This window comes from Motacilla alba, chromosome 1A (assembly GCF_015832195.1).
Source record: "Motacilla alba alba isolate MOTALB_02 chromosome 1A, Motacilla_alba_V1.0_pri, whole genome shotgun sequence".
Taxonomy (NCBI): domain Eukaryota; kingdom Metazoa; phylum Chordata; class Aves; order Passeriformes; family Motacillidae; genus Motacilla; species Motacilla alba.
Genome location: NC_052031.1, coordinates 35576776 through 35865133, shown reverse-complemented (window position 1 = coordinate 35865133; position 288358 = coordinate 35576776). Strand labels below are relative to the sequence as shown.

Below are 288358 nucleotides of genomic sequence, written 5' to 3'. Positions count from 1 at the left end.
CTGTGCTCTTAACTCATGGAGATTCACTCCTTTTAGAATAGCAAATTCATAGCCTGAGAATGTGGTACATTCACAAGGTCATTCCTCCACTAAAAGTGCAGATCATCTTAGCTGATTTGCACAAAGACACTGCTGCTCCATTTTTTTGCTAATCCTCAGCTGGTAGCAAGCAGAAAAATGAATCTAAAATTGTAATATTAGCACTCAGTTCACTACCAAGTGAGCCACTCAACTTGGACATTTCCAAATTAATTTCTAATAAGGTTATTTGAATTGCTTTATTTTTATTTTGTTTGTGTACCAGCAGCAACCTCAAGTAGCTTTGAAAGCAACAGTGATACAGGGAAGTATGAATGGAATTTGCACCCAGAATATTTTCTTGCATTTTTTTATCTACGCAATAATATTTAGCATTTGGGAAGGGCTCAATTTGTGTTAATCTCACAACAGCAAGAAAACAGGGTGCATCTATCTTAGTACTTTAACCTAGAAGTGGAAGAGATTTGTACAGAAAAATTCCTGAGTATTTCCCCTTTCTCTGTCAAGTTCTGACATGGCTGAAGAGTCTCAGAGCATGCAGCCTGGCTGCAGCAGAACTGGAAGATACACTCCAGGAGCTTCTGGCAGTTAATAGCCTTCCACTTCAAGAGACCAGACTACAGCTAATCCAAAGTTACCCCACTCCTTCCTTCCTACTTCTTCAAAACATGCATATGTAGGTGTCATATGCTCAGCATCAAACTGCTTTGCCATAAAGATCCAGTCTGTAGGTCGATATTACTTACTAACAGAGATACAGACACAGCTTTCAGCCAATTTGCCTTCAGCATCTGGCAAATGGGAAGATGAGCAAACAAAATAGCAACAAAGTCACCAAAATGCTGTAAAATAGATTGAAAAAGAGGAAATGTCATCTCCAAAGGGCTATTTACTATGAGATGGGGTTTTTTTTCTATACAGCAGCAGTGGTTTTGTAATTAAGGCATATGTCTTTCTCAGACAATTATTTGAAATATTATAAAAGTATTATTACTGTTGATGTGGTTAGTAATAATTATTGTTTAGGTGTTGATAAAATCTTTTAACTGATTGCCAAATTTGCTTATTGCGGTGGGTAAGGAGGAGAAATAAAAGCATCCTGAAGGCACAGTTCCTTTGAACTGATCTGCGGAGCTTTGATTTTGTGGCAAACATATCCTGCCATCTGAATTTACTGAAAAATGAGCTCTCATTCTGTGCTAAGCATGCTCTTAATGTATGAAGGAACTTACTTTGCTGCATTATTGACCCAGAACAACTGAGGACAAGGAATATCTGATAGTCTCATCATGTTTAATAGTACTAAGTTTTACTGGACATGAAAACCTAAGCCTCTATGGGACTCTGAAATTTCATGGCATTTTTATTAGGTTTTGGGGAAAAATGCATACCATTTATGCCTGAATACTGCCAGAAGTTTGTGACACATATGCATAACATTTTGGTGTCAGGCTCTTCTGAAATGGCAACCACTGGGAAATAGGGCTATAGTTTTCCACCAGTAAATAAAATTTTCCCTGCCTTTGAGGCCAGCCTGCATAGCATAGCTCTGTGTCCATATCTACAGGTTTCCTCAGATTTAGATCAAGGTGCCAATATATAATAGTCACACAGTCAGAAATGACTTCAAGAGCTCTCAAGAAGTGTTTGGGAATTAGTTAGCAAACATGGGCCAAAACCAGGCTGGGCATAGAGAATATATAGTGACAGTGCAATCTTTAGTCCACTAGTAGAGTCCTGGTTCGAGAGACTGTCTTTCTCTTTGATAAAGTGAAATATAATGTCATCTTTCCAACATAAACCCTAATAGAAATGGGTGTAAAAGCATAAATGGATATAAAGGTGCCACAGAATTTAATGAAGTGCTCAAATAAAATACTCAAAAGAGGTGCTCTTAGCCCCACAGAGATAATTACAAGCCTAATTTAAGCCTGGTAGGAGCTAGAGGTCTAAATGACTTGTGGTGCTAGACCTTATCTCATCAACATAATTTTGAAAATTCTTCCTGAAGCATCTAATTAAGAGAGTAGGGGACATACACTTATGTGCATACACAAGTACATACACTTATGTGTTTGGGTCCCAATACATATTTAGAAGCTGCACCCTGAATGACATGTATACCCAAGAATCTAATCAGAGAGCTCTGTCTGAGGGCTGGTGACCAATCCCTGAAACATACTTCATTCCACAGCAGAAATCGTTGTGATTTCTGAAATGTCTGCTACACTCCTTGGGCAGGAAAAGCTGGTTAAGTTCTGATGAGAAAGCAAATTTCTAGGCAATACACAACATCATAATTTCCCTGCTTGCAGCTGATCTCACAGGTTGCACCAAAACTGCGATCTTGAGTAAAAGATATTGATGGAGAGTTTCTGCTCTGGATTTTTCACTCTCTAGAGTTTCCTGGCTTCTTGAGCTTGCAGGGGAGGCTGCAGGAGACATCCAGCCCCAGTCATAGCACAGTCCTGAGTTCTCCCAGCCGGCATGGAGTGCACAGTGCAGGGAGACTGTGCAGGAACCCATGTTGTTTGTAGCCAGCTGACAGAGTCAGAGCAGCTGCCCTTACTCTCACTGCCACAAGTTCAGTCATCACTGACCTGCCAGCTGGAATGTCCAACTCCCTGCACTCCATGGTGAACTTTTCCATGCACATGTGCAAGTGAGACCTATAAAAGCAGTGCTGAAGCTCTGCTCTGATTTACATCTGAAGCCTTCAGCATACAGGACTAAGCACTAAAATTTATGAAGATACCCTAAAGGATTATCAAACTGAGGAATTAACTGGAAAATTATGTGATCCCATTCCTTTCAGGAAAATGTAGCTACTGGATCCTTGGAGAAGGAATGGTAGGACTGAAATAAAACTATCTCCCCACAAATTTGTAGCTATTATGAAATCTTTGGGAAAGTGAGTCCTTTAAGTCAAAAATTCAGCCCAGATCTCCCTTCAGTTTTCATTTCGATGGTGCAATTCTGATTCATAGTAATTTGCTTCTGATTCTAGAAATGTAACCTTTTCAAAATTCACTGCAATGTCATTAGTGACATGGCTTAGTTTTGGACTTCGCAGTTTTAGATTTATGGTTGGATTTGATGATCTTAAAGGTCTTTTCCAACTTCACAGATTCTGTGATTCTGTGATTTTTCACAAAACTTATAGTTGTATGAGGAGCAAGCCAAGCCATGTGCATGTCAGACAAGCAAACCAAACCTAGCATGCATATAGGGAATTTAACAGAGGGCTTCACTTGGCAGATCGGATTCGAAGCTGAGACCTGTCCTGAATAATTTTGGAAGAAACAATCTCTGAAACATGTCAGCTTCCACACATTAAAAAAAAAAAAAAAAAAAAAAAAAAAAAAAAAGAAAAGAAAAGATAAACAAACACCTCAGAAAAAGGAGGGCTATGGCACATGATCACATGATCAGCCTGCTCTTCAGTCATTGACAGGGACAAAACGCCGCAGGGAGGGAAGATACATTCTAGCCTTGTCTTGTGCCTTCTCTTCCAAAAAGTTGCTGCTGAGGCTGTTTCAGATGCCTGTTTTGTGGTTGCTGGTAACAGTGAAGGTGACTGAGGAAGGGCTAAAAATAAGAATGCCCAGGGGAACATGCTAAATACTTGCTTTGCCTGTCACTCCAGGGAAGACAATATCAGTGCTAATTGATCCAAACACACTGGAAGTGAATGAGATTGAGAGCTGCAAAGAGTGAGGCAAAATATCCAGTCAGAGTCTGTCAAAAAATAGTTCGAACTTTGTTTTGGGTGTAAGGTATGTCTTTGCTTCAGGGGCTAGGATCATGATAGAAGTGAAAATATGGGTTGAGGAAAGAGCGAGGAACGGTGGAGACACGGCTGTGGACACAGTTCCTCACCAGCTAAAGCACAGGAAAGTGCTGCAGGAACAGACGCTTGCCAGACAGATTTAATGTGTAGGGAAGATCCATATAACCATTTCCCTTCCTCAGCAAGATTGAACTTTCTCTTCCATAGGGGAGAAGGAAAAGCTACCGTATTCTCCCACGGTGACTCTATGGATGGAGGTACCCATGAAGGCAGACAACATGGAAAAGGACCAAATCTGAAGAGGCATTTCCAGATGAGAGGTGCTAGATGTCAGCTGCCTTATCAAGGAAAGACTACAACACCCTAGTTGGCCTCCTGCTCAACAGGAAACAAGCCATGGGCTCATTTCCTAAGGCAGAATCTATTTCCAACATTCACGTCCTTTGGAAAAATTTTGTAGGTGGAGACTTTATTTACCTGCACACTTCGATATTTCAGTACTCTTGGAACAGATCAGACCATTACTAATATCTAATATGAACATCCTGAAGCTATGATTTAAGGCCAGTATTTTTCATTCAGCCACACATCAACAGGAAATTGTTTGTACCAGATTTAAATGAAATGGATTCTTTTGTTTTTCTTCAGAGTAGTCCTTTTCATGTTTGTAATAAGCTTTCCTTCTGACATGACTTGACAAGCTAGTGACATGGAAAGTCCAGGCAGAACAGTTTGCAGGTAGCTGTACTTGAGAAAAGCAGAAAGAAAGCAAGAGGAATATATAATCAGGTAGAATGTGTATAGTTTCTAAGCAGAAAATCATCTTGTGCTCTTTCTGCCTGGACCTGTTGAAGGCTCATACTCCAGGTATTAGAGGAGCAGGCCTTTTTACCAAGTCCTACAGGGCTGCATAGAGACCTGCAAAGACTAGTTTGCAGTCAGGCAAAAATACTGCAGGCATTTTGTTTACCACAAGTCAATCAGCAGCGACACAGACCACCTGAGCAATTGTTGTTCAGACTGCAGAGAGTGGTATAGAGGTAGAACTGCAGCCACCAAAACAGCCCCAGAGAAGACAGAGATGCTTAGGAATCAAAAGTGTCCAACGTGGCATGTAGCACTATGCGCTGCCTCAGTTCAGAGCGACCATTTGTTCAGGCCAGCAAGGTTCAATGTAAGCTTTCACTTTGTGGCAGTGAAGGTGGAAGAAGCTGATTTTTGAATGCAACAGTGAATAAACAAATTCAATCAAAACTTCTGATTGAGTCAGAATTCAAGCTGGCTGTCCCACAGGCTTGGGAAATTCATCACAATCAGCCAATATTTCCCAGGAGCTTTCAAGACAAGGAACATGTTTTTATGAGTCAATGAACTCAAACCTGTTTTAGAAATAGGTTATGGTTCCATCATATTTGGGAAGGGCAAAGGAACAAAAACAACAGAGGAACAATATTCCAAAAAGTGATAGAGAAGTGAGATGCCGCTGCCTAAGTAATTCATGGAAGATGAATTAACATCTGATAAATTCCATTGATAAATTCTTCAGGCATATCATTAAAGACAAGACAGAGTTCTTTGCATATCATTAATGGTGCACAAAATTTCAACTCAGGGGCTGGCTTCATCAAAGGCATAAGAGGTAGATAGATTTCCATATAATGAACGCATTTCTATTCATTAAATTCTGCAAGTAGAGAAATAATGAGTGGTGGAAGTGCTCATTATCAGATACTGATATTTATAGAAAACCACCACATTGAGGGGAAAAAAAAACCAAATCAATATTTATGAAGGACTGTTTTCCTATAAATGGAGTAAAACTTTGCTTTTTTAACATGTGTTCTTTGTTTAATTATCAACTTCTGCATTTTAATCAATACAAATGCCCAATGTTTGTTAACAACCAAGTAACAAAAGGACATTACTCATTATTTCTCTGAGGAATTCACTTCCTCATGAGATAACTGCAGTCTCCAGTGCATCACATGTACATTCTCTCCTGTATTTCCCATTTGCTTTGGTTTTCATGAAAATACTTCTTGGTTTATCCAGAAAAAAGAAGCTGAGACATTAATAAAGGGAGCCGAGAGATATATATTTTCAGGCAGAAAAAAGGTTTCAACTACATCAGGCTCAAACTTTGTACAATTCTTTTCCAGGAAAAAAAAACCATGGTAACCTTTAGGTAACTAGCTATTGTCATCCAAAGTAAAAACAAGATTATTCAATTAATATTTTACATAGTACAAAAATGTTGGTCCATATCATGGGATTCAAATGCTTTTATTCAATACACAGAGACTTAATATTCATGCAAGTAAATCCTGTGGGTGCAGAGTAAAAGGCAAACCATGGTATTTAATGAGATTCCCCATCTGAAATATGTGGTTATGGCTAAACCCTCTCTCCTTTACAACAAATCTAATATTTGATTTAGGTTAATGATGCCTCTTCTCAAATTAATCTTGCATCTTTAATTATTAAAATCTTTAGCATTACTGAAACCATTCTAATTATTCCCATTGCTCAGTGGTATTAGCAAAAAATTATGCTTAAATTTAAAATCACTTTAATAGGGGCCATATTATTCTCATGCTCATTTGACTGTTTAATATTTCACCTCTGAACAAAAAAGGTTGACTGCAGCCAACATCTTCTTTATTAAAATTATATCTTTGCATTTTTACCAGTAACTTAATAAGAATGAAAGTAGAGCGCTCTTATTGTGTTCTGCCCCTATCTTTCAACTATCAAATCCCACCCCTCATATTAGCCCCTCATCTATGCTTTTTAAAGCTTTATGATATTAATATTCTTTTATTATTTGTTCAGTTTATCAGTGGCAAGGGTTTACATACTTTTTCTGGTGAATTGCCATTGAGAAATGAAGACTGTTCTTTATTTCAGGTAAATAAAATTCCATGTAAGACCGAAATATCGAATGATTTTTTTCACTGTTATTTCAGTATGTCAGAATATCCTGTGTAAATATAGGTTCTAAATGCAATAGAAGGAGAATCAGAAAGAGAAGAGAGGAAAAGGTTTTAGAAAAATTGCTTTATACTTAATCTATTCATTTTTATCATCAGAAGCATGCTTGAATTTTAAGATGAGGAATTTCCTTTTAGCATGTTTTATTTTAGTATTTTTTGTCCCATTTCAGGATGTACCACTGCTTCCAAAAGTCAGGTTCTGTTCTGATTTTCTTTGGATTTTAGAGTTGACAGCTAACTCCCAGTAATGAGTAATCCAAAACTTGACTCTGATCACACTTAGACTGAAGACCTGTGCAGGAAGGAAGGAATCAGTCAGCATTATGGCACTATTATGGCATTACAAGCCAGATATGCAGAACCGTAGGATTTATTTTCTGGTATGAGGATGGACCTGAATGTTCATAGGTGAAATATTTATCAGTACAGTAAAAAACTAACTTTCTTCATGAAAGTGGAACATGCTCTTGATCAGGATGGAGTTCATGGTTTTCATTCTACATGACAGGTTCAAAAGTCAAGCAGGTTTACTGTGGCCAGCCTGAGCTTGCCAATACAGGTAGTACAGCTTCTACACTGACTGTCTTTCTGAGGACATGATGTACTGCCATGAAATATTTTAAATACAACAGCACATGTCTGGAACCTGGGGATACAGGTTAGACACCATCGTCTTGTGAAGATGTGAACTAATGTCTACAACTGCCTGAAAAGCAGGAACTGGACCAGGATTATTTCTGGGTCAGTCATTACCAAGCCACAGATTTCTCTCTACCTTTTCCTGCTCTTTTTCCTACTTCCCAGCTGACTGCTCCTTGGACAACATACATTCTTCAGTCTCCTGCATGCTTAACACACATTTTAAGCCATTGTGAAGCCATTTAAACCCCTGTAATCGTGTGTTCTGTTAATGTTAAACTGAACAGGATGATAATAGAATTTTCCTTCCCCTGGGCTCACTCTCCAGAGAGGAGCCCTGGTGGGAGTGTCAGTTGGCACCATCATGATTGAATTTTCAGTAATTGTACTATTATGTGCATGTCCACAGTATCTGGTATTCTGCAAATTAATTAGAAACACATCAGGCTTCAACAAAAGGAGCAAAACCCTCCTCTACTTGCCTCATCATAACCTCTTTCTTAAACAGATTAAATCCCTTCTTAAATAGATCAAATCAAGATAATAACTTTCTGGGAGAGCATTGCCTAGAATAATCAGATTTCTCATGGGAATATATCAGGGCTGGACCTCTAGCTGACATTCACAGTTCTGTAGCTGAAATCCATTGGAATCAGGATAATTCAGCATGTTTCTCAGCTACAGCAATCTAGTTCTAGCAGTATTTCATTTGTCTGGACCTTTGGCGGAAAGTTGGTTTTTTTGCAGTCTGTTTACTTCAAAGATAAAATATACCTTGTTGACAAGAAAAAGTTGACAGCTCTAAACTAATTTCTTAATTGCATATTAGACATCATCTAGTATTTGAGAGCTGAGAAAATTCGCTGATGCGAATGAGGAAATGGCTCAGAACCCACCTGGGACTGTGAAAAAAACGTCAGTGCTGATGCAATTAAGCTAGTCATATCATTTAACATTCGGTTTAAATATGTTTGGAGGAGCCCAAAAGATCAGACATGAGGCCTTTCCTGGGTTTTTCTCACCTTGGAGTTGGCTACAGCCCACTTCTCAATACCTGAATCTCTAACAACAGGGTAACACCTTATCTGGTATACATTTAAAACTACCTTTCATACAGTTCTTAAACATGGACTATTGATTTGAGAGACTATAATAACCACCCTCGCTGTCTTGTCAATGCATATGTATGGGCTCTGAAGAGAATTATTGATCCTTTAAACTCTAATTGATCTTGCATGCTTATGAACTGGTTCAAACATATCTATTGACCTCTACGTCTGCACTTTGTATATTTGAATTATTCTCAGGAAACCTTTAAAACATTAATTCTTGACAACTAAATACATCACTGTAGGACCTCTGGAGATCTCAGCCACTACTGTCAGAACAACTGCCTTGAATGCACAGTGAGGGACTCTCATTTAGGTCTTCTGTTTCAATTTTTCAGCAGAAATCTCAAGTATAGGACAACTCCTGCCTACTCAAGATTTGTGGTCTTTTGGTGATTTAATGCCCTGTCACATACAAGTGTTTGGTGCAGCTCAGAGCACTAAAAATAACTCAGACATGATCACAGAGAATCACACACTAAGAGTTTAATAACAGTAGAAAATTATGTGGTAGTTATCTACGCATGGGGGTTAAGAGCAAGCATTCAAACCTACGGCCATCTTCACCCTGCAGGGAGGCTTAGGTAGGGCTTATCCCTTTAGGGCCCCATGTGGACTCTGCTCTGTGCACTGCATTGGTTGCTTAACCCTACAGCTGTCTCAGTTGGGATAGTAGCTGCAAAGCCATTCACTCATTGTGTTTTGGTGCAGAAGATTAAAAAAGGAGACTTCTCTGAAAAGTGTTCTAAGAAAATAACTGTTATTCTACAGATGGGCAACATTACTTATTTTTGTTTCTGGTGCTTTCAAGACTTCTTTGATCCAAATTTTCTTTGTGTGAATGTTACTGGAGTCGTGCAATCTCAGCAGGAGCATGCAAAACAGTTCTTTACAAATTATTTATTATGCATCCAAGTTCAATTCCAGTTTCAAAAAGACACAGATTTTCATATAAAATCCTGAGCATTAAGTTCTATTTGAACTCCCATGTCAATACAGATTTTCAGTTGGAAGGGAACTACACAACCTTTCCTGAAATTCACATTTTAAGAAAAGATCAACTCTGAAAACTTTTTTATTTAAAGAAAAATCAAAGTAAAACCTTTCAATAATGTCTACATTTGTTTAATGTAGTGTTTCACCTTTTGCTTCAAAATTACTTTTGGGAAATCAAGCTAGTTTTATGTAAAAGAACATTAAAAATACAGAAGTATTTCATGATTTAGTTTCTGAATGAAACTGTTTCTACATTTCTGAAACACATTGTGTGAAGCCAAAGCTTTTTGCAATCTTATTTCATGGGAAAATTCAATTTTGTTTTGTTCAGTTTTTGGACATTTCCCCTCTCTAAAGAAACATAAATGTTAATTATTGCTAATACTTTTGCTAGCACAACACAAATCTATTTACAAATATGCAAAACTGTTCATCCAATAAAGCTCAGTACCAGAGGAATAGACTGTATTTTTCCTGTCTCACATTCTCAAATGGGTGCAACCACCATGTATATGGCTATTCCCTAATTTTTGCACATATGGTCCACAATTTAGACTCCCTCTGAATAAGACCTCCTACATCCAGCTTCCTGAATGTGCAGAGTCACCTGAGAACTGTGTCCATGAAGACAGCAGGCTGAACAGCATTTTGAGAGCTACCAAATCGCTAAAACAAAAAACATTCCTCCAGTCCATTAAGGACATGTACTTCTCTCAGGTACACCCAGGGGCAACTTACAGAGCTAATACACACTCTTCTGACCTCTTGAGACTGAAAGATAAAGCTCTTCCTTTCAAAAAATGAATATTGTGAAATACACAGTGCAGAAGGAAGCAAATCTCACTTTGTGTTAAGCAGTTGACAGTGCCCTCACTCAGAACATAATAGCTTTGTGCTTAGTTATTCACCTTACTGCCTGAAAAATTTCAAAATCTCTGAGGAGAACATCTTAAGCACTGTGCCAACACCATTCCAGTGCTTCCTGCTCATTTGAATTCCCCAGCAGCACTTGCACCTTGTGCTGACCTCAGAGATTCACTGTTTCAGATGTGTTAAGCAGCATCCTTTGGGAGGACTTGAGCCTCAACTTTATCTAAGGATAATTTGTTTTAAACTGTGTATACTGTTCTTGGGCTAGGGACAGAGGTTAGGTCTCCCAGCTCCCATATAAAAGTCCCATTCCTTAGGGTACTTCAGAAGCTTCATCTTCTGGTTCAGTGACCTAGACAACCCCTAACTCCCGAAAAGTGAACAGACTAGAAAAAAAGTGAGCATCTCTAAACAGTCAATAGCATCCATAGCCCCTCCCTGGAGAAAGCTATGGCCCATTAGGAGGAGAAGGACTGCCTCTGTCTCTTCCCTCTTTGATGTCAAGAAACCCATTTAATATTACAATATTAAATATTACAATAAAATACAATTAAAAATTACAGTAAAATACAATTATTCTGTATTAAAAGGCCTTGTTTTGAAAGGTACATTTCATGTAAAGTCTAAATCCATGGGGTGCTTGTGGAAAGCAAACATAAACAGAGTCTTCTGTGTGATCTACACAGGAGACCTTAATGTCCTGCCAGATACAGGTGAAAGTCCATTTGAACTTTCACGTTAAAAACTAAAGCACCGAAGTGTCTTCATAAAGAAACATTCAAGCAGAAGACTTTGGACTGAAGTTTTAGAGGTACCCAAATTTTCTATATACAAACAGATCTGTGTGCCCTTGCTCTCAGAGAAAAAATATACACTACAGACAAGTGTTATAACTTATTCTGTCCATATTCAGTATTTTCATTGAGAATTTGAGTCACAACTTAGTTGTATTCACTCACTTGAGGCTGGTAGGTCCTGCAGTATGTGACAGTAATTTAGATGTTCTACCCTTCTGACTTTTAAATACATTTAACTGGAAAAAAATCTTATCTCTTTCATCTCTTATTAAATGTGAGAAATCTGAGATGTTTTGGATCTTCCCAGTAAATATAACTCGGTTTTGGTCAAATGCCAAAGCAGTATTGTTTAAATGTTTGTTATGACACCTTATGCAGCCTTCGTACTCAGCGCCCTCTTTTCACTAGGTGATTAAAAGACCCACTGTAAGAGCCCAAACCACAAGCTTTAGGGGAAAATATTATGGAGTTTGGGTGAGAACAGCCAGAAGCTGCTCCTACTATGCCAATCCCCATCACACAATTAGAACTTGCTCTGCTCACAACTCCCTTCTGTCCTTTATCACTTGTTCAAATCACTTTGTTCTGTGGCATCAGAGCAAATTTCTGTGCAAGACAGTGTCTCAAGAGACAGAGAAGCCAGACTGCATTGGAGGTCTTCATTTGCACTTTGCAGATGGAAAAACATAGGGCCAAAGCTTTTGTGGAGGGAAATTATTATTCCCATGTAAAGAAAAAAATTCTGTGAAAGAGACATCCTAGCACCAAAGAGTGCAGCTGGTGTGGAGGTGCTGGAAATGCCGCTCCACCTGCGGCTGCACCATGAGTCTGGGCCAGTATCAGCAATGGGCAGCTTGTGGGTACATCTTGTCCAGTGCTCTGAGAACTGACTGAGTCCTGGGGAGAAAGGCAAACAACATCTGGAAAGTGATGGGAAAGCTTATGTGTGCAGCAAAGGGGAAAAAAAAGCAGAAAGTGAAGGGAGCTTGTAGGAGGCTGCTGCAGCATGTTTACAAAGCACTGAGCAGAGAGTTACATCCCTTTGCACACGGGAACCCAAGTCACTGGTACAGCTAGCTTAGATCCTAACTCTTACCTCCTTCCAACAGACAGCGGTGTACTGTAAATCCCTAATTGTGTATGTAAGTATTAACAATCTGTCTTAGGGCATTTCCTGAGAATTAATGGCCAGCTGGAATGAAACTGATGGCCTGAGGTGAAACCAGAGGCTATTAAAAACACTTGATCATTTAACCACTTGAATGCTGTTTAGCATAATGTGTCCAAGGGTAGGACACATTATCAGATGCTTTGCTCTATGCCAGACAAAAGAGAGTTGGGTCTGAGACTATAAAGAAATGCTACTGCATCTCCCACAGCAGCCCTGAAACTGTGACAGAGCAGAATAAAGATCCACTGAAAATGCCCTGTGCTATACTCATTATTGCTGTAATAAAACTCAAGTGCTGGGTAGGGGAATACCTATAGTGGGGCACAGTCACGCTGCAGTAAATAGGGCATAACACTGTTAAGACAACACAGTTTCACCATTCTGAGATTCAGATTCACCCACTATTGATTTGCTTGGGGATGTTATATTTTCATGACTTGCACTATGTGTGCCTAGATGTCAGTCATGGGTCCTGTTGGCCTGGGTTGTGAACATAGAATAAAAGCCTGGTTCTTGGCCCAGAGGGCTTATGGTACAGTTTTAACAATCCTTTGCTGAACATCTCCAAATAATTAATTCACTGTAATCTACATTAGCTATTTCAGTTTACCTGAATTATCTTACAGCACTCTGCCTAGCTGATAATCATCATTACCTTTTAGAGTAAAGTGCAACCAGCAGTAACTTTGCTTCATGAAGCTTTGAATAGCTGGAATGTTAAAGACCTTATTAAAAACAAATTGCCAACAGAAAATTATATTCCACACTATCACTTCTGTTAGAAAAAAAAACACTATGAAACAGCAATGCATAAAAAAGGAAGATTTACTTTCCTAACTCCTGAGTTTAAGTGGGAAAAAGGCCATATAATTAAACTTTCAAGGCTTCTGGTGGAATATTTAGCTCTGAAGTTAGCACAGGAGACAACAAGCTAAATTCTGATCATAGCTGCTGTCATTTCAAATTCTGAGCGTCTCCACTGAACTCAGAGTGATTACTCTGGATTTGCACAGGTGATAATTGGGTCATAATCTGGTCCCTATATACATGAGTTTCCTACATGACATTTCAGAAAACTTAAAAAAGCTTTTTCAGACTAAGGCCTTGGGTGTCTCTGTTTCACATGTCAAAGCCCAAATTGTTTCTAGGCTCAGAAGTTGTCTGGCATAAATTCAGCCTCAGAGCCAACATCTACAGCCATGTTGTGGAACTTAGTAAATGATGAGGATGTTAAGGGTGGATAGTGGTTTTTTCCATTACAAGAAAAGAAAAGGGAAACCACAAGGTTTGCTACAGAATGATTTTAATCATTTTTCAAAAGGACCTTGCTTTAAACTCATTACTTTGTAAATTCCACTGAATTTTAGCACCTTAATGACAAAGGCATTCTTGCAAACAGAAAATAAGAGTCATGTTTGACTTTGCTATATTGGAGCCTTTGTAGAATTATTATCAATTTTAGGATCAGCTCTGCCAAAACAACTTAATTTTATGTTTATAAAGCCATAAGTAGAGTTTCTGCTGTTCACTGTGGTGTACCTATGGATCTTTGCTCCTTGGATTTCAGCTTATGAAGCTCATAATTGTAAGATCCTCACACTGCCTGTATGTTTGTAGCCATATACAGCCCAGGTCTAAAGCTGTATGAAAAGGCCAAAATGAAAGATGTTTCCAGTTCCTCTGTAATTTTCTTGTGAAGGGTCCTACTGGGTCACTGTATCCAAATTCACACACTGGACTTGTCCCCTGGGACATGACAAAACTGAGATCATCTCATTGCCTTCCCAAAATGAATGGTGCCCTCTCCCCCAGAGATCTTCAAGGTGCTTTCACTCCCCAAACTTCTTCAAAGTTACTCCTTAGGTCGGGACCCTCCGTGGCCAAGCAGGCTCTCTATGCTTTGTCCTCACTATAAGCTGTGCCTGATCTGTCACCAGAAAGCCATCCATTTCCTCAGGGTGGGAACTGTGAACATCCCTGCAACTGTTTTTTTCTTTCAGGGATTTTTACCTCTTTGGGGACACATGAAATAGTAAGGGAATTATTCAGTTTATTTTCAAGAAGATCCTTATCATCTCCTCAGAAAAGCATTATAATTTGAGGTGAGCAGCTGCAGCTGAGACCTACATTTTGGCTTTCTGACCCGGTGTCTACATACTGGAGAAACTGCTGCAGGTAATACAGCTCCAGTCTCTCCTAGTGATTTTATCCTACACAGTTATTGTTAAAACTTACAAAATGCATTGAATTGCACTGCAACAGAATTGAAAGACTTAGTAGACTTGAAAATTAAGGGTAGCTTTCACCCAAAAACAAGATAAATATTGTGTGGCTTCATTTTGCCATTTTGTCTTCTGTTTAAGGAGTCTTTTTCTTTCAAATTTCCCTAATGAACCTGCACCAGCTGTCTGAATACTACAGAGACTCAAAGAAAATAGCCATTTCCCTAGTATATATAGTGACCTGATACTGTGTTTTAAATCTAGTCAGCATGGGAAATGGTAATTGAAGCCACTATAAATTAATTGTTCTGGTTTTAGGCAGTAGAGAGGAAAATTGTTATTGGATATAACAGAATGCAGAACAACTCCCAAAAAAAGGTACAGGTATGTGTACTGAGTCATCTCTCTCTCTTTTCAGGAGAATTATTCATTACCAAAGAAAATTTACATTTTTAATCAGGTCTCAGTTCTATATTGTGCTTCAACAGCCATCATAGACATGCCATAGATACTTACACATATGCTTACTCACAGAGCAGTCCCAAGTAGCTTTAGTGGACCATTCCAGAAACAACTTTTTCTGCAGAAGAGTATACAGGAGTGTGTCAGAGCTTGCCAGATTGGACCCACATCTATGGTTAGCACTTTGGATTTTCTAAAGCAGACCAGAAAGGTTCAACCTACCTCTCCTTGCCTAGAAAAGTCCTGATCACAAAAGAAAGATTCTTATACAGGGAAATGAAATGATGTTTCCATTCTTGTCATCAATAAGACAAAACACCACAACACTCCCCTCCAAAATTCTCAACAAAAAACTCCTGGAGAGTAAATTTTTTTAATGTTCTGACCCACCACACAAAGTTCAGGCTCTGTGCTTGCCATCTGCAGCCGCATCTCCCTCTGCCCCTGGAGAGGGCTGCGGCTGTTCACCATCTTCTGCCTAGCACATACTGAGACTCCAGTCTCAGAAAACTGTCCTGTGATTTCCTTCAATAAAAGTCAGTGAAAATGCAAGACAAATTCAGATGCAGAAGTAATCTACATGTATAAATTACTTTGATTCATCAAAATAAGGCTGACAGAGAACTGCTAAAATTGACCTTCTCAAACCAGCAATTAAAGTTTTATTTTGTGTGCAAACACGCTTATTAAAGTATTATGCAAACTACACACATTTTACTGATTATCATGATAGATTACATTACAAATTGTTAGGCTAAAATACCCAACATGGACTCAAAGAGTGGATTAGTTAATCATATTGCTTAAATTGTAGAGATTAATCTCCTGCTATGGTTTTATTTGGAAGTGTGAGGCTAAATTTCCATATCAAAACTTCAGATTTCCTAAGTAAAATAATTATCTCTGAAATACGAAGGACAATTACATCCCTTTACTTCTCCTTTACTCTTTGTGTCTGAACAAAAAAACAAACAAACAAAAGAAGTTAAATATTGCAGTGCTCTAGGAGAAATGTGTAGATTTTCACGAGAAATACATAGCATGTAAAGACAGAGAGCAGGTTAAGACAAAAGCTTTAATCAGATGAGATTTGAAATAGTACACTCCAGGACAATGGGAAATTTTTTACAAATGTATGGCTGAATTAATTTTAATAATAAAGAAAAAGGAATAATAATAAGTGAAAAAGAGGAAATATATAGTGAGAAAAAAAAGAAGTATTTTTAAAATAATTTTTTTACCCGTTTACCCATTACTTGACATTATAAAAAAATCCTACAATAGTCTTACTGCCTCCTATCCAGGGTGGATGGAACCAGATTTTGATGCTTTTCTGGGATGGTAGAGACTGGTCCTCCAGATGAGGAGGATCACAGAGGAGCCTGGCATTATCACTGATTTCCTGTCACTCTCACAAACTATCCCCAAAACTAGATGTGTATCAGTGCTACATGGATGTGCATCTGCTCATTGGGCAGGACATTTAAAGAACATTCTTGTTTTAGGGCATCCTCAGGTGGTTCTCCAGTGTTGCACTGTTTGGGATGCACATGATGAAGCACGTCCAGGTGAGCAGCTCTTACTCAAGGCAGCCAGAGAGACAGAGACCTTTCTTGGGGCTCTCTCCATGCAAGATGAGACCTCAAATTTGTAAAATCTAAATTAAAATCGACCTCAAATTCAATTTCATGATCTTGAAACAAAAGTAGAGCCTGAATAGGCTGTGTAAAAATCACACATTTGCATTTGGCTGGGTAGCATCCACAGGGGTCTTGGATCTGGCAGAGAACAGTGAATGGTATTTTCTTGGCTTGCGGCAATCGCTGTGCCTAATGTTTTGTGATATTTCTTCTGAAATGCTAACAATTAATACCCAGTATCTTTTTATTTTTCCTAGCACTCCTGAATCTGTGAAATAAATGAAACATTAGGCATGAATACAGCTAAAAGAGAGACACATGCTGTTTGTGGGTTTTGCGAGCACGCTCATCACTTACTATGATTTTACACAGCTGATGGTCTCAGGTTTTGTGTCTTAAGATAGCAACTATTACACTACAGACTGCAAGAACAGTCCTGATAATCACCTTCCTTCTTTCCTTGAAACAGACACCTCAAATGCAACGTGGAAGGCTTTTTGTGTCCATTCCTTCAGTCTAAACTGTGTCTCCTTTATTAAATGTCCCCTTTCCTTCTTCTTTCCTTTCATAACCACTATTTTCAAGAATAGTAGTGTTTTTAAAACCTGAGGGGTTGGTTTGTTTGTTTGTTTGGGGGTTTTTAAAGCTATTTCTACTAGATCATATTTGCTTTCCTGCATTGAAATAAAAGGTAAAGAGATTGAGAGATGTAGTTCTGCAGCTCAGAGGGATAAATAAGTAATTAAAGCACATTAGTTTTAAAACAGGGTAAATTATATGATAAAATACAGGAGAAGACTTTTTTTCTTAGAAAGAGTCACCAAATAAAGCAGTAGACTTGCAGAAAAGAAAACATGCTTGATCCAGCTTTCTTCTGAGGACAAAAATATGGTACAGATTTTTAGAGCTGCTTTTAGAGGCTTGTTTGCTAATGCCATTATATTTCATTTCCTGCTAATTAAAAATGGTATTGTATATTGAATTTATACTAGTAGCACATGGAGCAATAATAAACTGTAACTCAATTTCATCAAGGAAATAAATGAGAACTTGTAGTCTGGATCATATCTCGACTTCCAAAACTTGCTTTGTATAGATTAAGAGAGGCATTATTGTTGGCTTGGGTTTTAGAACAGGTGGAGTGTTTTGACTTTTTTCTTTTCAGAAAGGTTGATTTTGCATTTAAATGGAAACCACTTCAAACTACCAAGCATTTCAGTGCAAACTGCATTGCCTTCTGAAAAGCATTTTATGCCTTATATTTTGAAATACTCTGTTTGAGAGGTGTACTCCCAGGTGTGGGGTTTCACCCCCGGATTGGGATGACCCCAAAAGATGGAAAAGTCCCTCCTCCAACCCATGCCTTCGAAGAAAGACTCAGTAGTCTTCTGTCGTCTGTTCTCAAGGTTGTTTATTGTTGGTTATCTAAAAGATTCTTCTCCCTGAACTGCTGTGGCCCGTTCAGCAGCTCAGACAAAGGCACTCTGCCCTCCCAGGAGGCTGGTGCCATCTTTTATATCATATATTACGTACTACATGTTTATGCTTTTTCTCCAATACCTACTATCTATATTGAATGGTGACTTTCTACTCTAAACCAATCTGTGAGTGCCAACATCACCAAAGACATGGAGGTTAGGAAGGAGAAAGAAAGAGGACAGGGCACACTCAAATCCCTCCATCTTAGATCTCCTGACCCCCATGTACAAAACTTGGACCCCTGCGTACAAGGCTTAAAACCCCCCTGTACAGCACTCAGAAATCCTACCCTTTACTTCGTGACTACTTCTACTACAATATCTAAACTTTTGTGACTTCTTGTTCTTCCTGCAAAGCTGGTAAACTGTTCCATGGGTCAGATTCAAAGCCACAGGGTCTCAGATGCTTTTGACCTGGGTCTGGAACGTCCAAGAATGTCTGTGGGACATTCTGAGTTCCGACACCCAGGTACTCCTCCTAAAGCCAGAAAGCAACCGAGGTGATACAAAAAGGCATGGATTCCTGAGAGAAAGCCCATTCGTAGCCTGATTGCCTGTTTAATTTGCTCACCTGCAGCTAAGCTTGTTCTAAACTCACACTAACCAGGGTGAGTTTAAGCCAGGTCTATCCTAAATGCCGAACACCCACTTTAGCAGAGTTCTCTGCTCAAACTAATGTGCTCTGTCCTGGATTTATGGCCTCAGCAGGAAATGACAGCAAGGTCTGTGGGCTTCTTGTGGTAGATGAATGATGTTACTGAAATTCCGTATCTATTAGAAAAAAGATATAGCAATACTTCATATTGCTATTCAACCCTCAGCCCTTCATCAATTTGGTATTTTTAGTTTTAAAAACGTCTAATGAAGGAAAAGATTAGGGAAGCAGTGAATCATTACCCCTGCTCAACTGGGTGGGGCCTTAGAAAAAGAAAGTATCCTTGACTGTACCTTACTAAAGCAAGAGCAAAACAACTTTCAATCTTTCCAAAGCTATTTAAAATACATGTGGGTTGGTACTTACATAATATTTATTATTTAGATTTAGCACTGCAGTAGCACCTGATGATATTAAAGGTCAGAACCCCAAAGTACTCTGCATTGTAAAAAATACACCATAGGAGACAATCCTTTCCTCAAATGAAAGTCTAGTGTGACCAAAAAAAAAAAAAAAAAAAGAAAAAAAGAAAAAAAATAAAAATATAAGGAGTAAACAGATAAACAGCTGTTGGAGAGACTTATCCATGCCCACAGAAGTCAGGAAGTCTGTGGCAGAACCAAAAGACTCTCCAGCCTAGCTGTTGATCCTGTACCTTTTTGAAATACTTGAAACATTACTTCGTATGTTCTTTTTAAGGTTCTACATTTCTTGAAGGTTTAAAGAAAAGGCCTTGCTTGTAGGAGGGTTAAAGACAACAGTCTTACTGCACACATGGCTCCATCTGCTCCTACCGTTTCCATGGACACACTAGTTAACATCTGACATTTTTTGACAGTGTCTTATTACAAGGTTATTTCAAAGAAAACTGGAAAGGTGACAGGAGAGGAAAGTTGGTACTAGAGAAATAGGTTCTTTGAAACCCAGTGGAGACTACTGATTTATATGGGGTATTTACACACTCAAGGAAAAGATAAAATTTCTTTTATATATTCTAAATATTTTCAGAATTTACCTTTCATCTTTATTGTATTCTGCCAAAGTATTTGATACGAGTGTTTGAGCTCTCAATTAGCTGTGTAAAATGAGATATTATCTTGTCATGTCATTTTTAATCTCTTTTGATTCTGTAATTTGCAAAAGAAGAGGAATTTGTACCTGAAGTAAGCTCCTGGCAGTAGGTGCAGCCTTTTATGGCCCATGTTCACAGCTGTATCTAGCCTCTGATTTCTTCACTGTCATCATTTGCAGCATCAAAGGAACAGTTAGCTCGCTTCTGCTCTGTTCAAAAAATCCAAGCAAATTCATTAAATTATATATACATGTACCTGACAGTGTGTTTCAGATGTCTTACTTTAAAACCCAGTAGAAAGTATCTTGCTTTGATATAAATAGCACTTACTGTGCTCCAAAAAAACTAAATGGATATATTTTTATAAAGTTGTTTTTTGCATCTAAGAATGAAATGTGCTGTCATTCCCAAAATGGGGGAAAAAGGAACCTTTCACAGAACTTTTCAAAATAATTAAAACCTGGCTAACACCTATTTTGTTCCTATAGAGCAAGAGATGATTTATGAGACCTTCAGACAAGAGCCTTCTAGGGAGACCTCAGAGCAGCCTTTCAGCACCTACGGGGGACCTACAGGAGAGCTGGAGAGGGACTTTTTTGCAATGACACGTAGTGACAGGACAAGGGGGAATGGCTTTAAAATGAAATATTACAGTTTGGTATAGGAAAAAATTCTTTCTTATGAAGGAAGTGAGACACTGGAACAGGTTGCCCAGAGAAGTTGTGGGTTCCCCATCCCTGGCAGTGTTCAAGGACAGGTTGTATGAGACACTGAGCATCCTGGTCTAGTGGAAGGTATCACTGCTCAGGACAGGAGGATTGAAACTAGATGATCCTTATGATTCCTTCCAACCCAAACCATTCTAAGATGCTATGGTATGGTTCTAAGACACAAAACTCATTGCTCTACTTTGAAGAGCCTCTGGGAGTAAAAGAAAAGTGAAAGTAAATAAAGTGTCTCCACAGTCACAGATGAATGGAGATATCTGCTGAAAACAAAACACCAGGAGCTGCTCCTGAGCTGTTAATATGAACACACTAAAGTAAAAATCTCAGTTGTACTGCGCCCTGGTTATCTCAAGCCTCATGTGGCTATGGGCTTTGAAATAAAAACTTGACTTGAGATGCAAGCATCAAATAAGGAAGTTTTTCACAAACTACCTCTATGAATCTGGGCATCTCTACTTACTCTTACATCTTAACTCTACTTAGTTACTCTAATGATGTATCTTTTCATTATATCATAGATTTTTCTGGCTGCTATAGGCATCCGTATCTGATTTAAACTTTTGGAAAAAAAATGTAGCAAGTTTTCATTAAATAATGTAACAAGTATTTCAGATGCTATTGCCTCACTTCTGCAAAGAAATAGTTCATGACTACTTCTTGTACTGCCATTGTAAAACTCTATATTTGGCTACCTAGATTCAAATAAAAAATGACACATCAGAATGAATAATTTCTTAGATATAAATAGTTTTCTTCAAGAAAAAAATGAAAAAAGTACCTAAAATAATTGTATTTATTTGATAAGATCAAAGATTGAAATTTTAGGTATGTTTACAGGGAAATGATATCACAACAGTGACAGATGGATAATTTTACTTTTTGTAATTATTTTTGTCACAGTTTTTTCCTTCCTTCAGCCACCTACACTCCCTGTTGCTATTTCTCGCCTGTGATATTCTCTTTTAATGGCTGCGTGAGGAAATCCTGCCAGCTCTCCAATCTAACCAAGGCCTGATTTAGTAGAGTTTGTAGAAAAAGAGGAAACAAAAGGACAATAGTTATGATTTGAATAAATATCTAAGAACCAGGACAGTTCAAAAATGTAAGAAGACTATTATATTTTTGTTGGAGTTACACCCTATTCAGGAGCAAAAGTAAAAATACGGTAGAAACCCATTGATTTATGGAGAAAAGGCCCTAGGAAGAAGTGACTGGGGCATTTTATGTTGCAAAGACAGATTGCAGGAATGCAGGAGTGCAGTTGGTACTACCTGATTGTTTGACAACTAGTTTTCTAAGTACTTAAAAATTTACATTATAGTTTACATTATTTTCAGAAATGCTGTGATTTCTAAGACTCCAAGAGGGTTAGTGGTCTAAGCTACAGGTCTTAAGGAGTTTGCTTCCAAGGCAAAATACAAAAAACTTTACCTATTCCCTACCTCCAAATAGTAATGTGTATCTCATAGGATTATTGCTCTGCTCCTTCATCCTTCTAACTGCTCTTCACCCATTTTGGCCACGTCAAGATCTGTTCTAGCTCAGTTGGTCAGAGCATGGTGGTAATAACACCAAGGCTGTGGGTTTGATTCCCATATGGGCCATTTGCTTAAGAGCTGGAATTGATGATCCGTGTGGGTCCCTTCCAGCTCTGAATATCCTGTGATGTTTCTCTGCTTCTAGTGAGCCAACTGGCCAGGACACAGCCCCAGTTATTGCCCTGCAAATGCCAGCAGCATTTTTCTGTTAAGAATCCCTCTTGACACAGCTTTCACGAGTCTTTCCTGAAACCTGTGCTTTTCCAGACAAGAGACATTAGTAGCCCCAAACTGCTCCCAGTAAGCAGTTTGGATGAGATCCTCCTGCTTTAGGAAAAATGAGTTATCAGCATGGTACTGGTTATGTCACTTTCACTCAGGGCACAGGAGAATGTCCTGGACCAATTTTCTCAGTCACTGTCTGAAAAGCCTGAGAGAAAATAGAAGCTGTTGACATTGAACAATGAGATAAGGGAGTCCCAAACAGCTTTCACAGGCTCTACTCTTTCCCCCCAGGACAGCTTCTCTCTGATGACATTTTTGCAAAAATAAGGAATGGTGACAACATGGAAACTTCATTTCAGGTGTTAAAATAATCAGTGCTTTATACTATTTATGTAAAACAGACATTTTTAAATGTCTATTTAAATAGTGAATATCATTTTTTTTTAATACTGCAACAACATAGCAATGCACCCCTCTACTGAACAAAAATCAGAAAGTATAGAGCAATGGTGCAGCCCTGTACCATAGGTGACCCCATATCCAGGAATTGTTTCATGCTATCCCTTTGAATGAAAATATCAAGCAGCATTTGAAGAACTGGGACACCATGTCCTCATCAAGCAGCACAGAGCAGTGGGTGACATCTCATTTGTATGCTGCTACTGCAGCCACTTTGGCCATATGCAGCATAAGCAGAAACTGTCTGTCTTCTCCATGGGTTCCTTTGGAAAGCTCTTTCTGTCAGTGCCCTACCGCCCCCTCAGCTGCTTCTCCACAGGTGAAGTAGCTGTTTGCTCCTCTCCTCGAACACTTCAGGATGAAAACTTGTTTCTTTGTTGTTTTGTGAGCAGTGGTGAATTGTCACAAGCAATTTTGTCATCAGCCAGGGGAACAGAGAGATGTAAAAGGTATTTCCAAGACTGTAGCCCAACTGTATGTGCTGGTGTATGCTCAGAGACTTGCCCTACATCCCTGAAGTCCTGAAATAGCACCCTAAGCACAGAACTCTGCACCTTCTCCTCAACCTTACCTTTGATTCAACACAGTTACAGAGCAATGAACTTCCCAGCCATTTAGGGATATAGGAGTGATGATCTGCAGCAGTGAACATCCCTTGCCAAGCAGACAGTGACATGGAAAACACAGATCTCAGCTTTGTCAGGAATCTCAGCTATTGAGACAAGGAAGACTTGGTGGTGAAATGAGAGACACTGAGTCAATGAAGATGAACAAAGTCACACCAGATCAGTCACAGCTTCAGCCCCCTCCTTCCTCACAAACACACAAGGTTTGGATGTCTATATAGCTCTCTAGTTAAAATAACTGTGGTTTATTGGGATAGAGTTTACAGGAAACTGAAATATGCCTTAGTAGGCTGGCTATGTGTGCTCTACCGACCTTGGATATCTAGGATTTCCTAAGAAAGCAAGGCAGCAGGATAATTGCATGACTCTTAATGGAACATTTCCCAAGAAGAATTGACCTTGACTTTTATCTGGAAATGAATTTTCAGTACAGTTTGAAAGTGAAACCAAGTCTATTTGTGTTGACTATGAATGTTTGTCAACACTGATTTTGGAATGGGTAAAAAGCTGTATTTCTTCTCCTAAAAATCTCAAACACAGAGGATGAAAAATTAAAATCTGAAACAATAAACAGTCTGAACAAAGAAATAGGTTTCATTTTTAGTAAATAAGATAGTTTATGGATTTATATTCTAAACCTTTTTCTTATTGGAACCCATTAATAGTAAGAATATTGTAACTTAACACTATTGTTTTACAATAACACTAAAAACTGTTCTTCAAAAAAGACCTTTTTTTTTCTGTTGTGCCACTGCCTACAACCACATTCATAGCTATTGCACATAATTAATATTGACCAGTTATGCAAAAGATTTACTGCATGATAAATTAACATCCTTACCACAGTATGAGTATTTTGCCTATGATGTCCAAGATTCCTGAATTAATTTCTGTCCTTTAAGAAACAACATTTTTTAAATTTATTGTACCTGTTGCTTGCAGATCAATAAACATTTCAGGAATTTATATGATTGCTGATTGTGACAGATACAATTTTAACCACTGTGATAAATATGAAAAATAGTCACCATAAGAAAAATGAAAATGTAATGAAAGGCAGACGACTTGTAATAAAGGAAGAATGGTAAATGCCAGAAGCATATTCCTATTAGATGCAAAAATAGCGTCATATAAAAGAGACAAAGTTAAATGCTTTACCATTACTGTAATTTCAATTCAGAAAATTAAACGAAATTGCTAACAGCAGCTACTGCTGGAAGGTAGAAGATAGTTAATTAATTTAAGCTAGGTAACACTAATCTCAGAAGTTTTCCTGGGGTCCAGTCTTGCTCCCACTGAAGTGACAACAAAATCAAGATTTTACAATGTTTCTGATATCAGTATCCTGATATGTTTCCTCAGTTCTAAAAAAGTAAATTATGAAAGTCATTGGAAATTTTTACCTTCTCCAAAGCCTGTGTTCATATCTAACCTGAACATGCAGGTACTATCTGCATTACTGCACTGTTAATTACAACTATGTAAAAAAAAATACATCAAAACTATATTTATTATAAACAGAATTTTTGACTAATTGATTTTCATCAAATGGCTTTGTTTCCATAGAAATGCATTACTTTTAACAAAAAAAAAAAAATTCTAAAAGCAGAAAAGCTCTCTCGGACACCCCTGTGTGTCCCATTTCTCCATAAGCCACACAATTCTCATCAGACTGAATGCAGTTCACCCACAAAAGACTGTGATGCTCAGTGGGAACAGAGGCCAGAGCCCAGCCTGGGTGAGTCATGGACTAAGCCACTGCACCAGTAATTCCCAGGAAACAATGTGGTTAGTTTCACAGACAATTTTCCAGACCTTAGGTTTTGGTGTTGTTACCATAAAATATATTTAAAGATGAGATCTAAAAAAAAAAATGGATAGTCCTAGTAACAGGAAATATTGTTCAAGGGCCATACACCCAGCAGACGTGAGCTAGACCACATTCTCTTTTATCTCTACATGAGTTGCCTCATGCTCACAGAAAAGTGATCCATTTCAAACCCAGCAGAAATGTCATGTCCATTTTCATATAAGAGAGGCATTCATTTTACTGAAGGTAGTTCCACAGAAATCCATTAATCAGCATTCTTACAGAGTGCCCCATCACCAAAACCAAGCAATGATATGTCTACAAATCAGGAAAAGATTTAACAATACTTTATTCCTTTTTGCAGAAATGTTTCCTCTGTCAAAAAATTGTTTTAATACTGAATACTGATACTGCAGTAGATCACTGGGGATATGAAATATCTTTGGCTCATAGTTTTTTGTGGGTTTGAGGCAAAGTATTTTGCATTTCTGAAAGTTAATTAATTCATTACAGAGAGGAAGTTTGGAAGCAAAAGTTTAAGTGAGTGTATAGCTAGTCACAGAAATTTTCATAAAGGTGGAAGGAAGCTCCTTTTGAAATTTCTTCAAAAAAAATAGGTCAGTATTATTTCAAAAACCTTGAGGTGCCATTGATTTGTGATATCTCCACTTTGGCCATACTTGAAAAGGGCAGATAAACATTTAAGGAGAAATGCTTCAGATGCACTTTACAGAGTGCTGCTACTTGAGCAAAATTTTAAAAAAAAACCATTATTTTTAAAAATATGTCACACCAACCAAAACTCAAGGAGTTCACCACCCTCCCTAGCATGTTTGGAGAGACAGAAGAATCACAATGAATGCTGCAAAGACTTTTGCCTGTGCCAGAATGAAGTACAGGAATACATTTTGGATGCCTGATCTTCCATCCTTTCCCCTTTAAGACCACATACTGTTACTTTGAATGCTTTTGTTACTCAAGCTATCAAGTCAGAGGTCAAGTCCTTGGCCATGTAGTACTTCACAAGTCAAAAACACTGTGAATCAGGAGAATGTCCAGCTTTTAATACTGAGATTATCACAAAACAGGCTAGGGTCAAGGATGTTGTACTTTCAGTGTTACTGGAAATTTACTAAGCTATATAAACCAAATGGAAATGTAAAGTTTTATGTGTGTACACATACAGTCCAATAAGCCAGTGATGACACTGGTTTCACAATTTTCACATTATATTCCTCGCAAATTTCTATTAATTCTCTTCAAATCTTGCCACACCTCTACATCCTACTGAATTTAAAATAACTATCAGAAGATTTTACAATAAATCTTAAAGGACGATGAAAATAATGCACTTGCTAACCAGGAAATAAGTGTGTCACTATGGTAGAAATTATCAATTTTCCACAAGCTGCAGAAGATTTGTTAGAGTATTTTACTGAAGAATATCTCAAAAAAGAGACACACTTGCAATAGAAATTCTAATTAAGAGTGCCCATTAAACAGAATTGAGTACATCCAAAACACTGAGCACTAAAAATAGTGTCTGATTTTATAAATTCACTTATTAATTCTGATCAAGCATCTCCCAGGGAAGTAGCCAGTCATTCCAATAGCAGTAGTCAGAGAGAAGAAAAAAATTAATAAGCTTATGAAATGACAAGCAGAGTGTCACTTGCCAGCATTTGCTAGTTCACAGTATGTACATCACAAGAGTACAGCACTCGTGTAAAAGCACAGAAGGAACTATATTACAAATTAATTTGCAAATTTATATTACCAAACACAGAAATGTAGTCTACATGAATCTTGTTTACAAAGCAGTGATACCAGCATATTTTGGCAAGGTTTCCCTCTTCATCAAGATTTGGAAGTGGTTAACTTCCCTTTAAAAACTGGAAGTGGTTCTCACCTTCCACCAGGAAGTAAATTAGACTGTTTCTTCAAACCAGGATAGAAATACTTCATAATATTGTCCCTCTTGGAGTCTTGGCAGTGGATGCTATAGCACTGAGAGAGCTAATAATGGAGTTCCCACCAGAAGTCCTTTACTTAATTTTGGAAACCTCTCACAAATTATTGTGCTAATCCTGTGACTGGAACTTGCATTCCCTGAATCAGATTTGAAGTTCTCTACTGGACTTTTTAAAAGCAAAATGACTGTAGATAAATATAAATAAGTCAAGCTGCCCACTGCAGAAAAACCTGGTTAACACAGGAAATACTTTTTGTGTACACATCAAGATTGTGCATTACCTCTTGATAAAATAGTAAAATAAAATTCAGGTGAAAAAACTATGTTGTAACTCATATGACACCCACATTTTTGGGCAAGACTCTCATGTCATCTGAGCATCAACTTCTTAAATACACCATTTCCTTCCTTCTCCATATAGAACAGAGTTGCATGAAATGAGGCTGTGACTTAGATTTATTTTGTTTCTTTGCTTGTTTATTATGGCCAGACAGAAGTATCTCATTGATACATGACTTCCACAAACTATTCTGCAGTTTGTTTGGAGGTTTTTTAGCAGCAGAGATGCAGGAAACAGTTTCAAAAATCATGAACAGAAAAGACTAGATAAAGCACTGATTTCTTCTGTTGCTGTTGATGGCCAATAGACTGTTTCAAATATGAAAGAAACTATTATACAAAAATCAAATGAAAAGGAAATGAGAAAAGATAAAGAGTGAAGTTTGATGAAAATACAGATACTGTAGTAAAAGGGTTGAAAGAAAGTATGATTTTGCAATTACACGCGATTACCTGTGCCTATATACATTAAATTAAAAAGTTGCTATTTCCTTACTGTTATAAATCAGAAAGGACTTATTTATTAGGAATTTCAATTATGCCTTTACACACCTTTAGTCACACATAGATTGTATATTTCTGCTGTACGGCTTTTTGTAATAGATTTTCCATATGAAATAGTCTATTGGTCATGAACTTAATGGAAAATAAAATATCAATGCCTTGTGAATGTATTCATTCTGCCTTGTAATTGGTATTTACAAGCTAGTGATCATTCTCTTACAGACAAAAAAAATAATGGCAAACATTAGATGTGTCACAGTTTCTATGCACTTCTCTTTACCACTGTATTCTTCTCTAGTTCAGAATTTAGCAGTCTGAGTAGGGCAGTAGATGTTTCAAGTTGTTTTGCCTTACATTTTCTTCGTGGCCTTTTATTCTTCAGTCGCAAATGACGTTTTAAACTTTTTTCCCATGCTTAAGCAAATATTAACTTGTCAGCTTGTACCTAAATTTCACCAAGATTTTGCTATTGTGCTTGATTTTAAAGCACTTTGATGATTAAAATGTGTTTCCCCTGGAAATGAATATTACAAATACAGAGTAATGTATTCTGACAGTGAATAATGAATAGCTAATAAATACTATTAAACCAGAAGGATGTCAAAAAGACAGTTTAGCTGTCATTAAAAGATCACACTTTCTTTCCTTCCTCTGCTGCATGCAGCATCTTATAGCCAACAGCACAATTTGGTAACATCATCTTAAAATGTAGAAAGATGCTACTATTAGATTCATCTCTTTGAGAAAATATTAAAATCCTAGTGAATGTTAAATGTTTCTTTAGGTGGTACAGTAATAATCAAGTGCATTTGTGATGAAAATTAATTATTCTCTGCACAGAGAAAGTACATTACTCTGATTCTTAAATGGCCATTTATTTTCTATCCACATATTTCCTTATTCCAGTTATCTAAAAAATGTTTAGACTGTGAAACTAAGAAATGGTCCCTGGAAACTCAGGTCTGAGAGGCTGTAACTATACAGCCTTCCCCTGTCTGGGAAGAACACCACTTCTGAAAAAAAAGTCAGAATCTTTGGATTCCTTCTATTGGGGTGCTTCTGCCCACTTATATTTGCCCACATAATTACAACATTTGGCACAGTAAAAATTTCTGATTTCTGTGCTTAACAGAAGAGTAGCTTTTGTAACACAGGGAAGGACACAACTCAAAAAGCAGTTTTAGGTTACACAAAGGGTTTTTCACCTTGTTAGACACTGCATTGTATTCACCTCATGATTCTCGCCCTAAGTATTCATGTCTACCAATATTTCTTAAAAGGTATCTTTCAAGCTACTAATAATCAAAATAATTTTTATAAAGAAAGCAGCAATTAACAGATGACATAATGATGTATACCAAGAAAGAGTATTTAGATCATCTACTGCAATACAGAGGAATCTGGGCTAAAGTCCCTTCATAGCCTGATGGGAGATAAATCTATACCCTCAAAAGATTTCACAGTTGGTAGAATACCAGTGAGGTACCACCAGAGATTATATTTTTGCTATGGTGAACAAAAAGATTTATTCAGTCAGAGGCACACAGGAAGAGAATTTTAGACATGTCCCAAAAGCTTCATGCATTTTAGAGTACTGGGCCAGATCACTCTCAAGAAGAGATGGCTGAGAGGGGATCTCATCAATGTTTATCAGTATCTGAAGGCAGGGTGTCAAGAGGAGGTTTCCAGGCTCTTCTCAGTGGTGCCCAGCAACAGGAGAAGAGGCAATGGGCAGAAACTGAAGCACGGGAAGTTCCATGTGAATATGAAGAAGAGCTTCTTTACTGTGTGAGTGGTTGAGCACAGGAACAGATTGCCCAGGGAGGTTGTGGAGTCTCCCTCACTGGAAATATTCAAGAATAAGCTGGTTTCATTCTTGTCCAATGTTATCCAGGTTGACCCTGCTTAAGTAGAGAGATTGGACCAGGTGTCCCACTGTGGTCCCTTTGAACCTCATCCATTCTGTGATTCTGTGATTCCTGTGGGTTGTTTTTAGACCTCTTTTCCTGCTCCTTTCTAGGCATTGTTCTAGAAAGAGCTTGGAAAACTTTGTTTTGAAAGACTCAGCAGCACATGCTGCTCTCCCCAGCTCTCATTCTCCCTGTCTGGAGAAAGGATGTCTCATGGACTATGTCTGTGCATCTTTTCACAGGCACATCCCTCTCATCCCCTGGAATAATCTGCCCCAAATCTGTTCTGGGTAGAACTGCTCTACCCTGGGACAAGCTCTGTCTGGAAAGGTCCCACTCATCCTGGTATAATGCTATAGCTCAGGACTTCTTTGTCACTTGATATTTTAAATCAAACACATCAGCAGAAATATTACTGAAAGTAACAATTACCTCTATCAACTTGTCTTGTATTTTCAGCTATGATCTTCCATAAAATCTTATTAATAATTATTACTGCTTACAAAATAACAGAAATAATATTTATACATATTTATACTTAATAGCTTCAAATCATTTCAGATATACATATTATCATAGCAAAGCTGTGGAATGCTATAAAAATCTAGTTATAATAGAAGAAAAAGAGTACTGTATAGAAGTTCAGATTGTATAGAAGTTCATCACTTCACATATATCACCAGTAACCAGAATGCATTTCAGTAGGTATACCAAAATGAACTGTTTGGTTTGGACAAAGCATCTGTTTGTGAATCACTGTAATTTAGCAAGCTGCTCAAAACAAGCATCTGAAAGATGGTGTTACCTCCATCTCCAGCTGCAGTGCAAAAGATTGATACAAAACTGTTTTGCAAACTAAAGATCACTAAATAACTGCTACACTGCACTCTCCAGACAGCAGTGAATGTCCACTTCACTGCTGAAGATCTGGACTAGGGTCAAATCCTAGAAGAAATCTTGAGGCAATAGTTTGGTAGGTGAATAGAATCTAAAACCTGTGGAACATACAGTGAAAGTACAGAGGCGATGATCCCATTGCCATGGTGTTCCATGATGATCCATGGTGATCTCCATGCTGCCAGGGATAGACAGGACAACTATTGGTCTGTTTAGTCTAACAGCAGTATCTCTAGGGTAGAAGACCTTTAAATAGTGATCTGAGCATAGGTCTGAGCATAAGTCTCAGACCTATGTTGAAGGTGGAGCAGATCTCTGCTATGGTCGTATTTCAGTTTCTTTCCCCTGAGGACAGCACTATGCACAACTCCCTTTATATTGGCGGAAATCATTGACTTAAACTGGGCCATATGAAGAAAACGCAAAACCTGAGAAACTCCTCTCTGTGAAGCTAATATATTTAAAAAATCATCTAGGAATTCTATTTTTGTGTAAGTGGAACCTTGAAAACTATCTCAGAGACAAATACTACTGCAGTCTGTTGATGTCATGTAGTCTAAACACTAGAAAAATCCCACCATTGCTAAGTCTCCTGGCATCTGACATCCTGTCCATTTAGTTTGAGACAGCTTGTCTGTGGTTTCTTACACTCACTACTGACCCATCTGGATTTCTGAAGGATCAAGTAAAAACTCCTGACCAATTCTGACAGAGTTTTCAAACCTCAAGGAAGCATTTCTCTGTCTGAAGTCTCCTTCAAATCACTGTGGGGCTTCCTCAGGAACAAAGTCCACCATTCTCTCTCATTTGCCAATTCTCAAAAGACTGTAACTCAAGGAAGAAAATAGGAAACTCTTCTGAAGTTCATCAGCAATTGCCATACAAAAATAGAAATTGTCCAGACTAATAAGTTCTAACAACTTTTCATTGATCTTGCAAGGTTTGAGCATGTATGAAAACTTTCGTGTTTGCAACTTGAAAGTTTCCAGAGCAATATGTCTCAAGAAATATTAGTTGGCTATATGAATAATTTAAGCCTGAACTTCAAAGCTTCTGTATCAGCAGAAGCTACTTCAGGAGAGAAGTACTTATGAGACATCTAAATTATTCCTATAGTACAAATGGACAAAATGAAAACAAGAGAAAAAGGTAAAGTAGAGGAAAAAGGGAATAGGATGGATAATAGAAGAAATTAATCATAATATGATTATGGGGGGGACATTATTATTTCTGATTATTATATAGCGTGTTATATATAAATAGTGCATTACATAAATATCTGTATTGATACATTAATATGCCACTGTGATAACTTCCCTTCCTGGATGTACTTATGTACAAATGTTTTACTCTGACCTTGTTGCCATTACTTAATTCCCCAAAACACCACTCCAGATGCCTGTGGTAACTTGACGTGATTCTGGTCTTCACCATGTCTGAAGGAAGGATTGCACTCATTCTCTTAGTGTGTTAGACCTATAAAGAGCATCACTAGTACAAAGTACAACAAAAAATGCACAGGAAACTTCCATTTGATTAAATAGAGTACAGATGTGCTTGATATGATTCTGTGCAATATGAAGCTGCAAATACTCGGTTCCTTCGCATGGAATCTGATCTGTTTCACAAAGGTGGCTAACAAAGTAAAAAGAAGAGTTGCAGGTTAACATCATGCAAAATAAAGGTTAAAATAGTGGGATTTTCTACTCTCTGGCTAGAATTGTAGCAAGGAGCAGAAAGTAGAGATGAGCAAAGAGTGTAAAAAATAAACCAGGTTTTTTCAACTCGGTTCAAGCTAGCTCACACTAAATATTTTGCATGAGACAAAATCTCTTCTGTCCAAAAGATCATAAAAAAGAACAAAAACCAGAGTGGTATGAAAGTCACATAATGAAGGGAAATGGTGTCCATTTTCACTCTTAGAACCACTGTAACATAGACATCTGGTAACCAATAATTACCTGGGAAGAATTGATGGCCTGAATATGTGGCCTGAATATGCAACACAGTGAATCAGTCAGGCAAAGAATACTATTTTTTTTTCCAAAGGCTGCTCAGACCAGGGAATAAAACTATATTTTCTTTATGTTTCACTTACAAAAAAATTTCTTCAGGGAAATGTATGAGCTTTAATATTGTTGCAACTGTTGCTGCAACAGCTTACACAATAGCAATAACCTTTTTTTGCACAGCATCACTACTTCCTTTTTCTCTTCTAGATTTCATTGCATGACAATATTTCACAATCACAGAATAAGCTGAGTTGGTAGGATCCCACAAATCCAACTCCTGGCCCTGCACAGCACCATTCCCAAGAGTCACACCACGTGCCCAAAAGCATTGTCCTAACACTTTGGCTTGGTGCTGTGACCACTTCCCTGGGGAGCCTGTTCCAGTGCCCAAACACGCTCAGGGGGAAGAGTCTTTTCCTGATATCCAACCTAAACCTCCTCTGACACAACTTCAGGCCATTCCGTCAGTCCCTGCCAGTGGTCACCACAGAGAAGAGATCAGTGCCTGCCTCTCCTTTTCCCCTCATGAGGAAGTTGCAGATGGCAGTGAGGTCTCCCCTCAGTCTCCTCCAGCCTGAACAGACCAAATGACCTCAGCCTCTCCTCATACAGCTTCCCCTGAAGACCCTTCACCGTCTTTGTTGCTCTCCTTTGGATGCTCTCTAATATCTTGACTTTTTAATATTGCAGTGACCAAAACTGCACACAATCAATTCCTTTAGTCCAAAGAGAAAAGATTTCAAGAACCTTTCTTCATCTTCTGCTGCAACATGGGACATCAAGCATTCCCAAACCCAGCTCTGTAGGAGTTACACGACCATGAGAGATAAGGGAGATGTCTACCTCATGGCTTAAAGAGATAGGTAAATCTATTGCCAAATCTACTAAATATTCACTATTGGAGATAGTGAAATCTCCCCTGTTCCTTTTCACACCATTTATATAGAGAGAAGAAATATTAGCAATCAGTATAGTTGATTGGAAAGTGTACTTTTACAGAGATTTTTTTTTTATTATTTCAGTAGTTTTCAGCTTCACATCATAATTTATATGCCCATTGCCACAAAATAATGAGATGTATGAACCTCAGAACATCTGAAACAACACATTCATTTAGGGTGGGAAAATGTCTAAGCTGAGACACTGGGTTATACTATCCAGAATAGGAATATTAGCCCTGCTTTCATGCATCACTGTTGAAGCTGTTGCCATCAGCCCATGCAAAAAAAAAAAAAAAAAAAAAGAGGGGGTTGCTTAGCATGAAAGTCTCAGCCACAGAAAAGAAATTTTTTTTGACTACAGTGTCAGTCCGTGCTGCTGGGAGCTCAGGTTTCTATGGGCACTGTATTTGATCCTCAGTCAGCTCTAGTGCACCTATAATCATTCTGTTCTGGTACAATAACTTGCAGAGGATTATTAAAGCACTGAGCCAGTGCTTTATACAGTTGTGTTTGAAAGGGAAAAAAATGTTATTGCCAGTATAGTTTATTTTATCGGGAAAAAAATATAAATTACAGCACAACACCTCCCTTTCCTGGCACAGGCTGTCTACGCAGAAAAAGCATTTGCTACTAGAACTGCATCAGCTTAGCTACATCAACCAACCTGTTGTAATATATAAAATGCCTGAGACAGACATAATCACTCTGAAAGCCGTTTCTGGAGCAAAGGTGGCCTTCATGTCCTCAACCTCAAAAGTATTCCTAATTTAATTGCAATTCAGTAGCTATGAAGTAATAGATGGCACCACCACAATAGGCAAAATATGTTGAAGAAAAAAGCAGTAGTGGTTACCAAAAAAACCTAGCATATAAAGTCAAGAACAGGTGAACAAAGTGACCAGTCAAGAAGAAATGCATCATTTTTGTTACACTCTGTACCTGCTATTGCATTGCTGGCCTTTGCACATGATTTGGCCTTTGGAGTCTTTCAGTAAGAAAGCAGGTGGAAATAAAAGAACAAAACAAAAACTAGAAAAAGTAGCTGTGAATGGAACTTACAAGACAACTGTACTGTTTTGTACTATACAGTGCGAGAAAGTGTCTTTCCAAGTTCCATGTGTGAGCCATTCAAAGTAAGGAAACTATAAATACAAAAATGCATAATAATTATGTATGAATAAATAAATTAGATGTTGGAAAATAAATCTCCTCTATAAGTAATATAGTTGCTTTTTTTTTTTTAATTACATAAGTTCTAGCCAAGAATCAAATTTAAGATTTGTTAATGATAGTGCTTCATTAAATCTGAAGCATAAAAGTCAATGTCAGTAGAAATAACTGTGAGGAGACACATGACACTACACAAAAGTCCAGCTCTGGTATCAGAGTTTTTACAGTTATTGGAGTGCATAATTTCCCTCCATAAAAAGCCATGATTCACAGCTACATAAGCATGCTTTTCAGAGGAAGGGAGTGGTCTCCTCAGTTTGTCAGGCTGCCCAGGTATAAATCAAAAGCAACAAGAACAGCTGCTGCTGCAGCAACAAGAACAACACAAATCTGTATTGATTGGTAATGAAATATTTATTTTGTTTTCTAAAGAAAAAAACAGAGTAACCAAATGTGGATATTTTCAGTGTTTTAAATTAAAGCAGTAGCTTCTTATGCAAGAAATTAACAATTTCTTTTTAAAAGGTTTCTTTTCTCCCTACTTTGAATGAAGGTCAGAGCTTGTCTCCAAGAAGGTTGAGAATGCTGGCCTTCATAATTCTGTCCCTCCACCTTAAGCTGTACTTGAAAGCCTCAACAGAGATGACCACAAACTTACACGGATATATCTTCGTGCACTGCATTTTTTAGAACAGGGAGTTTCCTTGTTTCTTTTACCTCATGAAACTACATCTGATCTTTCTGCAGAAGGTCACATAAATACCAAAATGACAACGGAGATTTGAAATCACAAAAGAAGTAACCTTCTGCTACTCCTTGTTTTTCTGCCAGAAATTTTACAGTTGACAGAAAAACATACAATACAGTTCTAATAAATTGTTTTGCAGGGTGTTTCAGAATTGGTTTTGTTTTTTTCTAAAAATAATCACACATTTGAATGGACATTGGGTCAGCTGATTGACAGTTGCTCAAAGGGCCAGCTTTGATTAGGCTTACATGTTGTAGCAGTCACTCAACAAGAGGAAAAAAGAAAAACTAAGTTTGAAATATGATGTGTTACAATTAAAAAAACCCTACAAGCAGAAGAACTGATGAAGAAAACTACAAAGTTAGTCCCCAGAGGTAAATAAAGAGATTATAAATAGCTATAAAATACACATGTTAACAAGATACAAACTATATTTTAATGAGGACATTCTTCTGAAGCATAATGAAAGACATGTCCAAAGATGCGGTGCAGTATTTCTAAGACTTGAAAGGGTCTTTGTGCAGAAAAAAGTAGTATACAACAGGGTCATCATTCAGCAGCTGGTAGGCAGGGACTGGCACACCGCAGTCACATAATAAGCTTGCAACATGTTGTTGCACCTCTAAAGCTCAGGTTTGTAATCTCATTTAAGATAATAGTCAGGTTGGGTTGCTGTCTTGTAAAGGAGGGAGCAGAGCACTTATTACATTCTTCTAAATACAATTTTTTTTTTTACTGTCCATTAAGTTATTGCATTTTGTTCATTTTAAACAATTCACAACAAACAGTGCTCTATGAGGCATCAGACAATTGAAACCTCCAGTGGCTGTTAAAACCAACAATTGTAACAAATGTATCAGAGCTATGGCTATGCTAGAAATTTGAAAAATCTTGCAAAATCTACTAAATATTCAGATCCCTTCTTCTTTTTCTTTTCTAAGAGATTTTATTCATTATCAAAGCAGAATATAAACTTACAAAACAAGGGAAGGCAGATACTAAGAATAATGTATATGTGTCTAGTAAGTGTTTTTCGTGAAAGATACTAAAAGATGTTGAAAAAAAATTTAAAAATGTTTAGGACTACAGGATTGATCTCAGGTTTGGAATAAAAATACCTTGCACTGACAGATTTAGACCATACAATTTGTTGAGTCTGTCAAAAGAAATGGAAGCTGGAATTTGATTATAGCATGGAACTGCTTTGACAGGAGGAAAATAAGTACAAACACCTTTATAATCTGCGGAAAAAATACATCAAGAAACAGAATTTGGGACTGAAGCTAAACAAATTAACATCTAAAAATCCAACATGTATTTTTTCACTTGCCTTCCAAAAGAAAGGAATTTTATTGAGTCTGTCTCGTCTGTATCTCTCTCTACCTGTTTGTGCTTGAGTCTCTTGATAAATTGCCACCACATTTGAAACATAAGATTCATTATATCAGAAGTACTGCCTTAAAAATTACTAAGTCTCTGCAAGATGCAGGAAAATAAGCAACTAGAAGAGGAAGACTGTGTGGATTCTCCCCAAGATGAGAAAGACATGCACTCAGTTCCCATCAGACTTTAATGAATCTCCATTGGAAGAGCTGCTATCCATGCCCTAAATTTAAGGAAAATTTTCCATTGCAGCTAATATGCTACTAAACACCCAAGAATCTGAATTAGAGACATAAATTCACACAAACACAACTACTTCTACACAACTTCTACTACTTGCAGAGCTAAACCAGCCAAAAATTAGGAGGGTTAAACTCTAGAGAAAAATTAAGAAGGGAAGAAATGCACCCCCTTAATTTATTGGTATTTCCTGTAGGATTTTTATGCACATATGGTAAGAGCTTTTCTCCTGGACGGTCTCACATCCACACTCAATGGAATATCAAAGGATAGAGGAATGGGGAAAAAAAAAAGCATCACAACTGAAGAGTTATTTTACCATTAGAAAAGGCACTAGCTGTGCTTCTCTGAAAGGGGTTGGGGAAAAAACCCAGGACAATGGACTACTGCCCAAATCAGTGAGATGTTCAGTCATGCACACCCCAAGACTGTGGATGAGCTATGGCTCAGGTACTACCCTCAGTTCTTCAGCATCATTATAGTCCTAGATTTTACAGAGGTCCCTTATGCATTATTTTTAGGATGAACTGTGAGGTGAATTGATCTTAAATATCTAAAGTAGCCAATATACTTCATTACAAACACTCATTTATAGCAATAGCAATGAGGTTTCATTCCTGCTGACCTAGAAGCCCAATATTTTCTTTACAGCCCATTTCATCTTTCAATGTGGTTCACTTACAGTTTCATGGGTTACTCACTGTCAAATAACAAGGAAATATTACTTTTGGAGAACTGTACAATATTAGTAAAAATCTGAGCTGCTATGGAAAAAAAATAGACTTTTTAAAGCATAAAGTGTTTCCTGATTTGAAGTATAGACTATCTAGCATTATTGTGTGGTCAGTCATTTGTCTTTGCCAAAATCCTATGTTAACAAGCTTCTCTCACAAAACCAGTAGAGTATCAAATACTAGCTCTAAGTTTTCCACATACCCTGATATATGTGAAGAGAACAAACAGAATATTCATTTGATGCATCATAGGGCTTGAAAGGGAGCACAGCTTGAAAAACCAAAGAAATGCAAAGGCTACAAACGTGAATCCTTGCTGGTCCAGGACACTAATAGCACTTTCAAACATAATGGATTCCATCCAATGGCAGAGTTGCTGGAACATGTGATATAGGGTTCTCAGTCAGCTGGTTAAGCTATTTTAACAATGGTGATTGTTGAATGATAGAGATTGCCATTAAAATTGTAAATTGTAAAACTATACAGAGAAGAAAGAAAAATAAAAGTTCTAATTAGCCGCTTCTTTTTTTTTTTCCAGTGTCACCTTTTCCCAGATGTTAGCCCAAATTAACCCACTTGGTCCACTGCAATGAATTTTTCAAAAGGCTTACCTGATTTCAAAATGTCAGCATAGAGAGGACTCTGTTCCTAAGGATGTCCAACAAAAACTACTGCTGGGATTTCCAGTCACTAAAAACAGCCAGAAGATACTTGACAAAGCTTTAAATTATTGACTGAAAAGAGATCAGAAACCATTGTGCAGGACTCAGCAGAAGCCAGTTAGAAGTATCTGATAAGCATTAGCAAGGGTTAGATCAGGTCCAGTTTGCCCTTATAGTGTAATCAAAGTCCTACATCAAAGTTTTGTCACAGCGCTTATATGAATGACAGCAACCATCTATTTCCACACAGATTTCTGGCACAGTTGCAGCCAAAATACAAGAGCATTAGGGGCTTGCTTCCTTCTCTGATTGGGATGCAGCAGTTTTCTTCACAGATTGCTGATTTTTCTGCAACAGTAGCTCCATTAATACCTGTCCCTGGTTAAAAGGTTGTACCCACCCCAGCCAAGAATAAAATCAAACAGAAAAGGGAATAACACTGAAGATCCATCCACATGAATATTCCTCTATATATATTGTTTTGTTTTGTTTTGTTTTTTTTTACATTAACAATGAAAGAGAACAAGAGAACAGCAGAAGCAATTTTTTTCTTGCTATCAGTTTGCCCTAATACAAACCAAGTGGTAATGGAAGAAATATAGTATTAGCTATCCAAGCATACAATTAGCCTAGTATGGTCACTGGTGTCCTGAAAAATCACAGTCCACAAATGCTAACATAACTGCATGAGAACTGACAGTATCTCATGTGCACAGATGAGTAGTAAAGTGAAGAAAAGCATGCTCAGAAATTCATTCAATGTTCTTCTTGTCCCTATTTTCTTGAACACTACTGGGTTCACAGATATTTATGACCCTCTCAAAGCAGTGCACACAAATACTCACGGCAGAAGATTTGGTTGCAAGATTTTGAAAGAAATGAGAGTCCTAATGTATGGCAATGTGCATCAGGCCTTACAGCTTTCTGAAGCTTACAGCTTTCTGAGGCTTAAATGTAAGGCACAATTAGAGAAAATTAAAAGGAGAAAGAAAACACTCAGGTAAGAAAATTAGGATACTGTGAGTCTTATTTTCTGAATATAAATACATTCTCTAAAACCACTTTCTTAATTTTTTTCCTTGTATATTATCTCCAGTGACATAAACGAAGGCTAAATTTATGCCAGAAGGCACATGGCTTTAACACTGAATTAGAAGCCAATGGAGATTTTATTTTTATATGTTTTCATGGGAGCATTTTCTCAGGAGGCATTTATGAATTGATATTGAAATCTATTTGTGGATTTGGGAATCAGTCAGTGAGGTAATGCCAGAGTCTCGTGCCCACACAGCGGACGCCAATGTCAGAGTCTCCCCCTGGTCAGAGTGACTCCGAATGGTGGAAAAGTCTCTGCTCAAACCCATGCCTTCAAAGAAAGACTCAATAGCTTTCAGTCGTCTGGTCTCAAGGTTGTTTATTGTATGTTATCTTAAGATTTTCTTCTGGGCTGCTGCGGTCTGCTCAGCAGGTCAGCCAGAGGCACACTCTGCACACTCTCCGCACACTCTTTCTGCCTGCTCTGAGACTGGTGATATCTTTTATACTAAAAACCACGTGTACTGTATTTACAATTCTGTTCCAATAGCTATCACCTATGTTAGACAGTCAGCTTCTATTCTAAACCAATTTAAAAGTGCCAACATCAGCCAAATCATGGAGGCTAGGAAGAAGAAGGAAGAAAGACAAGGCATGCCCTGATTCCTCCATCTTAAGACTCCTGACCCCCCTGTACAAAATCCAAACCCCACTGTACAAAGGTCAAAACCCCCTTGTACAGCACTCAGAAATTTTTCTCTTCACTTTATGATTATCTCTACCATGCTATCTAAACTTGTGTGGCTTGCAATACTTCATACAGAGTTGGTAATTTGCTCCATGGGCTAAGGTCGAAACCCCACGTGTCTTTGGCTGCATGCCAGGGTCTCAGAGCCCCCTGCCAGAGGCTCTGGCCATCCAGGGCACCCAGAGGGATGTCCTGGGTTCCCACAAGGTAGCAGAAAAAGTTTCCTGCTATTTCCTATTCTTGGTGTACGGTAGTAAGGTAAAACTATTATTGACAAAAGATGCTAAATGTCAGTGTTCCCTCCAAAACATCTTCTCTCTTTCACACAGAAATTGCCAGCTATCTTTTTGGCTGTTCCTCTCCAGAGCCAAAGTAGGTAGAGAAAGGACAGGTCTGAATTCATAGAAAGCTGCTACCCCCTGGTTTCCATGGAACTTTTCCAGGGATGCAATTTATTGTACTGTCTATTCCAGATATGACTAAAAGCAAAGACCTTGGAGACCTTGATTCTACAAGTGGCTTGAAAGTTCTTGGAGACCAGCTTGGTCACACAGAACAAACAGCTCCAGACTGACCCCCTCTTTTTCTGGGATTATATAAACAGCAATAAAAAATGCTTGGGTGACACTATGTGCAAATCCCATAATTTCATGATAGAAATTTACACTGTCTTTACAGGCAATGGAAAAGTATCTAAGACAATGAAGAATCAGGGTTATTACATTTGATAATGTCCATTTAGACAAGACTTATGATGATGTATAGGGCTTGGCTTGTAATAGGTTTCTGGGTTTTTTTTCTTCAGTGTGATGACATTCATTATCACCATTGATGTATAATTTTAGTAGAGTTATATAAATTTTTCAAAACAACATTTCTGTTACTGCTACTTATTTTTAAAGTTTTCACAGAAAGAGATGGGTTTTTGCAAAAATCTTTTCCATTATCCCTGTATGTGAAAACATTCACAGGCATTATCCTTTTAGTAATTTTCTATTAAACTATGTAGTCACATTAGAATGCTTTATAGACAAGTCTTGCTTGGTTAGTTATATTGCAGCAAACTGTCTTACCTATGTGATTAAAAAATAAATATTAAGCCGACTTAGTCCCAAGACATGTTACTACATTATTAATGGTTCTTGTTTGCGTGACCTTAAAAAAAGATAGTTGATTTTGTTGTTCCAAATAAGCATAAATAATTCAAGAAGGTGTTTTTATAAGCAGGTTATTACCTATAAGGATGTAGCTTTTAAGACAGCCTTTAGTATAAAATATGTATAACTGCCACATATATTATTAACAGGTACCCAAAATTGTTAGCACCTACCTTATTACCAGAAAAAAAAAAAAAGAATTCTGGTATGAAATACTGCATCAGAAGAGATGGGTGAAAGTAGACAGGTTTTTTTCTTTAATGCATCTGCTTTCCATTCACGGGAAATGAAACATCATTGTGAGGGCCTCACGGTGTTTTGTCTCATTGTTGTAAGTTTAGAGATAGCAGGAGAAAATAAGAACTTGTCTCACAGAAAAAGGAACACAAAATCATGTCTCACTGGCAGGAAAAATAAGCATATTTGCCATCGAGAGGACAATCTGCTATTTGAGTCCTTCGATGTAGTTCATATTACGGTGGTCACAATGTCAGGATTAATTAGACCAGAGAGTGGTGTAAATGCCAAAAGAAGAAGTTGCCGTACATCTGTTCTAATTTATCTCATGGATGTTCCTTCAGTGGGTAAGGGAAGAGCGTGGCTTGGGCCATCTGTGACCCAGTTAGAGAGAGCAGGATGGCCTGTTGCCTTGCGGGTGCCAGGACAGGAGTTGTGACAGAAAGGTCAAAGATTGGTCTGAAGAGCGCTGGGGAATTTCCACTCATACACGAACCTGTGACTGGAGAGAGGCAAGAGAGACTCTCAGATGGCCCAAGTGGCCTTGAATAGGAAAATAAAAGCTGGATCTTCTCAGGAAATAGTCTCTAGGTTAATCTTCAGCCTGTTAGCACAGGAATAGACATATTGATAAAAGTCAATTTATTGATTCAGAAATAGGAATGGCCAGGAAGAAAGCCAGTCGGGAACCCTATGGGAAGAGAGAGAAGTACCCTCTTGTAACATCTTTAACCAGGACTTAAGGCACCAAATAGTAAAGAAGGAAAGATGGCAAATTACTTCGTTTAAAGATTCAATAAAAGTTTTATACTGACCTGAACTTTCACTAAAAATATTATAAAAATGAGATGGAGATGCTTCACAATATGATAAAACAGACAATGAGCAAAAGCTCTGTGTGTTTGATTGGCTGTCTATGAATATTTGCATTTCTACTGTTGGGTCATGGAGAACTTGGGGAATGATGTTAATTTTTTTTTTTTAATCTGGTAAAGACTAATAAAAATCCTAAGATTCCACACAGAAGAGGACTGGAAAACAATAAGTTAAAAAATCCCAAACTATGTAAGAGCAGAGAAATTGCTATGTAAACATACAACTGGAGATGAGTTTGTAATAAGCAATAAAGTCTATCAAAAATTCAGTGCAATTTTCTGTTGAATAAGCTAAAGGATCACATCCTGAGGCTTTCTCCAGGGGCTAGGAGAAAGTTTAGAGAGGTGTAATTAAAAATCATGCTTCTACAGGGATTAGCTGAAGAGAAAAAAAGCGTACAAGGATGGAAATGAATTAACTAATAGTGCTATCATGCCAATAGGAGAAAACAAGGCACTCTGTTTTATTTAAAAAAATAAAAATTAAAAAAAGGAAAAGAAAAGAGAAGGGGACAGTTTTTATTAAGGTATCTACATTAAAGGGTATAACCACAAAGGAACAAGATTTTAAAAACTCTGGGATGTGAATAAAAATGGGGAAGAGCAGAAGTTATATGAAGCAGCAGGAAATTTAAGGATGAGCATTGTGAGCAAGTGTCCCCCAAGTGGAGCCTGTGAAAGTGAAAAACAGCCTCTTCAGGAACTGCTGAACCATATGTCTGTAAAAGTCTCCAAAGAAAGCATTAAAAAGACAGTTTGATGGAGCTAACAAGCTTTCATTACAGGTAGCTAAGCTAAATAATACATAACTAGAGGTCATTTCCACCACTACACTCTACTAATTTTCTATAGCACTTCACTTAATTGAACTAATGAAAAGTTGGAACTTTCATTCAAAAGCACATTGAAACAGATAGACTTAAAATTGTTCCAGGAAGCTTCTGCTTAACTATTAATCTGCTTTACTGGTTTTACTGAGCAAAAGGATTACCAAAAGATCCTACTCATGGAGAAAAATGAGAATAATCTCTTGGATCTTGTCACAGACTGCAAGGTAGACCTTTTTTCATTAAGGTCTGCAATTCCCTTGAACCCCAGCAGCTCTGAATAACTATGTCTGCTATGCATCAATAGCTATAATGAAGAGCAATTGATAGAAAGCAGAGATTTAGTAACAACTCAGCAATTAAATTGCACAGCCAGTCTTTCATCTACTGTTCCCTGGTGCATACAATTCTGTCCATTAATCTGCATGTTGATTATAGCCCCTCTGTGATATTGATCTGTGTTTCACGGTCCTGTGTTTGCAAGAACATGTAGTTGTGACGGGCAGCTACAGTACTGCATACATATTGCATTATTGCTGAAATATTTAAAGCCAGAAAAAGGAATAAAAACTAGTTGCCCTTGAACTGATTTGAGCTCCTATACATTTGCTATGACAATATTTTCTTCTTCCCTCCAGTTGCTATTGAGGAAGAGAAATTAAACAAATTTACATAAAAGAAAAGAAGACAACACAAACTGATCCCTTAAAAGTCATTTGACTCAAGCAATCTCAAAAACAATATTCCGCAATTTTTTAACCAGTTTTATGCCTTTACAACAACTTACTCCTCTAGATATGTTTGTGTGGACAAGTGCAAGAAGGCTACTGTTTGCCATTTTATCCACTAGTGAAGGCGTTTCTCTTCCTTTTGCATCCCAGTTCCATATTCTGAATCTTCTGTATTTTTATTTGGATTTGCTCTAACGTAACAATTTGTTTGTTTGTTTGTTTGTTTGTTTGTTTAAAGAACACACTCAGAAAAAATAGTACATCTGTGGATTCATCCATGCTTGAACTGGGAAGTTATCCTATCAGCTGCCTTCTCTGGACATTTATACCACCAGATACAAGACTAGAGGGGAGAGCTCCTGGCTGGAGGAGGCCCTCACATCACACATGAAAGATGATCTAGAGAGTGATGTAGAGGGACAAAGTGAAGGACAGGCATTTTAAAGTGATTAAAAAGATAATATAGAAGATTAGCAGGAATGGGAAAGCCGAATCTTAACACCAAGGTTGCCTGGAAAAAAAAAAAAAGAAAAAAAAAAAGCTGTAATGCAGCAGCATAAAATAGCAAAAGAAAAGCAAAAGAAAAGCAGAGCTGACATAGTCAGTGTGTGCATCTCAGAAGCCCAATTCTGTCCCTTTGAGAGATGGCTCACTCTGTCAGTAAGTCTCCTCTGGTGAGGCAGAGGAAATACTCCTCGACCATTTTTCTTCCAGATTTCTCTTGTGATGAAAAGGGGATCACTGCAAAGAAGAAAGAAATGGTGCAGAAAGGAGAACAGAAGGAAGAAAAATGAGTGAAAAGAAGAAAACTACTGATGGGGAAAAGAAGGAAAATGTGAAATAAATAGAAACAAAGAACAAAACACAAAGGAGGGAAAGTAACAACAGAAGACGAAAAGGTTTTCTGCAATATGTGTCTGTAAGAATGAAAAGCAAACCAGATGCACTACGAAACCAGTTTGATTATCAGTAGGATGTCTATCTCTAGTAGGATACTAGCCCAGTCCTGAAGCAGTCATGCATGCATTTACATCCAGGGGATTTTTCTGTCCCCTTAAATGTTTTTTTCTGCCACGAATCAGAAAGAAACTAAGAAATCTTCTTTTATTTTAATTATTTTTTTCAAATTGCTAATAACACTGGTATAGCCAATAACCACTGTTAAAATGCAGATGTGAAAATTTAGTGTTTGGCTTCTTGGTTTTAGTGACTTTGTGCAGAGATTTGTACAAGGCTGTCATATATTTATGTGAGTGCCCTATGAATATAGTTCACTTACTATGAGATATTTAAACAAATTTTTTTCAGGATAACTATTTGCAAAGATTATTCAATATCTTCTGTTGGTGCTATCCAATTTTATATGGATTTAAATTATTTAAAATATGCACTAGGTCAAGAACTATGTGAAAGCTCTGTCTCACTTGCACTGAAGCTAATATCTGAGGCAGTTTAAAACCATCTTAATCACTGCTTAACTCAACATTTCACTGGAGATTACAAATCAGGCCTGATTAAACTGAACCCATACCTTGGCCATTGGAGTTCATAGCTTGATGTCTTAATACCTGCAGCCTTTCACAGAGAGACAGAACAGGCAGCTGTGGACAGCAGCTTCCTAAACTGCCAGAGCTGGATCCACCAGAAATTTTCTGAATATTACTTTTTGACCCAATATTAATGGTACCCACCTGAGAAGGTCAATCTCAAATTGTATCACCTCCAGAGTTAAGCAGAACAGATATTTTGCCTTGCTCAGAGAAGTGTCCTGTGTTTGACAATATCCAGTTCTGGTTTTCACTAGAACTTCTGGGGGATTATTGAACATTTTCCCAAAAAAAAAGCAGTTTGTTGAAATAGATCAAAATGCATGGTGTGCTTACACTTTGGCAAAGCAATGTGTCTTGTTTTCTACTTTCTGCCCAGCTCCTGAAACACAGAGACACCTCAAGCACAACAACAGACAGTTCTAAATGAGCTGGAGATTCTCTCTGACAATATTTTTGTTATCAAATGTCTGGCTGTACTTATTTTTCATTCACTGACTGCTTGATTCATTGCCAGTGCTTCTCCGCCAGTGGAAACATCCACTCCAGTGGATTGCTAACAGCATTTTGGCTTTAAACTCTAGCCAGATTCCACAGAGCTTAGGCAGCAGGAGTTGCCTGGATAATGCACAGGGTCTAAGGCCAGCACATCCCCTGGGTTCAGTAAGGGTCGTGGCTGATAGCACCATAGAGCAGGACCATGCAGGGGTTCTCTGTTCCCAGGAGTTGCCAGGGCCTCCCCTTATCAATAATAAGCTTTTTTAATTCAAACCTAGTTTTAGCTTCTACCCACTAATTGCATTTTTCTCTTTTTCAAGATATGGTAAGGTATTTCCATGCCTGAGTTTTCCGCTTCTATTCTGCCTTTGTTTTAGCCTGTCCTTGCCTCCTGCTAATTTTCCTATCTCTTCACATCTTCAGGACATTTTCCTCAGAGGTCATTTCCCCCTGATGTTTTATATTCAGACATTCTCATTTGTTTGCCTAATATTTGTTTTATGAGTCTCCACTTGATTTATGATTTCTTTTCTATTGCCTCCATTTTTTTACTGTTATTGCCTTTTCCATCAGCCTGACCTTACTCATTGTGCTGCTGATCTCAGCTTCTAGAGCAACACTTCCTCTTGACTTTCATCCTAAATTACCTCTTTCATGCGAAGCTCGTCCAAATGCCGTTTGGAATTCAGTATTCCTGAGCTTGATATGGCAAGCCCCAGAGTAGTTCTTCAGAAAAGAAAAGCCATCCGAATTTGATTAAAGCCAAAGGGGTTGGACAAGCATGCTACAAGTTGTCTGTTCCTGCATGGATCGGCCTGGCTTCCCCAGCTTGGCAGAAGTTCCATGCCATTTTAGTGCTGCTGGCGAGCCTCTGACTCCCACTTCCAGTGGCAAATCACAGGGCAAGGCACCACCAGTGTCAGGATGGTTGGCAGAGCTGGGTGTGCTGTACTCGAGAACATGCCATCTTTCACCTTGGCTGTCTCCTTGCTCCTGACAGATGCAGCTTCCACTTCCCCACATTTAATCTTAGCAGTGCTCTGTGTTTTGTATTTGCTCATATGGCCTCTCTATGAGGATGCACATCCTTTTATTTATTATTTTAAATCTTTTTCAAAAAGCCCAGCCAGCCTTAGGCCCAGAAGGTTGATTCACCATCTGTTCAAAGTGAAAAACATCAGGGTAAATAAAATTTGGATAAGGATGCTCACAGTAAACAGACCAAATCTTTTGAAAATTTTGGAGGTAAGAATGCATCTTAGTCATCCAGTTTTCTTGTATCAAGCACAGCTATTTGCTTTGAAGTTTTAGACAGTCCTTAATTTTTGAACCCTTTCTTCCCTTTCAGCTTAGACTACAGCAGACATTAGTCAGACTGAGAGACATGAGGAGGGAGAAAGGAGAGTTAACAAGTTGAAGAAATGAGCTTTACATAAAAGCTAGTGTTACATATTTTTCCACATCAAAACACAAAGAATGGGCACAGAAATAACCTAAATATTTTTTTACAAATAGGTGCCTTAGGGCTAGTGGATTTTAATCTCGGATGAGTGCTGCATATGGGTTGTTGCCTTGTCTCAGAAAATCTGATGTTCTTAATGCTTGCACATGTGAAGGGCTAATTTTTATACATTTTTCTGGGGTACAGAACTGCCTGGAGTTTGGAAACTAGACTTTAATTTGCAGACTAAAAAAACCAAACCTCAATTTACCCAGAATAGCCTTTCACTTGTTTCCATTTTAAAGGGTTTCAGCCCAGAATTTAGAGGATTAGGTTCATCCCTAATTATTGCAAGTGACCAGGCATTTATCTTCCAGTCTCTAACATATTGAAAATTATGCAATTTACTAGAGAATTTTAAAAAAGAAATCAATATGTTCCCAAGATAAACATACTGTCTCCTTCCTCACACTGGGGAAGCCAGTCAAGGGAAGTTAATTGCCTAGACCCGTCAGTGCGGAGAACAGCATTAATAAATGGGGTGTACTGGCTTGTATAAAGGACAGATGTGAGTTTTCTGCTCCACTGTACGATGAATTAATTCTCTCTCTTTTCTACTTTTTCTTAACTTATATATTGCAGTGACCACTGAAGAGCTGGGTTTACAGTCATTTTGCCAAAGTGTTGCCAGACCCAAATCCTGGACACATCTTGCTTGTGCTGCCTGGCCCCATCCTTATTCTTCAGACCTCATTCTCAGGTCAGATCAGTCTGGAAAAATGATCAAGTATGAGACATAAGTGACATCCAATCTGAAGATGGGAATAGCTGAGCTGTCTGTAATCTACAGACATGTTCCCTGCCTCCCCTCTGTATTACTGCTTATCCCTGGGGACTACAATTTCCAGATTTTGTTGCCACCCCATCAAAAATCTTGCTGCAGAGGAAAAGGTAGGATGCAGAAAAAATCCAAATGAGGTTTGGCAAGTCAGTTGGTGCTTCAGGCAAGAGCAACTTGGCAAAGGGACTGCATCACAGTCAGCTGTGCTCTCATCAAACACAGAGCCGTTCAGGACTCCTGCCTTTCCACTTGGCTAAGGAAGGGCGAAGCAGCACTCATGGCTCTCTGGCTCCCTGGCTTCTGCCCACCAGAGCTTGTGCTGCCACTTATGTGGTTGAAAGAGTAGGGCAATTGAACTAGCCCAGCGGGAGGAGGGTGCAGGCATGCCTAACAGAATTGCAAGGCTACTGTGGCTGGAAGAACAAGAGCTGGAACAGCAAGGGCAGGGATAGCCCCAGCTTCCTAAACCCCTTCAGACAGCTCTCATCCTTGTAGATACACTGCAGACCAATAAAGCCACACAAACTGAGGACAGGAAAGGTGTTAACTCAGAACACACTGGTTACTGGTGAAAATTTCCTACATGGATTTTGTAAGCCAAAGGGGAATACAGAAGAGGGCAAACATCATTGTATGAAGTGGAGCTTCTGAGCACCTACTGAAGGAATTGCTGTGCCATGACTGTACTGTGCAGTACTTCTATGCCCAAAGCCAAAGTGATTATCAGATCCATTACTTTTAGGGCCCAAACTTCTTCTTTTAGTAGTCTTTCATAATTTTAAGAAGCATGACTATGAAATAGTACTCTCTCCCTGCTTGGGTCACTACTCTGTGCTTCATGGCTTCCACATCAAAGCAGTCAGACACTATTTCAAAATACGTTGTTTTAGTAAAATATACTTTTTTCAGAAAAGAAGAATTTTTCTAAAATTATAGGGACTTTTCAATCTAAAATGCAGAGGATTTGTGGAGGCACAGGAGTTATGTAAGTACAAATCACATATCATTACAGTCATACATATATATATGCACAGAGTCCATAATATTTTTAAAAACTCACTCTTTAAACATGTCCTTTTAAAGTTTCTGCTCACTCAGGACAACGTGTACCTTTTAGCTGATAATTTTGCTTTGATTTATTTGTTATTCTGCTCCAATCCACTGCTCCTCAATTGCCATGGTATGTCTGTGTGATCCTGCTGTATATCTGTAGGTTAGATAAGTTGTACAGTATATATCTTAAGGCATTCATACTACAGCACTCTTCCAAGATCATACAGCATCTAATCTAAAGTCTGCCAAAATCAGTGGGACTTTAGGCAATTAATTCAGTGACGTCTGGAACAGGCAATAAGTACAAAGACTTTTTAAAAGATATATTTGCAAAGAAATTGCTGAAGACATCCATCATACTGTTTGAAGACTAGACAGTGAAAAGCAAAATCTGTATGTTTGATGACACAATTAAGAAAAAAAAAAAAGCAAATAATAGAAAGAAACAGGCTATCTGGATTCCTTTTAAGGTGAAAACTTTTATTCAAGAGCGCTACTCTATCTAAAGCTATACTGAAACCATAAAATAGAAAACTGTAGTATGCATAATATTTTCATTAAAAATTAAAGTCTATGTCAAATGCATTTGGAAAGCTTTTAAAAATTATGTTGGACTTTCCCATCATGTCTACCTTGTCTAATGCAACATGTATCACTTCATTAAAATTAAGCACACAGCCCTCCTCTGCCCGCTTTATGTCCTCCTCTTTGCTCCTACCAGTGTAGCACCACTCAAGCTAAGATTTTCTGATCTAAGAGGACTCAAATTCAAACCTCCTTAGGGTACCAAATTAAAGAGCTGCGGTTGTAATTCCTCATTCTACAGGGGAAATAGGATCACGTCGCAAAGAGCATTCTTCTTAGCCTCTCATTAACACGCAAAGAAATACTTACTCACACTAATACAATTACGAACACTGGCTAATCTGTATTATTGTCTTTCCCTTTCACATCTCCTTTGGGAAAGTCACTGTCTTATTCTATATTTTTTTATATCCTGGGGTTTTTTTTCTATTTAAGATGAGATTGAGTTCATCTTCTGCACAAACACTTTATTTACAGTGCTTCCTCTCTTAGGAAATTATATTAAATTTAAGCTCTGTATCTGATTAGCCCTTATACACTGTAGAGTATTGCTTGACATCCACACATGCACACACTTATACAGAAGGTCATCTTGGCTTTGCTACATATTGGTAGAAAATAAGTAAATATTGACATTCTAGTAATTTTCCTAAGAGTCCAGTGAGGACTGGCAAACCGTTGTGGCTTGCAGTGTACAGAAAAGAAAATTTAATTGCATCATACAGAAGAAAAACGACAGAGTTACCCCCCATCCCTTGGCAATATGTGTGCTATAACTAAGCAAATATATCTCTGGGCTTTTTCATGTTTAATGGTGCAATTGCATCCCATACTCCTAGAATGCATACAATTATAATATTGTATTAAAAATCCAAAACAAAACATAACAAACAAATGAACAAACAAACCAAAAAATTCAAACAAAAACCTAAAAAAACCCCAAACCAAAACCACCCAAAACCTTGAAAGAACCTCTTTCTAAAAGCTGTAGCATTTTTTCTGTATTATATTAGTCTTTTCCAGTGTAAATGCATGGAGTCTTTATAACATGATTTTGCATAATTATAATGCTGTATAACAGACCATACCTTCTTGCTGTGCCATCCTGCTTAAAATCAAAGCAGAAATTCATCCCCTGTACCTTACTTTGATGATATAATTTGTCATTACAGCTGTAACTCTGTTGTGCTTCTGAAGCATCCACTTCAACTGTTATCATAATTATCAGCATTTTTGTGCATTTTTCTCTTCACCAAAAGTTATAGAGCTGTTAGATAATTTACCTCCCCAGCTCTTTCCCAGGCCTCCTGATCTTGCACAAACTCTATCTTTGTGCCTCAGGTCACTCTTTCTTCGATGTGAAGTTGACTCAGGAGCAGGAGCCAGGTTTATCAGCTTGCAGTTCATCAGCACAATCAGCCAGCTTTGGCTACTTCAGCCCTCAAAAACCAGCTCAAAATGCCTTGCACCTCCTCAAACTCCTCCTGCATCTCCCTGCCATGCCCTAGGGCCCATAGTACACTAATGGTAGCCTGACAGAAAAGAGAATGAGAGCAGCCTGGCAGGCTGGAACAAAATCCTCGTATTATTCCAGATGTTTTCCTTGAACAGAACAAAATGAACAAAGCAAGCAAGCAGTTATTTCCTGGAGCCATAAGCATGCTACCCAGAGCCCAAAGGAGACATGAACCCAGTCTGTAGAAAAATGGGAATGACTATAAAAGTAGATGGGATTTGGCCTGGAAGCTAGGCACCATTCCCTGGTGCAAATGCTTTTACCAGTGTGGACACAGCCTAGACACAGAAGATGGCTATACTCCATCATCCAAGATGTGAAGGTTTCTTGGAAACCAGGTTGAACTCTTGACTGAGTTATCTCCCAGAGAGGCATTTTAAAACACCACAGAAGATGGCACATGTGAAGAACTGTGCGGATTTTCTGCAAGGCCCTCAAACACCAGCAGCTGCAGAAACTGAGTCGTCACCCTCAGAGGTAAAATCTTTAGATCTTAAAGATTAGGAAATTTAGAGCAGTCATGGAAAAGTCTCTTTTGACCTTGACATCATTTATTTCCTCCTGAATCCTTTAGGAGAAAGGTCCAAAAGGGCTCAGGACCTCATCTCCTCTATGCTCTCATCCAGGGAGGTATCAGTCACGGAGATTGTTCCTGGTGGAATTGAGAGCACCTTCTGACTCAGAGAGAGTGAAGGAGCAAATCCAGAGTGAACTGTGGAGGTAATTCCTGAGTGTGTGTGTGTATATTACTTGAAGATTCAGAACAATCTCATTTCTAATCATATAAAAATAAAGACAAACACTACTTTTGTTACTACTTGAGAGGACCAGCAGCTAAAAAAATAGTCGTTTACATTTTTTGCACCTCTCATTTCAAGTGCTTAACTGAGGGAAAATGGATCTTGGGGTTTAATTTGAAAACTGTGAATAATAAAACAATATTGCAGTAGTCTGAACATAAATAAAATTTTTCTGCCCTCTATAATATTTCCATACTGGTTTAATACCATCCGCTGTCAAAAGATGTTGTATAAATAAATGGTGACATAGACATAAAAATCAAAGGGTCCATTACGTTTACACCAAGCAATGCCTATGTAAAACATATTTATGATTCATCAAGGTAAGACCCAATAATATTCTGAACACTTAGGATATTGTAATTGATATTCATCTCCCCTCATATACCTGTATTAATCTGTTCTATACCTTCCTGATTATCTAGTCTTTTCACACAGGCGAAACATATAAACACATATGAGCACCTGACCTAATTTAGACATCCACGTTACAATCAAATTAACAACACTGAATTTTTGTTGTTGAACAATGAAAAGGCTGGATGATTAATTCAATTTTTTATTGTCCTGTTTGCATAGTATTAAACTCTAAGTGTGCTAAGCAACTTCACAATGCAGTCACAAGAAAAAATCAAAGTTTGATATTAAATTTTCTCTCTATATATAAAATCAAAATAAGTTTTAAGACTTTTTTATTGACAGTTTTAGGGGGGTTTGTATGATTACTTATCCTATATAGATTTAGATGCTTAAATTTAAAAATAACTTTTAATTTGTGTTATTCTTGCTTTGGTAACTATGAATAAGATCAGTGACAGAATGGTTTTGTGCTCTAATTATCAGGCTAATATGTTGTGCCTTTTATGGTTTTAATTTTTCAAAGCAGTTGCATATGCAAGCAGCCTATGATGAGAGCCCTTTCAAGAGAACTTCACATCATTTGTCTAAACTTTATTGCTCTTTGATTCATATGAGGGATTCATATGGGAAAGCTTTCCCTGAATTCCTTCTGGAGCAAACCGAGCCAGAAGATGCACTTCAGCAGCTAACAGGCATTTATTTCATGGGAGCAGACCTGAGCTACTCAGAAACAAATTTTCTTCTGCATAGGTCCAGTCTTTCCATATAGAGCTGCTGCTCCTAACACACACCCACACCCACACACAACTTGTCAGCCTTAGCCAGTGACTCACTGTGTCACATTTTAACACTCTGTACTTCACGTGATGTAATTCTGAACCAAATCATTGTTCTCCCTTGTATATCTCCCCATGATGAACAATTCTTTGGCATTTCAACCTGACAAGACAGTACTTCAGTTTTGGTTTACCATAAGTAATTTTCTACAATGTAGAATGGACAAAATAAAAGGATAGCAATCCTTTTATGAGCCAAGAAGCCACAATTCAGCCTGCATTTTCCTTCGGTTTAAGTAATTTTTTTCCCAATTGTATGCCAAAATAACTCATTTTGTAACATGATGATAAATATTTGCAATGCATTCACACTTTTACCTGAACTTCTTAAACACTTTGCTTCTTCTTGCTCTGTTATCCTACCAGTAGTGGAATATATTGCCACTGCTGCTGACTGCATTTTTATTCTCTCCTGTCAGGACTCAGATCACTCAAAATGTGGCACACTGCAGCACAAATTGTCTCTCCTTAAAGAAGCTGATCCCTGGAATCTAATTCTGCCAGCTGACACCCTTTTTTCCTATGTCATGCATTTTTAACACGATGGGAAAAATGTGCAGTGCATATTTTGACAATATGGAAGTATGTTTATCCCACAGGTGCCTTCCTTTGGCACTTCAGGTTGTCATTTATCTCATTTGATTTCTTCTGCACCATGTGATGGAGAATGTGAAATTTGATTCTTGAGGTTTAGCATTTTGCTGAAGACAAGCTTGACAAAGACTGTGTTATTACTTTTAGCTTACACTACTAAAAGGATTCATGTACAGTACTTCAATCACTCATTATTTTGCCTCAGTGTTTTCTTTGATTGATTAAATGTCTAGTATTCAAAAATGTTACATTTTAGGTCTACCACTTATTTTGACTACAATTCATTGTTAGGACTGATCATTTCATAAATATTGATTGAGCAAACTGCTCAGAATTCACAAGTTAGATGGCAGTAGTTTTGTATAACTCTGCTTCCAGAGAATAAAGAGAAATTTACAATTAATTTCATTGGGAAAGAAGTAGGATAAGCCTAACAACTTCTTTTGAATATATCATGATGGTTTTGCCCAACAAAAAGCAAGTAGAGCACTCCCTTGGAAAACTGGTCTTTTAGAGTCTCATTATATGTACAAAGAAGGAAGAGAGAATGCATTGAGAATCCTGTGGAAAGAACTCTGCAGGATCTGCTCCTGGAGTCCCTACAATGTATAATAAAAAATGTGTCCATAGGCTCTGTGAAATCGACTTGTTTAATTACACCAATAATAGGAAGTAAGAGTATAATGCTGAAGTGCTGCAAGGCTCAAGATTTCTTTTCATAAAAGTCCTTCTCTAGGGAAGAAGAATATAATTAAAACCTTAGTTTTTACAGAAAGTATGGAAATCTGAAGACACATGGGAGTTGGAAGGAAAGCCATTATTCTTGATCAAAGTTATTTGATAGAAAATTACGGTCTTCCTTTGCTAAATGTGCCTGCTTACAATGTGAGAAAAATTACTATATTATACTACGCCATCTTGGCTTAAAAGACAATTGCTTTCTGTGTTGCTTGTGATTAAATACTCTAAAATATTACTCCTGGAGGCAGATAATATTCTTTTGGTGAATTGGTTCTGTCTGGCAATGCCAATCACTGGGAACATTTTAATGACTGCAGACATAATATCATCCTCACCTGAAGAGGCAATAAGTCATCAGCTACAATGACATCTACCATCTTTGGGAAGTTTGGACTTCCCAAAAGGCAACACAGGGCAACACATGGCCTTCCCAAGGCAACAGATGGCCTTCACCAGGTGTTTGTTGATGTAGGCTATAAATATCCAATGGGCTCTCTTGGTCTTTCAAAAAGAAAATGTTGCCTAGGGCTTTTCTACACTTCACAAAAGGTGAATGAACTTCCTTGAAGACTAGCCCCAAAACTATATATTTGAATTTACCCTAAAGCAGAAGTGGCATTAATTGAAATGATGATATTTGCATGTGAGTCCTCAAGGAGAGCAATTTCTAGCCATGAGTCTTCCCCAGAGGCTCTGAAACAAGAAGGATTCAATTAAGAACGTGAAAACTACTATAGTATGAAGCTAGACTAGATTATTCTAGAAATATGAGCTAAAGATTGCAAACTTCATGTGAGAACTGCCTGTGAGCAGTCTGAAGATCCTTGGTTCCGAGTCAGCAGGCAGAAAAGTATCCACTTATTTGTACTGCTATGAAAGTGACATAGTTAGCTTAAAGCTATCTATAATAACACTTGTGTAGCTACAGTGTAAGCATACACTTTGATAGGAAGCCAGAAAGAGTTTTTAAATGAGGGAATTATCATAATTTTGATAGTGCTTTGAAGTGTTTCTCTGATCAGGCGGCACTGCTCTTCCCATGAGATTACTAACCACAGAAATTACTGCTGCTTTGTCAAGACACTCTGGCTTGAAAAAGAGAACCACAACTCTGGAAGAGGTGCTCTGCCATTTGATTTCTTTGTGTACATCTTTCCCAAGGGAAAATGTACACAGATTTTATAGGTGTCTCCCTAAGTTGTACTAGTTTCTCTTCTGCTGTAGAGACCAATTAACTACTGGGAATCACCAGTGCCAAAAATTGTGTGAGTAACAGATGAAGGTGTCAAAAAATTACTATTAGCCAAGGTGAACCAGAAAAAAAGGTTAAGTGCTATTTCCACTGCAGAAATATACCTCTGCCACCTTTTTAATGGAATTATTTGGCAAATTGTAGGAGTGTCCAGCCCTCAGGCTGGGAAGCCAGTGTGCAGACAGAGAGGCAGTAGCAAGCCCAACTCCCCACAGCACCCTGTGTCAATGAGACATCAGCTCATCTGTCTGCGCATGCAGCCAAGGCTCACCAGTCACCAGCAGGAACTGATGGTGGGTACTCCTAGTGGGAGAGAGGAAGAAGAGCCTTGAGAAGGATGGTACTAAAGAAGCTGCTTTTTAATTCCATCTTCACCCACAGCCTTATTGGTGCCCTGGGCCTCTCTGAGGATAGTGGGCATGAGCTCCCCCCAGTCACAGCCCATCTGCATCTAAAATTTCTTTTTTCAGGTCTCTGCCAGCAGATGGGAATTGCAGTGGCAGCACTTTTTCCCTGCTTTGACTCTTCCAGAGACATTGCTCGGTGTCCTTCCCATCTTCCTTGTAAGGCACAATGAAAATCCCTCACATTAGAAGGTATTTGGGAAGGTCAACTATCCAAGTCAATTAAACTGTGCCGCAGTCAGCATAGCCACACATAGATCTTGTATGTTCCTCTTTCTGCTAGAGTTACATCCTCCAAGGCTAATGCCTCTGCCAGTGATCAAGCATGTGAATTTTTTTCATTTTCTCCAGTGATTTCTACTGCCCATTCTCAAAAAATATATTACCTTTGGTTCAAGCTCTGGATAGAGTGTAAAAGATCACAGATCTTTTACAACAATATTTTGAAACATTAATGCTAAATACTGAATTATTACAAAAAATAAATATGGAGAATATAATTACAAACACAGTCAGGATGTTATTGAGTTCACTCACCACACCCTGGTCAGCCCCAACTCCATCATGAGTAAGAAATCTCCAGGGTAGCAACTATTCATCTATTCGTCAATTTTCACACCTTCTCTTAGCTTTCAAGTTAGAAACAGCAGCATTAGCATCAACTGATAAAGACATCGTGATGGTGACGGATGGACTTCCAGAAACTTACACTGGGAATTTGACTGATCTCAGATATTTGTATAATTTATATAAAGAGGTTGTATTCAGCCTGGTGGAGCCAATGTCTTGATTTCTCTTACCAAAAGAATCTCACTGAACTGTGCAGCCATCTATCAGATGATATGGTAATTGAAGTAGTGTCAGCAAGGGATTTTGGCAGTCTTCAATGAGTAGAGTTTGTAAATTTTTGCAGAGGTCCTGTTACTGCAGCCAGGAATGTCCACAAAAAGGCTGTACAAAACTGGTAGGCAGAAATATAATTTTTATTCAACTTACTGATGGATTTGGAGAAAGTAACTAAGATTTCTGGCTCAAAATCCCTTCTTTAGTTTTGAAACAGAACAATTAGATGTAAGTTTAAATTGCTGCTTCACTTAACTGTGCCGATCAGTGAGATGGGACAATAGAGCAGTTTGTGCCTGTGGGAGAGAAAGCAGTACCAGCCACTCAGTCCCTTTGAACGGTGCAGTCCTTAAGCTGACAAACTGATTACAGAGAAGTGGTAAAAAAACAAAACAGGCAGAGTCTGCCTGTGAGCTGGACTTGAGGGACCACAGTACTGCACTGTGTCAACAAATGTTCCTCAGAAATCTGGGAATCCCATGAAATGCTTCAAGGACCAGTCATGTCCCTGTTGCACTGAGTGTATCCTTTTGGAGAACACTTTGCATGGACATAAAGAGGTTGGGGAGGTGTTTACCTTCTGTTTCAAGGTCAGTATCAGTGACAGCTGGATAACAACCGCATCAGTGACAGCTTTGTCAAGACACAAGGAAACCTCAGCAGATATGAGCGGGAAATGGCTATTAGGAGTGGTACATTGCAAATCATCCTGCCCATCACAGCATGTTAAAACAAGAAAAATTTGAATTTGCAAACCAACTTCTACCAAAGATTCTCTGAACTCTTTCCCACCTTTTAACACTCAGATCTCCCAATATCCCTCAGGGGTAAAGTGTTATTATGCAAAGGCTAAATGACTTGCATTCTGCTAGGGATAAACGATTTGCCTAAAGACAAAGAGCAAATCAGTGGCTTTGATTTATAACTCAGCTCTGGCCTGACTGCAAGGGAAGACTTTTCTGGATTTGCATAGTCTCACTGAAGACTCCAGCCTCACTGCAGAAAGAACCAGGGCAGGATCAGAATCCAGCAGAGTCTCAGTACTCAATTTGGGAGGCAGTGGTCACCTTTTTTCTTTCCCAAAGTTCTGTTTGTGGAGTAAAGCCTGCAATGTCTTTGCGTTATGCATTTGACAGGAAAATTAAAAGAATATAATAAGAATACTAAAATGCGATAATGTATGTTTATATGAATTGACAGTCTTCTTAAAATTGTGTTTGAGCAATCTAGCTCTAATATTTCTTGTTTCTATAGAACTCTTTGCTAGCTAATTTTGCAAGTGTGTCTGATCAGGCTCATTTAATTAATCATTTTTGTTTGACTCATTAATCTCTGCCTCTCCTTTGAAAGATAATCTGCATTTAATGGCTATGTTATGTAATATGCAGCAAGCCAGGAATATCTTGCACATTTTCAGAGGGCAATATTGTAACATGTCACCAGCTTTATCTATGCATCACAATCTCATTTTTAAGATGCTTAAAGTGCTACCTACAATCCATTTCTAGTGGCAGATGTCAATCTACACACCTTTTAGCTAGCAAGTTAAGGTGGTTGATGTTTTTAGAACATCTTTTAGAGACACAAACTGACAGCAGATGGGGAAATTTAAAGATGTGACTGGGCAGTAAATCTGACCCACTATTGATTTTGATTCACCTTTTGTAATGTTTTTTAGACTGGAGAGACAATAGTAGGTAGACCACTCACTTGGGTCTGACATTCCTTTTTTTTTCCTGCGTCCCATTATTCTTCCTGGAAGATTCACCCTGTCCCTTCTATGAAATTTGTGACAGCTAAGCTATGGGCACTTCTCCCCTGCTCTTCTTATTGCCTCTGAAGGCCCAGGTTATCATAGCAGATGTAAGGATCCAAATAGTAAACACATAAACAATCAATGTACTTCAAGATAACACTGCAAATACTTTCTGTAGGTATTAGAATTCTGCTTGTCTTCAGATATAATCATAGAAACTTCCTCCACTTTACTGCACTCATAGGCTGTTTTAGTGATTGGTCTTTCATTTAAAATTTTCTAAATTTTCTTATACCTATGGATAAATACATACACACATTTTGTTTTCATGATCTCTTTGCCAAGGACTGACTTTCACTAAGAAGTTGAGACATTTAATTGGAGGAATCAATTACCATCTCTTTAAATCTTGTTTTATTTCTCATCCTGAATCCATTCCAATTTCTTAAATTATTTCTGAGAATGAAAAACTATATCCAATTGTAGTCAAACTAAAACTGGTAGACAAAGATTCCTTGCTCAGTAAAATTATGCATTACAGTGTGATCCCATAATGGTACTTGCTCATTTTACTACTACAACTCATTGTGAACTTGCACTTGCCTTTGCTCTGACAGTTCTTCTAGACTATGTTGCTCTGATGCTATTTAGGTTTCTCCATTCTACAGAATAACTAAGTAACTGAGCTTGTGAATGACTTTTCCCAGGAGAATTAGCCTAAAATTAGAGCTGAATCTAATTTCCTTTCCATTATAAAATTCTTTACTTAGGGTCCCATAAATTTTCCCCATTCTCACAGTTGTTAACAAGTCCCTCACACTGCACATTTCATTAAGAGGCTGCTTTTTACTTCCTTTCTGAGAAATCATTAACAAGATATTAAAATTAGAGCAAATCCAGATACCCTCTAGATATCTCACCCAAGTCTTACAGATTGCCACTCCTCCTTATCTTTTGTTAACAGTTTTTCAGACAACTTCACTCTATGTGAACAAGTTTGTTTCCTGGTCAATTTGAATTAATTTGGAAAGCTGCTGTCAAATGCCTCATGAAAATCTAAATAATTAATAGCTACTGGACTGAATTAATCCAATAATCTTGCAATTTTATCAAAAAAGGAACAATCATTCAGTTTATCATGCAAGATCTGTACTTGGTAAATTCACGCTACTTAATGCTCTTGCTTTCATTATCCTCCCCAACTCCAGAAATGCCTTTTTTCCCCAACACTTTCAATTTAACAACCTAATGATCAATATTAGAGTTATTAAAGGGCAACACTCTGGCTACCTAAGTATACATAATTGCTATGTATTGCCACCCCAAATTTTCTAAAGCCCAGTAGTAGGTAAGATTTGTTCCATTTCTATTCTTTCACTTGTCTACCATGTTTCAATGGTTTGAAATATGTCTAGAGGCTGTGCAGCCTAAAGCTGTTTTTTTCTTGGACAAAGGCAATAATTTATACATAATTTCCAGATTATTGACACTGCATTTTTCCACTTCCATACTTCTCTCTCAGTATCTTTCTTCACTAAGTAGTCAGCTGTCTGGTGCCCTTTTCCTGTATCAGATTAAAGTTGCATGCTAATCCATTTAAGTCCAATGCCTTTATTCATAATCACAAGTATTTCCTTTATTTGTTTTATATTCTACAGTCTTTTCTTTTTTCTTTCTTTTTTCTTTTTTTTTTCTTTCTTTTTTTTTTTTCTACAGCTACCTTGTTCATAACTTATTGCCATGTGGCTGCACTACAAAGAAATCATTATGTTTGCCACTTTGTAGTGCTTAAATACTACCTACTCCTCTTTTTATGACACAAACTGAAAAGACAACACAATATAAAGGATTTTCTGTATCAAACAACGTCTTGTCTACCATGACATCAAAGACAAATGAAAAAATTATATTATTCATGAATGAAGCAAACCAGAGGCTTGCTCAGTGACTGCATCTGCTCTTTGCCCTTGGAGCACTCCTGGAGTTAAACTAGTCTGTTCTTAATATATTTCATCAGTAAACAGGCAAATCCTAAATACGTACTAATCAAGTGAACAAAAGCAAGTATCTCACATAATAAAAAAGGGTTAAAAAAAAATCTGGGTTTAAACCAGATTAAAACAAAGAATCAATTTTTCTACTCCACAGCAATTATCCACTCCAGAGGATTGTCATCTGTCAGAACAGACAGTGTCTGTCTTCAAACATATTTTGATTGGGATTTATTGCTTCCCATCTAACACAAGTGACAGAGTTCTATGAAAAAAATCCTAAAGTCCTGCTGAGGCTTCCTTAGCTTGATGGTTTGCTTTTTTATATTCAGGTTCTGTCCAACTCCCTGAGTTGGGCTTCAATCATTAATTTAATAATTAACAGTAAATGCCATTAAGTTTTTCCCACAAGCTCATCTTTCACTTCAGGTTATGCCTTAACATTTCCTACGTACATTATCCTACTACCAAAATTTATTCTATTCAGCATATCCACCTTACTGCATTAGTTGCATATTTTATTATGAGATTGGTTGGTTTTTTTACCATGTTGGCTAAGGGATCCTCAACAACCAGTTCAGATGCAGGCTGATATATCTAGTAGAGAACTAAGCAAGTCTGACATACATTGTAGAAACCAGGCTCTTTGGAAGTAGTAGATTGCACTGCATTGTCTCAGCTGTTCAAATCTCTCTAGCTCTTCCAACATAGGACTGGATATTACATTAATTGAATCATTACTTCGAGGACACAGCACAAGCTGTTCTGTGCTTTCAGACCACTGGATACGAGTCTTCTGTCACCAACTCTGATACAAATCAGAAGTTGCTAGCACAATGCAAAGGAAGTGAATATACTGACTTATTAGGAAGACAAACTCAATTTTGCCCAGCTGAAAGTGAGTGAGCTCTGTTTATTTGAGCTTATCGCCTTGTCTGTACATACCTGCACTTAGCTTGCTCAAGTTTGTAGAGCAAATTAACATGATACATTTCCTTTAATCCCTTCATTTTAGCAAACCTTATTGTTTACACCAATTTCTGAAATGTAGCTTCTCTATCAGAAGATGCAAGTTCAATATATGTAGAGGGGAAGTAGTAGAATTCTGTCCTTTTATAAGCCTAGACAAATTATTTAGACCCTTAAAATATTTAGCACCATATTATACCCAATTACAAAGTACAACTGCTGAATGTAAGTGAAATGCTTTTAAAGTTGCAATTGCATTTGCACACGTAATTTTAAAAATATTATTTTCATTTTCCCACTTACCATGTGTGTAATTTTGATTACTTAGCCTCCATTGAAATTCCATGCAGCTATATCAACTAAATATTTACCCATGTTAATTTATTGTGCACAAAAAATAGCAAATGCAACCTCCATCCATGCCTTTGAAGTTTTTATAGTAGACAAGGTCACAGAAGAATGAATTATGCACAGACAGATGCAGAAAGAGCTTTTACGAACCATGATTCTGATATTTTGTCATTAGTTTTTTATTCATCTGACTATTTTTCCCAGGTTGAACTAGGAGTTACTGAAAAATATGCTCTACAATAAGGAGATTGAAAAAGAACCAAAAAAATCCTGAGTCAATCATTTATCTCCTACTGAATTGTGTGAACTAAACTTAGTTCAAGCAAGAGCTCCCCCTAAGCAGTTCATATATTTTAATATGGTACAAGCACTCTGGATACATGGTACAGTTTATGGCTTAATTTGGTTTAAAACTAAAGGGAAAAATCTGCAGCTGCAGAGTATACTGAGTGAAATCCTAACCAAGGCCTCTGGCTCACCAACCTAAACCAGGCACAATAAGGCACTATGGAAGTCTTGACCTTTTACTGCTTCTCAAACCCTTCACATTTAGCTGTGACTGTCAACAAGCATTTCTCTTAAGCAGAAATAACATCTTACAGCTGATGGTAACTGCAGGAGGAATATTTTTAAAGTGTATGTTTCATTAATCTTGTCCAGTGAAAATATTCAGTTCTCTTCAGTTCTCTCTCTTCAGTTCTATCATGGTGGTTGCACTGGAAATTATCATTAACTGGACCTGCTGATGTGAAATAACGCTCTGTAGATAACTTTTAGTCTTTTCATTCAGAATTTAGTTTTAAGTGCCTTCTCTGTAAGCTTTTCCCAGAGCCGCAGTCCCCGTTCTTGCTTTTTTGTCTTGGCTTTTTGTTTTTCCTGACTTGCTTTTTTTTGTCCTCATTTTTGGTTGAGATCTTCCTCTGCTTGTCCTTTATAGCTGCACAGATCTTCAGAAATCAAGAAATAACCCCTCCTCAAACTGCTTCTGCTCTCCACGCTGACATGGTCTCCTCTGGAAGAATGTATCTATCTTTGGGGTTACTTACCTACTAGGTTTAATCTATTTTTTATATCAACACCTTATAGGCATTTTAAATGGACAGAACTGCTCTGATTTCCATTGACATACATATATGAAAATACGTGCTGATTTTGTGGTAAGACTTCTATTATTACATCATTATTGTAATCTCCATAAAAATGTATTTGAAACATATCAATTAGCCAAGCAGATGAGGGGGATGATAAAAAGATGTGTTACATACATGACTGTACAACAGAAACAATCTATACACTTTTGGTATTAACTGTAAAGAGTTAATGGATCTAAAAATGCATCTCTAAAAATGGTAACATTTCTTAAAATCATTATTTCTTCTTTTTAAGGGTCAGATTCACATTCGTGCTTGTGCCTATTGCAACCTTTTGACAGTTTTATTGTTGAAAAATTCAAGGTACATCTCATAATTGCACCAGGAACATGCATTTATCATTGGCAACAGCTCTGTGCCACATGAAATGAATTACTGTAATAGACATGTCATGTAATAGCATCTTATTATCCTCTCCCTCTTTCTCCTCACCTTCTGCAATGAGCAGGTCAAAAATGACGGTAAGTAGAACAGACATAATGACTCCTGAAAAAGTTCAGTAAGCAAAATGATGCCTGCTAAAAATAATGCTGTAGCAGTACAATGAGTAATTAACTCCAGGTCCAACACACTACAAAATGAAAATGCTGTACTAGGGCTTGAGCCCTAATGCTGCTGCTCAGCCCTAGCAGTACAGCAGGGAGTGAGGCACTTTGCTGGATCAGGGAATGAAGGCTAGCACCACAGAAGACCAAGACCCCTTAGATCCTTCTGCCCTGGTTTCCTCACTGCAGTCCTCTTATTACTGCCAAAAGGCAAGGTGATACAAAGGCAAAACCTTACAAAACTCACCTGGGCTTTCCCTGCTGTTCCTACAAGTTGCTGTGGCCTGAGAAGCAGAGCAACAGGACTGTGCCAGACAGGGCAGGAGGTGACACAGGGAACATGTGCCATGAGGATCAGTCTCACCATGACCATGCTGTTGCAGTTCTCACTGAGTCTTGCACTATTAGTCCAGATACTAATGGGTTAGCTTTGGACAAATCGACAGAGAGAGAGAGGAGAGTATGGGCTAATTTGCTGCTTCAAACAACAGATAGGAGTTTCTACAGTTTGGCATCAGCCCCATGAAGCAAACAGCCACTGGTAGGGTGCAGCACATCTCCTTTTAATCTTTCAGGAAATTTTAGTTTAATTTGATTTTGGCCACAGTAAATATGGATGCTAACTCAAAGACTAAATTTCAGCATAAGGAAGCTTTAATTTTCCAAGCACACCTTCATTACTTCATGTAACTTACCTTCAATACAGTTTTCTTACAAATATCTTTGTGCTCATTTTCCCATCCCATCTGTAAGACAGCCTCAGTCATGTCACTCTCAATACTGTTCCCCTAACATGAGGTTTATGTGCTCAATTCTCAGAAAAGATGGGACTGTCATCAGCTCACTGAATTGCTTCTTTCCACTTTCCTAGCAATATGCAGCAGAGTGCCTCTGATAGCACTGCAACTCTGACTGGTGGCTTCCATGCTGAAGGCGCTGCTTAAAGGAACTAGATATATTTTTGCTACAAATAGGAGGAAGTAGCAAATTAGCCAGGAAAAGCTGATTTTCTGTTATTAAGATAGCAATACTCCTAAGTCAATTTACAAGCCAAAGGCTCTAGGCTTCTTTTCCTCCTATACCCTGCAGCTCAGCTGAGGAGCTTTCAAAGAAAATGGGTTCCTTTAAAGTTCTGCTTTTACTGAAGACACTGAGCTGAGAGCAAATAAACAGCTCTTCATTTGGTCTTGTATGAAAATGTTCAACTTGAAAGCAGCTCAGCCAGACTGAAGTGCTGCTGATTGCAGTGGCCACACTGGGGAAGAAACAAGCATGTTGTCTCTGATGTTTGATTAGGAGATGTGCTGCCAGTGGGATTTCAGAGGAAAGTGCCATTTCTCTCTCCTCACATCCTTCCAGGGATGCTTCCAAGGTGGTCATGCCCTTTTTCTCAACTTATTCAACAGTCACAGAGAGAGACATCTAGCAGAAAAGGGAGGGGCAAGGACCTTTCTTCGGGCAGTACATCCTAGCCTCTCATATTTCATCTTACATTCCACTATCTCCTCTTAGTGTGAAAGCTCTCTGCTGGCCCCCAAGCCAACTCCTTAGGCCTGCTGAACTCCTGATCCAGACCTTAACACAGGGAAAAAAAGGGGTATGAAAGTTACATTTACATACTCTGCTGACATAATGCATATTGGAGGTTTGAAATTCTAGCCCCAGTATAATACAGTGAAGTGTTTCAAGGTGGGATACTATAAACATACTAATTTAGGCCTCAGCTCAGCTCTGTTCCAAGCATCAAAGCTGCCTATTGTGCTTTGCGAAATCAGAACCTTAAAAATTCCTTTCAGCTTTTCAGCAGACTAAGATGTGCAATACAGAAAAAAAAATCTTTATTGCTAAAGAAAAAAGGCATTCTGGCATTGAAAGCTGTATTTTGAAAAATACAGGGCTGGCTTTTACTCCCAGTGATGTCAATGTCAAAGCTCCAATTGACTTCAGTGGGAACATGACTGTATCCAATGGGTAAATAATTGCACATATTTCACATCTCATTGTTACTGAAAACTGTTCTTCAAAAAAGGAAAATAATAGCCTGGATTCAAGGACTCTATTAAAAAGTCATTTGAACTGCATTCTAGTTGAAATCACTTTTACCAATGAAAAGATCTTTTTGTTTATTCAAAATTTACATAATTAGAAAAGCACAAGATACTTTGCTCTTTTCTCTAGTCGTAGTCCTGTCAGTCTTGAAGTGCTTAAGAGTATCTCCAAGCCCACATTTTGTATTTTTCTTTGGTTCTCTGCTTTCTACTACTCCCAGAATTTTAATATGTTTTGAGAAATTCCTCATGTCAAAAAATACCTTCTCTTACATGGTTTTAATTGTAAAATATCATCTTATCTACTCAGTTATTAAACTGTTATCTCAATGAAATGGGAACACAATCAAAAGGTTGGGCATTATTTATCATAGCTATGTCTCCACATCAGAAAATTAAGACAGTGATGAAGTACACATTACTATACAAAATTTTATTATCAGAGACAAAATTCAAATTTGTTTTGCTTAAAATACAGAAGATCAAGTTTCTCTTAAAAAGAAATTCCATTTAGTCAGTCCTTAGAGAGGAATAAAAAGTCTATGTTGAACACACAGCGGTCCCATATTTATGTAATCATTGTTAAAGGCATGTAACAAAAACCACTGTTCTCAGAAATTAATATATTTTATTTGGCTAATGGTTTCAATTTCTCATTAGTTCTATATTCACTAATTAGCATTGTAATAATTCTGCTTTTATTCAAAAAGTATAGAAGGCTCCAGTAAATGAAAAACTTTGTTCAGTGTGGCATTTTAGATATACTGAGAATCAGTAAACATCTCCCTTCTATATGCAAAACATATCTTTTTCTGTGAAAAAAGAAAAATGAGACAGAGTAGTCGGCTCAATATAAAGCTGTGATTTTAAATTCAGCAAAAACATATCACCATATACTGCACCTGAAACTTGTGCAGAAACAGGTTTCAACCTAAATCACATTCCAGAAATACTAGTTCAGTCATATGCAGGAGCTTACAGTGAATATACATTAATTTGAAGTGCATGATTAATCCCCCAGACATCAGTGGGACTGCCTACAGATTTATATATATATGGTGGAATCTTGGTCAACACAGCCTCACATCCTGCCTTACATCCAACTGTTTTGTTGAGTTGAAATGGTTTGAGGAAGATCTATAAATACAAATAACCAATGAATAATTTTTCAGAGCAAAATGTCCAGAACTAAAACATGCATGTACACATGGTACATAGAAAGAGAAATGTGGTATTATGCAATCATCTGTATTTTCTCTATATGAAAATGGCATTCTGATCTGGCAAACAGACATTTATATGAAAACACTGGTGAACTGTATCTAAACAGAGTCAGTTTACATGACATCTCTTACATGACAAAAACCTGAACTCCAAAGTGTATAGATTTGAGAACTGATGGGAAAATATGTTCTTCTAATTACATTATTCAGAATTAATCTAAAGTTGAGAAAGAATTAACAGAGGGACTCATCCATTATAACCAGCATTAACAGCTGCAGGATGACTTTTTTCTTCTTAAGGTGTCAAAAGATCTTACACGTGGAGTCTTTTGGAAAAATAATGAAATTTATCATCATCCTTTCTTTTCAAGAATATGATTCATTTATGTCATTGATGTGTGTGTAGCTAGTTTTCAGAGAACTAGTTTATATTCATCTTCTGCAAAAATACAGCAACTGAACACCTTTCAGTAAAACATCAGACGGGGAGATACAATCTCTGTTTTTATAAGGCTGTATGTTTCACCCACACCAAAGCCTATTGTCTCTCAAACAGAACAACAACATAGCAAAATTACATTTACACATATAATAAGGCTGTCTTTATACAGGGTAGTTATACAGTAATTACAATGATTTTTTCATTAGAAATGGTAAGAGTTTGTTTTTTCTTCACTGAGTGTCTAAGTCCAGGAAAGTCCATCTCTGCTGAAATCTACTGCTTGCAGGAAAAAGAGAGGGTAGTAGCCACACTCTTCACAGTACAGAGTTCTACAGTTCTCCAAAAATATCATAAAGCTTTATCATATTGGAGCTAATCACAAAGTATTACTCTAATGAAAAGACAAAGGAAAATGAAAAACATTTGTCATCCAATATGTGCTACTGAAACCTAGACACAAATACACGAAACATCCTGTACAGCAGCCGAGGTACCACCTCCAAGGCTGTTTTGGGAGCAATGGGGAAGATCCTCAGCTGGAATTCACATCAGTCACTTCAACGGATCTACCTCACTGGGCACCAACAGAGGCTCTGCGGCCACACACGCTCCACCAGTCTGGCTGGAGATTATTTTGAAATTACAGAAACCAACATATTAAGTGAAGTGAAATGTATCACAAAGAACTGAGACTGCATCTTGGCTCCTGGCCTGGTCCATTGTACCATGGCTATCCTGATCAAGCAAATCCAAGTGACGCTGTCCAGAAAACACTGGGACACTCTGGCAAGAGCCTCCTGGCTCATGACTGCCTGCTGCAGTACAGCCCCTCTACTCTCACAAAGCTGCTCACCTGTGTTCTCTACCAGCACTGCTTTGATGCTCTTAGGAAATGGTACACATGAAATAAGCAAAGCATTCTGAAATTCTTTTTGGCAAGGTCACATTTACTTCACTAATTACAAATCAGTCAAATATAAATGCCTTTTCTTCTGAGAAATTACATTTGGTCTGATTCACAGCACTTCTCATGTAGGTGATTCTCCTTAAATACATCTCAATGAAACTGGCTCCATATGTCTTTCAAATTCCAGCCTCAACTGTGTTACCATATTCTGAGATCAAGCTCAGAATCCCCCACCACTGTCAGCACGCACACAGGACAGAGCTAACTAGATTCTTCAAAATATACTTGATTTTAAAATTCTGCCCAATGAGATCATGTGGCCTTACTTTGGTGCAAAATCCTTTCTTCTCTTCCTGCCCACTGAAAACAAAATTACTCATGTCAGCATGGACTACTTGCTCAAGTCAGAGTGGTTTCACTGAGTTTCAGAACTAGTATTAAGACTGGCAGAATCGTATGAGAAACAAAGTGGCCAATTTTTTACATTGTGAAAGGGGTTCTGCACAGTCACTGGTGCCATACAGGTTTATGCAGGCATCTGACTGGTGGTTTTTTTTTGTTTGTTTTGCTTGCTTTTTGGAGTTTTTTTACTATATGAATACAGTTACTTTATTACTAGAATTGTTACCACAGATAATTTGTAGTACATCCTTCCAGCCCACCTGTTAGAAAAAAAATCCAAGAAATTCCTGGTACACTTTCAAATATTAACAAAAACATCATAAAGGAAAAGAGTGTCTGTGTTCCTATTCACACTTGAAAATGAAATATTTGGCTGTTTGAAAATACTACTGAAGAAGGGACACTATAATATTCTAGACCTTTACAAACATTTTGGTCAGCACTTTTCAGCTGGGGCGGCCAGAGCTCAGGGCTTATGTTTTTTCTGAGCAGTGCAGGCTCATTAGCTGGACCTTTGCTTTCTGCTAGCACAAGGCAATGGCATTCATCTCTGAAGATTATCCACAACCCATACTCAGCCAAGGGACCTTCTGTCTGTTCCATACAGCTGAAAAAAAATTGGACGGAGCCTTTCTGCATTTCAGCAGTTCCCAGCTGCTTTCCTAACCCAGGTGGTCTGGCAGCAGTGGCAGGTGATACAGCCAGCAGTTGTCTGACTGCTCCACCCATAGAGCAAACAGACTCTTCAGGCTGCTCCACAGCTGGATGGTCCTTTTACTCCTTCATGCCCATACTGACACTGTGGCTATATATCCTGCTTAGGGCAGGCAGCCTGATATGCTAAGTACTCATAGCAAGAGTGAGTATAAGCTGATTATATACATTAGCAGTTTTCAAACCCACATCCATTTGCCTCAAAGAGAAAGTTTCACATTTTCCTCACAGTCTATTTTCACTATCATTTATGATCATGTGGAAAACCAAAACCTTATTATGCAAGTATCTAAATAAAGGCACCCTCTCCTGCAAATATTAGCTTTGCTTTATTCTATCCAAATTAGATTTTTATGGGAAAAGTATCTCTATGGAGGATTTTACATACACAATCACAGACACACACACCCACACACCACACACACACTTTTCATTTTTTATTACTTACTACTAAAGACTTAATTGTATGGTTCAGGATCTTTGCTGTAAAAGCACCCTTCTGCATCACGGCATATTTCCTTTGGCACTCTAAAGATCAGTAGAATAAGTACAACACACCAAAAATGACACAAAATTCACCTTCAGTTTCCAACGTAGTATCAGAATTCTTGCTATATTCACTGAAAAGATAATCAAAGGTCACAAATTTAGATGCACTTGAGAACACATGAAGTATTTTTTTATCATAATTAATGTCCAAGTACTCCCAGTAATAGCAGAAATGACATGTCATTTCAGAAGAATGTGTTCACAGTGTTCTGCCCTTGTCACAATTAGTAGCAACTACCATTTTAACAGCTATTAGCAGTGGATACATGAATAATTCTACCAGCTACAAAGTAATAGGCTGATACTTGTAGTGGACAATTTTATAAAAATACAATAGCTATTTTGTTATGCTGGCATAGAATCATGTCTATTCATGTGTCTTCCTATATGATTTAGGAAAAACCATATCAATTAATAACTACAAAGGATCCTGAGTCATACAAAGGCTGATTAGAGATTCTACTCTCATCAGATCTCTATAAAACAACACCAGTGTCCATGTCCACACAGCATTCACATTTTGCACAATCTCCTCTCACTAGAAAGGACAAAGTTAAACACTGGATTAGAAAATGCTGAAAAGTATGGAGAATTTGGCATCCTAATCACAATCCAAATCATAAAAATGAGGACCACCTTTAGACATGGACAAGAGAAGAAAAGGACTGATAAAAGAGAAAGAAAATCAGTATGATACATAGATTTTTCTAAGCAGGTTGTATTAGAACTTTCCATGAGGAATCAACTATTTTTTAACACACAGCTGTGTGAAACTACTTAAAAAAAGGTCTCTAAAGACATGTAATAAAATGCAGGATGTTTGAATATTGCAGAAAACAGTTATAGGATTTTTTAGATTTAATCCATTTAAATTTAATCCTGATTCAGGGTGAAACAGCAAAATACAAAACATAAAAAATAAAATAATAGAGAATTATAATGGAAAGGCCAGTTCAACCTTAGAGCAATAATACTAACATTATAAGAATACAACCATTATAAGCAACACATCAACAGGTATGTATAATGTATACACTTAGGACTTGATATCTGTGGTAGACCAGTTGCTCAAGGCCACTAAAATATCAATTTACATCCAACACCAGCTAAATGTGCAAGAACTTAAATCCAAATGAGCAAGAGTGGGAATTTCTGTGCACTGTAAAGAACACACAGGCTGTAATGAACTTTTGACTTTGGAATATACTGTTATCAGTGGGAAGACCAGAAACTTTTATGTGCAACTTGCAAGGTATGTGGTTCAATCTATGGTTCTGGAAAAGAAAAGACATCAAAGACAATACTGACTAAAATTGTAAAGGTACAGACCATTTCACACTCTTCTGTTCTCTGAAATCCTCCAAGCAATTCATATTTGAGGGCTCGGCTTTCCACACACTCTTTGGATATCACAATTTTGGCCTTCATTACAGGGTAGAGGTTATATTAAATAGTATTTGGCTTGCGTTTGTAATTATTAAAAAAAATCTGCATGCGATTTTTCTCATTAGAAATTAAAAATGTGATGCTACATACTGGCATTAAGGTCGAGTTTGGTCAACCGCATAAAATAATACTTTTCACTTTTAAATGCCTTTCATAAGAAGATATTCAAGTGCTTTGCTAACATTAGTCAAGCCTCACAACACCCCTGTGAGGTAGGTAAAATACAAAGGAGAAGGAGGATTTCACTCAGCTTTGACATGATAATGTCTCTGTGCAGCAGGTTCACTAGCACTGCAACACAGCACAAACGTTTAGGGCTTACTACTATAAGGCAAAGAGTTAACAGTACAAGAGCACAGGATTCCCTCTTCTTTTGGTTATATGTGAGTCAAGCTAATGTGCTACACAGCACTGAACAGCTGAACAAATGCCCACACAAGGATTTCATGCACCCAATCTACAAACAACAGCCTCTGAAAGTAAAGGGCACACAATGATAGGTGCAAGATCGATACAACAGCTCTGTTATGGGATGGGTCTGCTCATTTTTGAGGAGCAAAATACCTTGGAAATGAGAGCTCAGAATACAATACTGTCTCCACATAACTCTGAAAATATCTGAAGATGTTTGGGTTTGGTTTTTTTCACACTAATGTTTCAATTCACAACTTACTGGGGATAAGCAATTGCAAGTGTAAAGCATGTTGGTTCATTTCCATGCCTTGTGAGGGCAACAACCAGATGGAATGGCTGCCCTCTGCTTTGGTGGGCCATGCGTTCCCAATGTACACAGCCATGACGTGGTCAGATGATTGGGATAACTTGGGACAGGACAAAGAAACACTGCCCCACATCTACATTCTACCTCTGAAGCTGCTGCAATCTGACTCCTGAAAACTGTATTCTCGCAGCTTTTTCCTCCACAGTGTAGACATGAGATATTTGGCCCCTACCAGTTTCATCCTCAACACTTAGCTCCAGAGTGCAGATAGTCATTGTACAATTCCACTGTGTCACTGATCTTTCAAATTAAGGATTGAGAAGAAACAAACATGATTAAGAAAAATGTCATTCATGAACAATAGTCTATGTGAAGTACAAGGGAACAGAAAGAAAACCATGTTCTTAGTATTAGTCAGTACAAATAAACACATGTACACCCCCCTCAATTTTTCCACATTTCACTTTTCAATGATGGCATAAATAGCATATTCCATATTAGCAAAATATTGCCCATATAGAGAATCTGACCTGTCTATCACAATAAATCACTACAGAGACTGGTCTACCACATGAAAGACAGCCCTCTTAGGTAATTTTAAGTCTTTGCATGCAAGATATTCTCCCTTTTTCCAAATTTTCATTTGAATCTTATGTTTATTTATAATACTTGTGCACTATGAGCTAAAAAACTTACTACTGCACAGGCTGGGTGACCTGGGTGATCCATTGTGAGTTTCAGTGCCTTGTAAAGTAGCTGAGAAGAGGTGGTTCATGGATTCTGTGATATCAATGCAAAGCTCCTGCCCCAGCACACGTTCACAGTTGAAACTACACTGTTTCACTGATGAACAGTGAACAAATGTATATCATTATAATGTAATGATGATGTCTTTCTCATTTTCTCTCTCTAACCTTGCTCATGGCCCTTTTCTCTTTCTCCTCTCTCAATATTCTGCTTATTTAAATAAAGGAATAAGGAGACTGCAGATACAACTGGTAACTCAAAAAATGAGCTGGCGTCTTTGTAATCATTAAGAGACAATCTGAGTGGTAGACAAACTGGCAGCAAGTGGAAAAGTTGATTTTACATCTCATACCGTCCCAAGCTGGAAGCCTTCTGCATTTCCTTTTCCTTGCTTTCCTTTTGTCCATTGAAATAGTGATTGTCATAGAGTCTTTGTGCTTTGTATAATGCCCAACTTTGATGTAACCGGAACTCACATACAAAATGTGGCTGTTATACATAAGCATGCTAAAATACAGGCAGAGACAGTACAAGCATGCACAAAATAGTTTTTGAAAGATTTTTTGTTTGGTTTTTTCCCGACATTTACATGCACCACCTAATATCATGTTTGGTTGTGTACATTGGGGACTGGGTTTCACAAGCATTCACGATCTTCTCTTCTGAAAATCTTCTTGACAATTTCACACAATTTCAGTGTAAAAAGAAAAATCCACAATGAAAAAAACAATAAACCAAAAAACCTTATCCCTGCAATCTGATCTTGTCGTCATGATTTTCATGTTGAACACTTTTAAAATGTCTCCTCTTCCTCTTGCAGTGAGTCAGGTTAAATGATTGGCTAAGAAGACAGATTACTGTGTCAAGGATTTTCTTAGCCACTGGAACAGTTCTTCCTTATAAAGCCTTTGCCACCGCACATTGGCTTCCACTGTTTCCACTGCACGAGAGAAAGAGACAGCAGCTCCCCCTTCGTAACTCTTTATAAAGTTCTTTAGCTGGAAATACAAGCGAACAGGTTAAACTGGCAGCAACTAAAGAAAGTAAGTATTTTCAGTGCATACAAATAAGTCAGTCATTTAGGACAAACTTCCACAATCAATCTAGAAGTAAATGCAGTATCAGGTAGAAAGATTTAATAGGAAATATATTAAGACAGCAAACTGTCAATTAGATGTGATGCAATTGCTTCACATTGCACTGGAAGATATTGATATGTCAGTGCTGGATCACATTAATATAATTACCTCCTTCCCTCCTGCAGCTCAACTGCTTCACTGCATAGATGGCTGCTCTAAACTTTTATTTGTACCTAAGAAACCAAAGTAGGATCACTGGAATTGCTTCTAATTGAGGTTTATATGCAAATATCAGTAGAAGGCAGTACTGATGCCCTCTGGTTTTATCAAGCTTCAAAACACATTAATTTTATTTTGATGTGCAGATCCCTTTTGGTTATATAATACAGGTCAGTTGCTGAAAAAATGAAGGGATGGTTACAGTGAAAAGAGAATGGCAATATAGGAAGTGAGCATCCATTTGATAATCTTTGAATGCCTGAAACATACACCCTCCCTTATACGAAAACTTTGCCTTTTTTTCTGCAGACTGAAAAGGCTCTTGCTCTCTTCTTGTGTATACTCAATGTATAGCACCAGCACTTGGATTATTACAACCAATGGTGCTGGCAGGTTTTCAATTATTGTTGTTCTTTTCAAGTGAGAATTGCAAGGCTGATCTGCACAGTAAATTGCAGGTTATGTTCATTCGTACAAAATTAGATGGTTATAGCAACACTTATGAATAACTAGTTCATTTTTCTTCCTGGTGACGCCAAATTCATCTTGGTTTCTAAACTCTGACTTCCAGCAACATCTCTGCGCCTCAGCTCAAAACTAAAAAGGTTGATTCTGCAACTGTCTCGTTCCCATCACAGTTAAAAGCACGAAAGGGACCTGGAAAGTATCAAAATCAGACTTTACCGGATCGCTGTACTTTTTATACCAAAATATTTACAATACCAGTTTCTTTTAGGGATGTATAACCAGGCAGCTTGCCAATCCTATCATGAAGGTGGAAACTCAGAGTACAGAATGCTTCCTTGTGCAGTACAGTAACTCAAATCTGACCAACAGTGTCATTCCCACCTGAGCGGAGGAAACCACCTGTGGCCTCTCCCTAAGCTACTGAGGCCACTACTCTTCAATGCAGACAAATAGTTGGATGCAAAACATCAGAGCACAATCAGAGTTCAAGTAATGGTGGTTGTGCTGCATAAGAATCACTGTACCCATTAGGAGCAGCATTGAGTAGCTGCTAAACAGGGTGTAGCACAACTGCTCAACTACCTCAGTCAGAACTGGTGTTAGGTTAAAATGAGAAATCTTTCCCATCTAAACAAGAAGTACAAATTATTGTGGTGTCATTTGGCCAGCATATTTGGTTAGCAGATTTTCTCACATGGAAAATACTGTGAGAAAAGGAAAAACAGAGAACACATTGGCAGATTCTACATTCAACACTGATGTTTTCAAGGACTGCCCTCGGCAGCATAAGCTAATGAAGATAGAAACATCTCATCTTCAATTTCTCAACCAAAAGTGAAGAGAAAAAGACAAACCTTCATATCCAGCCAAGCACAAAGAACTGCCTGACATCAACTCTACATATTTGTGTGCTTTTGTGATCTGTTCCTTATCCTTGTGCTGCCCAACAGGCAGTTGGGCCTTCAACTGCAGCAGAGAGAACAAAGTTTCTGGAGAACTGTATTATTGTTCCTGCCCTGCTCACAATGAACACAGCCTCACATGACAGAAGTAATTTTAAAATTACCTCTCTTAGTTCTCCTTCAGTATTGAGGAATTCCGTGACCCCACTGACAAGCTTTGAATTCATAAATAATGCTTCTCCATACCTGCAAGAGCAAAAAGAAGATGCACAGAGAGTTACTGCAAGAGCCAGGTCAACTGAAAACTAGGAAGTAATCTTCTGTAATCAAGGCAGAAGGCAGAGGACTGATTTTGGGGGATCAAGGGAATAGCACTGGAACTGGGTACTGGTATTTCAGGCTGAAAACCTAGACTGAGACCTTCTTCTAGGCTGAAATGTTTGCAATTATTAAGTCAGATGCTATTAAGCAGAATTGATATAACTACAGGCACAGATGAGTGTTCCGGAGGAGGAGAGGACCAAACCACCTCCCACTAAATGGGACAAAGGGAGGACTTCATGGCAGTCTGCAACTTCCTCATGAGGGGAAGAAGAGGGACAGGCACTGATCTCTTCTCTGTGTTGCCCAGTGACAGGACCTGAGGGAATGGCCTGAAGTTGTGTCAGGGGAGGTTTAGGCTGGATATCAGGAAAAGGTTCTTCACCCAGAGTGTGGTTGGCCACCAGAACAGGCTCCCCAGATTAGTGCTCACTATACCAAACCTGTCTGAGTTAAAGCAGTGTTTGGACAATGCTCTTGGGTGCACGGTGGGAATGGCCCGGTGCAGGGCCAGGGGTTGGACTCAATGATCCTTGTGGATCCCTTCCAACTCAGCTTATTCTGTGATTCTGTGAAATAAAGCTCAAAATACAGGTGCCAATGAAGGAGCAGAGCAGCAACTACGGAGAATTATTCTGAGGAACCCTTAAAGCTGTACCATTAAATCAGACTTTTTGATGTGCTGCAGCCTTCTCTGCATTTTTGTATTCATCCATCTCATCTACATTACAAATAGCCTCTCAAAAACTGAACTGCATCAAATTTTCTTGTTCCACTACCTGATAATTAAAATAAATAATGCTGATAGGAATAATACTACTAAAATAATCCCCTGGGCCACAACGCAGCATTTCAAAGAACCAAGCTGGAATGAAAATTTGAAAGCCTAGGCAAGGAATATTTAAAGGATATGCAGAAGCAATCAGGAATGACATTTGGCAGGCAGTTGCTTTGAAACTGGCTGTTCAAATTCTCCTGTTCACTTGTTTTTCCACAAGTTTTTTTTTTTCAATCCTCCAAATGAAGCACTATATCACTACTGACCTAGTGATCACTCCTTAAGTTTTACATTTCATGTTGGAATAGTTCATGGGGTTTGCTGTTTTAGGGCTTGGGTTTTTTTCAGACTCCAGCATGAAGAGTGTAATTCTATTGGAAACCAGAAGTAAGTCAAGTTAGATGCCATTCAGCATAGTAAAGGCACTTGACAAATAGTTACCCTTATCTACATCTGCACGTATGTCTGAAGCAGTATCTAGCTAATCTAAACATGACTGGGTTTAAGATAGGGAATCCAGATCTCCTGTCAGACATGTGTAAGTATTACCAACAGACTTTACTGAAATTATGTTCATCTGGGGGAACAATTCAATTCATTGTCACCTTTTCCAGACTGATTTATAGAAAGAGTTCAAAATTCAAAGTGAAACGAACCAGCACAGTCACAGCTTTCTGTTCTGCTTCTGTTAATCCCAAATTGATTACCCTCAAATGCTTAGGGACTTTAAGCCACAGTTCTTTCAAAAGGGAGAAAGAAAGAGGAGAGCCAAAGCAATAGGTATAGAAAGATGAGGAGTGAAGAGAACTAGGATCTCCTGGAGAAGATACTGTTTTAGGGAATGTTTACGCTATATTGCTTGTTATCTTGAGCTCTTGTGAGGAGAAACGCTGTTAGAGGTATCAAAAATCCTACTCCCTGACCACTAATAAATGAATTATTAATGGCTATTTCAGCAAGTACATATATTTCCCCAAAATTTCAGTCACACTGGCATATACAGACATCCAGAGGCAAACTATGGGAAATAGGGATTTCATGGTACTTTAAGTACATTTAGGCTTTCTAACAAAGCCCTTTATTATTACAGTCTCAGACATAATTGACTGTTTGGAAAACTGGTAGCTCCCCTTGATGGGGTATTTTGACAAGGTTACCAATCCACTTTAGACAAGCAACTTCATAAAAACAGCTGCAGGGATTTTATTTTTCTTACAGTCTACTGTATCCACCACAGTGCAAACAAGAAGTCACAGAATTCCTTCCACTAAAAATGATACCTTCATGCACACCTGTGCTGATTACTGCCCATTATGTATACTCGGTAAGAAGTCAGCCATTTACAGCAATTTCTACAGAAGCTCTGCTGACAAAAAAAGCTAGAAAAGTCACCTTCCAAAACAGTATTTTGCAGGTGTGAAACAAGAATAAATAGGAGAAGTGTTTGGTCTTAAAAGTGTCAGTCTTCTCACCCTTCATAGGAAAGACAACAGCTCAAGAGAACCAGGGCCTTACATGCCTGAACTTCAGGGAAACATTCTGGAGACACAGACTCTCCATTGCACCTTTCCTTCTGTGGATGTAAACCCTCCAGTGCCCCATGTTTGTACAGGCTTTGCACTAGTGCAATCTCTAGAGGCAGCATAGTCCATTTACTTTGGACAGATATAAATGCCTTCCCACATACTGTCAAGTTCCCAAATGCTGACAAATGATTCAGCACTTGAGAATGAAGGAATTCTTATAGGCATCTGATGTATTAAATTTTCACACACTGACACGTGCTCACAGGATGAAAATGCTTTAGGAGACAAGGTAGTGCATGCTCAGGTAACACGAAGTCAAGCATAGTATTTTCAATTCTCTTTTTCAGAGTTGTAGCACAGATTAGTCTCACGGATTTCTTACTAAAGACTTGTTAGGCACCTCAATTTTTAAGTCACCTGTGTAAATTATACGAGTGACTTTGAAGACCTTATACATCATCAATATGTTCAGCACAATGTGAATACAAGCATACTGTAAAATATGAAGGATTAACAATATTTTGTGGCAATTCTACCTCCTTTACATGCTATGTTTAAAAGTAAGAGGAAATAGAGTTGTAATTTAATCCCCCTCAGCTATTTCACTTTACTATCTGAAACATCAACACTTTTTATACTAAATTAAATGGAAAATACCACTGAGATATCACCTTATTAAATTAATGTTTCATATGAAGTATTTTAAATTTCAAATAAATTAAATAATAAATTATAATTGTAGAAAAAGGATGCCTTGGGACAAAGTCTACTTGAATCATAGAATTCTAGAATGGTTGGGGTTGGAAATATCATCCAGTTCCAATCCCCCTGCTATGGGCAGGAACACCTTTCACTAGACCAGGTTGCCTAAAGTCCTATCCAACAACAGCTCACCACCCTCACAGTAAAGGAATTCTTCCTACTATCTAACCTAAACCTGCCCTCCTTCAGTTTGTAGCTTTTTCCACTTGCCTTATCACTGCATGCTCTCGTAAAAGTCCCTCTTCAGCTTTCCCGTAAGAACCTTTTAGGTAGTGGAAGGTGCTATAATGTCTCCCCCGAGCCTTCTCTTCCCCAGACTGTACATTCCCAACTCTCTCAAGCTGTCTTCATAGGTCAGGTACTCCAGGCATCATATCACCTTTGTGACTGTCCTTGGCATTTGCTCCAAGAAGTGCATTTTCTTCCTGAACCATAATTCCACAATAAAGCTTGTATTTTTAAAATGCAATGGTGAGCTTGTATTTTAAAATGCAGTAGTGAGCTCAAGTCAGAAACCTAATCATAGAATCACAGAACATTAAGGGATTAGAATGAACCTTAAAGATCATCCACTTCCAACCCCTACTCCTCCATGTGCAGGGACACCTCCTCCTAGAGCAGGTTGCTCAAGGCCTTATCCAAACTGGCTTTGAACCCTGCCAAGGGATGGGGTATTTACAACCTCCCTGGACAACCAGTTCCAGTGTCTCACCACCCTCACAGTAAAAACATTCTTTCTAATATCTAACTTATTTCTTCTATTTGTACCCATTCCTCCCCGTTCTATCACTACAGTTCCTGATGAAGACTCCCTCTCTGGCTTCATGGTAGGCCCCCTTCAAACACTGGAAAGCTGCTATTAGGTCTCCACACAACCTTCTCTTCTCTGGACTGAACAGCCCCAAGTTCCTCAGCCTGTCTTTGTAGGAGAGGTGCTCCAGTCCTCTTACCAACTTTATGGCCTTCCTCTGGACTTGCTGCAACAGCTCCATGTCCATCATACTCTGGGGACACTTGAACAGCACACAGCCCAGCAAGTGGGGTCTCACCAGAGCAGAGCAGAGGGGCAGAATCCCCTTGCCCTGCTGACCACACTGCTTTGGATGCAGCCCAGGGCTGGCTTTCTGGGCTGTGAATGGACATGGCCAAGTCATGTTGAGGTTTTTCATCACCCCCAAGTCCTTCTCTTCAGGACTATTCTCAAATCACTTCTCTGCCCATACTGGGTGTGGGCGTGCCTGGGATTGCCGTGACTGAGGTGTAGGACCTGGCATGCTATCGTGTCACTGTTTCACTGAACAGTTAAGGGGCAAGGTATTAATTAGACTCTACTCACTCAAAGTCTCATCTAAAAGGTTCTAATCTATGATTACAAAACAACATTACTTTTAAGATATAACATGTATGTACAGCTTGCATTAACTATTTCATTTCACTGCACTGAATCTTTTGGTGATCAAAATGAACTCAACTGGCTGTCACGTTTAGAAAAAGAAACTGCTACAATCTTTTTGGTAGCTCTGACTTGTGTTTGGAGATCAAACTGAATGAAGGCAACACAAAGAGAGTGTAGAGCAAAAAGACAAACTCTCTGTTATTTTCATCCAAAAAAGGACAATAACAGGTGTTTGATGGGGCCTTACTGATTGTTATGAATTCAGATTACACAGTGATGCATCCCAAGCAAGTGAAATAAGTACAATTCAAATTCTAGGGGAAGTTAAGCTATTCTAAATTATAACCCAAAAGACTTGGCATGTGGCAAGTTTGTTAAAGATTTTCTATTTGTCTACACTGCTTAACATTGTCCACATTTAAAATCACAGGTGTTAGCCAGGTTGTCAGATAAATATACTTACTAAGGCAGGACACAACTACAGCATATGTGTTTGTAACAATACAGATTGTGATGGCTTTATGCCTAAACTCTGGATAAATCCCTGGAGGAACCTGAAGAATTATTTGCTAACTGAATTGGCTTGTGTAATAGTAATACATCTGCCATCCTGCTTCTGTCTAAAAGTCCAGTTCCTGCAATAATCACACCAAAAGCAGAGAATTCTCTCAGAGAATTTTTAAACTCTTCAGCACTCTTAGAGCTTTTTTGGAAATGGCTTTCAAGAAGCATGCTCCTGCAATATAAACTTCCAAAACCAATTCCAGCTCACAGCTACGTTCCCAGATGAACTTCTTCTAAAATATCACTATACTACTAAGTATTATCCAAAACAGCATGAACAATTTTCTGAATTTTTAGGAAAACTAAAATCAATGTCTGAGTTTCTTTGACTCTTACTTTGATGCAATGAAACCTATAGGAAGTTTGCACCTGTATTCATCATGCACTGGGATCTAGTTGCTTAAATACAGCATTTTAAATATGCCATTTCAAATATTCTGTGGCACAATAGTTGGGTCCTCACAAGTCCAGAATGGAACAGATCTGCAATGCCTTTCCTGCCAACACCAAAGGTGTGACCTGGCACGGGATGCCTTAAAATCTTGGACACCTGCCTTTGAGAATCTGAATCTCATCCAAGTTGTGGTCCTTTTTAATCTGTCAGTATCAAATGAGCTGCTGTGCAATCTTTCAGGCCCTCAGGCTGTCCCTAAAGAACTATAGAAATTTGTGATTCATTGAATTAATATCAAAATCTTCATCAAAAAGGATTTTAAGATGTTGACTGGGCTTCAGAGTAGGAGCATGTAGCACTTGTTCAAAAAAGAAAAAGAAGCAAGTGTAAGGAGCAACCTTGTCTCCTTTCTGTTCATCTATTTTTAATTCAAAATGTTGCTCCTCTATTACTTGAAACTCACCTGAAACACAGAGTGGAAAGAAAGGGGATGACACTATATTAACATCCTTTTGAAAACGAAAATGTTTCAAAACGTGCATTTTTTCCACAGCTGAAATAATATTTTTGAAAAGAGTATTTTTTCTATTTGACTTTAAATCAGAAAAATTCCATTGGGAACTGCTGTTTTTTCTCTGTGTAAAAATAGGACTGCAGCACTTGATATATAGATAAAATTCATTATCATAAGCACAGACACAATACACTAATATATATACAGATGATTGCTAAGAGACAAATGTCTCTATGCGTGCGTGTGATAATCCATGAATAAATGCATTTATGACTCATATGTAGCTATTTCATATTTAGAGACATCTCTATTCACGGATTAAAAGAGAATGGACTAGATTCAGGAACTTACATAAATACACATCTATACAATACTTACACAAATTACATAAAGAAAAGAAAATGAAAATAAATTAAGAATTTTTATCTTTACCTAGCATTCAGTATTTTCCATTTTTCTCTGAAAAACTTCCAAGCAAGATCCCTTCCATGTGGATTTCGAGCTACGTGGATTATCACATCAATTGCATCCTGATCCAGGACAACTTCAGAGTTGAGAGACAAATTCAAAAGTCTAGTGGAAGAAACAAGAACATTTAGTTTCACAAACACATTGTTGAATGTCAGTCCATCAGAAAACTCTTGGGAAAAAAAGATACTGCTGAATTGTTTAAGTATCCAAGAGAGTTCAGTGGTTTATTTCTCTGATTCCAAAGACTGGACACATTTAGGAATCAGAAAAATCTTGATGTAAAAAGATTTCAGTAAAAGCTGAGTGTAACTTCACATGTGCACTTTTACTGATCTGTAAGATCAGATTGGTCAAGACATGGTAAATAAAGGACATGGTAACAAAAAAAAATACCAATAAATATTACAGGATTTTAAACATTTCCAATGAAGGAAGGAAAATCTGGAACTGAAAATATAAGTCAATTTTCATATGCATTAATGCAAAGGTGTAAGATGGTTTAAACAGACAGTAAGCCTGTACTTGAAAAGCAAATTTCTGTCCTTTAGATGAAAGCTCAAGTGATGATCCATAACTGTAGAAGTGATTACTAGTAACAGATTCAAATATTGATTATTTTTTACCTGTTGAGCAAGTTTCTGTCATCACTGCAAGTTAAGGCTTCTAATAGTATTTTCTTCTCAGACACTGCTGTGGTAGAATGAAATTTCATCCAAATGAACTCCCATACATCTTCATCCATCAGTGAAACTCCTGTACAGTACACAATGTCTCTCACATTGAGAGGGATTCTACAAGAGAAATCAGTATTAGCATTTTGGTAAACAAGCAGCCTCCTGATATTGGATAGAAAGGAGGACCATTTCTGAGATTTCAAAATTATTGTCCAGTAGTAATGTTTGTTTTTTTTTGAATTACATTTGCTTCTCTTTACTGCTACCAATATTTTCCAGACCACCCTAATGGGCTTTCTAAAGGGTAGCACGTGCTTGCCATTTTCTTCATAACACCGTCACATTGTCAGAAGACTATAAAATATGTTCATGTAGTTCATCAACTCACAATGTGCCACAAAACCTACAGGTAACATAAGCTCTCCAAATTAGTACGGGATCTTATCACATGGGCTCTGTGCCAGATCTGCTCTTCTTGTCTTTTGCACTGTTTTACAACAGGACCTGAGCAGCCAGGAACTCCTCCTTGCTTGGGCTGGAAAGTGCTTCATCTTCACATAGTAACATACAAGTAAGAAAGGATGTGCTGTGACAATGATACTTAAACATTATATTGTCAGGAGTGAAGAAAACAGAAAGATCTGGGGTTTTTTTTAGCATATAATACCAGTACAAACCCAGCTGTGCCATAGAGAACTGTAATTACTGCTAAATTAATATCAACTCAAACTACAGTTAAATTACCAAATTCAGACCTAGTGTATATATAGTATGTGCATATGTACAGTGTTCTTCTAAAAAGGTCTCAGCTGGGCATTCAATTTCCTACCTTGCTTATGTTTCCTATACAAGCATAGAAGCTGAAACATTTGTACCATTGTCCCATTAATTCAGATAGGAACTGTGGGCTGGAGGGACTGTCACTCTGTGTTTGGCAAGTACAGACACAGTAGTAGATGTACCTAGAAGTGTATGTCTAACCCCAGAATAGACAGCACTCCTCATTTTCAAAATTTACACTAAAACATACCAATTCAATGGGCTTTCCCAGCTTGCCATTTTTTGCATTCTAAGGGCCAACACCAGCAATTTTAGCAGCAGAGTAGTCAGTAAGCACAGGATTATTTGCATCTCTGGGAAGGAAGGAGACCTTAAGACAAGGGATGGAGCTGATCCCATGATGACAGCCTAGATGTCACCATTTTTCTTGCTAAGAAAACTCTACTGCCACCAAATCAGTAGTAGTATACTCCCAGTGCTGCAGCAGATCTAATCAAAATCATCCTAACAACTGCTCCAGGGAAAGTTTTAGGTCTGTACCTATAAGCTAAGTAATTAGGACAATGTGAAAAAACTCACCCCTTACAAACCAAGACATCAAACACAAATACTGCTTTTAAAAAGCTTACCTTCAGAAGCTGCAAAATGTAGAACTATGAAACACTACAAACTACTCCTGTGAGAGGCTTGTAATCAGCACTCTAGACAGGGGGGTTCCTTTTGTGGAAATGAAAATTTCTTATGAAAATGCAAATGCCCCCACAGTAATTTCTCTTTAACTACTGCCCCTACAGAGAGTCCTCTAACTGAATTTTGTCCATTTGTGGGGATTTTTGCTTTCTCACTCATCCAGTTATTTTGGGCAGGTATTCTATCATTATCTAAATATCTGAAATCTCTCCAATCTACAGGTTTTTTAGTATTATAGGTTCCTGGAAAATTGCAGTTCCAAGGCACTAGATCAGCATGTGGATGTTTGCCCCTTGTATTAACCAAATCAAGTGGATAAAATTACCATTATTTTGATACTGCTTGAGTTGTAACACTGCAGAACACATCTTGTTGTTAGTGAAACCTCATCTGTGCATTCAGGGCTGCCCTCATTTTTAAAGAGCTAATATGATTGATGGATACTTCAGAAGAATAAAAATAAACGTTTAAGAGCATCACTTTAAATGGCTTTAATTTGAATACTGATCCAATTTATTAAACTTTCTTTTTCTTGCATTAGAGATATGATGGTGAGAATGAAATGTGTAGCTAGTCGAGCTCATTTAAAAATTAAACACTTTGTGAGAAAAAGTTAAAAATTAAACAGTTAGAAAAAAATGAATTAAAATTGTTCTATGCCTTTACAGGGATTTCTTTTTTTTCAAGAGTGAATTATAAAGCTCTACAATGAGCTAAGAATAATGTTCTAAGTCATAATTAATTGGTACATATTTGCTCCTATTTAAAGTATGTTCTAACAATTGAAGATACACTTATAAAATTGGACCATAATTATTTATCTTCTGGGAAAATTGTGTTCTAATTTTTTAAATGTAAATGCACACAGATTAGACAGTTCTTTGATTAAGTAACAAGTTTCAACACCATTTAGGGTTCTATTTGACAAAGAAAATTAATCAGGAACATTATTCTTATTTTTGCAACAATTTAACATTTAACTTAAGCTTATTTTTCTTGATGACTATATTTATAATCTTTAATAGGTTACAAGGCTCAGATAAGAAACAAGAATGAAGTATTAGTACTTTGTTGGCAGATCTGTAATACAGATTCTATTATAAAAAAGAACACCATACAGCTTATTTTTAAAAACTTCAATCCCAAATCTTATACCCCCATTCTCTATTACAAGCTCCAGGAGCTGACCATGCTGCTGGCACCATTGTGCAGAAAGAGGAGGAGATGATCCTCTGCCATAGCACATACCCAGTCTAAAGAGAGAGGGCAGAATTCTCCCTTGAAAACTGAGGTACAGAGCTGTGATGAGCTCGACATTCAGGAGCCTGTCCCACCTCAAACTCAGGGGACATTAACTGAGGATGTGGCTGCTCAAGGTGTCTGGGGAATAGCTAAGTGCAGTCCCTGTCCTGTGCTCCCAAGTTTCAGGTATCACATGGGTCTGACAGAGGCAGGCAGAGAATACATCATCCCTCAAGTGATGGTTACTGCTATTGCTCCTTCCCATTTCTATTGCAGATCCCCTACAAGTGAACATGCAACCAGCATAGTCAAGCTCTTCAATATTGATTTTAATAACTGAGCAATGAATTACTTCTTTTTGGCATCAATGCCTGAGTAGATATGTCTTTGTCCATTCTGGACAGTTTTTGCAACAAAAATATGATTGTTTCTGATCAATTGTTTTGCAAAGTAGTGGAGAGATCATCACTGAATGAGAAATTTGGAGGCTAATCTATCTAAATTTTAAGGATTTCAAATTATTTACTGCTAATCCATAATCACTACATATAGGGTCATTTTAATGTGGTGACACAAAGAAGTCAAAAAGAAAAAAAAACACTGCCTGAACCAGCTGCCCCAAAATGCCCCATTTCACCTTTTACAAGATAAAGTCCTCTCTCTATTTAGACCCAAGTGGTCTTTCAGAGTGCTAAGTCCTTGATTAACTCATGCACTCAACAGTGTTTTTTTTCCTCCTAAAGTTTTATTGACTTGAGTGCAAGATTCTACTCAAATGTTGTAACAACCTATTAATTAGCAAATCATTTCAGCAACATTGGCTCACATTAGCTGGCAAAGCTCCAGAAACATTTCAAAATGCATGAATAGCTATGCCTGATTTTTTTTCAGTAATTAAAGCTTCTAGGGGTTGCAAACACAGAAGAAGGGATTCACTTTATTTTTTTACATTTATCAGACACTCATGTGTGAAAAAAATTAAAATAACTCTCATTTTTTCATGTTTGCTGCTAACAATTTCCAAAAATAGCTGCTAGGCATCAATCCCTTGAAAGAACCCAGTTCCTCTTCCAAGAAACTAACAAAAGTAATTAACCTGTTGGCCATGTTCTCACAAATACTTATGTAGGCGGTTAAACTTAAGTACATTTCTAGGTTGTTGCAAGACAGTAGCACTACTGTGTCCATGTGAAACACTGAAATAAAATTATCTACCACAAGTAATTAGACAGAGAAATAAAGGAGGAAGAAAAGGAAAGAAAAAATGTTTGTTTGGAAAAGCTTTTGATTTTCTATCACCTAAGCCAGACTTCATTGAAATTACTTCAATTAATGACTGGTAATTCACTACTCCCTCAGATCTATGGGGAGTTTTGCTTATAGACATGCAACACACTCCTATGCATGCCTGCAATTGTTTTTCTGGTGGCATTTCCACTGAGTTGTTAAAGGTGCCGGCAATTAAGCACACTGCCAGCTCAGGCAGGTGGATGGACATGAATCTGTTATTCCTTGTAGAGGAAACACAAAATCTGCATGAACAAGTGTGTAGGTTCACGACACACAAATCTGGCTTATTGGTTATCACTGTCCTTCAAATTATGTGATGGAAGACATTTACTTCACTATTTACACCTTTCTAAAGATGATAAAGAATTAGCCAATGCTCATAACCATCACAGCAGCATGACAGAAGTGAAATGGAGAACAGTAGCCACTGAAAAAAGTCCATATCTACATTATTACGCTATAAAGAAAGATAAGATGAGGTTGTTTAGTACTTAGTATTAAATTTAATAATTTAATTTTAATAATTAAAGTATTAAATTTAGTATTAATTTAGTATTAGTGCAGAGATGTAAGATCCTGATTTCATTACTTAGTAACCAAAAGGGGTTCATTTGTAATGCAAACAACACACAGATGTGTTCTGACTTGAAACCCACAGACAGAATGTGAAAGTTCATCTCTTCTTCTCTTTTCAGGGATCTCTGGGCGGTAGCAGGGCACTTTGCCCCCCCCAGGATCTTATCTCTTGCTTGTTAACCAGTCAGATAACTGAAACAGGAATAGCTGTCTTGTAGTGAGTTCTTTTGGCACCACCAGGATAACACAGGTCCAGCAATTCCCAATTGCCAATAAACATCTTAACGTTGATGTGAGATCCAGAAGATAAGGTGAATTTCTCACTGACGGACACCCCACTTTACAAACTATAAAAATTACACCAAATACTCACAAGGCAGAAATTCTCTACACATTCCATGGAAATGTGTGGAGTTTTTCCCATGAATAGGGATACTTGCTTACCCATTACTCCCATTGAGTTAAGGAATCTGTGTATATTGTCATTATTTCAGTGCTAAGTTACATTTGACTCCTAATCAATACTATATCTTTTGCTAGCTTTAATATAGGTACCTTGATGTTGTGCACTGGCTTATGTCATGCTGTAATCTACAAGTAGTTCCTTTTAGTTTTATACTGTGTAGTAACTCTGATTAAGATCTTTTGTCTTTTATCTCCTGTCTGTTCAATAAATAATTAATTGTATTAAAACAGACCTCATCTGCCATCCTTGGTACTTGCAGGCCAGAATCATTCCTTAAATTGAAACTGTTGCCAAAATCTGAGGCTAAGACAGGACTTGTCTGAAGTTCCCACTGGTCCTGTGACATGGCCACACCTCAGCACTCCAAGATTTCTCAGAACAATCTGGATGATTAGACCAGAACAGCTTTAAAATATTTGTCTTTGCATTCAGAATCATCCATCAGTTTCTACTTCTCATTCACAAAGACAAATGCAAACTTCATCAATCCATGGGTTACAGAATGGACACTGGCTTAACCTAATTCAGTGCAACAGCCTGCACCCCTCACTGCAAACATCATCAGAACTGATCAGAGTGATTGTGACAGAAGATTAATAGTACAAACAGTAAAAAATGCATTAAAGCTAAAATCACTCCAGAGTGACAACAGCATCAGTGAAATTTACATCAGCATTTACCCAAATTTTTCTAGGGATATTAAGGCAATTAATTAAGGTACTTTGTTTCCATGTAAATGATGGCAATAAATAGCAACGGTCACGTTTCTAAAGAAGTTTAAAATCAGAGCAAAGGAAAGTGGCTATGACTAGCTGGGGCCTTCCAACAGGTCCAGTAACATCTCACAGAACATGTGCACATAACTGTGTCTGCTGCAATACTTTCATCTCCCACTGTTCAGTGCTGCATGTCAGCAGAAGAACAGCATCACCACAGCCCTACTAACAGAATCAGAACTCCTTTTGCTGCTGAAGGCAAAATCAGCTGTCTCAAATCGAAGCGGCTCTCTCATATATTCATGTTTACATCATCCTGTTTAACTTTGCCCCAAGCAAGCATACATCCACAGGCAACTTTGCCAGCAGAAAAGTATATATGGCAACATGTAGCTGATGTGTGGTGAGAGTAGCTGGAAGATAACTGCGCCTGCACCCACAGAGATGTTTGTAAAAACATGCTCATGTCTATGGGTAAGTTATGCTTCGAGCCATCATGATGTGTATTTGAATATTAACCTCTGTTATCACCTGTCAGGAGTTTACATATTGCAGCTCTCCATGCATTCTTTCCTGAACTTCAGAAATACATGTTTACTCAACCTATCCAAGGCAAGAAGTCTGAAAATGCTAATCCTCTAGAAACATGTTTTTCTTTCAGAATAGATGCAGTGAAGGTTAAAGGGGTTAACAAGGCTGATTATTAAGCTCAGGCAGGCATTGAATGGTAATTTTGTTAATTTTTTAGGCTGAACCACAATGCTGTTATATCTAAGGAGTGTGAATAATGTATTTCTTCACACATGAAAGCTCCACAGGGATGAGCTCAGTTAAATGAAGGTAGAAGCAAACATCTTCATTTTCAGCCAACAGCAGCTTCTCTTGTACAACATTCTGCTCTTGACTGAATCCCCGTAACTTTACATTCTCAAACTACAAGGGAAATTTCAACATGGTTATATGTTTTCTACTCTGTATTCTTCCGAACATCAACATGAAATTTTCAAGGTTTTCCATTGTTCCAGTACAAGTGCAGCTTATATCCCAATTTAAGAAAGTGAATGATTGTTTTAATATCACCATCAAGTCAGAAGTATATACAGCCCTTCAAGCAATCAGTCATTTTAAAAAAAGGGTAAAATTACTTAAAATTCATTGATTTCAACACTGCAAGACCTACTTCGAGGTCTAACTGCAGATCTTCAGTAGGAAGAAATAATGACTGTTTTTTAACAACTGCAAGGATTAAAATATACCAATTCCTAAACCAGCTAAACAAGATGTCTCCTTACAATCTCCTCTGCTTCTGATGCTATGTGTTTGGTTTGCTCCTTGTACAAACAAATTTCTTTCTCAGTTATGCTTCTTTTTTTTTCCATTGCGTTTTGCCCTGAAGAAATGGTCATGAGCAATACCACCTAAAGCCCCTCGCACACATATTTATGGTATTTCAGGTTCTGAAGCCCCTTTTCCTTCAGATGAATGCTCTCTCATCTTTAGACTGGAGAGCTGTGTCATTTCTCTTGCTAATGAAATAAATTCCAGAGGCTGAGCTGAAGCTAGAAGACGAAAGTGTGCCGCAGCATCTTAATACTGTCCCAAACACCTCACAGACAGGTCATCAGGCTTGCTTTCTGAATTGGCAGATACAGGGCTGAGGTATAAACCAAAGCACAGCAAACTGCTGGAATCTCAGCACTACTGTTTGAAATGGTGTTGAAGAGCAGTTGTGCTGGAAAAGAAAAGGAGCAGTCATTTTCCTGTTTTAGTTACAATATTAAAAGGCATCTTTTGCAAGGACCCCATACTCTATGATTGCCATTTATGCATTAATTTGATATAGGTATCCTTCCTACTACCTGTAGTGCTGGACCCGAAGAGGGCCCACTCACACTTCAGCATCTCATGTTAAGAGGCAATTCACAGCACAGTGGCTGCTGCCAGCTGCATCTTCAGAGGCCCCTAAAACCCCCTGTAGGAAGCGTAACTCTGAGCATTTGATTCTGCCCTAGGAGCCAGGCATCCAAAAACGAAGCAATACCTAAGTCACTTTAAAAATTCCAGTCTTCACAGCCTCTCAGCTGATTTCCACTTTCATGCATGGAGGCTAGTGTTGTAGATCACATATAAACTGGGCTTTTTTACTAATTCCAGAAGAAAATCTAAAGCACTATAGTTGGAAATCTAAGGGCTTCTTCAAACAGTACTGAAAATTCAAGACCTCTGGTCTTGTGCCAAGAATGACCATTATTTTACTTTGTGAACAGTAGCAAATTATTTGCATGGTAAAGAGTGTATAATTACAAATTGCAAACAGTATCTGATATCATGATTACTTCACTTTCTTATTGTGAAGAGTAGATGGTAACTCATTTCTGGACCTATCAGATTGAATGCAATTACTAAAAACCACAGCAATTGTAAGCATACGCCAGTAAAACATAGATGTTACTGAACTACCTGACACTTTATCCAAAACTAAATATTACAAGTAAAACAGAAAAAACATTTCAAAAAACATCTAAAAAGTCATAGATTAATAATGTGGCTAAAACAATTATGATTGTTAGCAATTCTTCAGTCTTATTAACAGCACATTCTCTGTTATAGTTATTTCAGCTTTAACTGCAGTAACTGCTAGGGAATCAAAAACTTCCCTTATATGATTTACTGACTGTGCATTTATGTGGTATTTAATATCACAGTTTAATTTGATACTTACTTAATTTTCACTTGATTAAAATCTTGAGACATAAACCTAATTCCATTGTCTCTACTGCTCTGAAAAATTTGTGTCATCTTCAAGAATAAAGTTTCTGGGGGGGGATGGGTGGTAATATTGCAAATTAACCTTTATTTTTACTGTCATGGTGACACTCAAATTATTTATATATATATAAAATATCTCTGAGCTCTCTGGAACTCTGTTTTTGTGCTCTGGCTATGCAAACCCACCAAAACCATGCTTTCTGCAATCATCAGTCAATTACATGTTTCAGAAAAGGGAATGGCAAACCCAAGAACATTTACAATGATTGCTGATAAGGAATGGAATAGGCAAGGATACATCGAGTTTCTGTATCTGTCACCCACTTTTCTCCCAAGTTGTCAGAGAAATCTGGAGAAAGAGGAGCTTGAGTTTCCTCTTCTTTGTGAGGAAACAAGCTCTGAGGGAATATTACAGGTTCTGAGGAGGCTGTTTGCAGCAAATTCACAAACAGCTGTTAAGGGCATCAAACTGAGCAAAACACTTGATTGATGACAAAGAATACAAACTGGTACCTCTTAGATGTGCTCTCTGCATATATCTTGTACTTATCTGTTTGCCCTTTGTACTTGAGCTAGTTATTGCCTCTAAAGTGCTAGAAGAGGCAGAAACATGACTCAAACACCATGCTAATTAAATTCTGATTGTGGAATCATCTGTTTCTTAGTAAAAAAGCAGGAAAAAGAGCCCTTGTTTTACTTTCAGGTTTCAATCAGAGTTAGCTTAAACTGAGTAAAAGTGCGGTGAGATAGCTCGGATTCAACAGGATCTGAACATTCCTGAGAAAACACTGACATACCCTACGAATGCTGTTATTGTTAAACACGAGCTGATTTTATGTTTACTGACCTGCTATTACTAGTAGTCTTTGTAATGTTGTTTCAATGTAAGTAGACAGGAAATTAGTTTTTCTCATATATTGGTTACATTCAGGATGTGAGACTGTTCTGAGAAAACTGGGAAATTCTGGAGCGCAGGACAGAACAAATCCTACAATCTTAAAAAATAAATAAAAGTGTGTCTCTATCTTCTCTGCCAGTTGTGCGCCTACTTATCAGCTGACTGTCAATCTCTATTCTGTAATTACATTATTTGCTGCAGCCATTTTTTCAAAACTGTGCAGTTCCTTTGAGAAACACATTGCTTTAACTTAGTAGCTATTCTCCTCTGCCCTGCTGTGGTGCTTTTATCATAATACTCATCATACGCTGGCAACCACAATCTTCTGCGACCAAAAATGGCCCCATTGAAAGGCTAAGATGAATCTTCACACAGCTCCTTAAATTTATTCCTTTTCTCTCGTGCTACTGTTAGTAAAGCAATAAGCTTGTGTTTTGTTATGTTTTTCTTTTTTGATGCCTCCTTTCTTAAACCTATTGGAAAGACACAGGCAGGTAGCTTTGCAGGGTGACAGCTTTTTTAACAGTGAATAATCTACTGCTGTGCATGCTAATAGGTAATGCTAGGTTTGATTAACTAATTTTGCAAATGAATATCTAAGTAAATTACTTTTGCAGACTGTTTCCAATGATTCTTTCTCTTTAATTGCCTCTTTAAATAGCTCCATACTGATTGTTGCTGCTTATGATAAGAATTCATATAAAACCCAGGGGTATATATTTCATAGTAAATATATCTGGCGTCACCTTAGACAAAAAACCCTCCACCTCACACACATCTTACTTAAAGGTACATAGTGATAGTTTCAAGCTAATTTTTTTCCAGAAGTTTTAAAGTCATATAGGAAAGTAATTTCCCTTCACAGCTGGTTTTAAAAGACACTTGGACACTTATGTAACTGGGTATGCCCGTAAAGGATTTTTAAAGATTACAAAGACAGACAGAGATAAATTAATTGTAAGCAAACATCGATAAGTCCAAGAAATCTCTGAAAAATCCTGCTTGCTTGAATGGCTAGAAAGATCTGATCCTTTTGCCAAGCTAATACAAGACTGTGACTAAAAATGAGAGACTTTTATATTTTTCTTTTGTATTTGAAAGTAAAATATTCTCTTTTAAACCAAAATATCATGTCATGTACAAATATATACAGTGTAAATATTTCACATAATCAGAAAATACACTATTCTTTCTAAAGAAGTTGTGGTCTTAACCTATACTCCGAACTGATCTCATTGTCCACAGCTCACTACATACCTATATGTTGGAAATTTCAGTCATTTCGTATTTCTTAGATGACTGCCTTTAAAAGCTAAACTTCATACACAATCCATGGCTCACCTTCCTTTGGCTCAGCTAAGTAAACCTGTGTCTTGACAGTCTAACTTACATATTTGCTGTCAAACTACTACAGTGCTGCTTATGCTCCTTCCTTACTTCTTACTTCAGAAGAGTCCTTCTGTCTCTAACCCCTATCACTTCTTTGAATGTTTAGCACTTTCTGCTCTCTTTCCTCAACACAGGTTTCCCATTTGTCTGACAACATGGTGTTCACTCATCTTTCTTCCTTTAAATCCATCCTTAAAACCTGCCTTCTCATCTTCTAGCATAGAATTATCCAACAGTAATTTACTAGGAGTGGGCAGAATCCCCTCCACCCGCTCACATACGCAAAGTCAAATGATTCATTCTAAAACCCCACAGACATTTTTAAATGACAGCCAGCAACCTCTGCTTCCAAAGTGTAAAAAAGACTTTGCAAAACAGGGCACAGCAGACAGTGCAGGCAGGAAAGGAAGAGCTGTACTGCCTTTCAGTAGGAGAAATGTGAGATGCACATTTCAGCTCCACTTACCGGTTCCTATTGCTAGAAATCCAGTCCGAGATTAACGTTGCAGCCTGCTGGTGACAGTGTTTGTTCCCGAAGCTGCAGGCCAACATGATGACTTCCCGACGCAACTCTCTGTCCAAATTAAAGAAAGCAATAAGGCTGCTTTAACATGTGTTTGAAAGTTTACAAAAAAATACTTCTTATAACAAGTGACAGCAATCAGTAGCTGGGCAACATATCAAAGACAATCTGGCTTTACAAATTTCAGAGTCAGTTTAATGCCTGCAACAACTAAAGAAAGGTCATGGATCAAAGCCAGCCCCCATTTACACTTAGGCACTCTTCCCGACCTCTGTGGACATTTGAGCACAAGTTTTTAGAAATCCAAAGTAATCAGATACTAAGTTAGGGCTTAGGAAATCATGTTCTCCCCAGCTTAAGAAAGAAGAATTCATCTCACAGTATGTTTCTGCTTTCCCTGCAACCCAGAACGGAAAAAACAGAAGAGTGACAGAGCTAAGGAATTATGACCAATTTATGCTAAACATTACTAATTTTTAGAAGGGTGCATTTCTATAATTATATTTCACAAATAAACAATAAAAAATAAATATAACAGTACTCATGTTGGTATGATGCTTGAACAAGTGATTTGTTTAAATTGTTTGTTGGCCATCCAAGCTTCAGATACATTGATGCCACTTGTCTTAATATATACTCCTGAGAAAAAAAAGAAAAGTATATTTAATGTTAAAAAATTATTTTACTTGAAACTGAAATACTGCTGACTAGTGAGGTTTGGTCTCTCTTTGTACCCTCAAATAATGTCCAACTCCAAAGACTTAGAAAGCAACTTGTCCACTTATAATCTTCCTTCACTGTTATACTAAGAAGCAGTCTCTAGACAAGCTACTTGATTAGATGCCTAGTATAAGACAATTTATTGTTATAAAATCCATGAATTTCAAAAGTTTATTACATGCTACTTTGAACTCACAATGAACAGCTGAAAAATTACAGGAGTGTCAATAGCTTAATTTCTACTTTGTGGCCAATCTTGACTACACCATGCATGTTCACTTTTAAAAGAACACTTTTAATATCCACAGCCATGGTCAAAACATTATGTGGGTACAGTCAATTGACTTCAGAATACATAACAATGTGGCTGCAAATAAGGTCTGTACACTTAATGACACTATGCTTTAAGTTTAGGCTCCTGGTGTGCTTTAAGAACAAAACAAGCACAAGATATATTTTAGCAACTTCTACTTTTTACACAAGATGCCCTATTTACATATTCTGACCAGTTTTGAAGAAAACCACTGTCTGTATATTCAGCGTAATCTTTTTCCGGTGGAATTCACCAATTTGAAAAAGAGAACTGAGATACACAGAACTGCATAGGAGAGCATCTATTTTATTATTACAGATGCATAGGCATGTATATATGTCAACACAAAAGAAGATTCATATTGCAGCTTTCTCTAGCAGATATGTTATTCTGTGACTAAAAAGACTTTTTATTTTCTCTGCTATCACCTCAACTTTCAAAACTCCCATCAGTAGTGATAAAACATAACCCAGTTGTGAATTTTACTGGTTTTATTTATTAAAATTGTGTTTTCTTTATACAACCATGTTTAAAAGTAAAATAGCAATGGCAGACTCCTAAGAATTTTTCTTTACAGTTAACAGTAGGCTAAATATGCAAATCATTTCAACTGCATTTTACATAATGGCTCTGGTTTGCATGTAGGCCTTAGTATATGTTTTACAAAAATAATCTTCCATGTCATCAGGTAACTCTGTGTATATGTATGAGGGTGTGTGTGTGTGGGTGTGTTTATCTATATATCTATCTATATATCTACATATGTATTAACGTCTACATATATACATACAGTCACTTCTAACTTTCTGACACTCTGACCATGGTGTCTGTGGTTCCATACACACAAACAAATACAAATTTAATAAGAAAAAAGCATCCTTAGGCATTTCAGGCTTTAAAAAGCTCCTTCATTTGAAGGCTTTACAACATTACATAAAGTTACCGTATGCTGGCTGTTGAAAATATGTAGACTACATAAAATTCATAGTGAATAAAAACCCCAAGAGTTCGTAACTGTCACTGGCTGCAGTCAAATCCTGTGTACTTCATAAACCATGCTTCAGTGTAGCTACAGATAAATGTTAAAATATTTGCCATGTCTATCTTAATTATCTACTGTGAGCTGTTACTGCTGTCCCTTTGGACACAATTATGAATGGGCTTTTGACTCAACGGTGATCTAATTCTTGTTAATTAAGGTAACTGCATTGAATTCACCATGGATTTTGGGATGAAATAATGACTACAAATCTTTGCTTCAGTTGCATGTATTCTGTTCAGTTATGCCTATATTTGCTGTTCTTGCTGATCTTGGGTATCCACCTAAATACCACCATGGGGCTCCTCAAAAGAGAAAATCTGGCAATAGGATACTTTGACTCTTTTAAGTGAAACACTTTATTTGTCATAACATTTTACATGAGGGATAATTAACTTTCTTTCATCTAGTCATATATGCCTCAAACAACAGTTATCACTGTTCAATTGCAAATGAACCAAAGCTTGATAATTGCTATGTTTAAATAAAGAGTAATTAGGAAGAAAGTTAATATCCCTAGGTCATTAACAGTATCTGCCAGGGGAACAGTTCAAATCTTGGCAATGAGAGAGTAAGAGGCAAAAGGAAGAAAGGCAGGAAGTACAGACAGATGGAGAGAGTAAGTAGAAGAAAGAAAGGAAGAACTAGAGGAAGAAAGAGAGGAAGATTGTATCTCTTACATTGAAGATATTGTAGTTTTCTGTACGGTCCAGCAATTTATCTAGAGGATAAAGAGCTCGGCTGGCAGCATGCCAAGGCAGAAAATCTTTTTCTTCTGAAAGGTACCTCATAATCTCCAAAGGAATATTCTGAGGCAAATAACCAGCTCTGCACAACAAAAGAAGTTAGTATTAAATTGGTTTTCCAAACATATTCACAATGGGGCATAAACAACTTCTTTTTTTTCCCAAATGAAATTAAAATGCAGAAAAACATAATAAACTTGTTACACTTAAATGACATAAAAATCAACCTTATAAAAACCAACAACTTGCAGTCTCTCCCAACCCAGAGAAGCATAACGACTTGATGAAATAAGGTATGAACACACATGAAAGAAAACCAGACAAGCTATCCCTACTTAGAACGGATGATTCCTGTGGCTATGAAAGACATGAATGAAGAAGTAATTGCCCTTAAGGAAAAAAAATCAAAATATCCAAAACAAAAGGAAGGTGCTACATTGTTGATTTGTAAGATAGAAAGCTGTCTGCATAAAATCAACAACCAAAGGCATTTTCCTTGAGAAAACATTTCTACTGACCACCACCAATTGAAAATAACTAGTGCTGAAGAAAAAGCTTTAGTTTTACGGTTATTCTCCTTACTCTTTTCTCTCTCCTTTAGAACTTCCTTGTCTTCTATCCACCTTAAGTCACCTTGGAAGGACTTATCCAGTGACATCACTTTGGTTCAGTATGTTCCAGCACTTTGCACACGAATTACAGATTTTTTTCAGGTGTTTATAAATCAACCAGCTAAAATCTTATCCCGTTTTTGCAATCATAAAAGACCTCTCCCTGCATGAGAAGAGTGTACAGGGGGAGGGGGTACAAGAAGGGTTCTGAAATAATAGTATTACATGTAAAATGCAATACAGACACAAGCATTTGAAAGTTACTTTAAAAAGCAAATACAGAAAATGCCTAGCTTTAGCTTTTGCTCTCACTTTCGTTTTCAGAACAGCACTTTTTTCTTATCTATCCAGACTGCAGAAATAAAGTGCAACTCTGTGGGTGTGATCTTTCCAGAAACAAATTGTCTACTCTTCTTTTCCAGAAACAAATTGCCTACTCTTCTCCTAATGCAGGTGTTTAAATCCAAATGGAGTTAACTATCTGCCCAGAGAGGAGATACTGATTCTCTTTTCATTAAATACTTAAAAATCAGCAAGGTAGATTCCACAAAGTTCAATTTATTAGGCTACAGTATGATATAGCTTCATAGACTAGTTTTTCTCCTTCACTGCACATGTTCCTTTAATTTCCATCAATGTGGAAGAAATGCAAACATATAGCAAACAAATAAAATTACACACATTAGTACAGAAATTAACCATTGCATTCATGTTAATATAAATTTTTATCTCTGCTGTAATAACATGCAAAAACTGCCTCCCTGCTTGAAATAGTTTGTTTCCTTGCAATGTTCACATCCTGCAAGCCTTCATTTTTTACACTCTCTGTTGGAAGAATTACACTCTGTTCCCTTCATGTTCTCAGGAAAGAAGTAGTTCATGTAACAGATTTCAAAAGTATCTATCCCACCCTCCAGTCTGCTTCATGTCATTTTTGTCCACATTTTATCAGCTCTGTTTTCAACTCTAGTTCCAGCACATACTCAAGCACGAAAAACAAGATCACTTGAAGCGCCCACTGTGCCAACTGAGGAACTGAGCAGATATGAAATGAAAATGGTGAAGCATTTAGAGTAGGCAGGGGAGAAAGTCCAATGCATCTGAAGACAGAAGGCTACTCCATTTTATAGGTCTTGTTTCTGAAGCAGCAGAGTATCATTAAGATGAGTTCTATGTCTTAGTACATTGTAAAGATTTCTAAACATAATTAATGGAGCCAGAAGCATGCTGGACTGACTGCATTTAAAACTCTTGGAGATAATGTTAGCAAATAGGTACACTAGCTTAAAGTTGCATATACATCATTACTTTCTAACAGAATTTGTGATTATTTTCACTGATTTGATTTACATTAAAAAGTGTGGAGTAAGGAACAAGAGGAATAGCTCTAGGAAACATGCTGCTTAAGGAATAAACAGATTTATGTTTATTATAGGTGCACTAATGGACATTTAAGTTCATGTTTTGAAGTGAAATATACCTATACTAAGTGCAGAAAGGAAATCAACACTGCAAAATAAACAGATTATTTCTTTTTAAGCTTAAATTCTCCATAAAGACACATAAGTGAACTCAAAGACTGGTATCTTATTCCTGAGCTCAGAGCTTCCTGATGAGCTTCAAAATCCTGATTCTTGAATGATGATACTCACTCATCCTCTTCACAACAGCTGTTACTCTCATCACTCACTCACTCATTTCTTCTAACTTCCAAATTTATCAGACTATTCAATTATGCCTGTCTCACCCCCTGGCTCTCACTTTTCCTATTGTTTCCCTAAGAGTATTGTGCAATTTATATGAACAGATTGTGGCAAAGCTAGATTTTTTCCTGTTTACTCCTGACCCTCCTTTCCTTTCTGGGTATGACCCTAGAAGAGCTTATGCCCAGTGTCATCAGAATCACCCCTTCAACCACACATCAACCAATCGATCCCAAGAGAAGGGATGGGGAAGAAGGGAGATTCTTGGGGATGAAGGGAGATGAAGGATTATTGGGGATGAAGGGAGATTCTTATCATTATTATATAAATGACAACAAATTCATCATTTCAGATAATGGTTTAGAGGAAAAGGGGTTATGGCTGCTACAACTGATGTTAAACACTTCTGTGAGCACATGCTGGGCAGTCCAGATGCTAAGATGAACCTCTGAGAGAACTTAAGCAGAGACATATCTCAAATCCTCTTACAGTAGCAGTTAAGACAGAAACTTTCCTGAAGAAAACATAAGTGCTTCAGGAACATTACCTTGGCAGAATGGTCTTTATATTTTACACTGTTTTATTTCATGTATGCCCATGGTAAACCATGATAACCCTATTCTTTTACTCTAGTCACTAAGCCATGTTTATGAACTTTTTACTCCAAATACACTGTATTCCTAGACTATTTGGCATTAAATAGCTTCTGTCAAGAGGTAGTAAGCACATTTACTGTTTCACCTTTTTCATGAAAAGTGGCATATAATGTGTGTTACAAATTATTAACTATATACTACAGTTTTCATACCTTGACGAGTACCTTCGTCCGAAAAAAAATTTAAAGAACCAAAAAGGAAAGATTTTAGTAAGGTTAAGGCAAAAACACTAAGGCTGCTAATTTTTACATTCATAGTTGAGAAAATAGGATAAAAGGAGAAACTCTCATCCTAAACCATAAAAGAGATTAACCACGTATAAGAGGTCCAAAAATTCAGATCACAGATCTATGACCTGTGTGAAGCGTCCCAGGAGGTAGCATGACTACCATGAAAACCATGACAACCAGGTCAGCAGAAGACAGAACCTCGATAAAGCAGTGTGACTGTGTGGTCACAAAATATTAGAGCTATGCTCTAATATTCTGCATCTTCACAAAGCATAACAACTGGTTTCTTAACTTCTGTATTTTACTACAGTCACACTCTTTTAGTTTACACTAAAAGCTTGTCCAGTGCTAAGAGTGACTTCAAGACTCCTCTTTCCCAGAGAATACTGCATTCAGCAAGATGCACTGGGCTCACTTGAACAGTGGCAAACCAGACAAAGGATGCTGGCATGATTCTAGGATTCTCCTTCACTAGCCTGGAACAACTAGGTTCAAAGATGGTTATATAGGATCTGGTCAGCAAAAGCATTTATGGAGTAGGACAATACCCAAAATGAGGAAAGAAGGCAGAACAGAGAATGAGTCTGTTCTGCGTATCTCTGTAAACTCTGTTGGAAAAACACAGATCTGTGGAAAAATAGAAATTTTTCACAATCATTATAGCAATAATAAGAAAACTAAAAATAGCAATCTTCCCATCAAAAGCAAAACTGTAAAATAATTTTCCTCTCATATAATTGCCTAGAAATATTCACTCAAAGGTACTACAGAGTGTAAGTTTAGTACATACCGTACACATGCAGCTTGACTTACTACTGTCTCTTTCAAGAAAGTTGCCGGAAGGTCAGAGACAGAAATCCTTATTTTTCTTGTGTCTTTTTAGCCATCAATCATATTGCTATCTCTAAGTCCAACAAAATTACTATCAGATAATGCCTGTCAAAGTCCAAATGCATAAGAGACAGGGCTAAGAGAGAAGGTTGTAGACATCCTGAAGGAAAATTGAAATATTGTCTGTCATTAGGGGAAGAACTGATTATGAGCTACACTGAAACCAGGTGATAAGCATAAATGCCACAGAAAAACTGTGATGTCCGATCTTATGTCTAGTCTGAAACAGGAGCAGTTTTTTCTAAGTATGTGTACAGTAGCCACCTGGGAATCTTAGCAAGCATGTATCTCTTCCTTAAAAAATTACACAGAGGAACCTGGGATAGTTTTGGCAAGTATTTTAACAGATAAATTAGTTAAATCAAACAGTGTTGATCCATAAAGAGTAGCTGAAAGCATACTGATGTTCAGGTAAAACATTTCTCAAGAGCAAGGTTAAAAAGTTTTCAAAACTTCAGCTACAGTACCTGGAATTAAAAGAGCTTTAAGAACTCATAGTGTCTCCCTATCCAAAGCAGATTCATACCAGTGCCATTCCTGACAGAAATTTATTTTGTTTATATAGGCCTCTACCAATGGATATCCTAGGAACGCTACTATTTGAGTACTGCTCTGCCAAGAGGAGATAAGAATATGATACCTCTGATCTTTTGCCCAGTAAATATTCACAGCAGAGTACCAACAGATCTATTTCATGTTATATATAAAATGATCTCTCTTGTTTACATATCTTCAGTATGAACTATGAAAAGCAGACATCCCTCTTTACAGTATTTCAGATTAGAGAGTTTCAATCTGACATCATGGGTCATAGAGAAAGCAGCCTAGACTTAAAACAGCCTCTACAAGCCCTCTCGAAGCCAACTTTTCCCATACAGAGTCATTTGAAACACATGAATACAAAAGCAAAATTTAACCAAAAAGATCACATTTGAGATGCTCCATTGCTTTATCAATTTTTACGTAACTGTCCTAACCCATCGATTTACCATCATGTCATGTCAATCATTCTGTAGCCACCACAAAACACAAGTGCATGAGTTAGAAACACAGCACCACATGAGTTTTGTCTTACTATCTATATTCCTGATTTCACAGTTGCCTGACAAAGAAGAGAACAGGAGAACAGGAATGTCAACTGGCAAAAAGATCTGGTTTAGTTATTAGACAAATTACCTCTATATAAACATCCTGGTTCAGCAAGTTTTTCATGCCAGACGAACTGCACTGAAAATGTGATCTGTCATTTTTATGGAAGGACAGAGGTGGAAAAAGATTTTCCATTATGTGGTTTATGATATCATATCACACAATATCTTAAACACTAATGCTTAGCAAGGTACTATCCTGCTTACACTGAAGAAGTTGCTACAGTGGCCACTGCTAAAGAGAAAAGTGGCAATGAACAGAAAAAGAAAGTACTGAACATGGTAAAGAAATACCCCTCACAAATAATTCCCCAAAAAAATCTCATGGCAATCAAAAATAATCTTTAGATTACACGAGGTTTTAATAAGTCAGATAAAAGCAGAAGATCTAGATTTTTTTATGAAACATCAGTGTGTATTCAACTGCATTCTGACCTTGATTTGTTCTTTACACTGAGACACTGAACTTATGGACAGATCCCAGCACATTCATTTTCCCCTTAGGGACAAAGTACCAAATGGTAGTGTAATTGCCAAGGGAAAATTATTACTCTGTTCTGAATTATTTCTATCATAAATCCAACAGCAGTCAAACAGACTCCGTCACAAAAACGACAGGGTTGCCGTACAGTGATGAGAGTTCCACATACAAGGGCACCATAAATCCTTTAGTCCCACCACCCAACAAAGACATTATAAGTCATGTGTTTAAATCAAAATTAGAAAATTCAAGCTGGCAGCAAACTGGTCTGCATTACAGAAACAATAGAAATGAGGTGATTTACTTGCTGCTAGTTTAAAACTCACCCTGCCTTGTCTGTTTCTTAGAAATGGATAAAACATGACTAGCTTTTTGTCTGGGTAATTTTGAAGGGGTAAAATGCAGCTCTTCAGAACACAGATGTGCAACTCAGATTAATATCAGTTCTGTTTCTATGCATGTGCAATATATGAATAATTAGACTATACTCATTAACTCCTAAAGACGGTTTAAAGTAAGTTAGGATTCTACACAGTTGATTCATTCTTTTATCTTAACAGTCAAGCGTGTGGAATAAAATAACTCACAGAGAAACCTGACACCAATGAATATACACATATAACTGTATCTGCCTTCTTCATTTCTTCATTTTTTCAGGACCTATCAAGGACTGGTGTCTCTATCAATGTATTCAGGATACTCTTTTCCACAGTACTTTAACAGCAATTCCTTGATAGCTGAGTAAAAACATATATGTTGAACCTTGACATGTCAAAAAAAGCTTTGGGCAAAGGTGACTCATAGAACTGGGAAATTAACTCCTGTAGTCACAGATTTCCCCTTCAACTCCGGCAGGGCTAGAAGTCAGTGATTTAAAAAAACTTAGGATGACTGGCATCCATGTTTAAACAGAAGCTCCAGAAAGAACACTTTATCACATAAAACTAATGGACAATCTGTAAAAAAGGCCCTGTGATCCCCAGTATCAAAGAAAAATATGCCTCATCATTCCCTCACAGGATTGAGCTGATTTTTTAAAAGGACCATGTAAGGACTTTATTTTTCTAAGATGCCAAAGTGACTTGATGAAGACATTACAATCTGTACCAGCTATGGCCCTCCACCTAAACAGGAGAGGAATGCATATCTGCTCTTTGATGAATACAACAGCAAGTTTTGGATTACAAGATCATTTTAGGAGCTACATTTAATTAGCATTCAATGTCTCCTACATTAAAAGATTCAGAGAGTAAGACAGTTTGAAATGAAGCCTGCTTCTTATTATGTTTTCTCACATGCAAAATATTTAAGGACTCTTCAAGCGACATTCTACTCCACACAAGTGCATTTGAAGCATCCTACAAAGAATAGTTCAAATTCAATGCAATTATCAGAGTATTATGTGGCTTAAATTATCTTGCACAGTTTTAGAGTTGCCACATAAGCAAAGACTAATATTAATTTGAATTACTCACCTCTTGAAAACAGAAGAAAACCACAAATCTAAACTCCTCTATGCTTGTAAAAAAACTCCTTCAAACTGTAGTTCACAATCTCTCCTTTCCTCTTCTTCCCCATATGAAAGAAAAATTAATTTAAAAGGAGTAATACAAGAAGAAAGGAATAATCTTACTGCTAAAAATTAAGGCTATGCAGTAAGGTATGTCATGTTTTTCATCATCGTGAAACCATGATTTTTGAGAAGTATGTAATTCACAGAGTTACATTAAGTAAAGAAATCTGAATGTATTTCAGGGGCTAATAGACATCAATTTCAGATGACTCAATTATTATAAGTGTTATTTATTTTCTTTCTTTTTGTTGGGAAGGGTAGAATGAAACAGCTCTTCTATTCACTAAGCTGTCAACAGATGATGATATCTATGATAGCATGTTTGAGCAGAATCAAAATTGAGTTAGTTTATTACTATGCAGAATAATTTTTCATCACTCCCTGTTTGCTTGGTCTAATGTTTATAATTTGCATATCAGTCACCCAAGTGAAATATGTGTTTAAAAGCTAGAAAATTCATATGGACAGCACAGAATTCCAATCTTGAGAACACACATATACAATCCAAATTTTGTTTGTCAGAATATCTACAGAATTGGATATTCCTTTTCTAAAGGCAATTCCTAATGAACATATTTATAATAAAATATTCTCTGAAATTCTCTTAAACCTTCACCTATTCTCTTATCTCTGCTTTGCAGAGAGGAAGAAGACACAAACAATTCAAGTTATTTTACTAAGATCACCTAGGAAGACTACAGTAGAAACAACATCCCAGGTTTCCTCAGTCCCTGTGTCTTACTCATAACACAGTCCTTCCTGTCATTTATTGCTTGATTTATGGGTAGAGGAAAACACACTTTTAGCCCAATAGGAAAAAGCTAATATATTACAACATTTCAGCAGACAGAGAATACATGGACAAAGACCAGACCTCTCCAGACAATAAACCTGGTCAACAGCAATCAGATAAGCTCAAAAAGTAGGATCATTTCTGAGAAGCAATGGTGCAGTCAGATCAAAACAGCAGGCAAAGCAGTGACTAGCCCATGACAGCAGACTTCCTTCTTTATGCTACTGAGGCATCAGTCTTGTCTTTCATAACTAGGAAAGTTGGCTTATGCTTTCATTTGTATACCCTTTGCTGATGCTAGGAAAGTCAAGGTGTTTAGATCAGCACCTCCAGCTTCTCAGAGTGCCTTGATTTTGCTACCTTAACCAGTGTAGCAGAAAGATCTTTTGCTCTCCACATTAGTCCTGTCAGACCCACAGGAAGGAATGTAATCGGGTCCTGGGGTAAGGGGTCAAAAAAGCTGCTTGTTTTGAGAGGACAGTTGAGGGAGGTAGAGACTAGGGCTGATCAGGCAGCTGTGGGGAAGAAAAAGGGCTGTGTAAATGACATGAAGTCCCAGGGAATGGGTGTCTGCTTGCTATGAGAAGATAGGGTTCCCAAAGAATGCCACAGGTTTTGAGGCTGTACAAAAACTTCCCCCTGCCCCACCAACACATATTCCTCAAGCCAAGCCACATTTGCAGCTCTTAGCTCTGTTTCCACTACTTGAAGTTGCAAAGGAGCCTTCAGCAAGCTTCACTCATTAATTCCTCTTCTTGTTTAACCTCAGACTCCAGTGTTTTTTTAAGCATTATTCAGACCTGGTTTAATTAATACTCCTAAAACAAATTTCAGAGACTGTTCCCTTTCCCTCTCACTACACAGTAACCCCTGGCAGCTGCACTGCAACAAGGAAACATCCATACCAAGCTGACTGCAGAAACCAGCTTGAACTCTGAGACTAAGACTATGTGGTAAAAAGAGAATGAGTTAACAACCATTAGCTAAAAATAACTCTGTCACTCCACTGAAACCAGAGTCAAGTCTTCCTGACAGTTTATTCTGGATTTGGCTAAGAATAGAGTTAATGTAGTTTACAGGATAAAACAATTACTGCTATAATTAGCCAGAAGTACCACAAATTATTTAGGCAAATTTTGCTGGAATATGACTAGACCAAGACCTTCCCTCTGCACTAAACACTTTGCAGTCTAAAGGACTGGTTTTTAGTACATGCTGAACAGTCTTCAACTTCTTCCTTGACTCTCAGCAGGTATTTCTATCTTTCAAGACACTCTCACAGCTCCAACACTTTCCTGGAATGCACTGTACAATTTGCTTTACTGCCTTTAGCTATGTAACAGGATCAGATGCACAAATGACACGCACACTACAAAAGCAGGATTGGCTTTTAGTGTGCTTAGTTGAAGGAATTGCTTTGATTCCTCTTGTTATGAACACATACAAATGTTAGCTGAAATATGTGTGTCCACATAAAGCAAATATCAATGCTGTGATATGTCACAGAACATAGGGACTGACATGCAGCATATGGAATGAATGATGGCTACCTTAAAATAATTGAAATTTTCAATTTTCTCTAAAAAAGGTACATCTACTTCATCCCATTGAGAGAGTATTTATGTCAAAAGAAACCAAACTACTTCTGTTGGAAACCATATCTAAATCAATTGCTAGTGAACCATCACCAAAATTTGCCTGACAATGAATGGGAGTTACTATGGCATCTGCTGAAATAATTCAGATGAGGCCTCATTTATTAAAACAGTAAATCTATAACACTATTAATCTAGCGTGATACAAAGTATTGATCTAATACTCCCTTAGCTGGTACTCAGAGGCACTAATTAAGGGAGCTGCATAACACATCTTGTTTTCCTCAGAGTTGAACTATTAGAAAATGCAATCAGGAGTAAAGACAAAGGCTAGAGTAGAACTGCAGTTTACTAATTTAAATGGATCCTATATGACTGTTTTTGAATAGCACAACAAAACAAAATCAACAACTCTGAATGTGGCTGTTGAAATTTTGAAGCATTTTGAAGTACATTAATTGTGCTGAGAATTTCTCTCTTTGTCACCTACTTATTATCCAGATCCAGAATTTCATATGGACCCTCAAATGCCTTGACTTCTCCCATTATTATACTGAACAGAACTTGAACTAACACAAGCAAGTGTTACATGGAACCAATTAGCCCACATATGTTGGAAGACTTCAACTGCTGCAAGAAATGAAATCTTATTCTCTGTGAAGGAAAACAGCAATGAACTCACAGCTTGGAAAGGAACAAGCCACAAAGAATTGTTTAACAGCAGGAAAACAATCATTATAATTCATCATTTATCTATTTGCACCAGGATCCTGGTTTTGGTCTGATGTAGGAAATTCTGACAAAAGGGAACACTTATGAAGGCCATCTACAGCATGGAAGTCAATTAGTTCACAGAAAATTCTGAAGGTATAATTTTTTTGTTGCTCATTTCTGATACAGCTCTCCATATTTGTGAAGCCTACAGGGGCAAGCTTCATTTGAAGAGACTATAGCTCAACCTGCCCTTAATCTGTGCATGGAAATGGACAGCACTCCAACACAGTCATCCACCCTTGGAGCCTAAGAACAATTATCAACTACACCACTTCATGCTTTCTCATTCAGTGCTTACAGAACTGGAAACAACAATAGTGATTTTAGATGACAGTAAAAGAGATATTCACAGTCACATCTGATTCAACACTGATTAACATTAAACATAAACCAGACCTATTTCATTCACATAATACTAGATCAAGTCAACCACTTTAATGAGGGAAAACTTTTATGAAGATTTAGAGCCCATCAAGGAAGAACCAGGGGTGACACAACAGTCCAAACACTGAGTAATTTATCTTATGTGGTTAAGTGGTTTTGAGAGGTCAAGTGTATGTTTCTCTCCATTAACTGTCAGTGCACTACAAGGTGAGAATGTCAGATTTACAGGTCTACCTTTGGGATGCCTCAAGTAAATTGGGAGGCATCCCACCTCACATACTCACTAACTGACCCCTTATCCTAAGCAAAGAAAAAGATGTGAGAAGTTGACAATGTTACTCACACTCTTACGAAATAGTGTAACCTTTGTTAATTATTGCGACACTGCTTATTGGAGCTACCTGATCTGCCCTCTGCTATGTTTAAGCTTAGATGAGAACCACAGTTCTGTTTGTCTTCTCCTGGCTTCTGGGCTTCCTCAGTCAACGTTTACTAGTATCATTTACTAGAATCAACATATTTTTAAATTCTACTGAAACCTCATACAAACAAAAAGATAAAGAATCTTCAAGAAAAAGGGAAGATGGAGTGTCAAGGTGCTATTCGTGCTGAAGAACATGGGACATGAATTACCATAAGCTATGTTCTGCCAAGGCTATAGCTTTTTATATCTTAAGGATATGTGTATGCACTATAGCCAAGAATTACGCTTAAAAACTTGAAAAACAACAAGTTGTAACTTTCTTTTGTTGCTATTATTCCACTCAAATCTCCTTGATGAATGTTATATAAACCAAAATACAGCAAGAAGGAAGATGAAGGAATGTATTTCCATATAAAATGAACCAAAAAAATGCAATTAAAAGCTATAGAGCTTAAAATATTCCTTGGTAGTATCAATTCATTTATGTTGTTGATTTTCAAGAAATCACTATGCTGGTCAGTAGAAGGATAATAAATATTTCAGAGGAATGAAATCAAACACACCTTAAAAAAAAAAAAGCCATTCCAAAACAATTTATATGAGCACTTTCTTTCATTTTTCACTAGCTCTAAATATTATTAAATTTTACTAAAGAGAAGAGCTGCACTCATTCCACAAACAAATCAATTAGCAGTATAAAGACACAGAAATAATCATATTAGGACAGACAGTATTATAATAGTGGAAAAATTGAGTCAAAACCTATTGGTATTATCTGTATCAAGTTCAAGAGCACACTAGGAAGTACTTCAGGATTTTCTAAGAAGGACGGGGTATTTTGAAGAAAGTCTCCACAGTACAGTAAATAATCCTGTTTACATTAGAAGTAATTTTGAAAGAACCAGCATGAATGTAAGAAATTATGTTTTTAATTTTTGCATTATTTTAGCATTAAAAATAATAGCTAGGGATTAGAATTAAAGTATGTATTCCACAGTTCTCTTCCCTCTCTCAAAACATACATGTTTATAGTTGTAGACAACAAGATAACACATCATTGCAACTAGGGACCAAAACTGAGGACTGAATTACTGTTAAAAACAGCCAGTCACAGCCAGTCTTCTCAGAAATCAGATCTGAGCTACCAAGTACTACTTCTATGTCTGGTCAATAAGGTTACTGACCTTCTCTCACGTCACAGTCAGAGACAAGTGTACATGTTTAATCTCCCCATCACATAATGTCATACAGACAGGGAGAAATGTTTGCTGTGCATTGGACACGACACTGAACCAGCACAGCACCCATGAGGCACATGTCATCCAACTATTGTACTGCTCCAAAATAAAGTGGGGCAACTTTCTGCACTGCACCTTGCAGCCAAGGGAGGGAAAGATAATCTGCTTTTAGGCTGATGGTGGCCTTTTGAACAGTGACTTCTTCAGAAAATTGGAAGAGTCTGTGTTATTCTAATAGCCCTCAGAGCTTGTTTTATGAACACTGCTGTGTCACATCAAAGCCCCAGATGCGGCAGGAGAAGCTGCACCACGCTGCAGCATCAGGGTTTAATTCCCATTGCCTGTCCTAGCAAGAGCTTTTCCAACTGCTTTCTTATTCCAAGAAGCTCTGATGCTTTGACATCAAGGCCAGCCCTCAACATACTGCTAAGAGTCTCTTAATGCCTTCCTAGTCCTTTCCATCATAGAGGAATGTAGCATGTATTACGCCAAATCCTGGTCTTTTTTTTTGTCTGGGGGAAGGGGAATGAAAATAAAAAATAACAAGCTATTCCTAAAAACTTACCATACTGTCAGTCAGCCAATCATAATAACTTCAGCATCACTATAATTGTTTTTGGTTTTTTAAAATAGGAAGATGATAGATTGTCTTAAGTTAAAAGAGGTAGCGGGAGGTGTGTATTCTATTTGCCATCTGTTAGAGGTGGGGCAGTTATCTTCTGCTAATTGGGCAGTTTTCTTTGTCTCTTCCACAAACCAATCCTCCCTCTGGGAAATATCTTCTATTAATGGGCCACTGAGTGTCACCGTAGGACTGATAAAATTACGTCATCCTATTGGGAGATGCTCCGCCCGGGGTGGGGAGCCAAGCATTCCTGCCTAATATATAATCTGAGATTTGGAACACCACAGGCAGCCTTTTCCCACTAGATTCCCAGAGGAGCAGCTTTCTTCTCCACTGGATTCCCAGAGGAAGACCAAGCCCATCTACACCACCACCAGACCTTCAGAGGAAAACTGCACCCTTCTACAGGATCACTGCTTAAATAAAACCACTTCTGTCACTGCAGGAGGACAGCAGCCACCATCCAATTGGACTGCTACCAACATGCTGACCAACAGAGCATCAGGTTGTTATCTGACTCTTACAGTGGGTTTTGGATTTTTCTCATTTGTATTATTGCATTTGGGGTTTTTTTAGTTTTTCTAGTAAAGAACTGTTATTCCTATTCCCGTATCATTGCCTGAGATCCTCCTAGTTTCAAAATTATAATAATTTGGAGGGAGGGGGTTTAGATTTTCCATTTCAAGAGAGGCTCCTGACTTCCTTAGCAGATACCTGTCTTTTCAAAACAAGACAGATTAACAATGTAATAAAGATCAACAAGAAGTATACTCTACATGGCAAGTTTAGCCAGGTCCACATATCTTATTGCTACTCTTGAACTACAAACCATAAATCTACTGTTTGCAAACAGATCTTTCCTCTAAACTGGCTTGTACGGCTCACACTCAAGGTAACACTACTGACAGGACTCTGGAAACAGGAGTCTAGCTGCATATCCCTATTGGAAGAATATTTCTTCTTAAGTGATACCCATGTATGCATTTGTGTCTAAACATACATTTATATAGCTCCACTTCTTTTTTCCACAGTGCATGAAGATCAAATGCAGCATCAGTCTGCTGCAGACCATAATTAACAAAACAAAGTCAAGGGTTTTTTTTAATGTGAAATCTTGTGAAAGACTTCACAAGGTTCTAGTGTAGTTACCTCTGAAAAAGGTGCTGGCTCTAGGATTCCCGAATATCCTCATAAAAGTGCTTCAGAAAATTAGTGAGGAATGCATTACTCATCTAATCTTTTGAGTGGTTTTTAGGTAGACGAAACTTGGCCAGACAATTCCGGTTGGGTCTTTAATCAAGACCTCACCTGAATAGTCTATGAACAAGAAATCCTAGAGCACTGGCTGAATACTGACTCAGAAGAAAAACACTCACCTACAAAAACTAGCTTAAGAAACAGCTTTTTTTCAGGATCTAGACTTTCAGGGATGTCTAGACACATCTGATTGCATTCAGTGCATGGAAAAAGAAGGCAACATGCTGGCTCTGTGTAACTGCACACTACTTCTCTGAGGTGTCAAAATCAAATAAAATTGGAACAGATTACGACTTTACTCAACATCTGGCAGTTCTAATAGTCTAGATATTTCAGAAAAAACTGCAATATTCCTCTAGTCAGAGAGTAGACAAATCATGACCTACTGAATAGGTCAAATAATTACCTATTTCTAGTTTTTGCTGTTACCAATGGGAAGATGTCACAAAGCAAGAATGAAGGGCCATTCCAAAAGCAAATGGATATACCTCTCCCCATGATACCTCCTTCCCTACTACATCTCTGGACTGTTAAGTAAGATCTAATCACTACTTTGAGTCAGTTGTAGGAACAGTGGTAGGGCACACACAATTGTGTTTCACTGCAGTGATGCTAGAACATCACTGAGCTGTGACACTGTGACTGAAGCCCGAACACCTCCAGTGGCCATTTGTAGTTAAATGTAAAGACACTAGTATTCGGAATTCTTTTCATGCTCCCTTTGACATGACAGTGCAACTAAAATCACATTATTTGCAATTTTGCAATTAAATCTGTAATTATGCAATCAAAACCCTATACTAATGCTATGTTCCCAGGTACCTCAAAATCAAAAAGCTACAAATGTTCCACTATTTTCCTCTCATTTTACACCTTCACTATAAACATAATGGATTTCAAAATGGGGACCAATCCGTTGCCTCCATTTGTAAAGAAGGCACTACCTAACCAGCACTGTATGTGTTAATTATTAACTCTCATCATAATAAAACACAAAATGTTGCATAAATTCCAGAAATGCTCAGTGGAACTGCTTTTCCATTATGTTTGAAAAGCACCACAGAGGAAAAAAAGAGTCTGTTCTAGCAGATTATAAGAAAAGAGAGATACCAGAAAAATGATATAACAGTACCAGTTAGGGCAAAAAAATTACTGAAGCTTGAAGGTGCCTTCCATCTCAAATTAAATACAGCAAAAGGATCAGTGGTAAAAGAAAGGAGAGGTGGGACAACTGGGAGAAACGGAAGAAAAAACCCTCAGTCATTAGAGAAAGAGGAGATTATTTATCTGCAAAGTGTTAAATTGAACTTGCTGCAAAATTGATCAGATCTCTTCAGACTTGGAAATACCCTACGGCAATTATTGATCAAGAGTAGTGAATGTGCTACAGACCATTTTTATGTGCTATACAAAAAAAAAAAGCAGGGGAGGGAAACTAAAGTGTGTTTAAAACACACTTAACTTAGAAACACACTCAACTGCTGAGTTAATGGTTGCATGAGTTATTGCAGCAATGTGTATGAGGACAGATGATCTTCAGGAAAACATACCTGGCTAGATTGAATGCATCATCAATCAAGCCTGCTCGATTACTGACAGAGATAACCTGTGAGGGGCAAGCACAAAAATTGAACCATTTAAGGTGATGAAACAGTGAAGGTTCATCTATGAAAGCAGATTTTAGGGATGAGAAGAGGATCTTACCTCATGGTTCCTTGTTAGCTGATTAATTAGGAGCTTCCAATTCCTAATATCATAATTAACTCTAAAGTAGCCAGTCTGATTGATATTCCCCAGCAACCAACTTGCCTCTTCCAAAGCAGGAATTCTGTGGTGTTCTGGAAACAAAGAAGAAGAAGAAGGGAAGGAGTCTTGGTTTTAAATTTAAATGTTCTAAAGGTGCATCTGTTACATTTTCTCCTTCTTTAAATATACCTGAAGGCAGTAAAATGAATTCAAAGACTAACAAAAATACTGTGTTTGATTAATAATTTCCTTCATCTGTTCTGACGTAGAGAGATGCCAACTGACATTCCCATGGGAACCTTTTACCCACACATAACTTCAAATGTGCTTTTTCTTTCCTGGCAAGTATTATTTTTATGAGAGGTACCCACTTTAAGTCTGGTACCCTTATTCTGGCCATGCTTAAATAGTTTTCCACAATAGTAACTCAAATAATTCAATGAATGTGCTTTAGAGAGAAGAGCAAACCTGTGATTAAAAAAATTGATTCTTAAGTGCTTCTGCATGTATTTGATTAAGTTTTTACATTGGATTTTAAATTAAAGTACTTCCAGTTGAACAGCTTCTACCTACTAAGCACTGAGAGCTTCCTCTTTAGAACTAGACCAATTAACCTTATATCACCTAACCTGTTCTTCATCTTTCCCCTTGTTTTAAGTAATCACTTTAAGGCTGAAAGTCTAAATTTATTCCTATTTTTGTGCAGTCAGGCACTCTACAACAATTTGCAGAAATCGGGATTTCAAAATTTCAACAACAGAAATGCCCTGAACTCACAACATGCACTTCTTTTTTATCACAGCACAAAGCATCAGGCTTCAACATCCCTGGAAGAAGTCTTCAATCTAGTAAATTATTTTGACAAAACTAACCATAAACAAGAACTCACTAAAAATTCAGAAACACTTTTTTCAACCAACTTTTTTACACTGTTGAAGGAGTAGTCCTGTCATTCTTTTTTCAAAATAAATGCATAACATTTGTTATAAATGTAATTCCATTAGAGATTTTTTTTGTATGTTTGAACTCCCTGAAGGTAACAAATGGGAAAAAAGTTAGCAGTATGGTCTTTACAATTCACTCATACTATCTAGTACCTAGGCTTCCTGGAGAAATTTATTTGTTTAAGTCCTTCTTATAAAAAAGTAATTTCTGAGGAAATTATAGTTAACTAGGGCTACAGATAAAAGTAGTGCTTCTCCCTTGACTAACAGCAAGCCCACAAATAACTAGTACTTTAAAGTGCAATAAGTACAAAGATCAGCAAGGTCCAAATCTTAAAAACACATAATTATACGTTTAAATTCATGGATCTTCATTATGCACACGGATTCAGATAAAAAAACTGCAGGATTAAAATAGATAGTCTTCTTTTCTCCTAGGTAGTTCTGAAACCATTAAAATCTCTGAAAAATACACTTACTAAAGTATTAAGCCCAGAATAATTCAGTTGTTGCCTGTTCAATTGTTATTGCTCTTTTATCTGTGGTAAAGCATCAAGCAGACACGTTCTTTAGGATCCAATATATCCTGCAGAAATAGGACTAAGAAAATCTGAATTTAGTCCTACAACTCCGTGAACTTCCCAGGTGTTCATACTGTCAAAGCACTTAAGATGCTTTTGCCACTCAAGCTGATTTGGAACAAGGCTGTAACACTTGTGTGTCCTTTCTTCCACAAGAGGCTGTACCAGTCCTATGCAAATTCTCTTAGACTTGTTCTCTGTTTAAATAATTTTTTCTTTGGGTCCAAGTCAGATCCAGCCCATTGCTCCATCCAATTTAGAGAAGTCTTGAATCCTATTCCTCAGTAACCTTGTACCACTTTAATGCAGTACAGCTTTCTGCCCATGCTCTTTGGTTGCAAACCAACCCTTAAATGCCACCAGTCCTGAAAGCAGCTACTTGAAACTAGTTAATCTTTGCACCTCTACAATGCTACCTAAAAGCATACCAAATCGGCTATCAGCACACATTAAACAATATCTGGGTAAATAAATACATTAAATTGAAATTTTCAAAATCACATGTAATTAAAAAATACATTCACATTTTCTCCTTTGGGCATTTGTATTACATTTTCATCTCCAAAGTGAGGAAATTACTTTTGCTTCAACAGAGTATTGAATAATACTTCCCAGTCAAATATGACAAGTTCAGAATAAGCTATTTCCCATGTAACAGCTGTGCAACACCCCCAGTACGTATCATTATAGAGTAGGAGAGTATCCGTCCAAATCACGATGGCATTATTGCTGTTTCGGTCAGTTTAAATGCAACCATAACCTCCTGCTATTATTTTTCAATAAGACCACTCATGTATTGACCTTCTCCTGAAATAAAGGACAGAAATCTTTCACACCTTCCCAGCTTACAAAAGACGTGGCTATTTTACGGGACCGCCTGATACATGTGCTTCATATAGTTCTATATAATTTACTAGAATTTGATATTTGTGTCTGTCAGTTCTCATGCTTTCCTATAAAAGAAATTCTTTCTTTTGGTAATTACAGGCACTAAACATTTCTATACCTGGGTAATGTTTCCACTTACCACAAACACATTTATTGGTTTTCTGTTAAAAGTATTACAGTTAGCAAAAAGGTAGTAACTCAATGTTGAGCCCTACATTAAACCATTCATGACTTTCTAAACAACAACAAAAATTTCATTTGGAATGAAATCCATCTTTGAAGGTTTTAGTTCACCTCTCAAAAGTCAATTGAAAATATATATCCAGTTATATATGAGATTAAAGGGAATTTTTTAAATCTTCTTCCATCAGAAAGTGTTTTTCCATGGTCATGATTTGTCTGGATGCCTCAGAAAATAACACTGCTCTAAAACGTCTAGTTTTGCCACATACACATGGGAAATATTTAAGAGGAAATGTTTAAACTTTGACATTTATTTTGAAGTTAAAAAATCAGTTAGGGTCTCATTTTTCTCCCCAGTTTGTCTGCTCTCAAAGTGCGAGATAATTCCCCCAGCTGGTGCACATGGCTTGAAGTTCTGACCTCTCCCAACAACTTCAATTCCATCAAAACCAGCATGTGAGGTGGGTGGAGGAGAAGGGCACCCTTCTGCAAGAGATTATTGCCAAAAGTATGGACTAAACACAGTTCCAGCACCATTTCAAGTCTTACAACTCACAGTTGTTATTTTAACTCTTTACTTTATACAACCCCTAGCACACTAAGAAATTGGTTTAAGCTAGTAGAATCCCTACTGGGGGAACTGACTCCAAAACTTCAAGAACAACTGCATAAGTGTAGCACAATTTCTTGACAACAACAGCAAGTGATTTTTTTCTGACGAAAAAGTGTTCCATGAGGAATTTCATAATAATTAATACTGGCTTTACTAAATTCTGCGTATCTTCTTGCAAGAACTTTTCATACAGGGAGAAGGCAAACCAGAAGAAAAAATTCTATCTATCTCACTTGCCATGTTGACATAGCTCCATGCTGAAAGAAAATATTTTGGTATAGAGATTAGCACAATAAATGGAGCACATCAGGAAATATGATCATGTTCCATCTCACAAACCTCTTTCTTCAAATTACCCTTCCATCCATGAATATTCCTATATGATGGAACTGCTAATGACTAATATGATACACAATGTTAGCAGCGGTTTTCTGCTAGGATCTTCAGCTGTTAGAATAAGGGGAATGATTCTGACTCATTCTGTCAAAATTACACAGGATTCTACAGTGGTCCTCACTACAGCTAGCTGAGGCTCAAAGCAGGACCTGTATGTTGATCTTTTTTCACAGTGCTTCCCTTCTTCCTGCTTTTGAAAGATGAAGGAGTGGAGTCTGGTAGCAACACAGGTAAAGCTCAGCAGCTGAGTTTCAGAAAAGAAAAGAAAGGGTATTTTTCTAAAGCTGCACCTAATGCTCTGCTCCCCAGCAGGCAGCCAGCAAACCCCAGCTCAGAATCATCTATCCTCTACAAAACACTTCCTGGAGGAGAATCTGACTGTTGAGTGGCTTAAAGTAGAGATTATCTAGTAGGAGGTGGCAAAGTAAATTGAAACTTGCTGTTGGAAGGGAATTGTCCTGTTGAACTTTCTTTCCCCCATCTCATGGCAATCCTGAGGAGATATTAGGAGCAATCTGAACAGCAGTCCCTTTAACTGAGAGAGGGAGGTCTATCTAAGGAGTATTTCCTTGGAACATAACAAGTCAGTTGAAAAACAGGAGGTAGGGATGGAAAGGGCAGGGACTAAAGCTGTGTCAGCCAGTTCAGCAGCACCTGCCGAGTTGCATGGAGATATTTCCTACTTGGAGACTGAGCACCAGAAAAATGACTCCCAGGGAACATCAAGTATGCTTTTTTCCAAAGCTCTGCTCACCTGTTGGAAATGGATGCTAGCTAAACCTCCTCACTTGAGGTTAAGGTCAGTTTTAGATTTGCAGAAACATGCATAGGTGAGCCTGTGCTTCCACACAAGTACACCTTCATCGGAAATCACCAACACATTCCCACAAGCCCTGCTTAGCAGTCATAGGGATGGAATGGGTCCAAAGCCGGTTGCTGGCTTTCTACCCACTACTGATTTTGGGCTGATCCCAAAACACTATGGATACACGTTCACAGATCATTATAGCAACCACAAAAGAGGCAACTTATCTAGGAGAAACAGAAACAAGCCCTGGAATATGACAGAGCAGAAGTTTGTAACGCCAATGATTTCCTCAGTGCCAGCAAAATTTACCATTCAGCAGACCTGCAAGATTGAGGCACAAAGAGCACTGCATCCATCTCAGCATGATGTTTCTGACCTCAGTATGGATAGGAAGGTCTACAGTAAGATGTTTCCTTTGTGACTGGTTTACAGTTACTTGAAGCAGAACCGCCTCATCTATGGCCATGGGGAGTGAACAGGGAAAAGGTGGTGGTGACCTTTGCGCAGCACTCTGAAAGCAAATGAGACAGCTCCACTTCACACACCAGACAAACTGAACCCAGTAAAAGGACCATCATTTGATGGCTGGTGTATGAACTGATGAGTAGAAATATGGTTACATAAATGCTATGGTTCACTGGGTAAGGAGAAGAGAGACTGGCAGAAGCACTTGCAAAATGAAAAGCTTTCAAAACTATGCCTACATACCTTCCACTAACAGGTGGGAAGAGCTATATTAGATTTGAAACATCTTGGATATTATGCACTGTGGATGTGACAGCCTAATCAGAAAGCAAGAAAACTAGGTAAGTTTTCCCAGAATCGGCTTGTGAGACTTTAGGGAGTTTAAGATAAACAGTGATAGCTTATTATTATAAACAACCTGCAGGTGTTGTTTTCCTACTCTCTGTTTTCCTATTTTTTCAAAGATTGTTTATAAGAAAAGCATTTTGTTAATTAACCAATCAAGTGAAAGGTATTATTAATTGACCAATCTAGTCTATCTGTATCAGAACAATGTATAAAAAAGAAAATCCAAAGTAAAACAACTATGCTGTGCAAAGCAGCCTTCTATTAAGTCTGCGTCATTTCTTACTCAACAGCAACAATGCACCTTGTCAAACAGGTTGCCAAGGCCTGACACTGTCCTCCCTACAAGATCTCCTGCAAAGGACAATGAACTACAATGCAAAAAGACACTGTGCAGCTGTAATTTCCAGTATGTTCCTTCACTTCAGTGCTGTGAAGAATGGACAGATCTAGTGCTGTTGCCAGCAACTGTGGTGAGATGCAGTTATCTGAACTGATCCTGCTCAGCATATTGAACAATCAGTGATCTGCATGCTCACTACCTCTGGCATGTAGCCAGAGACAGACAAGATGAGGACAGAGCAGCAACTCAATCATCCTAAATTCATGTCGCTCTCACAGAGCTAGAGAGCAGCCTCATATCCTTTTGTTCATGAAAATACCAACTGGTATCCTACAACACCTTGATGAGGTCACAGACACAGTGGCAGAGAGGATGCAAAATCAACAATTCTTTATTTTGTCTTTCTGGATGTACATGAAGGAAAAGCCTCTTACATCAGCAAATAACCATTCTTTGTGAGCTAGGGCAAGGCACAGGGTTAACTCCTGATGGGAGTTATTCGAAATACCACCACCAAAAAAAAAAGAGGAACGTGTTTTGATGCATTTCTATATGTAGCTATTTCAAAACTGCTGTGGTTTCATTTCTATCAGATAACCCACAGACAAGGTTAATTTTATTGGAAGATTTAAGCAATATGCCAAGATATCACAGTGGTAGTCATCAATTTGAACCCTTTTCCCTATTGGCAGCTGAAATTAGGTGTGCGATCAGTAATAATAACTATGTTGGGTTTGCATGGCCAGGTTTGGTAGCAGAGGGGAGGCTAGAGAAATGGCTTCTGTGAGAAGCTACCAGAAGCTTTTCCCATGTCCAGCAGAGGCAATACCAGCTGGGTCCAAGACAGTTCTGGTTGGCCCAGAATTGGTAGCAATGCCTCTGTGACAACATATTTAAGAAGAAGAAGAAGGAAAAAAGAAGTTATTGCTCAGGTGTAATTGTGGCCAGAGAAGAGCACGGTGAGAACGCATGACAGAACAACCCTGCAGATACCAAGGTCAGTGGAGAAGGAGGGGCAGGAGGGGCTCCAGGCACCAGAGCTGAGATTCCTCTGCAGCCCATGGTGCAGCCCATGGTGATGCAGCTGTGCCCCTGCAGCCCATGGAAGAGACCCACACCAGAGAAGGTGGATGCCTGAGAGGAGGCTGTGACTTTGAGGGAGGGACAGTGGGAGAAACAACATGTGATGAACTGGCCATAAGCCTCATTCCCTTATCCCTGAACTGCTGGGGGAGAGAAGGCAGAGCTAGGAAATAGGGAGGGGTGGAGGGGGGTGGGGGGAAAGGCATTTTAAGGTCTGTTTTTACTTCTCACTATTCTACTCCTATTTCAAGTCTGTTTTGCTGAGACAGTACTTGGTGAGGTATCCCTAACTCAGACCTTATCCAAGATCCATGAACACTTTTTAATACACTCTCTCCCCTGTCCAGCTTCAGAGGGGAGTGATAAAGTGAGTTCAGTGGGTGCCTGGTGTCCAGCCAGGGTCAACAGACCACACTAACAAACAACAGAGAGCTGTTCATTAGCTCCTATCCACTCTTACAGTCACACTGGAAGTTCCTTCAGCAGAACAGTTAAGTCAACAAGAAATAATTGCCTACTCTTTCCTAAAAAGGGCACAGAAAACATCCTCATGAACAGCATTTACTCCGAAGTTGATTTGCATATCTGCATTTAATTACACGCACTTGAGGAACAATGTGACCTCTTCCAATCTTCCAAATATCCTCTGCAGCAGTTTGTTTCACCTCCAGCTTGCAGACTTTTTCCAAGACTACCCACTGGGACAATACTGAAACTGCCCTCTGTATAACAGAAAGTCTTCAAGATTCTTCCAGTCCACAAGAATCAAACCTGGAAATTGTCCTTTGGAGTCTCAGAATTCCTCCCTCATCCCCATGAAACAAACATACCAACTGCAGAAAACCTCCCAGGAACCATTTATACCAGCTTCAGTACATAGCAGCCTAGACCACAATAAGTAGAAGCAAGAGGACATTCTTGCTGTAGTTATAATTTTACAGTCTCATTTTCAATGAGGCACAACAAGTGAATGAGTGAGTGAAAGTAATGAGGAAGAACAAGGATAATGACAATAGATCACAGTGTCATTGATTTGCTACACAGGAGACTGATGACTCGGAAAGGTTCCTCTTTAATTTCTATATAGTAGCCAGCCCAAAATAATTGCTCACACTCGCCATCATTAATTTGTTGATTTCTTGAAGGCATTCCAACAGAAACAGTAGATCTTAAAAGAGTGGGTAGCAGTTTTATGGACTTGTTCCTCCACAGCACTCTGCAAGTAAAAGGCAATGAGGAAGCATCTATGTAGATAATAGCCATACAGTGAACTTTGAAGGAGGGAGTGAAGGGAGGGGGGCATGCATTGCAACCTAATGAGATGGGATGATCAACTCACTCTGAAGTTAGTGGGAACCTTTCTAACAACTTGAATTAGAGTTCAATCAAGCCCTAAAGGACAAAAGTGGAACAGGTCATTAAGGCAGACTCTGAAGTGCGAACAGATCTTGAAGTATTCTGGAAGTGTAAATGTAAAAAAGTATGGCCCGAATAGTAAGTTTCTGAAAAGTGAGAGAGAACCTATATGCTTTGATGAGAGTATGTTCCCCAGGTATGAAAATTGCTCTGGTTGCAGGCACACTTCTAGATCATTCTATCATGGGAGCAGCATAAAACATGTTACTTTATCATAGACTGCAAACGATCTGGGTATTAACACATACCTTGTACCACTAGAAGTCTGGGGTACTCAGATTTCTGCTGACCATACACCATTCATTTCCAGTCCTTCTGGCTGCTAAGCTCTATGTGACTAATATATTTTAGTGACTTAGAAAAGAGAAAAAAAACATCTCACACAGGTTTGACTCTCCTCTCTCCCATTGATTTTTTTATTCGAGGGAAATCTCTATACCTTTCTAATTATACAAGAAAGGGCCAGTTCTCCCTCTACAGTCCACATGTCAAGAGAATGCATGCATCCTTCTTTTCTCTTCTATATAATAATTTCATTCAAGTCCCCACATGTCTTCCCTCACTCTCTTAAATTCTAGTCCAAAACTCTCAGACAATGTAGCATGAAGTGCTAAGGAAATAGATAAATATTTCATGAAATTTCTTTAGTAGGCTTCCTTTCTTAGGTGATAAAAAAACACCACTGGCACCTAGCACTCACTCTCCTCCAGACAGTAACTAATACTGTTATGATCATGCAGGAACTGAGGAGAAAGAAAATATGTAGTAAGCAGAACAATGCACTTTTGATGTCCAGCATATGGTTATCTAATAGAGAGAACAAATACTTTTTATAGATCAATAAGGACAATTGTAATGACAGCAACCATTTCTCTTTGGCCTGGTTGAGAATACGGATTGAGTTAAAAATGCTAGAATTCTAAATGTTCTAAATCATACCCATCATATCTGCTTCATTATACAATACTACATTTAACTTTCACTGATCAATAAAGCGAATTGCATTCATCAATGATTTGATATGTTTTGCCAAATATAAAATACTTAGCACTTTACATTTCTTTGTAAAAGCTTTACATTTTACTGTCTAAATTCTGCAATATTATAAATCTAGATTGTTGCTCATCCTTCATTCCTCCTCCCTCCCTTCCCAGCTCTGCTTTTTTCACAATTCATTTTAAGCAGTTAAAACTGGGTGCAGAGCAACTAAACAATTATCTAGGATCAATTCCAAAGATACATTTGAGGAAAACACAAGTATGCTTTATGAGATTCCACTGGGAGGAAAGTTTATTTTTACCTGATTTGTTAGACACCCATATAATTGCCTCTGATGAGATGTGGCTCGTATTTCCTACTGCAATTGTTAATGGAATCTGCCACAAGTAGCTGCAAGACAAAGGAGGGGGAATCTAAGAACAAAAATACTGAACTGATTCTTCTTACAGCAATCAGGGATCATGTCAAAGAAATCAAAACACAATCTCAGTAGCAGTGTAAAGATCTGTGGATTCTAACAAGTTACTTTGATTTTGAAATGCATTTGCATTAGCAATAAAACAAAGAAATATAATTTATTTTAAAAAAACCCAACCTAAATTATATTTCCCGTTTTTTTCACACACTATCATCATAGAGGACTTTTTAACAAAGCTTTTCCTAGTTTAAAAAAAAATGCTTCACAAAAGAAGAAATAATGATTACTCATAAAAAGAACACTTTTTTACATTTACTTAGAAAAAACCTCCCCATAAGACATGCTTTGATTTATAGGGACTTCAAAGTTTAAAAATACCATACTCTTCTAGCAACTTCTTAAAAAGCTACAATGGGATTTCACTGCTGCTGGTTTAAAAAACCAAAATGAATGGGACAGATCTCCACTTCTTGGCACCATTTATGACCACCTATGCATATGCAAACTGGACAAAACATACTACATGTGAGTTTGGTGATACACTGGTATAATCAGACCCCATCTTCCCTATAGGGGAAACGATTATCAGTAAAATCAGTAAAAGGGAAGCACTCAGTAATGGTAGAGGTGGTCCCTTTGCCTTAGGTGCCTTATAGATGTCCCTTGGTAGGTGGTCAATGGTAGTATGTGTGCAGTTAAGCAAGGCAGCACAACGAGAGACTGGCCTCAACTCAGATGTAACCGAATAGCACCACTCTGATACAAAGAATATCATTTTAGACTGATTGCATTAAAACGGTGCAAAGATGAGTGCGGGCCAGCTCTCTCCTGCTAGTACACAGCATTGCAAAACTAGCCCACTGTACTGAAGAAAAAATTAGGTTTGTTCCTTTCCACTTACCCAGAAGCCTGCTCCATTTAACCACCCAAATGTTCTACAGCCACAGTCAACATGGGCTGGCTTCCAAGGGCTGCCTTGCTGGCATGACTTGGAGGCTGGGGGAGGGACAGAGCCCTGCGTTGCCAACACACTTGGCTCACAGCTCCCCACCCATTTGCAAAGAGCCCCCAGGACACACAGGAATATGCACTGCTTAGAACAGAATCGTTTGCAGGGAAACACTTATCCATACAGCAGACATTCAGCTAAGGTGGGGAGCCTTGGACAACCATACAGCTGGAAGAGCTGTGAGTGACACTAGAAATAAAACATGGCATTTACTGCCATAAGAAAGAAGAAAAAAGTTTCCATGTGACTTTAGGTTCTCTGAATGTTAGTACCATGACACACTAGGAAAGTAATTAGCTCTACTCCTGCACTGAAGATAAGCTCCACATAAGCACACTACTCTGGCAGACACTTTTTCGATAATTAAGCTGTGTCATTTGAAGATTCTCTTGGCTTTATCAGTCTACCCACTTCTTATGCCGGACATTATCACACTCCATAGCAAAGCCAGCAGAAAAGGATGTCCATTGGTGCACGAGCTTCTCCAGTTCCCAGTCTGGGGATGTTACCTTCATTTTTGGCTCAACTAATATTCTGAACTGTGAACTGGAGTAATGAGATACAGTGAGTACCATGTCTTTCTCCTTTAGCCACAGGAGCAGTAACTCCTGAGTTCAACAGGTGAGGGCAGTCAGGAAATGCTGTGAGGCACTGAATTACATTCACTACTGCCCTAACTACCTTATACCTTACTAGACATACACCAGTGTTTTAGGGTCTGTCCATAAAAACCTCCTAGTAAATACACTGCCTTTAGAAACATACTCAGTTGTAAATACTTGTCTCTCCAGAATGAAAAAGATCCTAGCAAACTATGATTGAGAATAATAAGGCAAAATTTAGCATGGAGTTTCTACATTATGTGAAAGAACAGGGACATTGGTATGTGAAAAAAAATTAAAACTGTATTTGCATGGAATTTTTATGACACCTCAACTCCTACTGAAAAAGCTAAACTGCAAAATAAAAGATACTGGGAGCTGCCTATGTAGCTGATTTAAGCACATATATATACACAGCTACAAATATTCATGTATGAACATATTCATGGACACCTGTTATTTCAAGAAGGAACTTCACAGGATGGTATTCTGTACATTGTAATATCTATACAGAGAAGAATTTTATACTTCCTTATAATATTTTATATTGCCTCCAACTGAGGTAAATCCTATTGAAGTAAAGATAGATCTTTCTCTGAAAGGTGATCTAGCTGCAGAACAAGTGTCACAAAATCTACCCACCAGAAAACATGTCAGATTTAGTTGCAAATATTAGTACTGGGAAATTTAACTTTTATATACCCAATATAAGAGACCTCCTGACATTCTTAGTGCTTCCCAGAACCTCCAAATCTCACCCTCTTGGTTAGTGGTTTCCCAGAGGAACCACAGGCATCCTTTTAGTAGATATCTAGAAAAAAAAAAAAGTTTTTTTCTACTTAACTCCTGCTGTTTTCCCTGTTTATCTGTTTTCTCCTTCCATTCCTCTTCATTCTCAGAGAAACTTCGCTGCTGTTGCAGAAGAAGTTCTAGCTAACTTCTGTGTATGCCAGGGAGAAGCATCTGGCTCACCTTCCAAAAAGGGGTCTTCCATTCATTGTCTCTGAATGATCTGTATGGACTGTGTTCTCCAGGTATGACTAGAAAGAAGCAAACTTTTCCTGTGCTTTTCTGTCAGGAGTCTTCTACTTCACAGAGCAAAGAGGGAAAAGGGGGCGCACTCTCCTGCTTTCCTCCTGCTCTGTCTGAGAGTTGTGCAGACCTTTTACCCTTTATTTATTCTTTATATGTTGAGAGCACCACCAGCATGCTCTCAGTATCTATCTAACTGGGGAAAAAGCATCCCATTCCACCTGGCCATCTGCTGCCTGCTGTGACAAACCAGTTCCAGTGACAATAAGAATCTAGCCTTGAGGGTCCAGTGACCAGGGCAGCAAGACTTGAAAAAAACCCATTTAGTCCTCTTCCGGTCACGATTATGTCTGCAGGACTCAGACACCTGTACAGATAGCCTACTCAGTCCCTGGGTGAAATGGTGCCAATGACTGTGTGTTCAATTTGCCTGAGATGCTGCTCAGCTGCAGAGGTGTCCCACATAATGTCCCTCCACAATCAAACCTGATCACTTTGATGGGGAGCTAAAGGCAAACCGCTTATTGGGGAAAAACTAAGGGTTATTTCAGGAATTTTTAAAAAACCATCTCCGAAGCTGAGGAGGAGAGACACCTAAAACTAGAACAGACATGTTAATGTGAACTGTGCTGAACATAACATTGCTCAATCTTCAAGAAATGTAAGGAAAGGGGATTCTTGTTGAAAGGTAGTATAAATAAATCTTTTTTTGCTGATCTACAAGTGAGAAACTGCTCATGTGAAATAGTTAAACTTAGGTTGACAGAACAATGCATGAGGGAATGCATTGGTGGATTGTTTTGTAGCACTGTATCAATGCATAATACTGAAGCATATTCTTTCAGCTTAAAGATTGATCAGAAGGACTTGTTTCACAAAGCATCAGAATCTTGCATCAGTGAAGGTACATGCAATACTAGAAGCTAGCCAATGCAATACTAGAAGCGAAGTAATTATGCTCTGTGTGAATTATATAGATTTTTTTTTGTCTTGAGCATTACATAATGACTAGGTAGTGAGTATTATTATACTTTATCTCACTTGGAAAATTATCATATTTGTGATGATTACTTGGTTACGACTAGATTATCAGCAAAAAAGAACTGAGATCCCTTTGTGGGCAAATCCTGAGACCATAAAACACTAAACAATCATGATGCCTCACACTATTGCCTCTGATGAAAATTAATATTGTGGTAACATTGGGTTTTCAGTGGCTTCTTTGCAAAGAGCTATGCCAAGGCAGAAAAAGGGCAGTAGTTTATTTCCTCTGCTTACAAAATAAAGATCTCAGGTAGTTAAAAACAAAAAGGTAAGGTTCCTAGCATTTCAGATTTTGAACACCTTTTCAACTACTTTATCATATTAATGAAATGTGAAATGTTTTTGCTGGGATGTAAATCCATACATTTTTCAAGATTCATCTTCCCAGTAGCCATAATGTACCACGCTTCCACACACTGCCAGCAGTGAATACCACATTCTTCCAGTGGCATTTCTCCCTGCTCCCCTGGGTTCAAAACTAAACAAAGAAGTTGATTTATTCCTAATCATTACTCACAATGAAGGTATCTGCTCAATATTCAGAGGCTTATTATCCTGCATTATAAGGAGTATACAAGCAATGTGACTGCTTCACATAAAGTGACAGAAGATCTGTAACTAAAGTACCACGGTAGAATTCAGCTTAGCTACATTTGAATGGCAGAGAAAGTGAACAACCACAGTCCTCTTTTATTCTGCTTTTACAGACCTCTGGCTTAAAGATTTCTAATCTATCCTGCTGTTCTTTACACTAAAACTGTATTTAACCCTCCTTATTGTCCACCTCTGTATTTTTTTTCTACCTATTATTTCAGGTTAGAAAACCAAGCCTTGCTTCAGTGCTTTGAAGGCACATCTACCAGGGATTAAAAGTGGCATAATTATTTTCTCTTCTACACTCTATACTTTTTTAAATGCTCCTTTTCTACTAATCCCTACTGTCCTATTTACTTGCTTGACCATGTCTGGACAGTGAGCTGATGTTTACAGAACATTACCTACCACAGGTCCAAGATCTCTTTCCTGAGAGAAAATAGTTTCTTCAGAACCCACCACTGAGTATCTGAGTTAGAACTGCTTTCCCCACATGTATCACCTCATTATCAACATTAAGCTCCATCTGTCTTTTTGTTGCAATGTCAAGTAGCACTGAGGAATATACTTCTATCATCTTGGTAAGTAATACTTGTTTTTATTACACTCACAAAACTCCTATTACCAGAAAACTCCTGACACCTAACTCTTCCACACCCTTTATCACATGGCTAAATAAGAAAAAAATCAGTGCAGGTTTCTCAAAAATTTCATGGGGTATCACCTTCCACTAAGAAATTCAACCATTAATTTTTCACTTTTTGCTTGTATTTCTAAAAAGTTCTTCTCTCTTATCCTGGTACAGATTAATTCCTTTAGGAATATTTAAGAAGGAAGCTGGACCTCAAAAACCACATAAAAACCCAGTTAAATTACAAGAAGCTACATACATCTAGATTTAAAAGACATCTGTTAATAGCCTTTGATTATATACTTAGCCAGGAAATCAAAGGAGGAGAACTATGGCAAGGCAGAAGAATAGAACAATGTACAGATTTAAGGAAAAAAAATTACTTTTTTTTTAGTACATCTAACAACAGAAAAATGAGGGACGAAATTTAAAAGCTTTGCACAAAAGTAAATTAAGTGATTTGTCTTTTAGCAGGATATAATAAGAATAATTTACTGAAAGTGTAGTGGCAATCATAAACTTGAATCATAGAATGATTTAGGTGGGCAGAGACTTCAGAGATAAAGCCTTCTGCTCTAATGTGATCAGAGCACAGGAAAATAAGTTTCACTGTAGGTAGAACATGATATCAGAGGAGGATATACAGGCTGTACATTCAGTGGCATCACACAAAATCAATCAAGTCAATTGAGGCAAATGATTTGCCATCTGCTTTTTTTCCTAATCTCTCCCACTGCAAAGCTGCTACAGAATTACTTTCAGGAAAGCTTAATACCAAAAGCTGTATGTATTTTCAAATACCTCAGCAGGCTGAGATATGAAATTGTGAGTTATCTTGGGCTGGAAGAACAGCAGTCATGTACCCATCAGCTGGCACTGGTGAAATCCCAGCCATCACTGACTCAGTTTCTCTGGGATAAATTCAGTTGTTCAAGGTGATAGTAAATGATGGGGTAGGGTATTTGAGACCTCTGCTATGGTCTGTAAGACAGTAAGGATGGTCTCGCCGGTTGGCAGCACAAGGTAAAGTAAGACACCTGATGGCACCTTGAATGGTGCCAATCACACGTGCAAGCAACAAAATGGGCCTTTCCATCCACTCAGTGTTGACAAAGAGACATTCCATAATTAAATGTGAGCTTCCCTATGAAACTTTTTCCTTTCTCAGTGAAAAGGTAAATTTTCAAAACCAAGCTGCTTGTAAGAAAAAGAAGGCTTCAGCACAGATTTTTGAACACGGTATTTTAAAAAGGCACTGCTGCAACATTTTATAACTACTGTTTTAAATGAGAACCTTCAGTTTGCTGATTCGAAAAATTGCAGGGAGAAATTGAAATGACTGAAACTGAAATGTAAGGTAGTTCAATTACAGAATTGAAATGAATGTTCTAAACAAATTTTTCCCCAATTTTTGCTTTGATTTTCATCCTGATTCTGGGAAATGTTTTGATAAGTCAAAAATTTCTGTGGGATGGGAATCCATTTCTTGTTCATTGGAAACACTTACTAATCTTTGTGAAGTATTTTGAGAGCATAACAATCTGAGGCCTCATATCACTGAGGAATATGATTAAAGCTATTTAACACAGAGATGAAGTGAGGCATAAAAATAGTTTAAGAGTAAAAAACCATAAAAAAGAAAATCCAAGAGTAAAACTGACTGGTTAAGACACCACTCTCCTTATTTCAACCACCAGAACTCAATACCCAAAATGCTAACTTTGTCTCTTTAGTTAAAGATAACAATGTGGTACATCAAGAGTGGCTGAAGACGAGAAAAGGGAGCAAGGACTCCTTGGCATTAGTTTCCTGTTCTCAGCTCTCTCCAGATGGAAATCCTAAAGTCTCATACATAAACACATATGCTCAGCTGAGCAGCACTGAGTCTGAGAAGGGAACACTTTCCCAGTGTGGCCCTTGCAAACATTGGTGATTCCCTGAACAGGTTAGGATGCTGACATTAGCATTTCTTATCAAGGGAATATATTACTATGAGGCATCTGCATGAACTCATGTGCTTGGATTTCAGACACAAAAAAGCCACAAAAGCAAAACAATGAGAAAATCTGACCTTTTGAAAGTAAGTAAATCTTACAGAACAAAAAATAAGATTTAAAGGTTTGTATTTTTACTTCGGTTAAATATCTGGCTGATCCTGGCAGATATATTTGTATATCTGAGACATCTACAAATAGTGGCGAGTAAAAAAAGCATTTACATGGATGGTGCAGATGTTTCTGGCTAATGACCCTAATGCTTATTACAAATTAAAAGGCACGGAAAGTTGGTAACGAACTAAATAAAGGATTGTGTGATATTTGGATATTAAATCAGTACAGAAAGCAGACAGTAGAGATCTCTCACTTTTCTTGCTAAGACAAGTACAGTTTCTATTAGCAAGATTAGCAAGGTTTGGGCTACTACATAGTAGCTGGTATGGGGCTATTTTTTGACTGTTATTGAAAACAGTTTTGATAACAAAGGGATGTTTTAGCTATTGCGGAGCAGTACTTACACAGCACCAAGGCCTTTCCTGTCTCTCACCCCACCCTACCCGCAAGGAGGCTAGGGGTGCACAAGAAGCTGGGAGGAGGCACAGCTGGGACAACAGACCCCAAGTGACCCAAGGAATGCTCCATACCATGTGACTTCACGCTCATCATATAAAGCTGGGGGAAAAAGGAGCAAGAGGGGACATCACAGCATTTGTCTTCCCAAGTAACTGTCAAGCATAATGCAGCCTGGCTTTCCTGGGAATTGTTGAAAACCTCTCTGCCCATGGAAAGCAGTGACTAAAATCCTTGCTTTGCTCTGCTTGTCCAGACAGCTTTTGCTTTCCCTTTTAAGCTGATTTTGTCTCAAGCGATGAGTTTTCTCACTTTTCCAATTCTCTCCCCATCCCAACGCAGAGAGTGAGTGAGTGGCTGCATAGGGCTTAGATGCTGGCTGAGGTCAAACCACAACCCAAGCCAAAAGAAAGCCTTTGTTTTCACTGTTAAGAAAGTGAAAGTTCAAAGATAAATTGTTAACAGAAAACCTTAAAGTGTATTCAGCTAATCTATAAAATCATGAGTCTTGTTGCAGTGCTACCTGAAAGTGTTTTATCCTAGGTTGAGAGCACAAGCACATGTAAGGTGGTCAGTGAGTGAAATGAGTGCTGAACAGCAGAACAGCTTCAGAGCTTCCTACTACAGAAAAAGATTATACAAGAAGCAGAACTCAGTAGGACACAATTTTGTAAGCCACACTTTCTTGAAAGATTGTGTTGGGAAAGATAATTTGAAAGTATCATAGAGATTTTCCCAGGTTATTATATAGTATAGTATCTCATTCAGTAAGGAGTAATGCAGGTTCCAGGGGAAGCTCATGTGAGTATCACAGGAAATCACACTTTTTTATTAAGTGCAGTTCTACAAGAGTGTTAGTTCTGTTTAATGGATAAGGAGCTGACAATATATTCATGTTGTGAGTATCATTCTCAAAAGACTGAAGAAAACAGAGATTTCATTAGATTTAATATATGCCAGTAAAGTGATTGTAGGCTGTGCCCAGAGGCATAACACAACAGAAGAAGATGTTATTCCCTCTTTCACAATTATTACACTTCCTACACTGAGGCAGGGTGTCAAGGGATTCCTTGTACCCTGTGAGCATGGAAGATGGCAGATAGGAAGGGAAGATTTCACTAACTTTGTAGCAAAGACAAATAGAAATGAAAAATGGATAAAAAAGAGCAATTTGAAATAACTGAGGTTCCCCTGAACACAGCTTGAGGTATTCTCTGGTCATCCACGTATGTCCAGTGTGACCTTAATTCCTGAGTTCAAATTAAGAACAAGGACTTTAATACAAAGAACAGTGAGAAACACATGAGAAACACTGGTAAAGGCAACTGACTCAGCTGAATTCCCCTACAAGGGGATAAAAAAGCAGACAACACCAGACTTTTTCATCAAGGAACAACTTGCAGTCAGCTAACTTAAAACCAGAAAGGACAGTACTTTAGTACACAGGAGAAGGCCTCCTGTGTCTGAAATGGACAGGACTTTCACAAATCCTGTAGATAGACAATTTCTGACAGCAACACTTTGTGCAGTGCAGAAATGAAACAGCAGGGCACAGTAAGTGTGACACACACCACATTCATTGCAGGATCCACAGTTTGCTGGGTTTAAGCAAAATGAGGAAAAGAAATGGTGCTGATATCGGGATTCTGGCGTTACAGGGGTGCTGCCCTCATCCAAGACTAACAGACTGGTCAACAATAAAAAGGTCAGCTAAGGAAAAAAAAAAAATATATGTATATATATATATATATATATATATATATAAAAATTAGTAACACGTACTACATGAGCAACCAGAAAAAGACTGGAAGAAAAAGGCTGTGGAAATGCTTATTCTAAGATTATTCTACACTATACTGGGCAGGAGTTTCGTGCTCCTTTACACAATTTTGCTGGATTTTGATGGACTCTGAATTAAAGCAGTGCTCCAGCATTGTCCTTAAGGAGCTATCTGGTTGTAATACAGACAGTAATTTTTTCAGTCAAGAGTCCAGCTATAGTCAATGTAGGGTGCAATATAATACACACACATTATTGTGTAAGCAGGTAACAAAATTCCAAGTGAGGCACTCAGAAATTGTCTTCTTGTTACCATCTAAGCCAAACACTGTCAAAACCTACCTGAGCTTTTTGTATCAGTTCTTCTCTTCTTTCTCCCTAATGCCCCAACTATGGGGGTGATTAGGTTTTTCAGTCAGACCAGCCTACCAGCCAGAACAACCCAACAAGGTCAGTTTGTGACAGGTGCTGCCAGGCAGATAATGGCTTCACCACCTGGTAGCTCTGGATGGGCTTCACAACTGAGGCGCCAGATTTTGAAGAGTATTTTAAGTTTTTAATATAAGTGAACTTAGAAGATGTCTCATGGATGAACAGTAATCAATTTGTAGAGCAGTCTTGCCTCTTAACTACTAAGATTTACCTACTTGGTCTGAGGCTTTAATTGGATGGGCACTTGAATATAACTAATATATATTTCAGAGGGAACCAAAACTCAGGGATTTGGAAGGTATTTGGAATTGTGAACCTATTATAATTTTGAACACAAATTACACTTAGCTGCACACATGAAGGAAGCTATGAATAATCTTTATAGTTTGGAGAAATATTTAAAATTGCATGAGAGTGACTAGAAAGATTATATTCTAGTCTCAAAAGAGGCTAGCACATCCAGGATTACTTACCTCTGATTTTAAGCTTCTTTATTTGCGGGTCCACCACAATACAGCTGCTAATTTTATATATTTGTTGATTATATATGCTTTCATTTAGAAACATATTAAAAAGTATATTAGCATATTAGAAAATATTAGCATACTCTAAATGAAAGGTTTACAGCTGCTCCTAAGAGCACCTACTAATATGACAGATCATGGATTGTTTGGGTTTTTTTCTGTATATGGGCCTAAATACAAATACATAGAGAGAAAATATGTTCAATGTCAGTACAGGATTGCTGGAATCTATTTCAGAGGAATGAATTTTAAAAGCATGTATTTTAAAACAATAATTGACACTATAATTGATCTGTAGTCATAACAGTGATTAACATGTTTAACAGCAATGTATTAAAGATGCAGATTTTGAGGTTTTCCTTTACCCTGCCATAGTGCTAATTCCTTCTGGATTTTGCAAGAGTTTTTGGAATAACATTTGCCAATAAGCAAATCCTAGAGCAGGAAAAGGGAAAAAAATTTACATTTTTCAGCAGTCTTATGCAAAATATAATGCCCTTACCAATGTAACAACAACACAAAGTTCCAGGCATAAAAAAAGATTCATTGCTGTAGCAGCAGCCCTAGCATGAAAGAGTGCCTGTGTGGCTCTGCACTGTGGGTCTGCCTTAAGATGACAGCCTGCATATTCTGTTAGAAAACAGCTGTATGCCTTCGGCCATCCTGTCTAAACTTTTTTTTTAGGGGTAGACACAAGGTAATTTAAATGAGTAAGTTTGAATTAAGTTACCAAATTTGAGGGGAAAAAGGTATTGTCTGATAATAACATAGCATGACTAATATAATTATCTGATTACTAAACCTTCTATAAAATTTTGTGTAATATTAGCTAAATATTTCATCCAAAAATAAATTATAAATGAGGCGGTTATGAATATCGTGTAGCCATCTAAAACTGACTCATTTCAGTGCCAGTGCTGGCAACGTACCTTACCAAATTTGGAAAAATGATGTGAGCAAAGAACCGATACTACAAATTCTTTGTTAGTACACGCTGTCTCCTCCCTGCCTAACAGTACCTTTTACACTAAAACACAAAAGGCTTCATTTTCACAACTGACAAGCAACTTTGGGGGCTGAATCAAAGATGGACACAAAGAAGCTTTAGCAGTGCTAAGTGTCTGTCCCAACAGCTGCCTCTTTACCCTGCAATAAAGGCTCTTAATCTCTCCAACATCCTCTGTTCTGCCTTCAACCAATGCAAAACACCCTTGCAGAATTGCACACAAGGTGCTGATCATGCAAACCCTGTGTCTGCGTCATCCTTTACCCATAAGCATAACCCCCTGACTAGAGCACAGATCTGACATTTCTCTGAGCGGAGCACAAGGATGTGTTATGGACTGAGAAGGATCCACAGGAGTAAGAGATAGCACTTCAGCTATGTTTACAGTCCTCCACTATGTTCTCAGAGATTTAGTACCAAATATTTTTCAACATATTCCAGTGCTCGGTTCTGATTTTTCCTTTGAATACTGTGAATTTAAGCAAGATTATAATATAATTCCTATGATGGTTTCTCTTTCCTCAGTAAAATTCCTAAGAGTCCCCTATTAAAGTATCTCCTCCATAAAACCCAAGATTCTGCTACTGAGTGTAAAGGCTCATGTAAAGCAAAAGCAATAACAAAAGAAAGCCATTATCAGTAACTTTAAAAAGCAGGAGGAAGAAGACACAAAAAATGGAGCATGCTAGAAGTTTTATCCTCTGATCTACAATGGGGAACTCACATCTCAGATTTTTCCAAAGCCAACAAAATACGCCATTTATCTACCCTCATCCCTCCTACAAAGCTTGTGTCTGCCAAATGCTGTCTGGGCCTTCCCCAATCTGGTCTTTCCCTCACTAAAGCCCTCACTTTAAACCCTTTTCCCATTTCCCTAGTACTCCATATTTGCCTATTCCTGCTACACAACTTTAATGCTCCAACTCTGGCTCACACTTGCACCGTGCCATGCCACGTTACCTCTCCTACCCCCTGCATGTTAAGCAGCACCCTACAAGCACTGCTGTCCTTATTCTCCTCTTCATCTCCCGAAGACTTCACTCTACTAAAACACAGCACTGCCCTCAAGTACATGCTCCTTTCCTCAGCATGAAATTGATTTAATTAATGTGAGTCAATTAACTAGATTGGGTATCTAGCAATTCCTGAGAGTTAATGTTAGCAAATAAGATGAGGAAAGTGGCACATTCTGCAGTGACAATAAAATACAACAGCAGCTTTTCTCTGTCAGCCTAACTTCTATAAGGATACAAGTGCTGCCACCACACAGGAAGCAATGACACAATACACTAATTTTGTCTTCAGCATTCTGCAAATTCTAACACAAAGTTGTCTGTATACTGCACACCAGAGTGTCCTGGAAGTTTCCCAGTGAGAAGAGCTTCTTGCAAAAATAAGCTGTGAAATGGTTTTGGAAATGAAGTGTTAAATTATAATTGGCATTTCTGCTGTCTTTGATAGCAGCATAATCTTGCCTGAGACTCTACCACAGATCTGTACTGGAAGAGATTTTAAGAATATTTTCTATTCTCTTTTTTTTTTTAAATGCAACAATCAGAAAACCCTCTAAAAATGAAAAAGCAGGACAAAACCCCAGGATGTTCTAGTGGCTTTTACGGAAAAGAAAAAACGCTATTGCAACAGGGAGCACACAGCACAAGGGCTGGGCTAGTAAACACAGCAAAGGCACTGTTCCATCATGCGCCCAAGGCAGGCAGGCTTGCTCCAGGTCACTCACAAAAGCAGCCCCTGTGCCTGTTCCTATAGAGAAGCAGCACTCAGCACAGCACTGTCCTCTCTCAGGCTGCTGGGGTTAAGGACTGTCCTTATGCACATCAAAGGACAAGATCTATTGGTGTCACAGAGCTGGCCTCTACTCCAGTGTGCATTTCAAGAGAGGGAACACCCCACGCTTTCCCACTCTTCTGGAAGAACAAGTATTTTCAAGTCCCTGCTTGACCAGCTTAAAAAAAATGGTTAAATCAATATCTGGCAGTGTTCACACACAGTTTTGTGACCCACTAAGGACTCTTGATTTTTTCATCTCGTTCCTGTTAATTCCATTTCCTCTGTGCCTAATACACTGGTACCTTTCTTTCCTGGAGCCTGTTCCCTTTATCATTATTACAGCAGATAAAGAGACATTTAGGTCACTCCAGATGAACTAGGGGTACCACACCCACTCCCTAAGTAACAACACAATAGTTGTTTCTCATAGAAACACTGATACAGGCACAATGTTTCAGGTGTAGTAAAGATGAAAGGCATAACAAGAAAACACTCAAAGGACCTGAGAAAATGGAAGATGAGAGGATATTTCTCAGAGACAGGGAGGTAAATGAGCACTTTGCTTTCTATTTATATTTTGTTAGCCCTCTTTTCTCAGTTTATGGAACAATATTTGTCCATATTATGGTCCTTTTTATTACATAATTAATACTACATATGCTACATTAATCTGCAATTGCTCTAAGAACATAGCAAAGATACTAATCAGCATTGTGCTCCCTTGCTCTCATAACATTTTGGTTTGTGTTTAACCAGCTCCTTAGCTGGTAAGTGGACAGAGTAAGTTCCCCATCACTGCTCAAGTATGTATATAATGCTATACAACTACGTAAGAAGACACATGGCAATATTCCAACACAGCTATGCTTTTACTATGCAAATCATTATCGGTAAAGGGACAAGCACAGCCCTTTTTCTGCAAAGCCTGAATAAAGGAGCTTTGTCTAGGAAATTTAGAAGAGACTTGAAAGGAAATAAATTCTGCAGTTAATCATTCATCTTGGAGTGTCTGCTGAGCAGCTCTGCAGCCCACTCTAAAGCCTTTCAGCTGTGGCAATTACTACAGGGTGTTAGACCCATGGGTCTTTACAGCTCTGGTTTTGCTGGTCATACCCATGGCTTGCACTGTTCAACTGAATTTTCCCCAGTTCAGCTACACAGAGAAAGGCACCCAGGATTACCACACTACCTCATGTATGCATATCCTGCCCATATCCTGATCTGTTTATCTTCCTGTTTTTCCCTTTCCTCACACCTAGCTGTGTTCAGTGACTAGCAAGACATTCCCCTTCAGGATATTATCATGAACAAGCAAAGATTAGCTATGGAAACTGCATGCATGATAAGAACACCATATAAATGAATATTATTCCAGCAATATTAACTTAATTATTTTGATAACATTGGAAAGGTTACTTCTCCACTTTTACAGAGACAAGATCTGCATATTTTTAGAGGGCAAAACACACCCACAACCAGAAAGCTTTGGTCTGCTCTTCAATAAAGTATATAAAAGGTTTATGGATTTCATCAAAACTGGTTAGCTTATTGTCTAGACCACAGATTATTTTTCATAAGATTTTTGTCATATCTGTGTGCTGTTTTGTAATGATGGATGAGACTATTGCCTTAAAATCATCATTTTCTGTAAGCAGGGAAACCCACTGAACCCTGTCCGATGGAATATCACCTTCTCCCCGGGAGCCTAATAAACTAAGGGTATAATCTATTCTCACATGGAGTCCAGGACCAAACAACACTTAACTAAAGGGTTGTTATACAGGGATAGAATATGAATTATGCAGTTATAATAGGAGTTTTAAAGTTTTGCTTGCATAAGCTGAAATTGCTACTGAAACATTATACCAACCACAGGCTTTGGCACTCAAATCAAAGTTGGTGATTTCAGCCCTTCTAAGGAATGATGTTTCTAGAAACAGTGTCTGTCACTGTTAGTTTTATTTTCTCATAAAATAAGAACTATGGATCATGTGAAGGTGCAAGTGTCAAGTAAAATCTATGTTCAGTTTACAAAGAAATGAAATTGTGTCCCTTCTATAATTTCAGTCCAAATGTTGGAGCTTAGCAAGCCATACAGTCAATTGTATGCACAGAAATAAATCACAATTTGTATATGTACGGCTCTTGAAACATTTTTCTTCAGGTATTGTGACAAGGAGCACAAATATACAGGAGATTGGAAAACGTGTAATCACTCTCTCCGGCAGAAGAATTCAAAACACTTATAGTAATGGACTAGGCATCAACCACTGCCAAAGGTATCAACAATTTTCACTTTTACTGTTTATCACTTAGAAAAATCTGCTTGCTGCTTCTGTCTTACTCTATGTGATTTCAGAGTCAAAAATTAAATATGCAGCTTCACATTTTATTTTTAACAGTTAATTGCTGCATAAATACACAGCATAAAGCAAAGCACAGACATTTTATAAAACCAGAATGGTTCCAAAACATTCAGTTGCCTCTTCATTTACATTTCTTATGCAGTAGATACATTTGAAAGACCTACTCTGAAGTGACTCTTTCTACACAAGGCAAAGTTAAATTTGCCTAGAGAGCATCTGAACCAAAAATTTAAACTCCTCATCATTTTGAAAGCAGTAGAATTGACATTTATTGCTGTGCCATACCAAACTACAGCCCCACCTCTGGATAACAAAAGACTACAGGGTAGATGAATGCTTTAAGAGCCTTCCCTGGAGCCCTCCAGTGTGTACTGTGTTGTCTGTTTAGATGATAAACTCCTGAAAATGCCTGGAACTGAACATTTTTCTGTGTTTTGCACAGATCTACTTCTTGTGGTGTTTAGAATTATCATCACGATTAATCCATAGATAAACTACCCTAAGGAAGCCAATGTTGCCTGCCCTGCAAGAGCACGGCCTCAGTCAGATGTGGCATAAATACCATTTGCTCTCTGTTATTTACAGTGCCTATTATGGCTCCCCGGGGAAACATGAGTCCAACGCCTAAATTCACAGGTCATGCAGGGGAGGTAAGCACCAGCTTTATTAGACTGTGAATTAGGCCACTGATCTGTAACACCCACAAAGCTTGCATGCTGATTTTTTATATATATATATTTACATATATATATATGTGTGTGTGTATATATATATATATAATCATCAGACATCAGTAAACCCTTGCCAACTTTCTGACCAAAGCCACCCACAGAACAAGCCAGAACTGCACTGCGCAACAGTGCTACCACTCCCCTTGGTGAATCTGTAGAAAAACTGTGTCCTGTCATACAAAGTTCAGCCCTTTCAATATTAAAAACTAAGGCAGAGTAATGCATCTCAAATTATCAAATGACCACACACTAATGTGATTTCCCCTGTCTACTGCTTTCACAATAGCTGAAGCAATAGTCACTTCAGCAGTGGGAAAAAAAAGAAATAAAAAAGCCAAACAACTAAAAAATATCTAGGTCACTACCGACTAAAAGATTAACTTTATTCTCAGTATCTCAACCTTGTTTTTTAGTTAATTTGATGGTATGAAAGGACATTATTGACACATGGCCATATGTGCCTGTGGGCAGTGCAGGAACGAATTGCATGGTCAAGTGTTATAAGACTCAGACACCAATTTATAACTAAGCCATTGGACTTTAGTGAAAGTTGATGGACGATTTTTGAAAGGTGAATGGCATAGGTTTTCCCTTTTGCTAAATATATATAGTTTCTGTTCTTTTGGTATTTATACTTATGTAACATGACTTTCAAATAACTTCAACTGGGAAGTGGCAAATTAGCTCTGTCTGCTAACCAGCTGGAGTAAACAAACCATCTGTAAAGCTTTCCTTGAGCAAGGGGTTTCTTTTCTGTTTGTGCTGAAAAGGAAATGGAAACATAGAAAAAAACAATCCAAAGGGGGAAGAGACCTGCCAAAGGAGATACATATATGTATTGTACTGCCTGTTAGGATATTAAATTCCTGGCAGGGCTCACGTGGATATCTTTCCCTGTGCTCTCTCTAGCATTAATCTTATTTCCAATGTCTAGAAACAAGAATAGTAATTAAATCTGTGAACAAAATCTCCTAAGAAACCCAGCAGAATTTGCACTGGTGGTATTGCCCTGGCCATTCCACATATGACAACACACAGTTTGAATTACAAATTAATGTCATGTATGAAAATAAAATTAAGTCTAATTCTCATCTGTACTGGGTTTGCATGGCAAGGTTTTGGTGTGTTACAGGGGTGGCTTCTGTGAGAAGCTTACAGAAGCTTCCCCCATGTTCAGCAAAGCCAATGCCAGCCCCAGGAGAGACCCACTGCTGGCCAAGGCCAAGCCCCATCAGTCACTGTGGTAGCACTTCTGAGCTAACATGGGGAAAAAACTGCTGGAAAAGAGCAGTTGGAGAAAGGAGAATATGCAAGAGAAACAGCCCTCCAGACACCAAGGTCAGTGCAGAAGGAGGGGCAGGAGGTGCTCCAGGCACTGGAGCAGAGATCTCCCTGCAGCCCATGGTGCAGGATGTGACCCTCCAGTCCATGGAGATCCAGGGAGGAACAGAGATCCAACTGTAGCCTGTGGATGACCCCACACTGGAGCTACCTGTTCCTGAAGGACTGCACCCTGAGGGAGGGACCCACACTGGAGTAGTTTGTGAAGAACTGCATCCAGTGGGAAAGACTCATGGAGCAGTTTGTGGAGGACTGTCTCCTTTGGGGGGACCCCACGCTGTAGCAAAAGCCCTCCACCTGAGGAGGAAGGAGTGGCAGAGACATGTGATGAACTGACCACAGCTCCATTTTTGCTCCCCTGCACTGCTGGGGGCAACGAGGTAGAGAAAATCAGGAGTGAAGTTAAGCCTGGAAAGAGGGAGAGGTACAGGGAAAGTGTTTTAAGATTTTTGTTTATTTATGCAGTACCTTTCTCTGATTTGATTGGTAATAATTTCCCCGTGCCCACACCCTCCAACTTGAGTCTGTTTTTCCTATGATGGTACCTGCTGAGTGATTTCTCCCTGTCCTTAATTCATGAGTCTTTCATCATATTTGCTCTCCCCAGCTCAGCTGGGGCAGGCAGTTATAGAGCAGCTTTGTTGGGCACCTGGCATCCAGCCAGGTCAATTCACCATATCACCCTGGTATCTTTTACACACCCAGTAGTCTTTACTCACACATTACAGTAACAGTTACTTCAATCAATATTGAATACCTTGAAAATCTATTTTTTAAAGTCTCTACAATACTTAGAAAGCTTAACATATCTGTTTTAGTAAATTAAAAAAAATAATTGCTGTTCTGAGTAGTAAAATCCACTCACATTACATTACACATATATAAAATTGCACAAAAGAAATTTTCAAGAGAGGAAGGGAGAATTTCTCCCCTGCTGCACTGAGCTGTGAGTCATGAACACTCCCAATAGTCCACATTCAGTTGTTTAATCTCTTTTTCACAAAGGAACTAATTTCAGCCCAGAATTTAGACAGATGCTTAATACCCTGTTAGGTTGCTCCAATACAGCCAGAAAAACAACTATTTATTCTGTGTCATGTTTGAGTTCCTAGTATTCATGTTCTAAAAAAAGATAATGAACTTCTAAACACTTTCCAGTAAATGTTACTATTATTTTAGGCCTTCCTCAACAGGAAAATTCTACAAGCTCCAGATATGTCAATCAAAATTTTGTATTAAATTTTACTTTTAAACCATTTAAATCTACTGGACAAACACAGAATATTCCAGTGAATATTCATGCTTTCACACTGAGCATGAACAGGTCAACATAGAAACTTCAAAGGCCATCTTGAAATTCTCTAGCATCAACTAGCAACAGCTATTCTTGGCCTTAAAATATGATGCCAAAACTGCTTGAAACAATGAGGATTTCCCAGGATCAGATAGGAATGTTAGCTTGTTTTTGGGATGAAAGAAGCATATAGAGTCAGCTGGGAGCAGGAACAAAACAATCTAATAAGTGGAAAAGGGGTAGAGACAGAGATGCTGATTTCAGCCAGTGTAACAGTTCCTATAGGACCAGTTCAGCTGCCTCCAAAAATGAAAGAGCTAGAAACCCCTGCCTTCTACAGAGATCCAGTTCAGCTCCTGACTCCTTCCCAAGTCAAGCAAGGTCTGTAGCTGACATATATTTATGTCTGCCTTCTCAGTGTATGAGTGTTGAGAGGTCCACTCCAAAGAACTTCTTAAGAACTATCAGACGTTCCAATCACATTCCAAATGGCTTCATGGAATGTGACAAAATCAAAAGAAAAGGGGAGGAAATAGATGAATGATGCAAGACACTGACACAGAGAATTGTCAGGATGCAATTGGGCATTTTTTTTCCAATTCTTTTCATTAGCCTCAACTTTACTACAGTTGAAATTAAAGTATCACCACATGCTGTTGATCCCAAGCAAAGCTCAGATTTCTAAAAAAAAATTTGCATAAAAATACACATATAAAGTACTTACTGAAAAAACTACAGCACCTTGAAAGATAGTAATTGAGAAATACAAGTACCTGTTGTCCCCACGGGCAGGATCCTTGGGTTTAGTATCACTATCATAAACAAAACGCTCTTGGGAGATGACTATGATGTTGTCTGTAGTTTCATTTCCCAAGATAGTGATAACAGGATAACCCATCTGTAGTGTCCACTGATCCATTACCTCTTGGATATTTACAGATTTTCCAACCCTTTTTAAAGCCTTGGGAAAAAAGAGAAAAGTTTCAATACACTGAAGCAGTATCAATATGTAAAACCTTTTTGTTTTTGTCCCCAGGATCAAAACTGTTTTGGAGGGTAAACTAACCATCACACATGTATGCAGATACACACACACACACAGAGTTACACCCAACACACACACACTACATAATTGAACTTAAGGCTCTGTGTATCTTAAAAATAAATGTTGAGTAATCTTAACAGAGAGGAGAGTGACAGTCAGAAAGTCATGTCTTCCACATCATTCAAGTACTTCTGCTGAAACAGAAGAAATAACCTGCTTTACAGGATTTTAACAAGAGCCACAGAAATACTGGGTAGCTATTCTTAACCAGCTATGGTTAAAAAAGACACAATGTTAGATGATCTAGGCACCCACAATAAGGCATATTTGAAGGGCCTTAATTTCTAAAAATACAGGGCTTCTCTGTTCTGAAAATCAAAAAGACTAGTTATTTGAAAATACTGTCCCTTATGTCCAAAGTGAGGCTATGTATACCAAGATATCCCCTGCTGCTTCATAAACTGCACCTGTTAGAACACATGGAGGAATAATGTGTTCATATTTGATTCCATATGTCAATAAAAATGCTGTTTTACAAGTAGAATTTTATCTGAAACACAAAGAGATACTATAGCATCGTGGGAGATGAGACTGAATATGAGGAGAAAGAGGCATCATTTGCTCTTCAGCGACGGACATGCTCCTAGCTGTCGAACAGTCCAAGATCACAGACTGAGCAGCCCCTCATGAATACAAGCAGAAGATGTCCTCAGAACTCAAGCTGCAGTTGCACTGCCTTAGGAATAAAGAGGCTGGCAAGAAATGCATTTACAACTGAGGCAAACAATTATTAGCTGCAACAGTAGATATGAGCATACAGTATAGCTTATAGTGGTTATGGACCAAAATACAGTCTCATTTTTGTTCCACTTCATTAGCTGCAGATTCTGCTGTTCTTTCAAGACAACATTCATTCCTCTGACCTCCCATCACCCAGAACTGTCCCAGAGGCTTTAACAGAGGAAGGAAAGAAAGATTTCTTGTGGTGACATTCAGCTACAGATTAAGACACAGATTTAAAAGCCTGACTGTACGTTACTTGTCTCAACTCTCATTAGCAGTCAGTACAGACATAGGACTTGGTCCAGTTGCCCCCATGTAGGTGAATAATGGCAGTTGACCTTTACCTGCCACTCCAGAAGAGCAGAGATTTCTTCATATATCTTATGCTAAATTGGTTAGACACACCTGAATGTCTTAAACATCCTACTGCACCTAATCTGGCACTAGTTGCCTATATTTCAACAATTATCTCAAGTCTCTAGTCAACAGTCAGTGGCTCAGGCTTATTATAAAATAATCATGTAGTGGCTAGCCAACTGTATTACTCTCTAAGCTCTGCTGACTACATTGACTAGATTTCTGGGACTCCAGTTTTTCCTGTTCACTAGTGTCAAATGACATGTCCTAAAATATTTAATGCATTCTTTCAGAACCATTTTATCTACAACAGACGTGCTTCTCACATGGCAGCTGGAAGCCAGGTAGGATAAATAAAGGTAAAAGCTATTAGAAGTCTGTGAATCAGCAACTGAAGACTCAGTGACAAGAACAGGATCTTGGACACCTAGTATATACCTTCTTGGCTAGATGTCTTACCTCCAGCTAAATCCTAGTTTTGGCATCAATAGCTAAAACTAGATTGTCATGTTTTGTATGGCTTGAACTGGTACTTGTGCCAAAACTCTCTGACTGTACTCCACATTGCCCTCCACTCAGTCTATTTCTGGGAAGACTCAGACAAGCTCAGACTAGTCCCATAGGGGAGAAATTCAGGGACACTTTGCTCATCTTACAAATGATGAGTGATTGTGGAACACTAGACTAGGTTCTAGAACTCAAGGCAAGCCTGGATATATAAGTCTCTACAGCATGCCAAATATTACAGCAAATAGTTCTCTGTTTACATCATACTTTGAAGCTTCAATATTTTTGTTCTTCACAAAAATCTTAACTCCATACAAAATCACAAACACATGTGATGGAAATGCCAAAGCTCAGCATTTTCATGTGCTTTTCAGCTTATGGGTCTCAGTGTGGCCACTGAAGACACTGATAGATTCCAAGAAGTATCTTTCACTGCACATCAGTGACATAGCACATGCAGGGAATATATTCTAACATAACAAAGAACAGAAATGCTGCAGAACTGATATTTTTAATATGGTTGCCTAGTTTGCCACTAAGTTAACTCAAATGGAATTTCTTTGCATCAGTTTTGGTATTTGCTCTGTGGTTTGAAGATCTCAATATGCACTATTCAATCCTGATCTCACCAAGAAAAACACCATAGCAAATTCCTATTTGTCCCTTAGTGCAATAGATTAAAGCATTTACCTTTGACAATGTGTTCCAAAGATCATTTCTGGCTGCATTGCCGTACTTGTGAATAGTTAAATAGTCCTACAGAAATAAAATAAAAATAAAAATCAGTATTAAAATGCATAGGCCAAACAACTAGAGCTGTGCATCACTGTTATAAGGAGTTAAAGCACATCAATTTTTGCATTTGTTAGAAATCTAGAAATATACAATATGTTCACCTAAGGGAATAAATAGTTTCTTAAGCTACTTTACAATGCATAAATTGTTGCTAAAAATTTCATTTACAACATTAAATGCTCTTACTTTTTTGTGGAAGTCATTATATTAGCTAAATACCTTTATATATCTTTATATATATATTTTATATATATATTATATATATTTACTTATTTATTTATTTGTTTGTTTGTTTATTTAGAATGCATGTCTAATCTTGGGAAAGGTTCCTAGGTAATTCTCAGCAATGAAAGGACAAGCTGCTGAAACACAGTTCCAGGTGCTGTTTTAACAGGTCATTCTGCTTTGTCTAGTGTCAAAAATTTGTGCACTTGGGTGACAGTTGGATTCATTACAGGAGATTTAACTGAGCAACAGTCCATCTGAACTCCAAACTCTTATCTAGGGAGATCCTGGCCCTTCAGTGTCAAAATACATCATCCTGGCAACTAGGACTGCAACAGGTTATCACAAAGGCTCTCCACAACAGGGAGCAGTGGAGGACATGTGACAGGAATCCAACTCCAAGCTTGTGCACAGGAACCTACATGTGTGTTTTCAAGCCACCTGTGACTCAGAGTCTGAGGAGGTTGCAAACTGAATGCTTTCACTTATTCCACCACAGTTTCAATAACTGAAGGTCCATTCTTCTCCCATAACAATCAGAAAGATAATTCCCAATAAGCTTCCATCATATTACAATAACTTTCAAAATTAATAGTTTAAGCATATTACCAGCTTGAGTCTATGTCTTTCAAGCATGAAATAGTTGCTTTTTAAAATGATTTCTGGAGAGACAACACTGTTGTTTCCCACTATCCAGTGTCCCTTGACAACAGTTCATTCAGTTACAAAAGTGAAATTCAGCACTGATTATTTGAATAACATACATTTCAAGCATTTGATTGGGAGAATTAAGTGAAAAACACAGATTAGAGGTTGCACATCAACTGGTTCTCCTGCAATTGAATTTCTACCATCTTCACTTTACACAATGGTAGAAGACAAACACTAATTTACTGCACAATGAAAAACCAGGACAAATTTGCTGACTGTGTTATCTGTGCTTTGTGTGAAGTAAGATACTTTGGGAATAATTAGTATTTGGAAAGCAAATTTTCTGATACACAAATTGTAGCACCTGTGACAGATTTAGCTTTTGTCAGCCAACTTATAGTGAAACAAACAACAACTCCCATTTAATCACAGACTAAGAAGGCTAAATGAGAACACTGACTCTTTAAATGCAGGGCTGAGTCTTAACAATGTCATGGGACTAACTCAGAAGAAAGACAATTTATACAGGCTGCCTCTATAGCACACTGTGCTTCCATTTTGTCTAAAAATACAGAATCATTTAAGTCACAGTGAAACATTCAATAGCTTCCAAGGCTAAAGAAGCTGAATTGCAAATTAGAAAGCTAAAATAGGAATAAACAGAAGTGGGACAAGGTAAATAAATAACAACAGATATATGATCCACATTTTAAGCAATACTAGAAAATGCTGCATATATTGGTCCTTCTGAGAGATGCTGTTAGAATCATTACAGAGGAAAATAAAATGGGTGGAACACTTGAGGACTTCATCCAGGCAATAATCTTGTTTACCAATCTACCATTAGGCATTATATTTGACTTTTACATTTTGTGTTCAGAAAGACTGCAGAGATTAAATGCTTCTGCCTTTTCTTTTGGGTTTGGTTTTTTCAGTTTTTTCCCTCCCAACACATAGATTGGGAGGTTTAAATGTGGCTTGTCACTCAGTTAAAAATTTATTATCCTCCAATCTAACACGCATAGCTCACAAGAAAAACAAAAGCAATCCTAACCTTTACCATGAAATAAGAATATACAATAAGAAACACAATGTCTTGGTACGATCCTTGTACCATACAGCCTAATCATCAATTTTGTCATTATTTCATGAAAGTTGCATCAAGAGCATAAACACAACATAAAACTAGGAGTGTTATCAAACACATGCACAAATAGCATCCTAAGTGACAGTGTGTATCAACCTAGGCTTTCAGTAGTAAATCGACATTGCAACTTCAAATCTGAGAGTGCTTTCCAGAGGCACAAGAGCAAAAGGCTTCTGAACCAGGTTCCATCAAATATCCTTTTATTCATATCCTCATATATTTTTTTTCAACAATAACCAGTAGCAAACACCTGGAAACAGGATAAAACTAAATTGTGGTACCTCCCACAATTATTCTTCCATCATCCAACACTTCACAGCACCAGAAATCCTAAGCAGATTAGTATCCTTGCATTTAATAGTTATCTTCTGTGAATTCAGCTGGTTGCTTTCTGAACAAATCAGCATTTGCAACACCTTATGAAAAAGCATTTCTCACTTCAGTGATCTGTTGTGTGATACCTGTTCCAAATACTTGCCTGTCTGCTGGTTTCATCTGCTGCTTCCTACTTCTAGCATTAGAAGACACAGTGCATTACTGCTCCCCACCTCACTCTCCTCAGGCCACTCATGTTTTTACAGATCTTTATGGAATGTGTACACCTTTTATATTGAGAACTCTGCCAGACCCAACCACTCCCAGCTCTGCTGCAAAGTTATACTGCCACCCCAGCTGCTGACTCCAAAGGTAGTTTGGATAGTTTCTGACCCTGCCTGAATTTTCATTACCAGATGATGAGCCTCACTTCCTCTTCCATTGACAGGCATTCAGCTTAAAAAGGAAAAGACATATCAGCATCAAATACATATCAGGAAATAGTAAAATAGGAGCCAAAGATCTATACATACCCTGCTTGTCTATTCTAATATAATCCATTTTTCCTCCTGGGGACTTGTATCTTAAGCATGCTTAAGCATGTCTTAAGCAGCTTGCAGAGGGGCAGAATACATGCTCTCATTCACTGCAATTCTCCAGGGCTGGAGTATTAGCCACCCTTTTGCCTGTACATTTAGTAGAAAAACCAAAGCAAACAGAACAGAGATGCAAGCCACAGAACAGAAAAGGAGGATGACACTGAAAACACAGCTGTCTGAATCTAAGCTGTGCTCAGCACAGCTCCAAAGGAGGCAAAGTGACTTAAAGCCACTTATTCATAAACACATATGCCCAAAACCATCTGGCTGCAAGGCTGCTTCCCATCATAAACTTGCAAGTCTATCACTGACAAAAGCTGTTCCATTGACTGGAGTATGCTGGAGCATGAAGATATGCATTAGCCACCTTCCTGTCAGCTATAGCCCTACAGTGTATGTGAGCACAAAAGATGGCATACAAACGTCTTTAACAACTCAAGACTCAAGAGTGCTCTTCTACAACTCTTCCATTCTCCTTCACTGTAATGCCGCCTCTAAAGTTTTTCATTGTCATGGAGAAAGTAGGAAGAGTTCACAGACCCTAGGGCACTGTCACACAACATGAAAATTAATCAAAAACACACACCCAGAAGTAATCAGTTGGGTTTACATTTTCAGCACGCATCCTCTTGTAATATTCTTCCTAATATTTTCACTTTAAAACATGAAGCCACTCTTTGCCAAAAAGAATAATGGAATGTGATCCATTCACCCCTACCAATAAAAAATTAATCAGAAAATGCAGTTTTCTAACATGCTTTGACAAGTCTTAACATTAAGTAAAGAAAGAAATAAATAAACAACTAAATATCCTGACTCTGTGATACCATGAAAACAAAGTCCATTTATTGCACAACCAAAACATAAGATCCTTCCAAACATCCCAACAGATTTAGACTACAGTATAATGTGTTATCAAACAGTAATCTTAATCCCCTCCAAAAAAAGAATTAAAAGGCTCAATGCTTTTGAAATTATTTCTTGTAAACTGGAGAAGATATCTTGAACAGTAGTAGGAACAGTGAAAAATGCTAAAAGATTTTGAAAGATGGTTTCAGTAATGCTGTACTGATTAAGCTTTCAGACTTTTTATTGTATTAGATATTTTTAAGAAAAGGAGATTATTTAAAAGGGAAAAGTCTTTCATTTCTTTGCAACACTGCCTATTAACTAAGCCTCTTGGTTATAAAATAAATGAACTACCCCACTATCCAAACATGATAATGCTTACAACTAACAAAAGGTAGTGACTGATAAATACCAAAAAGTTAAGCAAGTGTAAAGGAGGAGTAAGTCTCCAAACATGTGCCTTACTTTCAGGGGAGATTTTACATCTATAAACAGAACCTGAAATATCAATTCTAGCACTAAACTCCTTTCTCAGTTAATCTGTATGAAGTTGATTGCTCAGCTGAAGGAACAGCTCCAGACTTACATGAGTGATGCTGAGATCTGAAACAGATTGAAATTGAGTAACTTCATTTTTCTCCTAAAGATAACTGGAAAATTCCACTACATGAGGGAGGAAAATGTAGCAAACTATTTTAATCTCCAATTTTTGGGCCTATGTTTCTCCTTTCTCAAGGCTCAGCTAAAACAGACCTGCCTCTACCTCCCTTTTTTGTATTTCATTCCTACTCCTCAGTACACATCCTCCTCCCTTTGGCCTACAATATGTTCATGTTCAGTGGTTTTATACATGACTGCTGTATATCACTGAAGATTTAACACTACAAATAAAAACATTTACTTCAGGTAGAAATCAGGCTCTAGGGCTCCAGGTATCAAATCCAGTGTGTTTGTTTTCCTAGAAATTTATATACCTAATCTTAAACCAACAGACACCATCTGACAGAGGCTGACTCTAACATGCCACTTTTTCCTCCCCTCCTTCACACTGCTAACATCAAATCTGCTGTCACATATTATCTTAACACTGTCTAACATTCAAATAAAAAAGCTTGGGCGAGGGTCAAAGAGTAGTGCACATGGTCGCAAAGGGGAGCGACAAACAATAGGGAGTGAGAACCAGTGGTAAAGGACTACCAGCAAGCTACAAATCTCTGAAGATTCCCATAAGAGAGGAAGACTACTGAATAGAAAAGGAAAATAGAAAACTACTTTTGCAGTATTTTCCAGCTTTACAACAGACTAATCCTGAAGGAACAGCCCTAAGGAAGAGAAGCTATCACCCTCCCGGCTGGGCAGTCAGCCAAGCAACAAAGGAGTAGGTAAATTCACCTTACTGGTCATGGTCAACACTGTGTAAGGCAAATTAGTTGGGGGTTAACTCTATTTGTGTCAAGAATTAATTTGTACCAGTGAGTCAAACTGCAGAGCTACCTCCAAACTGAAAGAACAGCTGTTATCAGACCAGTTGTCAAAGCACTACTGCAATGCCAGCTAAGGAAAAAACTGGAAAACAGGTTTTTCCTGGACAAGTAAGCCAAACAACTGCTTCACTTTCTACATCGTTTTACTAGAAGTGCCCGAAATTGCTTTCAGGCAGTCTAGTAAGAAACTGCCAACACACAAAATACACTAGAGTCATAGAATATATTTTCATCATTGTTTCTACCAGAGGATCAAAAATGCTGATTTTCTTCCTATACTTTAATCTATAACTGCATTAAAATGTTCTTCGTACGAAAAATAAAGTTACTCAAAAGTCAAGAATTTAACTAACTAAAAAACCTTAAAATAACAAAAAACTTAAAATAACAAACAGGCAGCATCAAAATTATATTGAAATAGCAAGCACATAAGGAGTATAAGGTAATCCCTGCAGATAGCAGGCCTATGTAGATAGATCTTACCTAGTATTAAATTATCACATCTGTTACAGTCACAGCATCAAATGCATTCCTGTATCTGCCTTGAGCTACAGTTTGATAATACTTCAGTGGTACAGCCAGACTAAGCAGGTCCCACAACCTTTGCTGTTCCTTGGACCCATACCTCTGTTTCTGATGCTACTTTGCAGACTAGACCTCAGAAATATCCCATAAAGGAGAGAATCTAACATTCCCCACTAAGGGCACCCTTCCTTCCTTGATCAAGTTTACCAAGGAGGACTCCAAACTCTTCCACTGGTATAAATGAAGTGGTGTTGGGTGGGCATGAATGGAGGAGAACAAGCAGCTGGAGGCAGCATTGAGGACAACACAACAGTGGTTTCCTAAGCCTGTCCAAGTATGTGCCAAGTATAATGAAAGAGACTTGACAGAAAGATAAACAGTGGTGATTTCAGAATATAGCTCCGAGAAAGATTATCACTGCATCACATTTAAGGGGAACAAAATTTCATTTTGAAGTGTATTTCTCTAAAAGTGATGCTCAAATGTTCTTTTCAAATGTTTAAGTAACAATTGGTAGTGTCATTTCTCATCAATAAGCTAATTTTTACAGTGCATTAGTTAACCTTTGTTAGAAATTATGTGTGGACACTGCATTCAAAAATGAAGTAGACTAAACTCACAAGCTTAAAATAATAATAAAAACACTTATCATAAATCAAAGAAAGGAAATAACACTTAACTTCAGTTTTTAAAGTGTCCACATGGGGCTACCATGAGGTTTAACTAATCTAATTATAATTCCCTCTTTCTACAGCTTTGAATGAACTTTTGTGTTACTCTATTTAAAATGTCTACTACCAGGAGCTTCTTAGGTAGCTTCTAGTTCAAACTCACAAATAGGTAAAAAGAAGTTTAAAAACAAGCCCAGAAGGTGTGCAAGATACTTCAAAGCCATCATACAAAAATTCACTTCAGCTGTGTTTTGCCTTCTCTTTGGGTTACTATTCCAGTGAACACATAAAATCCTAGGAAAGAAACTCGGTGGAATTCTATCACTGTACGCCAGCTGAAATTCCAGCCCTTAATTTCTAAAAGGTGCATTTAGACTTTTTTCACGTACAACAGTGATATAATGCTGACAAACCAGCAGCAACTGGAAAATATCCAGTCAACATGTAATATCTACAATTAAATCATTATGTCTAAACAGCAAGCTATAACTACTAATCAGAAAGAGTGAAACTGGAAGCACACATGGAAATAAATCTTAATTTTCTCTGGAGCCAATGATGCTGAATGGGCCACATAATTATAGCATTTTACTTTGTCCTTTTTCCTTTGTAATTCATGATACTCCCATTGATGCTAACAATAATCAGATCAGCAGAACCAACATTTCTGGCATTATAAGGGTCAATGGGAGTTTTAGCATTGATTTTGCAGGAGAAAAATTAGGGCAATGTTGAGAGTATCTCATCCATGGTATTAGAAATATAACATCCATTTAGAGGATCCAGACAGGACCTGTGCCCTGTTATATGCAGGCTGAGATACAGGAGAAGCCAGTAAAAGAAGCCGGCAAGAGCCATCATTAAGTCAATGGGATTGCTTTCTTTGCTCTACGCACTGCTTGTTGATAAGAAACCAGTACTGTAAATTAGAAATAAGCCAACTAAAATCAACATGGCCCATTGTTTTCATTCCAACACAAGAAAAGAAGAAAAACATCAAGAGACTGTAAGGAACTAAATTTTACAATAAATAATCTTCTGTACTGCAACTCTATGAACCCAATGTAAATGGGGCATCTAAAATCACTTAAAAATCTGTATTACAACAAATTTACGGCTACTTTAAAATATATCCTGCTTTGCTGAGAATCCTTGTTAAAATATCAGAAATATTAAATTGAGAGGTTTATTTCTCTTGTAAAATTCAATTTCACCTTTTAGCTATGAATATGAAGAGCAGGGCAGCTCCATTTTGAAACACAGCAGCAGCAGTTGCAGTGTGGTGGCAAAGCAGTTTGCAAGCAAAGTCTAAAGGGAACAGTTAGAAGGACTGCAAATTTAGTGCATGGCAGAGTCTGATGGCATCTGCTGTGCAGTGAGAAACCTGCTAGTATGTGAAGCTTAGCCTTAAAGAAAAATGTATTTTATGTATTATTTGGTAGCAGTACTAAAATACTGAGCTAAGGATAAATTCTACAGAAATAAAGCACTCTCTGAAATTGAACTGCATATATTTGACTGAATTTGTACATTCCTTTAATTCTGCCTTGTCTGGTTGTATAATATACTTTAATCTAAAACCACACATTGCTCAAAAAAGATATTCTTAGTGCACACACACAAAAAAAAAAAAATGGAAAGTTTTCCAGAGATATTTAGACGGCACCTGCTAATTGTGACAGGTTGGCTGCTCATTCCTCTGCATCAGCTTGAACTGTGCCCAAGAATTGCTAACCAGGCAAAAAAATCTCTGCTGTATTTTCTGTAACAATTTTCTCTATATGACACCAGACTTGGAAAGAAGTTATTGCTACTTATTATGAATAGGTGTCCATAAACCACTCAAGAAAACTTACTGCAAGCATGTCACCATGTCTAGATCATAAGGACCTGCAACACTTGTACATTAACAGTGAATAACAGATAGAGAAGCAATGAACAAATGTTTCTCATTGTGCAAAACACCTTTACACAATTCAGTCCCTAGAGCTGCACCTTTATTTTTTCCAAAATGAAGACACCTTAAAATCATTAGCCCTTACATCTGGTGATATGTGTATCAACCTAGACACAGTAACTTAGCTTTAAATGCATGTAGGGAAAGGAAAAGAAAGAGGAAGGGGAAGAGAAAAAGGAGGAGGAAGAGAAGAAAGACATGGTAAAGGAGATGAGAAAGTTTTCACAACAGCATGTTTTGTCCAGAACAGATTCAGGATTTTTTTTTCTGAATGTCCTCTACTAGACTGAAGTAGATTGATCTATCTATTTAATTTCCAATATATATAATGTGTTAACTAGGAGTTCAGTCCTGCAGTATTTGTTCTGAAAATATCCCCACTGACTTCTAAAGAGCTAATGGAAATTCTGATTGCATAAGAGCAGCAAAATCACACACAAAATGCTTCCCTTCCAGTGCCCTGTAAAATCCACCGAGCTGCCTCGTAGCAACAGAGGTAAGGTTGGAACTGAGCTGCTATCAGGAAAATAGTGTAATTCTATCCCAAAAGAAAACATTTTTGTAAATAGCTGCTGAGCCTGCTGACATTATCTGGAAATTCATACCTATCACTCTTTTTCTTAATAATTCCTGTAATAAAAATGAAGGAGAAAACAGTCATAACTGAATTTCATATGCAACAAAAAGAAGTTCACTGAAGGCACACCAACGTAATAACTATGCAGTATCTGTAACATGACTGACTCTAACATTGCCATAAAGGGCAATGCTGTCCTGAGAAAACAAGCTCAGTTTATACACAGTGTGTATACTAATTGTTTTTCTTTTTGTAAAAGCTTTATGAGCAGAGCAAAGTAACATTTTATCCTAGCTGAAGTCAACACCATGACTTCCTCCTAATGAAGGCAATACCATCCAAAACCTGGCTCTAAACCCAGGCACTGGGGACACTGTTGACTTTTGAGGTTCAGCAGCAGCTACCCTCACCACATTTTATGTTCCTTGCTGCAACCTCCAATGTGGGCAAAGTGTAACTGTGTCAACTGAAATCCTGTCTTCAAAGAGTCCATCTTAGACTGAATTCTTCTCCAAAATTTTAGTCAACACCAGAAAGTACTGTAAAATATCACATTTAACTTTTTTTTTTTTTTTTTTTTTTTTTTTTTTTTTTTTTTTTTTTTTTTTTAATCAGTGTGTCCTTTCCTCTGCTGTCCCCATGAACTGGAGCACAGCTCTGAAGCTCAGAAGGAAAATGATCTTGTTTCAGGAAAATACTTTTTCCTAGCACTGATCACTTTTAGATATCCCAGCAGCAATAGAGACCCTCTCCCTGCACCGACAGCTCACAGCTGCTTAAGCTCAGAGGGAGACTCAGGCCCTGAAGCAGAAAGCAGAGCCCATGTCTCCCTTCTCCTGGCAGCCCCCAAGAACTGGGGAAGAAAACTGTCTGATCCAAAGGCTCCAGGAACACAAAGCAGAGCAGAAAGATGGAAAGGGGATAATATAACCAAACAGGAATATTCTGCTAATGCACCATTTCAGGAAGAAGCTCCCTTTGCAGAGCACCAATGTTATATGGGGCAAAAACCACCAGCACATTTGATGTGTGGCTGCTAAAATTGTGGGTGCCTTATGTTCAGCCTTGCCAAAGTTCTGCTTTCAAAAAGGTAATAGTTAAACTGTAGAACTGTAGATAAACGAAATACCCTCACTTGCTCTGTAGATCAGTTTGCTGCACACCAGGACAGCACTGTGGTCTCATTTGTAGCAGAGCTGGACTCTGTGACTGATCCTGATGTGACATCTGTTCTGAATATATTAAGTGGTTTATAATGCTAACCATTTTAACAGAATATCTTCTTGAGTTCCAAAATAGATATCCAAATTTCATGGCTCTTTTTCATTTTACTCACAGTGGTCCAATTTCCCTTCGGATGTACAGGCACTCCATTCTCATTAATCTCTTTAAAGAAATATTAGTTGAATGATCACCATTTTCTGGAGGCCGACCTTGGTGTCTTCACAGGCAGAGCAGCAGCCACACAGTTGATAATGATGCCAGTGGAAGCTGTGCTTTGAACACATAAACTCTTCTGATCCCTAAGTGCTAAGACTTGGGAGTTTTTCATACTTCACACCCATGTAAATTTTAACTTCAATTTCTCTGTGCCTAGATCTCCACCTTCGCACCATGCCTTTGTTCCCCTTGAGGCTTCTGTCCTTTGTATTAACTGTTGGTGATGCACCCTGATACCACACTGGATGACATTTAAGAAAATTGAATGTAGCAATTAGGAACTGGGCTAGAAAGCAAATTAAAAGTGTATGAAGAATAACAGTTCAGTTAGCATGGTCCACCTTGTGAACTGAATCAGACATTGTCCTACGCAGAAAACACTGGGTACTCGCATAATTGGAAAACCTGGTAAAGGTGCACACACAGGGGGGAAAAAAAAAGAATGGAAAAATAAAATTAACTTTAGCATTTCTCAAAAACTTTACATTTAAATTATGCAACTTCAAACACAATTTTCCTTTAAGCATTAGCATTTTGCTACACACAGTACACTCAAATACTCTTGGAGTTAGAGGAAGAATTTCCATTTTTGGAGTGATACCTAAGTCTGGCCCTTACTATGCCATAAGTCTTGAACATTTTCAAAGGAAAAAGATATTGTGACATGACAACTTATGGAAGTTTCTTATGCAAGAAACTGACCTACTGTCTTTTACTGACCTATGTAAGTCAAAGTGGAAAAAGCTATAGGAATTCAGTCCATAACGCTGAATTCATTTAACAAATGTCAACTTAACTCCAGAGTGATGTAAATTAGAAGCAAAAGAAATGCTGAGGGGGGAAAAGGTGAAAGATGCTAACAATCTCATATGATTTGCACTGTATAGGATGTCAGCTCCTATGAGACTTCCTATGATTTCTGAAGTCCTCCCTTTAACATGCTGTAAGACTCTGTCCGAAACTTCTCTCATCTGCCTCATGACTCTCGGACCACCAAAGATCCTGTTGACAGTTGACAATTCTCAGATAAAGGGATTGGTAGCAACTGCCTCAGACAGTTAATTGCCAGAACATCCATGGTGATACTTTGATGTTCACTAAGGTCATACACTCTGCTTTTCTAAACCAGAGGAGGTGGGTGCAGAATCAGCTGAAAAGTACTTTACTCAACATCTAGTAAATGCACCAGCTGCAACATCAGAGTACTGCAGATGTAAAGATGCTCCTCCTGGGTGGCAAAAGTTACATCCTTTGACTGAGCAAAAGAAGACTCCATGTAGTTCCATGCGCATTGTTGATCTGAAGGCAGCACCACAGTTCACTGCTTCACTGACCTTGATTCTAAGATGCCTGGTTTTTTGTTTGTCTTTGCAGATTTTTTATGTTTTTACAGAAAACTCTTGAAAAGAAGTCTCTAATGATGTCTCATTAAAGATAGCAAACAACTAACTGTAATGAATTGGTAATAAAGATATAATAAATATGTATTTAACGGGTACACTGTTTAATACATCATGTAAAAAATAGATTATCATATAATACCATGTAAATAGATGAAAATATTTCATGCATTACTATTTCATGCACATGGTAGGTATCTAAAAAACAGGAAAAAACAGTGTGAAAGGAAGTTTAAATAGCCAGCAATATGATACAAGGAAGTGACTGAAATCTGAACCTTGCTGAACACCACACTTCCCCAGACAGCTCCTGTGAAGGGCTGACTAATTTGTTTCAATACAGTGGCCATTCTACAGCACCAAAAGAGACAGTATCTATCCAAAGCACTGTGTGAAAATTCTTCCAAATGTACAATGTGAAGCCTAAAAAGTAGTTAATTTATCACAGAAGCAGAGATTCCTACAGTAACTAATTCAAACTGCTGATGATGCACTAAATCAGAGTGAGTGATGAACACATACATAGCAGCAAGTGAAGTTCAAAAAGATACAGATCTATGTGATCAATGAGCTGTCACACGGCAAATGAAATGCAGTGTTGACAAACGTACAGTAATGGAGATGAAGCTCCAAAGTAATCAAACCAAATATAAGAAAATAAACCAGTGCAGAAATATCTCATTACAGCACTGGAGGTGCCTTTTAAAACACATCTACCAGACATTCAAATCACTGGTACTTCTCTCTCTATTTAATTTGAAAAAAAATAAAAACCAAGCACTGATTACTTGAAGAGATAGATGCATTGTCATAACGTAGTCAAATCTTCCCAAAGATGCAATCCAGTGACACCAGACATGTAAGAAACCATCTATTTCAAACACAGAGTTGGAACAACAGCCTACAGAAGAAAATCTCACACAGACCTTGTATCATATTGCACATTACCACCCTGAGTGATGACTGAATGATAAAGCCAGCTTATGGCTTCTACCTCTATCAATCTGTGCAGTTCAGAAACATAATCAGAGCAAGTGGTGCTGACCAAGCCTCTTCATATTCTAACCACCTTCTTACCTGATTAATAGCTTTTTGACTGAAAAGCAACAACATTTTGTAAGAAGAGTACTGGCATTCAATGATGTGCACTTCTTGAATTCTCCTGGAGCATAAGAAACTGCACATCATGAAAAATGCCAGAACTTCTAAAAAGACATAAATCGCCTGCTGTGAGAAGGAAGGATTTATTAGACATTTTCTACAAAAATAATAGCTGTAACTTTCTCATATGCAAGTGTTACCAGCTGTGGCTACTACTGTCATTATTCAATTATTCATTACAGCCAAAAGAAATACATTCTCTTTTGCTTTTGTCTACAGAGTGCTAGAGTGAGATTGTTCCATCTGTACCTAAATCTCCTGTTTGAAATGCCATATGATTCAAGACATCATACCTTTGAAGGGCTTTTCAAAAATCCTATCTTCACTAGTCTCTTGGATGCAGCTTTATTGTGGAACTGCCACACTATAATCAAATGCCCTTTCAAGTATATTTACCATCATAGGAACAGTCCAGTTATTCTTGACAGATATGAATCTCTATAAAGACATCTACACTGTAAAAATGAGCAGTTCTGCCAGAATTTTACTTCCTTGCAGACTCCTTAACAGAACAGTTTGCTGAACTGTTAGAGATCACATGCACATTTATACATTTCATCAGATCATATTTATTGGTAAAAAATATCCACCAAAGAACCTCATCCTCCTCCATCAACTTTTCTCTTCTTTTTAATACAATTGATTGTTTTCTTTGACAAATAAGGGATTTTTCACCCCCAACCAGTCTCCACCTTCTCTTCAAAAAGTCCACATGCCAAGTGAGTAAGAAAAAAAAAGCCATTAACAAGTAAGGTAACATCCTACTTGCTTCTTAACCCAAAGTTAAGTTACACCTTATCTGTTATAGTGTCTCCTATATTAAAGCTCTAATTCTTTAGCTCTTTAAGACGATGAATCATGCCTTGATTTGGATGAAACCACAAACAATGCAAACACTAATAAAGAACTACTCATTTTTGTTTATGCTACTTTAATAAGACCTCAGAATTACTCTTTTTTATCATCTCTCAAAAACTTAAGGAAATAGCTAATACACTAAAAATAATTGAAATAATACTGGAAATATAATAGCGTGGAGAGGTAACAACATAGAAGGTTCCTGGAGAGTGTGGAATTAACTTCTAGACACAGTTGCTGGGCAAGACAACTAAAAAAGCTGCCCTGCAGGAGCTCTTGTTTGTGAAGAAAGATTGGTGGGTGATGTGATGATTAGAGGGCATCTTGGGCTCAGCAATTATGAAATAAGAAGAGTTTTCAGTTCTTGGAGAAATTAGTAGGGGGGTCAGCAGAACTACTACCTCGGCCTGTTTATGACACTCATTGAGAGAGCCCCTTAGGCTTTTGCCTGAAGAGCGAAGGAGTCCAGGAATGCTGAACATATTTAAGAAATCCTAAAGGCGCTGGAGCTGGCCATCCCCACATGCTGAAACACAAGCCAGTGGGGAAGACCACCAGCTTGGTTGCACAGAGTTTTGTCTGGAGCTCAGATAACAAAAACAAGTTTAAGACCTTTGGAAGAAGGGACAAGCAACTCAGGAGGACTACAAGGGCATTGCGAGGTTATGCAGACAGAAAACTTGAAGAGTCAAAGCCAAAGTAGAACTTTATCTAGACACTGCTGTAAAACACATTAAAAAATGTTTCTATAAATATATTAGCAACAGAAGGAGGGCTGAAAATCTCCATTCTTGGCAGAATATGGGGAATAAGATGGTGAAAAAGAATGAGGAAAAGGCCGAGGTACTTAATGCCTTCTTAGTCTCAGTCTTTCTTAGTAAGACCAATTGTTCTTTGGGTACCCCGCCCCCTGAACTAGACAACAGAGACAAAGAGCAGAACTGAAGCACCAAACATCTGAGGAAAAATGGTCAGCAGTCTTCTACACCACTTAGATACACAGAAGTCTATTGGAAAGGACAGGATCCATCCAAGGGTCCTGAGGGAGCTGGCAGCAGTGCTCACCAAGTCACTTTCCATCACTTAACAGTAGTTCTGGCTCACTGGGTAAGTCCTAGACAACCAGAGGTTAGCAATGTGACACTCATTTACAATAAGGGCTGGAAGGATGATCTGAAGAATGACAGGCCTGTCAGCCTGACCTCAGTGCCAGGGAAGGTCATGGAGCAGATTGTCTTGAGTGCCATCACACAGCAGATGCAAGACAACCAGGATGTCAGGCCCAGCCAGCAAGCTGTAAGAAAGGTCCTGTTTGACCAACCTGATCCCCTTCTGTGACCTACGTTGTGGATGAAGGAAAGGCTGTGGATTTTGTCTACCTAAACTTACTAAAGCCTTTGACACCATTTCCCACAGCATTCTCCTGGAAAAACTGGCTGTGAATGTCTTTTAGAACTCAGTTACTCAACAAGCTATTAGAATGACACAGGAAGATTGGACCATCAAGTGCATTTTCAGAGTATTTGTTATTTGAAGAGATTTATAAATAGTAGTAATATTGGATTTTGCTATTCTACAGAAAGGACATTTACTTGAATATTAGAATTCCATGTTAAAACAGGATTCAAGGCAACATAATTCAAAAACCCAAGTGATGCTATCAAGCTAAAGAGCTAAAATGCCTAAACCAGGGCATGACATAAAGGGCAAATTAGTCCCCCAGTTTCCCTTATCATTAGCAAAGCTATAGCACCCCAAATGCACAGTGCAGGAACAGTATTTTGTTAGATTTGCAAAATGCAAAAAATTAGATTATTGACAGATATTTCCAACTGTATACTTTGTAGCTTATGAAAAACTTACAAACTTCATGTTTTATTTTGTTCAGCTTGAAAACATACACATGGAAAATCTCTATCTGGATTTCAAACTGGTTTCAGTTAAAATCATCATCTTTCTTCTGAACTGATGCCAAGACTTGTACTAGTCAGATTTTCACAGTTAGATTTTTCATAGACTTTCATTAGCAAACAGAATGGTTTCTATTTAGAGCCAAACCAGTGAAAAGCAGAAATAATAGGAAACCATTCAAATCAAAAACCAAAGCTCCATTACAACTTTATGGTAATTATGATTAATCCCTGTGTAGCTATTCTTTGATGTGAGCTTTTTTCTCAGTCTCTTTCAAGACAACTTGCACACTGTTATTTCTCAGGCAAACGTAGAAGAAAACAGAAAAACAGGGTTTAACATGTACACACTAAAGCTTTTCCCTTCTAAAACCCTGAGAGACATACTCCACTTGGAAAAAGTGCTACTGAAATCCTCTATGAATGGATCTGTCCAAACAGAAGTTTCTGGCTGTAATATGGAGTTTGCTGGACTAAGGGCAGAAGTCTTAATGTCTAAATGACATGATGGTTTTACCCTTGACATACACAAGATTTTATGAAGGAAACTTCTGATTTAAAGAGTTCTCATCTAAATGAGAAATTTATCTAATTCATCTGACCAGGTGTTACAACGAAGCAAATGATCAAGCTGGTCCTATGAGTAAGTTATGCTACAAACCCTGATTGTACTGTAAATTCTCCAAAAAGTTGCATTTCCTCAGCAAGTTTCCTTTCATTGCCTTTGCATGGAAAATACCTCTCTGACATGACCAATGCATTCATTTAATTTTTGGTTTATATTTTATCTTCCAATTTATTTTGGTTAGAGGTAGAATTATTCTGCTAAAAAATGACCTGATCCTAGACGTAGTTTATTTAAATTTCAAAATGAAAAGCTTACTAAGAACAGATAAGATTGATTACTCCTTCCAACTTAGCATAATTGTATTTCAGGTGAACATCAATTTACTTTAAAGGACACTTCTAAGTAGCAGGCTGTATCATACATAATTCATCAATCACAGCTGCCTGTAACATGATTTACTCAAGCAGATTTCAATGGAATAGAGGGAATTGCATTGTTTTTTATGCTTTGGCTTGTTTGTTTTTAAATAGTTTACGAAACACTCATTTGTCCTGAATTATTGCTGAAAGGAGTTCATCCTTGGTAATCAGCACATTGAATTTTTTTCTCTTTCTACAGAAATGTTACCTCTTTATATTTCTTTTAAAAGACAGAGTGAGTTTTCAAAACATCGTTAAGGCAGAGAGCACTCCATGCTTATTAAAGGTAAAAATAAAACTCAAGGATTTTGCTACGGAGGAAGGGATGGCAAAATATTTATCTGAAAAGCATTATTCATTTTAGGGCTGTTTATTTTCCAGCTGGCTTATATTGTTATTATTTGTTAGACCAGCAGTCAAACACAGGAGAAGAGAAGTAGCTACTTTCTCAGCTAGTCCTTTGCATATTTGTCACATGGATAAAGTGGCTTTCATGTGGCACTCTACACAAAACTGTATGCCAGTTGATGTACAATCACTTCATACATCAAGAAATATAGGTGAAACTGCATCTTCAATCAAATTCAGCTTTAGGGACACGGTGGCACCTCAGATGGTCTTAAACTAAAGAAATATTTCCAGAAATTGATGCAAATATGGCTTCAAAAGTAAAAAGAGGGAGCAAGAGAAAATGCTAGAAATACGCATTGACGCAAAGATGGAAATGCCTTTACTTACTTGTAAGCCCATCTGAAACACAGAGTGACCCATAAAGCTAGCCAACATTCGAATCAGAGCTGCACCCTATGGGAAATCACAGAGAAACAAAGTTACCAGTTTTGAATTCCAGTATAACAAAATAAATACATTCAGAAGCAGGCATTTCCACCCAACACCAATATGCCTGAAACCTGTAACTTATACAATCTTTATTTGTGCTAGAATGAAAGACAGAGAGAGAGAGAGAGAGAGAGAGAGAGAGAGAGAGAGAAAAGATAATGCAAATGCTTACTAGGAAAAGTGAGGAGGCAAAGAGATAATAAGTGTTAATAAGTGATAATAAGTGTTAATATCCTGCCCCGTATGTTGAATAAGGCGCAGGTCAAACAACACACTCTCCCCACTGCTGGAGCATGCACGTGTCAGTTCCACAAATGACTGACCCCAACCCTTCTATGCACTCAACAGAAAGTTGTAATTGAGAGCAAAGAAATAGTGTCAACTGCAAATTCTACCTCAGTGATTATTCATAATACTTTTATCTCCATTACACTATTGTACATCAGGATTCAGTGATACTACTTCTCTTTGTAACAGCCTTCAAGATCTGGTGACTAAAAGCGAATAATTTCCATTAGAATTTTTTAAGATGAGAATATATATATTTGACTTATTAATAGTCAGGTTATTTTCCAGACTATCATGCAAAGAGGTAAGTACTAGTATTGCACTCTTTCTCTACTTATAGCAGTTCTTAGCCTCTTCTTCTTCAGGCAAAGCATAGAGATCTAAAAGACAAGTGATTCTAAATCCCAGTACTTACTGCAAGAAACAGACAGATACTTCCATGAGCAGCTTTTTTTAAGCATCCTTTTTGTGTTTTCTCACACACTCTCAGAAACACAGTTGCTGTGTATTTTCCCTTTGCCCAAGTGCTCTATTTTAAGCAGAAATAACTTTGCAGATCTGATGTGACCATTTAGCTATAATATCCCACTTTACAATATAATTTCAAGACAATCAGTCTTCCAATCCCAATATTTAAATGTTATACTTAGTACTGATCACCATACAAGAGGGAGGACACTTGTGATTGCAAATCCATGAATTAAAGGCTTTAAGAAAACACGATGCTAGAACTAAACCACCTCATCTAGAAATGAAGGTCCAGGAATTAGATTAACACTCAATCAGACAATAATTAAAAAAAAAAAAGGGGAACATTACAGAGGTTCAAAAATTTACAGATTCTAAAGCCAAAAGTACTTTTATAACATGTATTCTGTATTAATTTAGTAATTTAGGCAAAAACTCCTATGCTTTCTCTTTCTATTTTAGAAAATCAAGATCAGAATAATGTTTCAGAGTACTATACAATGTGTTACATCTAATATTTCACAGTGAAACTACACAGCTTTTTACTCATTGAAAGATATCTAGTTTCACTTACTTGAATTTATCTAGCTTCATCTTTCAAAACAAGACTTCATGTCTTTTCCTGCCAAATTAAAGTTCAGGATAGTTTGCAAATATAACTCTTGTCCAATTTTTAGATCATTTTACACATGTTCCACTGATTTTTTTATACAGTGACTATTTTTAAGTACTGAATGGAGCTGAAATAAACAACGCTTGAAATAATGACATAAATCAAAAATATTTGTAAATTATTAGTAAGTTGTAAGAAAACACAAGTCCTTCATTGGCAGCAAAAACAAACATTATACAGGTTGCAGAGTAACTGAGCTGCTTTTAGGAATGGAATAGTGAATAAACGAAAACATGATTTTTGCATTATTAACACTAGGATATGTTGTTATGGTGGTATATAATCTTACTGGAAGACAAATCACGTCTGGAACACATTGCAGAATAGAAAGTAACACCTTTCAAAACAGATTATTACCTGAGCAGACAATACCATAGGTCAGGAAACATTATTGCCCTTATATTACTAGAGATATAGATTGAGTGAAGTTCTCAGAGACATTTAAGCAGATAAACAGCAGATAAATCTGTTTAAGCAGATAAACAGAAGGTTTTTTTAAAATCTCATAAATAGGTAAATCCTACTCAATCTGTAAGTAACTTGGTCAGGGCAATCCAAAACATCTGTAGCAGAAACAAAAAACCCATAAAACATATCAGACAAAATCCTCAACAAGATGACATTTTTCCATTCACCACATATCCTCTTTCCTACTCATATTTAGTATTCCAGGATGCCCTGGTTTCTTCCTCACAGTTTAAACTTCACATAGTAACAAAAGACATATATATATATATATATATATATATATATATATATATATATAAGCACATTGACTCTACTGACTTCTGTAAAAAGTAGGCAAGCTAATAGTTCCATATAATCTTGCCCATAGAGTCTTTTTATTCTATCCAGAGACAAAGAACTATCATGTACATGTAAAGAAATTATAGAATTCCCCTCACAGGCAGCATTTATACAAGTGTTGGATGGCTGGCCATTATACAGCAAACAAAATAAAACAGCAAGCAAAAACTGAATGGAGAGTCAAGGCAGAAAGGCAGGACTATTCTCTCAAGACAGATCTCTTTCCATAGCTTTAGAAGTACTTTCTACCAATTAATTACCTTCAGGAAACTCAGAAACCCTACTTAGAGCTTGCAAAACAATAGGCTAGTCACAGTTCTGCCATCTTCCCCACTCAGGGAAAGCAAAAGCTTTCTTGACGTGTTTCAGGAAGGGAATGGATTCAAAAAAGCAAGAGAACCTTAAGAGGGGAAAAAGTGTCTTCTAGAGATGGGAGAAGAAACAAGAGCAAATGAAGGCCTTGATGTGGAGGAAAAAGAAATGCGAGGAAACCATTAATTTCACCTTTCCTGAACTTTTGAGAGTAGGCAGAACTGAGAACAATGATACTTTCATAAGAAGCACTGGAGCTCTCCAAACATTCACAGCTCTGGAAAGCAGAGCAGGATAAGGCAGCAAACACTGGCACTCTGACTAGGGAGAAAGCAAAACAGGTTTCCAGGCAGAAGGATAAAAAGCAAGAGGTATAGAGAGTAACTGGCATAAAGAAGAGTAGCTTACTAAAAGGAGAAGCTTGGAAGATGACCCTAAACAGAGGGTCGTGGGAGGTGCAGAAGGTATGTGCAGTAAGTTCAGTTATAGGAAAAACAGAATACATAGATGGAATCCACAGGACTTACGCTGCCATACCTTCCAAAAGCTTCTTGACCTAGACCTAAACCTACAGAAAAATCCCAACAAATCTGTCCTTTTGCAGGAGATGCCCTTTGGAACCTATCAGCATCACTCTCTGAACACCCTGACATGCAAGGAGCCTGTTCCCCACTTCACTCTCAAGAGTCACTTCTGTTCCGCCAACCTTTGTCCAACAGAGAAACAACACAGGATGTCTTGACAAGCGAACTTGCCTCTCCTACTGGGCAGAATGACTGTTTATTGATGATTTAAGTGCTTTCCTCCAGGCAGTAGATGACTCAGTACCTTGTCAAGAGGTAAAGCACACTGGTTTAAGAGGTCTAGTGGAAAGCAATTCTTTCCTATTTAAAAAACATAACCTAGTTCCTGTCAGTGTAAAATCTGACTTGCCTTAAGCCATTGTACCCTATCTTAATTTGTCTACCCAGAAAAATACCCTAGTTATTCATCCAATAATTAATGGCACTACCTGGGTCTGGTGAAGCACTGCTCATTAGCAGATCTCACAAGTGCTCACTAAGATTAATGCCAATATTCTGCAAATTAAAAGGAAACTGTGGCACACCCTAGTGAAATCACTTGCCTAAGATCACCCAGATCCTCATATAACCTATATGCTCCTCGTATAACCTATGATAAAGTTGAAGCTTTCTCAGCCTCAGCATTGATATTCCACTGCTATAGGAAAGGAAAGTAGAATATGTTGGCTACTTCATGGAAATTAGGAGCATACAGCTCTTTTTTGCTAATGCTCTTGGGAAAAGAGTCACTCATGGACAGTTAGCCAACACTGCCTGAAGGGATGGAAGTTTATGCGCTTTCTTCCCCTGAAGAAACTTGTATACTCACAACATGGTAAAGACAAGCCATAACCAAACTTAGGAGAAGAATTCCTTTGTATGCAAACTGAACATTTCTTTGAAATCTACAAAATGCAGAGCCGAGCCAAGGTATTCAGTCTAATTCTCTCCATGTCATCTAATTCTCTCCATGCCAAAATAAAATAATGTGATTTTATCCTTGATCCCAGATTAGTTTTAACTAATTTTTAAAGACCCACTCCTACATCTTGATCCTCTTATGTCATTACAGATCACAATTACTGTAAGTCAATTTAATTCTATGACTTATTTAATATCTCAATTTTATTATACTTGAAATTCTTTAATTAATTGTTTCACTCGCAATTTGCATCTTGTAAATTTTTTTTAATACAAAAGATAGTACCAAATGGAATCTTATTTAACAGGAAACAAAGTCTTACGTATGAACCCACAAAAACATGACTACTACTACATCACAGTACTGTGACAGAGCCACACAGGAAGTGATACACTCGATTCAATGCAGGTATCTGTAGTACCTGTGACTATAATCACTTTAGTTGTTTAGACTTCCCTTACAGTCGTTGGGCTTTATGAGTCACCTCTGGATGCACTTTATCGAATCTTAAAGTAAACCTCAGATCACGGGAATTGTACTCTAAAAGCACCCATCTCTTGTAATTCACTCCAAAAGCAGGCTTGAGTGACTAGCTCATATGTACACATCTGTGCCACAGACATCTAAAGTGCAGTGAGATTCATTCAACTGCACTGTCCAAAAAGACCATACAGAGATTGATTCCCCATTCTGGGGGAAACTCCTGAATTGTGGAGGTACAAAACCAGTGTGATCCTTTCATATGTATAGTCAAATAACAAAAATCATATCTCACTTTATTCTACACACCATACTTTTACATAAGAAGACTAGCAAGGGTAGGTATTCAACAGAAGAGCCTGGAGAGAGGGCAGAGTGCTTGCTAGCTGAAGGTACATGCTCCATACTGAACAGAAAGCAAAGAATACTTGAAATAAAGAACTGGTGAAGCAGTTGCAGGGAAGGGAACAATATAAAAATCAGCAAACCAGCACATAGGGTTATGCAGAAGGCAAGAGGCAGGGACAAGAGGCCATATGTGAAGAGATACAAATAAGCTAGAAACTCCTCCAGCATTATTCTTTGAAGAACCAAAAATTATGTCATTATTCTAAAAAGTTCTCATATGAGAAAAATGGCAGCAACACAAATCAGAAACCGTGAACTACAGCTGATTTACTTTGTAAGGGCAAAATAATTGATTTTTCTGAAAATGCATTAGAATGGTGGAAAGAAAATAGATAATAGGATGACCTGGAAAACACACAGCTCTTCCATCCTCCTTCCCACAGAATTTTTCATTTTTTCCTTCAATATAAACTTCTTTTTCTTTTTAGTTGTGCTTTTGTGTGCTTCATTGTTTTTGTTTTAACCATAGGATTGAGATTCATCTGACTGAGTGCAAATACTTACACTGTAGCTAAGTGATGCTTACTCAGTCGTGCATAGCTGAGGCAGCTGCCTAGACCTCCTTTAAAGGCAAAGAGAGATGCAAGCACCTGAGATCACCCTGATTCATCCAAAGACATGCATCTAAAATAGGACAGATGAATTTCACCCTAAAGATGCCTGTTTATCTTCACTGATGATACAGGGAGATGGGGGGCTACTCAGTTGCAGTTGTCTACATGGTGACCATCTCAAGTGAGATGACATCAATCTCTCTGAAGATATTTTACCCTGTAAATTACAAAACAACATTAAAAATTATGAAAAAGTTAACAGTGGGAAAACACCTCCTCGAGTTTGCAAAGGCCAGTACAGTATCTTGCAGGCTTACCTATCAATTTATCTCATGTAACACCAAGTATCAATCATAGTAATTACTCAGACCTCAATTTATCTCTTCTTCACTGAATGTCCATCTTGCCACCCTTCTTAAGGAATTAAAGTTGTTTGACTTAGTTCATAAAAATACTTCTGTGACACAAAAAACTAAAATCAGGAAGGATCCTGGTAAGAAAAACATCCCCATGGTATCCAGGGTGTAAGCAGGGAGAGAGATGCTGAGGAGGGGAACACTGGACTACCAGAAAAAATTACACAACTGAGGTTCTAAAACAGAAATTTAATACATCAATTTTCCACAAAATCTCCACCCATCCATTTTGCTTCTTCTTCTCATTAAATAAACATAAACAAAACCAACACTAAATACAGGGGATTTATTAACTTTCTTCTCTTGTGCAGTAGTCAGTTCAAAATCAGTCTTGATTAATATGTAATAACACCATCTGTTTTTCAAATTCAGTGGGACACAAAGAGAAGACCTACAGTTATTTTTCTCTGTGCTGATAAATGTGCAATTCAGGATTAAGGTTACCTTCTTTCTAGCTAAGAGAAATAACTATAAATAACTATAACTAATTCTCTATAACTATAGAGAATTACTCTATCCTCTGTCTCAATTACGCTATATTTTATTCATACTGTTACAGCTATTGTTATCAATAGTAAGTTCTTATAATCAGCTTCCTTTTCACTGATTAAAACAAGACTCAGACCAGACACAGGCACACAGAAAGGCATCATTCTTTATCATGAAGACCTTCTGATTTAAGATGAGAATCAGTATACAAAATGGCTACTCGTATATACCTGATGTATACTAGTATTGGTGGTTTTTAATTAATCAGCCACAGTACACACACTTTAAATAGTTCTCTCCTTAAATGATTTACCCTGAGCTATAGATGGCATGCCTTGTCAAAAACTTTTTTAAAATCCATTGTCTTCTCACTGTCCCCTCAAGAACTTCAGCTGGATAGTAAGAAAAAATTCCCCTTTGCAGCTGTGATGACCAGTCAAGATCAACATATTAACCCATGTGCTCACTTACCTTACCCTTTATACCCTACAGAGTCCCCATCTCAGTGGAGAAGAAAGACAAACTCACCAGCCTATAGCTCCCAAGCAGTCCTCTGGCACGGCAACTATTTGTTAGGATGGTCTACATCCCACTGCCAGAAGTTCTGCAGCTCCATATCTGGTTACCCTCAGAAGGTGCAAGTGGATGCCACTCAGATCTGCAGACTTTCTAACAACTAACAGTTCTTTCAGCTAGTGTTTCCCACACACCCACCTCAAATTGATGGTTTCTACAACCCGTTACAAAGAATAAACTGAGCATGGGAATCAACCCATTCTTCAGCAGGAACATCCAATACAAAAAAATTCATTGCACTCCCCTGGTAGATCCTTAGAAATCTCAGTCCCCATTTTAAACTTTGACCATGGTATGGTCCCTCATTATATAAGCCAGAGCTTATAAACAGCTTATAAGCCTGTTGCATACAGTCAGGTCAGACCTACACTAGCTCACCAGAATCACCTCAGAACAAAGAAAAACTTCCAATTTTTGGCTAATGTGCTTACAGGTTGAAAAATATCTTTTCTTCATGAAACACACAAAGAAGGATTTTCTTTTAGAATTGTGAGTGTAATATAAGCAGCATACAGGTTGTGGTTTTTTTCTTTTAAATGTTGAACATATTTTTACAGTTCTCTGTGAAATAGAAGCCTAAGGATATCCACAATCAAATTGGCTTTTAAGTGAGTGAGTATCATTTCATTTCAGCTTAAATTTCTTGAATTCATACATTATTCTTTAGTTCTCAAAATCTTGGGTAATTCTGTAAGTCTAAGTTCATTTAAAATATTAGAAGAACATGTTACCAAGCACTTATACAAGGAATGCATATTTCCACTTTAATTCTGCAATGTGAACACCAGCCAACAAGTAACATCCAAGTCACGTTTTTCAAAACAATCATTCTTTGTTGGTACTAAGCAACCACAGCTGGATACCCCATGAAATTTAGCTTATTGGGAAAAAACACAGCATGAATTAAAGCAAAAGAATAATATACATCAAACACAGAGCAAAAAATGTGACATATAAAAAAAACCCCATATTTTTTTAAAAAAACCCAAAATTAATTATGCTGCATCTTGGAGATATTTAACAGAAAAGAAGTATGTTTTGACTTAAGTCACATCTGCGGAATTTGCTCAAACGTAGACAGAGGTATATGTATGTAAATTAATTATTTAAAAACTTGATTAACTGATGTAAGTAGTGTAACATGTGTTACACGACATGCAGTGCATTGAATTTACTGAATTCTCCTGTATGAACAACTGAACACTGGGTAACCACTTTCAAAGACAGGTATTGCATTTCAGCTGCGTTTCCTTAAGCAAACATATTCTCTGTATGCTCTCCTTTTTTTTCATTTTCCCACAAAGGGAGAAGTTCAGCCATTCCTCAGCTCCCACTCAGACGGTTATGCTGAAATGTATTTTACTTTTCTACCTTTATCATCTGAACAGTCTTTTATCTTATGTGGCCTTACTCTGACAATTATGGAACAAGAGTGTCCTATTCATGACACCAGTTACAACATGATTCTGTTGCATGCTCCAGAGAGATCTTTGCTAAAGCACTTCTATCAAGCTGTAACAGCAGAGATAATTGCAAAGGCTTCTCTGGAATTCTTCAGCTGTCTCTATCAAAACTATCTCATCTCTGAGAACTGCATAAGTACCCACTGAGAAATTCTTTTCAGGGAATTAATTAGATTGTATCATGAGTCACCAACACTAAATTCCTCTTTCATTTTCAGAAACTGAGCACTGTAATACAACAGCGTAGATATTTTCTGTATTCTCCAATGGCACCTCCAAATATTACAAGAAAAAAATGAAGCTTAATGCAAGTGAATTTGATAAGTGCAGATGTTTCCTTATTTGATATGGGTAAGAGAACATACTTGTTTAAATGAGTAAACATGTGCCTATGATTTCTTCCCTGTGACAGAAATGTAAAATGTTTGAATTAATTCCTAGAGGCTTTGTCTCTGGATAACCCACATAAAAGCCAAGGGAAGAAGTACAGAAGGAGATAGGTATTTGCACATCATGCAGCATACTGGTACCAAATGTCACAATATGAGACTATCTTAAGGGTCTTTGCCCAGGCAATTATTCAGTGATGTACTGAAGTACCTTAGGCACACAAGCAACCCAAATAAATTCCACAGCCCGGCACATATAAAGTTGAACATCTATGTACTTGGCTGATTGTGGCTCTCACTGGTTTCCCTGCACTTGGCAACAATTGTTAAACATTAACGGACTATATTCATTAACAGAAGCCCAAACAAAACCATCCCTACTTGATTTTAATGATACAGACTAGAAAAAAAAATCAGTCATTTCATTAATCTTCTTTACTTTTTGAAGCAATAGGATTTCCAATTGATATTTGCTTATCAGGCAGTGCACACTCACAAATTAACATGCTGTTAATATTCAGCAATAAAAAAAGGATATGTTTTAATAAAAAGAAATAAACTTACATGGTTTTTAAAACTTTATTAATAGCATGGGTAAACCAGTGTTTTTCAAATCAGCGAATATACCTACAAACCTGTAATGTATTTATTAAATCCTCAAAGATGCATAAAGGCACCTTATGTTGTTTCTACAGAATGAAAGGCCATTTAAAAAAACATCACTGAAAAAACAACATTATATTCAAGGAGAGCTTTTCACTTGGAAATCATAATCATTTTCTATTCTGACAAACACAGCTGTTCTTGGGCTGAATAATACCAAAATGGTCAGACAGTAAAATGGCTTTGGCAAAACACTTGTCTTAGTCATAAATTCCATTGCAAATTTTAGGAACATGACACAAAGAAGAAAATTCAAGGGTATATGACCACAACTAATAAAATTCTTCAGCTGGATATTGTCACATCATTTTCCTTGAATAATAAAATATTATCCATTGTCCAGATAAAATGCTATCGTGACTCAACTTACAACAGGAGTTTTACTCAGCCTCACCACCAAAATCCCTCTTACATGTTCTGACACCAGTGACAAGGACAAAGGAATATTATGCTTTTTTATTAACTGCCTTTATATGAAAATCTTCAAGAAAAATCAAAATTCTTTTTTAGTTCACTAAATACCACATAAGAATCTCAATTCATTTACCTAAGACTGATTTGCAACTATCTATAACTAAACCTGCTATTCTAATTTCTCTTTTCTAATACCTTTTTAAGCTTCATAAGTTAACTGGTACTTAAACATATCTTTAAAAAGAACTGCAACAACAACAAAACAGTGTGCCAGAGGTTTTTCCAAAGAGTCCCATTTTGAATAGAAATCTTACAGGATCATATTTTGATCAAAATATTGACCATATTCTTATGTCAAGTTTTTTGTTCCTTTTGCTTTATTTCACTAACTCAAATTTATTTTCTATTTCTAATTCTTACAATTTCTTCCAAGTTACTTTAACACTTGTAACTGTTGCTCCTCTGGTTATTGATCTAAACCAGAATCTGTATCAGCAAAATCAGCCCTTGCCTGTACACCAGCATTTTTTTTTTGGACTCCTTCAGGGGAAAAAAAAAAAAAAGAAAATACCTGTAACTTTCTGCTTTGCCCTTTGCTGAAAATGATCATTGCAAAGCAGAAACAGAGAGGCAGAAAAGGCAAGTGCATGTCAAGTGCAAGTGCAACTACCTCCATGTACACCTGTCTTTATGAACACCATTTTAAGTCATGAAAATATCTGAGACACAGATGCACTATTTTTTTTCTTCTAATGGCTTCCTTTTGGGGAAGGAAGGATGGTAGGACATGGTGTCTAGACCCACTGTTGCCATTTCTGCTTCAATCATCTCCTCCAGTCCTTGAGAGCTGCCATTTGCCACTGCCTTTCCATGGGAAACAGGCAGAAGGCTTGTACCACAACAGGTTGTGTCCTCCTGACAACTCTACCTTGATGGAGCAGTCTAATGAGCTCTTCTTTAAAATAAAATGCTTTTATTAACTTTTGGGCTCCATCTTTATTATTTCCAGTCAAACCCATATGCAATTGTCCCTGGCATGTGGAACACACAACACTCCTGAAACATTGTCCATGTGTAGCTGCTTATATACCACAAATTGTAGTTTCCATGTTTCTTCTTCAGAAAATAGTAACTAGCACACACTAACCAGTGTAAAGGGTTAAAGACTATTTGCTCCTGCTTGAGCCAGGATGGTAGAAAGATGAGTTAAGAGAAGTATTTTAAGTATCTTGAAGCACCTGTCTAGCTTTAGGCATTGGCACCCACTGGCTAAACTGGGACAGCCTCCATACTTTAGGACAAGCACTCTTGGAGGTGCTCTGAACTTGAACCTGTTGGTATCACTGACTGCGTTTCAATGACTTTCATATAGGAAGCAGTAACAACCTACAGCCTTTTCATCTGCACAGAAAGACATTATTTTCATTACAAGATACCTCCTCTGTTACAATGCATTAGGAACAAATGGCTCCTGAAAGCACCTTCTGCAATCTGGGCACTGACCTCTTGCACTCACAAGTCATGGAAGAAAAATCAGCGTCACACAAATGTGCACCCTTTGGACTTAATGGCACCTACAGACAACAGCACAGCTAAATTAGGGAAAACAAAAAGCTCTCCCTTTACACCATGGTAAGCGAATGGGTTCCAAAGCCATCTCTTTATATTGTAAGACTTTCAACTAGTCTGATACCACCTCATGCTATCCATTCAACAAAAATAAAAATTAAAAATAAAACCTATTGTACAATTCTTAAGGATTTATCTAGCATTTCTTTCATTGTTAATGAGCCACTCTCACTCTTTTGTCACTTCATAGATGCACATCATCACAATTTCATTGCACTCATGAACTGGCTTTCTTATGAACTACTATTCCTGAACAGAATAGGGGTGGTGGTTTGGGTGTTTTGTTTTGGATTGGTTTTATTTTGTTATTTCAGTGTGAATGTGCTTCACAGTGCCTGAGGAACAGAAGTAAAAAAATGAAGTTTTTAGAGAGCCTTTCCAGTGACTGCATTAGCCCTCCTGTTCTTCCACATTCTTGCAGAACATGCTACATTGTAAATTTTCAAAGAGAATTACACCCAAAAGGGTGAGCAGCCACTGCTTTCAATTTCTTAAATTCTCCTTTGCCAGAATGCAGGGAAGCTGTGCATTTTTCTTTGTGTAAAGTTTTAGTTGAACAGATCTCCTAATGCAGAATGTTGCTTTTGAGGGGAAGCAGGAAGCATGGTTTCCCTTTATTACTATCAGAAATAAATCTTCCTTCCACCACTTGACACTGAAAGAAGAAAAAGGAAATTTTTAAGATGTGGCATAGAGTTAAAAAAGAAAAGGAAGTTATACATACAAGGATTTAGGAAATAACTATTGTTTGCATTATAAAGTCAGGTCAGTGACTGACTCACTGCTGAGGTTAATTTAGCTTACATGGAAGAAAAAAATGAATATTCTTCCCTATTCCAGTCACCCTCTTCCTTGTTTTGATTATTGCTTGCGACTTACCAAGGCATATTCTTTTGGGGGTACTTTTATAGCTATACTCAATCATAATGGTCTTGCCTGCACTGATTGCTGCCAGAATCTCCAACCACCACACTTCAAAGCATGCAGCAGACTGACTGAACTGACTTTAGATATCTGGCTCCCGAGATGTCCTTTCATCCCTTCTCTTATCTGGCTGCGGCTGCTCATCTAGGGCTATGACTCCTTTAGTTCTGTCTGAGATGGCTCTCCCTCAGGTTGCTCTGGGTCTGGCTGTTGCCTTTGAGATGCAGCTGCCTTGTTTCTCCATTTTATTAGAGTCGGTTGTTCCATGCTGATTGTTGCTCCTCATGTTATTCTTGCTGCACTCTCTCCTCCTCTGATGCTGCAGCTCTCCAGGGCTATGATTCCTGCTGTCAGTTATTTCTGGTGTGGAAAGGCTGTCACGCTTTTTGCTTTGATTTAACAATTCTCAGTTCTACTCTTGTGCTCAACAGGCTGTATTTTCTACTGCACTTGGGATATAACCACTTTTCCCGTCATCGTGGGAGGACACTATCTCACTTCCAGCTGCACTAGGAAGACATATGCACTCTCTGATGCAACTTGGGAGCCTTGAATCATCTACCAGTACTGTTTATTAATGAACTATCACGACTTTTCATTTTTCTCTACTTATTTGTGGCCCTAGTGGAGGATGACATGCTTGTATCTGAAGAATGACTAGCATGATGCTTTTCAAAGAGGCAAGCTTTACCCTCAACTGTTTAAGTGGAAAAACATTGTGTGCTGCCAGGCTGTAGTGTCCGTTTCACTCTGCTTGTGGGATTACCTGAATGCCATGAGGTTTACGTCACGGATTTCTTCACACATGCAATCACCAAGGATGAGAAAGTAGAAATGAAAAATATATTCAATTCTGAGGCAACTAAATAGCACATTTTCAATGGTCATTCCTGAAGTGTGTATAAAAAGGCATGTCTTTAGAACGACAGCTGAGTGTCTAGCAGAGATGGGTACTTTAATGGTGTCTGATTTATACCATATTGATGACTGTAAAGACAATGAAATAACAAGGACATTCTATGACTGTCATTTCACTGAACAAAACTTATATCAGAGAAAGTTTCATCATTTCAATATCGTGTAGAAAATTGTGAAGAGAGAGAGAATAGAGATCACATGGGCAATCCAAGCGCTCAGGGAACACAAGATGGACATTTAAAAAAAAAGTTGAAAGACAATGAAAATAAAATCCAAAATGCAGGGAACAGATACTGGACATAGTGGTAAACTGTTTAAAAATATTTTATTTAAGACAGTAGAAAAGTCCTTACTGATGGTCCTGACCCAAAGTTTAGTAGAATCAAGAGAAAAAAAATTTTGACAGCCTAATGTTTTACAGCAATTTAAAAAGTCACTCAACCAAAGACAACTAAAAAGTCATCCCAGAAACATCAGTAATAATTTCCCTCCAGCAGGGCTCATTGTGTGCCAAGGGCTTTGTGGTACCTGAAAATATTTGAGCCCACACCTGACCAGGTAAAAGCCTTCAGTGTAATTTTACAGTTTGGATTTTACCAACATACTATTCACCACAGTATTTATAGTAGCAGACACTAGAGAGCTAGAGGAATAGGCTCTGTTCTGAATATCTAATAAATAAACTTATTTCCATAGCTGATTTTCAGTGCAAGCAATGCATGCACGCATACAAGATTTTCTAGGAAAGAAACAATGTAAGATATGTTAAATTTGCTCTAATTTATCCTCAGATGGAACAGTGTGATGTTTCAAGGAAGGTACTGAAATGAACAGCGACAAAGTCAGGAAAGTTTCTTCCTATTAAACAATAGGCTTGAATGCTGTTAATTAAACTTTTATGTTTCCTATTATATAATTAAGCTTGTATCTTAAACCAGAAGGATAAACAGCTACAAAGAATAGCAGACAGAGAAATTACCAGACAGGAAATAAAAGACTTCATAGGTGAAAGAGTCGTTATTTTAATCTCCTCACCTATGAAGGAGTGTAATTAAATTCTGTTATTGCCATTCCCTATAGTAGTTTACCAGATCTGACAACTGGGTTCAAAATTTACAGAATCATGCCCTGATATGAACACATCCAATGTCCCCTAAGACTCAGGAGAATTGGCTGCCAGAGCATCTAAGTGGAGAAAGGCTGCTGTATCCACTGGGCATGGCCACTGCTACACTGTGAGGAACATTTACACAGATAGATACAAGACAAATTTTGTACTGTAATCTCCACCAAAAGCAGACTGATCCTATTAGCCTGCATAAAATAGCTATCAGTATACAGATGTGTCCTATTGTCCTATTTGTCATTTCAATGTAAATGAAAATTACTCTATGGTTGCAGTGTTCATAAAATTGTCATGTACTACAGTTAACTATAAGATAGTACTATTGCTGTATAAATTAGAAAAAATAATTAGATTGAAATATGAAGATACTCACGTGAGATAAGCCTCTGAACCTACCAAGGTCTAGCTATCACCAGAAAGCATATGATTGAAAGATTTAAACAATAGGAATATTCAGTATGCTAAAAGCTGCTGGCTGTTCCAGCTTAATTGACCTAGAGCAATATTTTCCAAGCTAGCTAGGGGATTTTTACAATGTTACCTGGGCTCTTGAGCAACTGCAGCATTTTAAAATCTTGTCCTAACTATTTTTTGTTTTTATATTCCATCATGGGTACCTATTACATGGTCACACCCCCACACACACACACACTCTCATTTGCCCATCCTCACAGGCATATGATCCTTTCATGGAAGAGGACCAAGATGAAGTTATTGCAGTCTAGGAATAGCTTATGACTACAAGAGAGGAAAACACCTCTTTTTCATCCCAGAATGACCACTGGATAAACAAGAGGTTCAGTCACCAAGTCAATTCTATACTGTTTTGCTACAGTCTGATGTTAGGCAGAAAATTATGCAGAAGAAAAGATTACTAGACGCAAAGGCCATAGTCAAAAGACTCTTGCGACTGAATCATCATCAGAGAGCTCCTGTACAGGAAGGCTGCAGGCAGCAGCCACTGTGTCACACAGCAAACACATTTAGCCATGATACCCAGTTTTATATGTCATAGCCTGTAGCGGAGAATTAGCAATATGGTATGGTGGGAAACACCAGCTTTCAGGCCATGTGCTAAAAGCAAGCCCAGTCATGTTATGGAGGAAGGGAAACCCTCTCACTCCTGCAGAGAAGTTGCGGAATCCAGAAACTGGCCAAAAGACTTTCAAATCATTGAAATGCAATTTAAAATTGATTGAATTTAATACATATTCCTTCACCACACCAGAAGGCAGTTTCTCCACTCACAGTGTTCAGCAATGACTTCAGAGTTTTCACTAGCTGACAGTAAAACTCTCATGCATAGAAAAAACTTCACATTTAAATTTAGCCCTTGTTAAGTTTTCTAGAGAGTTTCAATAGGACAAAAACTACATATCCTTTTGCTTTTTAAAGCATTTAACACAATTCAGACCCTGTCACAAAATAAATAGTAATAAAAAACCCTAAATCTTCTTAGTGAATTTTGACAGCCTCTCAAGTTTATTTATAACATTTACTAACACTTGATATGTTGAATGTAATTGGCTATAATCACTGCAGAATATTCCAAATGCATCCCACACAGATTAGTTTCCCATACGTAGTTCAACAATGGTATTTCTTTGACAGATGAAACATGATCTTCTTATAGCTACTGACATATCTGTATCATATAGATAAGCTTAGTTAGTCTCACCTTTTTATAGGCAATCCAGTCAAACACCCTGTCGATGTCTGAGGCTTGCTGCACTTCCTGGGATACTGGATGTGAACTGGCCAACCCATCAAGCAACATCACTTCATGTAGGACATCTGTCAGAAATCTCTGCTTTTCCTGAAATATATCATATGCAGAAGTATCACAGACAAATACATGTTTACAGAAATGCAAAAATGATGCACAGTTACCAGAGGCAGTTGGCTACTATTACAGTTGACTAAAAGCAGACCTTCTGCTTTGAATGCAAACCACAGTGACTTTCTACAATCTTGAACAGGTATTTGGAATAGACTCAGACTTCAGATCCTTTGCTGCAATGAAATTTGACTGAAATTAAAGAGCATTAAATGAATCAAAAATGCATCCATATGTGCAGACTGGAATTCTGATTATGACTATTCATACACACTTAAAAGGGCTGGGGAGAGAGGCAAATTGGCAAAATCTTCAATCACAAAAACAGATGTCCTTGAGCTCATTGCATATGCAAGTACAAAAAATTTCTGACAAAGATGGGTAAATACAATTACTACTTTTATTTAGTGAAGTTTAAGTTACTTGGCTCTAAGTGACATGTTCACTTAGCAGATAAGTGTGGGACAGGACAATGAAGAAAGCTCGCAGCAGTGTCACAGCAAATGCTCGCACTGTCTTTCATAACTTTAATATAGAAATCCTTCCTCCTCAAGAGCTTGAGCCACCTACAGACTTTGTAACTTCCATCTGAAGAAGACAATTACCATCTCTCTTCGCAAGTGGTAAAAGAGCTGCATGTAGTTAAATGACATAGTCAAAGTCACAGCTACATGAGAGGCAGGTACAAACCCAAACAACATCCAACACAAGCATTTGTTTGAATATCTTCTATAAATATGGATAGCAGAGGTATTTCAAAACTACTGCCTATTTACTCTGGCAGCAACACTAATGAAATGTTCACGTATACTCTATGCATTGTGCTGCAGTCATTTGTACAATACAACTAGATGGGGCTTTTTCAGCTGAGAAATGACATGCCCTTAAAACTCCTCATACTGCATTCATGTAGATGTCTTTTATCCAAAACACTTACTCAGGAAAGAAGAGCTTTATTTACTTGCTTTTTCAAGTCACAAATAAATGCAGAGTGAATTAAAAATTACATAAGGATTAAATAAGCTTTTTTGCCTGAAATATCTGAAACTTTAACTGAATTATAACAATTCCTGAATCAATGTCAACCTACTGCCATGGTATAAAGAAACTCTGGGGAATGCTGCATTTTTTTCAAAAGCAACCTTGATGTCATTAGGTAAAACACACACACAATTACATAATAAATTCTATGTTTAATTTCTTGGGTGGCAAGGTTTTGGTATCAATGTGTTACTTTAAATTATTTTTGTAAGACAGCAGAAAAGCTCTTCCAATGCTGATCTACCTAGAAATAAACCTTTATGTTAAAATACATTAGAGCACAAGAAATGTACCTTGAGCTGACTGCATATCCAGGCAATTAAAAACACAGGGTGCAGGAAAGCCAATTACCTACACACTCTTAGTGTTCTCATCTGGCTGCATGAGGTAAGGTTTGTAAAACAAAAAGTAATGTCTTTTTCATATAATTATTAATTTTCTCTGGCATAAGCAGTTAGTAACTGTCCTTTTTTAATGGGGAAAAAAAGTGTAGAGAAACAATTACAATGACAGTCCTACTCAGGGGGAAACTGCTGAGGTGTAAAAATTGTAGATATTTTGGTTACACTTCACTCACATTCTTTATCAATCAGTAACAAAGCCCCAGTTTCATCAAATGTATGATATGTAACACATACAGGTGTGAACACAAAGACCTGTCTCCAAATTCAGGTTTGGATTCCAAAATACAAACAGTTGTGTGACTGGACTGTTACTGTTTGGAATTAACTCATTAAAAGGATCTTGGATAATCACAAATTAATACCTTAAATACAGAACCAGAATCAAGAAAATCAGCACATGGCAAACATGAAGTGAAGCTGAAAGAAGAAAAGTAAGAAAAATATTAAAAGAACAGGCTACATTTCGGTTTTCTGTTTGTTTCTTAGGTTATGTCCTGAAGGACTAAAAAGGAGAACTTCAGATCCATGATCATTCATTTGAGTTACCATAGCTGAAAAAACTTCCTCAAAATTTACAGTGGACTGTCACACTAGCATATAAATGGAATACTTAGTATGCCTCCAAAAATGTAAACCTACAGTTTAGTCAGAATTAAGAAGGCTTTTGACCTATAAAGCTAAATTTCTTGAACTAAAACTATTTCCATAACATTCCCACCCTTTCCCTTTAGTATAAAGCCCCTGAGAGCAGACTGGAGAAGCAGACTCAAATATAATTCATGGGAGGCACAGACAGACTGCTGGTTGACAAGGGGCCTACACCTTGAAGAGGAAACAAGAAGCAGACGTGCAGAAAGAAACTAAAACTGCCTTAATTATGTTGACAAAACACTAGCTCAGCTCTTGAAGTCCTAATATCACATTAAGGGGAAAAGGTCAATATGTGTGACCAAACTGCTTATATGGATGGAAGAAGGGCTTCTATTCCCTAGTTATTTTACCCTGTGCATACAGTGGAATTGATCTGTTTTAACTGACACCTACAGGAGTAAAGAAACACTCATGACAGAAATGGTAAAGGAAATCAATCTTGGAATGTGTTTAATGAGACCAGCAAGCCAGCAACATGATAGGTGTCAGGTTTGCAGCTACACATTGAAACAATGACAAAATGCTGTTAAAGATGACCCTTCCCTGAGAGAGTTCAACTGCAAGAAAAAAGGCAAAGACTGTGATCCACCTGTGAGGAAAAGAAGGCTTCAGGTGAGTCTTGCAGCCTTGCTTGGAAAGTGTCAGTAGCCACATGCAAGTGTGATGCTAACATAGGGCCAGGGCTCTGAGCAGGAAGGGTATTGCAGCAGCACAAGGTGAGTCTGAAATAAGGACAGAGCTGCTTCCACACAAATTTGTGCATCACTTAAAAGACAAAGAGGAAGCTCCTCTACTCCGTGTCTTCCTACTGCACACTTGGAATCCAAACTCTCCATCTCCTCTCCTCAGAGCTTTCCTTGAACTGTGTATGGTCAAAGTCTGAGACACCAGACCTGTGTTGAAAATAAAACACATGACAATCATATCTAGTGGTTATCTTTCTTATTCCTTAGAATCCTTCCACGGGCAGGGACTGAAGTGCTGTTATCAGATGAACAAGTCTTTAAAATATCTTCATTTTCTGATTATTCCCAAACATCTGTGGTCACTAGATTCAAGTATTTGTCTCTTCATAGAAATGATTTCTTTCAATCTTCACTAGCAAGACCTTCTCGGCTTTGCACAAGATTTTCCTGAAATACTTGTCCTTTTCCTGTTCTGTCTCCTCCCTAGCCAACACTCAAATTCACCTTGTTCTTGGGATAAAGAGACATAGTGGCCACTCTTCATGTATAAATCTCCTGTACCTTCAAGAAGCATTTACCTCCAAGAAAAATGCATTGTGTGTAACAGGATAACAATGATGTTATGGAGAGAGGTTGCTGCTTGTGATTTTACAATATCATATTGAGGTATAATGTAAAAGCATGACAATAATGTAATACTGTAAGACAGTCACATAAAAATAATTTCTAAAAATTAATATGAAATACCAGGGAAAAGAACTAAAATGAAAGAAAAAAAAAAGGAATTAAAGAAGCACCATAATGAAAGCCCAAACTGATAATTAGTACGCAAAAGAGATCAAGGGCCTCAATATTAAAGGCATTGCCTTTGTTCTGGGACAGCCATTTGAACACTTTATGGACTGCGAAATCTACATGAATAAAGCTTAACATTGGTGTGCAAATCTGCAAATTACTTTCCTGACAAATTTTCTGAAAATATCATCTCCACAAGAGCTTTAGTAGACATCAAGAATACAAAGAAGATAAGTGATCTTTCATGCCTAAGAGAACAAGCATTTGCAAGACAAAAATATTTGGGTTTACAGGGAAAGTGCACCCTAGGGAATAAGAAATAGGGGCAAATTTTTAAAGCAACCAAAGAACACCAGCATATACACTACCAGCAGGTGAGTTCTAACAAAACATATTACAGGATGAAGCTTAAAAAAACAGAGGAATATAATCTATGAGGAAATCTAAGGTTTGGTAGAATACATTAAGGCCAGATAAGATCCACTGAGAGCCAAAATCAAGTTCTTTCTGTCTACATGCTTACAAATCCTAAGTTGTCATAGCACAGGAAGTCTCCTGAGTACTTGCAAACGACAGCAATGTTTCTTTCTTGCTTTCCAATAGTAATCTTTTGTAAATACCTGAAGTAATTGTAAAATACCTTTTTTTAGTTTATATCATTGATGTGTGCCTCAATTATGTGTATAATTTGCTGAAGGAGGCCTGCAACACATTCTATATTGATCACCTATGAACATGCCACAGTTCCATATCTACCTTCATAACCCTCTTTTCTGCATTTTCTGTCAAAGATCCTGCAAAATTTATTGAGATATTTTCACACTGACTGACAACAAGGCCAATTTCATTCTCCAAGATCATGTTTTGCCACCATGTATGTAGTAGCCTTCACTGAAATAGTCATGAAGCAAACAAATGAACAGAGGGTTTTCCTCATGCATTTGTCTTCAGAGCATTTTAAAATATTAGGCAACAAAGTGTGAAGCTTATCCTCTAATTCAAACACCAGAGAGGAAATCTGTAAAGGAAAATCACCTCAATTCAAGAAACAGTAAATAATACTTATATGAAAAGAGCCTTTATGATGTGGTTGGCATACTGAGTCAACTTCCAGCAACTACTGTCAGAGGCTACCATTCAGGAAAATACTTGTCAGGTATTGCACACCTAGATTGTGCTTCAACCTGAAAGTGATGAGATTCAGCAAGTTAAGTTCTGAAGGAAGCAAAGATATTCTGCAGACACACCAAAAATTACTTACCAGTTTATGCTTTAAGTAACTGCACACTGCCACAACTTTAAAATAAAATGGTAGCACATTCAGGATTGCTGAAAATTTGAGAAGTGGTCTGTCAAGTTAAGAATGCCCTCAAAAATACAACTAAACTTTTCTATTTAATTTCCCATACCAACCATACTTTCTGATGAAACGCATATTCTTGTTTCAGCAGGAAAACCCTGTAATGAGTCCTTGCTTTGAGGCAAAAAGTTGCAGCAAAGTTTCTACCTCATCTTTACTGAAGATAAAGCGTCTACTGATTCAAAATTATGTGAGATTCAGACAGCTGAGTGAAGTTTTTTTTTAAACTAAAGCTTCATCCAAACCCTGAACTCAGAAGGTTTGAACTCACATTACTCCAAAGCTCCCGTCATAATGTCATTTAAACTGCTGTCTCAAGATGAGCAGAAAATGACACAAAGCTAGAAGAGAGACTGACATTCTCCAAACCCATACATAATCTCTTGAATAAATGTTTCATCTAAATGTTCATATTCACTTACGTCTGATCTCTAACTATTAAGAGTTAACTACTTAAAGAACTCCCTATATTAATCTACTTTGCCAGAGCATTAAAAAAATGCAAACCTGTCTTTAGGAAGAAAACATGGAAATGGAAATTCTTTCCTTAGTTAGAAGCAAAATTTATTATAAAGATTTCTTATCTGGTATACCTAAAAAGGGCTAGTAATTAGGAATCAGAAGATCTTGCACCTTACCTTTACAATCTCTTTTTTTCCTGCCAAAGTCAATTATACATGAGATTCTAGTTAATTTTACACTGAAAGCTTCCCCTATAGTCAAGTAAAAACAAAAAATCATCCAAGGATTGCCTTCACTGAGCAGTTACTGGAGGAAAAACACTCCATGTGGTATTAATTAAAGGCTTACTTTACACCAGCATGGGGAGCCTTTAACCAAAAAAAGAAAAGATGAAAGTAGTTTTAAAAAACGAGAGGCTGAGTCTCTCCCCTTAATGCTGAGTCAGCATGATATTTATGTTGGTTTAGAAGGATCAAGCAGGCTAGAGCTCAGGTCTGAAATGCCAAAATATAATAATGAAATAAATCAAAAAGGTCCATATCTTAAGTCTACTTCAAAACTTGTAATGATTTTCTGGGTTTTCTATGAGTCAAACAATGCCTTAGAAATTTTTACTGATGGAGGCAAACCCATTAGGAAGCATGTGAGACAAAGCACATTAAAGATACGCACGTATCTAGTGGCTGAATTCACTCATTATTCCTACCAAGTCAATGAGAAAGACGGGCAACTAAGATCATTTATCTATTTCTTACCTATTATGATACAGACACATTGATACGCAACTTCATTATGACTTTCAACTGTCTGTAGTAATAGCAGGATTGTCCAGACTGTGGAAGCTAATAGTGTAAAGGAAGCACAGCTAACTTAAGGAAAGAGGAAAGATACCCTTCTATACAGATACAAAGTTTTTAATTTAATAAGAAAAATTATTTTAAAATTTCATTTTTAAGAAAAATTCTGGCAGATATGACCATCCTTAATTATAAAAGTAGTAAGCAAATAAGAAAGTAGGAAATCCTATTTCAAGGCATTAATGGATCACAAAGACAAAGGATTCAAAGCTATTGCTGGTGTGCTACACCTTGACTCAGCCACTGAAGTTGTCAGCAAAGCTAACTTTTATGTAATAAAGAAAAGGGAGAAGGCAGCTGGGCTCTGTGAAATGCTTTCTCAGCACCAAGCCAGGTACTGACTGCTAAAGTATTTGATGCTCATTTGATGGATGTAAGGGCAAATTACATGCCAGTAAATCCTGCTGTCATAGTCCTCAAAATCTACCCCAGTACCAGAGACATTCAAGGACAAACATGATGGCTCTTTCTACCAGAAAATATGGAGGGAAAAGATCAGCCAATAAATTCCTGGATCTGCAAGCCTCAGCTGAATTCCTTCCTTTAAAAAGCCACATGCAAAGGACTTCAGGATATGAGAGAAACAAGCCAAGAGGAAGGTGGAATATACAGCTGCAAACAGGCCTCTGAAAGGAGGAAGGTGAGCACAGTAGATGAGAAAAGACAGAGATCTGAAGTGGAAATTACCATCACAGAGTTTTCCGCTGTAATTTTCTCTGATTCTAAAACCAGCAAAGGCCCCTTCCACAGAGGTGAGATTACCTTGTATTGGTCATAAGATCTTACAGCTCAAGAACTCACATCCAGCTGCGGTTGCTTTTTGATGGCATGGAGACACAACCATATGGGAAGCCTCTAATACAGAAATCTCACCTTTTTCTAAGTCATGAAATAGCAACAGCCAGGAAATTCACATGCAGATGACTATTCTGAGCACACATGATCAAGTGAAATTCTCTGATCTCAGAGAAACAACTCACGAAGACAGCTTTCTTTTTAATATCATCCTGACAACACAGAAACAACTGTCTAAACTTCACAGACATTTAAGAATGAGATCTAGCAGTAGGAATTTGAGGCATTTGAGAATAAGAATTTCGAAAAACTCTTAATTTGGTGGACAGGCAAGGCAAGAGGCTGAAACGGGAAGAATGGTGAATTCCTTCCCATGGCAAATGTCTAATCACTGTAGAGCAGAGAGAGCTTTCCTGCAAAATTAAACATAGCTTCAACTTCACAAGGTAAAAGGTAATATGCAGGGACTTCTTTTTTTAGCTAATGGAAGGAAATTAGAAATTCTAGCTTTAATCTGAAGCGACTTAGCTTTGGAAAAGGATATTAAGACACTGGGATAATAATTAAGGATCTCAGCACAGAAACCTCATCTTCCTGTTTTAAAACCAGCAAAATTTCATTCCCTTCCTTGGGAAAGTTCTGATGTATTTTACATTAATTGCAAGGGATTACAGACACCTCCATCAGAATGCCTCTTCATTCACTTATTCACCCAAAATTTTAATCACAGAATAATCTGAGTTGGAAGGGACCCACAAGAACCATTGAGTCCAAGTCCTGGCTCTGGACAGGACCATCAGTAAGAGTCTTGGACACCGTGTGTCCAAGAGCACTGTCCAAACACTTCTTCAACTCAGACTGGCTTGGTGCTGTGACCACTTCCCTGGGGAGAGTGTTCCAGTGCCCAACCACCCTCTGGATGTAGAACTTTTCTTTAATAGCTAACCTCTACCTTCCTGATACAACTTCAGGCCATTCCCTTAGGGCATCACAGATCAGTGCCCCTCCTCTTCCCCTCATGAGGAAGCTGTAGATTGCCACGAGGTCCCTTCAGTCTGCTCTCCTGCGGGCTGAACAGACCAAGTGACCTCAGCTAGAGGATCCAGGACATAAGGATAGCAAGGGTTTAATAAAGACTGGATTTCCTTTTTCATTAAGATTATGCAAGCATGATGAAGTATGGCAGTAAATGCCTTCTGGACAACACAAGAAAATCCTGACATGTTGGAATGCTCAATAAAGTGTTGCAGCTCCATGGTAGTTGGCACTGTTATCCATTCATCTTTCCTACTGTAAAAGAGTCTATGAGACAATTAAAGAAAAACTGATAAAATGAAAAATGGCAGGGGTAAGAAATATTTAAGAAAGCTAAAGAACCTAGAGATGAAAGAAAAGCCAAGACATGGGTTTCAGACAAAAATCATACATCCCTGTTTTGTGCATAACTTGGTGCTTTTGGTTTAAGTAATATTGGTATGAACGTGCCTAAAAGACAGCTCTTCTCAAGAGGTTCAGCCATACCAAGACTGTGAATGCCAGATAAGATGGACACTGAAAAATGCTCAGCTCTGCTAAAAGAGAAGCATTTTCAGACAAATCATATCAAAACTTTAGTGTTTTATAAGCCTTAATGGTGAAAGCTTACAGGCCTGTTGCCTATAAATATCAACAACTTAGAGAGGAAGCTGCAGATAGATCCCATTTTTTCAGATGTATCCATTGCCCAAGTTGCATTTCCAGACAAAAATCCTTTTTCTGGAATGGACTACTAGTCTTCTGCTTCTACATTTATCCAAAAAAGAATGTGACAAAAAGTCTTTAGTAAGCTAAAAATAAGCTGATTTGACATTTTAATCCATGGGCGTCTTGAGCAAACCTTCAAGGTTAACATTTCAAAACTACAAGGGAAAGAAGTTAGCTATCTAACTTTCCCAATTCTTTAGAAATAAAGAGGATTTTAGTTTATCACTATTTTCCTGACACAAAGAGCTGTGGTAACATACATCATACTTTTTTTTAATTTATAATTCAGAGTTATGAATTACTACTGACAAAACACCAAACAGAATGCTGGAATATTGCACTGTTTGGCCATCGTGACAGAAAATAAGGTTTGTAGTTCTAGTTTTTGCAACTTGTACTTCATCCTTCTCTTCTGAAAAACATTAAGTTGCTTGGAACAGTTTCTCTTTTTATACGTGATCACTTTCATTTTTTCAAGTTTACAAAAATCAGTCATTATGTTTAAACAGAAAATGCACTTTATAATAACAAAATTTTCAGCAAGCCAAATTTCAGTAACTGTAACTTTTGCTTCCTCTTCCTACAATCTGTGTAATCAACATGCTGAAACACGACACTAGTGATTCCTACTCTAGTAGTCTGCCAAAGAACGAAGTATGCTTAAGCCATTATGAGTTTCATCTCATTCTGTCATCATTCAAATATGTCAATATGATCATTTTTATATCAAAGGCCAAAGATATCCAAAGCCTTATGAACAATGAACATCTCTTTTTTTTATTTAAGGAAAAACTTGACAGATTATTACTTTTTCAGGCACAGCAATATTACTGTAGTTAATTCTAATTTATGCAGCACATTTCTCATCTCCCAGTTTAACTGCCATTCCCTGTTCAATCCTGCTTGTATTCTGCTAAAATGCCAAGATTTCACATGATGGGCATGTTATTTGCATAACAGTGAACATTATATTCATTCCACAGAAATTTCAAGCAAATATACTATATTCCAAATGACTTCTTAAGCATAGTTATTCTGAATTTGTTAGACTGATTATGGGAAGAACAAATGACTGATGATTTGAAGATAAAATTCAGTGTATAAATGTTGTCATCTATGACACTTCACTATGCTAAAATCACAAAGGCCTGCCAGATTTCATTGCATTCATAATTAGAATCATTACATTGTAATTCAGGTTGTGTTCTTTATAAAGATGAATAGAATGAGTTTTAATATAACCAAACCCAGGGAAACCCAACAAGCCTACCTATGCAAGACAGTTGTCAGTTCAAATAAAGGTTTGTTTTCCTTTTCATAATGCAATTATAAACCAAAATTGACACCTGAAAGAAAAAATTAAAATACTACAAAGAATTCAAATTTCACAAGAAGCATAACTAACTCAAGAGTAACCTGTATAAAACTATTTTTTTAAAAATTAGCTTTAACTCATAATTATATCATCTTCATTTTATGGTGCCAAAAGTTAATGGGATAAGTATGCTCAAGAAAGAACATAGAAATGGAAAAAAATATTCAGACGTTAGTTTTTAAGAGCTTAAGCAAAACATCCAAGCCCCAACAAATCTCTGTCAGACAATCATGACCTATAATAAATATTTTGCCACATAATCAAAGACATATAAGCACAAAAGGTTAGCAAACATAAGCATGCCTACAAAGGATAATAAAATCTCTATAGAAGCCTTCAACATGGTCTCATGTATGATTTCCTTGTACTGAGGTCTCCTCTCTCTTATTTTTCTTATAAATATAATATAGCTAGACTACAGCAATTCATATAAAATGGGATCTGTCTAGCTATAATATGACATAACAGAAGAACTGCAAAATAATGTCCCAGCATGGATTTCCCAGTTCCCTCAGAGAGCTCCTGTACTTGTACACTGGTTGAAAAAGTATGTCCCACTGTGTACGGCTAGAAACCATACCAAAACATAAATTCTCAAATTATGTAACCCATGTTAATTTAGCACTTACTCCACATGTCCAAACAATACCAGGAAGATTAAAAGAATGTATTTAGGGAGAGGAGAACAGAAGAAAAAATATGCTCAGTTTTATAGAATGTTTTAGCCAAACATTTCTTTCCAATTTGTCTTGTGGATAAAATTCAGTGTTCTCAATGTTTTAAAAAACAGTCCATGTTAAATCATAACTGCTTTAATCAAAAATATTTCTAAGCAGGGAGACAGTAGCTATTTTAATGCTGGGTTACGATAGACACGACATTATTTCTTTTACAATAAATTGCAGTTACACTTTTGCAATGCTGTCAAATTATTTCACACCTAGTGATTTTTCTTCATTCAACATCTGATACTTGCATGCATCATTTGGTACTTTTCATCAGTCCCTGTCTATAACAGAAGAAGGAGTCTAACAGCAGAGCAACTTTTCTGTGGAGTCTCCGTATTAACAAAATAGAACTGACTTACCATGTTCCACCCTGGGTAGAGGTAGTCTGTCCCAATAAACTCAAAATAGTGAGCAAAACCTTCTTTCAACCACACATCCTCCCACCACACTGGAGTCACAAGGTCACCAAACCACTGGAAAAACAAAAAGTTCACACGAACAACTTTAACAACCTTTAGGAAACCATGTTTGCATATATTTCACCTAGACAAACACATTCTCCACTCATATTAATAAAACAGTAGTATTTACCACACACTGAAATTCACTAACTGTATTTTTCCTGTGCTAATTAATTCAACATTAGAGGATGCACAAGTTAATGAAGTAAAACATTAAAAAAGAACAAGCAAGGCAAAAGAAGCATTGAGGATAGTATTCACAGTGTCAACTTTAGTTCTCTGAAGTCGATGCTCACCTAGGTTTAACAGACTAACATACACATTGGACAGAAAAAGGCTTCTAACTCAAATAATCTGATCAACTACATGGAAATTTCATTAGGCATAATGAGAATAATAAAAAACATAAAACATATATATGAGAATGGGAACAGATTCTCCACCCCAGACCTAAATGTCAGCATTTCTTTCTCCCTACTCTATGCCCACTAAGATCTGCAATACTACTGATGCTCCTCTCCTTGGCAGGTTTCTTAAAGAAAGCAGCTTTACACAACAATGCCAGCTCTCTGTAGGTAGGACTCAGAAGCCTAAAAGCAGGTAGCTGATGCCATTTAGAGAAGATACTAGGGTATGTGAGATACCCACAAAGGCCCAGGAAATTTCATACATGACTCAAAGGACATGTGCATCCTTCACAAACAGCAACCAGAAGCAGAGGTGAAATGGCACAGCCCACCTGTGTATGTTCAAAGGAACCCTACCTGAGCTGCTGCCTTTCCCATTTCCTCCAGATGATCCTTCAACATTCCCACCGATTTCAATCTAATTTATCAAGGACAGAAATCTCAAGGATAACTAAACTCCATAAACTCCACAAGTAAATAAAGATCATCAGCTGAAAAGAGGAGAAGGGCCTGAGCTAAGGGCAAGGCAAGAACACAACCATTAAATACTATGCTCACAGAGTATACCTCAACAGACACAAATCTCAAAGTACAAATCTCGTGTAGGTGTCAGAGGGATTTTACACAGAGCTGGGAGGATCATTGGAAGACAGATGAAGACTGGAATTCATAGGAAACCAGATGTCATATATTCATCTGCTGATGGATGACCCTGTTTAAATGATTATTTAAATGATTTAAATGCTTGTAATGTGTAACCTGAATAATATTACACCAGTGGTAAGAACAGAAACATCGACAGTATTATGAAAACTTATTTCATACTCTCTGTAGTGTCTCTTCTGCCAAAAAAATACCAAAACTTTAAGTAACATTATCTTCCAGTTTTTTCTTAATATTTATAAAAATTAGTTTCATGTGTAAGCAAGCTCTAAAAATACAGAGAGAGAGCAGCAAGTATTCTAGAGAGAAAGACTCAGGTCAGAGCAGAGGAACTGATGCTGAACTGTAATGAGAGTGAGGAAAGAGTGAAAGCAGAGATGGCCCATAAGCAGTTTGATTTCATGACAGCTGGCTTGTTTGAAGGCTTTGTCTGGGACCTGAAGGAAAGATGTCACTTGTGAGCATGTCTTTGTGGAGTGAGAATGACAGCACAGAAGGATCAATGCTGCAATGAGGATCCGTAGTGATGTAAACACTAGAGCTTCAAAGAACAGACTAGCAAGCAAAGACCAGACTAGCTGGAAGATTACCAGACAGCCACATAAGGTTCAGCAAACAGAATTCAAATGAAAACAATGAAGAAAAACATGGCAATGAATGTCACTGAAGATCATCTTAAGAATTTAGAGAGAAAAGATGAGGTTGCTTAAACTTAATGCACACTCAGTATGCATAATATAGTTGAAGGCTATCAATAAATTTACTTTCTACAAGGCCACTAAACATAGATCCTGATCATAAAAAAATTTAACTGAAAAGACAAAGAAATGCTGGAAATATATTCATATAGCTTATGTATTTTCAGAATTTAAAACAATAAAATGAATATAACTTTCATACACCAAGACATATGGAAGCTAAATTCATACTAGAGTAGGTTGCTTAAATGATTTCTAATGACTAAACGTAACAGCATAGCATTTATTTCCTGAATTACAGGAGTACTACTGAACAAATATGAAACCAGTGGTACAACTGTCATTTTAAACTATGACTAGCCAGAGAGATTTTTAGAAAATAAAGGTTGTAAAGTTCATAATACCTCATCCGGTAACTTGAACTAATAACATTAATTTATGGTGCTACAAAAGTGAATTTCTTCTACTCTTTTGTGAGTTTTCTGGGTTAATTTGTTAATGATACAATTAAAATTATTCATTTAATTATCCACCTAAAGGAAGAATTGTTTTAAAGGCATTAAACCAGTATGTGATATCAATATGACAATGTAGGGAATTTGCTTAACTACTTTTGAACAGCATCAGAGGGAGTTATGGATGTCAGAGACAGAGCAGTACCCAGAGGCTGTAAGCAAGAAAGCCAAATTTTCCAGCAGAAAGGTACTATTATCTTCCTAGGTGTTACATGTCTCAAAGGAAAACTGTAATTAAAGCATTTAATTTCTTTAAGTAATTATTTATTTATTTGTGTATTTGACTATAGGCTCTATCTGCCAGGAGTGAAGACCATCACTTCATTTTGAAATGTATTGATCACATAAATTTCTCTTCTCCCTCAGGTATTATGTTCAACCTGATATGCAGAAAGTTAATTTACAGATACACCAAAAGGGTACTCTTTTCTATATATTTTTTTTTTACAGATTATTTAAAAAAATGATGATTTAAAAGTTTTTAATTTTCTTTCTGTAACTTCTTCATGCTTCTCTAACTCAATCTGTCACACCAAGTTTTGTCCTCAGGTGGGAAAACTATCCCAAAAAATCATGATGCATAAATTCAAATGACTCTTTCTTCAAAGGCTATAGATGGAACTGATCCATGATATGCAAATAAAACTGATTACTACCTTAAAATAATTATTTTAATAAATTATGGTAATTATTTCAAGCTATCTAATTAAGCTGGTAGAAATACATGTGTTTTGACCAACTCATGTTTTGGAGCCCGGAGGACAAGATTTTATGCCAAAATACTCATATGATCAATTTTCTTTTTAACTAAACAAGCAAATATTCTGAAAGAACACTCAAGCTGAAATATCAAAAAATAGCGCCCTACAAAACTATTGAACCAAAACTACTGAATTAATTTTAATGCATCTCTCCCTAAATGTGCACCTAAAATACCTGGTCAAACATGAAAGCTGTGAAGAAACTGGACACGAAATCCTTTCTTACACACTTTTTACTTGTATTTTAGCAACCACTGAATTTTTCCTTTTGCAGCACTGACTCTCATTTTCTATCTGTCCTGAGCATTGTACCCAAGCATTAATACAGAGCAGGTTTGGTAATTACAGTTTTTAAAAAGTCAAATCTAAAGGAAATAATCTGGATTTTTAATATTAATCTGATTTCCCTAATCTTGGAAACATTAGCAAAGAAATTGTTATGCTACTCTGAGTAACAGGGCTCTCATACAGATCAGTTTACTACATGCTCAGATATGTTCCATAAATCTTGAAATCATGGGTTTAAAGTCAGGGAAACTGGACAATGACACAATTCTAAAAAAAAAAAAACAAAAAAACACACATATTTTAGAAGAATTTAATTTCCCCTTCCCCAATTAAAAAACCTTAATAAATATTTTAAAAAAATCTGGCGATGTGGATTCCAGTTTTGCTTGCACCAGAGAGAATTTGGTTAATTTTTGTTATTCTATGTGTAAAAATGAGTGAAGGGGAAGAATATTTATGTGTCACCACAGGCTAACAGGTGATATGATGCACAGCCAAAGACAATGAAAAATGCAGAGAATAAATAACAATTAAACAGCAGAGGCAAGAGATCCTGGGCCCAACCTGGTCTCAGTTCAGTACATTTTCAGCTAAGATAGTATTGTTTACATCTCCTTGAGGGGCTTCTGAGTACAGTAAGATAAAGACAGAAAAAAGGGCTAAATACAGACAATGTGATGGAGGTGCTAGACAGTGTTTTTTATGTTATATTTTTTGAGTGTTTCTCCCCTTAAACTTTACTTGCAGGTGAATAATTCATATTCTGTGTGACTCAATTCTGCATCCAAAAAATAGAAAAAATGCTCCTTTACCTTCCAATTTTTTCTATCTTGTCTAGCTATCCACTGAAGTAGCTGAGCAAATACCTAATCTGCATGGTACTGAAACAGAAACAGCAGCAACAGGAATAGAGGAAGCTGCTTTTAACTAAGCAAACAGCACTGGGAGTAACATCAACACGGACATCAAGTAAACCTCCTCATCTGCAATTTTATGGTCACTTAAATGCACTTCATGATCATATTTCTACCTTAAAATAAATTCAGCTATAGTTTTTTGCCCACTTCATGATTCTCTAAAATTCCCAGAACAATGTAAAAAAGCTTCAGTGTCTATAAGAATCAAATAAACAAACTTGGCCAGTTACTGATGTGATAATTGCCCATTTCTGAAGTACAAAATGCTCTGGAAGCAGAGGAAATTACCAAAGCAGTGCAAAGAATAAATGGAAGTAATGAAACTACTTCCAAAAAACCAAGACTCAAGCTGAACACTTGGAAAAAGTTACTTACTATCAGATTTAATCAAAAGGGAAGCCATGTAACCCTGTAATCAGAAGCACAGAACCTGGCACTACAAACACATCACATGGAAAAATCTAATACCCACAGGAGCTGGGACTTGATGACCTAATGTATGTTTTCCACAAATGGTTCCCAAGGCACTGTAATTTTTCTAGCTGAACTGTGTACTACTCTATTGCACTGCACAGTGAAGAGCTTATAGCAAAATCAGATGATAGTATCAAGATCAAACCAGGAGTAACTTTCAATAAAAATTTCATGTTTTAGTTGAGGACTTCATATTCATTGACCGATTTAATGTGAAATACAAACATGAACCAAACATTATTTTCAGGTTCATCTCCCAAAATGCCATTTCAATGGCTTCCTTTTACATGGTACTTTTTATTTGCAGAAAGTGTTAAGATTTTGCATTGCCTTTACAGAATACTGTGTAAATTCACAGATGTAAGCCATGGTGATTACACAGTAGGATTTCATTCATTTTAACCTGAAGGCTACGATTATGCCTCTTATGAGTGTAAGAAAGTGTTTCCTGCCCCTGTAGCAAATTTCTTCAATAACATTTGCATTCAATTCAATATTACTAACACTGGTAATGTGTTTAGCTTGAGATAAGAAGATGGGGAAAACATAAAATAAATTGTAATATGGGTTTATTATTTTAAGTTTTCTTATTGACACAATAGTTTTGTACACATAAAGACTCGCTTATCCAACGTTGGTGAACAGAGAGGGTCAATACCAAACTGGGAAAAAAACTGAGGGGAAAAAGAAAACGGATATATGTATATACAACAGAAGAGAAAGACTACTACCAAATTGACTTCAGCCAAATCATTTTTTGACATGAACATGAAACTTAGCATGAATCTGCTATCAACAAATTTATTCCATATACCAGTAACAAATCAACTGACACACAAACAGACAAAATATACTGTTACAGAAGACAGGGAAGCTGTTCATTGCTACCAATTTTCTCTTCTATCCCCATTTTGAGTCTTCACAGTTTCTATATTGGAGGGATGTGTCTTACAGACCTCCATGTTACGTGGATTCCAGCTACAACAGAAATCACAACCATCCATATGTACAATACAAATTCATTTTCAATTCTGAAAAGGAGCACATGGTTTCTGATATTAAGATCAAATATGTGAACACCTTTAATACCTGATGACATAGCTCATGTACAATGACCATGGTGACATCCAGTAAGTATAAAATAGAAGAAATGCTTGGATCTAGCAGTATCCTTTGCTCCACGAAAACACTCAGTCCCCAGTTTTCCATAGCAGCATATGGATGCTTAGGCACAGCCAACAGATCTAGAAACAGAAAAGATATATGTTAACTCCTTGTGGGAGCTACTATGCTGAAGAGCTATTGTAAGAAGGACCACAAATCATCACTAAAAGCATTTTAAATAATATACATGAGGAAAAAAAAGCTCTCTAGCAATATTTCTTAGGAAACATTAATAAAATATTCTTTTTTATCTTATGCCACTATCTGCTCACAAATGATAACCATGTTATTGATGTAATACAGAACTTAGTATTTATAACTAAGCTTTTTATACAGAATCCAGCTTATTTACAACACCTTGTTGATTCACTTCAGGGTTTGATACTGCTTCAAATGTTTACTATACCATATCAACACAGTAACACAGACTCTCACTACAAGTATTTTATCTTTTCATTAAAGCAACTCCTTTATGAACATCTTACACATCAAACTGCATGTAATGACTGACATTTAGGGGTGCACTGAAGAAATATTGTTTCATAACATCAAGAAAAATGGCAAACTGCTCAGAATCCCCAGCTCTTACTGAAAAAGCATCTTCCAGTGGGCACTGTTGCTAGCATGCATCCTCTGGGACCAAGACTGCTGACAGCCACCTCTCAGCCCTGCTAGCTGGAACAATGGAACCATATGCAACTTAAGGAACTTTACTTCAGTTTTGTATTTGTTAAGTAAGAAAATATTAGGAACAAGATGGGACAGTCCTTCATCGAGTAAAAAAAAAGCACCAAGGAATCTGTCCCAGTGGCATGAGGTTGAACAACTCAATACTACAATATATGTCTTAGAAAAATCTTACTGCAGAAGATTGAAAAGGAACTAAATTGGCTATCAGTCTGGACAGAAATGTAAAATTACAGTAAATTTCCATCGGTTCAATATAGCTTCATAAACAATCCAATACACAATTCTGCTTCATGGCAAAAAATTTCTGAAAGAGCCCAGAAACAACTCGTCTGTCTATTTGAAGCCCAGTACAACCCTTGTGCAAATCAGACAGCATTCTGGAAGCTACAGTGTGACATCAGCATGGTGCTCCCTCCAGTCAAACTAATTAGCCTGACTTCTCAATTAATTAGCCTGGCTGCCACACTCTTCTCTCATTTGCCTCTACTACTTCTACTTCCAAAGCTAGTTCATTGGCAGTTATCACAAGTCTGTCTAGGTGGTCCTTCACTGGGTGGCTTTCTAACATGAACAAGAGAAATTCTGACCTAATTATTCTAAATAATACTATAAATTGTATTACAGCACTGACACTTCTCCTAGGTTTGTCTGTTTTGGTTTGCGGCTGCGTGCGCTGGAATTGGCTTGGAGAAAAAACAGACTGCAGAAGCCCTGCTCCAAGATTCAAAGGAAGTTGCTACTGAAATATGGGAAATGAGAATTTCGGTATATTCTGGCATTCCTAAAAAGGGCTTGCTTCAAGAAGCATAAAAATACCAGCCTCCTAGTGAATTTAAGGCAAGTCTAGCAGCTACTTCCAAATACATGCAGAAAATATCCAAATCACAGAGACACACTTCAAATGCTAAAGAATAAATATTTTACAGAAAAGCAAGTTAAAAAAAGAAGCCTAAGTAAAAAAAAATAAGGAAAAATCCAAAATATGGTGTTCAAAATTAGGCATGTGAGTAAATTCAAAACTACACGCTCTCCTTTTCTTCTTCAGTTGAAGCTTGAACTGCACGACTTTTTTAGAATAACTGCAATTTTTTATAAATGACATGCAAAAGGCAAAGCTCCTGTCTGCTATACAAAGAAGGAATAGGGACGGGGTGGGAAAAAAAAAAAAAGACACAAATATTACCAGGTGGAATCACTGAAGCTAATGGCAAGTTTTCATTAACATTAAACAGGGATCTCTCCCATTCTCAACTCTGTAAAGAAAGCCATAACTTCTCTTACACCAATTAAACTTTCCTCCGAAAGGTGTCTTCAGAAGATGAATACTTTTCTTATTTACCCCAATTAAGTTTCCCTTCAGCACTTTCCTTCAAACACAGAACAGAACAAGCACAAAAGCAAAACCAGGTCCCTATTTTTCACTGGTCCTTTCATCTCTTTATTCTCCTTTGGGTTCATTTGTAGTTTTTGGTCTTTCTTTCCAGCCAAAATGGAAACATTTTGTCAGTGTCATCGAGTAATAAACTGGAATAACTCTTGTGGAACTGGGAAACAACAGTGAGGTCTCATACTAAACACATTTATAGGCTAATTACAGACCGTCTTTCACTATTTGTGTCACTGTTATTGCTTTTCTGGTTTGGACTGATACTTTACAGCACTGACACACCAACAAAACCTTCCAATCTGATGGACAGATAACTGCCTTGCAGGAAGGCAGCCACAGAGGGATATTTTAAATCACTTTCATCTAACACAGCCCCATTTCTCTGCAAGCCTGAAAAGTCCTTTCACGTACCGGCTACTGCTGAAAGGCCTTTTCTGAAGAGAGAAAACAAAACATATTAGATAACCCTGTCAGTTTCCAGAATGGTAATCCCTGCAGGTGACATGAGCACACCAATAATGTTGAGTGAATATGAGCACACTACCATTTCCTAGTACAGGGACTGATACACTACACTTTAATGCCGAAGACACTTTCTTAATCTCCACTGACTGACAGAATGGTCTCTGAAAATACTTATCATCACAAAATCTTTTGTTTCTTGTTGTCCACATCTAAATTCTGAATACCCAAGTCTCAATGTTAATTTTTCAGTGGCTGGTCTTTGATACCTTCAAAAATTTCTACTACCTTTAAATAAAATTCCAAACACGTCTAGTTTTGTGGTAAAAGACACAATAATCTATATCTTTCTCTGGGGAGTAATAAACGCTTGATTTCAGAGGAACAATGTGTGATGTTCAAGTCTCAACATGAGAATTTGTATTTCCTTGTTTATCACACCATTAGAGCCCTGAGCAAGGTATCCTGTGATTCTGGAGGTGACATCTGTTAAGGTTTTAGTGTCATTTTTAAGGAGTAAGGTACAAAGGGAGGAGTGATAATGCACATTTTGATGGAAATATCATTCACACATATTACTGCATGAAAGTGTTCTGCACTAACCGCAAAATGGGAACTACTGAATATCTAACAGCTTGTGTACATGCTGCATCCAGTCACTCTGCACACTATTTAATTAAATTCTTTGTAAAGCACTTGTGAATGTTTGATTATGTGGATATTGCTGGGGAAATAGAAATGTGTGCTATTGCTTGCAGAGAATAATATCCTCATGCGTCATAAAACTGTTACTTGAGATTTCCTGATACAGCAGTGCAGAGTCCCATGTAGTGCCGGAATAATAAAGGGTTTCTACCTCCTGGCCTTCACAGAGACTAAATTCATGACCAACAAGTAAAAATTACACGTCTAAAATAAAATCACAAGATGAAAGTGTGTTGGAGCTTCACACCAACATGCTATACTGGTACAATTATTTTAATAGAAGGACAGCATTTGGATTAGATTAATAGATTTAATAGATTTTTTAAAATCTATTTCTGTGTGACTTTCATGAAAAAGAAATTAAGTTACAAAAATTGTACGTAGCTCAACAGCTTGTTTTATTTCCAAACATTTAATTAAGGCATCATAACTATGTGAGCTTACATCAAAATAAAATCCTCTGACATTATCAGCAAGTTATCATAATACTGCAAAATAGAAATTAGCAATTTCACACCTATGTTGGCCACAAAGAAAATACACATTTGATGGGTTTTCTTAATCTATAAACTTAGTATCTGTGCAATTTTCACAAATGATACTGTTTTTCAATCTTTGCCACTCAGTCATGGTACCTTCTAGGTTCTGTTAAAAACCAATATATTCCCCAAAGCTTTAAATGACAGCAAGGTTAGAACAGAAAAGGATTAAAGGCAAAAAGATCCAGCTCTCTCATGCAGAGTGCCATGGATCTGTGGGGCCCCTTTACCATCCTACTCTCTTGCAAACATCAAAGCATCTTCTTCATCACGGTAATTCTACTACATTTAACCACCCCCATTTGAAGCTGGACAAGGATATTGCACACCTGCACACATCCTCGCTATACATATAAATAGGAGTGCATGAATAAACACCAACAGACATCTACATTTGCTAACATTATGCACTGCAATCTTAATTGTTTTAGCTGCTGGTTGTAATGTAACCAAGGGCTAGATACTCCAGAACATATGACAGTATTAAATTTCTAATACTCACGATGGAAGTTAAAAAGCACTAACGGGGGGGGGGGGGGGGGGGGGGGGGGCGGGCGAACTAGATATAAGAATTATTTCTGCACATTTTCTGTAAGAATATAGGAGAGCTCTCCCAAATAAATATCTGAGACACTTGAAACACTGCAAGTTGTAAATGAGAACAGAGTGAGAGACAAGAATTTTCTGTCAAGCATCTTAACACATATATTTTCCTTAATAAACCCCAGAGGCATGCAGGGATAAACTGTTCACTCCATGTTTTTTCCTTATAATCCCTACTTTTATTACAAAAAATGACACTACAAAAATAATTTGAATTTATCTATGTGCCTCTCACAATGGTATTTTCATTCTTGTCTTCAGAAACTTTCTTCAGGATATTGGTGCAGGTATCTTGCTCCCGGGATTTCCACTTTTTTGACAGCAAATTCAACAAGTCAAGAGGAAGCGTGGACTAGTATCAGTTTATTTAAGTCATGCCATAAGTATGTTTTTTGCCCTTTCCTAGTACTGCATAATGCAATCAATAGCTTTATTAAATCTCTCTAAAAGCCTTGTGCAATTTTCTAAATGAATGCTACTGTACCAATAGGAAAAAAAAAAAAAGAACTGTTTACCAGAAGGGTGTATATTTCTGCCATTCAGATTCCTTAATCAAAGAAATTTGTTTTACTAAGTAGAAGATGCTTTTCTGTAGCACAATACCATTTCATGATTTACAGAGATTTTAAGGAACAAGCCAAATACAAAAAGTGACAGATCTCATTAAAAAACATGAAGTCAAACAGTAGTTATTGTAAGAAATATTCAAATTTTCTACTGGTAAAGAACTACTGATAATGGTACTTATAAGAAATATCCAAATTAGCTTCTGATTTTTTTTCTGCACTGTTTGATTAGTATATGTCAAAGAAGTTTGTTCTGGAAAACCAAGTGACTTCATTATATACTTTCATCCCCTTAAAATATGTGGGGGAGGGAGGAGGCAGGCAGGGGAATGATACAATGGGATGACACACCAAAAAAGCCAAATATCCCAGGGTTGGTAAAAGCTCTCTCAAGCCCATGTTTACCTTGAGACACTTTGAAACACCCTATTTTCAGAAAATACTAAGTGCATGTTTCCTGAAAACTAAATCAATTCAGTATTTCCCTTTTGGCAGTTAGGACCTAAATACCCTAAATTAGCTGTCTTTAAACTTAATAGTATTGCTCTGTCTTATCCCAGTACACGTTAAGTATTCAAATGCACAGAAGCCACAAAAAACCTGGATGACACCCCCACAGGAAACCTTGGATGAATGTTCCTGTTCAGCCAAACGCTTATTCTGGCACCCATCAGTTTTTATCTCCAGGATTATACCACCACCACCCTTCTGTAAGCTTGACACTTAACAACCCATGCGGACGCTGGCCTGCAGAGTTAATGCAAAGGTCTAAAACTGTTTGCTGTTATTCTGGTCAAATCAAATAGCTTGTTGCAGACCCTGAGGAGAAATCACTACCACACAGCAGTTTATTGCTGGGGTTTTTATTGCTTCTTATTGCTGTACAAAGTATTACTTAACATTGACTGATATAAACAATGGATAGATTCTCAAGAGTATTTGATATGTATAGCAGATGTTTAATGCAATGTGAATATTAAAGGATCCAAGAGGGAAAAAAAATGTGGGAGAGAAAGCTTGGGAGGGTAAAGAGAGAGAATATGCAGAAACACAGAAAGAAAAACTGATAGGTTTTCAACCAACTGAGCCTTGACACTGGGTGATAGCTAGTTTATAGTTTAAGAAAATAAAATAGAAAGCTGTTTATTTTATTTGACACGCATATCATTAAATTTCTTTCAATTTTGATATCCCCAGTCCATAGATCATTGCTTTGTTATTTCAAAGTATATCAAATGATTCAATGTTAAAATGAAAAATGAATGCAATTGCCCATTGAGGATGAATTGTGCATCATCTAGGTTGTATCGATCTGCACAGGAGCAATGCCTTTCTTTTAAAATAATACCTGGACAGATCATTATGAACTTCTGCTCAGTATTAAACAAGGAAAAAAATCTTCCACAAAGTTTCTTTATAAATATAAACTTTTTTTCTCAGTTTCAGACTTATGGGAATTCGAACAGGGAGCTGTATGGCTCAAACCAGGACACAGGCTGAAATTAGCTCAGGTTGCTGTTACTCCAGGTAACAGGGGTAGTATTGCATATGCATCCTCTACAGGATATAAACAACAGACAAACAGAGAAAATACATTCCAACTCTCAACACCAAAATATCCAGAGAGAGGAAAAAACAAGAAATATTTTTGTTGCCTTCATAAATACTGTTTCTAACATAAATACTAAGAGCACTGACACGATGGAAAATTGCCAACAGCCATTTTCCTACCACCAGAGTTAATAGAGCATGAGGATTCTATGGTGGAAAACAACACGACACTGATTACTGAGCACTATCAGTATGAATGCTGCTGCAAAGAAAATAATCAAGTGCCACTGCCATATTCCTTCTCTTTGGTGCAAAATCAAGGTGCAGGTACACAGAAAACTCCAGAACTCCATTCTACTTAAGAGTAGTAATGAGATTTTATTTTTCATCTGGCACACATTAAACTGATTTGCACCATAGTAATAAAGAGATGAATGTCTGCATATGTACAACACTCTATATACCAAGATTTACCTCTTTTAGGTTTGCTTTAAAGTGAGATCACATTCACAGGTGATGGACACAGTTTAATAGGGAAAGTAGAAATAGGAATTTTGCAAAAACAGGCAGTTACTTAGCATTAGCAGTATCTTACATTTCACCTGGAGATAAAATTACAACGTACCTAATCATATTCACTACATCTGAAGGCAATGTTTTTGTGAGGAATGTATCTATTTGTTTTCTGTTCCAGAGTAAGATGAAGAAATGCAAATAGACTGAGCTGGATAGCTCCTGAGATACTGGTTTTAGATATTGCTGTGTATCCTAAGTCCCAGAATAGAGTTTATCTTACATTCTTATGCAAATCCTTTCGATATAGTAGATCAGGATAAAACTTTACTATGTCAACACTAAAAATAGTAATCCATTCACCACTTTATTACATTATTTTAATAAAAGAATTAGTATCTTTCTATGACATATTACAACAAAACCCCATCATCTTTAATTTTAAAGAAACACAAGTAACAGAGGACTCACTTTGTCCTCATCCAAGTCCAAACTCTCTCCTTCCCACTCATACCAAAGGATGCTACCATATAAACTAAGTCTTGATGCAGAATCTGTATTCACAAGAGGCTCAAATTACACCCTGATGGATCAGAATACAGAAGTACAAGGCGACCTTGAAGCATTTAGATTTCCTAGAGAGATTTAAATAAGTGAATTTACTACTTCACTCTGTTACCTATCAGCATGGGCACAGCCTGCCAACCATATGCTGGGCAGCTACTTGTGACAGGTGAAAAAAATCACAGCTAAAAAGCACGTATGCAAGAAAAAAAAAATACAGTTTATATAATACTGTACAGCCTCTGTACAGTTACCCTGTATTTCCCACAGTAAAATACAGCACTAAAAGATCTGAACCATCAAGAAGCTTCACTTTCCTGCTGCTGGAGAGCTGACTGGTGGGCTCCACCCTGTACTCACCCTGTTATGCAGAGCCAGGCAGTAACGTGTTTCCAAACATAGAGGGTCTTCTCTTAAGCATCTGGGCCCAGACTTAACCCCACATGATTATCTGAGGGGCAGGGGGGAAATAATTAAAAGAAATCAAAGAAATTAGCAAAATGGAAAAGCAGAATAGCTGAAACCTTCACCACAGTTGAAAATCTCTCTAGGCATGAAAAACAATGGGAAGAGATGAAAATAGTGCTTCATTCTGCACCTGGAAGCAACTGATACTAGTGACAATAAAGACAGCAATTAGAAAGTAGCCTTATTTGTGACACTTGTGGTTCTAGACACACTGCAAGTGTTTAATAGTTTCAATTAACTCAGACAGTAGAACCCAAACATGAAAATCTGTCACAAAAAAGGAATACTGCAAACTGTAAAAATAAAATACCTTAAAAAGACATACCTGTTATCTGAAGTTACAAAAGAATAGTGGCACAGTAAAGAGAGGCTGGTGACCAATACCAAATGCATTGTACTACTTAAGTTTGGCAAGGAGCTAACCAGAGTTGACAACAAAAGAGATAAGGACAGACCTGGGACAAGTATTTCAGGAACAGATTCCTGATGTCCTGAGAAAAAAAGGAAAAGCAGAGCCTGGCAAACAACAGGAGCCATCTAGTCCAGAACAAAGTTTACAGAGATCAGTCAGATCTGTGACACAGAGACTAAGATTGATAATCCAATATCCCACCAGAAAATAAATGCAAGATAGAAAATCATCCAGAGCTCAGAGAACATGTGGAGCTGCACACTCAGTGACAGTTTGGACAAGCAACAGTCCTCGTCAGAGTGGGGGAAGAAATTCTGAAAAGGTGATGGATTACAGCCCTCCATTCCACCAACAGAGTGACTATACTGACAAGGGGGATGATGACAGCAACACTTACTCCTATTAGTATTTCCTTTTTACTTTTATGATACACAAATGCCCTAGGGTATGGCATTGCTATATTTTTATTTAAGTATGCCTCGTTTGCTCCCTTAAATCACATTTAAGCCAAATTCATGTAAAAAATCAGTCATACATTTTATCAATAACATTCAAAACTGACAACACTGCTGAATGCTTACTAAAGTTACCACCAAACAGACAAAACCTATGTTTAATCTAGTTACATTGGTCCATGCCTAGATCCATGTTGAGCTGCCACTGACAAGGAGGTAATCAGAGCTCAGGTCCCTGTGCACACCTTATGTTTCACATTTTCCCTATCATCATAAAATTATTCACAACTTCTGGTCTGAGAATTCATCTGCAATAGATGAATGTCTCACTGAGTATGGTGCACTCCTCCATTCCCTTTAAGATCTTCATACTCCTTCGTCAGTTAAATCACAACAGGCTTTGAAATGTTCCTGGGATCTAAATGGATTTACATCTTTCATCCTGACTCCTTCTGTCTCCTCCATTTTTGAGACACAGTCTGTCCATTTTTCTTAATAGTGTTTGCTCACTTCCTTAGATATGCAAATATGTGTTTATTAGACTAAAAAAAACCTTCCCTGATAAACTGGCTGGTAAGCAGCTTCTTACTTCAGTGGAGGATAACAATATTTTCCTCTCATTTTAGTAATTCATTTGCATTTTTTCAGTGTCTAATGTGACCTCCACCAGAGTTTACATTCTGTACCAATCTTTACTTGCATTATCCAAAGATCTAAATTAGTAAATGTATGCAGCTCATTGCTGACTGAGACCAATAATCTCAACACACTAGTAACAAACCACTATGGGATAACAGTGGGCTTGCAGCAACTGAATCCCACTGCAGCCTCACTGTTCTCAAAGTTACAGCAGAGTAAGACAACCACAGAATATAACAAATAAGAAAACATTAAGTAGCTATGTCTTCCCTTGCTTTTGCACAAGGAAGAATCTGTTTAAAATTGGAACTTTTTTTACTGCCTACCAAAGGAAGCAATTTGAGAGGCCATTGATATCTATTATTCCTGTGTTAGATGAATGTGCAAAATTCAGGCAGATGCCATTTGAAAAGGTTATGCATTCATCTTATGATGGTGCAGACAGGGTATCAAGATCCACAGAGTAACATTTCCTATGGGAAAAAGCAGGAAGAGAGAGCAGCAAGAGGCATTCAACAACTTTGGAAATATTAGGAAAAGGCCAAGATAAAACCAAACACACACACACACCAAAAAAAAAAAAGGCATAACGGATATACATTGGAAGTATTGTATTGGAAGTACAGAGAGCTATTAGTGCATTGAGATGTGCAGGCAGAGTACAACAACAGCATTATCATCATGTCTAGTCAACAGAAGAGATACTGAGATTCCTTGGAATAATGGATTATATGACCAAATTTGTGCCAGATATAGGGGGGTTTTAATCAGCAATTACTGTAACCATACTGAGAAATCCAGTTTACAGACATCATAGAAGTCTGAAAAGGCAACAAGAACTGAGATAAATGAGATCTCCCTGTAGTCCCACAGCCAATTCAGAAACAGGATGACAGAAAACATAAAGCTAAATTTTTGAAGTACCTTTAACATGACATCAGGGCAGTCCTCTAACAGATTCACACAATGGCTGGGACTGGAAGGAACCTCCAGAGGCTATCTTGTCCAACTCCCCTGCTCAAACAGGGCCATCAAGACCCAAGGTGCCTATATCCAGATGGCTTTTGAGAATTTCTAAGGATTGAGACACCACAATATTTGTGCTCCCCGGGGTTTAGCAGATTATCTTTCCAAGTTTAGTAGTCTGTCATTCTTTAAGACTTCATCAAACAGATTGAATATTACCTCAAATTTAAATTAGCAGAATAGAACAAATATCAATCAGGCTTCCATAAACCCACTACAATTTACAATCTTAGTTCAAAAGAGAGTATTTTATCTTAAAGTCTGACTAAAAATATGTTTTAAATAACAGCATTTTGTACACTTTTACTAATTTATTTCCCATAAAATATTGTTCTGTTAGTGTCCATGCTTCACTTAGAATACTACTCTGTGTAAACAGAAAACTCTTGTCATGGCCAAATGAAGTAAGTGTTTTCAGTAGTCAAGAGCCAGAAGAATTGCAGACAAAGAAGTATATCTACTTTTTCTCCATGTATTTTGCATCTCATGAATTGCAGGGTGATGACCTTAACAATTCTATGAAACAGCTTTACATGGTACAGTTGTATTTGAGAGCAAACTATATACAAAAAATGCAGTGACACAGACAATCGAATACCTGAGTATCAAAGATGTTGAAGGAAAAACAGCAGTAAAAATGAACAAGTAAAAGAAGCCATAAAAAAAAGTTTGAATAAAGTGAACATAAAGCGGACAGAAATTCAGTTCAACCAGTTGCATCTGTCAGATACACAAGCCGAGAACCTTCCTGATCAGCCCCTGGCAACAAGAAAGATACCAAAACAGATGCAGCACGCTCTTCTCCTGAAATAGAACTATTTGTCCAAGTACAATCTTGTTTATGCCCCATGTTATACCATGACATTACAAAGTCATGGAGATAGATGTCTGCTCCCAGTACTACTAGCCCATTGAGTACATAAACTTTTCTAATTATACAGAAATCAGAATGGTTTCCCTGAGTAGAATTCCATTCTCTGCATCACAGATTTAAACATTAAAGTTATATTAAAGTTATATTAAAGAATCATAACAAAGTTAGGTTCACAAACCTCATCAAAATTGGATAACCGATGAATAATTTACATTAAGATAATACAGGTCTCATTTCGAAATGTTTTTATTATGACTTTTCTCTGTTAGAATCATAATTTTCATCCTGCTTCATTATTATTTACAGGAAAAAAAAAAAAAACAATTTCCAATCATTCCTCTTAAAAGCAAAAATCCAATTAAAGATTTTGCTGCATTGGTGATGTTTGATGTAGACCATGACTGAGCATACAGGCTTTTCTTTTTGGAAAATGTAAGAATAACTTGCACAAAACAAGTATTGTAATGTCTACTAGAAGAAAGAGAATAAATTGCTAGATCTTCAGTATAATGAAAGGCATAAAAGAATGCCTAGTATGGAATGAGAACTTAATAGGACCCAAATTTAGGAAGTCTTTTTGTTTTGACTCCTATCCACACAGAGTACACAGCTAATTCAATGTGCACCATAGAAGCATTCTTAAAGATCTTAGTATTATTATTCAGAGAACCATTGCAGTTCTGTAGTGAACCTAGTAAGCCAGGACACCAAGCCATCAAATCATCTGCACCGGAAGTATGCAAAATTGACACAAAAACTTTGAACCAAGTTCTCCTTCACACCAAAGACATCATCTTTTCCTCCTGAAGACAGGCTATAAAACAGCCTGAATGAAACAGTGTTTACAAGTGGCTCCTGGTTCCTTTTCAACACTGGAACAATATAAATCAGGTACTAGTTCAAATGTAAAACAGATTCTAAAGGACTAAGGACTTGCTTAAAGCAAATTATTAAATATGTGAAAGATCAAAGCCTAGTGCTGTACTGGCATCTGAGAATGCAAATGAGAGATGCAGACGAGGCTGAAGAAAAACAAAGGAGAACTGAGGGATTCTTTCTCGGCACAAGCATGAGAAATCTACCGGTTTAAATTAAACAGTAACAATTATATCAGTGGAGGAATCCTCTCCTTATCTCATGACTTTACTTGATGGAAGGCACATTACAGGTATTTCTATAAGAGGCCAATTTTGTTTGCTTTTTCATGCTAGTATTTTGATACTCCTCAACATCTTTTACTCCTTAGGCCAGTTTTGTTCTCTCTCTTTTAGTAAACACTTTTTTTTCCCCTGTCTGCATTTCAAATAGAGCTAAAACAAGCAAGGGTGGTTTTGTTTAACGCCTTCAAAGGTGCTGAACCTCCTCTGGCTAGGTGGAATAAAAATCCACAGCTGTAACTAGTTCTTTATGGATATTCCAATCCAAATTTCTTCTTTAAAGTAAGTACAGTGCATTCTTCTTCAAAGATAACAGGAATGGTCCTGTACTTTGTATTACCATACATAATCTCAATACATTCCTTGCTGTCTGTGCTGACTCAGAGTTCAGCTTGATGTCAGCTTGAAGGTATGACAGTGATGGCCAAAGACAGTCATCTACAGAGACAAATTACTAGGGGCTTCAAGAATACCAACTATCCTGCCAGCAAGAAAAAATGAAACGCATATTTATTAAAAACAACTTTTGCGTCTTTCCACACCTACATGCTGCACAAGGAACTGCTATTTCATTTACAAGTGCAGATTCAGTGTTGCAGTGACAATGAAAATTTCAGTGAATAGAGGGCCATGCTTGACAAAGTGATGAGGTACAAGATGATTACTTGTGCTTTCAAACTTCAGTACTTGAAGTAACCAATGGAAAACTTTAGAAGCATGAGACAAAAATATCCCAACCATCACTTTAGGATCTAGAGGAGCACATCCTTCATTTGGTATTTAACATTCTAGATACTCAGCTTTTTCCACAGACATTCTCTCATCATTTTATAATAACTATTTTTTATAAAATACTAAATTATTTTATTTTTGTAATAAAATTATTTTTGTAATAAAAAACTTTAATTGAAAACAAATACCCAAACACAATTAATTAATCCTATGCAATTGTATGCAATACAGAAAAATGTGTAATTATAGAAATATATTCTAGCAACTAACAAAGAAAGACAAGGAATCCTGATAACAAAAGTGATCACAGAATTCTGCTGCTCAGTCTATAGAGTATTAGTCCTTCTGGCATTAGCAAAGTGTCATTCCTAGAGATTTCAGCTCTTGAAGTGTTTTTCCATAGTCAGAGAATTGACTTGCATCAGCATGCCATCTGATTCACAAAAGTACTGTTGAAATCACAGCTATGAGAGCACGTCTCCAGGCACATGAATTTCAGTAATGACTTGGCCTGGTAAAAATCCAGGCATTCTGGCCTCCAGATAACTCTCACTGTCAATTCAGCATACCTCTTCTGGCTCATTATATTTGTTAACTTGTCTCCTCTCCTAGTACTGTAATGATGTCTCCCTTCCTCTTGATCAAAATTCTTTATCTTCTTTCTGACTATATTAGATTACTGCCTCTCACATCCTTAGGTACATTTGCAATTTTCTGTGTTTGGATGCTGGAAAGGAGTAAGAAAAACTGAAGAGAGAACTGAATCTCGTGTGACCCCCAAGAAAGAAAAGTAGTTGTGTCATCAATTCTTGAAATTCTTTGGGTGCATGTAGTCAAAGACCAGAAAGAATCTCTTCACCAGCCTTTCGTATGTAGAATCAGCAATTCTACCTTGTTAGTGCCTCCTTTTTAGTTCCACCCTGTTAGCGCCTCACACTGACATGCCAGAAACTTTCCCCTGCATCACAGTGGTACAGGTCCATACTTATACTGGTCTAGTCTGTGCAGTGATACATGATCAGCTTACCGAGCTCATATAGGAAATTCTGTTTAACATATTTCCAAGTACAATGAAAATTTAGACCTCTTGGTCCCCCCGTTTTCTTTCCAAATTTGAGGCTTTAAACTTTTGTACTAAAGGTTTTAAGGATGCTGCAAGCAGTTGGGAAGTATTTTGTGTCTTCTTCTGAACTAAATGACTATTAAGTAGGCATCTGCAATTGAAGGTGACCAGCTTTTTTTTTTTAATTGTCTTCTTGCAGATCTGGTAATTTTCTATCCCTCTCTCTCCCACCATCACAGTATATCAGAAAACCAAACCTGCGTATCTCTGTGATCAGATCTGAGGCTGAAGATAACACACTGATGTCGACATAAAATTGCAATAACCTGGTACTTCCTACACTTCATACTCTGTTCAGGTCCACATTGTTTTCAGCATGCTAGTGACTGAATTTGCAGGAGTCTGTTACTTTGGCTGAAGCAGGACCACTGATCCTCTTGCTTGCAACAGAATGCAAGAGGAAGAGCAGATCTGCTGCAACGTGTTTTTTCTTGACTATGTCAAGTTGCTGTATGGGTATATGAACAAAGATAGCGCTGGTGAAGCAGTAAAATGCTCAGGAAAAACACCAACTTAGAGCATACCTGAAGCAGCATTCTTCAGTTCCAGACTACATCTATCTTCCCTTGCCACTTGATGCAAAGCTGTGTCTGCCAGCCCAAATAGGAAATATGTTCGAGGTGATTGAATGGCTCACCCAAATATGCTGAACTGGCACACACTGCCACCTCATTGTAATTTTGCACCAATAAATCAACAGTTAAAAGGAATATAATACAAGGTGACTTGAAGTGGCTGTCATTAATTATGTTCTATCTTTTGCTTAGTAACCACCATAACACAGTCTTCAATAAAACTAATCCTAATTACAGTCTGACAAGTTTCCCAAATTATGCTTATGATTTATTTTAGCATGACAGTTTTGGAAAATGCAAGAGCTGTTCATTTCCTTTTTATTTCACAAGTATATCCAGCAGTCACAGTCAGAGATAAACAAGTATGTAAAAAGTGACATTTCAACATCCAGGAAGCAGCAAAGTCAGTGACAGAAGATGCTAGTGTATCCTGAAAATTCTAAAAATTGAACTTTTAGTAACCACAGTATCAAATCAGAAACTGATAAAAAGGTGGCAACTTCCCTTACTGGAGCAAATTAACCAAAATTCTCTCCTGCACTTCACTAAAGACTCTTAAAAAGTATTTTCTTCTATCTATTTCAAACCAATCCCTTACCATTTTGATGAGCATCAGAGGTAGTAGTGTCCCTTGCAGGACTTGATGAACTGTATGTTCTGCATGAATTAATTTACAGTTTTATCCTTCTCTTTGATAAAGTCTCTGTGAAAAACCCTCTTAATAATGTATTTTTTACTCTCAAAGTCTAACTGTTTTGCATAAAAATAGGGGAGGCTAGAAAGAAGAGAGAAACAGAGAATTTTTTAATTTTAAATTCCACCTCTCAGAATAATTCTCATCCAAATAATTTCAATATTGTGAAATGCACTTTCCTTTGTTGTTAGACTCCTTTTCTCCTGAAAACAAGGAAATAAAAAAACATGTTACTGTTTTTGCCCACTTTACAAAGAAAATTCAGGATGAAATGTTGCAACGGGGGAAAAAATCAGCCTTCACTACTGAAACATACAGCCAAATTTGGAGAGCTGTCTTTACATAACATAACATTTACATACATAACATTTACCTACTATATACCTATACCAACATAACATATATATCTATTATAAACTTTTAATAGGTAGCCTATCAGCTAGCTTTCTATACTCCTATAACCAGGACAGGAACCTTCACTTCCGCAACAATGGTAGTTGGAATGAAATAAAGCCTTTAAATTCATGTGTTACAGGAAGAATTTCATAATCACACTTCAAAATAATGAGTATGCAGCTAACAAAGGAAGTGTCATATCTCCCATACTCTCAAGTCACTCATACCTGGCACTGTTCCCAGGAAAGGCAGAATCCTTGAATTGGCCACACCTGTTCCACCTCAGCTTTGGTGAAAAATGGGTAAGTTAATAAAAAATGAAAGATCAAATATTTTCTCTGCCTTCAGTCTGAAGTGTACACGTACCAGCCTTTTCTATAGATTTTTGCCTTTAGCTGACATTAGTCCTAGAGTGGTATATGCTGGAAAAAATTACATAGCACTGGTTGCATAACTTTAACCCTAAAACTGATTTCAGAGAGGTACCAGCCTCAAAGAACGCTAATGCTCTTAGTACCTTGCTTCCAAGACCAGGCTTCTTTATTCAGAAGCTCACTCATACCAGTGCAAAGACTCCAAGTGTTGCTCCATGCTCTGTCTGCATTGATCCTCAGCTGATATCTGGGACACTGCAGATAATGCCACTTACAGGGGTCTCTGACACTGTCAGCATTTATAGAAGAGCCTCTGCTTGATCTCACTCCCAACACAAGGCTGGCATATCTCATGATCCAGAGTGAAGCAACAGATGGGAAGGAGGGGAGAAGAAAGAGAATCAAAGCTGTTTCATGCTTTTTGCTCAGACATTGCCAAAACAGGCACTGACAGCAAGTAGCCATAGGGAACCCAGGAAGGTTTAAATTCTAATTTCTCAGCAGGTGCAAAGCAAGGAGATAGTGTTTTAAAACAACCCCCTAGGAAACCCCATATTTTTCCCTCTATCCCTTCCTTTCTTCTTTCTTTTCTCCTAAACAGTTTCATCCTTATACAAACAAAATTGCCAGTGGCTTTCAACTTACAGCAACAACCTGGAGGCAACTCATGAGTACTTTGTCAACAATGCTAATCCATAAGCCAAAGAAAAAAGACTTCCATTTACAGTTTAAAAAAAAAAACAGAAAATAGTTGTTTTCTCTGCAAAACAGGCCTAGGAAATGTAAACTGATACAATCGGGTCCCTAGGGCATTCCACAATATGAGTTCTGCCTCTGTTCCAGCACTGCAGATCTGTCTTTTTCTGTCTTGCTCTCCTACACATCCACAATTCTATTATATTACACTTATTCTTGTATGTATCTCACAGAAATCACAGAGAATGACTCTGTATGCTCTGGTGTGCTGACATTCACTTAACACACATTACCAACCACATGGCAAAACTTTCCCACATTATCACTGGAGGACACTTCTCCAAATCAATGAATTAAAAACTATTCAATGCCATCGAAGGAGAAAAGTAGCTTCTTTTTATGCCCTTGAATTTGGAAGCAGAATATTTTGTTAATACAGTACTCCAATACTCCATTTTTAAAGAACATTATGTAAGTATCAGGAAGCATATTAAAGTTAACTAGTTATTTTTAAATAAGCCCTAAATTGAGTTAAAGTGGAGCAAAACATACTCATGTCCTAAGCACAAACAGCAGCTTGCAGTTAAAAAAAAGTATGATAATTTGAAGAGAAGGAAGAACTTTGAACTTCAACCAGCTTTAGAAGTTTCTACCACACAGTATTATTTAATTAGTAAATCAGTAGTTTTGCCAACTAAGAACTGTTATTTTCACTCTATCTCCTTCACCTACCCCTGACCAAAAAGGAGTCCAAATAATGAGACCTTTTTTCTCCTATGACCCAGATCAGTAATTGTAATTCTTCACTTTTCTGTCTTTTTCACTTTCACATCTTCTGCAAGAAAAATTCTTATTTGTATGCATCAATCCAGGCAGGAAGAAATTTAGTATCTTCACCTGTCTTACTGGCATATTCTGCTTTGGTAGTGCTAATCTGGGAGGTGACACCCAAACAGTGGACTGACAACAAGTGAACTTTCAACAAGTTACTTTCTACAAGGCATGAGACTCATTCCACTGAAGACTAACGATTCCATATTCATAGTCTGACACTGATTGAAACACATTAGTCTCTTATTTTATAGAGAGGCACAAAGAGTACATGTGTGACCCACACAAAAGGCAACATAGTCTTTTTACTGAGAGCTACTATGGTGGTAACAAGTCTCTTTGGGATGATAATAATTTTGAGATGAGCTGATCTTAATCCTGTCTGGAAGGGTACATTGATAGCCTAAAAAATATCTTAAGCTGACTTTGCACCCAGAATTAGAAAATAAAATCTCTCATCCCCTCCAGTAAGCATGTAACTTTTGCATCTTACTTAACCCAAAGTAAGCAGCACCACTGAGAATGAAGAGCTGTAAAAAGCCTACAGCACACCCTGATCCTTTTTCTCATTTCTTAGCCTCTCTCTCCCTTCTGCCCTTCCATTCCTGTCAATCAGCAGGTGTATTACGTGCTAGAACAAGAGGGTTTACATATCTCAAAAAGTCTCCGATAATCTACTGTAAATGCATGCTTTTATTCATATGACTCTTCCTTTTCACAAGACCTGCAAGGTTCTGGCCTTGATGAGAACTGGTAAGACAAGGTTTTACAAATTAATCTGCCTCCCCAGAAACAGTGTGGATTTTCTAAGACTCAGCCCTGAGAAAGAACTGTCTGTAGTAAAGCTAGGCATGGCCCCTTATCAATACATGAAATAGAAAGAAACTGAATGGATGTAGGAAAGTTGTAGAAGTGACAGCTTGAAAAAGAGAAATAATAGCCATATGATAGTATCCCACAGAATAGAAACAACATAAATGATCCAGTTAATGTTACTTCTGGACCTCAGTAGTGGCATCTAACATAAGGGCCAAACCCATCCAGATTTTCCATTCTTCATGTTTTGTGAGGTAGCTAGGGGTCCTAAGAGGAAACCAAGTACCATGTCATGCCTAAATTGTCAGACCTTCCCTTGATTACAATGAGCCCTTTTTATTTGACTTGTTTCTCCTTTCTGCTCCAGGCCTAAGGTATGACAAAAAGTCAAAATGTTTTCTTTCAAAGCAATGAACTACACATAAGATCTAGATTCAGTCTTTCCTACTTGCACATCTTCCTTACTGCATACCCTTTATAGACCAATGAAATCTATCAAGTCCAAGAGGGACGCAGCTATTTGTTAAAAGACAGTTCATTCCTTCCTTTACCAAGAATACATTTACTGTGGAAGAAATAAGAGACTTTATATTTGATGTTCTATATGGCAGGCTTTAAAATCAAGGTTTTCATTTTCTTCCAAAAAGTAATGTAAAATAAAGCATTTGGCCATCACAACCAGAATTCAGACTTCACAATATGCACTTCTTTCAAGAAATTCTGAATCCAGAACATTTTCTGGTAGGAATATTGGAATCAGAAGACTCTAGACATATTTAAACTGGAGTTTGATGAGTTGCTGATAGAAATAGCTGGTTGTCAAACACAGAAGTAGGACTGGGTGCAACAACTCAGGAGGTCCCTTGCCAGGCTGTGTCCCCAACTACAGGATGCATTCTCTTAACTTGCCTCTAACAAACCCTGCATTTTCTCCTCTTCAGAGTGGTCCCACCACAAGACATTTTTACTACTGTGAAAATATTTATAGTACAAGTTTTTCCCTCTATGGGGGGAAAGTATAAGTTTATATTATAGTACAAGTTTTTCCCTTTCTGGGGCTGTTGTCCAACAGCATTTTAGAAGAAATGTCAGACTGGGGAAAGAAAAAAGCAACTAGTGGCACTCAGAAATATGTAACTATTTCGGTTAGCCTGTGCTTGTTTCTTCGTCACTTAGTTGAAGGACACCATTATCACTTGTGTGCCAAACATGAGTTAACTGAAGACATTTTTAGCCCCTTTAGAAACCTGACACCAAAAGAACAGTTCTGTATGTTTCTTTTAAGGTGCAGTACAAAAAGTAACAGCTTTGATTCTGAAGAGTCTGATCCACAAAACAACCAGCATGCATATACCACATGCGCATGCTATAGAAGAACACATGGAAAGCAGACAGAAATATGACTAAAACATGTTTATATTGCTTGACATTTCCCACAATGAAGATGGAGAAAAAATAAGACCCCTCATCCCTGAGAGAGAGCTTGGGATGCTTATGCAAGCATCACAGAAGTGAAGTATCAATAGCCAAACTACTTTTGCCTTTTTTTCAATTCCTTTCTTTGCTGTCTTCCAAAAGGACACTACACTGAAGGAAATATACTCCCTGGTGTTCAGAGTGAAGTGCTCGCTAGGAGGAAGAACTTACTCACTCACCTAGCACTTCCCCAGATAACACAACATTTAACCAAAGAATCTCCTTCTATAAATGCTGATTCACTAATGAGTGGGATAACTGAGTGACAACAGCAGTGATGTACACATGCCATTGGCTTTGTCTCACACAGGTGAAGAAACACTAAATTACTACCAAGAATCATGCTACTGTACTGTCATTCTTGTCCTCATTTCCTCAGATCAGCCTGTAGCCAGAACATGCAGGTGATGCCATGAAAGAAAATGAAGTGATGCCTGAAACCAAGAGAAGCCTTGTTGCCAGTCTCCTGCAGAAACCAGGTGTAAAGTTCAGCCCCTTGCCTTGAAGCAGTGAATAGAGTCTTGCCTGTTTGCAACACAACACCTTGACCGGGGCACATGATCAGCAAAAGATCTATGCTGCAGACAGATTTCTATGTGTTTACTTTAGTCCATGCAGAAATCTGCAAGATTCTTCTCCAGTCCAGAAAGGAATACAAATTCACAGCTACCAATCTACAAACTTAAATCTGGAGTAGATTTTTAGTGAACAGGGATTCAGTGAAATTTGAAGAAGCTTTCTGCCATATGCTATATGGTCTTCCCACATTTCAAATTCTGTCTTTAACATTGAAAGCAAAATATTAGTCCCTCTCTCAGTAGCTCACTAGGCAACTGACTTTTGCAATGCTGCAAGCCTGTCTAAAGCACAAACGTGCAGCAAACTTGCTTCACATCAACAACATCACTGGTTTAGAAAGCCCATCCAACAGAGCATCCCACTAGAGTGTGTATCTATCCTCAGAAAAAGATATATATTCATTCTGCTACTGCACAGAGACTCTGCTGTCTTGAGAATCTTGTCTCATGGTTTTGACACAGGAGAAAACAATATATAAAGAGACAGATTCTTTCTAGGGATTTATATAGTGTTTCCTTGCAATAAAGATTCTTTCTAGCCATAAAAGAAAGCAAGAAAGGTCAGGGAACATTCTTTGGTCCAAAGCCTAGAATTAAGAGATGGATTAGAGCGTGTGAAGAAATTCTGAGTTTATAAAATTGCTTTATAAAAGCACAATATAGCTCTTTACATAGAGAAGAGAGACAAGAAATAAGGGGCAAGAAATTGGCTTGCTGTTTCTGCCAGCTCAAAGCTTTGAATCGATATCTGTGGAAACCATTACAGGTTTCTCCCCTTGGCCTCCTCTGGGCATGGAATTATGCTTCAAACAACCTGTATAGCTAAGTCTCCAATTATTTTGCTGTATCTGAAGATTATCCCTTGGGCATTTCTTTGTGATTATTTCCTCCAGATGCTTTTATTCTATTCTAGAAATGTAAATTGTCCACAACATGAAAGACAATCTGCTTTGTCAGCCAGTAAAAAGTCAATGCAAATGATTTTGTCTCTTTTTACATAATTTACTTGGCTTATAGCATCTTAAGATGTCAGTGTACAGGGCCCCCTATACTAGTTCTTCAAGGGACTACAGCCCTGTTCTTCTCAACATCCCAGAGACACTGAAAACTGGTGACTCTATTCAGCCACATTTGCAAAGGAAAAAAGAAAATTTTAGCTACTCAAACAACTTATGAAAACTACAGAAAAACATTAGAAAGCTAATAAAATATCAGTTTTTTGGCAGAAAGCAAAAGAAAACAAACCAATCACAGGAAAAATCTGACTCTTAGAACAGAGTCTGAGAAAGAATGACACAATGATTATAAATCTGGTTTAGAGAAATGCTGACTTCTGTCCATCGTTTTTGCATTTTGAATTAGTGATTCTGGGCACTCTTTAATGAGATATTCCCTCATATTAAAATACAAGATACAGGGATGGGTAGGTATCAATTATTAGATGTAAAGTGTCTTGGCCTTTCATGTATCTTTTAAAAACTTAATCTTTTCAGTTTATCTTTTAAAAACATCTCAGGGTCCACAAGAATCCTTCCTAGCAGCTTATCTGAGCAGCTTTACTTGAGTCATTTCAACAAGCTGATTGACAGCAATATTTAATAACCATTTTAATGGCCCATGTGTGGAGAAAGTGTGAACAAGCCATAACAGGCAGAGCCGCTTCATAATCCAGACTTTTCTGGCAGCTGTCAATGTATGGTATAATTACACCCCAAAAAAAAAAAATCTGAGAGGACCCAACAAGGAAAACTTCCTAGTTTTGCGGACACAAAAAGAGACCATGGATTCAAAAGCACAAGTGAGGAGTTCTTCTGGACAGCAAAGTGATTTTTCTTTAATTTGAATTTACATTTGAGTAACCTAAGATTTGGTCCTTAGGGCAGTAATTTCAAGGAAATCCAAGTAGCAATGAAAAGGCCTACTGCTCTGTTACTCTTGCTACTGGTATTTGTATTTCCAGGATGGGAAAATCCTGATGCAGAGTGCTGTACAGAGCCATACTACACTGAAGCGCTGCTCAAACGAGCCAGAGATTCCTCAGGCAGACGATGGGTGAGAAGGTGACCCCAAAGAGTTGTACCATGTGCCAACACAAATGCTAGTACTCCTGGAAATCTAACAGTATGATATATCCATTAGAAGAACACCTTTTTATGAACTGTACATGCACTTTAATATGATTTGCAGTTTACTTGTCATGCAGGCAATGCAGGGAATCAGCTACAAATTTCAGAGGAAAGGATTACTTACAACTGAAAATATAGCACTGAAAATCCGTAGCAAAAATTCCATCAAAACCAAAGGAAAGCAAACTTTGTCTGAAGCACCTTCCATTAACTGAAATATTCCACAAAATTATTCTTTTCTATTGAAGGAATTTGAAAAATGGTTTCTTCTGCAACCAGATATCAGGAAAAAGGTGTTTGAAAATTTGTTCTAAGTACTGGTCATATTTTTGCCATGAAAGCTTATTGTAGCCAATTGCAAACCATTACTTACCACCTGAGGTTTTTTCCATTCATATGAATTATAAACCTCAGCACCATCAATGCTGAAAAGGTCAGTTTACATGTTTATTCAAAAGTAAAGCCTCTTGCAAGTAAAAAATACGTATTGCAACTAGTTTAGCTTTTTCTTCATTTATTCTGTAAACACATTGATATTGACATCTGTTAACTACCAAACATTCTGTACATTTAATACCACTGCAGATACAAATCACCCGTTAGCATCCCCCCTTATATATTGAAAAGTACAGGGCAATGAGGTACTTAAAAATGTTAGGTTTGAGTCAGCAGAAAATAATCATGTACTTAAATTCAAAAACTACTTGTTAGAATAGCTCCTGGATTGAAATCTCCATTGACAAATTATTCATTTGAATCTATAGGGCTGCACAACTCTTCCTCTTCTATTATGCTCTTACTGAAAAAAATAGCTATTTTCTATGTCCATTGAGAGCATGCCAATTAACAGGCCTAAAACACTGGATACATTTTAAAACCACCTTTCTTCCAAAAATGTCTACTGCTACTTGAAAAACAAAAAATCATTAGCATTATTTTTAACCACAAAATACAATAATTTTTTCCAATTATTATTCAATGGGAATGTTTTTAACATGTTTGGATACCACTCTACACTCTAATAATGCCTATTCCAGAAAATCCCTTTAGCAACACTGTTAATCTTTTTATAAATCTAATTTTCAAGCCCTTATAAAATCTGCAATCTCATAGCCATTGTACTTTATAATGTCAAATATTTCTGGTCACAAAAATATTCTTCCATCCTTACCCATCACCATATGAAAATGTATACAGCATGTAATTTATTCTGACATTTATAGTACAACACAAGACTTTCATTTCATACTCCATGCTATATATATTCAGAGACAACATACAGAAATTCTGGGCATCTTACAATAACATTTCATTGAAGAAAAAGTAAGACTACAAATTATATCTTATCTGAACTATAGAATTTAGTTTGGATAATGAGTGATGACAGATTTTATAGCATTTCAATGTTAACTTAATCACTTCACTTATTATTCCAAAGCAGTTTTGGTTTAATGGGGTTTCAGTTGTGGGAGAATCATTGACACAGAAACACAATTTACACTATGGAGAAATTTCACCAAGTGTAACTATCCATATGTATACCTCACCAAATGGGAAACTATTTTAAGGCATTGACACGGTAAAGGATTTCTTTGGGTTTATTTCATCCTTTTGCAAAAGAAGAATTGACTTGGTCAGAAGCAGAACATCAACTGAATTAAAAGACTGTATTCCCAACGAGACAGCCTCCCTACAAACTCTGCTTGTGCCTAGCCATGTTTGATTGATGATAGCTGATGGGATTACAGCCTAGCTGAGGCAGCCCACAATACACACATGTGCTATTAATAGTATCGTACATTAATCAATAGTGATGAGTACAAAAAAATTAAAGTACTCTGATCTCAATATGTTTTACTTAGTTTTTATATGCAGTAATGGGAAACTTAAGCACAGACCCATATGCACTGATCATACACTATACCTTAATTGTATATTCAAAACTCCTGTTTTAAAAAGTTTTTTGTCTACATAAATACAGCCTACAAAAGCTCCCCAATCTCAACTTCTAAAATTGTACTATATCTTTGCTTTGGACAGTAAACAAGAAAGGAAAAGAAAACAACTTTTGTTAATTACATCAACATCTAAAAGAAGCATAAAGGAAGACAATAAAGTCTGATCCAATTGAATAAAATGTCTTGACTAAAAGCATTCCAAATCAGATTTATGATAAACTCAAGGCCTAAATGAGGCATCACCATTTAGGATCAAGCATTCAGAACATTATCTTTATGTCTGAAATCATCTTCTTAAAGTACATATTTTGGTGCCATCCCGTTTAGAACATAAATTAAATATGCATACTGAGTAGCACAGACAACCAGTTGGTAGCCCACATGTAAAGTCAAGCAGTTCATATTGATTCTTAAATCTGCAACTCATCCCAGCTCCTGGCAGCTCTCCAACCATACACTGAATTTCTAGTCTAACTGCACCTGGGATTCCCCATCTCAGTGCTCATCACAATGTATAAAAACATGAAAGGAAGATGTCAAGCAAAGATTGCTGTAATAGAGTTTAAAGATGGAGAGATAGGTTCAATATTAGAACAGCTCCAGTGGACATAAAAACAATGTCAAGAGCAGAGAAGGTAAACAAAAGGTTATTTATATGCTGTTTAGTACTACAACTATACTGCCTTCACAATCACACTGGCAGGGATGCAGAAGTTAACACAGTGGTGTAGAGAAGCTAGTATGCACAGATTCAACTGTCCAGTCCACCTCACAACACAAACTTTCCAGATAAAGCCCAAGTAAATCCATAATCCCAAATGTCGTAACAGAAAAAAAACCCTTTTTCATCTCTATTTTAACTGCTACAGAAAAAATTCTTTCTAAAGAATACAAATCTTAGTATGCTGCTAAAACACATTAAAATTTCATTACATTTCGAGCACACGTAATTTTTAAACCTGAAGTAAATCTCAGGTAGTTTTAAATAATCAGATACAGGATTCACCTTCAGCTTCTTGTTAACTGAGTCTGGGAACAAAGTACACCACAGAGAAGTGTAACGTACAAATAAGAAAACAGTCTGACTCAGATGCCACTGCCATCCTAAAATGGCACACACAAAAAGACCAGAAAAGGATAACAAAGGCAATTAGCACTACAATAATGATACTCAGAACTCAGTCCATACAGTCAATCTTCCCCAAGACAGCAAAAATGAGAAAAATATTATTATTAGATTTTGAAGTAAAAATCAGTGATCAGCATAAAGAAAAGTGTAAGCCAAAGGTTATACTATTTCTTTATTATAAAATCCAATGTCTGCATCTGCTCTTCCATTTTTCACTAAATCTGCCTAGACAAGAAAGAAAGAATCTTTACGGGAGCAACTTTGTAATATGGATTATACCAAAAATGCAACTGATTCATGCTGAAAGAAATGCAACATGGTCTATGCTTTTGAGAATGTGCCCTCTATAACAGATTTGTGAGAGGATGAAGGTGCCTTTCCTTTACTGCGGTACTCCACACACACCTCTAGAAAAATTCATTGGAAAAGAAGGAACTGTATATGAGAATGAACTCATGAAATTTCTCCATCAGAGCATGAGACACAGAGCTACTGACAAAAAAATCATAAACATGTATTGAGGGAACAACACCAACAAATGAAAACTTACTACCTTTCTACAACACATCCTTCACTAGCATGCTTAGTTTAAGGAAGAACAAGGCGCTAGAATATTAGGATAACAGAAAGATGCCTTACTGAAGAGACCCCATCCACATGTGGGTGTTTATCTAAATCCAGTTCTATATTGATCTGCATCACAAATGAGGTTTTAGCAACTTGAAGAAAGGCATTATCCCTTGCAGGCGATGATAGATGGATAAAGACATTCAAAAATGCTTTTAAATATATCTGAGTGGTTCTGCATTTTAATACAATGAACCAACAGCAACATTATCATGAATTTTCCATCTTCACACAAAGATGGAATAACACTGTGCCACCTCGTCTTGTTCATAATCCCTAGGTCAAAATGGATGTGCAGGGAAGGCAAATTCCCAGCTGGGAGTTTTAAAATGAGTTTCAGTGAAGCTCACCAGTCTAACAGATCAAAGAATATGCTGTCAAAAGACTAGTTCTGCATGGAATTACCTTCCAAAATATAAAACAGCTTGCTTGTCAAGTCAAAAGTTTTGATATGAAGAAAGACATTTATATTATCTCTAGTCTTATTACCCTCTATAGGAGCCCCCCTCCTAAATATGAATATTGAAGGGAAACAATTTTACAGCTTCTCCGTCAACTTTTACTTATAGACCAATTGAATAATGGAAATAAGCTGCTAGCAGTAGAGTATAAGACAGTTCTTTCTCTCTAGGCAGGTTGACTCTGCCACCTTTATTTTGCTGACAGCAATCAGGGGCTTTTTGATGCTGAGGTCCCTGATTTTGATAACACACACAACATGCACTAGAATGTTACAAGCTAGTTTGGAATTATACTTAGCTTTATGCTGCTGTACCATCTGTAACTATAATCTTCCAGGATTATAGATTCACACATACTGGCAGCAGACCTGACTTAAGAAGTTCTGGATAGCCCAGCCAGCAGCAACTTCTCAGCACTGCAGCTGAACTGTGGGACCAGCCTGAAAAACAGTGCTCTGGAAAGAGCTGGTTAAAAATAACCTCCAAAAAATCAAAGGGAAGAAAACTACTTTACACCACTGATGTTAATGTCTTACAAAACTGCATGTAGGACAGTCTGCTTGCCTGATCCTCCTTGGGTCTGATGAAAAAGAACTGCAGTGATGATTTGTAAGTGGAGGAGGCAACTGGAAAAAGGTCAGGAGACTTCCAAAATGAAGGACTAGTTCATAACCAGTGAACAGGACTCATCTTCTCCATGGAACCCACAAGATAAAAGCCTGAAAACTGCCACTATGTCAAGCCCATGCAGCAGCCAAGCACCACAGAGCTGCTCACTCCCCCACCAGGGGTAACAGGGAGAGAATCAGAAAAATAAAAGCTGGAAAACTTGTGTGTTGAGATAAAGACAGTTTAATAGGGAAAGCAGAAGCTGTGCACACAAACAAAGCACAACAAGGAATGAACTCATCACTTCCCATGGGCAGGCAGGTGTTCAGTCATCTCCAGGAGAGTCCCATCAGGACTTGGAATGACAAACACCATCACTCCACACGTTACCCCCTTCCTCCCTCTTTCCCCCATTTTATGTAACTGAGCATGATGTCAGATGGGGTGGAATCCCCTTTGGTCAGTTTGGGTGACATGTTCTGGGTGTGTCTCCTCCCAACCCCCCAGGCACCCCCAGCTCCCTCACCAGTGCAGCAGCATGAAAAGCAGCAAAGGGTCTGTGTAAGCCCTGCCCAGCAATAACACAAACATCTCTGTGTTCTGAACACAACTGTGAAACACAGCCCCACACCAGCCACCAAAAGAAAATTAACTACACCAACAAAAACCAGCACACCCAATCTTCTCATTATCCATATTTCCAAAGTCATCACATGCTTGTAAGACTGTCGTTCCCAGATTCCTTATCCCATGTGCACACTTCCTGGTTCCATGATCTTACACCTGCTACATATGACAGCAGAAAGGTGAGAACTATAGTTTGGGAGAGCCTCCATAAAAGTCTGGCACCTGCTGACTGAAATTTTATCTACAGATATGTGTTCTTACAGTTTTTATAGGCCTACCATCGTAAAGTACAGCCAGGATATATGGTTGGACAGACAGATTAATATTAAAGGAACATTCACAGACAAGGATATGTAAAATTTCAAGAGGTTAGAACTACTTGTAGGAAGATTTGTTTTTAATGTTTAAAATTACATTTTACTCACTTGTAATGTTATTTTTCTGCACTTCGCTATTGAAACATTAAATTATCCTTCAGCTGTGTACTTAGATTTGACCATTTTATACTCCACATCAAAGCTGTCACACAGCAATTGTATTTTTTTTGACTGCAAAGAGCAAGTTCTTTTCTTTTTTTTTTTTTTTTTTTAAGAAACAGACTGACAAAGATAAAACAGTGAATTTTTCTGGGTTGGACTTCCATCCAGCTGTCCCCAAATACAATATAAGTATTACAGAAAGCTGTCTGTTCACTATTACTCTGAATGACTTAGAGCAATTTCAAATATTCTTCAGTATCACTTGTCAACATTCTTTCTCTGGCAGGTTTTATTAAGAGCTACATAAGATCATTGTCTTATCAATCATAACTTGTACAATTCAGAGACCCTTTTAATCACTTGGAAACCATTGTACGGTTTCTACAGAAAATCCTCGAGATTTGGCATGAAGCATAAAACTGCATTTATAACGCATCTGTTTGTTACTGAGTAACAGCCATATAAACAGCCAGTAAATTTCAATTCTCTGTGATTACCTTAAAAGAGGAAGCAAAGCTTAAGACATTTCAAGAATATGGAGAAAAGATGGCTAGGAATTAATTTTTACATTACCAGTGAAAAGACATATAATGCATTTTTTTATGTATCTAAGCTAGGGCTGAGAGTTTTGTGAAGCTTTATATATTTCCACACCTGAGAATTAGCGCCCTAGGAAGAACACCTCTCAGACTAACTTTAAAGCAGGAAATATTGCAGTCACTTGTATATCCCTCACATAAATCACCAATACTTAACCATGAAAGGATGCAAGTTCCAGCTGTCTGTCTCAATGCATACTCAAATTCCATCTCACAACTGAACATTTTATACACATCTGACCAGCAAAACATCTGTCTGCCCTCACTCTTTGGCATTCAGTTGAGCATCTAAATAGGACAACAGAACTGTGGTGTTTCTCCATTTGCCAATACATTACATGTAAACAGTGATTAAAAAGTGCTTAGGTACTGTAACAACCATGGAAACATCTCACATAATTTCTTATGAGAAATTCAACCACTGACCTCTGTAGCTTTTCAGGGCAGCCAGGACGAGGGAAGAGATGAGAATCTTGACTCCATGTTTTAGAAGGCTGATTTATTATATTATGATATATATTATATTAAAAATGCTAAACTAAAACTATACTAAAAGAATAGAGAAAAAGGAATCATCAGAAGGTGAGACAGGAATAGAATGGAATGAATAACAAAGTCTTGTGACTGACCGAGACAGTCTGGACAGCTGGACTGTAATTGGCCATTAATTAGAAACAACCACATGAGACCAATCACAGATCCACCTGTTGCATTCCACAGCAGCAGACAGTCATGGTTTACATTTTGTTCCTGAGGCCTCTTAGCTTCTCAGAAGAAAATCCTTGCAAAAGGATTTTCATAAAATATGTCTGGTGACAGACCTCTGTTACTGTTTGTAAGTCACATCATAAAGAGCCACATCTAATTAAAGTCCTGTCAAATTACCTGTGCTTTTACAACATGACTTCAAAAGGAAACCTAGTGTCATAGTGGTGGTGATAGACCAAAGCCCCCGCTGAATAAAAAACATACCAGGACCTCTTTTAGCACCACCCATTCCACTGGTAAGTTTCAAGTTGTTGCAGAGCTCAGAATCAATTACAAAGGCACAAACTCAGGCACTATTTGGAAACAGTTTCTAAAGATTCATCCAAGCCCCCCAGAGAGACAGGAACAGCTGCAGAAACTCCCCACAAGGGTCTCCAGAGTACATTTTTAAGTTTTTTTTCGTACTTGTCCTTTCCCTCCCGCTCCCACCCACTTCAGGATTGAACCGCCCAGTACTTACAAAAGCAGAACAACGTGCAGCAGTGCCAAACACTCCAAGAAAAAAATGCAACTGGATTTTTCTAGACTAAAATGTTGCCCAAGTTTAATTTCAGTAAGCAGTAGCATATGACAAGAAACATATTTTGTAGTTAAACAGTGAGAGTTGTTTTAGCTTAGTACACTTCCTGAAGTGTGCTATCACTATGACAAAGATGCATCTTCACGAGGACAGCTTTGTTAGAAGTGTTGCTGATAAGAATCAGAGAGAGCGACAGAAATCACAGTCTTCACAGAGCTGATCCTAAATCTGGAAATGTTATAGTTTAAATACATAAGCAGATGGCAATTAAATAAATTAGAAAAAAAGGAGAATTCACATACAACAAGAAAGAACAGAGAAAGCAAGTTTAGCAGTACCCACCAAATATCTCCACTGAATTTTAATTAAGTGATTCTTTCAATGTCCATATACCATTTTAAGAAGCAGGCTAGCACCCAGGAAGCAAGGTGGGGCGAGGGGGAAATGCACAATGGTAATTCACTTGTTTAAATTAAAGTTGTTCATCCATCTTAATATTTTCATCGTTATACTGAAAATCATTGGTTTCCATAATGTAAAAATGAAGTTGCTTCAGGCATGGAACTGCAAACGTAGCATAATTCATTGTGTTAGGATATTTTTCAGTTACAATATCCTTAGCAAAAGCAATAAAAGGTGAGCACATACATCCCTTTGAATTTCAGTAGCTTACAGAACCTAACTGGTACAGGTGGAAGGTTTATAACTAAGCCAGTAGAATCTAGCTAGCAGCAATAGGTTTATTCAGCTCAGTAGCTATACACTTTCTCACATCTTTTGTATGAACAGAAATCTCTGGCCTACTTAAGTCCCACTTTAATGTGTTACAATCTTTTCAAGACACTGTATAATCTCCTGAAAGAAACTTTGTGTGCTCTGTGCTGATACATGAAAATGTATCTTCTTTACATCTGTATCTATAGGGTTTTTTACAGTTCAGAAATAAGATGAGAAAGCTCATTTTTAAACATCTACATAAAGACTTTTAGCTCTTTCTAATACTCAGGATATTTTCAGTAAGTGGTAACTTTAATTCTCACTGCACCAGTAATGCATACCCTTTAGATTTACTAGGAAGCACATTAAATAGATTTTTTTTTTTGGGGGGGGGGGTCTGTATTTCCCTCATCTATTTTCTTTATGGCACAAGGTTCATAGTGAAGAAGAATGCTCTTAGTAGGGACAATTATGGAGTTTTCATGACATTGGCATTACAGTATATGTGAATAGGTAACATTTTAAAATACATACATTCTTATTTCAAAACAAGCAAAAGAAAATAAGCAAAGCCAAATACAAATCAGTTTCAGTGAGGCAGTGGGCAAAGTGCTTTATCATCACTTTTGCCAAGTGAAACTTCTGTTTCTCAATGTAATATATTTGCTGCCCTCAAATCAGCATCTAATGGAAAACAAACTTAGTCACAAAACCATCTGGAGAGCATAACGAACTACCCCAAAGGAGCACAATCCTTCTAAAACTGAGAACATGGAGAGTTAACAGGAACACTTCTTCAGTGCTGCAGGGGAAAAATAAAAAGAAAACAAAAAATCAAAACCCAATTGTTCTTCTTCTCACTCACTGTTAGCAATGATACTGATATGAAAAATAAACAAATTCACACACTCCTAAAGGTCCTAATAATCAGCATGAAACCGATGGCAGGATTTTTGAAATTGCTGTGAAAACAATTGCTACCTATGCAAAAGGAGCAACACAATTCAAGTATTCATAGAATCTCCTTTTAGCCTTTCTGCATGGAAGTTTTCATCCCAGCCATTCAGAGACTTTGAGTGTGACAGAAGGTACAGATTAGCTCTGAAAGTACAGTTAAGCATCCTAAATCAGTTTGCTAAGTCTTCAAACAGCAGGCTTACCCTAAGAGAAGGAAGGCAAGGAGTTATGCAAACCCCAACAGCTCTAAGTGCCTCCAGTGAGGGAGAGATGCAGGAGAAATGTCTTTTAAGGCTTTCTTGCCTGTCATGACCAAGAAAATATGCTATAGTACAACTTTCAGGCTAAATAAAACTGTGGTTTTGAAACATGACTCTGAACAGACTTCTGAAATAAGACTCTAAACATTGTCATAACATTACCTCTTCCTGGGCTGGAGATCCAACACAGCAACTATAGGGTTCAGCAAGCAAAACACTAGGCACGGCTAAAACTGGTACAGAACACATTTTCAGACAGGAATGGAAAAACAGATTCCATTGTATTGATTTCTAGTTCCTCTTAGACTCAATTGAACTTGTTTCTGAGTCCAGCCAGAAACTGAGCTGTCTTCACTTTTCAAATCAGATGTGGGAGGCCAAAAACCACAATTCTGAATAAGAAGAAGATACTAGTGGAAGTTATTGCTGCTGCTGCTACTGAAGTATGTAAAACTACCTGTCTCAATCAATTCACACTAAAAATTCTTTAAAAAATAATAGAATTGACCTGTACTCAAACTGCACATATTAAACAAAAAGTCTGAGTGAACTGTGTCAGTGCTTAATGTGGACGGTTCTATAATCTGCCTTTTTTTTTTTTTTTCTCTCACCAGCACAACACTTTGATTTGGCAGAGTTTCACTCTTCAGGACATCCTCGACTTCACACATTAAGACAGAAAAAACAGGAGTCACCATAGTATCCTTGTTCACTCTCCTTCCATTTGAAACTGCAAGGTTAAATGAAAACTGGAACCTTCATGAATTGAACTTGAAATTCAAGTTTATCGTACGACTATGAATCAAAATTACACATAAGCAAGTCAGCAGTGAACTTTCATATTTACTCAAATACTGTCATTATGAACATGTTAGTCCATTACATAATATTCCATTAGCTCTGTTTGTAAATATACAGTTCTCTTGAAGGTGCTGTTTAAATAATGCCCCGTGTATAAGACTGCATAGGGGGACTACACATTTCATTAAATCAACAACAGCCATTTCCTTTTCCACCACAGGACAACATACTTGAGTAGATTGTGTAACAGTTCTGTCCTATTTTAGATATAGATGGTATCAGGTTTCTACCTCAATTCTGTGAGAAAAGGCCATTACTTTCTCCTTGGTACTCTAATTGACGTAGATCAACGGCGTTACCTACTTCATTCAAACTAAACACTATAGGTACAATTTTCAAAAGAAAAAAAATCATGGTTTACCAGATTCTACTGCAATCCAATCTTCCTGAACACTGCCCAAGGATTCACACATCCCTCTTCTTGAGCACCATCTAAATCTACCACAGTATCCTCAATGATATCATTTATCTTTTATCCAAATCCTTTTGTATTTGTTTTCCTGCCATGTAGCTCTGAGCTTTCTATGGTAACTTTCATAGTGTCACACCATGCACAGAAAGTAACTCTCACAGTATCCTAATGACATAAAGACCCTGTCCTGTAATAAAAACTACTGTTCATGTTGTCTATGCAAACATGAAGTTCATTGTGGACCAAAGACCTAAGCTTTTCCTAGACATGCTCCTTTAAACTGAAGCTATAGTTACTGGTATAAAAGATCTCAGCTGCTAGTCAAAATCTCTGATGAACCCTCTTGACTCTCTAACAGGTTATTAAAATTGTTCTGTAGCCTCTCTTAAAAATAAAATTAGTTCAAAAGCTGGACATGGTCAATCAGGTATGAATGCTCTGCTCAGGCAAGTGAAAGGAACTATAAAGAAAACTACTTCAGTCACAGCTATGTAAAAAGTATTTTGGATTCATGTGCTTTTAGGCATTTAACCATCTCATACCAGGTAGAAGTTCACACAGTTTTCTGGTGATTCCAGTAATTTCTATGGGGTTTCTGTGTGTCAAAGATCTTACCCGATTTCGTAAATCCTACAGAAATATTCACCTCGTCTTTTATCAATCTAAAAATCAGAGATCAAATTTAAACTATCCAGATTAGTCTCCTCTCTGTGTAGCTAATACCTTTACTGGTACCTTCTCAGCCAAGATTTCTCCTAACTCATGATAAAATGCATCATTTTCTGAAGGCATCTGTGTTTCTCACAAGGTACAGAACTAAGAATAGACACTGCTGAACTTCAGTGCACTCACTTCTACACTGGTACTAACTGTTCAAATTACATATACTGAAAAGCAGCTTGGGAAAAAATCTATTTACATTTAGATGAAGGATTCTCCTGGCTCAAAAACAGCCCTGACATTTCCAGGAAATCTCCCACAATCCCCAATCCTCTCATAACAGCATCACTCTCAGGTGGTTGGTTTTTTTAAATTTTTTTCCTTTTTTTTAATTACTCATTTAAAAGCCAAGCTGATTTAGCCAAGTGGCCAGTGGAGATATTGTCAGACTTGGTCACCTTGTTTTTACTATGGACTGACTGAATTGCTACTGGCAATAATACTCCTGTCTGGACGTTTTCCTTATCTGAGAGGTATGGATTCTATTCATGTCAAAGTTAAAAGGGAAGGGAAATCACAACATAATGAAAACATTTCATTCAGAACAGAATTATTTCCACCAGGGCCCATTCATCTTTATTCTATATAAGGCTACTTTATTCCTATATGTAACTTTTCCCATCTCCTGCAAATAATATCAGACTTGCCATGCTAATGCAACAGAGCGAGATCAGGAACCCCTCAACAAACTTCCAAAACCTGTTAGAATGCCCATTGTGAGCCGCATTAAACTCACTAATGGAAATAATTGGTTTATCATTTTAAATAGTTTAGAGCAATATATAAAGTCCTAAGTGACGACTATTTTTTCCCTTCTTTGTTAACATCACACTAGGGATTGATTTCCTATGTGGTTTGTTTCAGTTTAGTAATTTACAGTTCCTTTTCTCTATAAAAGCATTGTTCTGAGAAAATACATTGTTTTTCTCTATGGCTGAAGATGGAATTTTTCCCCCTGGTGTCCTGACCAGTTTCTGTTTTGAAGTGCTCACAGTTTAAAAATTTAAAAAAGAAAAAGAAAAAAAAAATGTAGGAATGATCTGTATCAACAAATAGTCCTCCATGTGCAGAAGCATTATGTTTTCTTCAAGTAGTTGGTTGAAGAAAATAGCAGGCTTCAACTCTGCTGCCTAAACATAGGTGATAGCCCCAACTGAGATGTTCAAAGCTATTAAAAAGCAATAAATCCATGTGAAACTGTAAGGTATGGGCCAGCCACGGCCCAACAGAATCTCATCTGAAACCCAGCAGGACATTAACAAAGAGTTCTCACGATGCCCCATGGCATTTAACATTACCAGTTAATTCTGTTTAGGCACATGAATCAAGTTTTTAGTGCCTGCTCTCCCACCCTTCCCCATTCCAGAAGTACTAATTAATGCTTTAATTCTATAGACAGAGAAGAAAAAACAAGCTATCATGCTTGGTGTTTTACAGTAATTTCAGTTAGAGCTGGACAGGTGGCAGGAAGCCTCACCTTGCTAGAGAGAAAGCATGAGGGTAGAATTGTGAAAATTTTAGCATAACTTTAGCAGAGAATGCAGGCAACAACATGGAGGTTCACCCTACAAGGAGCAGCAGAGACAGAAGGAAGGACGAACAAAGGGGAAGAAAGTAGCACAAGAAGTGCTGATGGAGATGATGCAAGATTAAGTAGAGTAGAAGGCAACATTGCAATGAATAGGCTAGGAGCATGTCCAAGAGTCAAGCTAATAGTAAAGCACTTAAATCAAAAGGAACAGTTAATCACTAGTGCTCACAGCAAGTCAGCTGGCTAATATAACAACATCTCAACACTTTTTCTCTGGGTCTGCAATGACTCACACTGCATGAGGCAGAAGCAGTTCTCTCTCACCAGAATGTTCACTGTCAACCATCAGGGAATGGAACAGAGGTACATGAGTTTCTTTTAAAAATCAGAATGGGAACATTCCCCTGCTAAATTTCATTCTAATGCCTGAGTTATTTTCTATCTCACAAGAGTTTAAATTCTTCAATGACATACTCCAAAAACTGAATCCTCCAAAAATACTGCATGAGCAAGTGTGAATGGTCCAATCTTGTCTTCCATTGTGCAGCTTGTTCAGTAAATGCCTTGGAAAATCATTTTCTGAGACCTTGCATTCACAATTTCAAAGTGTTTTATGCAGCATAATGAAAACAAAACCATAAAATTTTTGTATGAAGCAGGTAATTAGTACCCCAACCACAAATGTAAAGGAAAAAAATCCCACCAAACAACAACCACATAAAATATATCAGATGGAACTCCAAAGTTTGCTATACAGCAAAGCTACAGAAAAGGAGTTTTAGAAGCTGGAAAATATATTTCACTTAGGTGTGTTGGTGTAGGAGAGGCTGGACATGAGTCAATCTGGGCTGTATCAAAAGCAGTGTGACCAGTAGGGTGAGGGAGGGGATTCTGTCACTCTACTCCTCTCCATCACTCATGTGACCTCACATGAGGTGGAGCCTTGGTTGAAAAAGGCAGTCAGCCCCTCCACCTCAAACTGTTTACAACTAAAGAATCACAGCTGTCCACATGGCAAGCGGGCTTGATTACATTTTCATTCCCCATAGTGTGACGCTCTCCTTTGAAGCCTCTCTTTTAAGGTGGTTTTTCTGTTTGGTTTTTTTTTTCCTTTTTAAATTTCTAAGCTCTGTGCACTTCAAAACAGCAACTGGTCAGGGCTTCAGGGGGAAAAATTCAAGACTTTTCCAGTCTCAAAGACCCTCATAAGGTAAAGCTCTATGCATACAAAGCAGTTCTTTTTGTGCAGTGCAAACACACACTTAGGATTAAAAATAGGATTAAAAATAACTATGTGATATAAATACAGATATATTTTGTATTCACTAGCCATAAGAATATAATTAAAAATCCTTCTGCATACCTTTTTAGATCAAATAAAATTCCATAGTTTATCCACCCACCACTTTAACCAACGTTTACAGTTATAGTATTATAGTCTTGGAAAAATCTAGCTTTTGTTTAAAAGACACAATTTATTTTTCATAAATGAAATTCATATAAAAATTACTGGTTTGAAACCTTACACAAGCACCTTCCAGTTCAGAGTATGAAGTGAAGAGTAGGAAAAAAAAGCTACATGCTAGGTAGAACTTTTAACTGTGGAAATTGTTAATTCCAGTCAGAGACATTCCCAATTCACATTCATTACCAGAATTCATATCAACCGGAAAACAAATCTTCTTCTCCAGTGCATTCAGAAGGCAGTACAGACCATATAAGATGTAAAAAACCTTAGCCACAGCCATCCGAATGCAGGCAAGCACAGCAAGAAAGCCTGGTCACCACCAGTCAGGTAGTCAAGAGCAACAGGAGGAATTGGCTCCTGCAGAGAACACTGCCTGATGTATTATAAACTCAAGTAAGGATCACTAGTTTCAAATGCCTTGGAAATGGACCTCAATGACTCAGAAGTGAACAAATGAGCAGAGATCTTTCTGATACATCTAAAGAGCCTAAATGTCTCAGATACCCCTACCATATAGAGAGCTCAAATGGATGACCACATAGATGACACAGTGCTTTGCCAAGGGTGTCAGGTCCCTTGTCCAGAGAGAATCACCTGTAGTTCCAACTCTAACACACACAGACAGCTCCACAGACACCACTGACACTACCAACAGCCAGTACTGCACCTCCATAGCCAACTGGTCAGTATTTCAACAAAATTATTTTGTAAACATAAACTGTGCTTTCAACAAAAATAATTACATTTGGTTAAGTTGCTTCTTGTTAGAACCGAAAAGTACGCGAAACATTTTTTTTAAAAAAACCTGTTTGAAACAGAACATTTTCCTTAAAACTGTTGACATTAAAAAGCTTTCCAAGTACATTTTTCATTTTTCACTCCCACTTTCACATTTAGAAGTGAAATTAAAGACTTCTGAAATGCCCTGCTGAAGAAAACATGCTCATTTTTCTTAAAATCATAATAAAGTACTCAATCCTTTGCAGTGCTGACAGCAGTACATCAGATGAGTCCTAAGCTTTTGGAGAGCCCAGGTGCATTTTTATTATCAACACATCGACCTGATGCACATGCTTTTTCCATTGCTGCCGTTAATGCTGGTTTGTCTTTTCAGTTGGGAAATTCTTCAATACCACTGCAAAATCCCTATCATAGACAGATTACATTATTACCATTTTTAGTCCTTCTATTCATCCATCAGACTACTGTCCCTAACCTTCTAAACTTTGATTTATTTTTTTTTCAGGTTTAAAGCAAAAGTAAGAATTCTGCATTTTTTCAGGTTAAAGACACCAGCACATGCTTAAACGTAGCAATCAGTGTTTGGTTGAACTGGAACAAATATACCTGTATTAATATGCAAATAAAATTCTTTAAAATATTTACATCACTGAGTTTAGAAATTTTTCTTCCTATATTTACATTAAATAAATTCAACCTTACTATATTATAAAAAATTCTTCTCTATTGTAATTATTTTCTTGTACCACTACTGAATGGGTAAAGTCTTCACACAGTATTTCCTATTAACAATTTTACTGCAAATATTTGATGAAAAAATACAACTTTACTTGTGACTATTCTTCCTGTTCTGTTCCAAAAAGATCCAAACTGGAATATATTCACTTACAATGAGATATTTTTAAAAGACATGCCACAGCACAATGACAATGGATGTAGCATGTTGGTTTAAAAGACCGTATGTTACCGTTCTGAAAGATACTCTGAAGCAGATACAGTTACTAGCACTGCTGCCAGCTGGCATTCTCAATAAACTACTTGAAGTAACAATGTTTGGATGTTTAGATGATCTTTAAGATCCCTTTCAACCTAAACTGTTCTTGATTATATTTTCTCCCTCTAAATTTTTTTGGCCCTGTAAGCCTAGAACTTCCTTTACATTATTAAGCATTATTAACATGCTTGAAGGTATAAATGAAAGTATACATAGAAAGTTTGTGTACACTTAAATAGGCCATATGCTTGTTTAACCCATCTGCATATTTCTCTGGGAGAACACTGCCTGTAACCTGTTATTAAAAGACACCAAGAAATAACTGCCACAACATACTTAAAAAAATATTCATGCAATACCCTCATCTAGAAACATCAATTACATTATCTATCTCCTACCCCATTAGCTGTAAGTCCAATAAACCTACTCAGCAGGCAAGGGATTTAATGAAATAAACCCTGACTTCCTGGGAGGATCACCTGTGGTTCCAACTCTAATACTTCTGATCAAATGCATGCTCTCTTCCTGCTGCTGAGCAATAGGCTTTTCTGAATCTTTATCAAACGTGCTCCAAAGGAGGGAGGGTGTAATACTGTGGAAAGTATTTAAATGAGTAGGAGACAAACTGATTGTGGTGAAAGGGAGGATGAGAAGAAACTATTTTTTTTAAATAATAGAAATTTATGGGGTTTACATTTAAAAGGTCACAGTAATCACAGCAAATTTTTTAACACAAATCACAGCAATTTTTTTAACAAACAACAAGACAATAAGCTTCTCTACTAATCATCATTAATAAGGCATATGAGCCATAAAATCAAAAAAGAAAAAAGCAAGCCCACAGTCTTGCACTGCTACAGGTTGCCAGTTTCCACAAATATTTTCACTTCTGCTCCCCATTTAAGGCTGAGGCACCAAGGTACAGGTATTACAGAACAAACATCTTCTGGTGGCTATCTCATAGGAGTAAGAACCAAAACTGTCAACATCGAAAAAACAAAGAAAAACCCAGCCCCCTTATCAGTGAAAGGTCTCAGGTTCTCGACCCATTGTCTAACAAATGTAAATACTGACTGCTTCCTGCTCCTTTCATTTCCAGGTTGGAGAAAGCACAGTTTGGCTTCCCTTTCTCCACAAGGAAAAATTTCTTACTTACTGATCCTCCTAAATTAACCCAAACATTTAACTTGAAATCCAATACATTACATTCCTTTAGCTGACTTAATCCCTCATTTCTGGGTTAACTTCACATTCTCTGGGAAATCTTACCCAATTTTGGCAGGGAATAGGGCACTTTAAAATAATCTTCATAAAACTCAATGAGTCTCCTTGTAATATTTAGAGCATAGTCCCCTGATCCTCTTCGGATTGCATCAGGCCTTGCATATAACCGTACCTGTTAAAAAACAAAGCAAAAGTCCAATTTCAGCATCTGCCTTTGAAACCTACCCTACCAGAAGAGGTGAATGAATTACTCTAAGGTTGCTATGAGATGGCAGGATTATTCCCTTAAAGCCAAATACAATTGTCATACATTTGTCAAGTCATATCATAGTGGAAAACCAGAACTACCACAATTAAAGTTACAAAGTTCAGAAGTCACAATCTCCTACTTATTTGCATTGCCAAGTAAAAAACTTGCACTCCTTGTATCAAAATAAATATTCAAAGAAAATACATGTGTTTGTTAGAGATATGATGGAAGAGTGGATTAGTATAATGGCTCTCTGCCTACACTGAATGTAGGCAGGATGCAGTGACTCAGTAGGAGAGAAGTTCATGGTTTGTTAAAGGCACATTATATCAAGCCCTGAAAATATTAGTAGACTGTGAAGAAAAAAAATAATCGTTCTCTTTTCTCCTCTCCGGCAGTGACACCGTTACCCTCGATGAGCTATGGGAAGACTGCAAAAACTATCATTTCTAAGCTCATTCATGTACACAAACAATTAACATTCCTGAAACCTCCATGACTGCTTCAGGCCTCTGTTTCCAGAAAGCAGTAAATTAAAGCTGTTTGTATAAGCCATAGACTGCTCTGTTCAGTACAACACAGCTCACACATTTCAATATCTAGAGTGAACTGAGTGAACAGAACTCACCCTCATAATTCGGCATTCAAGTGTGATCCTGATTAAGGAGGTAGCAGAAATTACTGCCAGGTTATTACCTCTTCCCTGTCCTTACAGTCTGTAGCAATTCCCTCATGCAAAGATGACAGAGCCTACAACTGCTAATCAAGAAGGGGATAGAAAGGAGAATTACTTTTTGTTTTGTCTCCTGATACCCTACCTGATGGAAGTAGCGTGTTCTTTGTCTCTAGTGACTGTGGCAGAAGGTCTCTCCCTGCAGTTCATAATGACCTGACGTAAATGAGACTCTCCTAAATGTCAACCCTAATAATAATATCTGACTCGCCAGTACTTTCTGTGGTAGGATTAAATCCCAGCCAGGGTTCCAAGGAAAGCAGTAGCACAGAAATCAGAAAGTATCAATGCAAACATGAAGGAGAAATATCAGGTTTGGAATGTTTCCAAATGCTCTATTCTGGATTAAGAAAAACCAACGGGATTTTTGGCTTCAGTGAAAGTATTACCAAGTATTGCCTTACTGCTCTTTTCCTGAAACAGTTCAGCTATCCAAGTGGAAACCAGATATCAAGCCTAAGTACAGTGTACCTGTCAATTCTCTTTTAACCCACTGTCTCTTGAGTTTCAGTATGGAGACACATTATTTGCTTCATTACAATGTCCATCTTATATTTAATCTCTGTGTTGTACTAGACTCATTGTACAATCAACCATACATAGTTATCATTCATAATGTAAAACAGGTAATGGTGTAACCTGATGAGATATGTAATAAAGCAGACTTCTTATAATCACTACCTGAAAGCACATAGACCATCATCTGAACTCCTCCAAATTGCTATTTTTATTTATTGCTTCCTTTCAAAGTTAACAGTAAGGTGTATGTTAAAATGTTCCCTTATCTACTAAACTAAATACAGTTTAAAACAAAACATGTATTAACCACAGAGTTTATGGAAGGATGTTAAGAATCACAATTAGATTTGTGATGAACATTGTTTTGTATCATTAAACCTTTATACACAATTTTGCATAATTGCTTTACTGGCACAGTTGACTGTATCAGCAAATTAGGAGAGAGAGAGAGTCAACCAAATATGCAAAAAATCATTCAATTTGACAGTGGCCAAATCTGTCCGTAATAAGAAAAAGGAAAACAGAAGGGAAGAAAATAATAAGCAAATAGAAGAAAAATCAAGGTTCAACTTATTGCATTACAATGAATGTCTCCTGGCAAATATAGAAAAGGTATTTAATGGTGTCTGAGATGGAGCCAAGGTACAAAAGATGCAATGCTGCAAACTCTCATTTGTCTCCTGCCTAACGCTGAATGTAGTTTTATTTTGCCCATAAAGTTTCCCTGTATGCTCCTGCCTGCCCAGGACAGCTCTGGACTGCCAGGCCTCCATAGCTCACACCAAGGTCACCTGTAAGCTGGAACACAGTTCAGAAACTACCCACACCTTTGCCCAGGTCTCTCAGGGGCTTTGAGGCAATAGATATTGTCAAAGCAGTCAACCATCTTCAAACACTGGGTCTTGCTTCTCCCTTTCACCCAGCAACCACTGAGCATGAAATGTATGGAGAACCTTGGACACACCACTACAGACCTACCCCTGGCCTCAGGAATTCCCGCTTGGTTAGCAGAGGGCCACCACAGGGGACAGTCTGTGACACTCTGCCTACCTGGCTAGCTGCTTTGGATGACACATTCTGGTCACATTAGGTGCCATTCACAAAGTGAGGAGCTTGGTCCAGAGTTCAGTCTAAAGGTTGGCACCTATAAGTTTGAAACTGAAGCCACTAACTTTCACACACTGATGTTTTCTTTAACGTGTTTGGGCTTATTTTGACCATATCTTACTTCCAAAGCCATCAAATAGGGACTATATTATTTCCTTAGTTTATAAGAAGATTCTCAGCCAAAAGTAATAAAGTTTTTATATTCAGCTCCAAAGAGGAACTTAAGTAAAACAGAATGACGATTAAGACATGAGATTTGTTTAGAATAATTTGTTTCCTACTTTCATTTCAAAAGGCAGGTATGTAGTGTTACTTAAAAACTGCATTGGACTGAACAATAATGCCCAATTATTATATACTTTCCCACAGGCTGTTTGACCACTGTCCCAAGAATTTGATTTGATTTTACAGTAATTTAAATAAGAGAAAAAACAAAGTTTTCTGCAGGGTCGACCTAAATATATAACCAAAAGCAATACATGTTCTCCTACAAAAGACAAAGGTTTCCAGTGTAAGTGCGTAATTCATCACCCACTGCAATAGCACCTACTGCCCTGCAAATATTATTAATGCTCTTCTTCATAATCTTTGCAAGATTAGGTTAGACTATTATTTTCATGTAAGAAAGTGGAGACCAAAGAGAGACTAAAAGTAATTCTTGACACCTCTCAATGTCAAGTCTATTTAACACATACTTAAAGAACTGTTCCCATTATATCTGACTGCAGTGGTGAACACTTTATAGAAGTTTTGGCCACAGGTGCTTTAGTTTGGGCATTCATGAAATCAGTAATACATTATTAATGACTAAATGAGACTCCGTCCATTTATGGGATTTACTCGGCATCCCACAGTAACTCTAGTGGCAGAGGCAGGGAGGGAATTCAAAGCAGGCATTCATCCTTGTGACCACTTAACAACCTGTACCAAGCACCTTCCACATCTGGGAATTAATAAGGTAGGTTCTGTTTGGACAACAGGTATATGAACAGCACACTGCTGGTGTTCTGATGCAGTATAGTTCTGATGAAGTATAGTTCATTGAAAAATATCAGAAAAATGTTATGAGGAATCATATTTGTAATGACATTGCAATAATACCACAAATATAACTAAGTTCACACAGTTAACCTAAATTCTGAGGGCTTTTCTTAACTCCCTTACATCTACATTTGCAAGCACTACCAATTTTTCAACAGGAGTTTTGACTACGAAGAAGTAAAATCCAGCCTTCTCATTTCTCCCTCAAATGGAACCAAACTGACTGTCTCCTTCCTATCATAAGCTTGAGCAACTAGGTTTGTGCCTGCAGCCCTACAATCCAGACCTCTTCTTTATAAGATATTTGTTAATAACTCTGAAAGTTATTAGACATTTAAAATGAAATCTCTGCAACATATATTTTCTCATTCTTTTCTAAAGTGGGCAAAAATGTGAGTTGTTTCCCCGTGTTTGCCTTCCAGAGGCCTGGAGTAGTTTCATAAGAACTTTAAATAAACTCAAACTTAGCCACACTCAGATAATATTCCCCCCCCCCCCCCCCAAAAAAAAAACATTGTGAAATATTAATTTTGAAATATTTGTAACCTTACTCAGGTTCTTAGAATTATTTTGGCAGCATTATCAGAAAAAAATTCTAAAATATTCCTGAAACTTGTATGGTAAATTCAATGTATTTGTTATAAGTGATGAACAGCCCACTCCTCTACAGTTAGTCAAAATTATTCGCTATAAAACAGCATACTTTTACAAACAATTTGTAAATATTGCAACATTTTCTCTAGTCTGTCTTAGTATTTCAGCATCTGCTACATAAAATAAGTCAAAGAAATTTTTAAAATATTTTTAATACCAGGTTGCCAGAAGAGATAAATGTAGTTGTAAAGTAAGAACTGTTTCCCACTGAGAGTCACAATATATGTTAAGAAATGTGCAACATACTTAAAACAAATCTCATCTAACTGAAGTCAGGTTATAAACTACAGAGCATGAGAAAATCTTCCTATCTACAGCAGATAAAAATTATCCACCAAAAAGAAAGCTAGCACTTGAAAAGAAAAGAGAGCGTTTCTTGTCTTATAACTGCAGAGTGCTTCCAAAAAATGTGAACTAGTAACTATCTACACTGGGTAAAATTCTGACAAGTACAACTCTAGACAGCAACACACAACTTAATTTCTAGAGGATAGTATGTTCACCAAATTTTTTTCTGTTGTACCAAAGACTAGTGATAATTTCACCACATAAAAAAACACCCAGAGGAACAGAATGAAAAGAACTGTTCTATTTTGAAATTTTTAAATCACTACTTTTCTCTCTCTCTCTCTTTTTTTTTTTTTTTTTTTTTTTTTTTTTTTTTTTTTTTTTTATTAAAGGTGAAGTGAAAAGGAGTGGAGGATTAAACAGATGACAAATGGTAAGGAAAAACCTGCAGTAATTTTTTCACACTATTTGAAATACTTTGACCCTTTGGGTCAAACCAAAGGGTTTGAACAGTTCTGCAGGTAGGAAGAATATGGAATACATTCAGCATTTTGATCACGGTAACAAAAAGGAAAAATCCATTATTTACATGTGTCTAGTTGCAAAAAGACTGTGTTCCAACCTTCTCCCCTACATTATTTCACTAAAGATAAAGGAAGAGCAGAGAGAACTGCACAATGTTCTTCCTCTGGCACTAGAAGATACTAAACACCTTTGCCACAAGCCTGCCAACCTGCTTTCCCAGGGAATTAAGGAACTTGACAACCAGGCAGAAATCAGGATGTTACAGTAAGAAGTATGCATGCCTGAAGCACACCATACACCAGAGCACACCTCTTACTGTAGAATTAAATATGCACTTCTACATTTGAAGCCTGCTTTTGAAGACATGATTTTCTATGTCACCTTCTATTTCATGTGTGCAGCCCCTTTGAAACCTCTGTTCTTGCAGTGGTGCTATGTTTTTAGGGGTGCATCACCTTGCTTCAAATCAAGACATTTGTATTCTTTTATTTATTGTTATAGTAAAGTTTACTGATCACAATAATCCTCTACAATAGTCTGCATTCATTCTGCAAGGCATCTTTTCTTTAAACATTTAGCCATCTTTTCCATGTCTTAAGACCGCTCCAATTGCCATCACTGTGTTCCCCTATGCCCTGGGGAGAATCACAGCCCACTGGAAAAAAAATCCTGCTCCAAGGAAATAAAGTGAACCTCTATTTTAGAAAGGAAAGGCTTCTGAAAGCAAGTGAATCATTGGGCTCTGAAGGCCTAAAACAACATCCGCTGACTTCAACTAAATGACTCCTGTTAACTACAGGGGCTTTCAGACATTCTGGAGACATGACTGGTCCAGCCTCTGCACTAGGGACACTTCTACCAGGTCAATCTTCACCAACAGCATCTGCCATGCGTACAGCCCCTGTTTTTAGATCACCACTCGAGCAGTCCTTGTTAGTCAGTTGCACAGCAAGAAAAGAAAGAAAAAAAATAGTTCTTTAAATAAAGGGCTGTGCTTTGGTCATGGCCACTGATAGCCCAGACCATGAGAAGCAGGACTGGATATCACACTTCTATCTCATGTGCTATAGAGAATATAGCTCTCTGAATCTTGAAAACACCCTGACGCAGGACTTACGCAGGGGTAACTACTGCTGTAACTCTGTCACAGAATCAGGTACAACAAGGTCAGCTTTGAGGCTGACATGGGGAGAAGAGGCATGTATAATCCTAACCCTTGGATGACACCATCTGATATCACAGATATTGCCAACCATTTCACCACAAAAAACCACTCCCAAAGGTACCCACATGGGGAGCCTTTTCCCATCCCCGAATGCTGTCACATCACATAGGCATGTGGAAGAAAAAAAGACTTGAGCCTTGCTCTCATTTAGCTTCCCACTATTACAGCATTTCTCCAAGCAAACATGGCTAATGTTCCAAGGCTGGCACATACCTGTTCTGCTAATGTCTAGGTGTCCTCTTCTCCTTTCCCCTACCTTTGATCCATTTTGCTACATGTACTTAAGTCTGAAGAGACAGAGCAAATGAGAGTATGGAAACTGAGCCTAAGTCTGGTGACAACCATAAATCTTGTTTTCTCAGGCAAGCATGGATTAGGTAACCTTGTATCAACACAGGAATCCACTTCACAATTAAGGATAGTTATCCCTCCCACCTACTTCTCATAGAATTAAAAGTAACTTTGTCAGGTGTTTTAAAGGAGCTTGGAGTGCTTTCCCATTATAAAACAGATGTTTCTGCTCATCACTGGCATCAGCAAAGCCATCCTGGGAATAATGTCTCTTTAATCCCTTCCTCAAAGCCAGCAGACTCCACATAAAGTGCTGCTCTTGGGAGGCCCCTCCAGACAAGCTCCAGTTCTCTGTGTGACTATACCCCCAGGTTTAGTCCAGCATTGGTACACTTGGGATCTTAAAATGATTTAAGAATCTCAGTTCAGAAAGGGCTTATGCGTTAGTTTAATTTTAAATACGTGTCAAACATACTTTTACACGTTATAGATACAGAAGGCCCTAACATTTCAACAGAGCAGCACTTACAAATTTTCTAAAGGCAGATTAATAGTGTTTTGCTCTTTATTTCATCTGCAGTGACTTCAGCAGTGACACTATGAGCTAAAAAATCCATGCACTGCCTCTGTACTTAAATGCATCAATTTACTTGATAATCTGAAATCTTTTACAGTCATTTTGCTCACTGACTATTTTAGGCATAGATATTGTTGTTACTACCTTTACAGAGATAAAGATATGGTCACATCACACATTTAATACAGCAGACGTGTCTGGATCCAAGAGCCTCGGCTGTGAGCTCCCTGGATCACTTCTGCAACCAAGGCATTGTATCTCAAATGGGGTTTAAAATGTGATAAATTCAAAATAAATAACAGTTCACTACACACACAAACAAGCTACAGGACAGGTTCCACTAAGAATGTGTATGAATTGTTTCACATGTGCGTGCACATATCTCCACAAGTTTTGCTTGGTGCAAATGCAATAAATTTTACAACATTGATAAGTAAAGGAGAGAGCGAGATAGGTGTATTGAAATAGCAATTCTGCTGTAGTGAAGATAGTTAGATGTGATAATGGCAAGGAATTACAGAAGAATGCCTTGTTTCAATCTCCTATTCATTATTCATCATGGGCAATACTCAAAAAAGACTGCATGATAATGAAATGTGCTTACTGAATACCGAAGGAACAGCTCACCTTTAGAAGATGATTTTACTCCAAACTGAGCAGTCACACACAGCACTGCACTGAGCCTTTTTTGAATACAAATAAAACAAAACATGTTTAAGAATTTGAAGAATTGTCTTAGACTTAGCTGAAATCAATGAGCATTCAATGACCTGATACCTTCTTAGGAAACACCTTTGCTAGAGATTGGATGGAACTCTTTTTTATAGTAAGCAAACACCATCTGGGAATCCTCATTCAAGACTCAGTTAACAGACCAGTTAAAATAAAAGAAACCATTACTAAAGATGAAGTGTAAATTAAATGGTCACTGAGGGAATTACAGTGGTAGAGAGATATCTCAGGGAACTATATGCAAGCATTAGGGGGGACAGAACATTGTTGGAGGGCAAGGGAAAGAGGCTTTGAACAGAAATAATTTATATTCCTGGACAAAAACTTGTAGCATGACCTGAAGGAGAAAGAAATGAGAGAAGTTTCAGGAGTCCCAGGTGACAGTGGGCAAATGAGGAATATCAAGCAAAAAGACTGCCAGGTATTTTCAGAGTTGTGAAAGAGGGGGAATAGTTTTGTGCAGCCCCTTTCCAAGTAAACATGACTGCATGGGACAAGCATCTAGTTGCCTCATCAATTCCTCATCTGAACCAAAACAAATGCAACTGCTCCAGCCAAAGGTGCAACAATATATTCCACCAGGAGGCAAAACTGTCATGCAGACATGCTGCAATTTCTAACTTGAGATCATAAAATACTTTGGAAAGTTAATGAGCTGCACTCACATATAAATCCAACCAGTGCTCAGCTGGCATACAATAAAATACTGGCTATGTCACTGACCACAGTGCCATTAAGATTAATTTAGAGCACTTAGAATCTCTATCATCTTGTTGAAATGGCTCAGGGACAGAAAGCGAACATGTTAACAACTAATGTAGAACAAATGTAATTACAGACACAATTTCATAGCCATTTCAGCCAACTAAGACTGCCACAATCTCATCACCACATACTCAGTCATTTGGGCTCAACTCTTCTTTTACATCAGCACTGGACTTCATCTCCTCAGCCGGACGAGTCAGCTAACTATGCCACATGGGTGGTGTCCAGGTAGCCCAGCTTACTCATCTGGCCACCACGAGTTCAGTGCTAGAAAAAGCATGAGAAAGCATTTGTGGAGAGAAGAGAGGACCACGACAGACTGCTTACTGATACATTTAAGTTATTACAGAACTTCAACCTACAACAAGGTTCAAGTTCTTCCAAAGTGCTATTGGAGGGAATTCAGTGTCTAAATTGTTGAGATTCGCAGTGGTTAAAGCTCCTTCCAAGTCCTTTGTAGCTGGTGAAAAATGAACATAGCTTCAAGTTAACAAAGCACAAAGATTTACATTTTTTACCTACTACACAAAGTTCTGTATCACAACCCCAGTGATAAGAAAATGTGTGAATGGCTTTTTCCTCCAGAAAAAAGTATTTGCAGTAGATGTATCCCAACAGTTAACCTCTACCTTAAATTCCTTTGGGTGGCCAGGGATTGGACTGAATTGTCTTATTTCAAGTACTATTTTTTCCCTATTTTATAGCCAAAGCATTCATATCACACGTCATTCATAAATAATATTTCACCTACTCTTGGTAAAAAAAGAAGAGTTTAAGAAGTACACAAGTTTAAAGAAAGTGCTAACAAGGGGCTTACAATGTTCAGCAGCCCTATAGCATGCCCAGTTTCACCTGGCTAGAGACTGCTTTGTCACAAGCACACAGATGTTACCTTAGAGCAATTCCTTCTGAAATGATAATATGAAAACCGTAACTGCTTATTTATATTTTGGCATTGCCTAGAGACTGTCAATATGACAGCACAATCCCTTAGTCAACTTAGTGCTTAGTCAACTACATAAATAGAAGAGATGTTTGTTATTGTCAGTCTTTCTGCCTAAAGAGTAACAAGCAAAACATTGAGAAAATGAACTGTTATCATCTTCATTTTATAAATGAAAGTTACAGAAAGATGAGCTTAATATCAGGAAGAAAGTCTAAAAAAAGAGCCAGAAATAGAACTTGAATATCACTTCCCCAAACTGAGGAATCATCTTTTCATCATAAATCAACAAATTACTATTCCCAAAATACATATTCTGAAAAATACCACCTTTTCCATCACAAATTTTAAAAAATTAAATCCTGTTTTAGGTTCCTCAGTCACAAGATGTTTTTCAAAAACAAACCTAAACTTCATTCCAAACTGTAGACCTGTATCCCTGAAATTGCTGAACTTAAAAGCATTCTGAGCACTGAAGTTTCCCATATTAACTCATGTCTAAGAGTAACCATCCCACTCCCATAACACCTTTTGTCAAGTTGCTACCATTCTGAGACTTACTTAGGTTTATTTAAAGGCAGAGGTTATTTTAGTATTCACTTAAAAGTAATTACCTCAAGAGATGTCAACATAGTGGTCCCCTACAAAATGGCTACTGAGTAAAGTGATGTACTTGTCCAGAGCATAACAAAAAAAGATGGGAGGAGATAGAGACAGACTGTCCATGACAAACCAAAGATGAATGCAAGGGCATGTCAATATTCTCCTGTTCCACATAAATTCCATACAAGCACAGTGGGAACCCAGGTCTGGTATATATACATTTCATCTTATTCATCATGTGTTTGTAGTAATCCTGATCAGAATTACTGCAAACATATTAGGGGAAAAAAAAAAAAAGAAAAAAAAAAAAGCCGTGGTAAACAAAGGGAACCACTGACAAAATACAATTGCAAGAAAAGCAAAGCAGAAGCACAGCTCATTTGTGACCTCAAGAGCATTTACTCAATGCATTGCTTTGTAACAGCAGCAATAAGCAAGAAGAACACAGCAAAGCATCTTGTGAGCTACATGTAAACTTAATAGAAAAACTGTTTGCAAGGTAAACAGATCACAGCTGTAAGGTGCTAAATTTTAAACTATCCTTTAGAATTTGTTGGCATTGAGGACACACAGTACTTTGTAGACAAGTCTGCACTGTGCTGGATTGAGCTGGAGATTTTGTGAAAAATTGTACCTAGCCCTTAGGAGGGATAAAAATAGGAATGTGGGAAATTTCATGCTCTGACCGGTACAAAAGCCATAACATAACCAAAAACAGGTTACACCAATAAGAGCAACAACCATATTAACAATGAGAGCTCCTTCAGGCTAAAAGGAGCAAAGAGACAAGCAATTAGGCCAGTGAAAACAAAAACCATAAACCATGAAATAGGGAATAAACAAATCAAACTTTTTGTATGAAGACACACTAAAATCCACTAAAAAGCTTCATTAAGAGCTCTGGTTCTCACTCTCAATTAATGTTTCAAATCTTTTTTTAAATCTCCAAATTGACAGAACAATATAAAAATAAAATAAAAGCTAAATGCACTAATAATATTCAAACACTTTTGCTCAACTAGCCTCTGACAAAACTATGGGCAAATTAGGCGAGAGGTAGTTATCTGTCATTAACATCTCCAACTGGAAGGATTTCAGCCCCCTTCTGAGAACACCAATCTCAGTGTAAAACCTGAAAACCAAAAGAGGAAAAAAACTTCAAAGGCAAATTACAATTGTAAATAGCGAAAACAAAATAGAGGGCTGAATCAACTAGAACATTATTCCTGTGTCAGAACTCCCATCTGAGAAAGATGAAGGCCACAACCAGGAAAGAAAGTGGTTCACCACCTGACCACTAGCCAGGATACACGAATAAGTACCAAACTGAAGTTTTTGCACCTTAAGACAGAAGAAGCTGAAAAATTTAAGTACTCTGACACATACAAACTTAAGCAAGTAAATATGACTCTGAAGTATGCTGGTTTTAGTCTACAAAATACATATTAATGTAATGTGAATTGTTTAAATTAAAGTACTATAAAATGTTTAACGATGGGTTATTAATCAAATCCCTTCCAATATATGAAATGCTCAGATGATTACAAAAAATATTTTTGCACACTTTAGCATTAAATTACTTTCCTCACCTTAAAAATTGCGCTACTGAGGACATATTTCCTATCAGGAAGATGTGAGTTAATCAGCAATGTCCTCTACATGCCTATGGAAAAGGTCAATTTGCTAATGCTTTCTCATCAGTCACAGTTCAAACACCACATCTGGTTTACATCCAAACAGCCAGCCAGTCAGCTAAGCAGCTGAGGTTAAACTAGGTCTGGGTGACTGTCACAGAAGTTTCCTAAAACAAAACAATTTGCTGAGAGCTGACCTCTTCATTCATATCAATGTGCTGGTTAGCATTAAATTAAAATGAGGTGTTTAAGACAGGATTAATTATAAGAAGAAATCCATCCTTACCAAAAAGTCAAGGCAACTCCTTTCCCAAGAAGGTAACTAGCACAAAGCAACAACACGGTCCAACGGATTATGGGAAGATAGAAAGAAGAGAAAATTTTCTGACACCTGGTATCAAGCACACTGATCATGTCTCAGGCAAAACTGAACTTGCACTAAAGGTTTAAATAGCATGTCAATTAGGGAAATAGGAATACAAAAACATTTTTTACCACCATCATTACTTCAGTTCCTAGCATAATAAAATGGACTGCACAAACATGTTTCTTTGCTGACAGTGCAGCAGATCATTGTTGTTTAAACAGTCCTTCCTTCTCTTTTTTCTAGCTGATGAAGAATGCTACTCCCTTGCTTAGCTTCCAGCTGACATTCACATCAATATAACAGCTTCATTAGTCTCTCTCTTTTTAACACTTTCTTATAGTCTAAGATAGCATCTCTCATGAGACATACCCTGACTGCAAGGCGCAAGGTAAACCTCCAAAATGGCAGCCTTTATTTGCTCCTCTCATATCTCTACCCACAGCATAAACTGTGTCTACAACTAGAGGATCTGCAGATTAACAATCATTACGAACAATTACTGCAGCAATATCAACAGTGCATGGGCAACAACAGCATTTGTGCACTTAAGCAAGTAGACACCAAGAAATGTAAATTTTTTTTGAAGCTTCCATAGGATAAAAGCCCTAGAAAGGACAAAATGGGACCTTGCAAGGAAGGCTCCTCCAAGTTTAACATATCAGAACAGCCTGCCAAGTAGCTCTTTTCCCCAAAGTTTCTGGTGTTTGAGTGCTGTTGGCAGGACAATGAAAGACAAGACCAGTCCCGCAGCTCATGTACTCTTAATATATGCAACAAAGTATCAGTGAGGACTGGAATCCCTGAGCTCAAAAATTTGAATTCCATAAGAAACAAACTGTCACTAACACCACACGTAAAAGACTACTAGGAACAAAAGCAGACCAAAGGAGCTAGGCTGAGAAAATTAAACTAATAAAAATTTGAGAGTCTTCAGATCAGTCTACAAAGCAAAGGAAACTGCTACCAGAAATTTCTACAAAAAACATTTGTATAAATATCACTGACTAATATTCTGCTGCCAGTTTTGCCTAAAGCTCTCAAGCAGAGGCTACTGCCTCTAAAATATCTACTATACTTTTCCCATGAGAGTGTTCAAAGCTGCCATTTTCTATTAGGCAGAGCAAGGGGGAAAACAGATGAGGGAATAAGAAAGAAAATCCAGGGAGAAGTATTGCTGCTGGATTGCCTGCTCACAGTGCTGACTGACTCATTCTTAAATGGAAGGCCAAAGCTTAAAATGTTCCCTGGTTCAAGGACCAGTCAATCTCATTAACACAACCCAAGGGATTAAGGCTATGAGACAGCCAACTTTAGCTGCTGTATTTCAGGGCTTCCCAAATGCTACCCAGCCCATGCACCTCCATGCATTACATCCACAAATCCATATAGGTCTCCTGACTTTTAGTGCATTTTACCATTGCCCAGCTTGTTAATGAAAAAAAATAAGAAAGGTCAGTAGTCACAGATTATGTTAAACAGCTATTAGAAAACTTTACCTCTGTTTTTTCCCTAATAAAATGAAAGGGTCTGATTCACCCACAAAAAATAAGAAACCTAAACTAACAACAAGATCACTGCAGCTGGTCAGCTCATAAAATGGTACGTTTCTGAAGGAGAAGACACACAGAGCTGAGAGCAACTTCAGCAACTTCAACTGACCTTGTTTGTGAGGAGAGCTCCTCTCAACAGCAGAGCATGGCACAAAGGAACTGGCAAGCACAGCAGCATCGCTGTGCGTTACAATCCAGCACCACTCACAGACACGCGCATGGCAGAGGCAGAGCCGAGTCTGAGCTAACAAATCTTGACTTGCAACACAGCAAATGACCTGGGACACGATGCTCTGCTGACAATGCTATCCCACTTTCCATTCTAGATCCCATTAAGGGATCCTCATGCTTGTACTTGCACTGTACTCCACTGAGAACTACTCATCTCTCCCTAAAAAGAGCAGATGAGCTTCATTCATTTTATGCCAACACAGGAATGGGGTCAAGTATGGGCTGTGAAATAGCTGTAAGTCAACTGAACAGTCACCATTCTCCACACTCTTCTCCATTATTTTTTGTATCTGGACACCGTAACACAGACCCTTTAAGCACCAGCCAAGGCAACTGCAATGATGTTCTCTGACCCAAGTTCCACTGAGGCACATTCTGCAAAGGACACTCAACACTGAGAAATTATTCTTGTTCGAATGTTGATTTTTACTGTCATTTGTACTGAGATGGCTAAAAGCCTTTCACACTCTTGAGCAATAGGCATCCTGAAAGCTCTATGAATGTTAAAAAAAAAAAAACACTTTAATAGGTGGTGGCCTCTTAGCTCATAAAAACCAAAGCATCTTCATTACATTCACAGAAGTGCAGATATTTGGGAACAAACTCCAACTTCTAGGTCACTGAAGGCTTAGAAATTATGGAAACAGATCAATTTACAAGGCTGCTCACATAAGAAAGCAGTAAGCACAGTAAGGAAAAAATGTGATAGCACTTCCTGCCCTTTTGGTCCTGCAGCTTCGGAAGAAAACTGAGATAATAGAGCAAATACAAATTTTTGGGTTTGTCTACACTGAACACTGCAATGTTTTAGGAGCTGATCTGCAGTGCATTTAGTCCCACATTACACAGCATCCTCACAATTATACAGTCTCTCCAATTAAATTAGTTGTATTTCTAGACCTGACCTTAGTGGGTATGTTGCCTAGCCTTGTTAGTTTATATAACAGCAGCTTTCCTAGCTGTACATTGCTATGCATTAATATGAACATATTCAAGGATTTAAAACTCACAACAATCGATATGAATACAAATATTTAGAAAGTTAAGGAATGGATGAACATTTCTGTGAACATTTCTGACTCACTTAACTCCTGTGATAAGAGTTAGAAACAAATTAAGATCATTCTGTGGACACAAAACCAGAGTTCCCAATAGGTTTGTATATTGTAATCTAATCTGAAAAGAAAGAGAACTCTGGTTCAGAAGTTTTCTGTACACTTGTGGATTCCAAGATTCATTTACTGAAATGAAGAAGGTGGAAAAGAACAACCCAGAAAACAAATGTATTTTCAGCTGCACAAGGTGTTTAGAGGGCATTTGCAGTAATTTTGAGTCATCATAAACAGCCAAATAGCACATTATACTACTATGAAATGCTATCCAGAATGTTGAATTTTAACTGGGAGGAAAGAGATTTCATTGTTGCTATTATTATGATTATTATATTACTGTACTGCAAATAGGTACTGTGGAGACACAGCATCCATGATTACAGAGCCTGTGATTCCACAGTCAGCTGTGGAATTCAAGAAGAAAATTCTAGCTTGCAAACAGTTTGCAGATGTTCAAGACTTCATTAAAAATACATTGTCAGACCCAATCGGGAACAAAATGCAAGTTTGCAGAAGTCTTTCAGAGTTGTTGTGGATTCCTTTTTGTGTTTTGATTCCAGTGTAGGCATATTCCCAAATGAATTCTGTTTCCATTGTGAGTTTACCACAAACAGTACAGCACTGTACTAATGCATAATAACTTGAGACATTTTATTTGGAAGTAAAACAGAAAATGCACTTTTATTATTTCTTTTGACAAAATGCAATCAGTAAGTTTGCAAAAAAAATTTTTTTTTTACTACCACTCAATTTCAATTTCAATTGCACTGTAACTTGGTCATGTACATGCCACCACTACAGTCTATAGCCCTAAGTGGTAGCTCTGCTTTTACCACCCAGAGGTTGAGCTGCCTGCACACCCAGGTCCATTTCTGGTATTGCCTAGCTGTATAACTACTGAAAGAGAGTTGAAAGGAAGTCTAGAAGGAGATAACAGTTACAGACTGTTGTCAGTACAGAAATTTACGGACTTTAAGATTATTGAGACACCATCATTAAGTCAAGGATTCAAGAAGAAAGTACCAACACAAAGGTATAAAATCATAGAGCATGGTTAGCTGGTCCCACTGGGAATCATCAACTCCAGTTATCACCACTAACAGTGTTGACAGAGCTGGTGGAAGACGGCAGCTCAGCAACACTGAGTCTATAGAAAGGAGCCACAATGGACAATCCTATCTAGCCAATGCCTGCCAGGCCAGCAAGGATTGTGAGCATTGGCGAGCACAGTAAAACAGAACTTAGCAGCTCATTAGCATATCTTTTGTATGCATTATCCAACAAATAACTCCTTTATACTTTTAAGATGAATGTATCCTATATGCAGAATCCTTTTTATACCCTGCCAAAACAATGTAAGAGTGGCTGAAACAGAGTTTGCCAGTAATGGAATTTTGTTGTTGCCAAGGTAAAGCCAATAACTAAAGAGGCACTAAACATGTAAGTCATACTCATTCTTAGGATTTTACAGAATCTGGACATCTATTTCCCCTGCAATCAACTAATAATGAAGTAATTTTTCTTTATATAAATACAATAATAAAATACAAAAGGCATGTACTTTATTTAAAACACGGTCTGAGGTTAGCCATACCGGGCAATTGTGCGTTGCCAAGCACTGATTTGATTTTCATTATACTGCACTGACGGCAAAGTCATTTATCTTTTCTGCTCCCAGTCTCCTTTTATCTTTCCCGTATGCTTCTGTACTTTTCCTCTATCCTGCAGGGTTGCTGAATGCTGATGAGCAGAAAATGGTACAAAGCCACAGACAGCCTCTTTCAGATTAAAAGTTCAGGTACAGAAGGTCCAACTTTTTCCATTTTGGGGTTTCCAAAGAAACTGTATATTTGGCATTGTCCAGGTGTATAAAGATCAATTAAATACTTCACTGGCAGTCCTTCTCTAGAACAGACAGACTTTCAAACAATGAATGATGTTTCACTCATAGTTCTAATATATTTCTTTCCCATTAAAAATAGAAATTATACTCCTGTCACTGTAGCTTTGAGCCTTGGATATTTAAACAAATAATGAAACAAAACAAAACAAAACAAAAAAAAAAAAATAAAAGCAGTTTTCCACATACCAGAGGGATGATTTTTTAACTGGTTTTTTTGCATTCAACTTGCTATATTTTTAGATTACTAGCCCTCCATAAAAATCAGGAAAAATGGCAATATAAAGAAAAGTATCTTCCTAGCCTTATGGTACTTATCCTTTACGTGTTAGCATCTCACCAGTGATGGGCATACAACTGACAACTATCAACTCACCAGCTGAACTTGTCATTATTGGTTTTTTAGTACTGAATCAGGACTGCTGTAATCCTGTTTCTCAACAAAACAAAACCTAAGTGTTTAATGTCATGAGAGACAATACATCCCTCTTGAAATAAAGTGGAATGAAAATTTGTTCAAATAGAATTACAGTTGAAACTCTATAGCTGATGCTTGACAAAGCAGACATTTCAGTTGCATTTCAGATCCCAAAGGTCTCTATGCTGTTCATGTCTGTACACAAGATGGTATCTGTACCTCTGCTGTCAGGCAATGGCAGTCTGTTCAACAGAGTTAATAGAACCTAAAGAAGGATTCAGAATACTCCTGAACAGATACACAGGCTAAAATGCACTCAGAGCAGTTGAAGATGTTGGTCAATCTCAGCACAACAACTGCCACCTCTAATGTTATCAGAATTCTCATACAGCAGTGACCTGAACCATAACTACCCATGACTTCTAACAACAACCACCTTTATATTCTCTATTCACCAGATTAGGCATATATATCATCACACTATCAGCATCTTTTTCAGCAAGACATTTTAGTCACCTTCCATGCAAGTTCCCTGCCACAAAACAGAACACGCAACTGCCATCCTCTTGACAGTCATGAACTCTTCTGAGTGTCATGAACCTTGAACACCAGCAGAGATAAGCAATAAAGCATGTGTTCAGAACCAGTGTGGACAAATAAGGAGAAAAGTGTTCAGTCGACACAGAATTATTCAGAACAGTCATATGTACAAAATGCTGCAGGTGAATCTCATGACAGCAAGTGGCTGGTTGGTAAAACAGTGGAAGAAATTTAACATCAGTAAGTGCAAAGAAATGTAAACAGAAAGACATAACCTTAACTATGCATACACATTAGTAGTCTACATTAGCTCAGGGAAGAATTCTTGGGAATCCTTGTGGCTCTCTGAAAATGTCAGCCCAGTGCTCAACAGATATTCAACAGGCAAATACAAAGTTACAACTGACTAAGGAAAGAAAAAGAACAAAAAAAATTATTATGCCACAGAACAAACACAAGCATATCAACTTTGAGCATTGTAGGCAGTTGTGACACCAACCCTCTCTCTTGTTCAGTGTTTCAAACAGACACTATAGAACTTAAAAAGCACAGAGAAAGGTGATAAGAATAGAAAGAGATGGGAAGTGAATCCCATGCAAAGAGAGATTAAGTACTTTTGTGTTCTGATAAAGGACAGTTAAACTATCTATAGACTCAGGACTGGTACACAGCAAACGGAGAAGAGTCACTGATCATTAAAGAAAAAAGAAGACAATGAAAATGTGGAATAAATGCATGTAAGTAAATGAGATACGTAAGTAAAATACAGATCTTGTTGCCACTGATTGTCAGAGTGTGAAGTGCAACAGATTCCAATCCAGATAATGCACATTCACACAGAGCAAGTCCTTTGGCAGCTATTAAGCCAGTGGCCCATGTACAACTCCAGGTCAGGGTCACTGACAAACTAGAGTTTAGGACTAATATTCCACTGACTGTCTTCTCTAAACTTGTCTCCATATAGGACATAGGAAAATATTTTCCTCTGTGTCTGTTTTTACATTAGTTGTGTTGTGCTTTTTTAATAAATACTGGGGGAAAAAATATCTCAGTGTAAACTAACATGACTCAAAGACCAGCTCTGGCCATGCGTCCTTTAAACAGTGCCTCTTCCTTGCGGATAAGAGAACTTTTTCCTTCCATGTAGTGACCAACACAGTTGTACTGCAGAAAATAAATTATAATGGGTTCTTAATAATCAGGAAGGTGAGGTACAGATAGAGGAACAGTAACACCTCACTCTTCTGAATGATCCTGCTTGTAATTCACACATACCAAACACTGGCATTAACTTCTTCACCTGGGCAATAATGACAGCAGCTTGGATGGGAAATACTAATGGTTTAGAGGGATGCTTCACAAAGTTAGAGAGTTATGGTTAGTCATATTTCTCAATGACACCTCCACGAGTCACCAAGAGTGGCAAAATATCTTCATAGAGTTTTATATTGTTCTTTTTCCACATTTATGATAGTGTATCACTAAAAAGGACAGTTGTGCATTTCCTTCTCCTCTCAAATTAGATCTATAGACTACCCACATATTGGATGAGATGGTTCAGTTGAAAGGTTATTAAATTTTTTGCTAGTTTCCCAGTAGACAATTGCAGGCTCACTGTCCAAACACAGACCAACAGATTTGACAGAAATGATACAGCAAAGTGTGCAGGCAAAGGACAGGAAGGAACAACACAAGTCTGTTCAGTAGTAGCTTTCAGCTACACTGCTTTACTCACAATGATGAAATGCAATCTATGGTGTTGGAGTCCTGGATGCTGAGAATTTGAGACTTACTGTGCTGACAGACTCTGACTCCCAGGAGAGCACTGCATTTGACCTGAGGCCATGGAGAAGGCTTCCAAAATTGATTGATAGCACTGGGACTATGGGTGTGTAGTTTGACTAGAAGTATGTATTTCCACAGGGTGGAAAACTTAGAGTTTAAGGTTTGAGAATGTAGTAATATATATAGAGCAAGATGGATAGGGTGGAGGCTGGTCCTTCTTCTTTACCTTCTTCTTCCTTCTTCTTCATGGGTTTGGGTGGTATTTTGTAACTGGACAGAAAAGCATTGCGGACTTCGAGTGATTAGTTATTGGGTTAAAAGTGAAGATAATTTAGGTGTCATTTCTTAACTGGATAGTTTACCCTTAAAAGACCTTGTAACGAAAGATACTTAGCCATTTTGTACCTTGTTAGTGAAATACTGCAGAACTCACTGCCCATGAGACTGTAACATATATAAGAAAAAATAAACAGCTAAGCCTGACCGTGAAATACCGTCTCGAGAGCTTCAATCCCAACCTCGAGAGAGGTAGAGGAAAGAAACCGAAAACCAGCACTGTGGTTCAGCAGCACTATTTGAACTTAGTCTGCTGAATGGAAAACACACGATTCCTTGGACCTGAAAGATGGTGAGCCTGAAGTGACTGGAAGTCACAAAGCAGTCACCAAAAAAGCAAGAAAATCTGTGGTTAGAGGATGCTAGATAAAGCAGAGCTTGTCCAAGTTCAGGTGACAGAACTCTAAAAATATGGAAAAGCACTTCAACTTGTAATTGTAATTACAACAACAGCTCAAATTAATGAAAACATCCCAGCATCAGTAAATCGTGTCTGCATTTGAGAGGAAGCATCTTTCCGAGCAGATAGATTCTGCTGGGAAATCAGTTTTGTCCTTTTCCGGACTTCCTCATGTAGGTACTGCAAGGTGTAACTGTACTGGTGAGATCAGTTAGGGAACAGAATGTATAATTAAATGTATTTAAATACTTCAAATGCTGCTAAAGCACAAATGTACATACAAAACAGCACTCAGGATATTTCTTCTTAGCCATCAACCCTGAATAACAGAACTGTGAAGCCAGGCAACTCTACACTACAGCTGCACTATGATTCAGAGATCCTTTTTATCCTCACAATACTTCATGGTAGTATAATCATTCCTAGTCATGCGTGATTCATCAAAGTATTTTGTAGTAAAGACAAATGTTATAATACGCCCTATTGTAACCATGCAAATTACTGATGTTCATTTCCATACCTAAATTATGCTTTCACTGAACTTTTTCTGCTGCTCAAGCAGCTCTCATGTTCCAAGCTAGTTCAGCATTTCAAAGTTGTTTCATAGCAAGGACTCGCAAGTTTTCTGAGAGGTGGCCTTCTTCATCCCCTTTCACTTTCTCAAGCCTCTTTATGCTTTACACATCACTGTTTCGAACAGGTTTGCACTAGGATCTTAACTGTAAGCTACCACCCAATCTCTTCTGTATGCCTCACATGTTTCCTGCAGACAGAAGTTGTCTAAGCTCACTTGGCAGACAAACTATACAGTACTTGCCTCAGCAACTGTGAATGACAGGGCTTCTGTGGATCATCACAAGCCAAGCAACACAGAGACACAAGGAAAAGTTTCAACCCTCCTTTTTCTACATAAAGATACATATTCCCAAGGGATTCATCTTTCTGCTCTCTTGGGGCCTATTAACTTTAACATACTCATTGCTATGCTGTCCACAAGAGATGTAATATTTTCAAGTAGGAAAGTTAATACAGTCTATTTCCTAATTCTCTACCTATTAAAGCTTTTTTTTTTTTTTAAAGTGATCGTCAGGGTCAGCAGGTGAGTGCAAAGCTATTTTAGAACGGCTCATATTAACTGTCTAAATTTCCACTTCAGACCTAATGGTCTTGGCTCAAGAATAAACATTCAACAGCCCCAGAGAAGTTAAACAGAATACAAGTACAAACCACCACTCCATATTCTACAGTTATAACAAGAGATCACAATAAAGATCCAATACAACCTGAGAATGGCATGACAGGAGACTTCCAAAGAAGGGCAGAATGCTACTACAACCTCTGCTGGTGATTACTGCAGAAAGGCTGTACAGTGCAAGTACTGTGGACTGAAATAAATCAGATATTCCCTGTGATCAGTCTGTTCTTTTACTTAAGAGCTGCATATTTAACATTTTAAACATATAGAATTGCTAAGGAATAAAAAGCAAAGGTTAATGATGAGAAGAAAAGCAAGTTTGGGCATCATTCCCTTTCACACACAGAATCACACAGAATGACTAGGCTGGAAGACACCTTCAAGACCATCAAGTCCAACCCATGCCCTAAATACCTTAACTAAATCATGGCAGCAAGTGCCATATCCAGTCTTATTTTGAACACATCCAGGGATAGTGACTCCATCACCTCCCCAGGCTGGCCATTCCAATATTTTATCACTCTTGCTGTGAAAAACTTCTTCCTAATATCCAACTTATATTCCCCCTGACGCAGCCTGAGACTGTGTCCTCTCATTCTGACAGTTGTTGCCTGGAGAAAGAGATCGACCACCACCTGACTTTTCATGCCCCAAATCCTGTTAGTAGAATTTCAGTAAGAAATTGAGAGAAGAATGAGAAGAATTATTCATTTAGTCTTGTAAGAGGAAAAAAAAAACCCAATGTATGTCATCTCTGATGCAGCAGTAGCCATAAATCTATTTATGAATGCATACACATTCATACATATGACTTTGAATGAAGCAGTACATCTTATCGCTCACTGACATTCCCACATGCAGTTTTGGGCTTCTACCTGAAAAACAGACATCCAACTATCAGACAAAAAACTAAAACTATCAAACTTTCTCATCAGGTATAAATCAGTTTCCCTTTTCCCCATGGTATTTAAAGTGCAACAATGAACTTACAACAACATTATTAAATTTCAAACATATAGGAACACTCTTCAGTAAAACAAAACACAGCATGATGTTATTTATTGTTCAACAATGGTCTGTGATTTATTTAGCAAGGGGATTGAAGAGCTACAAGAAATGCATGTGGTATGCAAATAATTCAGTAGGTGTACTTTCTTTGAAATTATTCCATAGGAATCCATTTCCCTTCTTCCTCCTCCACCTTTTATTTCCTCCACCTTTAATTCCCTTTTACCTTTATTAACTGAGGTACTACTTGCCATCCTGAGGATATGAACTCTTAATTGAGGTTCCAAGCTGCTGTGACTACCAAACTATCACCACGCTTGGGAAAAGGGAGGTGAGAGGGAAAAAAGTGTAGGTACCCCCAGAGGTAAATCCTAATAACCACCTTTTGCTTCTTATCCTCTCCTCCAACCAGTCATTTCAAATAAATAAAATATTAGTCTTCTTGTTCTGTCCCACATTGCCACACAGCGCCACTGCATGCTGTGAAACAAAATGCATTGCTAAACATTTTTCATGATAATCCACTGTGGGATAACTTTTTAATAAACTTTAGGTCATTTACCCTTGAAAGAGAAACATAATCTGCTTTCAAATTATGCTGTTCCAAATACAAAGATAACATGCTCAGTTCTCATTTCTAACTGCTCTTGCTAGGTCTCAACAGCGTGCAGCAGCCAGAAAGCTGCCAGGCAGGAGCAGCAGAGGATCTCCTAGGGGTACCATTCAGTGGAACCAGGCCAACAGAGCTGGTTCTCTGGCACCTGTCCCCACCCAAGTGCATGAGAGGTGTGCCAGGGGATGGAGCCACGTGCCGAGCTCAAGCAGTTGGACAGCCACAGTAACCACTATGAGCTGGAATAACTTGAGAATGACTGCCTTGTAGGCAGTGCTCTCAATCAGCCTCATTATTTCCACTACAGCAGTTTGCCCTGTGCAAACAGCACCCCTAGAGAATAGCAGGAAAGGACACATTAAGCCATGGAGGCTAGACCCTGGAAAAGCACATTTACAGATTCACAGAATATTCTGAGTTGGAAAGGATCCATCAGGATCATTGAGTCTAACTCATGGCCCTGCATAGCACCATCTCCAAGAATCACTCCATCTGCCTGAAAGCATTGTCCAAATGCTTCTTGAACTCTTGACAGGTTTGGTGCTATGACCACTTCCCTGGGAAGCCTGTTGCAGTGTTCAAGCACACTCTGGGGGAAAAACTTTTTCCTGATATCCAGCCTAAATCTCCCTGACTCAGCTTCATGCCATTTCCTGTCACTGGTCACAAGAGCGAAGAGATCCGTACCTGCTCCTCTGCTACCCCTCACGAGAATGTTGAAGACACAATGCTCAGTCTCCTCTTCTCCAGGCTGAACAGACCAAGTGACCTCAGCCACTCCTCACAAGGCTTCCCCTCAAGGCCCTTCACCATCCTCATGGCTCTTCTTTGGACACTCTCTAATAGTTTAATACCGTTTTTATATTGTGACACCCAAACCTGCCCCCAGCACTTGAGGTGAGGCTGCCCCAGCGCAGAGCACAGTGGGACAATCCCCTCCCTTGCCTGTCTGGTGATGCTGTGCCTGATGCACCCCAGGACAAGGTTGGCCTCTCCTGGCTGCCAGGGCACTGCTGACCAGTGTTCAACTTGCCATTGACCAGGATCCCGAAGTCACTTTCTGTAGCACTGCTCTCCGGCATCTCATTCCATTCCAGCACCTAATTTAAAAAAGCTTTCAAAAAAGGTACCTGAAGTGTGAAAGCACCCCACTGGAAGAGCAGAACAGTTCTGTCAACCCTACAGTATCTTAGTAGAAAATCGAATTGACTAGGTATTCTACTAGTAAAAATGGGGGTTAATACCATAAACCTTCAGGCAGCAAAAAATACTGGGACAAAGGCAAAAAATAAGGTGGCATTTGTGCAGGTTTTTCAACACAAAAACAACAGGTCAAGGCAAGCCTAAAAGGTGAACATAACAGACATCTGACTGCCTGTCTCAAAAAGGAGCAACAGGCATGAATCTCCAAAATAAGAGGTTACTTTCTCACCACTGGCTATAAAAACTGGGAACAAACAGGCTAAGTTTCTCATTCCTGTAAGAAAAATACAATTAAAATTTACCTAAAACCCTGGAGGAGACACTGCTCTATAAATAAATAAAAGCACACATCACTCTCCTCCATCAACAAATACTGTATCTGTCACTCAACTAGATGTCAGCTAAGCCTGTAATCCATTTTCACTGCATAGAGCACAGTTACTACAGTAGGCACGCAGGAAAGCACTGGCTTGACTGACAGATGTTCAGGCTGGTGCAGGAATGTGTTCACCTTTACGTTGTTCTGGAGTGAGATACCTCCTACAGATTATTTGGCACATCACTTTTGCTTTTCTAGCAAGAGCATGACTCTTACAGAAAGACGCTAATAGATTCTTGCTACTTCCTTGGATGTCAGAGAGCAGTATTCATGTTGATGCCAAGGACAGCGAATAAGTTAATGAAATAAAATATGACGGCACAACATAAGAAGCATAAGGAGACATGAAACAACAGTACAGAAAGCAGAGTGCAGCTTGAGCGTTCAGTCTTGACTATGAGTAGCATTGTCACAGCACATACTACTAACCATATGTTCATTAGCACATGAAAGGGAAGTCTTCTCTTACATCTCCCTCCTTTCCTTGCTTGTAATGTGGGAAGTAGGAGGAACTACAGGCACTTCACTTTACTCTCCTCTGGGCAAATGGCAGGGAAGGAGTGGGAAATACTAAGTCTCAGACCTTTCTTTTCTTTCGTTAGTCAACAGAGACCCCCAATGAAGTGCTACAGGATGAACTGCTCTTAAATGTACAGCATTACAATTAGGAAGGTGTTCTGACAATCATCAGGCCAGGAATCATGTGCTGCCTCTCCTTCCTCACTGTAATTGCAAGCAAGCCATAACCCTACAAAATAGCCACAAATTAAGAAACTGATTTGCGCTTTTTGACAGTCTTCTTGCTACTATATACAAAGTACACCACTGCCCCCAGATACTGACAGGTGATCTTCCTAGCCTAAAACAAAACAAAACAATGCTTCCAAACTCGAGTCTTTCAATTCAATAGCATTATTTGCAGAGTGCACCTGGGCACTGACATTAGTAAAACAAATATCACATTTAAATACAGCATGTACTACAAGTGCTGACAGAGAGCAATTTTTAAAGGAGTAAGCACAATAAATGTACAGTGTTTTCTTAGTGCATTCGACTTGCAAATTCAACCAGAAATCAATAACAATGGATTGCAAGTTTGCAATTTATGTTTTTAACAAATTCCCTGGCATATTCAGTTTAGCATGGATGCTGATCACATAAGTTTTTGTTTGTTTGTAGCATGTTTTGTAGCTACAGTGTTTAAAAATTAATAAACTAGAAGTTATTTTCAATATACAAATCTGAAACAGAACGGGTAAGCAAATATTGATGTGGTGAATCTGAAAAAGCTAAACTTTCTTTGAATTCCTATTGTATTATAATGCAGCTACCCATTTAAAGTAATTCACACTAGTGAGCACTGAACTGAGTAAAATATACTTGCAGAATCAGCCTATTGTTACTACAGAGAAAATTTCACACTCGCAAAAGAAAGCACAAACACACCTATCTACATCCATGTGTGCTTTTCTAGCTCAATGTAATTGCATACTTCCCAATACACTCTTTCTAACATGCATTTTAACTGTTTGATGAAAGCTGTTCTAAAGACGGCAAGCACGGGAAATTAGTAAGAAAAAGCAAAAACGAATGTGCATCATTATAAGATTCACGGACATATAAGGATTAAATATTACAAGTCTGCATCGTACCAGGCTTCAGAAATATGCCTGGTGCTTCCTATGTAAGCCGTTACCTGTTTATCAGATAAACGTGTGGCCTCCCAGTGGTAAGTGATGGGCTAACAAAAGTTACTTTGCAGGGCTTCAAAACTCTGGAGCTGGACTTAAATTCAGGCTGCAGAGGAAGAAAATTTTAATTGAAGACAAGTTCTACTTTTGATAGCATAACCATTCTGCTGTAAGCAATATGCTCACCCACAAAGAATTATCTCACGTATAATTGCTTCAATACCGATGAATAAATAATAACTGATGAAGAGACTTTGCTGGCAGTTACTACCATCAGCTGAAGAGAGGGCTTAAGGAAGAGCCTCAGGCCTTTAACCCAGGGAGTCACTAGCTGACAGAAATTGTCTGGTCTTGAGGTCATTCTTGTTATTAGATAAAAGTATTAATACATTTTTCAAATACAAAATAATTTTATAAAAGCTACTGACCAAATTGCATAGTAAGTGCATAGTTATTTTAAACAAGACTGATATTTTCAGTTTTTTCTAGTGACTAGCAAATGACAAAACTCACTGGGAAAAAAAGTTATTCTGTTGATCAACATGAGTTTTTTTCTTTTTCTTAGGCTATTACTGAAAGTCAGCTATTTAGTCTCCTCAGACTGATCACCACACTTCAGGTAAAGGAATGCCCAGCACAGCTGTCCAGCTGGAAGCACATTATATCCAGTCGTCTTAAGGATATGAATAAAACCATGGTCCCACGCTGGAACTAAATGAACATGAGCTGCTGGACATGTACTGATCCTGACCTAAATCTGCTTATGTGACTCTGTTCGCTAGCTCTTCCTGGAAAAAATAACTTTTCATTTTTGCAGAATCAAGCAATTATTACTACACGGATCCCATTCTTGAGACCACTTTTAGTTATATTAAGCTAAATTGAGTGAGCCCCCCAGGCACATGCCTGAGAGATTTCAACGCCAGGACCTCTATACAGGCTCTCTGCAAGGCAGAAAGCACTACAGAAACACTAATTATCTTACTTCCCTTTAGCCAGATTTATTAGAGCTCCTCCTCATTGGCCAGGGTAAGACTTATATGTACTGTACAGCTCGTGAGCATTAATTACATCTTAGATAAAGCAATATCAAAACAAAAGCAGTGCTATAAAGGTTGACTTTATTCTGGTATAATTCAATTAGTAAGATCTTTCTTAGCCCTAAGGTCTTTGCATCATGACAAAGTACTCACCATTGTTGGCACTACAATAACACTTAATACAACTGAAACCAAGACACACCTGGTCATAAAGGTCTCTCTAAAAAGGAACGTGCATGGGTTCAAGTCAGACAATGAAGGTCCTACCCTGAGCAGCTGACCCAGCTGTGGTCAGGCACATGCTGCCAGTACTGCAAAATGTGCTGCCACCACTTTGGAATAGAAGCAGGGGTAGGAGAAGTGAAACCACGCAAAATTCTTCTTTGGGTACTGTCTTCCTTCAGCATGTCTCCTCCCACTCACCACCACCCAGCTAGATAGCCACTTTCTTTCACAGCTGCTCATTCCCATCTGCTCTGGTACTGTCTGCACTTGTCTCTTTAACCCCTGCACCCACAACTCCTCCTGACTTCACTTCTTTCCATAAACTTTCTTTTTCTGTTTTTAGCAGATACTCCAACTGACAAGAGAAACACTTCAGTGTTGCCAGTTGGCATTTTATTTCCATACCTATCTCCACATCCCATCCACAGCAAAAAGGAAGAATAGGAGAAGATTACTCTCCCAGAAACATCTTTGCCAGCCACACATTCATCTCCACTGATACATTATGTGCTCCCTCCTTCCACTTATTCAAAAAGAGAAAAAATTTACAGGGGAAAAAAATGACTTAACTATGATATACACTGAAAAACCATGCAGGAAATAGTGAGTTTTCCATGTTCACCTGACAAAGGAATGAGAAACAGAGGGTTTGGAGAATAGAAGCACTAATCCAAGCAGGGGAAAAAATAAAGCAACAATAGTTGGAAAAGGCCTGGTGGATTGAAAGCACAAATAAAGACACCAATGAAGGAAAGAGACACAGAGATGATGTGACAGACAATACAATCCAACCAGCAATATTTTGCTTTTAAGAATAAGTTTTTTAACAAAGAACATATGATGCATGATTAGGAAATGCAAAATAAGACAGCAAGCACGTGGAGGTAAGTTTTCTGGATTATTGTACTGTGCAAAGATGACAGTATACAGATCCCATGATTTTCCCCCTAAGCCTGCTTGCAAGGGCACCCCTCCTCCCTCAAAACAGCATTACCTCAGGCATCATCCTGGTAGAACTATACTGCTCCCTAGTTCATAGCAGCACAGATGACTGCACCACTGTCCTTTACACAGGAATAAAGTCTCTACCTAAAGACAAAGGCAGTTGCAATGATCTTCTGTAATCCCAGCTGAATCTGAACACCATATTATATACCTGTAGTACATATAAAAAATTAGGTCTGCTTTTAAATTACCTAATCTGGAAGGGATTTGGACCAGACCCACATGGACTAAAGAGTTATGCATGTGATAATGATTCACATCCACTATAGGATGCTCTAAAAATTGCTGCTTGTCTTAATTCCCTATTTCCAATTAATTTTAGTGTATGAAATACAAAACATCTTCTTGCAAGAATTATATATGCTATAGCCACCTAAGTATTTTGATTGGCTACCTAAGCTTTCCAAAAGGCAGTTTCTATTTAAAACCTAACTTGTATTGAATGTCATGCTTAAGTTTAAACTAATTAGGAAGTCAGTCACATTCTTTGAGAAAAAACTAAAAGTCAACATTTAAGCAATTTTGAGGAAAAAAATCTGCTTTTCATCTCACATCTAGTTCTATTCGTCAGAGTTTATCTACCTTTGACCACAGTACTTTATTAATACTGGTCAGCTGGAAGAGGAGTGAAATTATAATCATTAGCATGCTGTCAAAATTTGAAAGGACAGCCCACTCCCCCCAAAATGTTTTGGGAACTACAACGAGGTTCATAGAACTGCCAAAAGAAAAGCAAAAGTATATGCAAGCTGGAGACTTTTAGGTGTCTACTAACAAATATGATACACACCGCATTAATTAAAATGAAGATTCACCAATATAAGAAATAGCCTATCAAGATGCTTCAGCTGCAGGTTTGGGTAATTTTCATGAAAATCCATATATTTTCAGAAGCAAACTTACTTTTATTATACATTTAACTTAACCGCCATGGATAACTGTAGTTTAGTAAAAAGTGGCTTTGAAGGAAACTAAGAAATTTGAAATTCCATGTGCAAGGATTCCAATGATTTCAAATTCACTCAGTAGCGTCCATGAACTCCTGGCATTGCAATATGAGAGACTCAAAAAGATGGATTACCTCAGCAATTCATCTGAAAGAATGCAGCTCTGAACTGAAGTACTTGCCGTGAGTTCATACCTTAAAACACACTCTTTCAACAAAACTGAACCATGATAAAAGATGATCAGATCCCAAATGGAACTGAAAAATAGCAAGATATATTTAACCAATAACCCAGTGCAAACTATTTCAGTATTCCTGAGCATTAATATACCTCTGTGATAAGTGCTTTATAAAAAAACAAAAGCTAAAATTCTAGACTAACCAGACAATTTTATAGGATAACAGACTATCTCAATTTATGTAGGATTTTGGTCTCCAAGTTTTCACGAAGATTAACCTACTAATTTTCATAATTGTTGAGAAGTTCTGTCCAGTGGTTCAAGCTGGTTGGATATACATATGTATCTCCTACATGTGCTGAACCAATAGACTCAAGCATAACTATAAGGCTCTAGTAACCAAAAATTCCTAATGAAAGAATACTTGGATTTTCTGTTCAGATTCCAGGTATATCGAAAGTCTTGAGAATAGTTTGGAAAAAAAACTACAAGAACAGCAGAAAGCTATCAACTGTTGTCTACAAGACATAAGTGTGCCTCTGTTTTCAAGGCTTCAAATATATTCAAGCAGCAAAAGTCTACAGGATATGAGTAGACAATACTACAGCATTGTCTGTACAAAACAATACTACAGTAAAATGAGTTAAGGAGGAAGTAGGCTGCATGTTTCAAAATTGATGGTCCTGAGTTCCATCCTTGACTTTTCAAATATTTGGTTATGCCAATAGCAGTGACAGGACTAGGAGTAACAGTTTCAAAACAAAAGGGGGCAGGTTTAGATTAGGTGTTATGAAGAAATTCTTTACTCTGAGGGTGGTGAGATACTGGAACAGGTTGCTCAGAAAAGCTGTGGATGAGCCATCCCTGGAAGTGCTCAAGGCCTGGTTGAATGTGGTTTTTGAGCAACCTGGTCTAGTGGAAGGTGTGCTTGACTGTGGCAGGGGGGTTCAGAACTAGACGGTCTTTACAGTCCCTTCCAACCCAAACTGTTCTATGATCCTATGACTACTACATAAGTCTCAGCAGTTCCCATATCATTATAGGTTAAAGCGCCTCAGGAAAATCACTTCCTAGTCATACTTCCTCCTTGTGTGGTGCCAGAGAGTACTGTCACAGTCTGCTGGTCATGGCAGAAAAGGGTTGAAGAAAGGCCCCCAGTGTCCTACTCAACTGTTCCAATAACAAAAACAAGACTTATTTGTTGATCCCTTCAGGACAGCCTAAATGAGATATGCCAGTGCTTCCTGGGTCTACTCTCCATCAGCACAGCCTCGAATGCATGCTAGTACTCAGGTAGGAGCACAAAAAGCCAGAACAGTGAACTGTTTTGGCTGAAACTCACCACAATTTTAGTTATTTTTCAGGTCAGTTTTCAGCCAGATCACATGGCTGTCCGGAGCTGATGGCTGGCAAAAGGAAGGCCAAGAACATCTTTGGCTTAGAGAAGGTGGATCAGCTCCCTGCATTGCAGCACAATGCTCAGTCTGGCTCAAAGTGCTTAAGGAGATATTTCCTGATATAAACAGTCTGCAGCCCTTCCTCAAGCCCCCAGGCTACAGCATAAAATCATACAGCATTTGCTGAAGTATAAGGTGAACACTCCTTTGCTCAGACTCCCAGCTCAAACTGTTGTCTGGTCCTCTACTTCCAGAACTGGCTGTTTTGTTATTCACAGTAACTAAGTAGGAAGGCTTTGTCTGTATGTTCACCTGAAAAATCAAGATGACAGCAAAAAATGACAATAAAATATTCTATTAAGCTGACAGCATTTCTCATGTATGTTTTGGCTTGTTATACAGTTCTGAGCTTGATATTTGTACACAAAACCAAAACTGACATAAATAAATAAAGGATTTTCTCTCTTGTTTTTTTTTTTTCAAGGCATAACTCCTGGAATTATGCCATATTTGCAAAAAACATCTTCAGAAACTTAGGGCTTCCACCAACCTCAGGAAGTGGATAGGTTGCAAAGTCCTGCTCCTGAGCAAAAGATCTAACGGAGAAATTACTGTGCTAGCCTTCTGAGCTATATGTGCATACAGCACACCAAGGGACACGTCAGTACTGAAGGAAGAAAACTGGAAACCTTACCAGTATTACCACTTCAATAATCTCATGAACACTTGTAATGAAAAGGCTACAGGGAAAACAACAAAAAACTTCCCAAGAAAAACAAAGTATAGTTTAACAGCATATTTAAAAGTTTAAAATTTCATCGGATAACCACACCTACTAAGCTAACAATTTACAAAAGGCACAAGACAAATTAAAAATGTCGGACAAACCTCCAGGAAAGGTCCCAAACAATATACACAACAATTAAATAGACCAGCAAATTTTAAAAATATTAATCAAGAAAATATTTAAAATATTTGCTGGTACACTGCCTTTACAAAAACTGAAGGTTTTCAAAGTAATGAAAATTTTTTGGTACATTAGAAATACTTACAACTACTCCACTCTTGGTGACAGTTTCCCGGTATGTAAAATTGCACACCGCCCAAGCCAGGTAATAGGTGGACATGAGAGGGGTCTGTGAAAAGTGATCTGTAACCCATCCATCTTCTTCAAAAACAGAAGTTTCAACTGGCATGTTGGACAAAGATAAGTAAGTTGCTTGATGTCTGATGCTGATTTTGAATGTGGCCTTGTAGATGGGCTCGTCAAAGCAAGGAAAGGCTTTTCTGGCATGAGTAGGAGAAAACTGCGTAACACCAAGAAACCTAGAAAAGCAGAAAACAAAAATAAAATGTGATTACTAACTGTGCCTAGCACTTGATTCACAGACATACCAAAGCAGACACTGCTTGACCATTGTGGTTTAAAGGAGGAAATAATTACAACTGTAATACACAATATATTTAGTGTTTGGACACTGCTTGATCATTTTCTTACTACCTCTACTGCAATGCAATAGATACAAATTAATGGTCTACAAATTCGTAGACACCACACTAACACTAAAGAAATCAACCCGCCTTGCACCAAACTTCAGGTTCTCACCGTACTGTTCATCAATAAGTGGGGAAAAAAAGCAAGCCAGTGTTGGTCACACAATGTAAAACAAGCACACTCAGTTCAAACCAGGATTTAAGAGCCTTCAGGGAATTCACTCTGCCCTGAGACACTGACAGGGCACTTTACCTTTCTTTGGGCATGAGAACTTACAGTCACACAGCGCACTCAGGAGGGTCATTGTTTTCCACAGCTGATTACTTCTCTACCAGCTGCATGCAGGTCTGGGACACAGTACTATATAGCACTGCTGTGTCTGTGCACCTCCAAAAAAACCATTCTGTGAGATTTGCAGAATCACAAATGCAGGCAAATTATTAAACCAGCACAAAGTATTTCGCCATTCTTCTACATGTGCTTTTCTTTTCTGGTATGTTTTATAGAAAGCAAATCCATGTTCTCAATTAATGGGTCAAATTTTGGAAAGATCTCTGAAGGAGATAAAGGTATTTATTAAGCACATATGAGAAGAATGGGAAGGCTTTAACTTGACAATGAAACCTGTAACTGTTTTCTTTGGAACTAAATAAATTTTGATAGAGATACAGAACAGGAAGCTTTCTGGATGGAGACATGTATTTACACATTTGGAAAAAACTCGTGATCTTTCTGCAGAAACAAGAAGCTAAACTTAAAAGGTTGAATTATGGAGTTTGGTAAGAGTACTTTCTGGAACCATGTAGAATGAGAAAATTACCATGGGCCAACCATGTAAATGTGAAGGTAGCATGTATGTAGGTTTTTTGATTCATGTCTCACCTTCCAAGGTTTCATCTGTGGAAATAACTGCAATTTTAGATACCAGGCTAACATTTATCAACATTTTAGAGGCTGACCAATCATCAGTTATTCCTCCAAGGGAAAAGGATGGGTGGATAGCTTTGATGTAATGAAAATGGTGGCACCTATTATTGATGAGTATATAACCATTAATCTGCAATATGATACTCTAACATTGATAGAGCAAAAACATAGTTACCCTATAGGGAAATAAAAGTATCTAATTAACTTCTTCTAAAACTTTTAGGATTTTACACATATTTTGGAGGCAATGAATAAATAATTTTACTGAAACATTATACCTTTTTCTTGCTATAGTGTCTAATAGAACTAGATATATGTTTTCAATAATGATAACTTTTTAAAAACTTGAAAAAATTTTCCACTACTGAAGCAGCTACCATTGGTCTTCTTTCTAAAATAAAAAGCCTTTTTTTTGCTAATAATTATTGAAAAAATTCACATTTTTCTTGCTTCATTACAAAACATGGATTATTAAAACCAGCATTTTGGATAAGATTGCAAAATCTAAGGTAAAAAGTTGGTACCAAATATCCCCATATTAATCCAAAAAACTCCCGTATCAGTGGATTTGCACTACTGCAACAAAGCCAAATCAGCCAATTAAATGAAGAAAAGCAACTTAATTTATATGCAAAGTATGTCAAGTGGACCCGATTCTGCATTCTAGGCACACTCTAAACAGCTACAGACATCAACAGAAGCTTCAAGTGAGCATGGAAAACTGTACTGGCCTGTTATTAACAAAGCAAGAATGATGAACTTTCGTCTGCAATTAACGATTTCAATGAGCTCCGACAACACGTAACGCGTACTTAGGAAATACTGGTCATACTGTGATACCCTCTAAATAAGGAAGCTTTCCCTTGTCCCCTTTCCACATCTTCACTCCACTTCTCAGAGATCTTATCAGTCACCTTTTAATACATATTAGGCCACTGAAACAATCCCTTCACCAGGCTAATAAACCTTGGTAAACTCTTCATCTTCTGTGTTTTCACAGATATATCCACATAGACATAACTGGGCAAACACAGGGCAGTCAATATTTCATACTAAAAATACACCAACTACCAATAATAGTCATATTTACAACATGTGCATTACTATCAAACATCGATTTGCTTGTTTTGCCATAAAGCAAAACAAACAGAATCTTACAACTGCTCAAAAAAACCCTAACCATTTAAAGAAAACAAACAAGCTAAACCCAAAACATTGTTTATCTATTTCACTCTGTGTTCAAGTAAAACAAGCAGACTTCTACAGCATGCCAAAAGTGAAGGGCAGTTTGACTATTTCATCCTTCTCTTTACACACCTCTCTGAGTACCAACACTTCTACCTCCTGTTCCCAAAAATATCACCACAAAAGGTTGTACTTGAGGGAATGACGGGCTCACAGTCTGTCTTCTCAGAATACCCAGGCAGTAACTTGCAGGTGTTTTAATTCCATCTTGTCTATTAAAGAAAGATGTGTTTCCTCAATAACACATTTTGACATCTTCATTGTTACAATATTAAAGAATATGTCTTTGTTTTCTCTCCGTGATGTAAGAATTTTTTTTTCCTTTTCACTTAGGCCAAACTTTGATGTTCATTTATATTATGCCTGCATACTCCTACAGTGGCTCTATATTATATTTCTGTTGATTACTGTCAGTAAATTCTAGCACATAATGCAAAGTAAATTTGAGCATATCACTTGCATTTTACATTTCAAGTACAGTAGAAAAGATTTCAGTCAGCAAATAAATACTTTAACGCAGCTTTTACATTTCAGGCTGATTTACAACATTTACCTGTGAAGGCCAGAGAAACTAACTTCAGGGGAAAAAAATCATAAAGTGAAGGCATTAGTATGTTTGTGATGCCTCACAGCAGAGTTATTTGCTCCTCATGTACAACAAAAGTGAAAAATGATGGTTTGGATCCTTTTACAGCAAGTACTACTCCAATGAGGCTGATGTACTTTAATTGAATATAAAGATGTCAAAAAATCAAAGCCCTGCTGGAACAGCAAGGTCTCCCTGGGCATGCAAGTCTGTCTGTCTATCATAACAGAAGCTGTCCACTTTTGAGGACTAAAAATGGTTATATTTGTCATATTGAAAAAGGGGGTATTAATCAGAATGCAAATTGTTACTGTAAGAGCTCTCTCTGATCAAAAAAGTTCCCTGGTTTAGAATGGGTATTATTCACTTTATACTATAGTGAGTCATTAAGACTGTGACAGTTGAAAAGGAAAAACACTTTTCTATTTAACACCTGAAACTACAACCATGCAATGACTACAGTTATAAAAATGTTTTACTGAAAGAAATATAAGTGAGCTGGTGTAAAGGAAAAACATGTCACTGATTTCAGTATAGCAATGCTACCTTATGTATGGTAAGTATTTTGCCCACAACTATACTTAAGTGTATTAAAAACAAAGCAATTTATATCTGAAAAGTTACACACTGAGCACTGCGAAAAACATTTTACCCTTGCCTTCCACCCTATGTCTTAAACTATCCTGATGACTGAAATAGTGAATAGACCTTTTTTTGTTGGTGATGGTTTCTAAATCTCAACTAGGGGATCAGTATTGAAGGGTAGTACAGTAGCTCTGGAGAAATGTCACTGCCACACCTATTTGACAGTTCAATTATTCCTACACAAAGTCAAAGTACACAAGAATAATAACTGCTGAAATAACTCCTCCGATTTGTAAAGTGAATTATACCCCCTGCTGTTAACAGTATTTTGTTTTCTGATTTGCCCATTTCAATACAGGTCTGTAAGAACTCCCTATTACCCCAACCATTCAGTCAACCGTGACAAAAGTCATTTTATCTGCATCTTTTCTTACAACTGTGCTGTTTCAAATTTCCTTTTTATTTCGCTCTGATGACAAATTGCAAAAACTTAATTTCAATCCTACTCGCGGTTCTAATATCAAGTTTTTGAAAATTGTCAGTAATCACAGTAATGAAAATATGTTTTAATAAAACGGCTTTTGACTTAATTGAGTAGGTGAGGATGCTTCTCATGTCTTAATATTTTTGTCCAGTTCTTCCAAGTATAAAATCTTTGTTTCAGTTAAATTGTTTCCACAATCTAAAACAGTAAGATTCAGGAAAAGAAAATCTGTCACTGCACAGATATTTCAAGAAGGGACAGCTTAAAAAGAATCCAATTCTAAAATTATAAACCATGCCAGAATTATCAAGAAGTCCACCCTTGCCTTTCTTTTCCATTACAAAGCCTCAACGTGGTTAGAAAACACCTTCTTTAAAAAGAAACCGTCTGTAACTGGGTAAACGGGGCCCTCCACAGTAACCCTGTCTACCGCAACAAGGGCCTGGAGAGGGACCCAAGGGGCTTTAACTACATGAGTAAATACAGATCAAGACTGAATCTTGCTCTGCCCTAAAATGAATCAGGTTTGTCGGGTCACAGGGTGTAAATCTGCCGCGACCTAGCTATACTGTAAACGTATTCATCTTATGTAAAAACGCATCCCACCACGTTTTTTTGCTTTACCGAACAGAATAAAAGGAAAACAGAAGTCTCGCTGACCTACACTCGGCTATTTGTAACCTGACAAGGCTCTGTCATACGAGGGCACAGGGCAGCCGAACACAGTCTTTGTGTCTTGTGTCCTCTGCCCTGAAAAGGACCTAGCGGACGGTCTGCTTCACTGGTGGCACCCTTGCAAGTTTGCTCCTTGCCACCGTCCGTCCCCAAGCTGCGCTGGAGCGTCTCCTGACCCGCCGGCCGCCCCCCGCAGCCCTCCCCGCGCAGGCGGGGCGTGCAGGCGGAGCGCTGCGCTCACCTGCCGGCGGCCCCGGCTAACCCCGGCCCGGCCTCCTCACGGCCCCGGCCCGCACCGCCCCGCAGCCCGAGGCAGCTCCGCCCGCCCCCGCCCGCCACCGCGCAGTCCCGCAGCCTCGGCCGCCCTGCAGCCGCTCTCACGGCTGTCTCACGACACCGGCCGGTGGCTTGGAGCGGGCGAGGGCTCGCGGTCCCCGACAACCTCCCCATCTCTGCTCTGACAGCCGAGCCCTACGGCTCGTAGATGACCAGAGAGAGGTGGCGGGGAGATGCGAGGCCTGGCCTGCGCTCACCAGCCGGCCGGCCGGCCTTGGCGGCCGTTCCCCCCGCCGCAGCCCCCTCCCCGGGCACCGGCCGAGCCCCGCACCCTTCGGCGCCGGGGCCGGGCAGCGCGGAGCCCGCGGCATCACCCGCCTGGCAGCGCCGCGGCCGCCGGGTCCTAGCGCCGCCCTACCAGAAGTTGGCGCGGGGGCCGCCAACTTCGGACCGAGTTGGGTTTGAGGCGACGCGGCCCGTCCGCTACCTTCGCTCGCCGTGGAGGACGTAGGAGCTGCGGAAGAAGCCCAGCAGCTCGTTCTCGATGAGGGCGTTGTAGATGATCTTAAGGTTGTAACTTCTCTGCACCTCCAGGCTGCGGTTGAGGACCACGACGAACACCTGGGTCTGGGGGTAGAAGAAGGTGCGGGCCACCCGCACTCCGCCGGCCAGCTTGTCCTCGGCCACGCGGACCGCCTCGATGTGCATGCGGTGAGCGTGCAGCACGATGTAGCGGCTGGCGTTACGCACCTCCAGCTGCACGTTCACCTCCCCGCTGAAGGTGAAGTTCTCCATGAAGGCGCTCAGCATCAGGTTGTAGTGCAGCGGCCGCAGGTGCCGCGGCAGCCGCGGCCGGGCCCAGGGCGGCAGCTCCCGCCGCCGCTGCCACTCCTCCTCCTCCTCCTCCTCCTCCTCTTCCTCCGCCGCTTCCCCGCCCCGCGCCTCCTCCTCCGGCCGGCCGGGGGGTTGCCCCGCACCAGGCGGCTGCCGGGCTGCCCCCGAGAGGCTCCCGTTGCCGCCGGCCCGCGGCGGACCGTCGGCGGCGGCGCCGCACTCCTCGAAGCGGACGCTGAGCAGCACGGCGATCATGGTCACCGCCAGCAGCGCTAGGATGGAGACAGCGAAGCCCAGCACCAGGCGCTTGTGCACGGCGATGTGCCGCTCCGTGGTGCGAGGTCTTGGCCCCGCCGCGTCGGCCCAGGGTCCCGGCGGCAGTCCCCGGCTGCCGTTCCGCAAGGCGGCCTCCTCCTCGATCATCATGGGGGTGACGGGCGGGCGCTTCTCCCGCTTCTCCTCCAGGGCCATCACGGCAGCGCCGCCCCCGCCTCCCGCGGGGCCGCCGCCACCCGAGGGGGCCCCGAAAGCATGGGAGACTCCGAGGCAGGGAGGCCCTCAGCCCGCGTGGGACGCAGGGTCTCTCACTTCCCAACGAGCCGCATCACCCTGGCCGCCAGGAGCCCCGCGGGGAGCAGCCCTCGGGAAGGGGAACAGGACGAGGTCGGGTCGGGTCGGGTCGGGTCGGGTCGGGTCGGGTCGGGTCAAGTCAAGCAAGAGGTGGCGGGCGCTCCCCGCCGTCCGGCCGCCGAGCCACGGCGCGCAGGCAACTTGTGCGGCTTCTGCGGGGCACTTCAGCACATGCCGCTGAGCGCACCTCGGCGCCAGGGGGGAGGGCTCTGCCACCCCGGCCTCCCGCTAGCGCCGCCGTCCGCAGGGAATTCTCTTTCCCCCGCGTCCCGAGCCGCCGAGGCCGGGGTCGGGCTCCTCGCCCGGCCCCGGCAGCGCCCGAGCCATGCGCGCCCTCGGGACGCCGCCGCGCAGGTCGGCCCGTCCCCGCGGGGCTCGCCCAGCACCGGGGGCGGTGGCACCGGACAGCGGCGCGGACCGGGCCCGTCCTCCTCTTCCTGATAGCGGGTCAGGCTCCTGAGAGTCGCTCCTCTTATTTTCTCTTTCCTGTCTCCTGCAGGTACAGAGCAATCTCCCGGCTGGCTCGAGCAGAGGCGGCTATATATAGGCACCGGGGAGAGGCGAGGGAAGGGAAAGGATGGGAAGGGGGGAGAGGCGGGCAAGCCCCGCCGCCCCTCGGCTTCAGCGGCTGCTCCGGCTGCCGGCGGTGACGGCGGCGCCCCGGGGGAGCGGGCGGGGGCGGGAGGCGGGGGCGACGCGGGGACGAGGGAGGCTTTTCTCCGGTGTGTCACACGCGGCGGCTCCGGGGGAGGTCGCTGAGGTGGCGGAGGGAGCCCCGGCCGGGGCGGGCGGAGGGCGAGGGCCGGGCTGCGCCGGGAGTGGGGAGGCTGCAAAGCCTCCGAGCCGCAGGACTGCCCGGGATTACACATAAATGCGTGTGCTCTCCACATAAATATTGAATGCCCTTACTGTGTCATATTTATAGAGACTTAATAAAGAGCCGCCGACTACGTGTTTGAACGACAATAGTGCTGTCATACTAACGTGAGGATGGAGCTCAGAAAAGGATAAATACTCCTACTTAAATCGATAGGATTAATATGCCCAGAAAAAAAATCGCGCCGTAAGCGTTGGCTGCTACTCTCAGAAATCCCCCTGCCATTACTCCGCGGCCCCAGGACTTCTCTCTTATTCTCCTTCCTGTCAGTGCTGTACCCCCAGCCCTCAGCTGGAGGGATTTAAAGATGTGTTAAATGCTGCCTGCGGTAATAGAGCAACACTTGGCTTCAGTACCCCTAGGAGTGAACCCCTGTCTGGAAAACCAAATCAGCCTACTTTTTCCACCTGCGCCCAAACTTTTATACATAGGACCTGCGAACACACAGAATTAATATATACAGCAAGGATCTAAATCAATGTCTGAAAGCATCTCTGTTCCCCTTATTTTGCTTGCATACTTCAAAAACTATCTCTGTTCATTTTCTCTTTTGAAGCTCTTCAGCTCCAATCTTGTAAGCAGTCACAGATGTATCTATCTTTGGCATTCAGTCCTGTGGAATCTATGGGAATATATGCTGTACATCAAGTTAAATGCATACATAACAATTCACAGGATAAAGGCCTTACTTTCCATAGTGAAAAGAACAAAAAATAAAAAGCAAGTCCTGCACTTCTTTCATAAGCAAAGCAAATCTGGAGAATTTCATTAAATGTGATATATTAGCCATTTTACTTCAAGAGGAAATGCCTAATCTTTCTTTGTCCTGAATCTTCGACATCTTCAAGAAGTGTTACATCACTTTGCATGCTGTTGCAGAATACAAATGATCATTTATTGACACTTAAACCAGATTAAGGAATATCAGTTTCATTATAAGGAGTTTGCTAGCTTCCTTATATATTCCTATAGGATTGTATTCAGGTCTACTGTCTCTGGAAAGAAATGAGCCTTTATTTTTATCTTGCAGCACAGTCAAAAAAAGGTTTTTAATCTTAACAATTTTTAATTAGAGGTTTGTTGATACACTTGCTAATTGTGTTTGTGTGTCCTAGGAAGACTAAAATTTTGCTCAACAATTAGCATTGCCACATATTTCCTGTGGTGATATTTGGCTGCCCACCTGTTAGAACAGGTCAAAGAACAGAAACATTTTATTATCTGAAAACAGCCTTCATTATTTGCTGACTGAAGTTTGATGCAGAAAGGTAGAAAACTATTGCTATGTGATTTGGAAAAAAAAAAAAAAGAAACTGACATGGCAAAATAACATCCAAAGCTACAGGTTTAAAATGTCAGTTTCTATATGTTTCATTAAACCCTTTAAAAGTGGGCACAAAAGGAAGTGCCTGAGTGCTTTTAAGATTTTGTGTGCAGGCTGTCAGTATCAGGCATTAGTAAAATAGGCAGTGCTTTCCTCTGTCGCTCTCTGAACTGCATTTTCAGCTATGTTTGTTCCTGTCAGCAGTGTAGGGAGATGTTCAGGCAAAGATGTAATTCAAGAGTAGAAGTAACCTGGAGTAAAGTGGTCCATTATGTCCCATTTATAAACGTTTCTAACTTTTAATAATTTTAATTAAATACAGTTGGATAGTTACAAGTTTCACAGGCTAAGGTTTTTGTGAAGATTTCTCAGAAAAGCGATGAGTAGCAGGCAGTTGGGCTAACCAGCTCTGCCACTTTTAAAGAGGGAGATACAAGAGTGTGTGTGAGAGCACAGGAGCATCATTCTGGCCATCTTGATGTACAGATAACAAATACATAACTCTCCAGGCTGAAATCTTCCAAGCCCTACCAAGGGAGTCAGTCATGCAATTTACCTTCAACAATAATAGTCTACAAACTGAAGGGTCAGTATGAGAGAGGGTATGTAAAAGGTTTAAGTTGCATGCTTATAAGGAGCCATGAGGCTGATTGCTTTTAAGCCAAGTTGGAATAGCACTCCAAAAATCGGCACAAGGTATGAGTGGTGGGAATTAAGGCTGTCTAGATTCACCTCCGAATTTCATCATTGCAGAAACAAAGTATTGAGAGGTTTGCGACCCCTCCTCTTTGGGCTTGTCAGTCTGGAAACTTACAATAAGAAGGTGCAGCTACCTATTGTCTTAAATAGCTCATGAGCCTTGACTCATCCATCATTCTGAAACTTCACATTAGCAGATTAACCTCTTCTTCATATTAGTAATGACAGGTTTCTAAAATATAGCTTGACCAGATACAGGTCAAAGAAGGTATTAACTTGGTAATTTGTTCTCAAATGCTACTCTCTGCAAGTAGTTTAGTGTACAGACTGTTATATATAGCCATTTTGCTGAAGAAAATACAAAGGCATGTGGCTCCCAAAAAAACTTGTGTGTACATCTGGGGAAACTTGTTTTTTCATTTGTCCACAGTTATAAACATAGACATGGATTTCATGGATTTTGCCTCTGAAGCTTGCAACTCCTTTGGTCTTTCTGCAAAAACTGTTTGAAAATACACCAGATCATGGATCATTTTTTCAGCAAAATCCTGATATTGACTTCCTGTTGTTCAAAACTTCCCCTAGGCCATCAACAGCTTGTATGCAATCTCATTTTATGAGCTTATAGCCTAGGGTTTCAGGTACTCATACAAAATAAGAGAGCGTGTCTCACCTTAACTGAATTTCTATGAAGATGGCCCTACCTAGACAAGTATCAAAAGAAACATGGACAAACTTCAGATAGCACAGTTTCCAATTCTATACCAGCTTATAGCATGGCTCCCAAAGAGCTGATGAGGGACCCACATAAAGCTGTAGTTTATGTTACATTAAGATTGCACACAACACCTCTCAGTATTCACACTGGTGCTTTACAGCCTTGGAAGAAAAGCACTATAAATGAGTAACTTCATTGTATATCATGCAGCTGGGTACAGTTCATCCAACCTAGAGATTGGCACATTATATTTTTCTGAGTCTGCCTAACTATGTCTGCTTTTTAATCCAAGTAATCCATCCTTCATTCATCTACATATAGCAGAGGTTTACAGACAGACTTTATCATACTGACACTACTACTCACAAAAAAAAAAAAAAAAAAAAAAGGCTCAGAAAATGTGTTTCTATGCAAAGCCCAAAATCAACAATTTATATTGGGAAAAATTACAGGAGAAAGAAGACTGCATGAGCCCCCATCAGTCAGTGCTCCACTGACCCTTTCAGCCTCAGTCAGGCATTTCTCTGGTCATAGCTGGATTCTCCTTGCGTACTTTAAAGTCAAGGATACCCATAGGTCTTAATCCCTCCTGTTTAAGTCCTAAAATGGACTATACTTCATAGCCTACTAATATATTGGTCAAAAAACATCAACAAGGTGACCTCTCAGAGTATTATGAACTACTCACTCCCCACAGACACAGCTTCTGTCTAGCTGTTACTTTCAAGATGAAGTGGGGGATGATTGTTTCCAGCCACACAGGTTGCCAGTGAAGCAAAAGAGGAAATTATCAGTCTATCACCCATTGGCTTTTCAGTTATGACTAACTCCTCAAAGAATTGATACTGCCTGATGGGACAGCTGTGTGCTCTTGAGGCTTACAAGTAGGCTAAAGAGAGTGGAGTGGGACAGTGGTCCTATATTTAGTGGTTTTATAGTTAGTTTTCTTTTGCTTTGTTTTTTCCAAAAGACATTTTCAGTAACATGTCAGGTTTAACATATGGCACTGGGGAATACACCTTCTGTTTAGTTTAAAAATTGCTGCTAAGAAAAATGCTAAGGGAAAGACTTTCTAATTAAAAGTGAAAACACTGGATTGTAAAACAAGCTGACACACGGTGATTTGTGCTCGCTTAAACATCCCAAGAAAAGGAACATGCTTTCCATTGTTTTCTGCTCCTTCACCCTCATGTCATCTGTATAAATGACCTTTCTTACCTGAGTTCATTGGCAGTAAGCACATTTATGTTTAGTTTATAGCTAGAGATGTCCAGATGTCTAGGTACAGCTTTATCTTGGACAAGTTTTGTATTTCCTTTTTTAAAAAGAACAGATACATGAGGAAGGGGCTTGGTGCTGTGGGTAAAGTCCTATGGAATGAGAAGATAGAAGTTTGCCACAGGACAGAGAGGCTCTGTAGTAACCTTGATCCTTCTCTTCCCCTCCTTCTTTTTTCTCTTATCATCACCTCTTGCTTTCCTGTCACCTCTGGAGTTGGAAGGAACATCAGAGCATCAATAGGGCATTGTCTGTGCACCACCAGGCCCCAGTGACCACCTGTTGCTTTCCATTCACCTTGTGCCTTGAAATCACACCATCGCCACCCTTTGTTGGGGAATTTACTTCCTTTATATTCCAGTCCTTTTAAACTGCTCAGGACTACCCTACAAAGTCATAATACTTTTTCATTTTTCAAAAGTCAGCATTTTCTTTCTCAAGTTTTAGGAGTAGAGTATCTACTTTCATATGAGACGTAAATATTTTAGATTTTGAATTTGGGTGTCTGAGATGTATTCTTTTCCCCAGATGTTCTGTTTTCATATTTATCCACATCTAATCGGGAACTGATTTTTCTTTTTCTTCCTTACATTTCTTTTTCTTCATTACAGCAGTAATTTAAGAAGGAAAACAAGTGTCCTCATTCTCCACTAGCAAGTTTTAGTTAAAATATATTCCAACTTATTTACAAGGGTTTTTTTCCTCAGAATTTTTAAACACAGCTTCTTGAAGATACCTTTTTTCCAAGCATGAACCATTTCAGCTCCGCAAGTTCAATAATGCCATGTTTGTAGTAGTGGAATGTAGAGCATAGATATAATAGTGTTTGTTTCTTTCACTGAATAATTACACTTAAAACTGGCTAATTGGAATCAATTCGTAGTAAGAAGTTCGTTTCAGGGGGACAAGAAGAATTATTTGTGGAAACTCCAGATTTTGGTAAGAACCGACATGTACATGTCTAGCTTGTGTCTTATCTACTGAACTTTTTTCATTAAAAATACAAGGAACATCGTAGTGGACAAGGCAAGGACTTACTTCCATTAAAATTTAGATTAAACCCCATTTTTAAAAACATCTGTGGATAATCTCTTCATCCTTTAAACTCTACAGTAAATATTCAGACTTCTGATATTGGATTTCAATACAGAGTTTTGTGTGTTTTGTAACATTAGAGAAATTATAAACATAACATGCTCTTTTGTTTCTTTCTATGTCCCATTTCCATTTTATAAGGCAAAAATATGGAAATTTCCTTGTAGGTCTCCTGATTCAGCTTATCTAGATAGTCCCACCTTATGCAAGAATACTTGTGCTTTACCATCACCTGCCTCAGGTCCCATATTTGTGTCTAGTAGACATTATATGAGAATATGAATGTATTTTGTCAGCTCCACTGTATTCTTTTGTATCCTGCTATGGACTCCCTAAGAAAGGATATGTGCACTGATACTCACCTCAGCCTTCAATAATCGCCTTCCCTGATCTTTAAAATCAAAGTACCTTAGAAATCTTTGATTTGCCAAATGTCCAGCATAAGCATAAAATAGGCAATATTTTCAGAAATGTGGCCAAAATTTTACATCTAAGGGAAGATCAGCCCACAACAGTCCTTCAAGAAGAATCATCTGTTAAAACAATCACAAGCATCTACAAATGGAATCACTGTGAGATCCCTCAGTCTAAATGCTGATTGATCCCAAGCTTTCTCTGAATAAGGACTGCAAGGGAAAAAGTCAGTGTGTTTATGGTTGCTTTGATTTTATAATTCATTTCAAGAAAGCACTTTGGTACCTGCCAGAATGTGACTTTCTTTGGGTTGGTCTTTAAAATGGAGCAAGTGCCGAAAGGGAGTCATAAATGGGGGGCACAAATTATGAAAGGGAAGAGTTCAGCTGACTGGGCAAGATTGTTTGTCTCAGTGCTCTTTTTAGCCAAAATTTTTCTGGGTTTGATTTTACTGGTGTCCTGAGGATTAGATGATTCAATTTTCTCACAAAATGAATAATGTGAGTGAATCAAACAAGGTCTTTGAATGTAGAATAAGAGTTATTGATTTTTAAAAAATGAAACCAAAACCAAAACAAGTAACTACTTGTAGTGATAAAACTATTCTAAATGCAGCAGCAGTGCTAATAATTTAACCAACATTTAAAATACATTAAAACAACCTACTTAGTAATAATTCTAGATCCAAGTCTTTCAAACTACCCGTGGGTGACTCTTGATTTCCAGGGTGTTTGTAAAGTTGCAATTTCATTAAGGATCAAAATACATTCCCAATATATCTGATCATTTGATGGGCCCCAGAGCCCACTACCAGGTATTCTGCAACGCTGCTCAATTCAGAGAAAAATATTTCATAATAGTTTTAATGCATTAGTATTATTTTGAGTTTGTTTCTGCAAGTAAACTCCTGCCCCCTATCGCCCATCATAGTGCTGGTACCATAGGCACACATCTCAGGAAAATTAAAAATATTATAACTAGTTTGGTTTTAAAGGTCTAAAATTGACTCAGATATAACTTTTTCATTATGTTGTAAGCTTCACAACAGCATTCTGCAGAACAGTCTACAGCAGTCATGGCTGCTACCTTCTTGTTAGAAAAGTGTTACTCTAACTACTCATGTAAAACTTGGATCTCAAAAAAGAGTTTTACTAACCAGATGTTTTTGGTGAGGATTCATTTTCATCATCAAAGTGGCAAGATTTAACCCCTGTTGGTATAAAATTCCTGATCACAGAACCCAATGCTTCAGATAATTTGCTTATGAAGTAAGACCAGATCACTTAACAACAAAGCCACAAAAATTAAACAAATTAATTTAACAATTTAATTTAACAATTAATCAAAACATTCCAGAAGAAAATACATTTACATTGCAAGCAATAAACAGTTCCTGGTGTCATATCTCTTACTGATATGACTCATGACTGAAAACAAGTTTTCAGGTTTTAGTTGATTTGAATTCTTTATTCCTTAGAGAAGAAAATTAATTAAACTACATTTTGATCAAATCACCTTTCTTAAGATTCTGGAGCTGTGATAAGCAGCCAGCCTATGTCTTGCTCATTCTTTTAAAAACTTAACTTTTGATGTGGGATGGGGGCAATGAACCATCCTCGCTGCTGTATAGCTTTAAGGCTTTTCCGAAAATAAAATTTAACTGACAGTAAAGGAACTATGCTCCTAATTAAAATAATATTGATTCAGCATATGGTATTTTGCCTTTGGTTTTCACTTTTTATTAGCCAAGTTGTCACTTTTCTCTTTAGTGCCACCTTGTGGGTCAGCCAGTTATAAAAGCACAGAAATATCTCCTGCACTAAGAATAGTCCGGATCCGGCATTCAGAACATCATAGGGAAGGGGGAGGTTTGGTTTAAGGGTTGAGGCCATCTCTTTTTTTAAGAAAAAAAGCAATAATGTATGGGGAAAATGTTAGCTATTCATTTATAATAGGTATGCAAGAAGACAGAACAATCTCTCTGGATTGAAAATAATGGGATCTACAGAAAAAAAATCAATGTTCATTTAAAGGATAATCATCAAACTTACCCTGGAAAATGTAAGTGGCAAGCTCTGACTTGTGTGATTTTTGCCACAAGAAAAATGGTTTTGTGTCTTAGTGACATTAATTTTGCAACACCTTTTTAAGAGAAGTAAAGCTAGATAATTGTAAACTCCCACTAATCCCACTTTTGGAGAAGATGAATGATCAGATACAGCATCATAGCATACTTGCTTAAATTTAGGGTGGATTTGCACACACCAGCTTTTCGTTCTGCTGATAAAATACAGAAATTAAAAAGCCTATATAAAAATTAGAAGTGTCAGGGGACATGTACTGCAAAGGGCATTCAGATCAAAACTTGGCTGGAGAGTGGTCGCAATAGGCATTGTTTAATACGACACTAATGACTCAGCTGTCCCTTCACCTTACAGAGCAGCTCAAACACTCCTCATTCATTACTTGGACAACTGTGGACAGTGGAATTATGGTCAGTCTGTCTTCTTGAAAGGAGCAGGGAGAATGTTTCTGATGTTTCTAATTTTTAAAGAGCCGTTTTTTTACTTTCATTAATCCTTTTTGTTACTTTTCTTAATGCTGACAGTTTTGGAAGCTGCAAGAAAAATAATTTTTTGTACATTATAGGCCCCCATTTTGTTCTGCATTAAAAGCACTTGAAGCTTACAGATTCTGGTTTTTTTTTATCTAACCAGTCCTTTGCATTCTCTCTTACTAAATACAGGCTTATAAAGAAAAACAAGTCATCCCTGAAAATCTCTTCCATTTAATCAAGCAGTCACATATCAGGTAATCTTTCTGGTAAGGAGAGGGGTTATTTAAAATGGTAGCCATGGGTTTTACTGAAATTAGGTATCATCCTTAAAACACATGATCAGAACAAGTGACAAAAAATATAAGACAGAAGAAAATGCAGTTTCTCATGATCAGATATAGCTATTTCTTAGATGGAAAGAGACTAAGGATGTTCACAGAAGCATATGACACAGCAGGCATTGAAGTTCAAGGAAACTTCCGAAGCATGAAAAGCCCGGTAAACTCCCCTACCAACAAGTAGGTAGGTGTCCAGCAGTTTCTCTGAGCCTTACATAAGTTCAAACACAGTAAGTTCAGGTCAAGCAATAGAAAGGATGGTCCAACAGCTGGCTCGCTAGCCCAGACTGGAGAAAACTCAGTGGCTGACTTCTGAGTACAGCCACAGCCTTTTTCCATAGCCCCTTTGCTATCACCCCTCCAAACACTGGAAAAGCCTTTGAGGAAAAGAGCTATTGATGACTGTATGGTGCCTAGATGCTGCACCCCATGGAAACACTGAAGTAGCAATGTCTGGAATAGCTGATCATGTTCCAAAATTTTCTGTGAGTTGAACAGCCACCCACTGCAAAACACTGATGGGCAAATGCTTCTCTGCTGAGAAGACAGGAGGAAGGAAAGGAGTTTCAATGAGGTTGAGTAAAGAATGCCACACAGCAAGGGAGAGAGCTTTCACCCTGTGCTCATATTTCAGCAGCTGCAGAGAATACAGCTACAGAGACATCCATCTCTGCATGACTCCACCATGTGTCAGTTATTCTTATCACTCTTTCCCCACTTTTCCTCCCCAAACCCCAGACTATGATCAGTTTCCAGGTGCTTCTACATAATTACCAGCACCAGGAGACATAGACTGGCAACCTGCCTGTTGGAACATTGCACTTACTGTACTGAGAAATGGCCACATGCTTAAAAATGAGATATGAATATATGTTTGGGGGGTTTACACGCTTGAAATCCTGGCACTCTGAAAAAATATCAATGACATTTAAATGGTGGGAGTGAGAGTAATGGCATAAAACAAATACTCTAAAGAAAAAGTAATGGGACACCCAGGACTGCAACATAAGTCCTTGTACAATTTTCAGGAAGTACTTAATAGAACTGAGTTCCATTTCTTATGAGGGATTTTTAGCTTCTGCTTTATCAGAAACAACAGGCATACAGTTCGAGCTATACTTCTGCCAGGTCAGTCTCCTACCAAACACACCAAGCATGATGCCCTTCAGCCCCAGCTGGGTGCAGCCTGACCTTCTCACTGGCAGCTGTGCTCACATATAGCCAGGTTCAAGTCAGACAGTGACAGAATACAGACCCCAGTTTTGCAGGGATGTGCCTTCTTGTCTGCCCCACTCCTGAGACAATTTTCATGTAGCTCCCTTCCTAAAAAAGCTGCTCAATTTGCTTTTGAAAAGTTATGTACATAAGTAATTTCCCATGGTTTTATTTGAAGTGCAAGTTCTTCAGACCCCAGGACGTTCCAATTCTAAGACTATATGAATATGCAGATGGCAAACTTAATTTTCCAAGTCTGCAGGATAGAGAAGACTAGTAATGTCACACTATTTCAGCAAATCCCAGAGCCTTGCTTTTGCAGTATTTTTAGTTGATCTGTATAGCACAGCATCTCCTGGAAGAGCTGTGATCCAGCTGGGGTAAAGAGGTTTAGCTGCTTTAAACACTGTGCTGTTCAGACTGCTCCAACATGTTTTTCAGCAAGATCACCTGTGCAAGAGCAAGCACGACAAAGTTGTCACAACAGTGCTGCTGTCAGAGGTAGCCTCAGGGTCTCTGCACAGCACTGAGCTGTATTGTACAGCTGAATCTCCACCAAGACAGCAGAAGCCTGCTCTACATGCTTGCAGTGAAGACAGTTATCCCCATTCCATGCCACCCTACCCAGTCATAAGAGCATCACCCTGTGACCCTGTATAAGGGCTTGCAAACTCAGTTATATGCCCTTACTTTAACTTCAAACACCCTAGTCCCTTCATGTCCAGAGATGTTCTTTCCTGACAGCTTTAGAGCAAGCAATAGCAGGTCACCCTTCCCTACCTCTCCTTCTTCTGTTGCAACTTCCTATCTCCCTGCTTAGCAGTTTTTCTCTCCACATAGCTTTTTCTACCACTCCTGTCAGCCTGTATCTCTGAAGCCTCCAGGGCAGCCTGCAGCTTCACCATTTGCTGCTCCATAATGCCCAGGCAGCTGTCTCTTACAGCAGCTGGTTTAGATCCACAGCTTGATCTCAGCTAGGGGAGATAATTAGGCTATTAACCCTTCCTTGAGCTTTGGGCAGGCACAGTGTACCTACTCCATCTTAGTAACTCTGGGGTGCAGTAGAATTTCT

The 288358-nt window shown here is 38.0% G+C and overlaps 1 protein-coding gene across 1 annotated transcript; it reads right to left on the bottom strand.

The window, feature by feature from the left end:
* Nucleotides 1–66970: 66970 nt before the first annotated feature.
* Nucleotides 66971–276647, bottom strand: TRHDE (thyrotropin releasing hormone degrading enzyme). Its single transcript, XM_038153062.1, has 19 exons — nucleotides 275795–276647; nucleotides 270087–270360; nucleotides 237673–237799; nucleotides 196863–197017; nucleotides 190949–191062; nucleotides 179534–179671; nucleotides 163272–163337; nucleotides 145673–145738; nucleotides 143064–143251; nucleotides 123434–123522; nucleotides 114027–114160; nucleotides 113873–113928; nucleotides 97874–98021; nucleotides 95663–95760; nucleotides 95065–95172; nucleotides 83732–83899; nucleotides 83070–83210; nucleotides 76547–76628; nucleotides 66971–74712 (listed from the first exon to the last, which is right to left on the bottom strand). The coding sequence occupies exons 1-19, from the start codon at nucleotides 276610–276612 to the stop codon at nucleotides 74569–74571; spliced, it is 3114 nt and encodes a 1037-aa protein (XP_038008990.1). The 5' UTR covers nucleotides 276613–276647; the 3' UTR covers nucleotides 66971–74568.
* Nucleotides 276648–288358: the final 11711 nt, after the last annotated feature.

What these genes read in the sequence shown, in the direction of transcription:
- TRHDE (XM_038153062.1), bottom strand. Translation starts at nt 276,612, where the DNA reads ATGGCCCTGGAGGAGAAGCGGGAGAAGCGCCCGCCCGTCACCCCCATG. An exon ending in CCTGCCCGTGGGGACAACAG is followed by an intron (nt 123,523 to 143,063) that starts GTACTTGTATTT and finishes TTTGTCTTGCAG; the next exon opens with CTACTTGTGGCAGATTCCAT. An exon ending in CAAGCATCATACCAACATGA is followed by an intron (nt 95,173 to 95,662) that starts GTACTGTTATAT and finishes TAATTTGGACAG; the next exon opens with AGAGTTGCGTCGGGAAGTCA.